The sequence below is a fragment of the Polypterus senegalus genome, chromosome 1 (genome assembly GCF_016835505.1).
Source record: "Polypterus senegalus isolate Bchr_013 chromosome 1, ASM1683550v1, whole genome shotgun sequence".
NCBI lineage: Eukaryota > Metazoa > Chordata > Cladistia > Polypteriformes > Polypteridae > Polypterus > Polypterus senegalus.
This window is the reverse complement of record NC_053154.1, coordinates 91,960,443-92,206,366: the sequence shown is the minus strand read 5'-3', so window position 1 is coordinate 92,206,366 and position 245,924 is coordinate 91,960,443. Positions and strand designations below refer to the sequence as shown.

Sequence of the window (245,924 nt, the reverse complement as noted above, 5' to 3'; positions counted from 1 at the left end):
GAGGTCAATTCTGAACTCTTCCTAGGCTGTAGAGAGCTGCATAATTTCTTAGGACATGAGAAATGAAAATGCGCTGGCATGAGGCTCAGAATGTTTCTGCAACCCACTTGGTGGCACTACATAGTCTTGAAAGGAGAAGAAGTGATTGGATTACCCTTATAGGATGGGCAAGACGGAGGATTCTGAAGTGACCCGGCCTTTATAGGGGCAGGGGTGCAGGAGTCTCAGTGAGTTGCCTGAAGTCACTGTGGCCTGCTGGTCCTGAGTGTTATAGACCAAACCTTGGCCTGATCCTAGAGGTAATTAAAGGCTTGGCAACAGCTGACCCCTAGGATGAGAATTAAACTTGTCCTTTAGCCAGAGCCTAAGTGAATCTAGATGTATCATGGGAGAGGAACTTGGCAAGGGTTCAAAGGTAGGAAGAAGAGAGGCCACAACAGGGAAAATATGAGATGAAAAGTGCAGCAGGATTATTTCCATGAAGGGCAGTTGGATGAACTACCTTACCATAAACAGCAGCTTGTGCTATTTTGTGTTTGCTGTTTGTAGTTTATGTTTCTCCTGTTATTCATCTTTTAATTATGTGTTCTACAGCATATATACTGTATATTCAAATGTATAGATTCTGACATCTTATAGCTCTGCAGTGAATAATGTGGGTTCAGAGAGTAAAAACTGCAAAAACAAACAGAAAATGATAAAAATCTTTACCGCTGAAATGGCGCTAACCTACTACACATCAACAGCCTAGAATAATCATCCATCCATTTTCCAACCCGTTGAATCCGAACATAGGGTCACGGGGGTCTGCTGGAGCCAATCCCAGCCAACACAGGGCGCAAGGCAAGAACCAATCCCGGGCAGGGCGCCAACCCACCACAGACACACACACGCACACCCACACACCAAGCACACACTAGGGACAATTTAGAATCGCCAGTCCACCTAGCCTGCATGTCTTTGGATTGTGGGAGGAAACCGGATTGAAAAATAATTATAATCTTTTTTGTGATTGTGACAAGCAGCCTAGGTCTCAGCACCAGCTAACCCAAATGCCTATGAGTGGATCCCAGGAAAGAAACATGAAAATTCCTTTGAGGAAGCATATACCCCAAGAATAGAATGAGAGGCCACCAATTATTGTATAATCCTGTTGTATAAAAAGAGTGATAGGACTGATCCAAGTACCTATGGGCCAGTAAGCTTAACGTACATCACAGGTCATTTAATGGAAGCTATTATTAAGGAAAAGAATGAGAAACACATGTCTAACAAAGATGTATCAGCAAAAAGTCAAAGTGGGTTCAGACGAGAAAGGTCATATATCTCTAATATGCTGGAATTCTATTTGTTTTTAATTGGACTCCTAGCCTAATTAAGTGTGCTGTTATTTCATAGTTTCTGTGTTTTATGGTCAATGTAGAAATTACAAAACTAAGTTTGCACTAAGCAGGTATATGGGAATAATGTAGAGTTATTTTTTTTTTAACTTTTAATATATATCTTCACACTGCTTTCCATTCCACTTTTCCAGGTGTTCTAATTATTGAATCCATTATTACTAATTAGCAGGCCTGATGCTGAAGTAGTTGCAGCCTTTCATCATTCAGTGTTGTTTGCCCAGGTGTCTTCTCTACTTATTTTTAATCTTAGCATATAATGATGAGAGCAAACTACACAAAAGAAGGGCAAAATAATAGGAAAACAACAAAAGAGAGTACAGCATTTATAGAAATATTTCTAAATGCTTTATAAATGTAAAAATCATACTGCTGTGTTTTTTCTCTTCTCTTTTCTGAATGCAAACAAAACACACAGAGTAAATCATGAAAAACGGCAACGGATGAAATGTAATGATGAAAATAGATAGTCCAGAGATCTGCACATTGAATAGGAATGTAAAGATAATCCTACCGCTTGTTCCTGAAATGGTGAAGATGGGTGGACGGGTTCAGGAGCGCTCCTTCCTTTGCAGGATGGCCGTGAATCCACTTACAGTCCTCATGTACACAGACAGACAGCAGACAATCCAGAAGCATGAAACGATCCAGGACAAAATGAATAAGTACAGGTAACCCAACAGAAGGAAAGCAGACAGGAACTTGTAAAACAAATTACTAAAACTTTCTTTTTGCTTTTGGTCACTGGTCCCCTTTTTAAAAACCTCGCTGACATCGTTTGACCCCAACAGCCCCAGCACCCTTAGCAGAAGACCAATCAGAGCCACTGTAGGGACTGCTGGGAGTTACACTTTCATATTCTATTGGCTACTTTCAACATCCAATCCACGTTTTCCAATACAGTTGCTTCCTGGTCTCTCTACAGTGCAGTATTACCATAATAAAAGCCATAAAAAATGCGGAGAATATTTGAGGTTTCCGCTAACAATTATTAGATAGGTTCTAAGGAAAAATCCTCAAATGACTGAGGCCGCGAACTCTGAACCAGGACTTTGCAGGGGTCTACTATGTGTGTATATATATATATATATATATATATATATATATATATATATATATATATATATATATATATATATATATATATATATATATATATATATATATATAGTCACACACAAGTGTTTAGGGGACAACTAAAGGGCCTGAATAAATTTAATTCCACGCTGGACCATGGGGTGGTAAAGGGTACTAATTCTCTCTCAATTCCTTGCAGACCATTCTCGGGAAATCTCGCCTGGTTCCAGGGCAACCAATGATGTCACTACCTGTTCCGGTCCCTGATGACATCACATCCTTGGCGAACATTTAAAAGCTGCAATCTTTTTTTTTTTTTTTGAAATTTTATTCATTTTATTGCAATCATTCCATACAAATCAATCAATTTTTACAAAATGTAGGATTGAGAACAAGTCGACCCCCAACCCTGAGAGAGAGAGCAAGGCCAACGGAGTAAATCTCAAGGCTTGTAAACATACCTAAATTGATGAGTTTGATAAGCCAATAGAGATGAATGGAGAAGAAAAAGAAATACAGAAATAATTGCTTCCTCTGTGCTTTAAGAGCTTATTCTAAAATATTACTGATTAGATCCTGCCATGTTTTGAAAAAAATCTGTACAGATCCTCTAACTGAGTATTTGATTTTTTCCAATTTCAAATAGTATAAAACATCGGTTTCCCACTGACTTAAAAGAGGAGAGTTAGGTAGGGTCGCTCTTTGGATACGTGGATGTTTTGAGTTCCAAATAAATGAGGTTATTGTTGAATCTAATTGCTTAAAAAATGATTTATTGGTGTATATTGGAATGTTTTGAAATAAAAAAGGAGCTTAGGAAGAATATTTATCTTAACAGTGTTAATTCTTCCAGCTAGAGTGAGATGAAGGGTTGACCGTCTATGGAAGTCTTGCTTAATTTTTTCCATGTAGACGGCGAAATTTTGTTGATGAAGAGCTTTGTGTTTACTTGTAATGTTTACCCCGAGGTATTTAAACTGATCTGCAATGATAAAAAGTAGGGTATCTAATCTAATATTATATGCTTGAGAATTCACTGGAAAGAGCAGACTTTTATTTAGATTAATTCTGAGACCAGAGATCTTTTGAAATTCTGTAAGTGCTGTTAAAACTGCAGGCACAGAATTTTGTGGGTCTGATATATACAGTACCATATCAGAAATTTTCTGTTCCAGTCCTTCTCTGATAATCCCCTTTATCTGATCAGCATTTCGACAGTGTATTGCCAGTGGTTTAATGGCGATTGCAAACAGCAGCGGTGACAAGGAGCATCCTTGTCTGGTACCACGTTCTAGTTTAAAGTAGTCTGAACAAATGTTGTTGATACAAATTGAAGCTTCTGGATTGGTATACAGTAGTTTGATCCATGCACAAATGTTCGGGCCAAACCCAAATTTCTCCAATGTAGTAAAAAGGTATTGCAGTTCAATCATGTTGAATGCTTTTTCTGCATCCAATGATAATAATATTTCTGGGGTGTTTTTGAGAGTATTTTAACGTCATTATTCAAAAGTGAAATTGGTCTGCATGATGCACATTGTAATAAGTCCTTATTTTGTTTAGGAAAAACGGTGATTAATGCTTGGCGAAAAGTTTGAGGAAGAGTTTGATTATCTATGGCTTCTGTAAATGTTGCTAATGGGAGGGGAGCTAGCTGAATGGAGAATTTCTTATAAAATTTTGCAGGGTAGCCATCAGGGCCTTCTGCTTTCCCGCCTTGAAGTGACTTTATAGCATCTAGTAATTCTGATAGCACCAGAGATTTATCGAGTTCCTCTGCACTTAAAGTGTCTATTTGTGGTATCTGTAATGTATCCAGAAATGCATTAGATTGTGTGTTGTCTTCTTTAAACTCAGTAGAATATAAGGATTTATAGTAGTCTCTAAATGTGTGCATTATATTTTTGTGGTCGATGATTTTGTCTCTGTTCGTGTTGGTGATTACTGGGATTGTGTTGCGGACTTCTTGCTTGTGAATTTGTTGAGCTAAAAGCTTATTAGCTTTCTCTCCGTGTTCATAGTAATGATGTCTGGATTTATAAATTAGTTGTTCAGTTTCTTTAGTTGTCAAGAGGTTTAGTACTAAATTCAGCGCCTGCCTTTTCCTATGTAGAGCCTCTCTTGGCAGCCTGGCATGTTCTTCATCTATTCTAGCAATTTCGCTTTTTAGCTCTGCTACTTTCTTGGTTTCTAATTTATTTCTGTGGGAAAGATATGAGATAATCTGTCCTCTTAAGAAGGCCTTAAGAGTTTCCCAGAGTATTCCTGCAGAAATCTCTGAGGATGTATTTGTCTCTAGGAAGAAACTGATTTGTTTGGATATAAATTCTGTACAATTCTCATCTGCTAATAGAAGCTGGTTGAGATGCCATCTCCGAGGTGAGTGTGTGGGGCATAGTGACTTTAGCTCCAATATCAAAGGTGCATGGTCAGAAATAACAATAGCATCATATTTGCAAGATTTAATCATAGGCAAGAAATTTAAATCTATAAAGAAATAATCAATTCTTGAGTAGCAATGATGTACTGGTGAGTAGAAAGAATATGTTTTTGAGTTTAGGTTTAAAACCTCCAGGGGTCTGATAAGTTGTGATCAGTTATAAACTTTGTAATTATCTTTGCAGTGTTAGATGTCATCCCCCTGTGATAGAAGTCCTATCTAAGAGTGGATTTAAAACACAATTAAAGTCCCCAGCCATTATAATTTTATGAGTGTTCACATTGGGAATGGATGCAAATAAATTTTGTATAAATTCCTTATCATCAACATTAGGTGCATAAGCATTTATTAAAATCATTTTACAGTTAGATAAGTTACCCATGACCATCACATAATTCCCTTCAGGATCAGATACTACAACCTATGCTACTAATGAGACTGTTCTATGTATGAGAATTCCCACACCTCTAGTTTTCTTTGTAAACTAGAATGGAACATTTGGCCAGTCCAGTCCTTTTGCAGCCGGAACTGATCCTTGCTTAGTAAGTGGGTCTCCTTTAAAAATACTATTTTAGCATTTAGACCTGTTAGGTGAGAGAGTACTTTCTTTCTCTTTAATTCGTGATTCAGGCCTTTAACATTCCAGCTCACAAAGTTAACTGTCCCATCATGGAGACATTGATTCTGAATTTTTGATGTCATTTTATAGTCTTAACTGGAAGTGAGACAGCTTTAACCTTAATTTCCTATTTCCCCAAGAGTTATTGCCATGCAGCCTATTTTTACATTGGTAGTTATAAATATAAAGATTAAAAGGATAAATTAGATATAGATATAGCCTGCTCTCTTTCTCTCTCCCCCTTAACCCCCCATGAGGCTGGACCCCATTTCACACAGTCCCGGTCCTCTGACCTACCCAGAGACAAAGCACGTCCAAAGCAAAACAAGCCCCCACGCAGCGGCGTTTTAGGATTAAAAAATAGAGATATCTATTGCCAATATAGTCTAAATACTATATGCCTAAAATATAATCATTAACAAACTATGAACTTAAAATATATATACAGTATAATCTTCAGCAATCTTAATGTATTAAGATAATAAACCCGGGGAATGGTGTTAGAAAGTGGTCCAGAATAAGCATAGTAAGTCTTAATGCAATAATGACAATAACAATAAACCAAAGGTATGATGTTAAACAGTCTCGTTTAGGGCAGAGAAAAAAATAAATAAGATAAAAAAAATGTCTATAACTGCAATTAAAACATAAACAGATAGCGTCCGAGTAATAAAGAGGATATATAATTATAAAAACTCATATCTTAACAAATAGATCATACAGTAGGTTATTTATCCTTACCATGTCATGACAGGCTACGACTCACTATTGTGTTTCAGAATAGTGTCTGGATCAATTTTCTTAATTCCTTTTCTGTTCTTCCTTGCTGGCAAAAACATAGAATTGACCGTGCAATTCCACTTTCAGTTTGGCAGGATACAAGGGGCTGTATTTGATATTGGCTTGCTGTAACCGCTGTTTAATGTTTTAGAAGGCTGCACGTTTAGTAGTTGTTGCTGGAGAGAAATCAGGGAAGATACGAATGTGGTTATTTTCATATAGAATCTCTTGCTTGTGTCTGAGGAGTGTCATCACATCTAGCTTAAATAATAATATCTCGAAGCGAATAATAAAAGATCTAGGTCTAACGGTATTTGATCCGCGTACGCGATAAGCCGCTGCTATCTCAGAATCTGCTTTAAAGTCCTCTCCAATTATTTTAGAAAATAGTTCAGCTGCGAATTTCGCAGGCTTTGGACTTTCTCGATTCTCAGGTAGACCTTCGACTCTAATATTATTCCTTCTGCTTTCATCTTCCAAAGCAGCAAGTCTGTCTCCGAGTTTTTTGCATTCGGAGGTGGCAGTTGGTCTTGTCCGTTGCAAGAGATGGACGTCTGAAGCAGAGCTCCGCTAGCAGCGGTGTTATTTTTCCATATTATCTTTTTATTATCCTGAGATATCCTGTATTTATCCAACCTGAGGGCATTACTACAGTATATGCAAGCATATTTAAACATGGCCAACAAGAAAGGGGTTCAGAAAGAAACAAAAGAAATGAAAACTAAAGCTACATCCAAGCTCAGATCAGCAAGTCCAAGCTCAAGCTCAAGGTACGGCCTTTCAGAGACTGACCTGGATCAGATGGGCGAAAGCCCAGACTCCTCGGGACCATGGTCCGCAACATCGTCTCCACCTGAGAGTGAAATGGGGAGCGAAAGTATGAGTGTGAGTGACGCAGGTCACAATAGCTCGCCGATTGGAGAAGGTCATCTGAAACTGGAAAAGGCCTCGCAGTCCGCGCTTTCAACTACTCCACGCGAGCCGGGAACAGCGGCTGTAATAGAGACCACCGCCTCACCTACGGTGCACGAAAGCAGAAATGATCTGTCTGAACTGAAGGTGATGATCGCTGAGCTCAAGCAATCTCAAGCTCAAGGTCAAGCAGAGCTCAAGCAAGAAATGAAGAAAGATATAAGGAAAAGCGAGAAGGCAAATGAGTAGGCAAGGGAAAATGCAAATGAGAAGCTGCGACAGGAGCGGCAGCAGGATAATAAAGACTTGGAGAAACGCATATGTATTCGCTTTGAGGCAGTCTTTAAAGATATGCTGGGTAAAATTGAAGAGCACATTAAGGAAACCTCGTCTAAACTGAGCACACTTGCTGATCAACTGGAGGATGTCAAGGAGTCATTCACGACTCGGATTGAAACAGCCGAAAATCTAGCTGCCAGTGCTGAAATAAAAGCTGCAATCTTAGCAAGTTCTGTTTTGGACTCAGTTGTGTGAACATGTCTGTTCTCTTTAATCAATTTTGCAGCCGGGAAATATTATATGGGTGGCAGCCCCAAACCTTCCCAATGTCTCTTGGTCGTTCTTATTACAATGGCTTATTCGGCAGGATGCAAGAATCCGAGAAGTAAACCGGACCGAACCTGAATTATGACCAGGTGGGGGAGTACCGGGGCTGAGTTTCCGGGTGGAGGGTTCATCCCAGATTTTGGAAAGAACCGGTGCAGACTCTGCTCCATTTGTCTAGTTCCGGGCCACATAGAATGCGTAGGGAGAGTGTCGAGGGGACACACAGAAGTGGGCTGGTCTCCATGGGGGAAGTGACAGGGACTTATTATGCCCTCTCGGGGGAGAGGGCTGTCCTCCCCGCGGGGGCCAAGGCCCCAGAGAAAGGTGGGGGTTCCCCAGACCAGCAGGTGAGGTTTTTGCAAACCTGGAAGCTAGATCCAGAGAGATCTACCCAAGAACAGGTTGATGCTTTTTGGGAAAAGGTGGCAGAGTGGTTAAAACCCTCTAAGTGCTCCACCTTTCAAACTGTTAAAAAGGTGACTTGCTTTATCCTACTAAACAACATACCTGAGCATTTCACCCAGCCAGTCTGGGGGGAGTTTACTAGCATGGACGAGCTCATCAGGCTCGTAGAAACATCTAGGACAGTCTTCCAACATGAGAGAGCAGAACAGCCCTTTAGCGGACGCCATGGAGATTACATCCCAAATAAACTGCCCTCTCGACACAAGCCAGAGTTTGCGCCAGAGTCTCCGGAGTCACCACTCACTGGGCGACATGAGGAGAGAGGGAGCTGGATTGTGTGCTCTTTCAAACCCCCTGGTCCGGCATGGAATTACATTTATGCAGGCCCTTTAGTTGTCCTCTAAACATGCGTGGGTGACTATATATATATATATATATATATATATAAATATATATACAGTATAATATATTATATATATATATATATGCCTGTCATGTAACTATACTTGAAGAGTAATTAAAAAATATGGAGTTAAATTCCTTGTATGTGATAATTCCTGGCCAGTAAATGTGATTCTGATTCTGACCTTGTGACGAATCTCTGCAAGCACCTAGACTAGTCTAATGATTTAATGAGAGACTGAGCTATGCCTCTCTTACATTTGACTATATCTCTTAAAATATCACTAGAAGCAGCTGCTTATAGCATGCCAAGGGCCAAAGGCAAGCAACAGTACAGCTGAAAGCTGATGATATCCAGCAGTGGGAATCCGTCCAGGAGGCCAGCCCATTGGTTGTCTTCAGTAGATCATGTGGGCAGAAGGTGAGAGAAGCATACTAGATCTGGTTTAGATTATATCCACAGGGGAGCCGCTTATGTGTATTCGCCACGCTGCTGCACTGTCTGCATATTTGGGTAGATGAAAAAAATGAGAAACCTTCTGAAACTGTCTGTTTCCATAGAAACTAGACTTTTATTGCTTGTAGTGCTCATTTACGATGACACCGTTAGATGGCAGCCTTGTACCATGAATGCCTTCTACTTGTAGGTTTCATATAACATTGATAAAATTGTGCTCTTGAATGAAGGCGCAGAAAATAGCATTGCAGCCAAAGTCACAAGGGCCACTGCCTCGGTTTCGAGTTACCTTAGATATTTCTAAACACTCTCTATCATTACCGTCACAACTGTAACTGATTATTTTTTTATGTATAAAAAAATCGTCTAAGTTAAATGGATCCCCTACCTTTTGATCTATCCACATTCATCAAAAAACATACACATGTCATGAGGGAAGCAGATGACGGTTTAGATCAAGTCACGCCGTCTTTCATCAGCGCACGACCAGAATTTGAGCCAAGCCAAGTCAGTTAACAGAACGCAACACAAGCTCTCCGGCAGGCAGCTGAGCGGCTCGCTCTGCACATTCCTGCGTGATCTTCAGCGAGACGAATTAAGAAGAGGAAAGCAGACAAAATACCCCAGTCTGCTTCACAGATTAAAGGTGTTTTCTTTTCTCGTTTTTATTTCAGTACCACAGAACGTTTTGTAGACCTTTTTTCTGTAACTTGTGGCGTCTGAAAAGCAGAAACACCAACTCACGAAAAGCGTTAATTCACAGGTATTGTCTCAGTACCACAGTTGTGTACTGACCATAATAATGCAAAATATTAAATCTCTTCACGAGTGCATCAAGGCTGGCTCTGTATTTCATAGATAGATAGATAGATAGATAGATAGATAGATAGATAGATAGATAGATAGATAGATAGATAGATAGATAGATAGATAGATGTTCGCTGCTATTCAATCTCTTTCTTCCTTAACAAAAACACGTGCCTAGCTCCGACAGTTCAACTTCATTACGCCACACTGTCTTTATGCTCCAAATAATACTATGCCTTCATTTGATTTCTTCTGGGTCCTAATGCCGTCGTGACTAAAAAAACATATCCGTCCATCCATGTAGTTAGCAGGCGATTAAATGGGCAAATGCATTTCCTGTTTCCGAATTCTTCTTCTCTGTAGGGTAAAGATGGTGTTGATTCCATTGGATCATGGATTGGATTCATTTCAGGAATTACCACGGTCGACAGTTAATCGTTAGGCAAACTTCTACCCCAGAACCCGTATTGTTCAGATTCAGAATTCTCCAGACACAGTAGTGTTATAGTGACTGTTTTAAAACATTGTCCATTTGTAACTTTGAGTGCAAATACTGCTTTTGAGTTCTCATTAAATCCCAGTTAGAGTGTTCAATCTGTGGAGTACACAGCACGTGTCCTCTCGTTTTCGGCTGGATTTGCTGCTCTTACTTGGATTTGTTCTGAAGGACCAAACGTCTGTGTTTTCCTTCAATAAATGCACCTTCTGTAAATAAAAGTTTTTCAATAGATAGATAGATAGATAGATGCTTTATTTGCTCCCAAGGGGAAATTTGGCTTTTTATAGAAGCTCTTTAAATAATTTAATACAAACATAGATAAATATAGATACAGCCACGCAATGGTTTGAGCACACATCGGAATGATTAAAAAGGGACAAAAAATTTAAAAAGAAGGAAAAGAAAAACTTCTGATTTGGCAGTCACAGTCTCAAAGAGGCATGGTGCATTGCTGCTGGTATAAAGGAGCCCCGGTTGCGTTTCTTGAAGCACTTTTTTCAGTGATTGACAAATACATGCTAAAGCTATTATGAATGCTTTCGGGACAAATCCGACTAAGAATATATCCGAGTTCATTGTCAAGCCCAGGCCGATTTAGAGTTGTAATGTTAAGATGTAGTATACAAACTGAAAACCCCATAGAAAAGTCAAGGACTCAAGCAGATCTTTAAGTAGTGATTAACATTTTCATTTCCAAGAAAAAAGGTTCGTCTCAGTAATAACGGAGGTGTATTTCCTGGGTATGTACTATTATCTCTTTAAATCGATAGGTAAAGAAATGTATACGTCACATTATATTCATTAAACTATAAAACCCCTCTTAGCTGTAATCATGAAGTCTTCAGTGTTGACAAAATACAGTCCATATATCTAAGAAAATCGGCTCACCGGGATATTCGCTAATGGACTGCTTGGTTGTTGAATTCACACACTTTTTAAATGCTGGTTGTCTTACGCTCCTGTGTGGACACGCACTATGAATGTTATCACTTTTTCAGTGATCATGAGATCGTTGATATCATCGACTTCTGTCAAATGCAAACCTAAATTTAACTTCTTTAATGCTCGATAAAACATTATATAAAGCCAGTGCTACACTATCAAAGACATTGCTTCACGAGGTTTATACGTTCTCCCGGTCCACTTGTGTTTTTCCCGGGCACCTCGCTTGGCTCCATCGTCCTAAAGAACGACTGGAACTGGTAGCTCCCGGCTATCTTGTATTAAAACGAGCAGGTGTAGAAAATAGATGCGTGATTTAAATGTATCTGATGTGAAATTCCAGCTAGTTTTAATAGCACTGTTGGTATATTAATTAGGGTCACTGATCGAATAAATTGTGTTGCTAAAGATGATTTCGAGAATTGGTTTCTATTACCAGTTACAGAAATATATCTGGCGATTTGTTTAAATATATCACATATGTACAGACATTCCAGTTATATTTAAATCTCAGTTTAGTTTTCCATTTTCCTATCTATCTATCTATCTATCTATCTATCTATATATCTACCTATCTATCTATCTATCTATCTATCTATCTATAAACATAAAGAAGTTTTTGTATAAAAGCATTTTTGTTATACAAATTAATAATTTATTTATTTATTTTGATTAGCGCAGATTCAGCGTCCTAAATCTGCATCCCTCACTTATTCACTTACTATGAACAGTCTGTAAGTTCTCTCCGTGACTATGTGGTTTCGGTCTTCAACATTCAATATCCCAAAAGCCATGCAGGTTCAGCTGATTGTTCACTTCTGTTGCCTTCCCTGCTGTCGAGGTACGCACGGACCTCCCTCGACCCTCACTTTGGTTAAACGGCTGTGACGATGTGATGCTCTGTTGTGTTACATACACCTTACGAGAAGGATCTAGGAGTCATAGTGGACTCGTCACTATCAGTTTCCAGAGTTTTACAAGCCCTTAAGAAGTCTAACAGAAGGTGAGGTTATGTAGCATGATGTGTAGACAATAACTCAAAGGAGGTTAAGCTTAAGCTTTATAATTCTGGAGTCGGGGGTGCAGTTTTGGTCTCCAGGCTACAAAAAGACAGAAGCACTAGAAAAAGCCCAGAAAACATGGTGGTGACACAGTTGGAAACTTGTTAAAGGTAAATTTCGCCCAAATATTAGGAACTTTCTTCGCACAGAGAATTACAGACACATGGGATACGTTACCAAGTAGTGTGGTGAGACAGTACAACATGAGGGCCTTCAAAACTCGAGTTAATGTTATTTTGGAATATTTATGTGGATGGGATCGGCGAGCTTTGCTGGGCTGTATGGCCTGTTCTTGTCTAAACTTTTCTAATGTTCACATGTTCTATACGGTAGTGCCATTGTTAGCACTGCTGTCTCAATGCAATCTCTATGGAGTCTGCACGTTCTCCTAATGTCCATGTGATCTTTCTTCCTGTTGCTTAAAGTTTCCTCCATTACTCCTGACACATGGAGCGCGGGTTAACTGGCATCCCTGTGCTGTCCTTAAGTTTAATTGGTGTCCTATCGAGGATTCTTTAATTCTTTGCGGACTTCACATAAAAGTCTTTTAATCTCATGTATCGCATTTCTCAGTGAACAGCACTCCCAAAGCGCTGTTCGGATTTAGAACAAAAACCTCATATAAATGAAGCCCGTCGGCCCAACTGACATGCATTATTTGATGTGCTAGTAATAGTGACTGAATTGGTAAAGTTGTGGTTTCCAGTCCAACGACCTTGGTTACTGCGTCACACTTTTTGCCGTCCTATGAATATCATTTAAGCATTTAAAAGATGTATGACATGATATAAGTATGCATGAATATGAATGTATCTTACAGGGGTTGTATTTCCAAGAATACTCTGGTCTATTTTTTGTTCCATAACTGCCGGCCTTGGCTCTCGTTCCCTGCGACCTTCTAATAAAAACAGCTGGTGTTTGAAAATGGATGGAAAGACAGCCGAACGAATGACAGACCTTAGCTAGATTAAAACGATGAATTTCATTAAAGATGCAAGGCAAGCATAAACATCTCTTAAATACGGGTTGCCAGCCGTGAAGGTGAAAAGCTGGTATTCAAGGTGAGGTGCCCGTTGCCAGGGTGTTAGGACCAAGTGGTTGATCGCTCACACCCCGTTTTTTGCTGCTCATGCCCGCTCCTCTTGCGCACGCGTAGTGGTGTGAGTCTGGAGTCGGTGCAGCAGGACTGAGCAACACAGAGTAGAGCACAGCGCGCAGCATCCATCTAGCAGGTTGTCGGAAGAAGCAGGATACCTTTAAACAAGAACATGTTTCCCTGTGTACTGACATCTAAAATTTGCATAATAATAAATAATTGGCGCTTTGATTCGTCAACGAAAAACAACTGCTTTTGCATTCCGCGCTGTAATGAAACACGGGAAGACTGGTTTTAAAAGACAATGATATTGGAAGGTTAATATAAAGAAACAGACGTTTTATTTTGGCAAATTTCGCACTATATTAAAAAAAGAAACGCAAAAGAAGAGCAGCTTCAAGGCCGTACAATATGATCGAGTCCTCATGCGCACAATCACTGAAAAAACTGTTTGACTATTCTGTGAAATGTTGCTCTTAGTATCACACAGCACAAAAAAGGGTATCGATTTCGCAAACATCAAGAAGAAAGTAACGTACGGATCAGCGCCGAAAACCCTCTTGTAGACGGATTTACTGTTGTTCCTGCTGGCACCGTTTCTGCTTCGGTAGACTCTGAGAGCCACATAAGCGAGGAGGACACATAGGATACAGGTGACTTACTCACAAAAGAGCGAGGGGCAGAAGTAAAAGCAGAATTGCGAGGATGTGAGGAGGGGAGGCAAGCTTTTAATCCTCAGCGTCTCAGAGACAGGCGCTGTCCGTTCAGCACCCTTCTTGTCACCTTGCGTTGAATGTCACCAAATCTTTGAAAGAGCTCTGGCGAACGCGAGTCTGGGTGTGCGGTGCCCGACACTGGCTCTCTGTTTTTTTTCTTTTATTTTTTTCTTTTATTTTCTTTTTTCTTTTTTTTATTTTACCAATCTAACACATTACTTTGGTGGGGGAGGGGCATTGTCCCCTCAAAGGCCACAGGCTGCCTCCACCTTTCTCTGAGTACTTTCATATGAAGTGCTAGAAGAGGAAAGACGATTTATCTATCTTGTGTCCTTCAGGTACTGGACTCCTGGAAACTGACAGGCCTCGCTTATTGTTAATCGTTTTGTTTGTTTTCTCCTCTGTTCCTCATGTGCGCTCTGGATGTGTTTCCTTCTCCTTCTTCTCTTGCCGCGTTAGTTTTTTAATGCCTGAAACTCGTCCACGACATGCCTAAGAGACGAGATGGGCCAGGGCGACGAAAGCGATCGCATTGTGATAAACGTGGGAGGAACCAGACATCAGACTTACCGCAGCACCCTGCGCACCTTGCCCGGCACACGTTTAGCCTGGCTGGCAGAGCCTGACGCCCACAGCCATTTCGACTATGATCCTCGGATTGACGAGTTCTTCTTCGACCGCCACCCTGGCGTTTTTGCGCACATACTCAACTACTACAGGACCGGCAAGCTACACTGCCCGGCGGACGTTTGCGGTCCCCTGTATGAGGAAGAACTTGCCTTTTGGGGCATTGACGAGACCGATGTGGAACCTTGTTGCTGGATGACCTATAGACAGCATCGGGACGCAGAAGAAGCTCTGGATAGTTTCGGCGGAGGGCCTGTGGATTTGGGGAGCAAGGATGGTGCCGATGGAGACGGCATGGGGGATTCAGGTGACGGCGAAGATGAGCTGGAAATGACCAAAAGACTGGCATTGGGGGACTCCCCCGATGCTAAATCTGGGGGGTTGTGGCGGCGCTGGCAACGGCGCGTTTGGGCACTATTCGAAGATCCATATTCTTCTAAATATGCAAGGGTAAGGAAAAGCAATTTATTCAATATTACTTTTACTATGTGCGAATATAGTATGCAACTTTGCATAAGCATGATCACATTGGCAAAGTGACATGAGGGGGGTGTGTGTGTGGGTGGGGGTTCTATGTGAAGATTTCCTTTGGGTGAGCGTTGGAGCGCATCCCTTTTCGGCGTGGATGATAGTCAAGAAATCAGATTGAGGGTCTATTTATTGATCTATTACAATGCAATCCCTGGAGGTCATGGCATTCAATCTGACTTGCCATTCGGCAGCTCCGCAGGGTTCATTTTCTATTGAGCGTAAAGCACAGTAAAATGTTAGTATGCTGTGGCATTACTTTTTCAAGCATCTGGTTTCAGCATTATTGTTGCATCGTGGTAAGGTCACTGAACTGTGATCTTTAACCTTGAAACGATATTGAATTAACAAGGATATTCTGCACAGTTTCTTCACACTATCTGGCACACATACACACACACACACACACACACACACACACACATATATATATATATATATATATATATATATATATATATATATATATATAACTGAACCCCTGCAATCGCGTGTCCCAGCCCCCATTTAAACACACCCTCGAGGGGCTTCCAGACTGATGATCTCTGCCTCTTAAGCATGTTCTTCTAATCTATAAAAGAGGCCACTGAGGAAAGTGGCATTTATTTCACAGTAAGCAACGCCCCCTTCCAATTTTAAACCTGCTCGTGACTGAATAATTTGCTATTAGCCAGGTCACAAAAACTATAATAAGAAAAGAGTTATATTCTTTAATATAGTAGTTAATAGCACTTTGGTCCTGACGTTTACTGATTTTAAAAAAATGAAGCAAAGCAAATTCTGCCTCCGCCTCTTCGAGTGCAACAGCTAGCCATTTGGAGAGCTTTTTCAGAAAGCGCCAGATTTCTACAGAAAATGAGTTAAACAAAATATAGACATTTGATGTGTTTCAGTAAGCTTTTGCGGTGATATAAACGGATATTTCCTGTACAGAATTGCTCATCTGATTTCCACAGTCATTTTTACTTTGATGTCGCATTTCCGAAATTCTGACAGATTTTTCCATCGACTCTTATTATTGGTCACAGTCAGCGCAAAAGCCGTTTCAGTGCAAATGATCAGATTACAATATTAAAATGGTGCCTTGATTACAAATTTCACACTGTCCTCTTAATAAAAGTACACTTATAAAGATAATATGGAATGCTGAGCTAGAAATACGAAAAGTCTAAATATAAGGTCCATTTATACGGGTGACATTTAAACTACTAGTTAAAATATTGTTTACCATATAGTAATCTTGATTCGTTACGTGTCACAGTGATATCTTTTGCATACAAAACTGTAAATTAATAGATTAAGTCAGAACTGCCAGTTGCGATACGCTGTTGCTCATGTTGCTCTGTTGTGTAAAATAAATATACGTGCTAGTTGTACAAGGTGAATTGTGGCTATTTGGTGTTAATCATGGGACACAAGAATTGAGCAGTTGGGTTCACGCTGCCAATGTAGGTTGAAATGTCTTCTGTGATGAATATTCCTGCTTTTTAATGTCTTTGCCTTGGTTCTGTCCCCGCAACCCAAAGTCATGCGTATAGCCATTCATCGGCGATGCCAAGTTGGCCTGCTGGCGGAGCGTCGTGCACGCGCCCTGTCACATAATCTTGTATTCTTGCCCATTTATTTGCTTGTGGGGCACAATGAAGCTCCCAACAGACACGCAGTGTGGGTAAACAAAAAGGTCATTCATAACAATTGATTTACAGTAAGAGCACTATAAATACATCTGATCGTTGTATCTTACAATTTAGCTGAAAGAAAACGAGGACAATTTACTGCGCACGTTCAAAGCGATCGACAAGACAACATTTAAAGAACTGGCGATTTTATGTGCGTTCAATCCATCCAAGCCGCCTCGGAGTTTACAGTACAAAATCGTTATCACGTGCCACGTTTCTAATTAAAATTAACCAGGGTTCGTATCTTTCAAGTCTAATGAGAAAAGATGCGGCATTGTATTTAATCAGAGTCATGTATAAAAAAATCCAAAGCTTTACGGGCGGCATTCATAGCTTCTACACTGTGCTGCCCATCACCTCTCACGCAAGGTGGCAAACCCCATCCTCTCAGCTCTTCACTCGCCTACAAGCGCTATCAACCTAAACACCTCTGACTAAATATGCATGGTTCATTAGCACCAGAAATATTTTTTAAAATGGACAACAAAATGATTTCGAATTTACTGTAGATAAATCTGTTCCCAGATTTTACTGACGTAGTGTTTATTATGCCAAAAGAGCGCAATGCTTACCAAAACCCCGATGGATTCTGGCCTCTCTTCTACCGTACATAAGGAAGAAGATTTTCAAAGCTGGGCTGGGAAGGTCACGTCTGGGGTTTAACCTAAACAGAAAAAACTTACTGCGAGTAATCGAATAATCTAAAGATATGACTCTCCGTTTCATAAATAACAAATAACTCGATACAGATTCACAATTCGGTTTAAAGAAAAAAAAAAAAAAAAACTCCATCTGTGCATTCAGTTTGTTCGTTTGGAAGAATTTATGGCTGACAGTTTTATTATGTCTTTCACTCAGTCAGGTCATTGGCATTTCCGTTGCAGTATACCAGACATTACTCCAGTCTAGTTACAAATGAAATTAAAACGGCAATATAGCGCCCCCTAGCACTGATATCCACTTAAGTTTAGGCAGAACACGAAAAACCTGTGCACTTCGTATTAGATTGACTTGACAGTCATGAGATTTGAGAAAAAAACGATTTTAGATATAAACATCTGATCAAGTGATCAAAAAGAATAAGACTTTAAAATAGATCACAACTCTCATATGGCGGACAGATGAGATTATTTTTAAAATTACATAAAATATTTGAACTCTTTTACATATTTGTACTTAGAAAAGTGCAATTTAAATTAGTTCATTTGAGATTTCACTCCCCTCCCTTAAAACCTTTGCGACCTGTCAGCAGGGAACAGTTTTTCCAAATATTTGCAGAGTACATTAGCTTTGCATTTCTTTTTTAAGTCTCTGTGACACCACTAAAAGTAGGTCAGACGCGAAACATTTAACATCCTATAATTGACTAAGAAGGTAAACTAGGGCAGCCAGGAGTCCCCATGATCAGTTTCGAGGATTTTTAAATGCTGAATTGTACTTTTAATGAGATAAACCTTGAAGTCCAGACCACCTGCAAATAAATACAATACACCAACCAACAGTACAAGAAAACCTGACAAGTTAATCTCGGCCATACAAACACAGTAACCACAAACGGAGGAATACTCACTCGAGTTTTATTTATCAATAGATATTTTGCTGTTGTCTTCAGTCGTGTTTTATGGTTGCTTCAAACCTGTGGGAGAAATCTTCAGTCCTGATGTGCAATCTTTAAAAATGAACAGGTCTATAACCTCACGGAGGGAGCAGATCATTAGCAGTGGGATGTGGATTTTCAGTCACTACGTTTAGCTGATGTAGGTTTACATCCTCTGTAACTCTGAAACATACTCCTAAAACCATAGGCATAAAAAGAGATGCAGGATAAATCCATTTAGAGAGTAAATATTATTCAAACGTTTTAAATCACATATGGCCAATCTGTTGACGTGCTCAGTACAAACAGGTAGCAACTAAGCTATTTTCAGACAGACAAGAACGAATAATGCATATTCTATAGATATTAATTCATAGATCCTCTTTACAAACTTATATTATTTCTGTTGGTCATCATATCCATTTGTCTTGAACGTGTTAATACACTTATGTAGATCTTTCTGAGGGTAACAAAAATGACGTAACCATTATAAGGTACATATATATGTATGTATGTATGTATGTATGTATGTATGTATGTATGTATGTATGTATGTATGTTACTTCTTTTACTGTAGTGCAAAACAAGTTACTTAAACGAAATAAAGGAAAGTGTGACCTTCATACAAGGTAGTATTATCTATCTATCTATCTATCTATCTATCTATCTATCTATCTATCTATCTATCTATCTATGCTATCTATCTGTCTAACACTGTCTGTCTAACACGGTAAGCGGATGCAACATAAGACATTATAGATGATCTTAATTAGAGTTAGTTTATTCTAAACTTTGTGCACACTCCGCCCTGGTTGTCCAATCAAGGACTGTAAAGAAGCTTGGCACTGTCTTTAAAGTTCAACGGATGTTCGCTGTAACGTTTCAAGGGCAAAGAGGTTTTCAAAAATCATTCTATAGCCTGTACGGCGTTTGGAGAAGTTTAATAATGTAATTGCGTTGTAGGAGTGTGCAGCGGGTGGAGACAGAGGTGCCTGGAAATATGACCAATGACAGCTGTCCCCGGAGGGACGTGGACTGAATTTTAACTAGCGCCGCAGAGGTGAACTCCTTCCTCAAGGTTGAAACTCTTGAAGCTAAAATGCATTTGCGCGGTCGGGAAGCGTTTCGAGGGGCGGGGTGGAAGAGTGCGGGGAGCGTCTGCGTTTTTACGCACACCAAACGCACTGGGAATTTTATATGTGCCACCGATTGTTGATGCATGGCTTGTAAAATATAATAAGGTTACATGTACATGGCAAATGACTAGCGGATGAGAGGTTACGCCTTAGGGGATCCATCTGTGTCGAAAATGAATAGAAATTCGGCCGCGTTGCATAAAGCCTCCATGCGCGCACACAGCCTCACGCACGGCAGCGCCTCGGCACCCCACATCACCGACGCGCTCAACTTCTCTGTATCTGCGATAAATGTAAAGTTAAAAGACTATTTCGACGTTTATTTTAGATTGTCAATGACTGCGCATCATTTGATGCGTTAATTACCGTTTTGGGGAAGCTGACTGCCATAAATAAAATAAGACAGAAATCGAATATATGTATATGTGAGGCATGACGATCTTGCACAGCTAAAATTGCAATCTTCGCAGTTCCGCAGGTGAAAAATCTCAACACTATGTATTTGGCGTTATTGGATCCCTAGTTACAGGTGGGTAAAGCGTAGGGACTTTCTCGAATGGGTTAGTGATGATGCCTAAAAATTTTGAAATGTCCTTTGGGTAACTGTGAAACGAATGATGTCGTAAGATGTCTAGCATTTCGACATTTTTGAAAAGACATTTCAGAAAGAAACGAAAGAAACGTGTAGAAGCTACATATGGCTTTTATTGTAGAGTCCTATTTATTTTGCATGTATAGATTTCCTTTTCTTATTCTTTGCCTTTTCCAAACTGCATGTTTTGTATTTCTGCTCTGGTTCTCTAATCCTTTTTCCCCACTGTTTTTTCCTCGGAATATAGTCTCTTATCATAAGCCCACAAAACACTGCAATTATCAGTATTCAGAAGGATAGAAGCAGCTTGTCAGAAAAAAAAACAGCCAATCAGAACACAGAAGAATCCATTAAGAGCATACTGAATATTCAGCTGATCTTTTCACTTGCAATTTCAAATTAGCTTCAAACACACACACTGCTTGAATTATTTAGATGCTACAATTCACATTTTAGTAAAAATAAAAATAAAAATGAGAACTTCTCGTGTGGTGCTGATGCTGGCTGACATAGTAAGGCATCTTTGGCAGCATCCCATTCTCTTTTATTTCGCTCTGGGTCTTGATACAGGTTTCCATGGAAACTAGACTGGAGCTAAAAGAGAACTAATTAATGCTTTTTCCAACAGAAGGTGTTGGAAATGTGTGTCTTTTTTTAAGGTTTTGGGAAATATGTGTCATTCCAAAGCTGCAAAATGGTAAAAACAGTGATAAGCTGCTAATTCTAGGAATGAATATGAAGGGTAAGCAGGTCACTGGTTTTGTTTAAGGTCTGTTTGGTCATACAGAATAAGACAAGGTCAATAGTCTCGTGATTAGGCAGAGCATTGCAGATCTAGAAAAAAAAAATAGCATATTTTCCATTGCACTTCCCAAGTGCATTGTTGTAATTAAAGAAAGGAGAGCAGCTGATTTAAGTTGGATCAGACAGCAGTCCCTTCTGGGGTTTTCGCTAGAGAACATGGGAAGATGCTTCACTGATCTCTTTCTTTCTTTCTTTCTTTCTTTCTTTCTTTCTTTCTTTCAGAAAGAATAAAGTGGTGCACCTCGAGAATGATAAAGCTGCCTCAGTGGGTCTATGCACTTTTGACTTAAAGTCTTGCCCTGTTCTCCTTGTATAACATCTACATTGCATTTTACCTTAATTAGTATGTTAAGGATTCTTCACTAGCTATGACTTTCAGCGTAATACTATTTATAAATATAGGGCCCAGTGCTAGCTGCCTTGCCATCACGTGTCTGAAAACATAAGTGGAGAGATGGCAGCAAGTAAACCCTTACCCTTAGCAAAGCAGAGAAAAAGTAGCCACAATGGAAATTTTCTGATTTCAAACCTTTCTATCAACGGGTCACATGATGATGTCACAAGAGATAGCATCTCTCCACAAACAAAATGATGTTAAGAAGAAAAAATAGCAAAAAATGTTTGATTATTAGAAAAAAGACACAAGTGACAACACAATACCAAGAAATAACAACACAAAACTACAGCTGTTTAGTTGGTATGTTCTGAACAGGTCTTAAACCCTTACCTTTAGGGAGGGGTGGCTTCCCCACTTACCCACCTACCAAGTACTCTTTCTTACTTCCTATGTCTCTCTGTCTGTCTCACTCACAAGCTTTTACAACATATATTTTTCTCAAATCCTAATCTACTACTCATAGGTGTCCTTTATGGCCAACCACCAGAATCTCTTGCATTGCTAATGGTGACTCTTTTTAGGTTACATAATACTCAAATAACCCTTGTAGTTCTGGGTGTAACCACATCATGACACCTCAGTAGACCTTAAATAAATGGGTCTCCCTAGCTGCCCACTTACGTAATGGAAGAAAATGATTCCATCTATTTCCACTATGAATTGAGCACTTTCTAGTCACATGTATATCCTTTAACCTCCAGCCAGACCCCCATGGCACCTATTTATACTCTAAAGAGAAACATTGACCTTTATCTTATTAAACAGTCATCCACCTGCACCATCAAAATATCAGGAGTTCTTGCAACCTCTTGGATTAATTAAACACAGGTAGTCATCATTTCACTCCTGGCTCACAGAGTGTCTTGTGCATTACAAAATACAGAGTGATAACTTAGCTTATATCAGACAAATGATAAAAGGTAATTAATAATCAATTTGTCAATACTGTTGGCAGACAGTAATTTCCTAGCCAGCACCTTTCAAAAAGGGACAATTCAAACATATAATGTTGTAGATTCTTACATTTCAAACGTAGAATTTAAAGCAGACAACATCAATTGATTAACTGACAATTCTATCTCACACTGGCAGCTCAGATCCTGCAATTAAATCTCAGCTTTTTTAAGTGTGTTTGCATAAAATGTGATAAGCACCTACTGCAATTGCCATGTTGGTCTGCCTGTCCATCTGTCTGTCTGGCTGAAACAGTTTGGGTCCCAGTGGACTGAATTTGTTGAAATCTGGCATACTTGTTTTTCTAGGAAACATGTTGGGAAAGTTCCATTTTTATTGAGTTATATTGGATAGTGTTCACTGTATACATTTTGAAATTTCAGAGCTTCCCGCTGAAAAGCATTGGCAGAAAAGTTCTGTGTGACTTCATTTACAGATTTGTTGACAGATCTTCCTTGAGAGAAGTTACTTCAGCTAGTTTGTCTTTTTTCCTCTTTCACTAGTCGACAGCCTTCCCTGATGGCCAAAATGATCCCTAGCACAAGTTAGCTAAATGTTAGAAGAGGCATGCATAAGCAAGCTGCTTGAGATATGTTAATCATAAAAGTAAACCAAAAATGTAAGCAGAAATTAATTATACAAGCATCACTTTGCTAGCACAGAGTGAACAAATATGCATTATCTGCACATTATAACAATTCACTATTTCTCTCACAATATAATTTGTCAGCAAAGCACCAGACCTGCTCTCCATCACGGTCTGAAGCAATGAACAATTTTACCTTGAGATTTGAAATGTTCATTGGGTATGTCTTTCAAAAAGGTAATTACTAAGAAGTTTGACATACAATTAGCCATAGACCTTCGCAATCAACAAGTAACTATAGCACATCAGACAATGCCATTTTTATATCACTTCAATTGGAATCTGCTCTCTGTATTCGGGTCAACTTTTAGCTACTCAATACTGTAAAGTACTGTGAAAAAGCCTGCATTTAATGTAGTCTACAATCATGTGTAATTGCTATGAGCTGGACTTTGTTTAAATTTTGGAAACTTTTGGAAAAAACAGTGTACATCATAAACAGGAAGATATCTCTGGCTACAAACTCTTTCTTGTTCATTGACTTTGAATTTTGGCTTAGGCAATGTGAAATATTCTGGTTATTGACTGTCCCACTGTGTTTCTTGTTCTATTATTTTGTCTCATTTAATTCTTGCCCCTCTGGTTACGACCTTGGCTTGTCATTACTATCATGAACCATCTTCTTATTTGGTCATACTTTAAGCTGCTGCCACCCTGTGCGATCTATACAGTAATTACATTTTGTTATCACTGCTATTTTTGAATATAATTTATTGTTGGCAAAATATTTATTAAGCAAACATGATTACTGATTTTTGAAGAAATAACTAAACACATTTAAAAGACTCCAGTCAGCTAAGTAACTCCCCAAATGCACCTGAATGTTATGCCATGTAGAAGTTGTTGGTTACGTCGCTGACTCTGAGAGCAGAGAGCTGCAAGATGATTGGGTTTTCAAAGGCACTTGGGATCATTAAGCTACAGACATCTTCATTTCCTGTCAACGTTTACCTGAAGAAATTTGCTGTAAAGGGAATAAGGATGTACACAGTAAATCGCCAGTTTTAAATTAACACTTAAGGTGTATATGCAATTTTTCAGGGTTACTTTAACACAGTGGTGGCTTTGCTGTGTTAGTGGGAATGCTGAATGAGCCTGTGAAGCTCACATGGTCCTTTTCAAGAATTGCTCAAGTGGGTATTTAGATCTCATCAGATCAATAACCACATTTGGGCCATGCTAGGGTCCAGCACTTCAAATAGTATAGTGAAGCACAAAGGAAAGCATGGTTTGTGTTCAATGCCTGTTTATCCAATGGTAATGATCAATCAATCAATTGGTACTTGATATAATTCCTTTCACATTGCATATCATCACAGGGTAGTTTAGAAAGCAAACAAAACTACAATTCAAACTAACAAGATAAATTACACAATCAATAAATCACTGATAGATTAAAAGGAAGCAGACTTAATGGCTAATAACAAAGTGTTTTAAGTGTTTTTTGATATGCTTGATTGGAAACAATATGACCATATGTTATTGATAAACCAGGCAGCATCATTAGTTGGCAAGATGACATGTAATAATATATTTTAGTATGCACAGTGTGTTTGTTATTTTTTCCTCTATGCTACTTCCAGTAATACTTGGTCAGCTGATAATTATAGTGTGTTTTACAAATCAATATAAACAGAGAGACATGACTACTTCTCTGGGACATTTGCTGTTCTCATGTCCTGATATTCCTTTCTATGAACAGCAATAAGAGAGACACAGTGGAAGAAACAGGATAACTTTATGATGTAAGTTCACCCATCTATCCATCAAACTGTACGAGTTTACTGCGGTGGGTTGGCGCCTTGCCCGGGGTTTGTTTCCTGCCTTGCGCCCTAAGTTGGCTGGGATTGGCTCCTGCAGACCCCCATGACCCTGTAGTTAGGAGGTAGCGGGTTGGGTAATGGATGGATGGATGTATAAGTTTAAGGAGTGGTAGGTCAGTGAACTTGGGCTTTACATGTAAACAGTACACAAAAGCACTACAGAAGAACATTTGGGCATACATACAGACAATTTTGAGTTGAAATTCGTCCTACATAAAATATGAAAAACTTAGAGTGCAAGATGGGTGACAATGAGATAACAATTTTAATAACTAGTACCTATCACAAAGAATTAGAGGTCATTGAGCTTAGCTGGAGTCCCCACTAAAAAATGCTTCTTCTTATTGATTTGATTGTAATCATTCCACACAAATAGATCAATTTTTACAAGAATAGGATTGAAAACAAATCAAAAACATGCTTCTAAGTAGAAAGTTAGTGGGCATGGTGTGGGCACTAGGCTTTGTTGTATCTAAGGGGCTTTCTGGAGTGATCTTTTTTTAGTGATGGTCGCTATCACTATATGAGGGAGCAATGTATAAGAAACAGGCCATGGGGAATATGAATCCGGTCTTTAATTTTTTCTTAGATTCTACCATAAATAGAATTTTAGGAGCTATTGGCCATTAAGAAATGGTTTCTCCAATAAGCAAGACAACAACCACATTAAAGGTTAGAATTACAGTGCACAGATATTATAATTTAATTACAGTAAAAGTTCCATGAGGATTACCTTTTATTTTTCTAAACCAGCGTGGTCCTGGTCAGAGTGAATAGGGAGACAGGGTTAGCCTCCCTTTCATCAAACACAAAGCAGGACCTAAACTTTGAAGGGACAACTGAGATCGAATGCAGCGATGCAGTCCTCATGTCCTAAAAGCACACATGTATGAAGTTAAGTGCACTGTATCATTTACAGGAAACATTGAAGTTGGGGACATGTAATGGGGTTTGGGATGAAATAAAGTGCACTATTCACGAAAGCCAGACCTTAGTAGCTCTCAAAACAAAGTGCACTTTTCCAAAGCAGCAAAATTTGGAACCTTTTTTTTCTGTCAGAGGAGATTTCATAGTGAGGTATGTGATACAGTTTTCCAATAGCTCTGTGGTGACAAGACTGCCTTAATAATAATGAAGTGATTATTTTTATTACATGTTAACTGCTGTTTAAAGATGTTTGTTTCCAGAAATTCACCATAAAGACAGATCACATGCCACCCATTCCTCCTACAGACATCACACTAGACTGCAATTTTTCCATTCAGTCCTGCAGCTTTTGCTTCTTTGCGTTGCCATAGCAATCTGAGAGGCCATAACAAAACGCAAGACTGCACCCAATCTGAAGCAAATGTGCCAGCTGGCTCTTTCATTTTATTAAAGCAGTTGGTTTTACACATTGTTCCTTTCAACATAAAGTTGTGCAGCCTGTCCCTAGTTTTTTATTTAATTTCTTTTTTTTTTATCTTTCAGGGATTGTTTTCTGCTGTTATAAACACTTCAGTGCTTTTCAATATGCATGTTTGCATCATTATTTTATTTCATGAAAAATTACGGACAGTGAAAAAACACAGCAAATAAATGGAAGAGGCCTACATTTCTACTCAGTATAATAAGGCTTGTCCTTTAAATTTAATTTGTTTGGTTTATCATTTAGACATTCTGAGACCATACACTTCAAGTATCTGGCACCAGTCCTTGAGAAAAGGAATACATTTGAACATCGTTCAGAAATTACAGAGCCATTCAGGGTCCAACAAGATAACACACATGAGCCAAAAGAAACAACACAGAAGCAACAGCCTTGTCTGATCAGATAAACTAGCTAGAGATTTCCAAAAAAAAAAAAAAAACGTAGGTTAACTGACTATTCTAAATGGGTCCAGTGTTAATACGTGTGAGAGTCTCTAAAAGTGTGCTCAGTAATGGAATGGCCTCCTGACCAGGAATGGTTCCTGACTACATGCGAACCTAAATTTGAATAAGCAGCTTCAGTAAACTTGTGCTAGGGAAGTAAAAATCCAAGACACATCCTTTGTGCACTTTGCTTCTTTTGACAAAGTCTTCACTGAGCATCACCCCTTTGCAGCAGTCAAGGTGTCTTTCTTCCAATTTGGAACATTTCTAGCTGCTGAACCTTCCTCTCTTCCCCTTTTTCTGAACAATTTTTATAATATACCAAGCATATCACACATAGTATCCTTCCTCAACAAGTCAAACTACTTCTATACTCTCCTAAAAACTATTCATTGTAATTTACTAAGTATTGAATTATCTTGTTTTGTGCCCTAATTAATTCTAACATTCCTGAAGATAATGTGCTCTGTAAAAGTCACTATATAAAATTAAGGCTGAATGAAGACGATTGTGGCGGATATGATTGAGCAGCCTATTATTATGTAAAACAAGGAGATTACATGAACTTCTCCTTGCTAGGATTAGTGCAATAGTAATAATAATTCTTTGCATTTATATAGCGCTTTTCACATTACTCAAAGCACTCAGCAATTGCAGGTTAAGGGCCTTGCTCAAGGGCCCAACAGAGCAGAGTCCCTTTTTCGCAACCTTCCGATTGCCAGTGCAGAACCCTAACCCTAGAGCCACCACTCCGCCAGTATATAGTGGAGAGACTGTTCTTCCTTTGCTGGAAAGATAAAGTAGAAGATGTTATGGGCGTCTTTGAAATTCTATGCATCTTAACATGCACATATCAATTAAGATGAATGAACAAAAATGTTTTATAGATTTCTCATTATCAAAACAACTTGAAGGAGTAGAACTCCATCTCTAGAAAGAAATTTTGTAGATGCAGTCTTTTCATAGATTTATCTTTATCACGAGGTCTTAAAAGAACAGCCAATGGGTATCTTTAGAGTAACAACTTGTATGTTCACCATGTACATATGAGGTCTTGAAGCTGCATCAATAAGAGAAAACTATCTAGTAAAAGCACACATGTATATTTCTTCAAGTCAGGGTATTCTGAATAAATTGTACTTGAAAAGATTAACCAGTGTCATCCATCCATTATTCAACTAACTATCCCCCTATACCCTAACTACAGGGTCATGGGGGTCTGCTGGAGCCAATCCCAGGGTGCAAGGCAGGAAACAAACCAGCCCACAGCAGGGTGCACACACATGGGACAATTTAGGATCGCCAGTGCACCAAACCTGCATGTCTTTGGACTGTGGGAGGAAACCCACGCAGACACGGGGAGAACATGCAAACTCCACATAGGGAGGACCTGAGAAGCGAACCTGGGTCTCCTAACTGCAAGGCAGCAGCGCTACCACTGCGCCACCGTGCCACCCTTAACCAGTGGCATGAGATCTTATATTGATAGAATATACTGTATATGTACCATGAGATTCTGACGAAGCAGCCATCTATCTATATATTAATTTACAGTAACTATGTTATATTTGACTAGTAACCAGAATGGATTAACAATCAGTTTAGAACATTAGAACCGTTTTAATGAGAACAGGATATTCTACCTGATGCTTGCTAATCCAATTCACATAATTTCTCAAAAACAGCAGTGAATTGAGTTTGGAAGGTCCCTAAAGTCCAATTATCAATCCCACTAGTTGACAATTTATTCCATATGTCTATGATTTACTGTGTGTACATTTTTTTTAACATTTACCTTAACAGGTTTTTCATGTATGTCCTTGTAATTTTGTTTAAAATAACAGATGAGATCTACTCTACTAATTCCTTACATAAACTGAAAAATTTCAATCATGTTGCCACTTATTCTGTTTCCTTAAACTGAAACGATTAATCTGTTTCAGTCTTTTTCTGCAACTCATACATTGCATTCCTGGAATCAGCCTAGTCACACTTCTCTAGACTTTTTCTAACACTTCTATAATTTCTAGAACTCTTCTAGAACTCCAGGAGCCTCCTGTATAAAACCTTACTTAGATTCCATAATAATAGTTTGCTTATGCTAGAAAGGCAACAACGGTGTAAGCACAAAACAAACTGGATTTATTAAAGTAGTCATACACCAGGTCACAGGCCAAGTTCCTTTATACATCCCACATTAACATGCACTCATGTGCTCACTTTCAGCCACTCCCGTCACCTCCTGCAAGTAACAATGTACAAGTAATTGCCTTAAAAATGGCACTTTGAATATTCATGATCTAATAACCATATTCATTTGGCAATATTTTTGAGTAACTACTTTAATTTTAAACTATTGGAAAACAGAGGAAACAAAATTTAGTGAATGTGAACTTGAGGCATTACTGACATTTGGCAAAGTTTAAGGAGTAGCCTGGCAACCTGCATGGATGCACTATGTTACTAAAGTAAGTCTCAAATTAAGGGTATTTTATGCTCAATTTTTAAGACCTCGGTTAATGTAAATGTGTTAATAATCAATGAATTGCAGCAGTGGCCTTGCAGAAGGACTCTGGGGGTCCCGTCCCTGGTGCTCCCTGTATGAGGTTTGCACATGGGTCCCTGTGTTTGTTCTGATTTCTTCACACAGTCCAAAGACATGCAGGTTAAATGGCTCGACAATACTGAATCACCCCCGATGTGTGTGTTTGTGTGTGTTTTCACCCTGCGATGGCTGCTGCTGTGTGCTAGGGATGTTCAATTGATTGCTAGGATAGGCTCCAACTGCCCACTGCTTCAAATAAGCAGTTTTACAGGATGGATGGGTCAATGAACACTATAACCTGTCCTGTCTTAAGCAACTTTCTCACATGTCAGCAGTTCGTAAAACAGAGAAATACAATTTCAACCACAGATTAGTTCACTGTTTCAGGTTTACCTTGAGGGAGATTATTTCAACTTGAATATGTTGTATTCTATATTTTCTTCTTTTACATGCCTGATAGATGCTCATGTTGGCAACCAGATCGTCATTAGTCAGCAATGAGGAATTAAATGATGGCATACCACTGTGACAAAATATTTAAAAAACAAAAATATGATACCTCTCTCTTTGATGGCTGCAAATATATAATAGAAAACTTTCTAATCAGTTAACTATGCCACGACAGAATTTTACGATATGCATACATTTTTAACTTCTTAAAATAAGAAAGTGTTTATTGTGCCGCAATTACAATAAATGGACAAACAAACTTAAAAACACAAAGTTTGCTGTCAGCTATTGTTAATGGTGTTTGTGTCTTTTTTCATCATAGTGACTGACTTATAAGCTGATCTAGACACCCTACAGCTGCCCTCTTGGAGTTGTGAGGTGAACTGCAGCCTACATTACAGAGAACATCACACAGGAATCATGCAATCCCTATTCTGTTACAGATTTAGAATAACCAGGTTTAGAAAATCAATGGATAGATGAATGGATGGGTGAATGGACAGACATCAGAATGTGACTGACGTAACATTGAAATGCACTTTGAAACACTCATTCTAGTTCAGTTCATTATCCTGCTGCCTACATACTAAAACGCCAATACCAAAAGGTCTGTGTAGGACTTACAAATGGTTGAAACATTCTGTAACTTTAAGCCAGTTTCCATGCCATGTTTGTGTTTTATAAATCCCAACTTTTGCGTAAGAAATAGCTTATGTTTCGGAGCGTAAACATTTTTTATACATGGGTCCCCTAATGAAGCCTCACCAGTGCATTATTTAATAATAATAATAATAATAATACATTTTATTTATATAGCGCCTTTCCCATGCTCAACTCACTTTACAGAGTTTAAGAAAGAATGGCAGGGTGTACCGTACATAGCATTATACTAAACCAAATAAATAAATAAAGAAGAGTAAGATAGTAAATTCAATATTTTAGCTTAAGAATAACTTTCATTGACGTCCATTCTACAAATTGTGCTATATAACTGAATAACTATTGGTCTACTTAATGGTTTCTGCACGCTGTGTGGCTATAGACAGTGACAACACCACTATGACTCCTAGGCCTTTCTCATAAAGTGTCATTTCAAGTTTCAAACTTGCCATCATACATTTAAATCTAACATTTTTCATCTATGTGTAATACCTTACATTTTTAGGCACATTAAATTTAATCTTTCTTAAATTCTGTCAAGGTCCTTCTGTTATGATTTAGCTTATTCAATATAATCTTTCCTTCTGTCTAGTTTAGTATACTGTAATCAGCAGAGTTTAAATAATAATTATATGTACCTTTCTGGTAGTATACTTGTTGTTTCCTCTTATAATTCCAATATATTATTTAAATGTGATCTCTCCCTCCAAACCTATGCTGTTTAACAAGACACCTGTTCTTTCCATGTGATGTTTAGTTCTTTCCTGAATGATTACTTCCATCAGTTTACCTCTGAAAAATGCTAAGCTCACTGGCCTGTGTTTACTCGGATCAGCATGATCTTCCATTTTACATAACAGAGTACTATGTAATAGCTTCCAGTTCTCAGGAATTTCCATAACATGCAATGATTTTCGAAAAATACCCAACAAGAGTTCATATGTGTACTTAATAACCTCCTTAAGCAATCTGGAGTGTATGTGTTCTTGACGATTTTTTTATTTCAGCCTTTCCAATCCAAGAAGCATTTTTGCCTCTGCAATTTACATATTTGTTAAGTGTGCTTTTCAGTTTAAGGTTCAAGGAATGCAAAGAATAGTCAGTCATTGTCCAACCCACTATATCCTCAGACAGGGTCACGGGGGTCTGCTGGAACCAATCCCAGCCAGCACAGGGTGCAAGGCAGGAATAAATCCCACTGCAGGACACACACACACACGGGACAATTTAGGATCGCCAATGCACCTAATCTGCATGTCTTTGGACTGTGGGAGGAAAACTACACAGACACGGGGAGAACATGCAAACTTCATGCAGGGAGGACCTGGGAAGCAAACCCAGGTCTCCTTACTGCAAGGCAGCAGCGCTACCACTGCGCCACCATGCTGCTGTACAAAGAACAGGAAAAGTATAATTTTATCACTGTGTTAATCTGGAATTACAATCCTTAGTTAGAAGAAGAATAAATGTATTTTAACATAATAGATATATTATATATATATATATATATATATATACAGTAGATTTATGATGCTACACAGGAATAAAATACAACAAAAGTTTTGTAAACAATAGGTTTAACCCAAAATAACTTAATAATTCCTAAGCAAAAGGCAATTGCAAAACAATATTAAGTTGAAATTTAAGATTCCAAGGGGTCATCTTAAACAAACTGCTTGGGCAGCTGTCCCATTTATGAATCACTGTGCTAAAATATATTAACTATATTTTTATGAGATTTATTGTAAATGGCACCAACTGGTCTCTAAATCATTGACAAAGACATTATTTGAATTAAAATCTGACACCAGCCTCTGTTGCATTATTCATAATTTTGAACAGGTTTATCAAAACTCCAGTGAGGTTCTGATTGCATACTTTGATTCAACACCAAACAAGCTAGTTCAGGAATATGTCTGCTTTCATATCACCAGTGTTTGTTTAAACATTTCTTTATGTTCTTGTTGTTTTAGGCACACTAGAATTATGTGTCTTAGGCACACCCTTTCTAGGCTTATTTTCAACACACATTATGATCTACCATAAGCATACATACCCTAACACCTTAGTTGTCAGCTTATTTAATTCTTTATGGTCCATTCTGGACAATAATGACCTTACTTGATGGTCAAGCCTTTTTTATATACTGTAGTTTGTTTTCTATTGCAGAACTCCCAATGGTGTTCATCTGTCCAATATTTTTCTTGATTCATGTAAACTTCATGCTCATTAACATCAAACTTAATTTGTCACATACCAAACTTTAGTGGAGTAATATCCAGGTCCATCTGTAATTATTACTTTTAGGTTTTCTGTTAATCTTTCCACTTTAGTTTAACCTGCAAATGTAACCTAATTGCCTCCAACCTTATATACAGTAAGTAACATACAGTGACATAACATATGTAGGTTTCTACAATGCTAGAGTCATTCCAGTAGCATTGGGTGCAAATCAGGATCCAAATCTGGAAATACTGCAAATCCATCACAATGCCCTTTCAAACACAAATCTTTGTGGGGCAAATTTAGTGTCATCTTAACTTAAAATGCATTGCTTGGGGATATGCAAGGTATAGAGTAACTGGGAACAAATGTGTGAACACCATACTGAAAAGATTCAGGAAAAGATAACACATACCAGGCAGCTTAACACATACTAAACTTCTATCCACTGCAATTTGATGATTTCTTGTGGGTTACCTTATTGAAAGGCTTTTTTATTTTCAAAGTAAATAATGTTTTTGTTGCTTTATCATACTTTTTCATCATCTCTGTGATACTGTATGTAAACCTATGCTGACTATCACATTACATCAGTACTGGATAATTTCCTTTCTACCTTGTCTTTTTGAAAGGTTCCATTATTTTGCAAGTAGGTGCCACTACTTTGAAATGTAACCATGAATGTGTCTCACTGAGATCATTTTCTGATGCTTGCTCTTCATCTACACACTCACTGTTTGCACTTTTCTTTCAAATGGGGATTGGATTTAAGTGAGCACAGAGGCCTTGTGCTACTATGAGAAGAATTTAGCTAGAAACAATGTCTGAAGGCTGATCTGAGAATATGCCACAGGCAATGACACAACACTGACATATTACAGATCAAGCTAAGAATAGAATAAATAACTAGATGAAGTTTTAGTCACATACATTGAGCCAGTAGCAAGAATCTCAAAGAATGTCAAGGGAAAACATTAACTACACAGTATATATATATATATTGTAAAGACCGAGGAGACAGTAGCAAGTGTTGGGGTTTTCCGGCCCCGTATATTGTAAAATACAAAAACAAAAGGGTCAATATCATAAACAAAACAGTTCATATGCGCGACGCCGACTCCTGGCGCCGCGCCATTTTATTGGGGAGGAGCCGGAAGTGGAGGAATGCCGGGAAGGACCGCAAGGGAGGATGGGAAGGATGACGTCAGGGCAAGATGGCGGAGGAAGGGCGGAAGTATCGCACTGCGGTCAATCCAGGCCTATGGTGCAGGAAGGTCTTTTTTTCTATGAGGAAGCAGAGGGAGAAAGTTAATACCCCACCATTCCCTGGCGGCGAGTGGTTTCCCAGGTGCTATCGAATCAATCCGCTGCCTCCTACTGCGGCGTCGCGCGACACGATCCCCCTTAGCCCAGGACCGTCAGGTCGGGCGGACCTAACCGAGAGGTCGTGAATACGAGAGAGGGCATCGGCATTGGCCTGAAGGGTGCCCGCCGATAAGTGACAGTGAACTTATACGGCTGTAAGTCCAGGAACCACCTGGTGACCCGCGGATTCGACTCTTTGTGTAGGGACATCCACTGAAGTGCAGCGTGATCAGTCACCAGAGCGAATTCGCGACCCAGCAGGTAGTAACGGAGGTGGGTCACTGCCACTTAATGGCCAAGGCCTCCCTCTCCACTGCAGCGCACCGGTCTCCCGGTCCATCAGTTTCCGGCTAAGGTACATCACAGGGTGCTCGACACCATCGACGCTTTGGCTCAGCACGGCACCCAGGCCTGTGTCCGCGCCGGTCTGGAGAATAAACGGAGCCCAAAATCGGGCGTCCGTAACACAGGTGCCGACGTTAGGGCCTTCTTTAGGTCACTGAACGCTGTTCTGCTTTGTCGGTCCACACCACGATAGGGAGCGCCTTTTGTCAGGTCAGTCAAGGGTGCTGCTCTTCGAGAAACGGGAACAAACCGGCGGTAGTAACCGCAAGCCCCAAGAAAGCCTGCACCTGTTTCTTGGTACTCGGACGGGCCATTCTAAGATGTCTTTAACTTTGGAGCTCTGTGGCCGCACCTGTCCTTGTCCCACGAGGTAGCCTAAATATTTGGCCTCCTTTAATCCAAAAACACTTCCGGGGTTTATGCGGAGGCCGGCTTTAGCCAGTGTTCGGAGGACAGCTGCGACCTGCAGTAGATGCTCCTCCCAGGTGCCGGAATAGATGACAACGCCATCCAGGTAGGCGGCACTATAGGACTGGTGGGGCTTCAGCACTCTATCTACCAGACGTTGGAAGGTCGCCGGGCCCGTGCAGCCCAAATGGGAGGACCTTGTACTGCCAGTGCCCGCTAGGGGTGCTAAAGGCCGTTTTCTCCTTTGCGGATGCCGTTAAAGGAATTTGCCAATACCCTTTTGTCATGTCAAGGGTAGTCAGATACCGAGCCGCACTCCAGCCGCCAAGGAGGTCATCAATGCGGGGCATGGGGTAGGCATCGAACTTGGAGATCTGATTCAGACGCCTAAAGTCATTACAGAACCTCCAGGAGCCGCCTGGCTTGGAGACGAGGACAATAGGGCTGGACCAGGGACTATGGCTCTCTTCAATTATGTCCATGTCCAACATACGTTTCACCTCCAGTTCGACCTCTGCGCGTTTTGCCTCCGGGAGTCGGTAGGGCCTCTCCCGGACGATTACCCCGGCTCCGTGACTATATCGTGCTCAATCAGCGGTCCGCCGGGTGACTCGCCACTACCTCGGGATGGCTCGGAGTGTTTGGGCTAACTCCTGCCGCTGCTTGGGGTCAGCTCTTCGCCGAGGTTAAGGGCAGTTGTGCTTGTAAAAGGGAGAGTGACCTACGGGAGCTGGGAGCTCCTCTCTATCTCTCCAGGGCTTTAACAGGTTGACATGATAGATCCTCTCACCGGTCGGCGATTGGGCTGTTTCACCAAATAGTCGACGCAGTCCTTTCTCTCCTTAACCTCGTAAGGCCCTTGCCAGTGAGCGAGCAGCTTCGAAAGTGGGAGGTCGGGACGAGCACCATAACTCGGTCCCCCGGGCGGAACTCCCTGAGGACGGAGTTGCGGTTGTAACACCGGGCCTGCGCTGCTTGCGCGCGAGTCACGTGCTCTTTTAGGAGGGGCCTGATCTTTGTGAGTCGGTCGCGCAGTGCGCCACGCTCAAAATGTTAGAGGAGGGAAGAGCCTCGGCCTCCCAGCCTTCTTTTAGGATGTCGAGGATTCCCCGGGTTGTCGCCCGTATAGTAATTCAAAGGGGAGAAGCCCGTAGAGGCCTGGGGTACCTCCGGTAGGCAAAAGCACGAGCGGGAGGAGCTGGTCCCAGTTCCTGCCGTCCGCTGACTACCTTGCGGAGCATCTGCTTAAGCGCCTGATTAAATCGTTCGACCAACCCGCCAGTTTGCGGGTGATAGACTGACGCTTTCAGGTGCTTTATCTGCAGTAATTTGGCTACCTCCTTGAACGTATCCGAAGTGAAGGCGTACCCTGGTCCGTGAGGACCTCCTTGGGTATGCCCAGCGGAAAACAAGTTAACCAGTTCCGTGCGATGCTTTTAGTATTAGCGGGCGCAGGGGAACCGCCTCTGGGTACCGGGTGGCATAGTCCACCATGACTAGGATATACTTGTGGCCACGGGTTGAGGGCTCCAGGGTCCCACCAAATCGACCCCTATCCTTTCAAAGGGGATGTCCACGAGGGGAATAGGGACTAGAGGAGCACGGTCCCTCCTAGGAATCTGGCGGGTCTGGCACTCCGGACAGGATTGACAGAACCGCCGGACCTCCTCATTGATCCCAGGCCAGTAAAAGCGGGCTTAATCCTCTCCAGTGTTTTTCGCCCCGAGGTGGGCCTAGGAGGTGAGCATGTGCCAACTCGCATATCTCCGCCCGGAAGGTACGCTGAATTAGCAACAACTTCCGCACCTCGCCCTCATGGGTAGCCACCGGTACAACAGATCATTCTCAAGGACAAAGAAGGGTTCCCGCGGTGTGGATCCGTCCGCTGTGAGCTGTTAGGCAGAACGATCGCATTCCGGCAAAGCGCAGGGAGTCATCATTCCACTGCTCCCTCTTAAAGGAGGCGGCGTGGACCGAAATTGATGGTCCAGGCCGCCGAGAGGGTCTTGGGGCCTGGGCCCGGGGAGAGTTCCCTGGCTAGTCCCTTCTCCGGCGGAATCTTCGGGTCAAGGTCCGTAGCCACGAAAGGTCCCCGAGACACCAGCCATAGGGCCTGCCCTTGTGCACGGCGTGGAGGCCGCGGGAGGGGTGCCTTTTCCCCTCATGACAAGATCCAACGAGGCCCCGGGGCGCGTAATGGCTTACCGCTGATTCTTTTAGACCAGTCTTGTCCCAGAATCACTGGGAAGGGGGTCAGGTAACACAGCGACCGTCATTTGATTGGTTCCCCCTTCCAGGTAACATAGCAGTGAGCGGAACGATATGACCTAGTCCCCCCATGCACACAGGTAACCAACAAGTGCTGTTTTAACCACTGTTGCGGTAAGACGAAACGGCGAGCAACAATGGTAATGTTGCTGCCGGAATCAAACAAAGCCACCACGGCGCGCCCATTTAGCAACACCACTCCCGATTCGACTCGCCAAGGGATGCGGCGGGGTACAATACCTCTCCGATGATGTCCAGCTGCAGTCCATAGGCTCCGGGGCGATGTGATGGGGGCAGTTTGGCAGCAGGTGGCCGGTCTCGCCACACTTGAAACAGCGCGCGGACCCGCTCTCTCTGGCTCTGGCTGGCGCTTCTGCAGCGCTCGAGGGGCTCGGGGTGGCCGCCCGTCCCTGCCGGTTCCCGCGAGCAGGCTTTTCTGACCCCCCAAGTCGGAGGACCGCCAACTGACGCTCCAGGACGTCGAGGAGGCCCGACATGTTCTGATAGGCGTGTCCCCGACCTGCTGGGCGAGGGAACTGGGCATCGCGTTGACCAGGCCTTCACAGGCCACCCGCCGACCACTTTCCGCCCGTCGGGCTCTCTGGCCGTAGCCAGCGCCCATCTTGCCCCAGAACTCAAGCGCCTGGCGCGGCGGGCTTTTCGGGTCAAAGACCCAGTTCCGCCATTCGCCGCCTGCTGGCCCGGGCTAATGCCGTAGCGGGCCAGTATTTCGGGCTTGAGGAGGTCGTAATTAGCGGCCTCCTCCTCAGGGAGGTCATAATAGGCCGCAGCTGGCCCTTCAGGTATGGCGCCAAGATGGACGCCCACTGACCGCTGCCACTCGTTCCGGGTGGCCGTCCTCTCAAACATGCCCAGGTAGGCATCGGCGTCCTCCGAAGGCCCATCGGAACATAGGGAGGCGGCTGCCTGGGCGGGTCTGGTCTCGCCCGTTGGGCTTCCACTAACCTGGCCTCGTGGCCTCCAGCTCCCGGTGGTAGCGGCTTGCGCTTGCTGCAGGGCCTGGAGCTGGCGTTCATTCCCTGCAGCACGGTGTTCAGGTCCTGTCCCTCCGTCATTCCGGGATCTCTATCCTGCCGACTACGCCACTTGTAAAGGACCGAGGAGACAGTAGCAAGGGTTGGGGTTTTCCGCCCCGTATATTGTAAATACAAAACAAAAGGTCAATATCATAAACAAAACAGTTCATATGCGCGCGCGCGACTCCTGGCGTCGCGCCATTTTATTGGGGAGGAGCCGGAAGTGGAGGAATGCGGGAAGGACCGCAAGGGAGGATGGGAAGGATGACGTCAGGGCAAGATGGCGGAGGAAGGGCGGAAGTATCGACTGCGGTCAATCCAGGCCTATGGTGCAGGAAGGTCTTTTTTCTATGAGGAAGCAGAGGGAGAAAGTTAATACCCCACCATTCCCTGGCGCAGTGGTTTCCCAGGTGCTATCGAATCAATCCATGCCTCCTACTAGCGTGCGTGACAATATATATATATATATATATATATATATATATATATATATATATATATATATATATATATATATATATATATATATATATATATATATACATATATATATATATATATATATATATATATATATATATTGTAATAAAACGAGACAAAGACAGATAAAGGTTTGGGGCAGCCACCCATATAATTTGGTATCCTGGCTGCAAAAGTCGTTTTCAAAGCACTGGCACTGAAGTGCATACAACAGAGTCTAAAACCAGAGAAGGGAAAAGGGTAGGCTTTTAAAGGGGAAGACAGGAAGTGAGGTCATAAGGATCGGGCACGTGTTTATTATTCATTGGATCAGGCCCGGATGTGACATCAGGGGGGCCGGAGCTGGTAAGGTCTGTATCCATTGGTTCGGTCCCAGAAGTGATGTCAAGAGAGCCAGGTGGAGCCTCCCGGGTTTGGTCTACAGGGAAGTGAGAAAAAGAGTTAGTGCACTCTGCCACATCCCGGCATGCCTCAGAACTGCCTTCACTCGAGCCCTTTAGCTGCCTCCCATGCGCGCGTGCGTGACAATATATATATATATAGTGGGAAACAGCCCGGACACAGATGAATAGACATCGTTTTATGTACCACACATGTTTATTTATACTACTTACAATAACATGAAGCACACACAACCCACTTCACCCCAAAGTCCAGGCCTTGTTCCAAAATGCCTTTTCCTCAGGTCCACTTCCACTCCTCTCCTCCGATCTCTGTCCTTCTCTGCTCCCGACTCCAGCCATAGAATGGCGACCCCTTTTATACCCTGGTGTGGCAGGTGCCACCGGAAGTACTCCGGGTGTCCCTGGTCTTCTTCCCCCCAGCACCTCCGGGTGTGGTAGAAGTGCTGAGGACCAGGGCTCTTCAGGCATGCGGGCGCCCACTGGTGGTGACCCGGGCCCCTATAAGGTTGAGCTTCCAAGGGTGGCTGCCCTCTCGCGGTCAGGAGGAGGCGTAGTCCCTCTTCTGGTCCTTCTGGGAGTCCCAGCTGGGTACCACCCCCCAGCCTCTTGCCACACTGCCCGTCTGCCAGCTGAGACCCATAGGGGCAAGCAGTCCATCTGGTGAGGGCAAGTCTCCCAAAAAGCAGGTCCTACTGCATATCCAGGGTCCGGTCCTATAACACAACAAGCAGAAACAGGGGCGGAGATGCTGCCTGGACACCACCACCTGGCGTCCTTCTGTGCCACACACAGGCAGTGCTCCCCCCTCTGACTGGCACCCCGGGATTTGCCCCTTCGGCACCTCCTCCGCGGGTTCCATGCCCCCCTAGTTGGGAGATCAGACGGGACGGCTTGCACCCCCATCACCTCAGCCGACTTTGGGGTTTCCCTCTGCCTTCACAGAGGGTGGCCCTTCTCTGGATGTGAGCAACCTGCCTTACATCCGCCCTTATCGGTGGAACCATCTTTCTTCCCTCAATTCCTTCTCCTTCTCTGGGACCCTGTGATGGTTTGGGTCTCCCTATGGGAAAGGTATAGACGCTGTCCCATCTGCATCCCTGTGGAGCGGCATGAGACCATAGCTGGCTCGGGGCATAGGGTGCTAGAACCCGTGGCGCTCATCAGCTGGCATCCTGCCTGCCCTCTCGCTCTCTCTCTCTCCTCACCACACGATCGGCTCTCACTGCCGTGTCCACTATCAGAGCCCCCCCCCCCTACTTGAATCCAATCACTTTCATCACGGTTCTTTTTGGTGGAGCCTCCCCTATTCTTTACGGGGCCGGTTCCACTTACCTTTCCCGCCGCATCCCTCCGGCCGAAGACTTCAGCGTCACACCAATCCGCCCACTGTTGCAGCGTCGTCACGGACGTGACTGCCTTCACCTCCAGCTCCTTCAATCCTCTACAGAGGACGCGTATCACCTGCAAAAGCGACTCTGTGGGCTGAAGGCACTCCTCCAGCTCGCGCAGAGCTGCCAGCAAGCAATTATATATATTGTAATAAAGGCACTATATAAGCGCCCGACCCAACACAGATTCACACTGGAGGCACGTATAAAATAAAAAGACTTTTATTTTTCTTCACCTGTGGGGCAGTCTTCCCCATAATCCCCACAGGCACAACACAGTCCCAAGTGTGCAAGCATCACCAAACACGCCACACACTTTCTTCTCCTTTCTCTTCCACCACCACTCCTCCAAGCTTTGTCCTCCTCCTCCCAACTCTGGCCAATGAGTGGTGGTTGCTGGCTCCTTTTATTAGGCACCCGGAAGTGCTCCAGGTGCTTGATTGCCAACATCTGGCTGCACCTCCGTGTGTGGCAAAACTAGTGCCTAAAGGGGGCTAGCAGGGCAACAGGGCTGCACCAAACTCGCATGGAGTCCTTGGGAGTCTGAGGCACTACTGCAACCCAGGGAGGCTACCACCTAGTGTCCAGGGGGAGATACTGGGTTTTCCATCCTTGCTCCCCAACATATGCTGCAGGGGTGTCCACCCTGCCACTATATATATATATATATATATATTAATATTGGCTGATGCCTTTCTCCATTTGAGATACAATTAGTTATATTTATTTTGTTTTTCCAATTAGAGCACAGGCAGGTAAAGTGACTTGTGCATGGTCACATGATGCCAATAGTGGGATTTCAAGGTTTGAAGTCCAAAGCCTTAACCACTACACCACACTGCCTGCCTGCCAAATTCATTTTTAATTCCATATATAATCATAGACAGGAAAAGATTATAGAAAAGATTCAACCTTGGATGTGATGCCAGTTCATCACAGACACACCAGTTATTTTTTGAGATACAACATGCCTTTGAGATGAGTAAAGAAATCACTATCAGACGGAGAGAGAGAGAACACAGAGATTCCAAAAACACAGTGGCATGGTTTGGACTTGAACCAAGGCCTCAGAAGACATTTACCAACAATAATAACAGAAATGAACAGCTTCAGCTAATCACAGATAATTTTCTCTTATCTCATAACAACAGCAATGTTTTCAACAGGGGCATGGTCGAGGTCATGGTCGAGTCTAAAAGAAAACTGAGCACAATAGATTTTTGAAGACTTCCATGGCTGACATATAGGTATTTTTTTCTTTGGTTGCTTATAGCAAAAAAATAGCCTTAATTGTTTATTGACATGAAAAAAAAATGGTTGGGCAAATTGATGGACTGTCATTTTGGTTTAACTAGGATGGCAGCACAGTTAGGTTAAGCACATATTTTACTCTACGCTTGTCACATTTTGTATTGCAAGCTAATTTCCCTTTTCAAATCTTTCATTTCTTTCTAGTCTTTTCAGGTTTTAATCTTAATATTTTAACATTTTATTACATAACAAATAGCATATGGCTTTGAATCTTTAATATGGTGTCAAGATGAAAGATCACTGAAATACAAAGTATAACAATGTGAATTTTAACTGCAGGAGCCTAACCTTTGACCTCAAACTCTCTGATCTTCAAAGACAAGTTGTGAAATCAGAAGGCATTATTTGAAATATTTTGAGTATCCTTTGTAGCTACAAGTGTACATATCACTGTTGGGCGGAGTGGTGGCTCTGAGTCTAGGGATTTGCACTGGTAATTGGAAGGTTGCTGGTTCGAATCCCATAAATGCCAAAAGAGACTCTACTTTGTTGGGCCCTTGAGCAAGGCCCTTATCCTGCAATTGCTCAATCCTGGGTATGACATTAATCTGCATCCAGCCCTGCATGTAGGCCCTCCAGCCTGCAGGGAAAAGATGTGACTCCAGCCACCATAAAAAAAAAACTCTCATTGGTTCTTTTACATCTGAACTAGTGTGGTGCTGAGTTGTCACCCATTGCATGGCTGCACTCGGATCCTAATCTGGGATTCTGGGTTGGTTTGTCATGTGGTGGGTGAGGCAATGCGCTGTAACAACGCGTGCTCCTTACCTCTTTCTATGTAGATTGATGCTTCTTCTCAAATAATTTTCTGAAGTGGAATTTGACTATATGTAAAGAAATCTCATTTGTAAATTAAATCATCTGTGTATTGTTTTTTAAACTGGAAAAATAATGCAATAATAATAATTTACCATGTTTTTATGAGCAATAATTATTCAAACATGATGTTGCATCTCAATGCAAAGTTTATTTTATAATATATGAAATAACACTGTACACTGCTCTTATTACATATATATACCTGTATGTCCTTGGAGGGGGAAATCAAAATCCAAACCCTGCTCTCAGAGTGAAAAGTGTCATACGTATGGCTACTACATTGCTCCTCTTTGCTTTTGGTGCCCTTGGATTTCCTCGATCAAACCTCAAATGAAATCAGTAAGTTACATTTAAATAGTGGTTCACCACCCAAGTGTTCCAACTCGACAGAAACATTATTCATCCTTGGATTATTATGCCTGCAAGGATTACCTAAAAGATCTTCCTTTACAGCCATCATAATTTGAGGTGGAAGGATTCCTTGTAGCATTGGATGCATTTGCGCTTCAAGTTCAATACGTTGCAACATTTTGTAAGTATATACAAATGGATTTATTTGCATCAGCAAATATTTCTCAGTAGTGTTTGCAAACAACTTTCTTTATCTGGGATTGCAAGACTATGTACTGTGATGAATGCAGCATCTATCATGTACAGTTGGGCTTATTTTCTGGAATCATCATCTAGTGGCTGTAAAACTTCTGTGGTATTATACTGTACGTCTAAAGTCTAAATCAGTGCAGTCCATTTTCAGAAGGTGAAATTATTTTGGCACCCACAGAGACAAACGCAAAGGGTCTCTTGATTGATCAAATGTTATAAAAATACAAACATTTTACTCTCAGTAGACTTTCAGTTTCTCAAGGGAAACTTTCCCTTTCTGACAACATTGATTAAGCTCTCCAAAACCAGGCTTCTTATCTGCAAAGTTTATTGAACTGCAGTATTCACAACCAATATCCACAGCACCTTAGTTATGTGCTGAAATCATTTCTATGGCAAATGTTGCCACATTTTACAGGGTCTCTGATCTTGGTTGAATGAGATTTAGTGTTCACAATTGATAACTGGCATCTCATTGTAATAGTTTTCAGCACTGTTTTTTGTGGCACCTGCTCCATGTTTGTGAATTTTTGCTCCCTATTATTCATTGTCACATCATAATTTATGTGTTGCTGCTTCACTTTCATGTCTACTGTTTACTTCATTGGTTACATTTGCTTAAGTGCTTCGTCTCTTCCTAGTCTTTCTTTTTGCTGTCCCGGTGATTCATTTTCTTGAGTCTGACTCACTCTCTATGCAATGCCTTGTGATTTGATCAGAGTGCTAATTTGAAAGCATGTATACTGTAAATATTTAACTTCTATTAGCTAGGTTGGTGCTCCCTTTACACTGATCTTTATTAAGAACCCAGGACATGAATTCACGTCCACTTCACACCCACACCATACATTGAGTGCAGTTATAGAAAGCGCCATATCCAAAACTGTCAAATAAAAACAAAAGGTTAAAATGGGCAAAAGAACACAAACGTCAATGGCAGATGACCTGAAAAGTATTATGACCAGCATGCTGGATATCTCTTTTCACTGTTGCAGCTGAGACTTGTCTTTGATATGCCACTATGAAAGCTGCCAGCCGAGTACATTTAAGTTATCTATTTCTCAAACTACAGACTCTGATGTACTTATCTTCTCCAGCAGTTGGACCAAAACACTTCTTTTTCTATCCTGCATAGTAATGTACAACTTTTAAAGAAATCTTTAGTTTTTTGGTCATTTTTGCATAGGTTACACTTCATTTTGCAAAACAACAACAGACTGAGGTGATTCTTATGTTTTGTTCTACAAAACATTACTGAATACTTACAGTACATAAATGAGAGATTTCAGTAAGCAAAATGTACTTCACAAAATTTCTTAAAGTAAGCTAAACATCATAAATTAATTTTTTTTGATCAGTCAATAATTCTTAGATTTCATTTTTTGCATTGTGTGTATATATTCTTCTTGTTCTTCTTTCGGCTGCTCCATATCTTTCTGTCCTCTGCATCTTGTTCTGTTACACCCATCACCTGCATGTCCTCTCTCACCACATCCATAAACCTTCTCTTAGGTCTTCCTCTTTTTCTGTTGCCTGGCAGCTCTATCCTTAGCATCCTTTTCGCAATATGTTCAGCATCTCTCCTCTGCACATGTCCAAACCAACGCAATCTCACCTCTCTGACTTTGTCTCCCAACCGTCCAACTTGAGCTGACCCTCTAATGTACTCATTTCTAATCCTGTTCATCCTCGTCACACCCAGTGCAAATCTTAGCATCTTTAACTCTGCCACCTCCAGCTCTGTCTCCTGCTTTCTGGTCAGTGCCACCGTCTCCAACCCATATAATATAGCTGGTCTCACTATCATCCTATAGACCTTCCCTTTCACTCTTGCTGATACCCGTCTGTCACAAATTACTCCTGACACTCTTCTCCACCCATTCCACCCTGCCAGCACTCTCTTCTTCACCTCTCTTCCACAATCTCCATTACTCTGTACTGTTGATCCCAAGTATTTAAACTCATCCACCTTCGCCATCTCTACTCCCTGCATCCTCACCATTCTTCTGACCTCCCTCTCATTTACACACAGTTATTCTGTCTCGTTCCTACTGACCTTCATTCCTCTCCTCTCTAGAGCATATCTCCACCTCTCCAGGGTCTCCTCAACCTGTCCCCTACTATCGCTACAGATTACAATGTCATCAGCAAACATCATAGTCCACGGGGACTCCTGTCTAATCTCGTCTGTCAACCTGTCCATCACCATTGCAAATAAGAGAGGGCTCAGAGCCGATTCCTGATGTAATCCCAACTCCACGTTGAATGCATCCGTCACTCCTACCGCAGACCTCACCACTGTCACACTTCCCTCGTACATATCCTGTACAACTGTTACATACTTCTCTGCCACTCTCGACTTCCTCATACAATACCACAGCTCCTCTTGAGGCACCCTGTCATATGCTTTCTCCAGGTCCACAAAGATGCAATTTAACTCCTTCTGGCCTTCTCTAAACTTCTCCATCAACATCCTCAGAGCTGCTCACTAATGATCACCTCACTTCTTAACTGAGCTTCCACTACTCTTTCCCATAACTTCATGCTGTGGCTCATTAATTTTATTCCCCTGTAGTTACTGCAGTCCTGCACATTCTCCTTATTCTTAAATATCGGCACCAGTACACTTCTTCTCCACTCCTCAGCCATCCTCTCACTTTCCAAGATTCCATTAAACAATCTGGTTAAAAACTCTACTGCCATCTCTCCTAAACACCTCCATGATTCCATAGGCATGTCATCTGGACTAATGGCCTTTCCATTTACCATTCTCTTCATAGCTGTCCTTACTTCCTCCTTGCTAATCTGTTGCACTTCATGATTCACTATCTCCACATCATTCAACCTCTTCTCTCTCTCGTTCTCTTCATTCATCAGCCTCTCAAAGTACTCTTTCCATCTGCTCAACACACTCTCCTCGCTTGTGAGTACGTTTCCATCTTTATCTCTTTATCCTTTATCACCCTAACCTGCTGCACATTTTTCCCAGCTCAGTCTCTCTATCTAGCCAATCAGTACAGGTCATTTTCTCCCTCCTTAGTGTTCAACCTCTCATACAATTGATCATACACCTTTTCTTTAGCCTTCGCCACCTCTCTCTTCACCTTGAACCTTATCTCCTTGTACTCTTATCTACTATCTGCATCTCTCTGACTATCCCACTTCTTCTTTGTCATCCTCTTCCTCTGTATATTCTCCTGTATTTCCTCATTCCACCATCAGGTTTCTTTTTCCTTCTTCCTCTTTCCAGATGTCATGCCAAGCACCCTTCTTGCTGTCACCCTTACTACATCTGCTGTAGTTTCCCAACTGCCTGGTAATTCTTTACTGCCACCTAGTGCCTGTCTCACCTCCTCCCTAAACTCAACCTTGCAGTCTTCCTTTTACAACTTCCACCATTTGATCCTTGGCTCTGCCCTCACTCTCTTCCTCTTCTGGATCTCCAATGTAATCCTACAGATCACCACCCTATGCTGCTTAACTACACTTTCCACTGCCACCACTTTGCAGTCTTCAATCTCCTTCAGATCAACTCTTCTGCATAGGATGTAATCTACCTGTGTGCATCTTCCTCCACTCTTGTACGTAACCCTATGTTCCTCCCTCTTCTTAAAATACATATTCACCACAGCCATGTCCATCCTTTTGGCAAAATCCACTATCATCTGACCTCCTTCATTCCTCTCCTTGACACAATACCTACCCATCACCTCCTCGTCTCCACTGTTCCCTTCACCAACATGCCCATTGAAATCCGCTTCAATCACCACTTTCTGTCTCTTGGGTACACTGTTCATCACTTTATTTAACTCACTCCATAAATCTTCTTTCTCACCCATTGCACACCCAACTTTTGGAAGAAAGGGAAAAAACTGATGATAAGAACTGTGCATATGATATTATTTACCTTTTCTCATAAGGTACAACATGAAAGGTTAGTGAAAAAAAATAAAAGAAGGCAAGATGTGTAGGTGGGTATAAAATTTTCTGAAACACAGGAAGCAAAGGATTATGGTTAGGACAACTTTTTCAGAACCAGATAATGTTAAAGGTGATGCCCCTCTGGGATCAGTGCTGTGGCCACTGTTCTTTTCAACATATATAAATGATCTAGACAACAATATAATCAATAAAATTGTTAAGTTTGCAGATGAACCCAAATTAGGAGGAAGGGCAGAAAATGTAGAGTCAACTAAACTTGGACAGCATACAAGTTTGGTCAGATTGTATCACTATCTACATCAAGACAGCTCACAGAAGCAATCAAAAAGGCTAATAGGATGTTAGGTTATATAGTGTATCACAATGTGTGGTGTACAAGTCAAGGGAGGTTATGCTTAAGTTATTTAACATATTAATGTGGCATAATGTGGACTCCTGTGTACCGTTTTGATCTCCATATTACAAAAAAGACATGGTAGTGGCTACAGAAAGCCCAGAGCAACTGCACTGATTCCAAGACTAAGAGGCATGAGCTATAAGGAGAGACTGAAGGAACTGTATCTTTTCAGTTTAAGCAAACAGAGATTAATAAGTAACATGAGTAAAGTTGCAAAAAAAATTATGATATGAATTAGTATAGTGGATCTCAGTTGTTTGTTTAAAATAAATTCTGTAACAAGAACACACAGGCAGGGTTGTAAACTTGTTAATAGCAGATCTCACATAAATGTTAAAAGGTTTTTCTTCACACTAAGAACAATAGAATACAATTCCAAGTGATATGGTGAAGAGTAGGACTTTAGGGACCTTCTAATCATGACTTGATGCTATTTTGGCCAATCTAGATAAATAGGACAGATAAGGTTGTTGAGAGGAATGGCATATTCTTGTCACAATTGTTCTAATGTTTTAATGGCAGGGATGGCTGATCAGCTTTCTCTACTTTGCAAGGAAACTATGAAGACTAGGATCTTATCTGCAAATCAAGAAAGCAGGCAAACCCAAATAGCCAGAAAGAGGCCTGAAAATGAAGAGAATCTTCAGCCATGCAGTGCTAAAGGGGTCTGGAATGGATATTTTGCACTAAATGGATCTGAGTTAGTAAGCAGTATAGCAGCCCAGCAGACAAAGTATGTGAAAGAAACAAGAAACTGTTAGAAAAGCAAGATAGGGTTACATAAATTTGAAGAAAGAAAGAAATAACAAAATTAACAGAAACCAGTGATTGATAAAGACTAAAAGAAGCCATAGGACATATAAGCTAAGCTGTATGTTTACTCTGATGCTGTACACAATATTCTTATGTATTTATTAATTTAGCTTTTATTTACATCAATCTATTAATAAAAGAAAAAAGGTAAGGATATGAACATATAAATAGTTTGTGTTTGCAAGAATTTCCACTATGGATTCTGATTTTCTCCCCAGTCCAAAGACATGCTGTCAGCTTGATTAACATCTCAACATGACCTCAGTGTCAGGATAATTACAGCTAGGATAGGATCTAAGTGTCCATGACCCTGAATTGCATTAATGATAATGGATGAGTGGATAATATACAGCACTTTCATGCAACACTGCCCAGGAATCAGCTATTGCAAAATGAAGAGATGTGATTTTAAATTTTTTTGCAGCTGTAGTTTAAGTTTAGGTTCCATTGCAATTTCCCTTGTACTCCTAACAAATGTTTAAAATGAAAACAGATTCTGCAACATAAAAACATTTGCACTTGGAAGAAGTGGTTCAGTTTCTGTCTGCGATCAGTATGGCCAGGTATGCAAGCGATTATGTTTTATTATTTGCCAATCTTAAGACTGCCACTAGGCAGTTGTATATCCGAGGATAAATGGACAAAGTCAGTCATGGTTAGTAAACTTGACAAGAACTTCTTGACGACATGTGTGCCAGTTATAAGAAAAGCTGAGTGAATTGAAATGAAGTAGAACCCTTGGAGTCTGTGAGGCCAAGTAGTTATGCTAATGCATCGTGGCACATGATGGCTGTAAAAATATGACACTATGACTATGGTGGTAGCAGTGGTCCAATGAGGGTTATCGTACCCAATTAGAGGGATACTTAAGGTTCTGTGAAACAACAGCAGAAAACTGGTAAACTGTGAGACAGAGTATACAGCATGTCAATATCTGCATGAGTCACCCATTAATGCCTTGAACAATGTGCTTACAACTCTCAGTAGTGAGACTCCATTAATGCTCTGCCACTGACCGCTTGCTATAACTATATCCAGAGTCTCATCTTGCTTAAACATACCTGAATAGCATGGACTTATATTTGCTTATTTTCAGTATTAACTTCCTCTTCACTCCTGGGGCTAATAACCTTTAGAATCATACAAAGAGATAATGTGGATAACACTGCAGTTATCATATATAATTACCCTTGACATCTAATATTTTACCCTGCGGTGGGCTGGCACACTGCCTGGGGTTTCTTTCTTGCCTTGCGCCCTGTGTTGGATAATGGATTGATGGATCTAATATTTTTTAGGAGCAGCAGTATGACCAAGTGTTAATACTTTGAGGAGATCCTGTCCCTAATGTTATGCTCCTTTTCATTGCCAGACTTGCCTAATGTTTCCATCAAAGAATAAGCCAACCTACGTACTATATAACTAGCCATGTCTCTGAACCTATCTCCAACAGACCTCATGTGGGACATTCTTGAATGCCTGCTACAGTCTGCTCCACAATGTCTGTGAGTCACTGCCAACTTGAAGAAGCAGATTTATAATTCTTGCTTGGATGTTGCTCGCAACCCGTTGCCAACCCCTGACACAAACTATTTGCAGTAACAATTAACCCCAAGTGAATCACTGCTCTGAACCAAATACTCTTGCCTCTTCTCTAGTTTTGTAATTATTTATTGTTCACATGTTACAATAATGCCAGTTTTTTACAACTATGTCTACCCATTGTTGTCAAAGAACGTATGTACAAAATATGAAGCCTTAATAAAAAGAACAATTTATAAAGTTGACTGAATATAGTAAACTGGCATTAAAATAGCCACCCTAAGTATGAAATGGTGCATAATTTCCTTCATCCAGCTAATAATCCACCTTGGCAGAAGATGTCTGATCACTCAGTATAATATGTTTTGTGCTTTGTTGTTCTAGGAGAAAGATGTCTACTAAAACCACACTGTTTGTTCCTTCTAATTTGGTAGGTTTTGCAATGTCAGCTTCCCATCTATCTCTTCTTTATTCTATGCACTGTCAGGATTATGGCTGCAAAGAAAATGATGTTTTCACTCCCTGAGAGTAACACTCACTCCAGTGTATTCCCCCACCATTACCTTAATCACAAGCAGAGGCAGCCCTTTGATAAGTCATTTCATATCCCTCTTTAATAAGACTGATTGTTCCCATTTTCTGCTCTTTATCATCATCATCAGATATGAATCCTCTTCTGGAGAACTGTGTGTTGGTATGTCCTCCAATTTTTAGTTTAGAACAGTTTTTCTCAAACTTGGCTCTGGAACCTCATATGAACATAATATTTATCAAAAGTTCCATTCAATACCATCCAACCTCTGCTCCTTAGGGACAAGCTGACAGAGATGGGAGTAGATTTATACCTGGTGGTATGGATTGTGGACTATCTTATAGACAGACCTCAGTATGTGCATCGGACTTCCAATACAACTCGGAGTCCTGCCACGTGCAAAGGTTTGCAGACGACACTGCTATCGTGGGCTGCATCAAGAGTGGGCAGGAGGAGAAGTATAGGAAACTAATCAAAGACTTTGTTAAATGGTGCGATGCAAACCACCTACAACTGAACACCAGCAAAACCAAGGAGCTGGTGGTGGATTTTAGGAGGCCCAGGCTCCTCATGGACCCCGTGATCATCAGAGGTGACTGTGTGCAGAGGGTACAGACCTATAAATACCTGGGAGTGCAGCTGGATGATAAATCGGACTGGACTGCCAATACTGATGCTCTGTGCAAGAGAGGACAGAGCCGACTATACTTCCTTAGAAGACTGGTATCCTTCAACATCTGCAAGAAGATGCTGCAGATGTTCTATCAGAAAGTGGTGGCGAGCGCCTCTTCTATGTGGTGGTGTGCTGGGGAGGCAGCATAAAGAAGAGGGATGTGTCACGCCTGGAGAAACTGGTGAGGAAGGCAGGCTCTATTGTAGACATGGAGCTGGACAGTTTGACATCCGTGGCAGAGCGACGGGCACTGAGCAGGCTCCTGTCAATAATGGAAAAAACACTGCATCCACTAAACAGGATCATCTACAGACAGAGGAGCAGCTTCAGCGACAGACTGCTGTCACTGTCCTGCTCCACTGACAGACTGAGGAGATCGTTCCTCCCCCACAATATACGACTCTTCAATTCCACCCGGGGGAGTAAACGTTAACATTATACAAAGTTATTGTCTGTCTGTTAACCTTCATTGTTATCACTCTTTAATTTAATATTGTTTTTTATCAGTATGCTGCTGCTGGAGTATGTGAATTTCCCCTTGGGATTAATAAAGTATCTATCTATCTATCTATCTATCTATCTATCTATCTATCTATCTATCTATCTATCTATCTATCTATCTATCTATCTATCTATCTATCTATCTATCTATCTATCTATCTATCTATATTTTTTATTCAGCTTTATCTCAGTTATTACTCAGTCGTATTTTCATACAACATCAGTAATAACAAGGGAAACCAGAGGGTGCTTTGCATATCCTCCTAGTTTGTAAACAACATCAAATTCATTAATGAAACAGCACAATAAAAAAAGCAAATTCAAGTAAGACAGTATCCACTATTTATCCATTATCCAACCTGCTATAGCCTAACAGGGTCACGGGGAGTCTGCTGGAGCCATTCCCAGCCAGACAATTTAGGATCGCCAATACACCTAGCTTGTATGTCTTTGGACTGTGGGAGGAAACAGGAGCACCCGGAGGAAACCCAACATAGACACAGAAAGCGAACCCAAGTCTCTTTACTGTGAGGCAGCGGTGCTACCACTGCTCCACTGAGCCACCCTATCCACCATTTACAGATGTAGCCACCTTTGTACAAGGCAAAGTCAGGCACGGGTAAGACACGTGTCAAAGAAATCTCTCAGTCCAAAAGTTCGTTTTTAAAAATATTTAGTGAAAGTTAAAGGCAAATAATCCATACAAGAATAAAAAGAAAAATAGTTACGCACAAAGAATAAAGGCAAAAAAAGGGAAAAATGTATCTTCTATAAACTTAGTTTTTCTTATGAAGCTTTGGTTACTTCTGTACTTAAAGGTTATTTATTTCTTCTTCTGTATGCTTTAAACATACGGTTCAAAACTTAGATCTTTTAATTTCCGAGTTACTTCACACTCAAAAGACCCTTAGATATGCGCCAGGCTCAATGACATGCATATGCACGAACACGAGCATAAAAAGGAATTTGTTCAAGAACACGGTTAAAAAACCGTATGCCTCTATACCTTACACAAGGCAAGGCTAAACACTTACTAAAGAACATTGTTTACTCAAAAACTGTTAAGAAATGACAGGAAACTCATGGGACATGAACCTCCCATACTTTATGCATTATCATCTAGTAAATATTCATACATTTTATAGAACTAGGAAAATGGCTCTTACAACAGAAATGTAAAAAAACCAAAATATTCAAATTGCCCTCTGTGGTGGCATAGTGGTTACCATGAATACATTATGTTTCCAATATCCTGGGTTTGAATGATTTGCCCAGTCATTAGCTGTGCAGTGTTTATTCCTTTATTGGCATAAACTTTCCTTCAAGTACTCTGAGTTTCTGCCCACAACTCCTAAGCTGTTTGTGTGAGGTTAACAGTTTTAAATTGTTTCTGAATGGTAGTGAGTGAGTGTCTTTGGGAGTAACTGGTAACTTGTCCAGGATTGGTTACTCTCCTGTAACCCTGAACTGGATCAAGTGCATTTGAGAAGGTTACCTATTAGTGTGGGTATTTATGTGAATGTACTGCTACCACCTCCATGGCTGACTCCTATCTTGCGTCCAATGCTTCTGTGACAGTCCCCTGCACCCCATGACTCTAAGCTGAATAAGCAGGTTATAAAATGCTTTGCTTTTTGATGTCCATGCAGAGAGATTAATTAATTAACTAAACTATCAGTTAAATCAGCTAAAAAGATCTCAATATGTTTTCAAAAGTGAATACAGTGCAGTGTCTCTAACTACAGAATAAGACCCAAAAATGGACAACTAACAGAATGTGAAGTTAAATTAAAATGAGAAATGAGTCAGATTATTCAGTTTGTATGGAATTAAACCTTGCAGCCATGGAGGGATGTGGGTCTAGAGAGGAGTGTAATTAACAATGACATGACACTTTCTTGGCTTACTGCTAGATTAGCCTGAGCTTTCATATATACACTCTTCACAACTGTCCTTGGCCTCATGATTTCTTCATTTCTTGACTTCTTATATTTTATAATCTGTACAAGTGTCAGTGAATAATGAAATATAATTTGTTTAATTCTGCAAGCCTGAAGCAACAGAATCAGCAAGCATTGTCTTCCAGCATCTCAGCTGTAAACCGTTGCCTGCAATTTAAAGTTTGTTTTTTTTTTTTTAAGAGAACCACACAGCACTGAGTAATGAGTTGCTCATATTATTCCAGGAAATGCCCAGTGCAATTAAATGTTGGTGGTTTGCTTATATGTATTTTTTTTAATTATTTCCTGTGGCTACATGAGTGCTAAAGTTGCCATGCTGGAAAGAGGAAAGACAATACCTATTATGTCTTACACTGACGGGCGAAAATGGCGTAAACCACCCCTAATTTCCATGTAACCTTCATTTAACGATTTCAGACAGACTCTTATAAACTAAAACACTAATCTCTGTTTCTGATCTTTTTAATTGTGCTTGTTATAAAATGTGAGCACAAAAGATCAACTGAAATGTTAGGTAGTGCAATCACTGCTTTCTCTCTGGGTTCTGTTCTGGGCAAGGCATTATTCAGCACAGAGAAAGTTTGCTTCAGCCTAGTAAATTAGCTGTTTCGGTGTGAAGTTGGTTACAGACCAGTTGATCTACTTCGTTGGGGAAAGCTGTAGTTTCCCATGGGCCCTAGATGGCATTAATGTTTATCAGGTAAACTGTTCAATGAGTAATTGTTGATTTTCAAAGAACTTAGGGGACTGATGTAGTTCATAACATGCTAGTCAGCCTTTAGCAGTTCTCTTTACTGTTTTTGAGAACCCTTCTCATAATGCTGAGGCTAAAACACTGGTGCATGAAATTTGAGTAGCCTTCCTAAAACTGTGTCTTAAAATCTAAGAGAAGTATTTAAAATGTGAAACATCACATAACACAGTGTCCTGAATACCCTTCCTTGGATATGGCATCATACACTTGATAGGTCAGCATATTTATTGTGACATTGATTGAAATGGAAAAGTTGAGCTCCAATTCTGTAACTTATTAGTAAGTGGGGTCAACCATCCCACCTCAGAGAAGAGGGGAAAAAAGAAACTTGCATTAAATAAGGCTCATTATTCAACCTCTTAATTGTGGGTCAATGTGTCTCTCTATTATTATTCTCTCTATTAGATAGATAGATAGATAGATACTTCTTCCAGCCACTTCTTCCAGCTCTTCCGGGAGAATCCCAAGGCGTTCCCAGGCCAGCCGGGAGACATAGTCCCTCCAGCGTGTCCTGGGTCTTCCCGGGGCCTCCTCCCGGTTGGACGTGCCCAGAACACCTCACCAGGGAGGCGCCCAGGAGGCATCCTGATCAGATGCCCGAGCCACCTCATCTGACTCCTCTCGATGCGGAGGAGCAGTGGCTCTACTCTGAGCCCCTCCCGGATGACTGAGCTTCTCACCCTATCTTTAAGGGAAAGCCCAGACACCCTGCGGAGGAAACTCATTTCAGCCGCTTGTATTCGCGATCTCGTTCTTTCGGTCACTACCCATAGCTCATGACCATAGGTGAGGGTAGGAGCGTAGATCGACTGGTAAATTGAGAGCTTTGCCTTACGGCTCAGCTCCTTTTTCACCACGACAGACCGATGCAGAGCCCGCATCACTGTGGATGCCGCACCGATCCGCCTGTCGATCTCACGCTCCATTCTTCCCTCACTCGTGAACAAGACCCCGAGATACTTGAACTCCTCCACTTGGGGCAGGATCTCTCCCCCAACCCTGAGAGGGCACTCCACCCTTTTCCGGCTGAGGACCATGCTCTCGGATTTGGAGGTGCTGATTCTCATCCCAGCCGCTTCACACTCAGCTGCAAACCGATCCAGAGAGAGCTGAAGATCACGGCCTGATGAAGCAAACAGGACAACATCATCTGCAAAAAGCAGTGACCCAATCCTGAGTCCACCAAACCGGACCCCTTCAACACCCTGGCTGCGCATAGAAATTCTGTCCATAAAAGTTATGAACAGAATCGGTGACAAAGGGCAGCCCTGGCGGAGTCCAACTCTCACTGGAAACGGGCTCGACTTACTAATGCGGACCAAGCTCTGACACCGGTTGTACAGGGACCGAACAGCTCTTATCAGGGGGTCCGTACCCCATACTCCCGGAGCACCCCCACAGGATTCCCTGAGGGACACGGTCGAACGCCTTTTCCAAGTCCACAAAACACATGTAGACTGGTTGGGCAAACTCCCATGCACCCTCCAGGACTCTGCTAAGGGTGAAGAGCTGGTCCACTGTTCGCGACCAGGACTAAAACCACACTGTTCCTCCTGAATCCGAGCTTCAACTACCCAACGGACCCTCCTCTCCAGAACCCCTGAATAGACTTTTCCAGGGAGGCTGAGGAGTGTGATCCCTCTATAGTTGGAACACACCCTCCGTCCCCTTTTAAAGAGGGGACCACCACCCGGTCTGCCAATCCAGAGGCACTGTCCCGATGTCCATGCGATGTTGCAGAGGCGTGTCAACCAAGACAGTCCTACAACATCCAGAGCCTTAAGGAACTCGGTATCTCATCCACCCCGGGGCCCTGCCACCAAGGAGTTTTTTGACCACCTCGGTGACTTCAGTCCCAGAGATGGGAGAGCCCACCTCAGAGTCCCCAGGCTCTGCTTCCTCATTGGAAGGCATGTTAGTGGGATTGAGGAGGTCTTCAAGTACTCCTCCCACCGACCCACAACGCCCGAAGTCGAGGTCAGCAGCGCACCATCCCCACCATATCGGTGTTGACACTGCACTGCTTCCCCTCCTGAGACGCCGGACGGTGGACCAGAATCTCCTCGGCCGTCCAAAGTCGTTCTCCATGGCCTCTCCAAACTCCTCCCATGCCCGAGTTTTGCCTCAGCAACAACCGAAGCCGCGTTCCGCTTGGCCTGCCGGTACCTATCAGCTGCCTCCAGAGACCCACAGGACAAAAAAGTCCTATAGGACTCCTTCTTCAGCTTGACGGCATCCCTCACCGTGTCCACCAACGGGTTCGGGATTGCCGCCACGACAGGCACCGACCACCTTGCGGCCACAGCTCCGGTCAGCCGCCTCAACAATAGAGGCACGGAACATGGCCCATTCGGACTCAATGTCCCCACCTCCCTCGGGACGTGGTTGAAGTTCTGCCGGAGGTGGGAGTTGAAGCTACTTCTGACAGGGGACTCTGCCAGCCGTTCCCAGCATACCCTCACAACACGTTTGGGCCTACCAGGTCTGACCGGCATCTTCCCCCACCATCGAAGCCAACTCACCACCAGGTGGTGATCAGTTGACAGCTCCGCCCCTCTCTTCACCCGAGTGTCCAAGACATATGGCCGCAAGTCCGACGACAACTGCTGCCTCGCAGTTAGGAGACCTGGGTTTGCTTCTCGGTTCCTCCCTGCGTGGAGTTTGCATGTTCTCCCCGTGTCTGCGTGGGTTTCCTCCATGACATGCAGGTTAGGTGCATTGGCGATCCTAAATTGTCCCTAGTGTGTGTCCTACGGTGGGCTGGCGCCCTGCCCGGGGTTTGTTTCCTGCCTTGTGCCCTGTGTTGGCTGGGATTGGCTCCAGCAGACCCCCGTGAACCTGTAGTTAGGATATAGCGGGTTGGATAAAGGATGGATGGATGTTTGTTAAATATTTTAGTTTTTATTTCATTTGGCAATTAACTGTTAGTTTCATTTATCAGAAGGACCTATGTTGACGTAGAGGGTCAGTTTAAAATTAGATATTGTTAAAGCATATAGTAAGTGAGTCACACACATTATGGCCACAAGGTTCTGAGAAGACTAGTTAAGCTTTCAGGATTATTTTCTTGTTTTTGTTTAGTTTTGGTTTTCAGAGATTTTTTTTGTTTTAGTTTGAATTAATATGATGATTCTTTTTTTGTATTTTGTTATAATTTAACTAAGAAGAACACTCAATGATATTAACAAAATGACAAAAACTTAGTACACATGAAAAGAAATAATTCAAAAACATCAAAAATTGCAATAAAGTAAAAAAATAAATATAAGCCAGGTAACAGTTGCAATAAAACATTGGAAAGGTTTGCAGAATATGACAACAAATGTAAATTAAAATAGCAGTCTCCCCGAATTACCAGATCTGAATTCAATCAAGTATTTTAGGTGTTAGATTAAGCAGGCAATTAAGATCAGCTAATTCGCAAAAACAAAGGGACGCACTGGACAATATACATGAGCCAGTATACTTGTGACATACTTTTAACACCTTCTTGAGTCTACATACTAACAAATTCAGGCTGTTGTGAAGACCTAGTAAACAGAGGAACAGTTTATTAGCATGTATGTGTATTCAGCAAAGTACCCACTCAACAACAACAACAACATTTATTTATATAGCACATTTTCATACAAATAATGTAGCTCAAAGTGCTTTAAATGATGAAGAATAGAAGAATAAAAGACAAAGTAAGAATTAGAATAAGACAACACTGATTAACATAGACTAAGAGTAAGGCCCGATGACCAGGGAGGACAGAAAAAAAAAAGAAACTCCAGATGGCAGGAGAGAAAAAATTAAATCTACAGGGGTTCCAGGCCACGAGACCGGCCAGCCCCCTCTGGGCATTCTACCTAACATAAATGATCAGTCCTCATTGTATTCAGGGTTCTCATGGAAGGACTTGTTGATGACAGTCATGTGGACTTCTGGCCTTTAATCCATTAATGTAGGGACATCACAGTGCTTTGATTAGGTGGTGATGGCGCAGATCGCCACCACAGAAAACCGGAAAAAGAACAGAAGGGAGAGTAGGGGTTAGTATGGATTTTGAATATGAATACCATGAATAATAATGATAATTAATTGAATATACAGAGCATCAGGATTAAACTAAGATGAGCTATGAGAAATCCATGTTAAATTAATGTGTTTTTAGCAGTGTTTTAAACTGCTCCACTGTATCAACCTGGTGAATTCCTATTGGTAGGCTATTCCAGATTTTAGGTGCATAACAGCAGAAGGCCGCCTGCCTCACCACTTCTTATAAGTTTAGCTTTTGGAATTCTAAGCAGACACTCATTTGAAGATCTAAGGTTACGATTTGGAATATAGGGTTTCAGACATTCCAATATATAAGATGGAGTGAGATTATTTAAAGCTTTGTAAGCAAGTAGTACCAAGCAGTATTTTAAAGTCAATCCTAAATGACACAGGTAACCAGTGTAGTGACATTAAAACTGGAGAAATGTGCTCGGATTTTCTTTTCGTAGTTAGGATTCTAGCAGCTGCATTCTGCACTCGTTGCAAATGATTTATGTCTTTTTTGGGTAGTCCTAAGAGGAGTGCGTTACAGTAATCTAGTCGACTGAAAACAAAAGTGTGAACTAATTTCTCAGCATCTTTCAATGATATAAGAGGTCTAACTTTTGCTATGTTTCTTAAGTGAAAAAATGCTGTCCTAGTGATCTGATGAATATACGATTTAAAATTCAGGTCACAGTTACCCCTAAATTCTTTACCTCCGTCTTGACTTTTAATCCGAATGCATCAATTTATTTCTAATAACCTCACTATATCCATTATTGCCAATCACTAAAATTTCAGTTTTCTCTTTATTTAGCTTGAGAAAATTACCACTCATCCATTCAGTAAGACATTGTGTCAGGAAAACAACAGAGTCGGGGTCATCAGGGGCTATTGACAAATACAGTTGTGTGTCATCAGCATAGCTGTGGTAACTCACGTTGTGCCCTGAGATAATCTGACCTAACGGAAGCATGTAAATCGAAAACAGCAGCAGACACAGGATAGAGCCTTGTGGAACACCATATAGTATATCATGTGTCTTTGAGTTATAATTACCACAACTAACAAAAGATTTTCTACCTGCCAGGTAGGATTCAAACCAATTTAAGACACTGCCAGAGAGGCCCACCCATTGACTAAGGTGATTTCTAAGAATATTATGATCAATGGTGTCAAATGCGGCACTCAGATCTAAGAGGATGAGAACAGTGTAAAAGATGTAGAAGCACACAGCATAATGGTTTGGGGTTTTCCGGCCCCGTATATTGTAAACGATCCACAATAAATCAAAGAAAAGCAGGTCAAAAATATAAACTAAACAGTTCATATGCGCAACGCCGAAATATGGTGTCGGCGGCCATTTTATGAGGGAGGAGCCGGAAGTGGAGGAATGCTGGGAAGGAACCGTGAGGGAGGATGGGATCGATGACGTCAGGAAAAGATGGAGGAGGAAGGGCGGAAGTAATGCACTGTGGGCAAACCCAGCTTATGGTGGCAGAGCATCTTTTTTAAAAGAAAGCAGAGGGAGAAAGTTAGTACCCCGCCATTCCCTGCCGGCGAATGTCTTCCCAGGTGTGTTAAGATCCGTCCGCGGTCTCCTACTCACGCGTGCGTGACAACAGATAAACGGCCTCTGTCTGCAATTACCCACAAGTCATTTACTACTTTAACGAGTGCTGTTTCTGTGCTGTGATTTGTTCTGAAACCCAACTGAAACTTATCAAGAATAGCATGTTTATTGAGATGGTCCTTAAGCTGCATAATGACTGCCTTCACTAGAATTTTACTTAAGAAAGGCAGGTTAGATATGGGTCTAAAATTTTCAAAAGCAGAGGAGTCAAGATTATTTTACTTGAGCAGGGGTTTAACTACAGAAGTCTTAAGACAGTCTGGGAAGACCCCCGTATCTAATGACGAGTTTACTATGTCAAGAATACTATCAATTAGCATGCCCGATACTTCTTTGAAAAAACTTGTTGGTATTGGGTCAAGGACGCAGGTGGAGGGTCTCAATTGAGAAATTATTTTATAGAAATCAGGTACATCTATCCTGGTGAAATAATTTAATATTATGTTTACTCAATATACATAAAAAATGGGTAACAACAAATAATATCTTAATGCCATCTTGGGTCAGCCCACTCCACACAAACTTTCCAGTTCTTTTTTGTTAAATAGACTGATTTGTTCACTTGCCTATAAAAACAAATTTTAAACATACCTCCCCTCACCTCTCAACTTAGCCACCTCTTCACATGGTCATCCCCCATCGCCTGACCTTTTATAGACCCTTTAAAACAATTGGCAAGTTCTCAGCTATTAGCCAACTGATTTTCACTAGGCTAGGTGGATTTAAGGGTTTTGATAAAGGATTGAGGCCTCCATGTATTATGAGACCACAGCCTTTTAATTACTGTGAAGCATAAAAGAGACCAGGAGATGCAAATGCACTCAAATTGTGGTCAAAAAAGCAGGCAGGTAAAAACTGGAAAGGCAAAGAGATCAGTCATCAAAGCCAAAAGGAACTGTTAAAATCAAAGTGAAGGACATAAAAAGGGTTAAAAAAAAAAAAAACTCTGACGTCTGGGCCTACTTTGAAACATAAACAAGTGTTCTTCAGTGAATTCATTAAAAATATCCACCAAAGAATAGTGAATGAAGCAAGCAATGCCATTTTTATGGCGTCATTTCCCCTGACATCACTAATGTGACTGAACAGATCACATTACTCCTCCTTACTGCATTCTAGAAACACTGACGACAGGATGTAAATTAATATAAACTTGTAATTCAAGTTCAAATAAAAACGAATCATAAAAATAAAATCCATGACATAAAAACCATTATATTTAGACTAAAATTCCACACTGCATTTCTATTTATATCAAATGAAAGGGCTATGGACTCAAGCATCCTTTCAGTTTTTCTTTTTCAACTCTTCATAGGGTTCTGATTCTCCACTTACTGCTTTTATTGAAATTAAAGAACATGTAAGGCCAGTATTTAGCTAGGTACAGTATATTTCTTACATTCTTTGACATTAGGAATTTTTCAAAAAGTGCTTATGTGACCCAATTTGAATATTATTGAGTAATTCAGGGCAATCTACACCAAGTTCTGGATGGACTGTTATTGCCTAGCACTATCTCAAGACATAGCTGTTACTTAAGCAAGGGCTTTCCTGGGTAGGCATTAAGCATGAGACAAAGTTTTGTTGAATCAAATTTCATAATACACAATACTGTCAATACAAAATGTTGCCTTGTGTAATGCATTGTACAGTATAACACTATCACATGACTGAAAAAAACAACTAAACATCTGATTGAAAACTACGACTAAGTTATAACTTAAAAAAAATTACCTGCACTTTGGCAGAACTGTCAATCACTGCCTGTATAATGATGTGAAGGTGAAAGCTGTTTGCGCACAACATGGTGTCATAATTAAGAATCCAAGACATTATAAAGGTTTGGGGCAGCCACCCGTATATTGTTTTTCCCAGCTGCAAAAGGGTTTTTTGATTCAAAACCACGATGTGCATATCACAGAGTCCAAAGCAGAACTGGCTATAGTAGCCCAAGATGGAGGCTTTAAAGGTCTGGAGAGGAACTGACGTCATCAAAGGGGCCGGCTTTGGAAGTGACATCATCAAAGGGGCTGACTTCGGAAGTGACGTCTTCTGAGGCGCCAGAACCTTGCAGGATTTCCCGGGAAAGGTCTGTAGGGAACTAAGAAAGACAGTCAGCGCACTTCGCCACCCCCTGGTCGGATGTTTTATTACAATTACTCAGGCCCTTTAGCTGCCTCCTACTCACACGTGTGTGACAATGGACATCACTGTACTTGCATGTGGGCTGGGACCGCAGGTTAAGTGTTTTACAAATACAGTTAATTTAGTGATTTGCATCCTCATTTGAGTATTTGCATTCACAGGCTTGACTAAAAATCAAACAATATTGAAATCACCAAGGCACAACCATATCATTATGCTAAAACAGTTGTCATGATACCTAAACACTACTGGGAGCAGCAAGCTGCAGCTCTCTCAATCCATGGATGCGAGAAAGAATGCCTGAGATATCAATACTCTTTTTAATGCTATTAATTAAAAAACTGGGGGAGATACAGCAAGGAGGAATTACAAACCTGGGGACCTTGCAGTCCTCTAGTGTAGAGGAGATTGAAATCAGCCAAATGCACAGGGCTTGCTTTTTTGGTCAACTCATTTATCTGTACCTAATGAGTGTTTTAATTGTAGGGAATGTTGTCACAGCAGAGATGTCTCAGATTTGTGCAAACTGTGGACATTCTCATTTTTCAAAAAGGAAATATAACAGTATAAGTTCTTCATAGATTCAGTCAGGACCCAAAGCCAAAAGATCATTAAGACATTCAAGCAGGAAATAAAAAGAAAGCCATTCTTGAAGCAATATTTGATAATTCAGAAAACAAAAAGATTTAAATTTAGATAGTTTTGCCCTGCACAAACTTTAGATTATAGGTTTTTGGAAGATTATTATTGTCATGTGTACAAAGTGCAGTGAAATGCGTACTTGCACGTGATAATTAACATGAAACATGTGTGGACTTGACCCGGACACAGACAGGCGGACATGTTGTTCTTCAACCACCACACGTGTTTATTTACAATTATTTACAATAGTTATGGTCACTAAGACCCAGTCCAATGTGCACAAAACACCCCAACACTCAGTCCTGGCCACAAATGCCTTCTTCTCGGGCCGCCTCCACACCTTTCTCGTGCCTTGTCCTTCTTCCACCCGACTCTAGCCTTGAATGAAGGGAGACAGCCCCTTTTATATGCTCCCGGATGAGCTCCAGGTGGTTCCCGACACTCCCCCGTTGGCCACGCCCCAGCGGCAGCTCTCCGGGTGTCCTTCTAATTCTTCCCCGGAAGTGCTGAGGTAACAGGTCCCCAAGGCATTGGGGCGCCTCCTGGCGGTGACCACGGGCCCCTGCAGGGTGGGGCTTCCATGCCCTCAACCCGTGGCCCCCAAAGCAACCAGGTAGGCGGCCGCCACGTAATCCAGGGTGGGCACAGACCCACATCCGGTCCCTCACGGCATCACGGCCAAGTCGTTGCCCCTGGCATCCCTGACACATGTCTTACTGTATGTTACTTCAGTACAAATCTTTCATTTCAATATTTAAAATGAAAAAAGAAAAAACTTAAAAAAATACACATTAAATCCTAAAATTTAAATTAAAAGTGGTTTGAATTTATAAATGTCTAATAATCAGAAACACTAAACTTACATTACAATTATTTTATGAAAATTTCATGTCATGGGAATACTGTGTCATAAAGCCTGAATTCTGTAAAAATACTATCTCATGCCTAGTAGGACTATGGAATCACTCTTCCCCATGCTTCCTATTCCAGCATAATTAACCTTTATAAAGTGTCCTGAAGTAGGATAAATCAATTTAAAACTTTACTGAGATGCTGACCCCCGTAGAAACCAGGTACTTAACGGCAAACAAATAAATATTACACCCAAAGAAGAGGGAGAATATAAGTAATTCAAACTCTTGCATCCTTTAAAAAAATACCTTGAAGTGGAGCCGTTGCTTTTTCCCCTGGTGACTTGTCATTCTGAGCAGATTAACCCCAACTCATATGTAAAACAACTATAGGGTTTTCAATCTGTGAGTTTTAATTAAAAAAGATGTATTACAGGAAAAGCACAACACCTCTGAAGACTACTAAAAATCTCCTCTCTAGCAAAAAGGTGAATGTTATTCAGTCAGTGGCTGGTCAGCTCAGTTACAAAATTAATTAGAACTCAGGCTCAATGGATTGCCACTACTTGCTCCTACAGAAATAAAAATTACACTGGCAATATAATGTAATATCTCAGTCAGTACTGAAACATACATCTGAACTAAAAAACAACTTCCATGAAAATACATTAACCCAAAAAGGAAGGGAAACACAAGTGATTACCGCTACAGATTAATTGGATATGTAAATGTCTTTGAAAATAAGCTGTAAACTACAGGGTGGTCCAGATCTAATTATGCAGATCCAGATCATCTGGATGACTTTGATTTATGCAGGGACGATTCCAGTTCGGCACGAAGACGATTCTTCATGTCGTCAGTTCGCACACTTCTCAATGGTCCGGGATTTTTCGGGTGATTTTCTATGTAATAAACTTAATAAGTTATGGCGTAATGAAAATTGCATAATTAGATCTGGACCACATCATATAAAATAAATACATAATGTTTAAGTATATTATGTACTGTATATATTGAAACCTTTCACGCAGGTTTTTACATAACAAAAAACTAGAATGCTTCAAACAAAGCAAAAATGAACTTTGTATTTATGCATATTAAAAATAAAAGAATCAAATGTGAATTTCCCCTTGGGATTAATAAAGTATCTATCTATCTATCTATCTATCTATCTATCTATCTATCTATCTATCTATCTATCTATCTATCTATCTATCTATCTATCTATCTATCTATCTATCTATCTATCTAAATTAACCTAGTTTAGGGTCATGTGGCATCCCAGCACCAAAAGGGTCATTAGCATCAGGAATCAACATTGGAAAAAGTACCAGTCCATCACAGACTCCAGGCTCCGCTCAAGTACACATCCACATTTACACCGGGCCTGTTTGGAATGAGCTATTATCCCAATACTCAATCTTTGGGAATATTAGAGGAGAATCCATTTGGTTATAGGATAAATGTCTGGGAAATGGATATGGATCAATTAGTTGGCAGTACTAAAGCCATGCACCACCATGCAGCCCACCCTGATGATATGAAAAATGGCATTTCTAAACTATCAGTAAACTTATTTTATTTTCCTTTTAAGTATTGCAGTGCAGTACACTAAACAGACCAGGCCACCCAATTTTCAGGAACACTTTACAACAGAATTTTGGAAATACCAGCTGCTCCCTGGCCAATGAAATGATATAATTTCTCACTACATGCTCAAATAACCTTATCTGGAGAAGCGGCAGGTCTACTAAAAGGTTCCTATAGGGCCCAGGAACCCTGTATAGAAATATTATTTTGCTCATGAGCATAGTCAAAGATGGGGATGCAGGCTGACTAGCATATTTCTTGTTCATTTTCTCATCATGGCGAGAGAACAGGACTCACAAATTGTCATCACTGCATCCATCCACGGGTCAATCTCTCTACCCTTTCCTGAGAACAAGCCCCAAAGTACTTGAACTTGTCCAGCTGAGGTAGCTTGCTCACACCTTACCTGTATGGAACAACCCAGTCTTTTATGGTGAAGACCATGACTTGGGATTTGAAGGTACTAGCTCTTCTCTTGACTGCATCACATTCAATTTATACATGTCAGTGATCAGCATCTGATGAGGCAAAAGGGCGATATTATCTGCAGATAGCACAGATACAACACTTAGTTTTTCCAAACTGGATACACTCCAGTTCTCAGTTGTGCTTTAATACCTGGCATGTGAAAAAATAAACAGGAGAAGAAAGTAAGACAATATGATTGAGTTGAATTAGTAATTCACATGCATATCTAACTCTTAAAATACAGAGACCTATTCACACAAAACAGCAGCACCCCAACACCAGACACAAACGTCTGCTCCTCAGCCTGGCACCTAACTCTTTAAACTTGGATTGCAGAACTGACAGACTACATTTATGTGTGTCATTTGTTCCAACATGGTCCACCGCCAAGAGCCTATCAACCCTTCCAGGGAGGTTTCCCACCTATGAACCCAGAAGGCAGCACACCGTGTGAGTCTCTGTATCTGGATCAAATCTGTGATTCAATTCCCGCAATGATTGAGTCCTCAACTATTACTATCTTTTTCTTTTTCTCAGAACAGGTTTTGAGTTGGCCCATTTGGGCTTCTCATGCCTATCTTCCACCTCAGAATCCAGGAACCAATATGAAATTTGGTGACAGTAGTCTTCAGGTCAGAAAAAATGAATCTGTAATTGAAAGAACCAGGAATGACAGCTTGAAAAGGTGAACGTTATTCAAGCCCCAAGGTAGACATGTGCATTCAGTTCCAACCTGGACCATTGCCTGCGTGGAGCTTTAATGTTTTTCCTATTTCCTTGTGTGTTTTTCCGCATTCTAAAAATGTCATAGTTTGTGTGACTAGCAACTCTAAATAAGTGTGCCATTTGCCAAATTTCACCTTGAACCACCATATACTGGTATTGTACAATATAGGAAAAGAAAAACAAATGGCACAAATCAATTCAAATATCTTGACACCAAGTTTATTTTCTCTACATATTAGAGAGAGAGAGAGAAAGGTTGAGAAGCATGCATTGAAATGCAAGTGCAGCTATGCAATGGGTGACACCTCAGCACCACACTGAACAATGTGAGGTTTTTTACAGTTGCTGGAGTGCCAATCCTGCCGCCAGCTGCTGGAGTGCCAATCCTGCCGCCAGCCCCTGTGTATCCCTAGCCTCAGAGCCACCACTCAGCCCATACAGTATACTATTGAATATGTATATGTATATATATGAAAATATTTTGAGTATTTTAAAGAAATACTGAGTTCACATTTTCCAAGCATTCACATGCCTTAGGCATCCCTGAATATTGTTTGAACACATTCTGAGTTATATTTACTGATTTGTATGTTTATACAATAATATGAATCTGTCAACATGATAACTCAATCCAAATTACACTTGGCAGAACTTTTACCATTATAAAATGCAAGAAGCCTAGTGATTTTGAGAAAAATGCTCATGTACATTTTGCTATACAGAGATAACTATATACAGTAGATAGATAGATAGATAGATAGATACTTTATTAATCCCAAGGGGAAATTCACATATCACATATGGTATACATATTGGGAAAGTCTTGTGCTGAGATCGCAATTTCAGAATCACAGCTTTATATAAGGAAACTTATGTAATGGAAACACCAGTTTTACTTACTGACTATTATAACTCAAGACAGAAATCACTATGAAAAGCATAATACAAAATAAAGACTAATTTATTTATAGGAATGATGTTTTTGGTTTTATCAGTATAAGAAAGCCTACTTATAGAAATCACTTAAGCTATGACTCCTTGTGATGCGAAGGAGCCATTAGAAGTTCAAATTTCACTGAATAAATGCATATTGATTATCAGTCAGGTGCTTTTAGCTACTGTAAGTTAGAGTGGGTCTTGGGCTTAGAATTGTGTATAAAATAGCTTTAAGCATAGGAGTGCGATAAAACATGTTTCCTAGATTTACAAAACAGTATAGTCCACAGTTACTTCCAACATATTTTTGCTGTAAGAGGGATAGGAACCAACCCTGGTTGTGAGTGTGTGCAAAAACCCACCAATTTATATTTGTCAGGTTTAATATTGACATTTACTGTACATACAGTATTTTAAGGATGTGAAAAAACAGGTCTTTGCAGCTGTTAGGCAATAGCACCATGCAACCCTTGTACAGTACAGTATATCCAAAATTCTAGAAAGTTCATTTTGTTCATCTGGACATAGTTTTTTTTCTGATACGTTTCATCACTCCTGCAAGTGACTTCCTCAGTCTCAGTTGACTGTAGGTTTCTCCAACCTTATAAACTGTACCTTGGCCTAATGACTGAACAAGTACCATTGACTAACAATGGGCCATGTGATCAATGATATGCAAATTTTCCATTGGTCAATGGCCATGAAGTACCATTCACAGAGAGTTGGGGAATGGCTGCAATCACCGCATTTTAAGATGGTGAGAGATGTACCCTTAGGCCCCTTCCTCGGTTCAGAGATGGTTGTTCCTTTTTCACATAATTTGGCCTCTTTGACTCCTCGCTCAAACCAGCGTTCCTCCCTGTCCAGGATGTGCACATTGTCATCAATGAAGGAGTGACCACTGTCCTGTAGATGTAAATAGACTGCAGAGTCCTGGCCTGACGAGGTAACTCTTCTGTGTTGTGCCATCCACTTCGCCAGTGGTTGTTTGGTTTCCCCGATGTATGATTCACAGCAATCTTCTTGGCACTTAACTGCGTAAACTATATTACTCTGTCTGTGCCGGGGCACCTGATCCTATGGGTGAACCAATTTTTGCCATATCGTGTTTTGGGGTTTGAAAGCCACTGAGACCTGGGGCCTCATGTATAACGCCGTGCGTAGAACTCGCACTATAACATGGCGTAAGCCGAAATGTGCTTACGCACAGAAAAATCCAGATGCAGGAATCTGTGCGTACTCCAACTTCCACGTTCTTCTGCTACATAAATCCCGATCAGCGTGAAAACTAATGCTCGTGCACGCGCATTATGTAACGCCCAAAATCCTCCCAGAATTACGCCTCTTTGAATATGCAAATCAATATAAATCGCCCTTAAACGCAGCCTTCTGTGAAAAGACAATGGGAAAAGCATGGGTGAAAATATAAGAATTTCAGCGAATACCAAGTGGAGGAAAATGAAAAACATACTATTTGTTCAAATAAACCATGGTATAATCAACAAAATGAAATTGATCGAGTGACATAGCGTGTTGGAGAAACTTGAAAGCTCACATTCACAAATCGCACAGTGCCGGAAATAAAAAAGAAGTCACATATCAAAGTCGCAATGAAAAGGCGAGTTGTAGCCCACTGTCTGTCATATGAAAGCTTATTAGGGTACAGAGAAAAAAGGCACATGGTGGGGAAAAAGCACGAAATGTCAACTTCAATCTCTACATTTCCACTTTAATCACGTAGTTTATTTTGTCATTAAAGTAGAACATCATAAACTTCAACCAGTTTCTCAAATCACATTGTAATTAAAGTAGCACGTTAAATGTTTTGTTTTGTATTTGATCTTCTATGTGATCTATGTGTGTGAATCACTACTTGCTTCTTAAACCGGCTCTCTTCCTCCACCTGGACACAGAATCCATTACATTTGTGATATTACAGCTCTCTGAATAACTAAAATACTGAGATGTATACGTGATATCATTTTTATGATGATAGGAGTTAAAGCACGTTATTAAACATGTGTTTCACTTCGAGGAAATAATTTATTGCAGCAGTACTCAGGGGCGGCTCTAGGCTTGTGGTGGCACTGGGCAGAGGAAGAATCGGTGGCTCCTTCGTCGGCCAATGTAAGTAGGGAAGCTTATGCACGGTGGAAGGCCACGTTTGTTGTAGACACTGCATAGCCGCCTCGTGCTCATGACACAAGCATTTAACTTTTGCCGAAATTTGTCGCTGCGTTTTTAGCTGTGTTGTTATTTTCTCTTTCTGTTTTATATTCAATATATATTGGCGTAGCCGTCACTGCAGTCAGTGCTTTTCTTTCCCCAAGTAACTGATCGCCACACAATCAACTCTGTAATAGACGTTAAGCCATCTGTAAGCTTAGCACCGATTCTTCAAAACGTTTAAGGAACATTGAAATATCTTCGTAGTACATGTTTAATTATTCTATCCTTCACGACACTCCCAGTGAAGAATATAGATTATTTAAATGAAGTTAAAGTTTTATCTGTATAATTTAACAAACATATTTTGCTGCATTTCACCTTAAAAATGATATCGTCATCATTATATGTAAATACGCGCTTTATAAAGTGGCGCAGGTTGTGCAATATTTTAACTATAGTGCAAGTTTACAGTGGGGTGGTTGTAGCCTACTTATAAGTCCTAACAGTTCTACAAGGTGCAATTGATTGAGTGCGTTTAGAGTTCTTTGGATGAAACTGTTTCTGAACTGCGAGGTCCGTACAGGAAAGGCTTTAAAACGTTTTGCAGTGGCTGAGACAGCGTGTCCTTAAAGCTGTATACCGATAATTCTCTTTCCGATCAGCTGCTGCTGTAATTCACACTCAGATACAGTGATATAAATACTCTGAGTGGTGCAGTGAGAGTAATATGGAAACAGATGATCCGCTGTGGCAACTCCTAACGGGAGGAGCTGAAAGAAGAAGAAGAAGAAGAAGGTGCAGTGAGAGAAACAACGCTAAAGCATTTATGTTATTTGGAATGCTATGGCTATTCCCTGGACCATTATATTGTTACAAGTTAATTACAATCAGATGCATTACACTAATAAACAATATGCGGTTAGTTTCAGTGTATTTATAAGGCCGCGTCATGAAAATAAAGAGTAACCACACAGGAACAGTAGCATTGCTTTGACGCTGGGTGCCGCCAGTTTGCAAAACCGAGCGGAGAACTTGCGTACGACAAGGTATGAGGTACCGTGGAAAAGTGCGTGGCTTTACGCCAAGTGTAGGTTTTATACATCGCGATTTGAACGTGGAAAAGTTCTTACACAACATTTCTGTGTGTACGCACCGTTTATACATGAGGCCCCTGGTGTTTTGAAAAAATGCGTCTCAGCTGTTCCGATACTCCTGACACATTAGGGATCACCAAAGGTTTTTGCTTAGGCAGCAGTTGTCCTTCCTCTCTCCTGGATTGTTTAGAGCATTCTTTAGGTGTCTTCCCTGCTATGACAAAAGTCCAGCTGGGATAACCACATTTACTCAGGGCCTCTTTGATATGATGTTCTTCTGCTTCCCTGGCCGCTGTGCCTGTGGGTATGGTGTTTGCTCTGTGTTGTCCTGATGACACCTATTTTGTGCTCTAGCGGATGGTGAGAGTCAAACCTTAAATACTGACCCGTATGCATTAGTTTACGGTACACATCAACTTTCAAATGTCCCCCATTGCTGATGGAAATTTCACAGTCTAAGAAAGCTAGCTTGTCATGTTTCATGTCCTCCCTGGTGAACTGGATGTGTTTGTCCATTGAGTTGATGTGGTCAGTGAATTGTGGTACCTCCTGAGATTTGATTTTCACCCAGGTGTCGTCCACATACCTGAACCAATGGCTTGGTGGTGTTCCAGGATAGGATAATAGCGCCCTCTTTTCCACTTCTTCCATATACAGATTGGCCACAATAGGTGAAACTGAGGAACCCATGGTGCACCCATGTTTCTGCCTGTAGTACCATTCACAAAGAGTTGGGGAATGGCTGCAATCACCGCATTTAGGAATGTGATTTCATCTGATTTTTAAATTTGAATTTAACTTTAAAATTGACAGTGAACTCCGCAGAGGTTTATTTTCTCCAAAAATGTTGCCAGTTGGCTATAGTTCAGTGGCAATTTTAACAGACATTTATTGCTATATCAGTTGGGAACTGCTTTGTAGAACTGTATGTTTGAACAAATCACAAATCTGAGTTAGTCTTAAAACTATATGCATTGTGTACTTTGCAGTTTGTAAAGTTTGTAATTGAATTTTACCTGTGAGCGTGTTACCACTCTGCAGCCGTGATGATGCTTTAACTAAGTTCTGTTTATTGCAAAGTTTTTTTTATAATGATCAATACTGCAAAAAATTGTTTCAAATGAATTAAGATTACAGTACACAATTAAGCAAACAATATTTATTTTGTATGTAACAGCATGCTCAGAGAGTACAGAAAAGTCTTTTGAATGAAAATGCAAAAAGAAAAACTTAAAGGATTAATGTAACACAGTAGCAACAAGCTTTTAGTCTGCACTTGAACCCAGAGTTGTCCTATACAGCTTTTGGGAGACAGAGAAGGACAGCGACAGATTCCACACCTACTATTATCTGTCTCAGGAATCAGAAACCTCCATCAGCTTGATTTGCTGTAATTTATTCCTCTTTATAATTGCAATAGCAAAAAAATTCATCTTGCTCTAAATCATTTGTGTCTATGATTCAATTCATTTCCTTAACTGCAGCATGAGTGATAAAAAAGGAAAGTGAGCTGTTCCCTTCTGCACTTGGTGGCCTCATTACTAATGAGCTGCAAGCACGCATTGCTTCTATGTGAGGAGAGGTGTGATTTTATGCCGGTGAGCTCTTTTGGGTGCAGGGATAGTGTTCCTATAATGGTCCAAATCATGGATGTTAAAACCAAAAGATCTCATTCATTGTATCATTTTTCACAAATATTAGTTTTCAGGCTGACACCTTTTCAGAAACATATACAGGACATTATTCTGGGCCTCCTCCTAATCCTTTTAGCCCTGTAACAGGAGGCAAAGTTTCACTGTGAAGAGCTAAGACAGTCATGTTGACACCACTGATGAATTAGACCAAAGAAGTGAGGATGCAGCTCACTCTGTAGCTTCATTTATGTTGGGTTTGGGGATAATTTGTTTTGCTACCTAGTAACAAATAACTGTAAATGAAATAAGTCTGTCTCACACTAAGCCTAAATATCACTAGGGATGTTCATAGAGGATATGACATTATCTACCACTGCATCTAAACATAACATTGGTAGCTGGGTACTTAGTTGGGTGCAATATCTGGGTGCAATTCCAATTTTTTTTTTTCCTCTAATTCATCTTGCTGGTCAAGTATCCCACTGTGACTCTCTCATCCACCCTTCCATCCGTATCTTTAGTGAGTGTTGTCACTGTTATTGCAATTTCAGTCTTCATGTGTATAACTAAAGTTGGAGCTACTCAGAAGAAGATCTTGGTCAATGAATACAATACAGCAGTACAGTAGACCCCTGCGAAGTCACGGTTCAGAGTTCACGGCCTCAGTCGTTTGCAGATTTTTCCTTAGAACCTAACTAATAATTGCTAGCAGAAACTGCAAATATCTTCCACAATTTTTTTATGGCTGGTACAATACTGTACTGTTGAGAGAACACAAAGCAACTGTAGATGAAAATGCGGCTTGGGATGGTGAAAGTAGCCATCCGAGAGCGTTATTCATTTTTCCTTGCTATTGATTGGCTCCTGGCCCGTGATGCATCTCCAGCAGATGCAGCCCAGGATTCCTGCATCATAACAATTTACAACATGTAGCTATCTTCAGTGTTTTTCTGAGTGTTCTCTTGTTTATAATTTTGTTTTTCGTAAAGCCCTAGGATGGCGTCCAAACGCCTTGCACCTTCTAAGGCTTCTGGCAATGAACCTAAGCGCCAGAACAAGTTTAAGACACTCTAGGAAAAGGTTGAACTACTGGATTTGCTCCGGAAACTAAGATATGCCACAGTAGCCCACCGAGGCGCTATAAATCCTCTTCTTTGCTGTGCAGTCATTATCTTCATTACATACCTTCATCGTGCTGCACAGCTAGATAGATAGATAGATAGATAGATAGATAGATAGATAGATAGATAGATAGATAGATAGATAGATACTTTATTACTCCCCAAGGGGAAATTCACATACTCCAGCAGCAGCATACTGATAAAAACAATATTAATTAAAGAGCAATAAAAAAAAGCAGTGCAAGTTAAAAAATGCAAGGTGGAGAGTGCGAGGCAGATATAACAGCCTATAATCTTGTATGGTGTAACGTTTTACCCCGGGGTGGAATTTAAGAGGGGAGGAACGATCTCCTCAGTCTGTCAGTGGAGCAGGGCAGTGACAGCAGTCTGTTGCTGAAGCTGTTCCTCTGTCTGGAGATGATACCGTTCAGTGGATGCAATGGATTCTCCATGATTGACATGAGCCTGCTCAGTGCCCGTCGTTCTGCCACGGATGTCAAACTGTCCAGCTCCGTGCCTACAATAGAGCCTGCTTTCCTCACCAGTTTCTCCAGGCGTGACACATCCCACTTCTTTATGCTGCCTCCCCAGCACACCACCGCATAGAAGAGGGCATTCGCCACAACCATCTGACAGAATATCTGCAGCATCTTATTGCAGATGTTGAAGGACACCAGCCTTCTAAGGAAGTATAGTCGGCTCTGTCCTCTCTTGTACTGAGCATCAGTATTGGCAGTCCAGTCCAATTTATCATCCACCTACACTCCCATGTATTTATAGGTCTGCAATGTCTGCACACATGATGATCACGGGATCCATGAGGGGCCTGGGCCTCCTAAAATCCACCACCAGCTCCTTGGTTTTGCTGGTGTTCAGTTGTAGGTGGTTTGAGTCGCACCATGTAACAAAGTCCTTGATTAGCTTACTATACTCCTCCTCCTGCCCACTCCTGATGCAGCCCACGATAGCAGTGTCGTCAGTGAACTTTTGCACGTGGCAGGACTCCGAGTTGTATTGGAAGTCCGATGTATATAAGCTGAACAGGACCGGAGAAAGCACAGTCCCCTGCAGCGCTCCTGTGCTGCTGACCACAATGTCAGACCTGCAGTTCCCGAGATGCACATACTGAGGTCTGTCTGTAAGATAGTCCACGATCCATGCCACCAGGTAGGAATCTACTCCCATCTCTGTCAGCTTATCCATAAGGAGCAGAGGTTGGATGGTGTTGAAGGCGCTAGAGAAGTCCAGAAACATAATTCTTACTGCACCACTGCCACTGTGTAAGTGGGAGAGGGATCAATGTAGCATGTAGATGATGGCATCCTCCGCTCCCACTTTATCCTGGTATGCGAACTGCAGAGGGTCGAGGGTGTGGCGGACCTGTGGCCTCAGGTGGTGAAGCAGCAGTCGCTCCATTGTCTTCATCACAATGTTCTCACTATGCGACCCCTTCAAGATATCCCAGTTCGTATTTCCATAAGCAGTCTCTCAGAGTCTGCTCTGCCTCAGCGGACCACTTCCTGAATGAGTGTGTGGTTGTAGGTAGCTCCCTCACTCTTGGTTTGTAGTGAGGCTGAAGCAGAATCAGGTTATGATCTGTTTTCTCAATTGCAGGTAGCGGGGTAGCGCTGTATGCGTCTTTAACGTTTGCATACAGTAGGTCAACAATCCTATTTACCTGGGTGTTGCTATCCACATACTAGGAGAAGGCAGGTAATGTTTTGTCCAGCGTCACATGGTTAAAATCTCCAGAGATTAGCACAAGCGCCTGTGTTTGTAGTGTAGCAACAGCAGATTGGACGCTATCTCCACGTCTCCACGGAGGGATGTAAACAATAACAATGACGTGTCCAAACTCTCTGGGGAAGTAGTAGGGATGCAGACTTAACAGCCAACAGTTCGATGTCACTGCAGCAAGTGGAGATTTTAACATTTACATGTCCAGGGTTGTAGCACCTTGTGTTCACATAGAGAGTGAATCGTCCTCCTTTCCGCAGGTATTTGCGTCTCTGTCTGCTCTAACTGTGCTAAACCCGGGTAGCGCCACATTACCATCTGGGATGCTAGTTGTTAGTCACATTTCACAAAAACACAACAAACTGCATTCTCTATAGGTCCTGACATTTTTCACCAGTGCAGCCAGTTCGTCGATCTTATTTGGTAGTGAGTTCACATTTCCCAGGATCACAGAAGGCACCGAAGGCTTGTATCGCCACTTCCTCACTAGCCACTTAGCCTTTAGCTTAGCACCTGCTCTGCTGTCACGATACAACCTTCTTACCTCGTCAGGTAAATAGGGAACCACACCAGCATGGGTCTTTGTTCTCAGTGCTAGAAGTTGACTACCTGAATAGATGAGTCTCGCCGTGTAAAAATCCATGTCCAGAAAAAGGTAGAAAGATAAAGAAGATAAAGTCATACATGGAGCTGCTGGAAAGGCTCCCACTCATGGCAGTGCCTAGCGATGTAATGATTGATGATTGAGCTAATTCATCATCATCATCTTCAATCAATATCATTCAATATTGGTGAGTACCCATACATTTTACTGGATTTTGATTAAATTAAATTGAATTAAATTATTTTGTATTTACCCTACTAATACCAAAGAAAATGACAGCACATACCCAAGAAAATGTGCTTGCATGAATTACAGTACATATAGGGGTAACATCGGTATTTTACATTCTATCACTGCAGGAGACATAGCAGTACAGTACTATCCATCCATCCATCCATTTTTCAACCTGCTGAATCCGAACACAGGGTCACGGGGGTCTGCTGGAGCCAATCCCAGCCAACACAGGGCACAAGGCAGGAACCAATCCTGGGGAGGGTGCCAACCCACCACAGGACACACACAAACACACCCACACACCAAGCACACACTAGGGCCAATTTAGAATCGCCAATCCACCTAACCTGCATGTCTTTGGATTGTGGGAGGAAACCGGAGCGCCCGGAGGAAACCCACGCAGACACGGGGAGAACATGCAAACTCCACGCAGGGAGGACCCGGGAAGCGAACAGGTCTCCTAACTGCGAGGCAGCAGCGCTACCACAGCGCCACCGTGCTGCCCAATACTATACAGTATACGGGTTTACCTTTACATTCTTTTTTTATGGTAACATATTAAGTTGAGTTTGAAATGAAATGAAAGTGTTTTGGGGGCATATTTAGGGGTTAAACTATAAAAATAGGCATTTATAGCATTTTTTTGACCACATCCAAAAATCATGGTTTTTCGCAATTTGTGGGTGCTCTAGGAACGTTTCCCCTGTAGTACACTAGCACTCTGCAAGGGGAAAGAGTCAGGGTTAGAGAAACATAGGATTTGTGATGGTCAAGCAAAGCAAATTACAGGCAGAAGATTTTGAGTGAACTGTCAGAATGGATAGATGGCCTAAGGCCAAGGCCAAGGATGAATGAATTATCCAATATAACTCAATAAAAAAAATGTTAATTTTAGCATAAACCTAAACTCTTTCCAAAGCATATCATTATCAGGTCTCCATGTAGAAAAGAACTGAGGCTGAACTCCCTTAAAGGGGAGATGGTTATCCACGGGTGTCAGATTATTGTGACAGTGCAGAGTACGACACAATCTGCTGATGCTCAAAGACAGAGGCACAGTACCGAATGAGTAAATGCCTTGAGAAATACATGAGGAAAGTTATAAAGATTAGTCTGCTGGTGCAGAATGCACAACATTAGGTATACGAGAAAAGGATCAAATTAAGAAAAAGGGTGGACAGAAAATGAAATGAACTCAGCATGGTGGATCATGTTTTGAGTGCATTACAGTAGAAATACTTAACATGAAAGATCACAGAGTTAGGCTAAAAAATGAAAGAAAAAAAGTGTGAGTGGATTACTAGTATTCTCACAACTATTTCAGTTTCAATCCTCAGGCCACGAGGCAACTTAAAAGCCACTTATATTGACAACTGCATAATGTGCATTCCCATATGTATTGTCTGGCGTGGACTCCATCACCTGCTATTTGTACTGTTAGCATTGTCACTAGTCTATGGGTGGCATGCAAATAAGAATTTCATTGTGTTATGTACAATAAACGTAAACTTGATATCTGGATGAATGGTTGGATTTTTGAATGCACTCAATGAAGTAAAACATTTCAGGTAGTAAAAGATGGCTGGAGAACAAGACGTAGAAGAGAATGATTGATGCTGAGAGAGTTAGAAAGTACAGCAACAGGCTCCACTGGGTGAAAATGGTAGGAAAGCAGAGTCAGGTAGGTGAAAAGGCAAAATGAGTGAAGGAATGGCATACGATATAAGAATTAATGGGGAGTGTCTTGCTGCACTGAACAGAAGGATTTGGTGGTTGCCTGGTAGCTCAGCCAAAAGCTTTTATGCACTGTTCTCTGTGCTCACTGAAGTTAACATCATCTTGTCATCCTTAGTTGCACCTCAGTGAGTGTGGCACTCCCTCTGTTGGATATCTGTTGGCATAGCAGTCCAACACATGGCACTACACATGTCAGTACACCAGCTGCCAGCTACTTGCAGGGCATTCATCTGGAAGCTATGTGCATTTATAGTGGAACATTGTAATAAATCAATGATTTAAAAGTAAAAATTAAATCTTTAAACCTACTGAAAATGACTAAACACTAGTCAGCTACTGGTCTTCTGCCAGTATGTAACTTTATTTGCTGTGAAATAAACCCTACATAAATCAAAATAACAAGCAGAAAATGAGAAGATCAGGCAGATAGTATGGCATGGTTGTACGTTAGCCCATGTCCTTGTCATTGCATGTGCATGGTGATCCATACAAATAAGCATGAGAGTTTGTTATTGACATACATCTGTCTTCTTGACTGCACAATGGTACTTGTCTGTATTTAGAGATATATTTAAATGAGTGTTAAGGCACAAGCACATGTAATGGTAGAAAATGCAAGAGTGCGAACATAGCTGTTGAGTGTGTATGAGTGTGCATTTATATACATATACGTAAATGTAAGAGGGTGTGAGAAATTATACATACATTTCTGCATAAATCTGCAAAAATTTCTGGTGAAGGAGCTAATAAAATGCTCTGTGAGCTCATATTTAGTTCAAGTGCACAAACACGACATAGTTATCAAGCACTGGAATTGCTTCATGATAGCAAAGTAATCTGCCTTCATTATTGTCAGCAAAAAAGCCCGATGAGCAGACTTTCTAAACCTCAAAGGTCCAATAAAGGTGGCACGTCATCTTATATTTCTTAACTCATGCATTACAAATGTATATATTACTATATTGAATTACATATGATAGAGGCAGAGTTAGGGAGAGAGAGAGAGGTTTTTAATCAGATGGATAATACGCTTATTTAAAACAAGAAAGCACAGAAAGCCTTTTTGTGAACACTGAATCTGATGCAACACACGCAAAGAATTATTACCAAATTTAAGCACATAAAGTTAATGCATGGATAAAATATATGTATTGTACAATGATTGGCCACTTTATTCAATGTATCTTCCTTACAGTGAGTTCGATCCCAGCTTGCACTCAGAACAGCTGGAATTGATCAGAGCAGGGACTCACTAAAGTAATGAAAGTGTAGCACACAGATATTTATCCTTATTGATTAAAATGTGTGACATACAATAGTTAGTTATGAATGATTCTAATCTAAATAGCTCTTTACCTCAGCCTCAGATGATTAAAACTAAGATCTGTCTGACTGTGGTACCACCATTGTTTTTCACATGTCTTGATACCCACATAACACTACATACATGTGTGAAGAGCCCAGCAAGGCTGCTTTTCCCCTACAGATGCATCAGCATGAGGTGTGTGATCCACTACCACACTTCATTCAATGCAATTACAGTTTTTAAGTCATGCCCATTCTTACTCTGAACGGCACACACATGTGTTTACCTGTTTTAAACAATACTGTCTGCAGACAAGATAATGTCAATGATTAAGAAGTCATTTACATGGAAAGAGCAGTAATATCCAATAATCAGGCCTCTCTGTGTATGGGCTACCAAATATAGTTCGAACGACCTAATCCATCTCTGCCAGGGCACCGAGAGGAGGCTCTCCTGGGATGGTCAGTAACGGGCTAGGAGGTGATAACGTGAACTCACCCATCCTTGTCTGCCAAAATGTTGCATCCAGACAAAAAAACTCATTACACACAGGTTTTGCCCAAATGTTTTCTTACTTTTATTCCTCCTTCTTTTTCCCACACACCCCCTAGTTCACCACACTCCTCTTATTCCAATTTTGCCCCTTGTCTTTTATGAAATCAACTATGTACAAAACTCTTAAAGAAACACAGGGTTCAATCCTGGACATAACAGGTGGCATATCGAACAAACACAAATGTATCTTTAAACTAGGTCTTATTAACATTTACACTTGATTAAAAGTGTCCTTGTTCAAAAATACATAACAGAATTCATATTTTTTATGACTTGTGTCATTAACTGGCTGTAAGGGACCTTTATAGTACTTTAACTCAAGTTGGTACTGTGTGCATCTTATACTCAAACTTCATCTAACATTTGCCAAATTCAAGGTATATCAGCACAAGTTAAAAGAAAACAAAAGAAGTGCAATAATGTATGCTTTATTTCAGGCATTAATCATTGCAGCTATTGCCCCTGACCAAGAAGTTATTCAGAATGTCCATTTCATTTTCTTCTCCAGAAAGCATGCAACACACTGAGAAAACAAAACAATTTCACAATTACAGTACTAATAACAAATAAAATCAGAGTCAATGAACTTAATAAAATATCTTATTTCGTGTCATTGTCTAATGACAGTAGAAAATCTTAACATAAACTTGCATTTTTTTTTTTGTTTTCCAAAGACAATGAATTCATAATTTTACAGTCACAATATCATTTACACAGTGCATAACTCAGGTAGAAGTGAATCCTAATCCCAGGATACTGCAGTGGCTGCAGGCTTTCATTCCAGCCAATTTTTTTTAATTACAGGCCATTCTTCCGACTAATGGAGAAATTAATTTAATTAGATGACCTGTTTTTGTTTTGCATTAAACAGAAATTTCTACTACTGTGGATTGTACATTATTGAGGAAAACTACAGAATGTCTCAACATTTTATGCGCTAACCTTTCCTTCACCAATTTCTTTTTGACCACAGTGTTAGGCAGTGAGCCTTACTGCTCAAATGCTGGGTGTCAAACAACAAGGTTGCCAGTTCAAACACCTGCATAATATTACATATCACCAAGCTGCTGTTACAATTTGAATTGACGTGAGAAACATATTACACATCAAAAGTGATGAATATTATGTGCAGACAGAGCTTTGTTGCTTTATATTTACAATAATAACTTTTTTTGGTTATTCATCACTTTATATTGGCAACCTGTTGTCACTTCTCAGGGATTTGGTCAACAGGTCAGAAATATATCAGCGAAGCTTCCCTATTTTCATGCCAGCTGTGCTGAGAACCATTAACCTGTTAAGTGCTACATTCAGTTTTCATGTTATAGGTACACTTATATAAAACATTACATGTTTTTGCCAACATAAAAAGGCAATTTGAACCAGTCTCCATCTCTTCTAAAGCAACCGGTGTAATTTACTGCACTCAAATTGCAAGAAGGGCACCTAGAGAGAATATAGTTACTTTTGCTAACTGTGAGCAGTAACATTTCATTAATGCACAAGTCATCGTGATGCCAAGAAGAGAATGACAAAAAAAGTGTGATGAGTAAACCTGTGATTCATTTGTTTTGAGACAAAGTGGCTTTGACAGATGTGACGGCATTGTAAGTGGGGGCTGGCTTATTGGAAAGATAACTTGCTGAATCCTCTATTTTCATATGTCCTATACTATTTATTGTAACAGCACAATACACAATACATTTCCAAAGTCCACATAAACAATTTTAATAGTTTTCCTTCCTTTTTCCAATGACCTGTCTGCCCACACCATTTCTAATATATCAACAACTCAGCAAATACTACAGCAAACAAATTATTCAGCAGAAGTGTGCCAAGAAATGCTACAGAGGCTCCTCATAATGCCTCACTGTGATTGTGACTGCCAAGTCATAAGATTTTGTTTCTTTTTACGATGCACTCAGCTCAACTTCTTTTCTAAGAAATCAATTACTAAGTTAGATCATCTATCCTATTCACCTTGTGACTTCTGGCTCTTCCCAAAAATAAAAGCAAAAAAAGTATTTTTATTTTTAAACACTTGTGTCATCCTGTGTAAAGTGACACAGTAATTAAAGAGTATTCCACAAACAGAGTTCCAGGTACTGTATGTTTCCAGAAATAGCAACAACATCAAACTAAATGCATGGTTGTAGAAGGAGATTACAAAGGTGACAGTACCTGCTACTGCACAGATATGCACACATTTTTTTTCTACAGGATCATTTTGGAAATGAAATTGTCACACCTCATACACTCTGTAACGTGGCCAGGAACAGACTGTTACAGGCAAACTAAAAACTGGGCTGCCACCCTGGTTACTCAATTTAATCATAACAGAAATATAGCTAGGAAGCAGCAAAATTAAGCAAAACAAGTGGGTCTGGTTAGCCTAATTCTCTTGTGGGATCTTGTGACTTGGAATTCACATGGTCTGTCTTCCTCTTTCGTCGGTCAAGGTCTGATGCCTAGTTTCCTGGTTGCCTGGCTTTTCTAGTGTTGATGCCAGAAGGGGCAGAGTCTTCTCAGGGGCACGGGGTGGAGCTAAATGTGGCACTTCAGTGGCCCTTCTATACTACTGTGAAAACAGATGATATTGTTAGCATCAGTGCTTCTTCAGGTGGTTCCCAGGTGCACATGCGAGACAATATGTACACATACTATAAACTTACAGAATATACTGTATACTCATATGTATATTTGATTTGTATATAGGGTTTAGAGCTGAAATACAGAACTCTGTGGTTGCATTGGATGGATTTAAAATCATGTGGGTGGACAGGATCAGGAACGAAAGTGGCAAGAAGAAAGGAGGCGGACTTGTCATTTTTGTGAATGAAAAATGGTGCAAATGTTGAGCTGTTTGCAGTAGGCTTACAATGCAATTGAGCTGGCAGTTTACACCCCCTCCTCGGCAGACATGGCAATTGCAAGAAAAACAATATACTCTGTAATAAGCAAAGTCACTACTGACCATTCCAATACCTTCATTACAATTTCTGGGAACTTTAACCATATTTCACTTTCTTTCACCTTCTCTAATTTTTACCATTTTGTGGACTACACAACAAGAGAAATCAGAACCCTGGACTTGTTATGTGACAGCATTAAAGAGAGATATAACAATTGCTTTGCCAGCTTTAGGCCGTTCAGACCATAATTTGGGACAGCTCATACCTGCATATAAACCTATTGTCCAGAGGTTTTCAGCCACCATCAGGAATGTGCAGGTATGGACAACACAGGCTGAGAAAAACACTAACTGGTGTATGTTTTGTGAGTCACACGGCTAGGACATTGAGGAACTGAACCACTGTATTGTATGGATAACACAGTCCCCACAAAGACAATGCACTTTTTTCCCCAACAACAAGCCATGGATCATAAAAGAACTGAAAGTCCTACTGAATATGAAGAAGATAGCCTTCAGATCTGGAGATGAGGATGAAATCAAGTAAGTGCAGTCAGAACTGAAGAAGCAGCTCAGTGAGGGGGAAAGCCCACTACAGAGACAAATTTGAGCACAAGTTACAACAAACTCATTCTTGAATCCCAACTGCTATCAGCATCCTGCACAACCTTCTCCTACAATGACATCATAACTGTGGTCTCCAGCCCCCCTCCACTCCCTGAATTGTGTGTCTCTGCTGAATAAGTAAGGAGAGAGCTGGGAAACTCTGCATAAACAAGGGTTAAGAATCAGATGGAATCACCCCCAGGGTGCTGAAAACATGTGCCAGTCAGTTCTGGAGGGTCCATCAGCATCTTTTGTAGTGATCCCAACAACTTCAGACCAGTTGCTCTTACTTCATACATCTTGAAGACCTTTGAGAGGCTGGTCCTACAACAGCTACAACTCCTGGTTTTAGTACATCTGTATCCTCTGGAGTTTGCCAATCAGGTACATATAGGTGTGGAAGATGTTCTCATCTACAGTTTCCACAGAGCTTACTCCCACTTGGAAAAAGCTGGTGGCACAGTCTATAATTTTATTTGACTTTTCCAGTGCTTTTTACACCATTCTGCCTCATCTACTTAGGAAAAAGCTCAGACTTAGAATCTTGATGCTCCCACAGTCTCCTGGATCATGGACTACCTGACCAATAGATAGTAGTTTGTGAGGCCCTGGGACTATGAGTCAGAAATGGAGGTGTTTAATACTGGAGCACCTCAGGGAACTGTCCTGATTCCCTTCCTGTTTACCCTCTACACAACATAATTCCAGCAGAATACCAATGCAAGATGCTGGAAAATGCTGGCTGGGCAGTGGTGTCTGCAACCACGACACTGTCACACTGGTGACAAACAAACTGGCTCTCTAAATGGAATTTGTAATATCTTTCTTAATCAAGTTATTACAGCAGTTGTAAGTTAGCAAAAATAAAATAAATTGTGGGAATGGAATGTGGGAGTTGTGAGTAGTAGTAGTAGTACATAAGTACATAAATATATGTAAGATGTGGACCTGCTTACTTTTTCAATACAAGTTTTTTTAGGAATACGATTAAAATGTAACGTAAGCTAGAAAGTAGAAACTGTTCAGTGCCATAAAATGAAACAATTTAAATTTGTAACAAATTAAAATAACAACACCGGCTGACAGGATACTACTACCCAATTGACCTGTTTTACACAAGTTCTGAGAAAATGGACATCATAAAATCAGGTATCAATGGCTCCAAGAAATTTGCCTTGTCGGTAGGAAATTGTTTTGTCGTATATATTGCTTGTTTGTCTTTAGTAGTTTCTCCATTTTTAACAGTTTTAGCAGATAGCACCTGATCTGAAGTTGTTGTATCGCTACTTCCAGACTCGGTAGTTGCAACCATTTCACTCATTGCATTGTCTGCATAACCTGCTTGTGGCCATTGTGATGATTCACCAGCCTCAGCATTCTTAGTTACTACCGCCAGTCAAATTGCTCAAATATTCTGCATTTGCTGACTAATGGGGACCATAACTTAACAGCAGAATTGCTATGATTTACTGTTTACAAGTTCGAACTTGTTGACATCAAATCAAGTTACAAAAGTAACAATCATTTACAATAATAATGCATATTTACATTATTCATGTGACATCCTTCAAAACTTCTTCTGTTCATGTCTGCTTTGGCCCGCCAAAGGTCACCAAATTTGGGAATGTGCACTTCTCTGTAAGGTGGACTAGGCCGTTGATTAGGTAAACTGAAGGCCTGTGGAGTATGTAATATCGTCAGGAATTGGATTGTACTTGCCTGGTGATGGTGCAAACATGCCACTGAAACTGTGAATTATTAACGCAATGAACTATGCAAGTGATTTAAGCTATTACATTTTATTAAAAAATCTGTATGGCCCCAAGTGGGCACCCCAAGCTCGTAGGCACTTATGCTTTGCATAATCTGCACAATCCATTGCTATGCCATAGACAGTAGATCCTTATATCCCTTGTAACCACCAGACGGTACCACTGAGGCCCAAACCTCAGACACAGAAATGCTCAGCACTATTCTAGATTTAAATGAAAGATATTTATTTATCTGAGACAACTTTTAACAATGAACCGTGCAAAAAAACAGTAATCAAAATACAAAATACTGGCGTTTCTTCCTCCTACCATGCTCCACAAATGGTCCCTGCTGCCTCCCGACTCTGACTTGGTCCAAGCGAGGCAGCTGGCTCTCTTTTACGGTCAACCCGGGAATTGCTTCTGGCTTCCTGTCTCGGTCCTTTGAAGCACTTCTGGGTCATACACAAACCAGGGCCATCCCCTCCCAGGCAACACCATTCAGGAGGTCCCCAAAGAACACAACAGGGCTGCGTCTCTGGACTCCAACTCCCACCCTGCAAGAGCCCTAAAGTGGTCCAGCCTTGAGGAACATTGCCATCTGTTCTGTGGGGGAATAAGCTGCTCCCAGTGGGTTGTTCGCTTGCTCCTCCCACTATGGTCTCCTGGCTAAGTATGAATGCTTCCTTTATTGCAGCAGGATGCCTGTCCTTCATTCGAGGTACCTACACTTTTTATGGCTGATGGATGACATTTAAGATGTTACAGATTTGTATCTTGCACACATATTCCCAAGTGGCATATAGGATAAAGCTGAAAGAGCAATACATTTTATTTTTACGTGCATTACAATATACATTCCTGTATATGGTATCCTAAATATTAACATTGAACATGCCCAACCAGGTGTAACTGGTGGAAGGACGGAAATGATCTGTATGCTCATGTTATTGACTAACAAAGAAAGATGTGAATGGGATTCTATAGTGATGTACTGTTAAACAAAGTTAAGGATAGTAGAACTGACAATGTCAGTGCTTTATGCCTAGCTTCCTGTGGTGGTTCAGTGCTGCTCCACTTAGCTATTATGTAAGCTCTGAAAGACGTTTCTGAACTTATTTCATAGCATATTTAACATGCTTTTCTTTTCCTGTATTTCTTTGACATCTCGTAAAGCACTTTGAGCTATTGCTGTTGAAAAAAATGTTTGCAGGAGGAGATTTCTAGTCATTACTTCTCCTCTTCTTGCAATGAAAAATACAGGTCACCTTTAAATTTTTCCGCCACAACAAGCAAGATTTATTGTCTTGGTTTTTTTTTACAAAAAAAACTCCTTTAAAAGTAATCACAATCTATTTACATTTTTACATATTAACAACTGCAGCAAAACATTTTGTGTCCCACTCTTTCCACTGCCCATTCCCACATCTCGACATCAATCTTCTCAAGGTAAGAAATGTGCCAATACAAAATGAAGTGTCATGAATTTACTGCCTTGTATTTATTTATTAATGTTATTATTTATTACTCTGAAAATTTAGAAAAGGTTGTATATGTTGATGAAACAGTTTAATTTGTAACACATTTTTATGCAGGCAATACTGTTTTTCAAATGGCTGAATTCATTTCAAACGGATGATGCTTCTGCACTTAGATTTAAGTACTAGACAAATACTCCAAGATTTATTGTGAATCAGACTATTATTTTATTCCTTCCTTATATCAATCTATTTCTCACAGATAGAACTTTAGATTTCTCACAGATTTATACCTCATGTGTATATATATATTCCCAAGCAGCACACAACATAAAACTATGCAGTAACTGGAAATTAATGCAGCAGGCAATATGCTGAAATTAAAGCAGTGAATACTGTATATAGAAATAAACACATGCCGGAAATTTCAATTTGGACAAGTTGCTTATAGAATACAGATTTGTAAGGCAGATATGTATGTTTATAACTGTAATACTGCATTCAGTTTCGCTCTACATTTTAGCGTGCAAGCACATGTGCCACTTACACCATCTTCATGTCTCAGCAAACATTAGATATTTTTGGCATTTATTCATCGTTGCCAGTTTATACACATGGCAAAGCATATGTTACTACAGCAAACTCGAGAGCAAAAGTTAAAGGGATTGATTAAAAAAAAAATCAAGGAAAATGAACTCCTAATTAAGACAGGAAGGTTAGTGAAAATATTGTGTATAACAAAGTATTTTATGCTTAAATCTGCTATTTAATTCAATAAGTAGTTATATAAATTACATAAGTACAGAATATACATAACAAGCATTTATGAATTCAGTTTACATGTATAGTTAGAAGCATGTACATGTACAAATTATTTATCCATTTTCTCATCCTTCTATTATGATTACAGATAAGTGCTGCACAACTGTCCTTTACAAAGACTGTAGGATGTGCTGATATGGCTTTCAGAAACACACACACACACACACACACACACGCACACACAATCACAACCACACACACACACACACACAGTGGTTTATTACAAAAAAAGAGAGAGAGAGAGATACATTAAGTTTTGTCACTTTCTCTCTTTTTCTCACTTTCTTTCTGCTCATCAAAGTCTGCACTTAAGTAATCAAAAAATATTTTAGTAGCAAAATGAGTTTGGTTTGTCCCAGTTAGCAGAGTGGAATTTTAATTTTAGTTGTGATGGTGGCTTGAAGCTGTCTTTCATGTGTTGTTCTTTTATCTCAAGCCTAATGCTGGCCCAGAAACAGCCACATATACAGTACCTCAAAACAGGTGGAATAAGGGAAAGCATGAGGACAGCAAAGAAATAAAAAACAACTTAGCTTTTAATGCTGGTTTAACCTTTAAAAAACATCTGTGAATGTGTCAATAGTGAAACAAGAAACTCTGCTGCCACAGAAACAAGAACAGGTTTCTTGGTCTGGACTCAGATTTGTCTCCTCGCTGGCTCCAGTTTGGTTGGGAAAACTTATCAAAAACTGGATGGCTCAATGACATCCAAAATGGCAGCATTCATATTTTAAAGCATGGGGAAATAATAGATAGCAACAGTATGGTACTGTAGCGTTCCTCTTTTATTGCGTTATTTATTTAAACATTATTCAAAACATGTTTTATATATTTTCCCTATTTCCCTTGAAATCATAAATGCCATCAATTTGGAGGCCTTTACCAGTAATTCTGTACTAATTTCTCCTTTAAATTTCAAACTGACTTATTCTGCAGATCACATACAATACTGTCTCATATTCCCATTACAAGTGTATGCAAATGTAACATAAACTTGTGTGTAAAAAATGGAAATATACAGTAAATCATATCTATGTTTGCATAACAAATTAAAGATTAAACCAAAGTGACACACTAACTATTGATTGTATTATCTGCACACTACACCGGCCTTGATGGATCCTCAGAGATTCTTCCTGCCTATTGCATTTTCAGTACTGAAAAAAAGCAGAACAGGCTCTGAAGCATCCAGACTTCTCATCCCCTATTCCAGTAGTTTCCCCTGTGTTCAGGAAAAATGCAGTGCAGATGTTGTCTGAACTATGGCCTTTGTTAAATTCCTCACATTTCTTAAAGCAGTGTTACTTTTGTCCCCTGAGACTAAAGGAAGTAGTTTGACTTAACTCAGTCAGAGAGCAATTATATTTAACTACATCAGCTACCCTTATACTCCACAGCTGACCCAAATAACATTATTTTTTCCATGATTAATGCATTTTCATGAAAATAAAAACAGGCTTACATTATCTTGATATCCATCTGTCTATCTCCAGATACAATAAAGAAACCATTGAAAGAATTACAATTTTGTTATATGTTGCACAAAGAAAATACACTAGTTTCACTCTGATATTTTTTATAACAAAATAATTTGCCAATTTCAGAGACTTCAAGTGAACACTATCCACATATTTGTCCAATACAAGGTTTTTGATTTTGCTGAGCAATCAAAGGAAAGCAGATACTCTAAGTCTCAAGCCCAAGATCTTACATTGGCATTTTTTCATTGACATCTTTTTTCAACAAAATAGGTCAAAATGAAAATACTTCACTCTTAAACAAGAATGTGTTCAATCTATCTCTCAAAACTAGACCCTAGGCTCTGTATGAGTTAAATATGATGGCTAGGGTATACCGAAGCATTTGGCATATGTCACATTACCACTTTTTATAATGAGGTTGCATTTACTCAGTTCTTTCCCATGGTATTCTTTTTTTCATATTTCTATTGCTTTCAAGGTAAAAGCAACAATTTCAAATTATGGAGAAAGTGAAATGTTTGTTGCATTTAACTATTAAAATGGTATTGTGCTTTTTTTCGTTATAACTTACATATTTTCTTTAAAATGTCAGTGCATGCATTAAAAGGAACTCATTGTTTAGTTTTACTTCCTATTCATCTTTGGCTTCATCTGAAAGAATCTGGAAGTTTGACATTAACAAAATAGTTCACATTTGTACAGATTGAGAAATCACTGGGGTGTATTTTAATTAATAAAGGGTAAATCCATTGTTATAATTAGATTAGATGTGATTTGGTTAATTTTACTAAAATCACATTAAAATGCAATCATTATATGAAGAGACTTGCTCACTGTACCCCCATGTATATGTAAAAATGTGATATTATATGAAGAACTACATGATTTAAGCAGAAGAAACCCCATTTGCAATGACACCAAAAACAGAAAGCTGTTATTAGTGATACAATGAATGGGCAATAAGCACATTTTCAGTAAGTATTACAGTGTAAGCCTAGTGTTGATTGTCTAGTTTCCAAAGCAAGGATGCAAATAAACACATTTTAATCAAGGGTGTATTTGATAGATGGAGCAGCTTATTAAACATTAGTGTTTAATAGAAACCAGTGGTGTCCATAAAGTGAAATTAACTACAGTAGTATTGTGTGTAATTGTATACAGTCTCTTCTTATTTGGTTGATAGAAAAGCCATTGCTTTTTTACTTTCTTGTATACAAAGTATAGGGAAAGTATTGTAACCGTTCAAAACTTCGATGTCAAGATTTTGATGTTTTAGACCTCCCTGACTTTCTCATATACAAAGTATAGGGAAAGTTTTGGAATCCTCCAAAAATTCCATATGAAGATTTTGAAGAGTCTCGACATTATCGATCTCCCTGAAAATATCATTTTTGGAATTATGTCTGTGTGTGTGTGTGTGTGCGTGTGTGTGTGTAAACATGATCACTTGATTACGCTTTCACTTTGGTCAACCAAATTTTGCATACAAGCATTAGGTATAAAACGTAGATTTCTATCAGCTTTTGGGCTATTTCCGTTAACCAGAAGTGGTATTTTACATTTTATTCAACTTTATTTACATTTTATTCAACTTTACTTTAGGGGCAGCAGTAGCTCAGTCGGTAGAGTGGGTGGTCCAGCAATCGGAGGGTCGCAGGTTCGATCCTGGCTCCCGGCATGAGAATGCAGCTGTTGTGTCCTTGGGCAAGACACTTAACCTACCTTGCCTGCTGGTGGTGGTCGGAAGGATTGGTGGCGCCAGTGTTTGGCAGCCTCACTTCTGTCAGTGTGCCCCAGGGCAGCTGTGGCTACATAGTAGCTTATCATCACCAGCGTGTGAATGACTGTTGTGTTGTAAAGCGCCTAGGGGGGTTCTTGAACTCTAGTTAGGCGCTATATCAAATACAGGCCTTTTACCATTTACTTTTATAATAATTGTTCAATATATTATTAATTTGATTTGACTTGTTGTTGATGGTTCTTTAATGTACATAATATAAAAATATAATCATTGTCTTGCAGTTTACTCCCCAAATGTCCATCCCCATATCTGAGTATATGAGAAAGTCTAGGGGTGACCACTCCCGATTTTTAGATATTATTCCATTCTCAAAATCATCTCATCCAAGCCTGGCCTGGCCTTCTGGCTCAAGGAAGTGCAAGGGAGTGTAGTTCAGTATAAAGTATCTATCTATCTATCTATCTATCTATCTATCTATCTATCTATCTATCTATCTATCTATCTATCTATCTATCTATCTATCTATCTATCTAACTATGCTGTATGTGCATTTTAATACTGTATATAATATAAGCATTTCAAACATTCAGCACATTGCATGGGCCACCTAAATTTGCAACCTGTAAACATTAATGCTTTTTGTAATAAGTTAAAGTACAATATGATTCAGTGTTACTAGCTTATTTTAATATTAGGCTACGGCTACATCAGCAAAAAAAAAATTGAAGCTTGAAAACACCAGAGACAAAAAACATGAAGTGAACAATGTTAACAAATGAAAATCATTAACATACAACAACAACAATAATAATAATAATAAAAGTACATCTATTTCCTGGGTTGTGGAGAAGCTGCACTGGGCAAAAAGAAGGTAGAAATAAAAACTCAAAATTCCCATGACTACTGATAACCTGTTTCAGTTCAAAAGAACAGAGTTTCTTGTAAAATTGTGTTTTGTGCTGAACATCAACAAAAGCCAAAGTCAGTCACTAGGAAGAGGAAGAACTGATCTAAAGCAGGATTGTTTAACTCATGGGCAATTGGACGTAGCATGTTCAAAGCTAAGCAGCTCCAGTGAACTACAGTAATAATATCAGCCAATGGTTTAAAAAATCCTACAAATATTGTATATAAAAAAGTACTTAGTTAATTTCATAGTACTTCTGAAACATCTGATTAACCAACAGTAGTGTAACAGTATAAGTCCATTGCCTTACGAAATAGAACAAAGCTAGTTTTTTTTTTTATATAATTCAACAGATGCAAAGTAATATGTTCACTTGAAACTAGTTATATTTAAATATTCAGAAAATGTAATTTTTAACTTACATTGAACATTAAAAACCATAATTATTTGTTCGTCATGCTATTTTTGTCCAAATAGTTATTTATGTGTCAAACATTTCCACAGTTCTTTAGGTTTAATGGGAGTGACTTTAGCTATGGTGTGAGACAACAATGAACCTACATTCAGAACAAACTTTGCACAGGATTTTAGTTCATCTCAGTTGTGACAACACTCCTACACATATGCACACTGGACTAATTCAAGCTCCTCAATCTACATAAAAGTTAGCGATTATATTTCTAGGCATAAGCAAGTGTTCCTGGAGGAAAGTTTAGCTGCAAATCGACCACAAGTCAAAGCACTGTAAAGTAGCACCACTACCTACTGTGCCATCATTCTGCACATCTATCTGCTGCTTGGATACTCATTTTGTATTTTACCTCCAAAACGTTTCACTTTCATTGATTTAATAGTGTATTGAATGTTGGTTATACATTTTGTAAAAAATCAATATTAAAATGTTTACTTCCAGGTAGAGCAAATCTATGATACCTTCTTCAAATGTCTTCTTTCAAGACAGCATGACTGTATTAGTGACCCTTTAAAAAAGAAACAAATGGAGATTGTTAGGGTGCAGGTCAACAGATTACTCCCTGACACTGAAAGTTGCTCAATGGCATACTGTTACTGCATAAAAGGACAGCAAATACCACACAATTTTAAATTGTAATTTGATAGGAACCTATTATTTACATTCAAGGACTATTGCAGGTATTTTGCTAGATGTGTTTGACATTAAATGGTTTTCAGGGGGTGTGGTAGCTTAGGCTTATTGAACTTCTTCAGTTTGTAATACCAAATAACATAAAAGCAATGTATAACAGCAACACAGCTTTAGCTTAAAATTGAAAATAAAAACCTTATTTAAAGTGGGCACTTACCCATTAAATATGCATTTTCCACATAGGAAAGTAAATCTGCGATGCAGACAGAATCAAATGTTAACTAAAGAATAAATTCTACTCATGCTATAACTTGGGCTCAACTTTTCACTGAGTTTTGAAAAGATTATTGCTTAAAAAAAGAAAAGAAGGACATGTGTAACAAGTTTTTTTGTAAAAGCAGATTATATGATACAGAAAAGAAAACATACATTTGACAATATGGAGTTTTTGCAATATTTATTATTTTGATATGTTCTACATCTTAGAATTTTTAATAAAAAGGTAATTATATGGGCATGATAATCAAACAGATAAATATGTGGCCCACTTATTGCCTCTTAAATCAGACTATCAGTCTTTAGTCAGTCTAAATGACCGTACCTTTTCTTTGTTTCACATTTGGTAAAAAGTAAAGTTGTTCTCTACCTCAGGAAAAATTCACATCTAGATCAGTTTATTAGAGGAAAACAGCTTTGTATATTTTTACATTTACTGTTTAGATAGTTACTTCTTAGGGCGGCACGGTGGCGCAGTGGTAGCGCTGCTGCCTCGCAGTTAGGAGACCCGGGTTTGCTTCCCGGGTCCTCCCTGCGTGGAGTTTGCATGTTCTCCCCGTGTCGGCGTGGGTTTCCTCCCACAGTCCAAAGACATGCAGGTTAGGTGGATTGGCGATTCTAAATTGGCCCTGGTGTGTGGGTGTGTTTGTGTGTGTCCTGCGGTGGGTTGGCACCCTGCCCTGGATTGGTTCCTGCCTTGTGCCCTGTGTTGGCTGGGATTGGCTCCAGCAGACCCCCGTGACCCTGTATTCGGATTCAGCGGGTTAGGCAATGGATGGATGGATAGTTACTTCTTATACAATCCCCCCAAACCTGGTTTTGCATGTTCAAAATGATAGTGTTTCATCCATTAATGCATTCATCTTCCTCCATGGAGGCAAAAAGCTAACGCAGCAACAACAGAGCTGCGTTCAACTTGTGCTTTCCTGAAAATGTCTCGCACCATGCATTAATAAGCATGAGACTTTTCTCAGCCCCTCTGACAAGTCTGCCTTTCTTGCTATGAGCATGGATCCCCTCGTCTGTGTTTTGATCTAATTTTAGGCCCAGCCTCCAGCTTTTCTGTTCTACCATGCGTCATTTCTGCTGCATTGTATGCTTTTGTGACCTTGGGTGCTAGTATACAGTATGTGTGTCGAAGTTAGCAGAGGCAAGGGGCTAATTTCTAACATTGCACACTTTCCCTGCCCCACCTTATAATTGTGAGTAAACTTTTAGAATAAGGAACTGTTGCAGCAAGATCTTGAGGGGTGTAAGTAATAACAGAAAATGTCTCTTGGCAATTTGTGCATGAAATACCTCTGTAAAATGATTGTGGTGCTGCTCATATATGCCAAGTGAAAGGACTTTCTTAATATAGTAGTGACCCTTAGCATAAACTTCACATAAATTTCCTAAAGCTGACTCACAGTATTTGGAAAATTATTAAAAAGATTTCTCTTAAAAATGGCCATAATTTTATATATCTGTCTTCTGCAGGTTAATCTATTGCATGTACCTGCAATCTGGGCTGAGAGAATTTATCTTCTCTTAACATGTCACAATCAAAACAAGTGTGTTTTTAAGAGCATCTAGGCAGTGCTTCACTCATGCTTCCTACCAAAGTGATGTGTCCTAAAAAATAAATAGACCACTTACCCTGCAGGTCATTTCCTTTTTGCTTAAGCATCCTTGTAAAAAGAGACTTGTCAATATCACTTACCCCACAGATTGCCTCTGAAGACACTTTATGATTTTTTGTGAATATTGAATATATGAACTAGGACAACTAGTGCATAAGAATTAGGCACATGGCCAAACATACTGTATCACATCTAAACCACTTAGTCCACTAGCTCTTTCACCATTAAACAGAATGCCACCTGCCATGTATTTTCACACTATCTTCTCTCTCCATTTAAATCCACAGGGCAGAAAATTTAAGAGTTTATCTTATAAAAAATCAGCTTCATTTGTATAGGGAATAGCCTACTCAGCGTTTTCATTTGTCAGTTCTGACTAGATGCATGCATCCCCACACCCGAAGGTTACATCCTTCTAAAAATGTGACAAGGAGCTGGATCCTACACTGGCAGCATCGGATATAAGTCTGTAGCCAGACCTGGATAAAATTCCAGTTTACCACAGGGTACACTCAAACATTTTTAACTACTGTTATTTATATGAACAAGAGTAGTTAACCTGCAGTAATGAATGTTGAAGAGGCCAGGATTCAACCCAAAGTTTGTGGAACCAATGTGTGTCAGTAGGATGCCAGCCTATTGCCCAAATAAATCAACCTTATTTGCTCAGGTTCTAAGACTAATGAGAGTTCTTGTTCAGCTTTATTGGTCAATCGGATCCTTGTAATTGGATGTACTGAGTGTTTTATCCCCTCATTAGTTGAATATATCTCTGTAAGGGCAAGCAGGGACACAAGAACTCACCTTCTAGTACCTGACAGGAAAGCACAACTGCCTACCAGGTAGCGTATAGATTTTACTTTAAGTCAATACTTTGTACATTTCAGTCTAGGGAGTCATAGACTTGGTTTAGCCAAATTTTTTTGAGACCCTGGTTACATCAACTGACAATACATGATTCATTCATGCAACAAAAATAAAAATTTTAAATCAATGGATGTAACTGGGGATCACCAATATACCAAGGTGCTGATGGAGATGAAAGTAAAGAACTGTAGAAAAATAATTTATCAAAGTGAGCATGTTATCCAGCCAGCCCACTGTTATGTTTCAGGCAGATAGCTGATTTGAAACAACCAAAAGCTAACTAGTCTCACCAGAATAAAAAAAATGCAGTTGAGCCTGGTGTGCCACTTTAACTTCAAACTTTTGCTCTGGAAGAATGACATGCAAATTTATGTTAAACTTCAACTTTGCTTATTTTGCAGTCTCTACGACTGTAGTTTTCAGACCTATGAAAATCCCAGGCATGTAGGAGGAACAGGAAGATTTTATGTGAATCAAGCATAGGGAAAAAACTGCCACTACAGAAAGTGAAGAGAATATTGGGCTCTGTTGAATTACACTATGATTTTCTTTTAAACAATTACATCTACAGCTCTGTCAAGACCAGTGCAATTTTTCACGCTGTGGTGTGCTTGGCACACTGAATCAACAAGCTAATAAAAGGGCAGGCTCACCCCAGGAGGAAGTAGCAAAAGAGAATATTAAAACAAAATTGAGTACCGTTTTGAACAATGCTGCACACCCTCTCTCTGACACACTAACACTCAGTACTTTCAGCCAACAAATTATTCAGCAGACGTGTGTCAAGAAATGTTACTGGGGCTCCTTTATACTAACAGAAATATGTCTGCATAGTGCCTCACTGTGACAGTCATTTTCTTTTTTTTTTAATTGTGTTCTTTTTTGCCATTCTGGTGTGTGTTCAGACCATAGTGTGGGTATATATATATATTTATATTTTATCTATTTGTATGCTAATTTGTTTAAACAGCTTTGACAGGAGGACTAGACTTGATGTTTTTGTAGAAGAATTAAGTGCATAGTACTGGCGAGCTTTGTGGGGATGAATGGCCTGTTCTCATTTAGATTGTTCTAATGTTCATTCTTCCAACCCCCTCTAATGTTCTATAAAAAGCCAAACACCCCCCTAAGGATAAATAAAGTTTTATCTTTTTACTCCATTTATTATTACTTACTGTAACTCTGTACATGTGCATTGCTTGGACCTGCAATTAAACAATTTTTTTTGAAATTTCATAATGCTGTGCCACTAACCAGTTGAATTTCTATGACACTCAACCTTAACATCTAAAACTCCTATCTTTATCTCAATGGAAACTATGCAAGCAGCATTGATAGTCATGAAGATTAAAGATCTTGAGGACCGAAGGTTTACAGCCAAGAATAGCTGGTTACCACATGGTACCACATGGCTGCCCCCTCACAACTCCTGGACCTTTTCATTACTGGTTAGCTGGGGGTCAAGAGGGTTAACATTTCATCTGTTTCTCGACAAGTTTGAGAAGAGCACATTTTTGATAATGTTGAAAAAGGCAAAGAGCAAAAAAGTGCAGACCAAGAAAATAAACCTCAGCACTGCATTGATGGTGTTATCAAAGGTAGGAAAGAGAAAGCACAGAGTTATAGGCAATTACCAAGTACTGTGCTCCAGGATTAAACATCACTAGCAAATGGAAGTGAAGAGACTTGGTTTATCCTGATAACTTAATGCCTCATTTACTTAAATCATTTGTGTGACAGTTGCCATTGAAGGGGGAATGTGGTGAATTTGCCCAAGTTCCTGAAATTAAGTCTGCACATCAGTTACATGCGTGTTATTTTGCTCAGGACTGCAATGTGTGGCTAAATTGGGATTGAAACAGCTTTCTTTAATACTTTCCCTTGCCTACAATAGTCTATTATTTACATATTGCTCCATAACTATTACACTGTATTATTTTCCCCACTACTACGTACACAATATAGCGTGCTACTTACGTACAACATTATGTAGATATGAGGAGATTATCACAGTTGTCAAAATTGTGAAGAGGCCAAGTCCAAAGTCTCTTAAAAATCCCAGTAATTTCCCAACTTGGTAAGTAAGATTTAAACTATAAATCCGTGACTATCCGTTATTCGCTTTTGTCCCCATCCAGAAGAAAAGAGGTATGTCTCAATCTATACATATAAAGGAGAGTTGGGATCCGAGAGACTGTGTTTGTGTATTTGTGGAGGGATGGAGAGTTAAGGCAGGTAGGGGAGTCACGTCATCATCTCCCCTCCCATTCACCTCATTTCATTCACTTCATTTCGCTCTGAGCTGAGCTCCGCAGCCAACGCGGTCTTGCCATTCTTTTTCCTTAGTGTTTAGTCCTCTCTCCTTTACTGATTTACTGTTTACTAGACGCAGTACTTACTGAATAGTATTTTTTCCTTTGGTGTTTCTACTTAGTGTTTCGTAGATGCGGTGTGCCAGTGTTCCCGGCGGTGTTGTGGTTTACTGTTACTTTCTACTTCGTTTTTGTACTTTAGTGTTTAGTAGACTTTTACTTTATCTCATTTACTGTTGTTTTTTGCTGTTGTTCCCGGTGCTGTGGCCCTTTTTTTACTTTATCTCATTTAGTGTTTGGTAGACATTTACTTTATCTCATTTACTGTTGTTCCCGGCGGTGTTGCCGTTTTTCCGGTTTCTATTTTTATGTAGCATGTTCACGAATTAGTCATAGAGAAAATTTATATATTTTGGCTCCAGGAGGACAAACCAAAAATGTTGTATATAAAGAAGCTCTATAAGCCGCATGTAGATACATAATTATTCTAACTACAGCGACTGCAGCGAAGCGCACGTGGTCTGCTAGTGGTCTATAATTAAAAGAGGATTTGGTTCACACTGAATTAATACATCTTTTCATCGAAAATGGTACAGCTAGAAGCTGAAGCTATTATCTGTTTGGAAATTATTCATTACATCATTTTGGTTATAGAAAAGACATGAACAATTTTCATGAAGATAGCCCAAAATTATGTGTTTGCCTAAGACCATTTTCCCATAAAATAGCTTAAAAATAGCCAAACTGAAGCTAATGTAACCAAACTAATGAACACAATGGGAATCAGTTAATGTGTGTTCGCTGCTCAATTGGAGATGTAGTATTGTGCTCGGAGGACAATGGTGATTTAATGTTCTGAGCTGTGTCTTTGAACAGACTGAGCACTTGATTAAGGCAGTTATAATTCCAATCAGCATCTTATCAATTGCTCCTATTGACTAAGTGGGAAGTTATTGCCCAGACAAAGCTGCCTTGCTGCTGTCAGATGAAATGAATCCCCACCTACATCAACCCTACTGGGGAATTATCAGTATCCCAGAGGACTATTTCTCCTGGAAAGGATGTACAACAATTAAATAAATATGGACAAATGAGGGCAGAGTGGGTGCACATTTATTGATAACTCCCACTAGACCACACTACCGAAAATAATTTGTCATGGCAACATAATTGTCCCGAGGTAGGCACAGATGTGTTAAATAAAACAGATATATGCAAGAAAAGAGTAAATCCACAGCTGTGCCTGCAGTTTGTTAAGCAAAAATATAAAGCTACACCTCAATCACACAGCCTTAACAACTTTCAAGTAATCCTTTTGATAAGTCATTAAATGCAGCAGTAGCCATGAGGAAATATGTCATGCTGCATTGAAGGCTCAACATATGTTGTGGGATGTTTTTAATCTTAATCAACTGTAAGTGGCTGGTGGACCTCTAGTTACTGATTCATGTTATTAACATTTGGTATTAGTGATAGTAGCAATCTGGGACGGCACCCCATTTTGGGCTAGTTTCTACTTTGTACCTGATTCTTCTGAGCGAGCCTGAATTGGATTGAATAGATTTCAGAATGTTATAATATGCTAAAATAATAGTAATAATATTGACCTGCATAGCTCACATACACCCTGAACAAATATGACTGTTTATAAGTTCACCTGTAAATATTAAAAATGAATGCTCTCAGAAAACTTTTCCTATTCCATTTTCTAACTTCTGCCACAGCATTCTTTTTCATCTTGGCATTTTGTTATTCTTGTATCTTTGTGGGTTTTTTTTCTAGGTACTCCATTTTATTCTCATATCTCAAAGATGTGTAGATTTGGTAAATTGGTTAATATAAATTCATCCTGAATAAGTGAGCATGGATGTGCAGGAATGTACCCAGCGAGTAAATGGAATCCTGGCAAGAATTTTGACTAAGGTGGTTATGAAAAATGACTGATGGTCCTTCATAGTTCACACTCAAAAACTGTTGTCTATAACATAAAGAAAAATAAAGGAGAAAATACATTGATATTACACTGCAATAAATCTAGTAGGACAAAATTTCAGAAATACAAGATAGAAAGGTATCATGTAACTTATTAAGTAAAGAAATTAGAGCTGGAAAAGCAAAAAAGAAAAAGACTGAACGCACTCAATGCTGGCACTGGCACTGAGTAAGCTTCATGGTCCAATTTAAAGAGAACATTCGGAAAATTGTATGGATATATGTGAGTGGTGAAGTGGTGGAAAGTAAAGCCAGTCAACTAAAAATCTTGGACAAGTGCTTGGAGGTATTTCAGCTCAACTATGTACATTTATTTAAGAGTCTTGCACTAGTTCTACAAAAATAAGTAAGAATTCAGGCCAGTGCTCATTTCTCTCTTGTGTCAAATGTCACCGGAATAAGCAGTGACCCTGAACTAGATACGCTTAGACAATAGATAAATAGGTCATTGTCTTCGATGAAGTGTCCAGGATCCAGGCTCCAGCAGCTGTATCCTAAGACTGTTGGAGTATTAACAGTTCAGGAACCTTTTTGAATTAACATGTATGATAATCAGATGTTTTCAGGGCATTGAGAATGAACAGTAAAGTCCTTGAGGAATACTTAGAAACAAGCAGGAAGTCAATTTAAGGGTAAAATAATAAGTTGAGTGGTATGTCAGGATGTATTCTGCAGTTGCATATAATGTAAGTGCTCCTGAGGATACAGTAGTAATAGCACAGTAATGAATATACAACATCATATTAATGTATACTGTATTGGGTGTAGCGGAACTTTCAGTCACTGTTGTGGATTTGTGGAAGCTACAATAAAATGCAGTCCTTCAGACACCCAGGTCCAAATCCAGGTGGTTTGTCGTGAGGTGGATGTGGCAACATGCTGTAATCAGCAATGCTCCCGACCTCCCCCTTTAGACATATGATTCTATAGTATATGTCAGCAGTGACCACAGGGTATGACAAAAAATTAATGGATGCTGACTTCAAACTATATGTTAGTGCTGAACAAACACACAACCTTTATATTTTTATGTGTAGCAACTTTCTATTATGTACACCAAACAAAGGGGCTTGACAAGTACAGTGCTATCCATCCATCCATTTTCCAACCCAGTGAATCCGAACACAGGGTCACGGGGGTTTGCTGGAGCCAATCCCAGCCAACACAGGGCACAAGGCAGGAACCAATCCTGGGCAGGGTGCCAACCCACCGCAGGACACACACAAACACACCCACACACCAAGCACACACTAGGGCCAATTTAGAATTGCCAATACAGTGCTATCATTTAATTTATTTTTTATAACTGGAGAACATGCGATTTAAGCAGTCTAGATCTCAAAGTGAGTCAGAGAGGACAACTGCAGCCACAACCATTTGGTTTTAAACTCAGCATCTTAAGTCACTAGGACACCCTGCCTACTGAATTGCCTTCAAGAGTGGGATACTGGTATTGACACAAAATTTGCCAGAACACTGTCACTGTCATCTTTGAAGATTCAGTAAGTAAAAATGTGGCTAAGGTGCTTTATGCTGAGCCTGGCATAAGTAACATATACTGAGGGGAGGTTATTTTTGCAGTAGTATCCCAAAAGAACAATTTAACATCAGGCATATATTTAATTTGTGCAGAACTCTAGTACAAACAGAAATCTGGGCAGTATAAGAACATCATACATTAAGTACATAGTACTTAATTTAAAAAAAAAAATGGGATGGGCATATTATACGTAAATTTTGATTTATCTTGTTTCAGTTAGTGTACAATGTGAGCTCACCTACTGTTGTAACCAGATACATTCACTAATTTATCATTTCAGTGAAAAAATCAATCCACTATGGCAGCAAGTAGTCCAAGGTTACTTGCTAGGGCATCAATATTAAAATAAAGCACATTATACAAAAAAAAATTAGGGTAAGAGGTAGAATTAAGAAAAGTTATAATTTCACAACTCCTGATTCCCAGAACAAAATTATCTTTTAGAAGCTTTTACCAAGTACAGATTCACTCTTCAGGCAATTCTTTAGGTTGTTTCAGCAAAGAGCAGCAATAAACTCTAAAAGAAATAAGCACAGTATCAACACAAATTTCTGAAAAGGTTAGATACTGAGAAGAAAAGATGAATCCAAAGTCTGTTTTCTTTGGTATACGAACAACTGTCTTAGACTTGAGGACAGTCAGAACATAGTCACAGTGGAGAGAAGCACTTTGTATTCCATCATGTTTTGGCTCAGTTTGTATCTCATTATTGTTTGGCTGCTAATTAAGGAAGAGGAAACAATAAAGGGGTCTGAGTCTTCAAGAGCAGGTCAATTAAAATTAATTCAAAAGAACTTAATCAGCAGCAAAAACAGGCCACTAATTAAGACAAGGGTTAGAATGGTGGCCCCCCAACACGACCCTTGCTTTAGACGAATAAATGTACCCCAGTGTGACTGCAATTGTACGGATAAATGGGTCCTTGTTTTCTCATTTAATGGAAATAAATGTTTCATGGTCAGCATGCTAGTTTGCACAGAGGCCTTAAGCACTCTATAAGTTTTTTTTTGGTCAACCATGTATCTACCGTCCTGCGGTGGGTTGGCACCCTGCCCAGGATTGGTTCCTGCCTTGTGCCCTGTGTTGGCTGGGATTGGCTCCAGCAGACCCCCGTGACCCTATTTGGATTCAGCGGGTTGGAAAATGGATGGATGTATCTACCCAATGGCTGTTTTAAAGTAGCATCCTTATGCACTTTTTGCAAGAAGCAAATCCTTTCATATTTTTGTTTTCTCTATGAATAATCAGTGTTTTTATATTCTCCCATGGCTAGTTTAGCTTTAACGTTAAATGGCAATTTTGCTCCAACAAAGACAATGAAGGCACCAACAGCAGATGAATGGTTTTGCTATTTGAGAATAGGCAGAAGAGCACTTCTTTCCCTCATTGCCACACAGCAATGCTCCTCTCAGTATCAAGTAAACTTGCACAATGCATTGTCAGAGACAAGGGAGAAAAATAAGTTACAGAAAACAGCAATATGTTGTTATTGTATTCTTAAATTGCTTTTACCTGGACTCGACATGCATTTACAAACTTTTGGAATGCAAGAAATAACAAGTCCTTAAATTACCCTATACCGTATTTGTTGTAGGTACCAGTCACTGATCCCATGCAGGACTCTAATTTAAGAGTAGCAACATGGAAAACTACAGATCCCACTTTGAAAATATTTTTGGTCATGTTAGGTAAAAAAGAATTAACTCTTTGAGGGCTGAATATTTTTTCCAAAAAAACAGTTTCTGAAAAGCAATGGTTTCACACAGAAATCAATATAAACCATCTGTTGCTGCATGCTGTTGCAGCCAGTTTGACAAGAATGTGCGGCAGGCTTGCTGCCAAGCTGTCTTCACGTGGCTGAGGCAGCAGCAGCAGCGATCACGGTTTCTACCTCTTATCATCGTTAAGTGGCACTCCACCCTAGCGAACATTGCCGTAGGCGTATCAGCTACATGAACCTGTAGAGCACCACGATTAGCTGGGGACCAGTCAACTGAAGCTGGAACCTCACATTCGTTTTCGATCACTTGTATCAAAATCAGAGTCCAACAAGTCATAGTCCAGTTCAGAGATAATAGGCCAAACGTCGCCCACGCAGTAGTTTGCTTTATGCATTCACTTTGATCTCTTGCTAGATGTCAGTGCCATTTTTGCTGCTGTTTGTGCCTTACTACTCACACAAGTGCAGGAAATCTCGATCAAACAAATGAAGCTAACTTTCCTTCTAGCAACAAGAGTCCAGCTAAAACATGACAGTTGGTTTTGTCACAGGTTATAGTAGATTACCATCGTTAACTCCTCCTTTTGACAAAAGTCGACATCAGCCCTGAAAGAGTTAATGAGCTATGTTAGGTTTTTTTTTTAAACTTTAATTAAAGCCTTGACCATTAAATATGATCCAGTGTTACAGCACTGCTATTACTCAGTATGGAACCAAAACCTTTCTTTTTTGAACTACATTTTCTCCACCAAATGATAGTGTTGTTCCACGCTTAATAAAAGCTCAAGAGATATAAACTAGCCCAGATGACCTAAGCATATTGAACTTCACTTTTGTTCCTATTGAAAGAGTTCCAATTGAGAATTTCCTCTTAATCGGTTTGGAGCTTAATTTTTAATGGTTCACTCCAATTCTTTTAAAAGGTTGCTACTTTTATAACTCAGCAATCATCATCTGCAGAGCTGAACTGACCTCCAGCATTCACTCAGTCACAGTATTCTTAAGTGCTGCTTCTGTGATTTCTGCACTCTCCCATTAAGTACAGAATATGGAGTTGGGATGGGGGAAGAGTTTCTATAGCAGTCAATCAGCAGAGATTTCCTCTTTAGAATAAGTGAACAGGAACAACAAAGGGGCTGAGGGTACCAACCTTCTAGACAAATAATGGGAAATGTTGAGATCAAAGTGAGAAATGTAAGGCATTAGTGGCAGTCTTACACATGACTTTTAAACAGAATATTTCTTGGCCAAGACTATTTAGCTGTACAGTGTATTCACTGATGAAATGAGCCATGAAGAACATGTGATAGAAAGCAGCAGTGAATGAGCCCCACAGGATTCACCTCAACTTAGATTTGAGATATATGTGTGACAATCCAAGGCATCACTGTAGTAGTGAAATAAACATGACGTCTTCCATCTGCTGCTTACAGTCGACCAGAAGACTAGTTACATGAGAAATGGCAAACAGCTGTGGTAATATTATTTCTCCTCTGGCAGACAATTTCTATATTAATTCCCACATAGTGGTACAGATAACAAATGTTACAGCATCATTAGCTATGTCAAATAGTGATTATAATGTGGAATTAATAATTAATGTCACAGTGACAATTTCCTTGTTGGTGATGGTGGTGAAGAGGTTATCATTGCAGAGTAAGTTCAGTGGCAAATATAGCATCAGGCAAATATAACGTTACCATAGTATAATTTACTTGTGAGTATCAGAGTGTGTAAAGTACCCTACAATAACAGATATGTAAAAATTGTCAGGCTACGAGGGCTGAGAAAAAGACTAAGACATAAAAACAAAACTATGGCCAGAGAGGGTTCATAACCAAAAGAGCAGAAGATCATATGACAAAATCCATTAGGGAAACCAAACCTAAAGTCAACAATTTCTAGTTAAATGTATTTAAACCTAAACCTTTGAGATGAGTTAGTTCTAGAAAAATTATCTGATTTGATATCCATAAACTATTGTTAGCTTAAATACCGATATTTCTGTGATGTCACACACTGCAACTTCCAGTCACTGCAGGATAGCATTGGTAGACCATGGTCACAAAAAATCCCACAAAATGGCTGTGGCGGTAAAACAAAATGAAAATCTGTGTAAAAGAAAACAATTTAATCACAGCCTTAGAGTTAAAACAGAAATGAAAAATAATCATAAAAATAAACTTACTAAATGAAATGCACAAAGACATAAAAGATGACACTACTGTATTAAAATTAAAAGTGTATTATTGTGGATTTCATTTGAATAAGTGTTCCACAAAAGGTTTGCTGTTTACATATTTATTTTAATTCAATAAATCTTTTGCAAAGCAGCAAGCGAAATTCTTCTTGAGCCACTCCGACTATACAAAGATTTCTAAACTTGTATAGACATGGATAAGGAAGATGGTTAAAATGTAGTAAGTCATCCTACAGACTGTGGAAAGCTACTAGGAGGATTCAAAACTTAAAGAGCACAGGCGAAGCTAAAAGAAATTCATTGCTCTATAATAGAAATATATATGTATAAAATTGTATATAAAAATGGCAGAGAAGGCGACAATCCTGCTAAACATGAAACAAATTGCAGAAACCAGTTATGTGATAGGAAGAAGAATGTATAGTTCTGGCACCAGGTTTCCCATCAAGTACATGTGGCGTGGCCACTTGGTGGTACTTGCGCACTACTGGGACTGGAGCCTAGATCTTGGAAGATTGAGGTTTCCATGTTTTCTAGTGCTTCGCTCGCCAACCCCCCTTGACCTGTGCTACGCACCAGTCACTTCATGTCTCTGCTGTTCGCGTTGTGAAGATGGAGGCGGAACACACCTCGAGACCTCGACACGGCCGCTCCTTTGAAACCCCCTCTTAAACGGGGATACAATGGGAAACAAATACAGGTTTTTTTTTTTTTACCTCCTCTTTGCTTGATCAGCTACTGGCTTGCTGCTTGCTGCCATGCCACGTGTTCTGCATCTCGCACGGTGCTTCGAACATTTAAAAGCCCGTACAGCAGCTGTCCTACTCTTTGTCTTTTATTTCCGGCCCCGGGCATGGTTAAATCTCTTGGCACAAATTCTTCCTCTGCCCAGTGCCACCACAAGCCTAGAGCCGCCCCTGATTGTACTGCTGCAATAAATTATTTCATCGAAGTGAAACACATGTTTAATAACGTGCTTTAACTCCTATCATCATGAAAATTATATCACGTATACATCTCAGTGTTTGAGTTATTCAGAGAACTGTAATATCACGAATGTCATGGACTCTGTGTCCAGTTGGAGGAAGAGAGCCGGTTTAAGAAGCAAGTAGTGATTCACACACATAGGCACATAGAAGATCAAATACAAAACAAAGCATTTAACGTGCTACTTTAATTACGATGTGATTTGAGAAACTGGTTAATTAAACGATTTTAAGATGAAGTTTATGATGTTTTACTTTAATGACAAAATAAACTACGTGATTAAAGTGGAAATGTCGAGATTGAAGTTGACATTTCGTGCTTTTTCCTCACTGTGTGCCTTTTTTCTCTGTACCCTAATAAGCTTTCATATGACACTCAGACAGTGGGCTTACAATTCTTCTTTTCACGGCGACTTTGATATGTGACTTCTTTTTTATTTCCGGCACTGTGCGATTTGTGAATGTGAGCTTTCAAGTTTCTCCAACACGCTATGTCACTCGATCAACTTCCTTTTGTTGATTATACCACGGCTTATTTGAACAAATAGTATGTTTTTTCCTTTGCCTCCACTTGGTATTCGCTGAAATTCTTATATTTTCCCCGTGCTTTTCCCATTGTCTTTTCACAGAAGGCTGCGCTTAAGGGCGATTTATATTGATTTGCATATTCAAAGAGGCGTAATTCTGGGAGGAGTTGGGGCGTTACATAATGCGTGCACGGCGTTAGTTTTCACGCTGATCGGGATTTATGTAGCAGAAGAACGTGGAAGTTGGAGTACGCACAGATTCCTGCATCTGCATTTTTCTGTGCGTAAACACATTTCAGCTTTTGTGCTTACGCCATGTTATAGTGCGAGTTCTACGCACTCCGTTATACATGAGGCCCATGATGTTCCTTTTCATTGGTTGTCCATGAAGCAAGAACGGTTAGCACTTGATAGGAGAATCAGCTTGCATAAATCTCAACACAAATTACATCTGATAAACTGCAATTGCATTTCCATGATTGTTTGGCATTAGCATACTACAGGGATGTCTGAGTGAGATCAATTTTCATTTTATTCCTGCCTTTTTAAGACTTAATGTATAAAATAACTTCATTAATCATGGCAGAGCTAAGAAAGCAAATCTCCTCTTTGATCCCAAATCAGCAGATTAAATACTTTCTTTGTGACAAAGTTCCAGTGTAGTGCATACATTCAGATGTTACCAGGCAATTCTTGCATAAGCAATCCAAAGTGTTTTTGTGCATGGTCTCTGGAAGACCCAAGAAGGTGAACTAACCTATTTTCTAATACACTTAAAGAACCTCTGGCTGAGCTAAACAAACTCTTTTTCAGCATAAATTCATTTGATAAAGAAAACAAATATTGACAAAAGCAGAGTTGTCAATGAGCTTCAGGCTAACTCACTATATAAAAATGGAAAAGCATGTATGCCACATAAAAATACAGACAGGATGAGAATAAAACCAATGATGCTAGGTAGTAATGACATAAACCACAATGCCACCATCAAGTAGCATTTATCACTCTTCCTGTATTAGAAAAAAGTCAGTTCTGGTTTGGACACAGTGACACTAATTGCCTTTACTAGCATTAGGGAGAACTGTAAAAAAAATTGTGCAAACTTGTGTCTTAGTATTTTTGGTTTTGTAGGTATTTTCATATGAGCATTCAGTGGCTTCCATACCTGATGCATTTTCCTTCAGGTTTTTTTTTCACACTCATTTGTCCATCACATTTAACAGCACAAATGTACTGTATATTTATCACAAATTCTGCTGGACAACAATAAGAGCTGACAAGAGATTGAAGTAGGGGATGTAGTCACTAGCCCAAAGAGTGTTGCCTCTAAACTCACTTGACTTTCACCAGCATTACTTGGAATTTACCTTCCTGTATTTTTAGTGCTATTTACCTTCATTTTCCCTTTCACGAGCACATCAAACAAGTTCTTTTTGAACACTTTATGCAGTGAGTTTAGACACAATATAAAATTGAATTCACATCCTACAGCTCATGAATGAGTGTGTTAAAATGTTGCAATCGGCATGAGGAGAATCCCTGGGAAATTAAGCCTGATAAGGAGCCCAAACAGGGAGTGTAGGGCAGCAACTAGGACACTGGGCATTAAGCCAGAAGACTGATGGTTTATCTTCTACTTTATTGCCTTTACTAAATTATCCACTTAATCAGAATTTGCTTCAGGGAAAATAATCTTTATCATCATATATGTATCATGTGCCCTTATTCAAGACAACTAATAAGAGGAGTCGCACTGAAGTCAGACAAATATATATACAGTATATCTGGAGACAACCAGGAGTGAATCTTGGTTAAAACTGTATGGGAAAAATTAGACAACACACTGAGTGTCATATTTATAACCGATCCAACACCTCAAAAAAGCGGCACTCAAAGTAGGGGTGGTGATTTTGAACTAGAAAGATCAGAGGTGCTCTCTTTAAGCTGATCAGATAGACAGCAAGTTCTGTTTGTGAACAACTGTATACAGGTAAAAGGTGTCCTGAAAAAAAAAACATGCTCGATATAGATGTCACGTTGTGCAGAGAGCACATTGCATGTTTTAAAAATAAACATAACCTGATGCAAGGGAAACACAATTTCTGTAACATCAGATTATACTTTGGTATTCAAAGACATCAATGGACAAGTGGTAAACTTGAAAAAAATGTCGTTACAGGTGCTGTGTGTGCTCTTTTTTGTTCACCAATATGATAATACTGTGGGAGACACTGAGAGTTTCAAAGAATTGGCAGTGATACTCATAAAGATATGAACTGCACAATATGCATCTGAAATAAGCAACTGAGAACAAAGAGCAACAGAAGATGCAGATTTCAGGGCTCAAAATACCAGAATCAACAAATCTGCTTAACACCAGTAGAGCATGGACAAGGGTGCACAGCAACCACTTTCTGACTGCACATCTATATGAATAACTAAAGGAAATTAACATTACTGTCTAACTGGAAATGCAAACATGGAATGCCAGAATAGATGCAGCATTAATACACACCACTGTTGTAGTGCCATATAGTGATGCAATAGTTTAAATGATACAAACACACCATAGCAAACAGAGGCACTTCTCAAATGTGTGTTGCTGCAATGGTCTACGTGTGTGTATCTATCACCTCTGTCATTTCAGCACAAAACTTAAGTTTCAGCTACCTTGTGCTATTGATGTCCTGAATGGATAACTACAGTTTTAGCTTTTTATTTCCTTTCAGCATCAAGTATTTTATTCAGTTTCTTTTGTTCTCTCCTGAATACCCAACAGTTTAGTTAAGCAAACAGACTGATAGAATTAGGGGTGGGTGTTTTATAAAGCAGCCTTAGCAGTGCCGAATTTCACCACAATCCACTACCCATTTTTTTTAAACATAACGTCCCCAAGACATGATTCTCTGGCCCCGCAAGACTATTGTTATTGTTATGTAAAAATCTGACAGAGGAAATAAGCCAGAATTATTCGTGCTTAATATCCAATACCTTAGCTACATCACCACATTGCAAAATGTGATAACAATATGTGTAATACAGTGCATCCGGAAAGTATTCACAGCGTATCACTTTTTCCACATTTTGTTATGTTACAGCCTTATTCCAAAATGGATTAAATTCATTTTTTACTTAGAATTCTACACATAACACCCCATAATGACAACGTGAAAAAAGTTTACTTGAGGTTTTTGCAAATTTATTAAAAATAAAAAAACCGAGAAATCACATGTACATAAGTATTCACAGCCTTTGCTCAATACTTTGTCGATGCACCTTTGGCAGCAATAACAGCCTCAAGTCTTTTTGAATATGATACCACAAGCTTGGCACACCTATCCTTGGCCAGTTTCGCCCATTCCTCTTTGCAGCACCTCTCAAGCTCCATCAGGTTGGATGGGAAGCGTCAGTACACAGCCATTTTAAGATCTCTCCAGAGATGTTCAATTGGATTCAAGTCTGGGCTCTGGCTGGGCCACTCGAGGACATCCACAGAGTTGTCCTGAAGCCACTCCTTTGATATCTTGGCTGTGTGCTTAGGGTCGTTGTCCTGCTGAAAGATGAACCGTCGCCCCAGTCTGAGGTCAAGAATGCTCTAGAGCAGGTTTTCATCCAGGATGTCTCTGTACATTGCTGCAGTCATCTTTCCCTTTATCCTGTTGACTCTCCCAGTTCCTGCCGCTGAAAAACATCCCCACAGCATGATGCTGCCACCACCATGCTTCACAGTAGGGATGGTATTGGCCTGGTGATGAGCGGTGCCTGGTTTCCTCCAAACGTGACGCCTGCCATTCACACCAAAGAGTTCAATCTTTGTTTCATCAGACCAGACAATTTTGTTTCTCATGGTCTGAGAGTCCTTCAGGTGCCTTTTGGCAAACTCCAGGCAGGTTGCCATGTGCCTTTTACTAAGGAGTGGCTTCCGTCTGGCCACTCTACCATACAGGCCTGATTGGTGAATTGCTGCAGAGATGGTTGTCCTTCTGGAAGGTTCTCCTCTCTCCAGAGAGGACCTCTGGAGCTCTGACAGAGTGACCATCGGGTTCTTGGTCACCTCCTTGACTAAGGCCCTTCTCCCCCGATCACTCAGTTTAGATGGCCGGCCACCTCTAGGAAGAGTCCTGGTGGTTTTGAACGTCTTCCACTTACAGTTGATGAAGGCCACTGTGCTTAATTTTTTTATTTTTAACAAATCTGCAAAAATCTCAAGTAAACTTTGTTCACACTGTCATTATGGGGTGTTGTGTGTAGAATTCTGAGGAAAAAAATTAATTTAATCCATTTTGGTATAAGGCTGTAACATAACAAAATGTGGTAAAAGTGATGTGTTGTAAATACTTTCCAGATGCACTGTAAATGTAACCTAGATTTCATACTGTGCATCAACTGTGGTAATAACCATTTGACAAAAAACATATGCAATAATAAGAATATATCTGTCCATCTCCTGTAGTGCACTATCTAGGGGAAAACCAGTTAAAAAGGGGAGTAAAAACTGGGCCTCAACTGTCATTTGATGTTTTAATCTCAGTTTGAGGTTGCAGCAGAAAATTTGGAATGCATATTCATAAGGTCTCAAAATTACATTTTAGACCTGTAAAATAAATTTAGAAAAGTCCGAATTCATTTTGACATATTTACAATATATTTTAGATTTGTCAAAATATGAATGAGCAATATCCGAGATTTCATTTACACTAAGCGAAGGAACTTTTTCTACTGACTCTTATGAACCATGCAATTACAGATGCAGCATCTGTAATTATATTTTGACTATTTAAAATTGCATTTGACTGCATTCTGTTGAAATGGAATGAAATACACTATGTTCAGAATTCTAATATTAACTAGTTAAAATATAATCACAAAGACCTTTAGTTCAAATTTTGACTAGTAAAAATGATATTCCTAATATCCTCCTAGAACATTTTAGAAATAAGTAGTATCTTCCATCTCTACATAGTGTTCTCCTGCTTTATCCAATTTTGGATTTTGGAGCCTGTCTAAGCACCACCATGCACATTGCAAAAACCAGCTCTGGCAGGAGGTCACTCCGTTAATGTGCCCGCTCATACCCAGAGTCACATGAGGGCAACTTGCAGTTGTCAGATAACCTAACACACACCTGTTGGAGAATTTTACTGATTGTTTTCTATATTGAAACTAATGTAACAACTGAAATTGTCCAACAGTAGCAGACGCTCACTGTTACAGTAATATTCTCTGCCACCATCTTTTTTCCCCCTACCAGTTAGGTCTGATCTGAGTCTGAACAATTTGTCAACATTAATAATCAAATACAATAAATCCCTTTAAAATACACCCTTTATATTAATAATAACTGGGGTGCCACATACTAACAACCCCCAGACGGCCGCTATGCGCTAGCTACTTTGCGGTTCAGCTGCTTGCTTATGGGGATGTGGATGTACAATTTAAACAGATTGTTATTTTCATGGGAATTGTTACATATGCATAATAGAACTATTTTACATTACAGCGAGTAATTAACCATATTAAAAAATAGTAAAATGTAACAATTTGAAAGAAAATTGTTTCATGTTGCATTAGAGTTATTCATTGCATTATACAATTTTGTTCTGTTTGGATTTGAAATTAACATGCAAATACTTTTTAAACTCAAACTTTTACTGAAAAAGTTCAGTAAAAACAATTTTTTGAATTAAATTTTCTTCAATTTCACATTGAATTTTGATTCTGTGTTTGGACTTATATCATGACAATGCAATGTATAACTGCCCGTTTCTTTCTTTTTAATAAATAGACCGACTTTTTCGAATGTTTGTCTCTGTGATTTGTTAGTTGTCTTTGCAAAAGCTATTCTAATGGGAAACTTAGTAGGAATGGCATATCAAGATCTCCTTTTGTTTCTAATGTTATCCACGGGAGATGTACTACATTACATTTCTTGGATACATCCTTTTTTCAACAGTAATTCGGGTGGTGGAAGACCGTACGGTGTTAACGGTTGTAAATATTCTTCGGGATATTGTAAGTTGATGTTTTCATCTTCCACACGATCACTACCAACTGTTTCAGCACAGTCTATTGAGACGCAATTAACCAATTTGCCGTGTAACCAATCCACAATTTTCGCATTAATTCATTTGACTTCATCGTTTTTTCGGTGCTAGGATTGCCTGTGTACTCATTTCTTCTGTTGATAACACTTCGGGATGAAATTCTTCAATAAGATTTGGACAAAATAAGTCTTCTTTTATTGGAAACTTAAAGTAAGGAAAATGTAAAAATTTATAAAAGCTAAGAGAGCAGGAACTGTGTCTGTCAAAAGCATTCACATGAATGAGAGGTGAGAGGATTGTGGGCATGGTTGAATAAGATTGAGAGGAGGGCCAAAGTCTTGTCTCGTGGGACTTGAAATTATCTCTTTGAAAAAGTCTCGTCTCAGGATTTCCTTTTATTATATACTAGACATTAAGCCCGTTACAATAACGGGCGCTAGAACAGTACTGCATAAACATTAGTAGGAACAGTCTATATTAAATGGCAAGGGACCTTGACCTCATTCTGTTTGTTGTTTAAATTTTTTTTTTGTCAAAAATATTTTTGCAAGAAGCCTAAAGTAAAACAATAATCAAAATAAAATAGAAACGTATGACAATACAGTAAGTCTAATTAATATTGCCTTAGTGTAAACCTTTGTAACAATCTGTAATACACAAAATCTGAAGAAGATATTTAGAAAAAATTTTCTATTTTTTTACCTCATGAAATGTTTCTATAAAATTTCATTACAAACAACATTTCTTGTAAATATTCTGTCTGAGTTTGGCAACAGTTTGCCTTGTTCAGGAATCTCTACAACCTTGACAACAACATCTGGAAAACTTCTAACTCTTGATAATGCAACATATAACTGACCATGGCTGAATACTGGTTCTGGCAAGCAAATGCCAACTTTTTTTAAGGTTTGCTCTTCTGAGTCTTTCTCTTTTAGTGTTTTTCTGATGCTCATTTTCTTTTTCTTCAATCAATCTATTTGCTCGTATTTTTCTTTTTCTTTCAGCCTTTCTTTTGTTGATGTTTACTTGTTGAGGTGACCGTTCTTCCAGGAGATGTTGCTTCCAGTGTGTGTGCTTTATTTGCTTATCATGCGCAGCCGGAGCTACACCGTTCTCTGTATGCCCAGCTTCCAGTGTGTGTGCGTCCAGGATGCCATGTGCATGGGTGGGGCACGGTGTGATGCGCGTCCCCGCACATGCGAACTTCATCAGAAAACACACACATGGACACCTGGACACACACAGGGGTTTTATTAAAAAGGATGATATAAATGTACGTAGAAATTTAATCTGTGACTGACTTAGTTCAAAGGGAGAAAATGAGTCATGCATCTTAAAATAGTTTTTATTCCTAAAATTTCGACGACTTGCCTGCCAGGTGTCATCATCAGAGGAAATTGATCAGACATATAGGAATCAAAGGCAAAATATAGCTGGTAAAGGGTGTGGGGAATGGAGGTGGAGATGGAAAGGGGGATTAGTAAGGTGCAATTCAGAAGGTATTGATCATAAAGTGTTTTTTATTATTTAGATGTTCTTGTTTTTAAGCGTGTATTTTGTGGGTTCAAGTCCAGGTATCTATTAATGGAATTTTCAATAGAGAGACATGATTTAGCCAGCTCTCTGGCACTCTTAGTGTACTGTCCCTGATTTTTATTTTCACAATGTTCCACTTAAACGTGTGTCCAGTGGAACTTGTATGTGTGTAAATCAGATACTGTGGGTTGTTCCTTCTGACGACATCATGAAGTTCCAGTATATTGCGAGTTTTTTAGATGTTTGTCCCACATATATATGTTATATATATACTAGGGGGTTTGCTCCCTGCTCGCTTTGCTCGCCAACCACCATGGCCTGCACTACGCACCAACCACTCCGTGTCTCTGCTGCTTGCGTTGTGAAGAGGGGGACTGAACATACTCCAAGGAGATGCAGTTGCTCCTCCAAAAACCCTTCTTAAATGGTGATAAATTAGGAAACAAATAGTTTTTTTTTACCTCCTCTTTGCTCGATCAGCTGCTGGATTGCTGCTGCAGCTGCCAGGGCCGGATTAAGATGAAATTGGGCCTGATGCTGCAGCACAAAAAGGGCCTATTTTTTCTCAGCATTGGTGCATGTGCATTCGACACTCACCATACATGCACCCTCAGACCGACCAAGGAGCCTTAATTGCTTGTGACGCAAGCAGCCAGCCTTTATTGAACATGAATAATAATAACAACGTAGTATTGTAACATTAACATCAAACTATGTAACATCAACATATAATAGTAATTGTCTGAAAAGTGCACTTAATGCAGAAAACCTAACAATGAAATACACAAAATTTCCCAATTCTCTTATGAAACAAAGTAAGAAAAAATGAATTTGCAGAGACATTGGGTCAAAATGACTCAGTTCAGGCTCTTGAGGGTAAAAATTTGTCCACGATTTAAATTTCATAATAGACCAGAATCCTGTCGAGGATTTTAAAAATTCTAAATATCCATGCCGGACCCGCAGGTCGGCTTTTAGTTTTACCTTTACAGATAACCATTTAAATAGCCATCGATTTTTACTGTAAAAATAACTTTCAAGGTGAAAAATTTACTATGTGGCATTTACCAAACAATGATAAAGTGGCAAGAATCCCCAAGATATTGCAAAAAACGCAGCTAAATTATTCAGTAAACTGTTTAACGTAAAATTGAGAGCATTAACTTGAAATCTTCTGTTAACAATAAACACAACGATGTTACAGTTACATCACAGCGCAAAGAACAATAGTAACAATGTGTCTAGGCGTCCGAAAGTCAGACTCCAAATTTCATTCTAAGAATTATTTTGAGGTTAATATAGCAAAGGAAAACTGTTCAGCTTCCGGAAAATTCTCATCTGTTTTCATCTGGGCCTATTTCAGGAATGGGCCTAATGCTGCAGCATCAATAGCACCCACCTTAATCCAGCCCTGGCTGCTGTGCCAGGTGATTTGCATCTCATGTGGCCCTTCAAACATTTAAAAGCCCGTACAGCAGCTGTTCTACTCTTTGTCTTTTATTTCCAGCCCCAGGCGTGGTTAAATCTCTTGGCACAAAGTCTTGTCTCACGGGACGTGAGTTCTTGATATTTTTTAGCTTATAATTTAGAAACGGAATAAGAATCTGAAAATCTAACATCATTACTGTACATTAAAGTTTGATAAATTCTGAAAAGAATGATACCAAACATATATATGTAGTTTTTAAAAGAAGACCGATTTAAAGTGTGACAAAAAATGTGACATAAAAACATCACATAACATCATTGCACAAAATCGTTGCACTTTTAGGCTTAGGATGTTATATATATACTGTATATCCATCCATCCATCCATCCTCTTCCGCTTATCCGAGGTCGGGTCGCAGGGGCAGCAGCTTAAGCGGAGAGGCCCAGACTTCCCTCTCCCCGGCCACTTCTTCCAGCTCTTCCGGGAGAATCCCAAGGCGTTCCCAGGCCAGCCGGGAGACATAGTCCCTCCAGCGTGTCCTGGGTCTTCCCAGGGGCCTCCTCCTGGTTGGACGTGCCCGGAACACCTCACCAGGGAGGCGTCCAGAATGCATCCTGATCAGATGCCCGAGCCACCTCATCTGACTCCTCTCGATGCGGAGGAGCAGCGGCTCTACTCTGAGCCCCTCCCGGATGACTGAGCTTCTCACCCTATCTTTAAGGGAAAGCCCAGACACCCTGCGGAGGAAACTCATTTCAGCCGCTTGTATTCACAATCTCGCTCTTTGGTCACTACCCATAGCTCATGACCATAGGTGAGGGTAGGAGCGTAGATCGACTGGTAAATTGAGAGCTTTGCCTTATGGCTCAGCTCCTTTTCACCACGACAGACCGATGCAGAGCCCGCATCAATGCGGATGCCGCACCGATCCGCCTGTCGATCTCACGCTCCATTCTTCCCTCACTCGTGAACAAGACCCCGAGATACTTGAACTCCTCCACTTGGGGCAGGATCTCTCCCCCAACCCTGAGAGGGCACTCCACCCTTTTCCGGCTGAGGACCATGCTCTCGGATTTGGAGGTGCTGATTCTCATCCCAGCCGCTTCACACTCAGCTGCAACCGATCCAGAGAGAGCTGAAGATCACGGCCTGATGAAGCAAACAGGACAACATCATCTGCAAAAGCAGTGACCCAATCCTGAGTCCACCAAACCGACCCCTTCAACACCCTGGCTGCGCCTAGAAATTCTGTCCATAAAAGTTATGAACAGAATCGGTGACAAAGGGCAGCCCTGGCGGAGTCCAACTCTCACTGGAAACGGGCTCGACTTACTGCCGCAATGCGGACCAAGCTCTGACACGGTTGTACAGAGACCGAACAGCTCTTATCAGGGGTCCGTACCCCATACTCCCGAGCACCCCCACAGGATTCCCGAGGGACACGGTCGAATGCCTTTTCCAAGTCCACAAAACACATGTAGACCGGTGGGCAAACTCCCATGCACCCTCCAGGACTCTGCTAAGGGTGAAGAGCTGGTCCACTGTTCCGCACCAGGACTAAAACCACACTGTTCCTCCTGAATCCGAGGTTCACTATCCGACGGACCCTCCTCTCCAGAACCCCGAATAGACTTTTCCAGGGAGGCTGAGGAGTGTGATCCCTCTATAGTTGGAACACACCCTCCGTCCCCTTTTAAAGAGGGGACCACCACCCCGTCTGCCAATCCAGAGGCACTGTCCCCGATGTCCATGCGATGTTGCAGAGACGTGTCAACCAAGACAGTCCTACAACATCCAGAGCCTTAAGGAACTCCGGGCAATCTCATCCACCCCGGGCCCTGCCACCAAGGAGTTTTTGACCACCTCGGTGACTTCAGTCCCAGAGATGGGAGAGCCCACCTCAGAGTCCCCAGGCTCTGCTTCCTCATTGGAAGGCATGTTAGTGGGATTGAGGAGGTCTTCAAGTACTCCTCCCACCGACCCACAACGCCCGAAGTCGAGGTCAGCAGCGCACCATCCCCACCATATACGGTGTTGACACTGCACTGCTTCCCCCTCCTGAGACGCCGGACGGGGGACCAGAATCTCCTCGAAGCCGTCCAAAGTCGCTCTCCATGGCCTCCAAACTCCTCCCATGCCCGAAGTTTTGCCTCAGCAACAACCAAGCCGCGGCCTGCCTGACCTATCAGCTGCCTCCAGAGACCCACAGGACAAAAAAGTCCTATAGGACTCCTTCTTCAGCTTGACGGCATCCCTCACCGCCGGTGTCCACCAACGGGTTCGGGATTGCCGCCACGACAGGCACCACCACCTTGCGGCCACAGCCCGTCAGCCGCCTCAACAATAGAGGCACGGAACATGGCCCATTCGACTCAATGTCCCCCACCTCCCTCGGGACGTGGTTGAAGTTCTGCCGGAGGTGGGAGTTGAAGCTACTTCTGACAGGGGACTCTGCCAGCCGCTCCCAGCAGACCCTCACAACACGCTTGGGCCTACCAGGTCTGACCGCATCTTCCCCACCATGAAGCCAACTCACCACCAGGTGGTGATCAGTTGACAGCTCCGCCCCTCTCTTCACCCGAAAGTGTCCAAGACATATGGCTACAAGTCCGATGACACCACAAAGTCGATCATCGACCTGAGGCCTAGGGTGTCCTGGTGCCAAGTGCACATATGAACACCCTTATGCTTGAACATGGTGTTCGTATGGACAATCCGTGACGAGCACAGAAGTCCAATAACAAAACACCGCTCGGGTTCAGATCGGGGGGCCATTCCTCCCAATCACACCCTTCCAGGTCTCACTGTCATTGCCCACGTGAGCATTGAAGTCTCCCAGCAAAACGAGGGAATCCCCAGAAGGTATGCCCTCTAGCAACCCCCCAGAGACTCCAAAAGGGTGGATACTCCAAACTGCTGTTGGTGCATATGCACAAACAACAGTCAGGACCCTTCCCCACCCGGCGGAGGGAGGCCACCCTCTCGCCCACCGGGTAAACCCCAATGCACAGGCTCCAGTCGGGGCAATAAGTATGCCCACACCTGCACGGTGCCTATCACCGGGGGCAACTCCAGAGTGGTAGAGAGTCCAGCCCCTCTCAAGGAGATTGGTTCCAGAGTCCAAGCTGTGCGTCGAGGTGAGTCCGACTATATCTAGCCGGAACCTCTCGACCTCGCACACTAGCTCAGGCTCCTTACCGTTCAGAGAGGTGACATTCCACGCCCCAAGAGCCAGTTTCTGTAGCCGAGGATCAGACCGCCAAGGTCCCGCCTCGCCACCACCCAACTCACACTGCACCCAACCTCCTTGGCCCCTCCCATAGGCGGTGAGCCCATGGGGAGGAGGACCCACGTTACCTCTTCGGCTGTGCCCGGCCGAGCCCCATGGGTGCAGGCCCGCCACCAGGCGCCGCCATCAGCCCCACCTCCAGGCCTGGCTCCAGAGGGGGGGCCCCGGTGACCCGTGTCTGGGCAAGGGAAAACGTCGTCCAAGGTTTTTATTCTTCATCAGAGGCTTGTTGAACCGTTCTTCGTCTCATCCCTCACCTAGGACCAGTTTGCCTTGGGTGGCCCTACCAGGGGTATAAAGCCCCAGACAACATAGCTCCTAGGATCATTGGGACACGCAAACCCCTCCACCACGATAAGATGACGGTTCAAGGAGGGGTATACTGTATATATATATATATATATTGAGAGAGAGAGAGAGAGAGATAGAGAGAGAGAGAGAGAGAGAGTAGATATACATACATATCTAAAACACTCAAAAATCAATCACTCAGTGAACACATATTTCATTTCAAACCAATAAGAATACATCACAATTCATTACATCCACAACCACAAATAAGTAAATTAAGCCGCCCCTCCCCTTCCGAAACTACAGACTTACTTAAAGTCACAACGCCGTCTATTCAACCCTTTCCTAAAATAAAAGAAACACATCGATTTTTTTCATACACACTCAGACATCCCAATTGAAACCAAACTTCCATTCTTCAATTAACCGAGACCCCTCTCTTTAGAGTCTTGCTGCCCGTCTTTAAAAGGGCAGCTTCACATTAAGACACTTCAGCGTCCCAGGATGTTTCATCTGTCACCGACTTCGTTTAAAGTAATTTACAAAGATCAGACCCACAGCCACGGTGGTATAAAAAAAAAATCAATCAGACCGAAAGTTTTCAATCATCATGAGCCTCAGCTCATCCAGATCACATCCATATTCCTTCCTTGGCTTAAGATGTCCACACGTACCCGGGTATTTTTTAAAACGTGGCTTTTTGCATGCTTTCGTCCACATGCAAACTGCGTTTTCGGTCCCTAAAAAAATCTGTTTCCCTGTTTAACGTGAGAGTGTGTGGGCCGGTATCTTCTTTGCTTGACATCTCTCATTTGTACGCCAAGTAGTGCGGGTGTTAACCTTGGTAACGGGCCTGTTTACCCGTTTACATTTAAACGTACAATTACGTTATCACTACTGTATATTCAGCCACAGATGCGCTACGGAGGTCACTACTACATCGAACACTGCGTATAAATAAAGCAGCCATCCACAAATTCCATGGATTATTTGGACAAAAAGAGGAGGTTTTCTCTTAACTTCCAAGCCACCTGTACGTAATTTTAATGTTCTATTTAAATAGGTTAACATATTCAGATATGTTGGGGTGCAGCAAACTGAAGCACCACCCCGCCCCGCACTGAGCTCTAGCTACGCCACTGCGGTCTATGCAATGTAAATTTCTCCAATCGATCAATTATCCATATCAAGTTAATTACATTACTGATATTTCTAATTGAAATTTTGACAAGTCAAAATAAGATTATTCATGTCTTTTATTTGAATTTCAAGTTTCCATGTTTTAGAAAAAGTCAGAACTGTAAACGAAATTGTTGCTATCCAAAATGGAAAATGGCAAGAGATGTTAAATATTACCATGACTAGCCATATTACTTTGTATAACGTGGGTACTTCGGCTCCTAAAAATAAATGGCACCCTTGTGATATAAAAATGACAAAGATAATGAGGGCATCGATGAAATCGAGAAGGAAAGAGACAATCTTACATACTCGTAAGATGAAGAGTAGAGACAGGACTCTGATGGCTGGTGCTTTCACAATTCAATCTCATAACACATCGTGCTAGGTTGCCTCTATTAAGTGCCTACCCGGCAGAAGAAGGGGGCAATTCATTTTTCCCTGTCTTAAAATGTAAAGTAGACTCATTCAGTGAATGACGCAAGCAAGACGTGAGGAATACCAAAAATAAAAATATCGTGACACACATAAGCTTTGTAAGGGTGTTGCCATCGCGATGTGTGTACAGCAAGCTGCTTTTTTTTCCCCGTAAATTTCTAGTAAAGCAGTCGGATTCGGTTTTGTCCTAGTGAGATTTTTTCTCCTAAATACGTTGACGAATGAATGTTAAAAACTCAAGACTACAAAGAAAGGAATGTGTAGCTGAGGATGGCGGGCACTCACGTCTGTTTTCAAGGAACACTCCTCCACCTGTAGTATTATTAAGGAGGGCTGTAAAGAGTTCATTAGGGGGTTAATCAAGTGTAGGTGCAACAGCAGATCATTATCTGTATGTGCTCTTTAGGTTGGGCGCGCTTTTGGACACTTTCTGAGAAGTTGGTTTGTTTGGTGACTGAAGCTGGGTTATTACAAACTAATGTCGTTTTGCTGGAAACATATTGGTGCCCCTTCGTCATTTTGGCATTCTGGACGATGTTACACCACCTTTAAAAAAATTGTCATGAAGTATTCACTCCTACGCGGTACTGTTTGCCAAACAACGTAAAGCCACTATCTTGACGTCTTCTGTATTTTATTTTTTTCCATACCACGCCAAGCCTCTCCGCTCGACAGGTGGCAATTTGAGTTCCTCTTCTCGTGCTCCAGGTCACGTGACACACCGGTCTTCCCCCACAGGTCAAGTTTAGCAGAAGTGAAACGCAGCTTCGCTTGACGTGAATCGTGTTGGTAATCCCGGATGATGAGAATTGACTTAACACCGGGTGCCTCATGTATAACGCCGTGCGTAGAATCCGCACTATAACATGACGTAAGCACAAAAGCCGAAATGTGCTTATGCACAGAAAAATCTAGATGCAGGAATCTGTGCGTACTCCAACTTCTGCATTCTTCCGCTACATAAATCCCGGTCAGCATGAAAACTAACGCTCGTGCACGCGCCTTCTGTCCCACCCCAACTCCTCCCAGAATTACGCCTCTTTGAATATGCAAATAAATATAAATCGCCCTTAAACTCAGCCTTCTGTGTAAAGACAATGGGAAAAGCATAGGGGAAAATATAAGAATTTCAGTGAATACCAAGTGGAAGCAAAGGAAAAACATACTATTTGTTCAAATAAACCATGGTATAATCAACAAAAGGAAGTTGATCGAGTGACATAGCGTGTTGGAGAAACTTGAAAGCTCACGTTCATAAAGTCGCACAGTGCTGGAAATAAAAAAGTTGTCAGATATCAAAGTCGCCGTGAAAAGGTGAGTCGTAGCCCACCGTCTGAGTGTCATATGAAAGCTTATTAGAGTACAGAGAAAAAAAAGGCACACAGTGGGGAAAAAGCACGAAATGTCAACTTCAATCTCAAAATTTCCACTTTAATCATGTAGTTTATTTTGTCATTAAAGTAAAACATCATAAACTTCATCTTTAAAATCATTTAATTAACTAGTTTCTCAAATCACATTGTAATTAAAGTAGCTTTGTTTTGTATTTGATCTTCTATGTGCTCTATGTGTGTGAATCACTACTTGCTTCTTAAACCGGCTCTCTTCCTCCGACTGGACACAGAATCCATTACATTCGTGATATTACAGCTCTCTGAATAACTAAAATATAGTATACGTAAAATCATTTTCATGATGATGTTTTAAAGCATGTTTATTAATGCTGTGCAGTGATTGTGTGCGACCTTCGATGAAATAATTTATTGCAGCAGTACTCAGGGGCGACTCTAGGGTTGTGGCGGCCCTGGGCAGAGAAAGAATCGGTGGCCCCTTCGCCTGCCAATGTCAATATGTTATCTTACGCACGGTGGATGGCCATGTCCGTTGCGGACACTGCATAGCCGCCTTGTGCTAATGACACAAGCGTTTAACTTTTGTCGAAATTTGCCGCTGCGTTTTTAGCTGTGTCGTTATTTTCTCTTTCTGTTTTATATTCAATATATATTGGCATGGCTGCCCCTGCAGTCCTTGCTTTTCATTCTCCAAGTAACCGATCGCCACACAATCAGCTCAGTAATAGATGTTAAGCCATCTGTAAGCTTAGCGCCGATTCTTCAAAACATTTAAGGAACATTGAAATATCTTTGTAGTACATGTTTAATTATTCTATCCTTCACGCCAGTCCCAGTGAAGAATATAGATTATTTAAATGAAGTTAAAGTTTTATCTGTATAATTTAATAAACATATTTTGCTGCATTTCACCTTAAAAATGATATTGTCATCATATGTAAATATGCGCTTTATAAAGTGGCTCAGGTTGTGCGATATTATAACTGTAGTTCAAGTTAACAGTGAGTTGATTGTACTTATAAGTACAAATAGTTCTACAAGGAGCAATTGATTGAGTGCGTTTAAAGTTCTTGGGATGAAACTGTTTCTGAACTGCGAGGTCTGTACAGGAAAGGCTTTAAAACGTTTTGCAGTGGCTGAGACAGCGTGTCCATGAAACTGTATACCGATAATTCTCTTTCCAATCAGCTGCTGCTGTGATTCCCCACTCAGATACAGTGATATAAATACTCAGAGTGGTGCAGTGAGAGAAATATGGAAAAAGATGATCCGCTTTGGCAAACGTTAGCAGCTGAAAAAAGAATAAGGTGCAGTGAGAGTAACAACGCTAAAGCAGTTATGGTATTTGGAATACTATGGCTATTCCCTGGACCCTTATATTGTTACAAGTTAATTACAATCAGATGTATTACACTAATAAACAATATGCGGTTAGTTTCTGTGTATTTATAAAGCCGCGTTAGGAAAATAAGAGAGTGACCACACAGGAACAGTACCATTGCTTTGACGCTGGGTGCCGCCAGTTTGCAAAACCAAGTGGAGAACTTGCGTACGACAAGGTATGAGGTACCGTAGAAAAGTGCGTTGCTTTACGCCAAGTGTAGGTTTTATACATTGCAATTTGAACGTGGAAAAGTTCTTACGCAACATTTCTGTGCGTACGCACCGTTTATACATGAGGCCAGGGGCCAGGGATAGTTAATACAACATAAGGCCTTTGGAGAAGCACGCTGGAAAGGTTAGTTTCTCATGTTAGCGCACTCAAAAAGTATTTCTCGTAAATGTATTGATTATTAAAGAGCCCCCAAGAGGAAAATTGTGTAATTTTTTTTTTTCTGCTGATTTTTCAGGTGCGCACCAAATAGTATCAACTGAGCACCAGAATGGGCACCAGATACTTTCAACCACACAGTAACTGAAATGGGGATCCATACCTATACATACTTTCTGATGCATATTAGTTCTGTTTTATAGTTGCACTTTGGGAAATATGTAAATTGGAGACTTTATAGAAGTATACTTTCAGCCTGGTCTTAAACACAGACATAGCGCTTGTTCTTGCAGTTCATCATGGATACATTATCACTGAAAGGCATTTTAAACATATATTGAAGACTAAAGGTCAATTACGTCTAAGATCTCTAGCAACATTGAGGAAATTATTGTGTTTATACAGCAACAATTGCAAAGCTCAGGTCAGCTTCATGGCTACCCAGGTATGCACACAAAATGTCAAAAAAATGGTTTGCATGTGAAGGAGGAAAATGTTCGTCTGTTGCTGATACTATGTGGTGCCCACTTGAAAGTATCTGGTGCGCACCACAGAGTTTCAAGTGCGCACCAGATACTTTCAAGTGAGCAGAATCCCCAGAAAAAATGTCACCTCGGGTGCTCCGAAGATTATAGATAGCTTCACCATTAAAAAGAAATTGTCAGTCAACATATGATAAGAATATCCCAGTTACATTTATGCTTTGTCTCATACGTTTCTCTGTGGCAAACATAAATAAAAGTCACGGTAGAATCAAGTAAAGGCCGATGAAAATGAAGTATGTGGATATGCTTATCTGTGTGTCTGTGCCCTTTAAAGCCATAGAATCATTTAGGGCCCCGTGATAAGGAGAACACAAACACATAAACATGGATTTCAGCTATGGAGATTAGGGGGAGATTTAAAAAATCTTTCAACATACGTTTTTGGTAATCTGCCATTATATTGGCTTTATAATACTTTCCTGTTTAGAATACCTTTAATGAATGCTACTCTGTGCAGCGATCCTGTTGTGCTCCTGTTATTACATATATATACAATATGTATAGATCACGCCAGAAGGGCGTCAAGCACTTGCCTGTCAGTAATGGTATGTCAGTAGCAATAGCTACTGGCATGGTATTAATTGGAGGAAATGACAAAGCAACTAGCATCAATGGTTTCAGCAGTGTCCAAAAAATTAAGGAACACAATCTTAGCTGTAATATCTAAGCTCATGTTTATTGTCATATGTCCTTAGTATAAAGTGTACATTGTGCATTGTCATTCTTACATGCCTGCCTCATCAGAACAGTTGACAATAATATGACACTATAAATACACACACACACACACACACAAAGTGTCTGTTGCATGCAACACATATGTATATTTGTCGGTGTGGAGCATATCTACAGTGAGTTTCAAGAAAGTGTCTCTCTCCTCCCCAATTCTGGGGAGCTTGCTGATTACAGGAAGGATGCTACAGTGATGTCAAACGCTTGTAGAGATAGCATTGCCCTATATACAGTATACTTCCCAGTAAGCTCAATTCACTGCCAGGAGCTTCAGCAGATACAAGACACTCCTCACAGACAAAAGAGAGTCACTCTGAGCTCAATGCTAAATGCCTCACTATCCTGTGCTTCAATGGGCATGTATTTCAGAGGTGGAAATCCACATGAGCTCAGCTCCAAATTATAAAAAATATTCCACCCAAAAAATAATATATAGTATATATATATATATATATATATATATATATATATATATATATATATATATATATATATATATACTCGGTGGGTTGGCACCCTGCCCGGGATTGGTTCCTGCCTTGTGCCCTGTGTTGGCTGGGATTGGCTCCAGTAGACCCCGTGACCCTGTGTTTGGATTCAGCGGGTTGGAAAATGGATGGATATATATATATATATATATATATATATATATATAGTGGTAGCTGAGAAAAAAATGTTATCTCATGTTTTTGTGGAGAAAATAAATAACGACTTTAACAAAATGGGACACAATAAAAACCAACGCAGGACAACAATAAACAATATGGAATACATCCATGGAAAAAAGCAAAACTCATGTCACATAATCCACATGTGTGTTATCCATGCGTATGCTTAAAATGTCTAATATTTATTTCATGAAAACTCGGCATACAATCTAAACAGGAAAGGCACATTCCAATTTGAATGTGCTTTTGAATTGGAGATCCGCCTCAACCCTTCCCATTCATTGATCAATAATCCTGTCATCAATTCAAAAGCACAGTCTTATGGGAATATGCCTTTCCTGCTTATATTGTAACGTTTTCTGGAAGTTTTTGAGTTTTCTGAAAGTAGTAATACTATATTTTATCAAAACATGTAAATGGATAACGGGAATGTGGATTCTTTTTTCCGTGGACCTTTTGTACAATGTCCACTATTGGTCCTGTTTTGTTAGAATATTTGTTATGTACTTTCTCCACGAAAAAATGAGATTAAAAAATTTTTTAGCCACCACTAGAAATTATTTGGTGTAGGTAACGTATAAAATTAGCACTTTTGAGTAGAGTATTCCTTTAAAGCCAACTGCATTGATTAAGAGCATTGGAATGTTAAAATGTTTACTTTGAAATTGGATATTTAAGCTTCAGGTTTCACTTTTATTTATTATTGTATAATATTTTCAGTTATGTCTTGAATATTTACTTTTTTATTTATTTATGGTCTGAATGTCTTCTTGTTTATGAATACTGGTATGTGTACGTACAATAATGAAATGGCAGCGAAAACAATGCACAGTGCCATTTCAACATTGTTTCTGGTATTGTAGCTGATTACACATACTTTCATGCAGTAAAAATAGGTAAAAATCCAAAATGGAAATAAATCAGAGGGAACCAAAATGGAAAAAAATAAAACAATTATGAAAAGAAAGAAAAAACACATTTCATAGGGACTTGGTCAGAAAAGAGGCATTCTTTTAATTTCCCTATAAATATCCAGTTGCTAACGTATAGCTTTCTGCAGATGCAATGGAGAGCTAAATCAGAGTTATTTTACAAAGGCATTGTGCTGTTTGAAACCATTAATATTCCCATGAGATGCTGAATTTTCCTATTTCCTGGAAGCTGCCTTTGAAAGGACATCTTATCACCATGCAAGAACCTGTTTGGGGAGCAGAGCTATGGGAATTTTTTGAGAATTTCATATGTGACACTTCTATAGCAGCAAGAAAATGTAGTAATGTAAAGCAGAATGTGTAAAGAAAGATTTGATAAGCCATAATCAATCAATGCACTGTATTTTAAATTCTTAGTATTTTATTTTATATACTTTCCACTTGTCACATATTGGCAAATCTCTATTTGGTTTACACTGTATGCTTCTTATTTTGATTTGTCAGAAAAAAGTTATATTTAATCATTAGCATGTACAGTTGATCTTGAATGTAACATATAACAATATTTGGTATTAAAGTAACTATTACCTGTGTTTATATTTTTTTTAATGGCACTGGTTCTCATGGAGCACAAAGGCGAATATCGGCAGAGTTTCTTTGCAGCCTTTGTCAATTTCCGCAATGCATTCGACTCAGTTCATCGAGCTGCCCTGTGGGACATCCTGAGGGTTCACGGGATCCCCTCGAGGTTTCTGGATATCATGGCCGGCCTGTACACTGGTACTGTGAGTGCTGTGCAGGGTGGAGACAGGACCTCTGCATTTTTCCCAGATGATTCTGGGGTTCGTCAGGGGTGTGTTCTTGCTCTTACTCTGTTCAGTGCTTGTATGGACTGGGTGTTGGGCAAGGTCGTGGGGTCCAGTGGCTGTGGGGCATCTGTTGGTGAAGAAAGATTCATGGATCTTGACTTTGCTGACGATGCTGTGATCTTCGCGGAGTCAATGGAGGCTCTTATCAGGGCACTCGAGAGACTGAGTAAGGAGTCAGAGTGTCAGGGCTTGCGAGTGTCCTGGATAAAAATCAAGATCCAGGCCTTTAATGACCTCTTAACACAGCCATCAGCAGTGTGTCTGTTTGCAGAGAGAGGGTCAAGCTTGTTGAGAGGTTTACTTACCTTGGTAGTGACATTTATGTCTCTGGTGACTCTTCCTATGATGTCAGTAGAAGGATTGGGAGGGCATGAGGGGGGGGGTTACGAGGTCGCTGGAAAGGGGTGTGTGGCACTCCCGATATCTATGCAAAAGGACGAAGGTCCAAGTCTTTAGAGTCCTGGTGCTTCCTGTCTTGCTATATGGTTGTGATACATGGACGCTATCCATTGACCTGAGATGAAGACTGGACTCCTTTGGTACTGTGTTTCTTTGGAGAATCCTTGGGTACTGCTGGTTTGACTTTGTGTCAAATGAATGGTTGCTCACGGAGTCCCAAAGGAGGCACATTACCTGCAATGGGAGGGCAGATCCAGCTCATAAGATCCTCATTGTTGGGAACCCGAGTGGCTGGACCAGGCCAAGAGGTTGCCCATGTAACACCTGGCTGCGACAGATAGAGGGTCATTTCCGGAGGGTGGGACTGGGGGATTGCAAACTGGGATCCTGAGTTGTTTCGTCGTGTAGTGGGTGTGGGAACACACTGTACCAGTGCATGCTCCCCAAGTTGACTTGACTTGTTTACATGTTAAAGTGTTTATCTCCTAAAATTCATCAGAGTTTCACTTAGCCAATGCTGATCAAGAAAAACTGCCCATCCAGTGCATTTCTGGCACACTAGTATACAAGGTTTCCTGTATTGCAAAGCAGATTTGACAAAAATCTGTGCCCCTCAGTTATAATTTAATCAGTTAAATCTTTATAGTGGCTTAGGTTCATGTTGTACCTACATACTCTTAGAGTCAGGCCACAGCTATCAAGAGACGGAAGACACTGTATAAAGAAACAGTCAATAATATGCTTCAGTCTGCGTCTAGGTCACTCAGCCAGTTTATAGGTACAATACAATACAGTTTATTTTTGTATAGCCCAAAATCACACAGGAAGTGCCGCAATGGGCTTTAACAGGCCCTGCCTCTTGACAGCCCCCCAGCCTTGACTCTCTGAGAAGACAAGGAAAAACTCCCAAAAAACCTTGTAGGGAAAATGGAAGAAATCTTGGGAAAGGCAGTTCAAAGAGAGACCCCTTTCCAGGTAGGTTGGGCGTGCAGTGGGTGTCAAAAGAAGGGGGTCAATACAACACAATACACAGAACAGAACAATTCCTTAAGACAGCATAATAATAAAAAATTTAGAAGTACGGAGCAGAATTTAACAGTAGATGATATCACATAATAAGATTTGATATTTTAGAGTCCTGAGACCTCATCCATCAAGTTGCCTCCCCATTTGGCCATTCCACGGCTGAAACGTTGCTCCGATGAAAGGACCCCTCTTTCCCATGATTCCTGTGATCCTCCATCAGGGATGACTTTACCATAGGCAGGCAAACAACTTGGCAGGTTGGCCGTGGCACCAATTGCCACATTTGGGTACAGAGAACAGAAACAGAATAGGTGAGGGTTAGTATTCAATTCTAACTATCATGTTACTTATGTTTTAGTGCTAATAACTAACAACAGAGATGCAGTCTGTACAGTTAATCAGCAGCTCTAGTCAGGATATGCTAAACTGAAGTAGTGAGTCTTCAGCCGGGATTTAAAGGCTGAGGCTGAAGGGGCATCTCTTATAGAAGAAGGAAGACCATTCCACAGTTTAGGGGCCCTGTAACTAAAAGCTCGACCTCCCACTGTCATTTTATTAATCCTTGGAATCATAAGCAGACCAGCATCTTGAGATCTGTGCTCTCTGGTTTGTAAGTCATGATAAGTTCAGACAAGTAAGCCGGACCTTGGCCATTTAATGCTTTATATGTTAAAAGGAGGATTTTGAAATCATCCCTAAACTTAACCGGGAGCCAGTGTAAGGATTTAAGAACTGGAGTTATGTGTTCATATTTTCTTGTTCTTGTAATAATTCTTGCAGCCGCATTTTGGATTAACTGGAGGCTGTATAGAGAACAGTTTGAACAGCCAGTGAACACCGCATTGCAGTAGTCAATCCTACTAGAGATAAATGCATGAATTAATTTCTCACAATCCTGTTTATTTAGAAAGCGCCTTAATTTCCTAACATTTTTAAGATGGAAGAAACATGTTTTGGACAACTTTGTAATATGTGCTTTAAATGACATGCTAGAATCAAAGATAACTCCTAGATTGCGGGCTGATTCAGTAAAATTAATTGGGATTCCCACTGAGTTAAATGACAACAAAATATTGTTGTGATCAGCGTCATTCCCTCCAACAATTAACATCTCTGTTTTATCTGTATTTAAAGACAAGTAGTTCTTATTCATCCACTCCTTTAATTCACTAACACAACTAATTAAGGACAACATCAGAGAAACTTCATTTGATCTAAATTAAAGTTATAACTGGGTGTCTGCATACGAGTGAAAATTAACATTATGTTTCCTAATGAGAGATCCCAGTGGAAGCATGTAAAGTGAAAAGGTCAGCTTGTCCTCAAGATGTGTAAGGTATGCCTGTTGATAAGCTATTGTCCCAGTCAGTGAAACCCTGCGTGTGAGAAAACAAGCTTATCTCTTTGTTGTTATGTTAGTCAATAGGTCTGTTGACAGAATTTCTTGCTTAGGTGTACTGTGTGCCATCTGTGTGCTTGTGACTCGCTGAAATGTTTAGTCTGTGTACATTCTGTACATTCTTAACCATGTACATTACATTTTTGGGGGGAGGAGGGTGTTATTCCAATCTCCACCAACATCCGAACGTGTGCATGCAAATTTTGATTAGTAAGTCTAAGCTGACACTGTATGAAAGTGCTTGCATGCTTAAAAATGCTCTGCAGTGAACTAAAATTCAACCAATGGCGGCTCCTGCCTTGTAACAGAAACTGCAGTGATATTCTAAACCCCTTGTTGCCCAATTGTAGACCAAGTGGATTTAGAAAATACTGTAGATAGTAAGGTGTATGAAAGTCTGACCATCAGAAGGTCAATTTGTTGTTTAGGGAACAAGGATACTGAGTAGTCCAGCATGTGTCTCTGCAGTTTGTTCATTTTGTGAATCAATAAGCAAATTAGATGGTAAATTGATCTTTCTCTCTCTACGTTTGATGGAACTGTGTCCAACTAAATTTTAGTCTACCCTGTTTGTCAGGTAACTCTGCAGACAACCAGTCAATCACAAATACATTTTATCAGCCATTTAGTATATACAGATATGGTTGCTTTTGCTAATTCTGTGAAAACATTCCTAAGCTTGTTGGTTAGTGTACCCCTGAAGAGACAGCTTGATATTTTGCTTTGCCACACAGCACAGTTTGAAAAATAATGTTCCTTGCCTATCATCTCGCATTGGTTCTCTTACCTACTATAGCCTAAACATTTCCACCTAGCACACTGACATATAGACATACAGTAAATCATCCTTATTAGTCTTATGTACATTCCTACAGAGATTGAAATTAATAGGGTACTTACTGGATTTTATAGTTGATAGTTAAAGGATAACTCATCCTTGGTGAAAAACAAATCTGGCCACTAGAGTACTGTAAGGTAGCACAAGGAAGGTGGCATCCTAGAACAGATTTACTGTTAAAACAAACAGTAGGGTCAGGCTAGCAGGGTTCACTGCAACACTGGTGTTTAAGGGCAGAGACTGTCACAATATAAATTCCGTTGATGATGGTTGGAAAGCGCATGGGCGAGTTTTGGGTGCAGTGAAGGTTGTATCCACAAGAAGGCAGTGCTGCATTTAAAGAACATCTTTAAAGAGTGTGTTCTGTACTCAGGAAAAAAAAGTCTAAGATGGAGAATGTATTGTTCTCTTCACTAATGCTCCCTGAACCAACCAATCAATTCATCATTTTATTTACTGCCATTAACAGCTTGCAGCTACACACATTACTTTATAGGAATTCCAAGATTACAATAAATGAACAAGTTTAACAATTCAGCAGTTCATTAAGTATATTAAGAAATGTTAGATACCAAAAATGCCTTCTTGGTACAGATCAGGATGACTGTGGAAGAATACCTAACACATATTACATAGGAAGCATCAATGGAAGTGATAAACATCCAGGATAGTTATGACAGGGGTCTCCAAATCCAGCCCTGGAGAGCTACTGTGGCTGCAGGTTTTCACTCTAACCCTTTTCTTAATAAGTGACCAGATTTTGCTGCTAATTAACTTTTTGCCTTAAGTTTAATTGATGCACATCTTAAGACTCAGGCCCCTTAAATTATTGATATTTTTTTCCTTAATTAGCAACCAAACAATAATGAACCAACACACAAACAACAACCTGCATCTATCACACAACAAGGAAGGCCTCAGTAATGTTGATCTGCTCAGGTCCACAAAACGTTTTGATAACGCTCTTAAAAAAGAAAATCAGTTTTAGAAATGTCTGTCATGGCAGAATGAGCGCCATGGAATAAAATAACGGGTTTAATTAGCAGCGAGAATTGGCTTCAAATTAAGAAACTGAATGAAGTGTAGTTGGTTGGAGTTTGAGGCCCCAACTTAGTTGGTCATCTGTTGGCTCACTTCACATCAAATTTATGTTTAGGTGCTGTTTAAGGAAAAAAGAATAAATTCAGTGGTCACAGTCTCAAGAAAAGTCAATTAAAATAAAGGGAAATAGTTCATTAGAAGCAAAAACTGGTCACTAATTAAAAGAGAATGAAAACTTACATGCCACCGTAGCTCTCCAGGACTGGAGTTGGAGACTCCTGAGTTATGATATAATGAACAACTATACATATTAGTTATCAAAAATGCCACATATTAGGATATAAATCAGTGTGTTAACTGAAATTCATAGATGAGCTTACTTATTCCAGACTGGGTTAATAACATGCAATTACAAGTACACTGAATAACGGGGAACATTCAAACTTCCAGAGAGAACAGTTGCATCGTTATTCTAAATACTGAGACAGAGCTACACTGAGAAGAGAGTTCCAAAGAATATGGGCCACATAATTGAACGAGTGTTTGTCAAAAATTGTCTTCATATCTGATCTATTGAGATCGGTTCAGACTTTGGTAATGTTTCACAGGGGATTAGATCAAGTTTTAACTGCGGCAGAAATGTGGGAATTAAGAACCTGGGTTAGCAGAGACAAAGGCTTATTAGCAGTAGTTTGTGGAGTTCAGTCAAACATTTTATGACAGTTTTTACATTTTATGAGACTTTTTAAACACCCAGGAATGTGTAGTGATTTCTAGCCAGATCAATGTCTGTGTGAAGCTGTGTTGCTCCAGCAACTGAATGAGTTGTTGCCATAAGAGAGTGATCTGCACCATCAGGTTTACATAAAAGCTTTGAAACTACCTAACTCTACACATCCTAACATAATGAATGGATTAGGATTAGGAACTGTACAGTTATGGCGTTGTCTCAGTTTTGACCAGTTGGAAATGAGAGCGAAGCACAGGTGCTGGAATTGGTTGGGCAGAAGCCAAACTTTGACTTCAAAATTAAAGACCATGTAAAGATTGGTGAGCATTTGAACATCATAAGACAAAGGTGCCTGGTTCATGTTTCTTGTCACAGGTTTTACTATTTATGAGTTGCTGGGGTCCAGTTGTATTTTTCACTTAGCCAGTTTGTATTCCAAGTTTCTTGCAAAGGAATTTATCCAATGACTGCTTCAGACACATTAAAGGGTGCAGTCTTTGAAGGTTGAGGCATGCATCTTGATGCTCAGTTTTCTCAGGACTATTGACCAAAGATTTTCAGATTTCATGTTGGTTCATACAAGACTGAAGGCAGGAACAACCTCTGGACAGGCTGCGTTTCCATCGCATGGAGAACACAGTGACTGATTAAGGGTTTTCTCGCACCCTTGTACCCTTAGACCACACGTCAGACACCAGGTAAAAGTCCAAATAATTATTATTTATTGTAATAATAAGGGCACCAAGCACCCTCCACTCCCAAATACTCCAATAATCAAATACACAATAAACAAATCCTCCAATCTCCCAGACGCTTAGCCACCCTGCCTTCCAACTCAGCTCCCCTGTCTGGGATCTCCCACAGTCCTTTATACTCCTCGACCCGGAAGTGTTTCTGAGCCCTCAGTCCATGTGATTATCCAACACTTCTGGGTCGGGTAATCTTCTCTTTTCTTCAGCCCGGAAGTATATCATTTCTTCCATTTCCACGATTGTGAAATACTTCCGGGTTATAGGGAAAGTACAAGTCCCTGGGTCTCCCTGCAGTGTCCTCCAGTGGCCCCCATGGTATCCAGCAAGGCTGTGGTGAAAAACTCCAAGTTCCATGATGCCCTGCTGGAATTCGGGGCCCTTCCATGTTGTAGGGATGGCTCCATCTGGCAGTTTGGGGTTGTTGGCCGGGATACACGGCCAGCAATCCCTCGCAACACTCATAAACTAGGGCCAATTTAGCACTGCCTCAGGAATTCTTCCTGAACTCTATCAGATACTGTTTGGATGAGCTTTAATTTCCTGAAGCCCTCAGCTATATAGAAAAAATATATAAAATGAATAGACGGATATGGCAACTGTACAACTTTAAAAGTATTCACATTTTCAGTCTAGGACACAATGAAAAGATACCAGTGATATTATTCTGCAAAATATTAGCAAACAAAAGCAATGAACTGAACAAGCATAGTGAGGTAGAGGAAAGTGTTTTTTTAAGAACTAAATAAACACTTGTCAATACTCCTGCTATTGCTGCTGCCACTACTACTACTATAATACAAGCTGCTGCTCAGGAAGCAAAAGCAAATAGATGATTCTTCAACATATGCCTGAGTGTTACCACAAATTGTGAGCCTGGCAAATAGAGAGCCATGTATTGGAAATATTGTTCCATAAAAGTACAAACCACAAAGCTGAATGGGATTTGCAGACAGCTATTTAGCAAAAGGAATAAAGACAGTAACAAAGATGTTATCTCTTTATTAACAGGTTACCTACAAATAGGCAGAGAGATGAAGATAAAGGATAATGAAATAAAGGTATAAAAAAACACTGAAATGTAAGATTGGTCTTTTCATGATCGTTCATAACTGATGAACAAATGCTTTTCTTAAAGTCAAATTAAGATGCAAGGTTCATGCTACAGTCATGTATAGTTGTACAAGATGGGTCTTGGAGGAAGATCAAATTATTTGTCAGCAATCAGTGTTCTCTGAGAAAGAGGGACAGCATTGAAATTTGTAGATCGTTATTTTTTTATCCTGTTATTGTTTAAAGCATCTCTGCAAACCTACCCTACACTATGTTCATATGTTCTGTGAGTGACTCTGGTGTCACATCTAAATGATAATATGAAATTTTTAAAATACATAGACTTACAGGTCACCCACTGTCTAGCAAAGCTGGTATGGCCATGGGGGAAGAAGCCTGTGTTAGTCCTGGGTGTTTCATTATGCATTTTTGCTAAGAGTCCTCAAGGAGAGATGACAGGTTCTCATTTTGTGGCCAATTTAACTTACAGCAAACACAGCATTTTGCACGGGGATCATTTCTAAACTGACTATGTTGAATTCTGTGTTTTTGAAGATCTTGATTCGAACAAATTTTCTAGATCTGTGATCTTTGTGATTTCATGTGTGAGTGTAAACTTTGAGTTGTGAAGTGTCCAGCAGTAGGTGATGATATTTATATATAATATAAAAGGCAAAACAATTATTCTTACAGTAGGTATTCATGAGTTAGTGGCTGAGGTAATGGAAAATATACCTGAAATTTGATTGTTCAGTACTTGAGTATTGACTCGCTCTGTCAACATGACCAATTTGCCTTGTGTGGTAGTTGACGAAATGTACAAGTATCAAATGCAAACACAAGTCATGGTGGTGTGATGAATAGGCCTGTTTCCTCCCAGTGTTGCTCTTTGCAGCAATTACATATTCATTTATGTGAGTGCATTTTCTTTGCCCTCTAGAAGTACATTTTAGGTTCATTTACAATGCTAAAATGATCATTCTGAGTTTGGATATATAAGTGATTCTTGTGACGGACTGGTACCATATTCATATTTCGTCCTTTAATTGCACCTCATACTACAGAGTGTGGTCCCCGGCCGGGGCTGGAGCCCGGCTGGGACACCCAGGAGGACCATAGGAGGGCTTGTGCCTCCTCCAGACCGAGAGGGGGCGTCCGTCCTGGTTATGCTGGAGGCCTCGGGTAGAGGGCTTGGAAGCCCAGCCCTGTAGGGGCCCGTGGCCACCGGCAGGCGGCGCCCCAGTGCCTTATTATCCCGGGAGCCCGGCACTTCCGCCACACCAGGAAGTGCCGGAGGGAAGACGACAGGGGACACCCGGACGTCTTCCGGGTGCGCAGCCGGCACTTCCGCCACACGGGGGAGATTGCCGGGAAGCAGCTGGAGCCCATCAGGGTTCCTTTAAAAGGGGCCGCCTCCCTCCAGTCATGAGTGGAAGTCGGGTGGAAGAGGACGGAGCTGGAGTGAGGACTGGAGGCGGCCAGGAGGAAAAGAGGCACAGGACTGTGTGGCCTGGACATTGGGGGAATCGGTGCAAGAGGCACTGGGGTTTGTGCACGTTAAATTTGTAAATATTGTAAATAAACGGTGTGTTGGGTGAAACTATGTTGTCCGTCTGTGTGTGTCCGGGTCAAAGTTCACAAGAGTTAGACTCTGAAAACTTTGGGCCCCAGAAAAAAATGCAGGTTTTCAATATAGGTGGATGAATGCTTAATGTTGTACAGGGTAAAAGTGTGAAATTCCTTCTAAAACTGGGTAGTAGTGCATAATCATTGATAGTGAGTGCCTTGGATGAAATGACCGCTGCTGTACAGTTACTGTACATGTGTGAAGTTGTGTTGTGGACCAAGAGAGCCCAATAAACTTTTAGTTAATTTCAGTCTACGCTGAAGTCATTATAATATTGATCCCATGGTAGATAGATGGAGCAAAGACAGGCAGAAACATACTGGCTGTTATTTTGCAAGACTTGTTTTGCTCTTTGTACAGTATTTTTTCATGAATAGGTTATATGTAAATATGAATGGAATTTTGTTCCTTGGCTGACCTTTAAAGGTTACTTGCTCTTGAAAGGAGCAACAACGCATACTGAGAGTGGCAGGCCTCTGCTAGTTATAGGCTATTACAAAATGCAAACAATGTATCTTTTTTCTGCAAAACTCACTTTATGATACAGCCCACCATAACAAAGTACTTTACATAATATAATCAATTTCAACAGAGAGTATTTTACAACAAAATCATAAATCAAAATGCAGGCAACATACTCCAGACAGAGCATGCTTCCCCAGCTGCTTATGGTATGAAAGTACTTAGTTTTTTGTGATACGTTTTTTGGAGAATATTCTTTATCTAGGTTCGTGATCCCTTCTTCTCTAAGCAGAAGGCCAGTTGTCTGCCTTAAAATTTACTGTGCAAGCTGAGAACAAATCTTTGACTAACATTTTTCATAAAGACTAGGCCCAGATATTTTCTGTCTCTTGACAGTCTGAATCAAATGGATCAAGTGATACTTGTATAACCTTTCCTGTTGTTTTGAATTCTAAGAGCTCATCACTGTTCCTGCAGTGAGACACTGTAAACATACAAGTCAATCTTACCTGGTGGTCCCAGACAGAAATGTCTCTGTGCTTTAATGTAACAGGAGCAGCTGATATATGCAAAACTCAAAGATTCCCCCCATCCCCGAACCACTCCCTTGCCAAGTAACAGGTTTGCAAACCAGCATCAGTGAATTTCAAGTTGAGTTTTTGGTGCCTTGGAATTAGATAATACACATCAACAGGGTGCCATGTGAGGTGCAGTGTGTCAGTGCTTTTGAATATTAATACATTTTGACAGCTGCATGAGGAACTAAACACTGTATCAGCTGAAAATCGGGATCTCTTGCACACACTGATGCACAGGTTTGAAATATTTTTTGTCATTGCTGTACAGTGGTTTGCTACAGACAATCCCAAGCCCAACAGTTAAAAAGCAACTAATGCTTCAGAAACGTCATTGAAAAATCTTGTTCTTGAGAGAAGAAGGATCTTCGTGTTGGAGGTATTTGAAGTCATGTGGTGAAAGCTCTATATCTGGAAGACTAAAAGAACTAATCAACCTTCGATTATAGTATCCATGACCAACAGCATTTGAACATGTATGGTAAAGACCATGTATAAAAGTGAAAGGTGAAAAGACAATGCAAGCGGTGGCCTAAATGAAGAATAGAGAGATAGACAAGTGCTGGAATACCAGACAAGTTGGTCTGTTTGAACAAATCATATGAACAAATGACTTACTGAGTCCACCATGGTGGACAAGTCACCAGCAGTGTTCAGCAGAAGACAGGACTCAGACAAGGATGTCTGTTGTCCCTTTTGCTCTTCCCTCTGATCATAGAGTGGAACAAAAAAAATCTACAGCTTTGAAAATGATTCGCTGAAGATATAGCCCTTCTATCCCTTACACATAAGCAGATGCAGGAGAATATAACAGACATAGCATACACATCTGCACAAGTGGGCTTTAAGAGTAAAACGAAGTCTTGAGAGTCAACTTGACTTTCGTAGATCAAGGTACTCTTCAGGGAAATCCACTTCAGGAGGTAGAAGTCTTTAGCTAACTGGATAATGTCACCTGCAAAAATCTACAAAGCTAGGACAGCCTTCATACAGCTTAATAACATCTGTAGTTCAAGGAGCTATCACAAAAATATGGCTCCCCAACTGCAATGTAAAGTCAATTCTTTTCTATAATGCAGAGACTTGGAAAAAAACCAAAGACCACCACCAGGAAAGTCAAGATCTTTTTTAATAGTTGTTTCAAAAGAATCCTTCCTATCTGTTTGTCCATAGTCATCAGTAACTCCAGTTTATGACAGTGACCATACCAGCTATCAGAAGAAGAAGAATTAAATAAAAGAAGACGGGATGGATAGGACAAACACCGTATAAGCAAGAGAAATGGAAGAAAGGTGAGTTAGAGAGCACATGGTGACATGACCTTGAAGCTGACACAAAGATGTTGGTGTCATGTCCCAGGAGGGGTGATGAGCTTAGGAAAGTAAATAAGCATGGTGCTTTGACTGAATATTTTCTGCAAAGGGTATAAGATTTCACTTCTGTGTTTTTCACTGCAAGCAGTCAATTGAATACCTACATAATTTATACTGATACTACGTACGAGACTGGGTTTTGTCTTTCATATTTTTAACATTTACCCTAGAGAACATGGAAGTCCAGTGCTCTTTGTTCTTGTTGTTACGATGGGCTGATATTTTTATTAAATGTTACTCCTAAAAAACACACATTTGGAATATATGTCAATGTTAAAAAGGATAGTGCAGACAGTGGTGATTCTCCAGTTTTGTTTACTGTTAACCTTCCAGCAAATATTGTGGCTTCATGGCTAAGGCATTCAGCTATAAACTGTGGGGTTGCAGGTTCATTCATTTGTAAAAGTATGGATGTGTTTCATACTGTAGTGGTGCAGTGGTCAGCAGTGCTGTCTTACAGTAATAGAAGGATGCCTTTGTATCTTATCCCCATCTATATGTAGAGGTGGCACATTTTCTCTTAGTTTCGATAGGTTTCTTTGATTGTTCTGTGTTGCTTTCCTATTCATATGGCAGATTTCAGTGGCGTACTTTGTGCACCGTATGAAGTGTGATATATTAAATAAAGATTGACTGAAATTCAAAGGACATGTGTGCTTAGTTAACTACTGCATCTAAAATTACATATGTGTGTATTTGCTACTGCAATGTATTGGTTGCCCATTCTGGGATGGTTCATTAGTTGATGCAGGAGAAGGCATCATCCAATTTCAATATAAGTTCAGAAAATGAACAAATGAAAAAAAAGGGAAAGGGATGGTTTGTAAGTAATAACATTATGGAAATGTTGGTTAACACTTAGGTTTAGCCTTTATTTTTTCACTGCATGATTGTATACAGAAAGGGATAGTTTACATTATGCTTTCTGATTATAGAATGATCTGATCAGACCTAGCATTAAAGATTTACTGAGTTCCATTCACTGCATGGACACTAGTCTACAACACAATTATGAGGAATGATACATGTTGCAGGGCATATTTTAAAATAAATAATCTGGTTCCCGGTAGTGTGCAGGCTCGTAGTTGGGTGCAGGTGGGTGTGAGTTCACTCTGCGGGTGTGAGTTCACTCTGCTCTGGGGAGATGTGGGGTGCCCGGCTGATTGTGTGTACATGTGCAAATGCAAGTGTCAGTCAGGTGCTTCATTTGTGCCTTGGAGGTAGCAATGTGTCACATCTGCATCCAATCAAGTTACTATAAGATGAGCCTGCAAGGAACAGGAAGGGGAATGGAAAAAGGGATGGAAAAAGTGAAAGAACAGAGATATGGTTGGAGGTTAAAGGAAAGGAATGAGAGAAGGGCAGGAGCGAACAAGAGAGCCAGTGCAACAGGAGGAAGTAGGCAAACAGGAATGGAGCCTGGAGATGGAGAGTATGGCCGGCAGAGGGTTGCTCCTGCTGAGCAGCCTGGGAGCAGGAGCAACCAACGCATTCCGGAGGGTCTCCACTCACAAGGCCGGGGAATGGTAGCAGGAGTGTAAAGCCACGGAATTGGGTGATTTGAGAGTTGTCTGCACCTGTTGGTTGACGTCTCTCCATGCTGCGAGACACAAATAGGGAAGATGTTAGTTTTAAAGGGATGCACCAGGGCTGTGGAATTTTAAAGGACAGCTTTCTGTGGTATTTTAACCTGAATATTTGATGGACTGATTTTTAACCTCCACTATCACTGATATTTTTATGGATTATTTATTTATTTATTGAGAAGACATTTGCACTGCACTGTGTACACTTTTGTTCTTGTTGGATTATAAATAAAAACACTGTTTTCAACAACCCCTTGTGTGTGTCCTCATTTGCCTGGCTCATCTTGGTTATAACTATTGGCAGTGGTGGGTTCAAGAGGCTCCCAAAAGGAAGCAGGAGCATGGAGATAACCCACACCATCACAACAGTACACTAAAATGCCTGGTGCTGAACTGGGTGACCGGGTGTTACGGTTTTTAGAGATTAGGTTTGTTTTATGCCTGTTATTTAAATTTGGTTTAACTCAATAAGGTAAGAAAATATCATTGCTCTTTCAAGAAAGAAGAAAATAAAAGACTTTTGTTTGCAGTGAGTTTTACCCCATTTATGGTGTGAGTTCAGAAATAATCATTGGCAGTACTGGGTGCATGGCTTCAAAACACCCCTGTGCCAGTCCATTGGAGTGCCTGTTCACATATAGTACAGTGCATTCAGAAAGTATTCAGACTCCTTCACCTTTTTCACATTTTGTTATTTTGCAACTTAATGCAAAAATAATTTAAATTTCAAATTTGTTAAAAGTAAAGACATGCGTATCACATTGACACAAGTGTTTAGAACCTTTCCTTAGTACTAAGTTGAAGCACCTTTGTCTGCAATTACAAACTGGAAACTTCTTGCGTCTGATGTGGCACGCTTTGCATAATAGGATTTTGAGATTTTCTGCCATCCTACTCTGCAGATCATCTCAAGCTGTGTAAGGTTGTCAGTGGGCAGTTTTTTTCAAGTTTCTCTACAGATATTCTATTGGGGGCATTCACAGAATTGTCCATAAGCTATTCCTGTGTTGTCCTTGTGCTTAGTGTCATTGTCTTGTTGGAATGTGAACATTCAGCTTAGTTTAAGGCCCTGATTGCTCTACAGAAGGTTTTCTTATAATTATTTTTATACTTTGCTCTGTTCAGCTTTTTCCTGACCCTGACTAGTCTCATTGCCCCTGCCACTGAAAAAAACCCTCAGTATGAAGCTGCCATCACCATGCTTCACTGGTCACACTGCACAAGTGGTATTTCATTGGTGATGAGTGGTGCCTGGTTTCCTCCAGGCATGACACTTGAGGCCAGATAGTTCAATCTTGGTTTCATCAAAGTAGAGAATCTTGTTTCTTACAGTCTGAGAATCCATTTGATGCCTCTTTTTAACAAATTCCAAGTGGGCTTTTATGCATGTTTTACTGAGGAGACACTTCTGCCTGGCCACTCTGCCATAACATTCAAATCAGTGAAGTATTGCAGTGATGGTTGTCCTTCTGAAAATTTCTGTCTTCACGTAGATTCTCTAGAACGTAGTCAGAGTGACCATTGGGTTTTTCTTCATCTCTCTCAATGAGGCCATTCTCATGGTTGTGCCTCAACGTAATCCTGTCTCTAGGCTCGACAAGCAATTCCTTCAATCGCATGGCTTGGTTTTAGTTCTGATACACATTGTCAGCTGTGGGACTTTACATAGATAGGAGTGTGCCTTTCCTAATCATGTCTAATCAGTAGAATTTAGGTGGTCATCAAACAAGTTGTAGAAATGTCTCAAAGCTTATCAATATAATTGTGGAATGCATATTACCTAAATTTCAAGTGTCATAGCAATGGATCTGAATACTTGTGGCAGTATGATATTTCAGTTTTTAATTTTTAATAAATTTGCAGACATTTCTAAAATCCTGTTTTTGCTTTGCCTCTCTGGAGTATTGAGTGTTGCTTCATTTTGGAAGAAATGAGTGTAAACAATTTTAGTATAAGTCTGCAGCATAACAAAGTGTGAAAATATGAAGAGGTCTGAGTACTTTCTGAAAGCACTTTACATACCAAAACGGAGGCCAATTTGGAATTGCCATTTCACGTAGGACATGTGTGTTTGGGGATATGGAAGGAAACCCACACAGAGGTAGAACTTTATAAAGATAATTTTCTGAGCAAAGGATCTGAACCCAGGATGCTGGGCCCGTTAAGTGACAGTACTATCCACTACCTAGGCATCCGATAATCAACCCAAACAGATTTTTGACTTGGAGCATTTCACAGTTACATGACAGGTTTAGAAATGATTGATGAATGATTTAAACACCATAAATAACACAGATAGGAAAACAAAGTCTTAGCATTCATCATTTCGCTATAATGACTATGGTGGCACTTGTCTATACATTGTGACAGATAGGGGGGCGCTGTCGTCCCCTTAAACCCTCGGACTAGACGCCAGACACCAGGTAAAAGTCCAAATATAATTTTTATTTGAACAAATATGTGCACAAAGCACCCTCCTCTCCACAATACTCATATAATCAATACAATAACTAATCAATAAACAATCCTTCACTCCCAGACGCGTTGCCACCCTTCCACCCAGCTCAGCTCAACGTCTGGGATCTCCCATAGTCCTTTTATAGTCCGTGACCCGGAAGTGCTTCTGAACCCACAGTCCATGTGACTTCCTAGCACTTCTGGGTCAGATGAAAACTCCTCTTCTTCAACCCAGAAGCACGTCATTCCGTTTGTCCATGTGACTAGGACGCACTTCTGGGTTGTAGGTTGCTCTTCTCTGTAGCGCCATCTAGCGGCCCCCATGGTATCCAGCAGGGATGTGGATAAAAACTCCATTGTCCATAATTCCCTGCTGGCATTCGGGGCACCTCCATGCTGCAGGGAGGGCACCACCTGGTGGCCTGGAGGTACTGGCCGGGATGACTGGCCGGCCATATTCCACAACATCAATCCATTTTCTAACTTGCTTATTCAGTTTAGGGTCTCAGGTAGCTGGTGCCTATCATTATAATCCTGGAATCAAAGTATGATCCAGTCCTGCATGTTGTGCTACTTTGTTTCAGACAACACTTGTGCACACATCCACACTTACTCTTGTGGAGACAATTTAGAGTCATCGGTTAAGGTAATCTGATTATCTTGTGAATGTCAAATGAAAATGCACACAGAGTGAAAAATCTAAACACAGGAAGGGCCAGCTACAAGGGTAGCAAGTGAAAATTGTTTCAAACCAAGTGTATTTTTCTGTATGGGTGGTTAGTCTGGTGTTGCAATGAGCTGCACTGTATGTTCACTCCAAACATTTCTGAGTCAGTGTTTCAAAATTTCACATTGGCCACAAATTTGTGTGGCTCATCTCACAATACTACTTTGAAGCATGAGAAATTGTATATAATAATATAATATATAATGCATTAAAAATAGCATACAATTGCAGAGACATTCTGTTAATGGGGTTTCTAAAACAGCATACTCCATTGTTGAAAACAATTTAGCAAACACTAAATGTGCAGCACTCAATAGATTTTTGATGCCAAAGCAGTGTCCATTACTACAACAGCTAAAATGTGACAAACACAGTGAAAGCATACTGTATATAGCAAATATTTCAATGGTATGAGAGCTACAGGAATGCAATTTTTAGCTAAGAGTTGATCACTGAAAGGAAGGTCAGTCTAGTTCAGCATTTCTCAACCTTTAAGTATTTGCAACCCGAGTTTTCATAACAGTTTTAATCGCGCCCCTCTAACAATATATCATAGATGCATATTTTATTATACCTACTTAACTTTTATCGACATTTATCTAACTCTTTATTTATTTTTCTAGTCTCAGAATGTAGTTTAAGTTAATTTATTTTGGTTTCAATAGATGTATTTTTCATATTTTCGATTCTTGTTTTCTTTTTTCCACATCTTCCCCTTTTGTTACTTCATGCCCCCCAAATGGGGCCTGCCCCACAGATTGAGAACCACTGGTCTAGTTTAATGGCTAATTCTGTAAGAGTCCATAGGGATAATCAATAGCAAATGTCTGATGACTTATCTTAGATATCTTGAAAACAACACAATAAAGATTGTTTTTACACAAAAAATGAGATAATGGATTTACAGTGCATCCGGAAAGTATTCACAGAGCATCACTTTTTCCACATTTTGTTATGTTACAGCCTTATTCCAAAATGGATTAAATTCTTTTTTTTCCTCAGAATTCTACACACAACCCCCCATAATGACAACGTGAAAAATGTTTACTTGAGGATTTTGCAAATTTATTAAAAATAAAAAAACCTGAGAAATCACACAGCCTTTGCTCAATACTTTGTTGAGAGGAGTGGCTTCAGGACAACTCTGTGAATGTCCTTGAGTGGCCCAGCCAGAGTCCAGACTTGAATCTGATTGAACATCTCTGGAGAGATCTTAAAATGGCTGTGCACCGACGCTTCCCATCCAACCTGATGGAGCTTGAGAGGTGCTGCAAAGAGGAATGGGCGAAACTGGCCAAGGATAGGTGTGCCAAGCTTGTGGCATCATATTCAAAAAGACTTGAGGCTGTAATTGCTGCCAAAGGTGCATCGACAAAGTATTGAGCAAAAGATGTGAATACTTATATACATGTGATTTCTCAGTTTTTTTATTTTTAATAAATTTGCAAAAATCTCAAGTAAACTTTTTTCACGTTGTCATTATAGGGTGTTGTGTGTAGAATTCTGTGGAAAAAAATGAATTTAATCTATTTTGGAATAAGGCTGTAACATAACAAAATGTGTAAAAAGTGATGCGCTGTGAATACTTTCCGGATGCACTCCAAAGATGTTTGATGTTGAAGATGTAGTCATGGAGTGTTTAAAAAATTAACGCATCAAAAGTTGCTTAAATTGCAAATTTTAATTAATTTGACTTGTTCTTTAAATTTTAATGCTCAGTGTTATCAACCAGTTATTTCTTGTAGGCACCGCAGCAGAGACTTTCTGACAAAAGTGATTATAAAAGTATGTTGTAAAAAAATATTTAAAGAGCTTTTGTAAATAAGTTGTTGTAGTGAAAAGTTATCTTGAGTAATGGCATGTACTAATTCATGAGTGTCTGATATAATATTTGCATGTTGATTTTGATAGTATTGATTTTAAGCAGTATTTATTGTTCAGCAAACAAAACATTAGTGAATAAAGCTGATAATGTCCAATGATAAAATAAATTATATAGTTCATGATGATTGTATCATTCTTTATAAAGAGTTACCCTCTCCCAGCCTATTAAGGCCTTTCTCTTTTTTTCTAACGGTGAAGTTTTAACTGGAGTATTGTTTTTCTTCTTCTTCATGACCAGTGGCCTCATGTATAAACGGTGCGTACGCACAGAAATGTTGCGTAAGAACTTTTCCACGTTCAAATCGCGATGTATAAAACCTACACTTGGCGTAAAGCCACGCACTTTTCCACGGTACCTCATACCTTGTCGTATGCAAGTTCTCCACTCGGTTTTGCAGACTGGCGGCACCCAGCGTCAAAGCAATGCTACTGTTCCTGTGTGGTTACTCTTTATTTTCCTGACGCAGCTTTATAAATGCACTGAAACTAACCGCATATTGTTTATTAGTGTAATGCATCTGATTGTAATTAACTTCTAACAATATAAGGGTCCAGGGAATAGCCATAGTATTCCAAATACCATAACTGCTTTAGCGTTGTTACTCTCACTGCACCTTCTTCTTCTTCTTCTTCTTCTTTCAGCTCCTCCCTTTAAGGGTTGCTACAGCGGATTATCTTTTTCCATATTATTCTCACTGCACCACTCTGAGTATTTATATCACTGTATCTGAGTGGGGAATCACAGCCGCAGCTGATTGGAAAGAGAATTATCGGTATACAGCATCAAGCACACGCTGCCTCAGCCACTGCAAAATGTTTTAAAGCCTTTCCTGTACGGACTTCGCGGTTCAGAAACAGTTTAATCCCAAAAACTATAAACGCACTCAATCAATTGCTCCTTGTAGAACTGTTTGTACTTATAAGTATAATTACCCCACTGTAAACTTGCACTACAGTTATAATATTACACAACCTGCACCACTTTATAAAGCGCGTATTTACATATGATGACGGTATCATTTGTAAAGTTAAATGCAGCAAAATATGTTGATTATATTATACAGATAAAACTTTAACTTCATTTAAATAATCTGTATTGTCAATAATTAAACATGTGAGGACACGGTGCCGCAGCGCTTGCATGTTCACGTATTGTTCCTGCCTGGCGCTGTATATTTACTGAGACTGGCGCAACACTGGAAGGATAGATGGATAGAATAATTAAACACGTACAATGAAGATATTTCAATGTTCCTTAAAAGTTTTGAACAATCATCGTTGTAAGCTTACAGATGGCTTAACGTCTATTACAGAGCTGATTGTGTGGCGATCGGTTACTTGGGGAAAGAAAAGTAAGCACAGGAATTGGAGGTTAGTACGTTTAAAAATTATTTCATCGATGGTCGCGCATGGAGCAGCAGCATCTTGTATGAGATATGAACAATCACTGCGCCATCGTGTTCTTAATAACATGCTTTCATTCCAATCATCATGAAAATGATATCACGTATACATCTCAGTATTTTAATTATTCAGAGAGCTGTAATATCACGAATGTAATGGATTCTTTGTCCTGTCAGAGAAAGAGAAAGAACGGAAGCACGTAGTGATTCACACACGTACAGCACATTGAAGATCAAATACAAAACAAAGCATTTAACATGCTACTTTAGTTACGATGGGATTTGAGAAACTAGTAAATTAAATGATTTTAAGATGAAGTTTAATAAATAATCTACGTGAATAAAGTGGATATTTCGAGATTGAAGTTAACATTTTGTGCTTTTTTCCTACTCTGTGCCTTTTTTTCTCACTGTACCCTAATAAGCTTCCATATGACACTGAGATGGTGGGCCTTTTCATGGTGACTTTGATATATGACAACTTCTTTTTTATGTCGGGCACTGTGCGACTTTGTGAACTTGAGCTTATTTCTCCAACACGCTATGTCACTTGATCAATTTCCTTTTGTTGACTATACCACTGTATAAACCAACAAATAGTAGGTTTTTCTTTGCCTCCACTTGGTTTTCGCTGAAATTCTTATATATTCCCTCTTGCTTTTGCCATTACCTTTTCACAGAACGCTGAGCTTAAGGTCTATTTATATTGATTTGCATATTCAAAGAGGTGTAATTCTGGGAGGAGACAGGGCGGGACAGAAGGCCGCGTGCTCGTGCGTTAGTTTTCGTGCTGATTGGGATTTATAGAGCGGAAGAACGTGGAAGTTGGGGTACGCACAGATTCCTGCATCTGGAATTTTCTGTGCGTGAGCACATTTCTGCTTTTGTGCTTACATCATGTTATAGTGCGAATTCTACGCACGCCGTTATACATGAGGCCCCAGGTGACTTAAGAGAACACATTTATAGTTTAACATTTACTTATATTTATTTATTATATCAGTCTGCCCAAATATTACTGTGGCCCAGTATTGAGCGCTGCTGCTTCCTATTTCCAGTGTCCTAGATTCAGATATCAACCAAGGCACTTTATGTGTAAAGTTTTCACATTATCCAAATTTAAAAGGCTTTTTATGCAGGTACTCTGGTTTCATGCCATATTCCATAGTGTAGGTGTGATCTATGATACCTTACAATTGGCTGGTACCCTGTCCTTTCTTTTGCCTAGTCTTGTCATGTTATGATTTGGTTCCTTGCTGCTCTGTGTTAGAAAAATCTGATTTGGAAAGTGAAAGTATAATTAAACTCCTAAAAAAAGATCTTTAAGAACCCAATTTAAATTAAATTGTATATAGGTATCTGTGTGTACAGTATTTATATTAAATAGTGTTTGGTGTTTTACTTTAACTCTTTTGTACATGTAACTATATACATAGAACTGAGCTTTTACATTGGAAGTGCACTATATAAATAAAATATAGAACCAAATCCACTTAGTGTTGCGATTGTATACATAGTTTTAAAATGTGGATGAACAGAAGAATATTCTTAAAAAAGAGTAGAGCAACTTCCCGTGTTTCAGTGTCAAAAAGTAGATTGATCTCCATTTCTCTTTTTAAATAATAACTATTACATAAAATATGTGTTTATGTGATGAAGGTGAAAGACATAGAGTTTGAGTAAGAGCAAGGAGCTATATGAATAAAATGTGTTATTATTATTATTATTATTAGTTCCTGCCTCACAGCCATCATTCTCTTATTCTGGAGACAGACAACACATTCTGAATGAATAAATAAAGAAGTAAATAAATGATAGTATTGCCTAAACATTGAGACAATCTGAGTGTTGTCATCCAGTATCAGATCAAAATTTATTTAAATATTATGCTAAAAGGTATTCTTTTAGTATTCCAACAATGGCATGGAATCCACTCTGAAGCGTTTTATCAGTCCAGCAGTACAACACACTGATAGAGCTGATCTGGGCCTGTGTCAGTCGTTTATGGACTTTGACAATGGAAGTGATATTTTTCAGTATCCCAGGGGAGACCTTTAACAAATCACATTACTCCACTGGTTCTTCACAAGTTTTAAACGTCTGTAGTGTGTGTAGTCTCCCTGATTACAAATAATCTATACAATTTTATAAGTTTTAATAGGCTTTCCAGTTATTATTACAAAGTGCCAAAAGGACAGTAGTCATAGGAAAGTCATTGATGTTATTGTTTACAGAAAGTCATGAAAGCAGAGACAAAGCAGAGATTGCACACCAGCTTTGATATTGTGTTAGTCTGTCCTATAATTGTTTTGTAATTATTATTAAAGAAAGCAGCACTATCTGATGAAGGCACATACAGGAATGCTGATTTAGCAGACCCATTATTGAGCCCCTTATAAATTAAAAGGTATCACTGTAAGAGGCTTCATCATTTGTTTTTCTGGGGCCAAAGCAGTTTGTAAATTCAGAACATGTTCGTTTATTTTTATTTCTGCAAAAATACAAGTGATCCATATTTTTTCAGCAACCACTTGGTCCATTACTTTAAAAAAGGTTTTATAAGGCTGGGATCATACCCTAATGTTTAAGCTTTTAACAAGAAACCACTCCTTAAGTGCTAGTTGTAGTGACGATGTTATGTACAGTATGTTTTATCCAAAAGTGATAAAGCTGAATTATATGATTTTAATTGTTTCAGACATCAATAGATTGTATATTTAGAGTCGAGCTGATACTCTGTTACAGCTGCTGGGTTTCTGGAAGAAAACTGACTGAAGATTAAAAGAAATTTTAAGTCATCTTTAAAAGACTGTTACTGCAGGCAGTTCTATTCAGTTGCTATAAGGAAAGATTTATATAACTACATTTTTTTCTGTACTGGGTGAAATAAGGATAGTAGAAACTCAACCATAGAAATGATTCCTTGTAAGATGGAGTGTCAGTATTAACACAAAGAAAACAATCATTTTGATCACTGGAAATGCACCTGTTGTAATTTGGATTTCTTTTTAAGCCAAATTAAATGGCCATATTGTCTTCTACCGTTGGATGCATCACATTTTTGTATGTGTAGACAGGTTTCTAGTGAGTTTTGCTTAACAGATGATTGGTTAGCCTATAAGTGAGGAGAAGAAGGGCAATAGAAAGGGCAAATAGCTTCAAGGCTCCCACAGCTCCCACTGACAGTGTACAGGTGCTAAGCACTTCATCAGCTGGGGCTGAGCGGTTCTGCTTCAGGCAGCAACAGTGTCTAAGACATTCAGCTGTGACTAAGCTTGTAATTCCTTAAAAAAATGCTTTACATATGATCTAATCAATAGTGATGCTTATTTACACTTTCTGTGTGCAAGTAAGCAAAACCTGACAACAAGCACAATATGCTGTAAATAAGGTAAGGTACAGTATGTGGATTTTCCTTTCTGTCTTTTGATCAATAATAACTCAAAGCTCACTGTTGCAGATTGTTTCAGAGGATTAAGACCAGCACATACAGATATTAAAAAAACAGAGCAATTGCAATACAAAAATGCAATGAAATGTACCCTTAAGACATACAGACAGATACTTAACCTTTCGTAAATGAATGGTTATCCCTTCTTTTGATCTGAGTCATTTTTTTACTATATGGAAAAAAGTATACTTTAGATAGTATAATAAATCATAAATACATCTACAGTAGTACCTTGGGACAATACAGTCAAATATATGCACTCATGTATCATTTTCATTGTGTTAAATGTTTATGTAAGACAAAACAATAATGTGATGAAATTGTCCTGAGCTTGGCAACTGATACATTAAAGAGGGAGAAAAAGAAAAAAACAACTTGAGTTTCACTTCTGATTATAGCCACTGCTCAAGTAGAAGAACGTAGTGAGCATATTTCAGTGGAGGTCACCTGCCAGATGCTGCTTGGATGTTTGAACATTGAGCTACAGTACATGGCACAATATCATATATACAGTAGCATTGTAGCAGGCTAGTGAAAAAGTTGGGGCAAAAATCATACTGATACTGCCAGAATAGGATAGTAGAAGAGCAATGTTCATTAGTTCTTACCAATAAAAGGCCAAATAGAGACTTGACTAATACTGAGACTCATCTTTAGATCATACTGATCCTTGCTGTAGATACTATGCTATCTTCATGAAAGTTCCGTACATTGGTAGCTGTATTCTCAGGATCCCTTGACAGAAGTTTGACCTGCCATAAAATAACTGTGATCCACAGCATTTTGATATCCAGAGTTAAAATTAATTCTTTTGCCTGGCACTTTTGTTTCACAGAGAAAAGCAATGACACATGCAAAGCAGCCAGGCGGAGGGTCTAAATTTAGCTTTTCTCTAGCTTATAAAAAAAAAGAAACTCTGAGAACTGAAGTGATGCTTGTGGTAATGCAGAATAAAGTGTGAAAGCATGTGATAGTCTGTTTGAAGTGGATGATTATACTGCAGCCCCGACTGGTACCATGCATGTGGAAATGACAAGGCATTAAAAATTAGCGTCTTATATGTGTTCAATGTGTGTCCATTTGGTGTGATACCCACTGATGAGTCTGAATGTTTTTTGCCCAATTACACCATCTCTCAGTTTGTAACATATTTAAAGTAGGGCCTGAATTCCATTTGTGGTTTATGCGGGTTTGATTTCCTGGCCCCAATGTAACAATAAATATGGATGATTTTATTGGCTTTGGATTTCAGCATAGCATTTATAATGAATTATATCACCATTGTGATGTGGACGGTATAATAACATTGATAACATTATGAAAATATGTTCGGGTTTTAGAACAAGTTGTTGTGTTAACTGCAGGATTATTATTGCTTTGCCTGCATAGTATACCAGAATGTGACTTTTACCTGGATTGGCCTTAACTGCAGTAATTACTCCAAAATGGACAGTGCATCCCATGTGCTCTCGTACCATTCAAATATATGTCATGTGTGCGTTCACTGGCTTATTACAATTTTAATTGTTATACTAATGAACATTATTTTGGCTTCAAAAACCCAACAAATGACGCAAATTTATTATTTGCTGATTCATTTTCAGCAATGTAGAATGATGTTTCAGCATCCCTCATTAACTGCAGGTCTGTGTGATTACACACTTACATAAATGTTTTACATGTTATATCTCAAGAGATCCATCCATCCATTATCCATCCCGCTATATCCTAACTACAGGGTCACGGGGGTCTGCTGGAGCCAATCCTAGCCAACACAGGGCGCAAGGCAGGAAACAAACTCCAGGCGGGGCGCCAGCCCACCGCAGTATCTCAAGAGATTTGTGTCATATTTCAAAGTATAATTAGCTAAGCCACAGAAATGTATGGCCAATGTACATATTTTGAAACACTAACTCAGTGGTTCCCAAACTCGATCTTGGGGACTCTCTGTGGCTGCAGGTTTTTGTATGTAGTCATAAGTTAGATTACAGGGAATGGCACCAAAGAACTTAATAAAAGGCTTCCTTCTCTTCTCAGCTGTTTGTATGCAACTAACGTATGAAGGGTGTGGTGAGGTTAGGGTCTATTTTCTGGCTATTTCTCCATTTGAAATGCTAATCTATTACATTTCCAACACTTATATTCATGACAATAAACATACTTTAAATAATTAACATATTTAGTGTACATGTGAATAAACAAAGTCCAAATACACTCTGAATTCTGAGATCTGATTACCTAAATTCAAAGGTTCATTGCTGTTCATTTGGGTGTCACTGGAAGGCTCACGGCAAACACACTGACTTTTGGAGCACAATCAAATCCATTCTAAAAATAAAGAACAAAAAACATGACAAGACCCAGATACTACCACGATCAGACTGACCTACCAAATTGAGCAATCAAACAAGAAGAGTAATTGTCAAAGAAGTGACCAAAAAGCCAGGTACAGCACTGACGGAGTTGCTGAGGTCTTTGGATGATTTGGAAGAAACTGTCCAGACATCAACAATCTCTTCAGCATTTTATAGTTGCTTCTTTAGCAGAGTGAGAAAAGAGGCACTTTAACAATAATTAATAATGATAATTCTTTACATTTATATAGCTCTTTTCTGACTACTCAAAGGGCTTTACACAGAGAGTGTGGAGCCATGTCAGCCACCACTAATGTGCGGAATCCACCTAAATCCAACAGCAACCATTTTACGCCAGTACATTCACCACACATTAGTTGTTAGGTGGTGAAGGGTTGAGAGATAGTTACCCATTTCGGAAAAGGGGATGATTAGGAGGTCAGAATGACTAGGCTTTGGTGAGCAATTTAACCAGGACATCGGGATACACCCTACTCTTTATGAAGGATGTCCCCGGATCTTTTATGGCCACAGAGAGTCAGAACCTCGGTTTTACGTTTCACCTGAAGTACAGTGCCATTTTACAGCACAGTGTCCCTATCCAAGCACTGGGACAGTGGGATCTACTCATAGACCACATTGTAAACACCCTCTGCTGGCCTCAAAGAACACCTCTTCCAGCAGCAACCCAAGCTTTTCCTAGATGGCCTGAACATGCTGAGCTGCAGGTAGATTACCTGTTCTGAAGTGCATGTGGTATGGTTAACATTAAGTCACACCTGGAGTTTACTAGAAGCCATCTGCTACAATCTGAAACCTGTAGCATTTGTTTATAAATGAGAAATGTAAATCTTTCATTCTCAAGAATCAGATGTTCTTGGGGGGAAAAAAGTGTTTTTACATATATATAATATATGCATTGAATTTAGGTACTACTATATTAAGAAGGGATTTTTTCAATGTATTTAAAATTTGGAATGCTTTCTGAAGGCACAGTATGCAGTATGGACATGTGTGTATGTATGAAGACTGAATATATAAAATAAATAAATTACAGCACTTAATAAGAATAAATAAAATTACCAGTAGTTATAAACATTTAATATCAAATGCTCAGATATGTTTCCCTATTACATTCATTTTTTATGACTTTGTGTCACTAGGTAGTGACAGCTTATCCTGTTGTCTGTATCAAATTTTCCATTATCCTAAAAAATGTCTTTCTGTCTGTGAGGAAGACACTGAGTTATGAAATTTTGAAAGCATTTTTTATGTTGTTCAGTCCATCTCTCTCCCTCCATGCAAAGTCTAAATATGGATCTTCACACTTCTCTCTCTGTCTCAGAGTCTCCAAAACTTCCTTTGTAAATCATCTGTTTCCTCCCTAGTTATTCAGAATTCTGCTCCGTTGGGCCCTTAACCTGCAATTGCTCTGTCCTGGGTATGACGTTAATCTGCATCCAGTCCTGCATGTCGGCCCTCCAACCTGCAGGGAAAAGGTTGGGGGTTGGTGGCAGAATCGGCACTCCAGCCACCATACAAAACCTCACATTGGTTCCATTCCATCAGAACTAGTGTGGTGCTGAGGTGTCACCCATTGCATGGCTGCACTTGGGTCCTAATCTGGATCATGAGTTGGTTTGTCATGTGGTGGGTGTGACAATGAGCTGTATCAGTGCCAGCTCCTAGCCCCTCTCTCTCTCTCTCTATTCAGAATTGCAAAATCAAGGTTACTTCTTCTTCACTTTAGTGAAGGCATTATGCTCTCTGACTTTCACAGACTAAGTGCTCCTAGTACATATGAACAATAAATATGTGTAACTGTGTACCTGTGGTTCATCTTGGAATCTCCTTTTACTTTTTTTATTGAAAACCCTGATGCCTTTTTATAAGAAATATGCAATACATCATGAGACTGACTGACCAAGCATCTTGGTGGTTTAAGGAATGCAGAGTTTAATATCTTTCTGAGCATCGAGTATCTCAGTGTACTAACCATTCATTTTCTGGGAGTTATTCTGAGAACTTCTCTCGCTAATTTTATTTATTGTTCATTTAGACATATTCTGTATTATATTGTAGGTACAAATGTAATGTAGCTGTAAATCATTTAGAGATGCCATATATAGAATTCAGATTGTTAAAACATTTAAAAACCTTGGTAATATATTTTGCATTTCCTAGTGGGCTTCATTTCATGCAAGGCAGTTAACATACTTATTCAGTGCAACACTGTAAGGAATGGATCAGCAAGTATTTGTAATGTCAGAGCATAATTAAAATTAATACTAGTTCTGGAAAACAAGTCTTCTTTTATAATTGGAGAAGGCATTCTTTGTTTGTGTGTGAAGGACTGATTTCTTGTAGTTATGTGCGTTGCCATGAGAAGGGCTATGTGATTGTGATGTATGGTGGCATTGGCCACATGGCAGGATAATTTTTTTTTATCTTGCATTTATCTTATCCACTGTGCAAAACTAAGTTATTTGTTAACACTGCTTCTTAGATCCAGGAGACTGTATTTGAGCCTTGTTTTGGGCCTGTCTTATTCCCAGCATTGGTGGGATAGGGTCAGTCTATTTGTGACCTTTAATTAGAGTGAATCTGTTCAAAAAAATTGATCTTTTAGCACTTTTCTAAACAGTTAGGAAAAACAGCAATGCATTTTTGGATTTCTATCTTGTAGACAGATTTAAGTGAATATGCGATTTTTAGGTCAGCTTGCTTTAATGTTCTAAAATAAGATCAGCTGAATTAAATTGCACTCACTTGGGTAATGAGTTCTACTCCCAAACCACAGTCTAGGCTATGACATGATGGTGTCAAGACCATAGTACAATAGCAGGAGAGGTAGTGAATGTTAATAGATGGAGGAGAAGATGATAGTAGTCCTAATTCTCAATGAATGCTGGGTACAATGGTTAAAAACCTGAAGGAGATGGGTAATAGGTGATAATCTGCACGAGCACTACAAAAACAGCACTAATTAGTGAGTCACCTATTTTTAGCCAATTCTCTGCACAGCTCTCCCTTTGCTACTGGGAATTCTTGTGCCAGATGAATTTATTTTGGTTGAAAGGTTTGAGCAAATTAACAATGAACGAGCAGCACAGCTTGCAAATGAAGCTCACACAGAGTGTGGGGGCGTCTCTCACGCCATCCCATAGAGCAAAGAAGAAAAATACACAGAAGGACATTCATACAACAAGTTAGTGCCAGGAAGGCATTGTTATTTCTAGTCAACTTGATTTTCAAAAGGTTTAGTAATAGAAAAGTAATAGAGGGGTATTGCTATTTTTAGTTAAGTTTACTTCTACCATTACAAAAACTGGTAGGGATATACTGTCCATACAGATAAAGTGATTAAAGTGTAAATTCTTATTCTATATTATTTAACTTATTATGCTCATTAATAATCTAAAAACAATGTTTAGAAGTCCTGCACTTTTCTATACCCAACATGTCTTTATTTGCATTCAGTTGTTTGGGCATACTGCTACCAACTTAATAACTCAGTTGTAAATTTAAATGGCATCCCATGTCCTTTTACACAGGCTGGTGTTACTGTCCACATCTTTGTGATAAAACCCTTGAGCCTCCTCAGTGATGGTAGCAGTTCTAGGTAACTAGAAAGGTGTTTATTTGTATTTATATTTTTTTATATATTTGTTGGGCAGATGCTTTTATCCAAAGTGACTTACAAAATAGGTAAACATAATCGAGTAACATTAGACTAGAGCCTGTTTGTTCAGCAAGTGTAGTAGGTGATACAGCACATTGCTGCACCCACCACATGACAGACCAACTCAAGATCCCAGATTAGGACCCAAGTGCAGCTATGCAACGGGTGACACCTTAGCACCATAATAGTTCAGATGGAATGGAACAGTGTGAGGTTTTTTTATGGTGGCTGGAGTGCCAATTCTGCCACCAACCCCCAAGTTTTTCCCTGTAGGTTGGAGTGCCTACATGCAGGGATGGTTGTAGAGTGACGTCATACCCAGGATGGAGCAATTGCAGGTTAAGGGCCTTGCTCAAGGGCCCAACAGAGTAGAGTCACTTTTGGCGTTTACGGGATTCGAACCGGCAACCTTCCGATTGCCAGTGCAGATAGCTACCCTCCACCCGAAGTGTAGTAGGACAGGTAACAAAAAGTTGATTGCCACAAGTGAAAAAGATGTAATAACTAATAAATATGCAATAATGGATTACAACCAATAAAGCAATTAAACGTAGTCTAACAACAAATTAACCAACAATATAAAATATGACAGAGCAAAGCTTTCAATCAATTAGACAGATTTTTGTTTGGACAGTAACTGCAGTCCTAAAAAGTCAGATTGGTGTAAGCAATCAGATTCTAGTCATGTATATTTTCAGTTTGTCTGTATTTGTGCTAAGAAATGCTATTTAAATAAGCTTAGGCTTTTAGGCATAATTAGTATTCCATTACTTCAGTATAGGAGACAAGTTGCATGCACAGAAAAATTGAACACAAAAAACAATAATAATAATACTACATTTTATTTATATAGCGCCTTTCCCATGCTCAAGGCACAGAATATAAGAAAGAACGGCAGGGTATACAGCGTATAGCATTATACAAACCAAATAAATAAATAAAGAAGATTAAGACAGTAAATTCAGAGAAAAGCCTAACAGACATCAAAATTGATGGTCTAGCACATACACACAGGTTACATGAGCATCTTGACAGAGAGCTAAACTGAGAGAAGGGTAATAAAGTCAAGCAGAGCTAAAAGCCTTCCTGAACAGATGAGTTTTGAGTTGTTTTTTAAAAGAATTCATGGAGTCAGCTGACCTGATTAATTTCGGTAGGTCATTCCAGTCTGGGTGTTATACAGCTGAAGGCCCTGTCACCCATGGAGTGTAGATTAGTGTGGGGCACGACAAGATTGCCAGAATCAGAGGACCTTAGTGGGCGGACAGGCACATAGTGAGGGAGAAGAACACTGATGTAGTTTGGCGCAAGGTTGTTTAAGGCTTTGTAGGTTATAACCAAAACTGGTCATTGCTCTGTGAAATTTTACAGTTCTACATTAATTTTTGTCCCTGCATAATCATAGTTATGTTTTTTCTTCATTATGAAAATTTTATTTTTTAAATGGATTTACAGTAAGTGTTACACACAAAGCTATCCTTCCATATTTAGAGTTTTACTTCTTGTGGGTGATACTACGTGACGAATGTAAGAGTAAACTGTCTACCAAACAGTCACTCTGATTTTTTGTTTGAATCACATACATTGCATAGGCCAAAAACAAGAACCTATCCTATAAACCTTTCATCATTTTGGGATGACACTGTGCAGGTTTGACTTGTTGTGGTATGTGTTAGTAATCTGTGATTTAGACAAGATGTGCCTTTCTCAAAGTGCCAAATGCTGCTTACTGCCAACCAGTGCTTATAAGAGATCAGTTTAAGCATTTGTTTATTCGTATATTCAATCTTTTTACTTACATTTTCACAACCATCATCAAAGCTTCCTTACTGTAAGTATGTTTTTCTTTCATTATTTTAGCAGTAAAAGAACAGCTAAGGAGGAGAAGTACATTACAAACCCTAAGAGTAAACTAAAATATATAAGCCTGAGCTTATTTAAATAGCATTTCGTAGCACAAATACAGCAAAACAGCAAATATTCCAAATTTATATTTAATGAGATTTTCAAATGTGAGAAAGATAATATCTTTCCAGTAGTTATAGGGACTATCAAGGATTTGTAAATTATATAGAGAGAAGCTCTGCTACAATTTAAAATACTGAAAACAAACAATCTGCAGGACTATCCATCCATCCATCTTCCTCCGCTTATCCGAGATCGGGTCGCAGGGGCAGCAGCTTGGGCAGAGATGCCCAGACTTCTCTCTCCCCGGCCACTTCTTCTAGCTCTTCCGGGGGAATCCCGAGGCGTTCCCAGGCCAGCCAGGAGACCTAGTTTCCTCTAGTGTGTCCTGAGTCTTCCCCAGGGCCTCCTCCCAGTTAGACATGCCCGGAACACCTCACCAGGGAGGCGTCCAGGAGGCATCCTTATCAGGTGCCTGAGCCACCTCATCTGATTCCTCTCGATGCAGAGGAGCAGCGGCTCTACTCTGTGCCCCTCCCGGATGACTGAGCTTCTCATCCTATCTTTAAGGGAAAGCCCAGACACCCTGAGGAGGAAACTCATTTCAGCCGCTTGTATTTGTGATCTTGTTCTTTCAGTCACTACCCATAGCTCATGACCATAGGTGAGTGTTGGAACATAGATCGACTGGTAAATTGAGAGCTTTGCCTTATGGCTCAGCTCCTTTTTCACTATGGCAGACCAATGCAGAGCCTGCATCACTGCGAACACCACACCGATCAGCCTGTCGATCTCACACTCCATCTTCCCTCACTCATGAACAAGACCCCGAGATTCTTGATCTCCTCCACTTGGGGCAGAATCTCACTTTTAACCCTGAGAGGGCACTCCACCCTTTTCCGGCTGAGGACCATGGTCTCGGATTTGGAGGTGCTGATTCCCATCCCAGCAGCTTCACACTCAGCTGCGAACCAATCCAGAGAGAGCTGAAGATCACGGCCTGATGAAGAAAACAGGACGACATCATCTGCAAAAAGCAGTGACCCAATCCTGAGTCCACTAAACCGGATCCCCTCAACATCCTGGCTGTGCCTAGAAATTCTGTCCATAAAAGTTATGAACAGAATTGGTGACAAAGGGCAGCCCTGGCGGAGTCCAACTCTCACTGGAAACCAGTTTGACTTACTGCCAGCAATGCGGACCAAGCTCTGACACCGGTTGTACAGGGACCGAACAGCCCTTATCAGGGGTTCCTGAACACCATACTCTCAGAGTACCCCCCACAGCATTCCCCAAGGGACACAGTCGAACGCCTTTTCCAATTCCACAAATCACATGTAGACGGGTTGGGCAAACTTCCATGCACCCTCCAGGACCCTGCTAAGGGTGTACAGCTGGTCCACTGTTCTGTGACCAGTACGAAAACCACATTGTTCCTCCTGAATCTGAGGTTCGGCTATCAGACGGACCCTCCTCTCCAGGACCCCCGAATAGACTTTTCCAGGGAGGCTGAGGAGTTGATCTCTCTGTAGTTGGAACACACCCTCCGGTCCCCCTTATTAAAAAGGGGGACCACCACCCCGGTCTGCCAATCCAGAGGCACTGTCCCCAATGTTAATGCGATGTTGCAGAGGTGTGTCTACCAAGACAGTCCTACAACATCCAGAGCCTTGAGGAACTCCGGGCGTATCTCATCCACCCCCGGGGCCCTGCCACCAAGGAGTTTTTTGACCACCTCGGTGACTTCAGTCCAAGAGATGGGGGAGCCCACTCCCATTGGAAGGCTTCCTCATTGGAAGGCATGTTAGTGAGATTGAGGAGGTCTTCGAAGTACTCCCTCCCACCGACCCACAACGTCCCGAATTGAGGTCAGCAGCGCACCATCCCCACCATATACAGTGTTAACACTGCACTGCTACCCCCTCCTGAGATGCCGGATGGTGGACCAGAATCTCCTTGAAGCCGTCCGAAAGTCGTTCTCCATGGCCTCTCCAAACTCCTCCCACGCCCGAGTTTTTCCCTTAGCAACCACCGAAGCCGCATTCCGCTTGGCCTGCCAGTACCTATTAGCTGCCTCCAGAGTCCCACAAGACAAAAGGGTCCTATAGGAACCCTTCTTCAGCTTGACGGCATCTCTACTCCGGTGTCCACCAACGGGTTTGGGGATCGCCGCCACAACAGGCATCGACCACCTTACTGTCACAGCTCTGGTCAGCCGCCTCAACAATAGAGGCATGGAACATGGCCCATTTGGACTCAATGCCCCCCACCTCCCTCGGGACATGGTCGAAGTTCTGCTGGAGGTGGGAGTTGAAGATACTTCTGACAGGGGACTCTGCCAGACGTTCCCAGCAGACCCTCACAACACTTTTGGGCCTACCAGGCCTGACCTGCATCCTCCCCCACCATTGAATCCTACTCACCACCAGGTGGTGATCAGTTGACAGCTCCGCCCCTCTCTTCACCCGTGTCCAAGACATGTGGCTGCAAGTTCGACGACATGACCACAAAGTCGATCATTGAACTGAGGCCTGGGGAGTCCTGGTGCCAAGTGCACATATAAACACCCCTTTGCTTGAACATGGTGTTCGTTATGGACAATCCGTGATAAGCACAAAAGTCCAATAACAAAACACCGCTTGGGTTCAGATCGCTGGGGGATGGGGAGATTTTTGGTGGGCATTTCTCCCAATCACGCCCTTCCAGGTCTCACTGTCATTGCCCACGTGAGCATTGAAGTCTCCCAGCAATACAAGGGAGTCCCCGGAAGGTATGCCCTCTAGCAACCCCTCCAGGGACTTCAAAAAGGGTGGGTACTTCAAACTGCTGTTTGGCGCATACGCACAAACAACAGGACTAGATTACATTAATTCTAGAGTGCTTATTGAAGTTAGTGAGTACATATATAAACCCTTAACACGTATTTTTTGAAAATTGCTGCACATTAGGGAAATTCTGAAATGGACTGGATGCTGGTAAATGTTATCACATCTATATATATAATTCACTAAGGCAAGACACCCATGGAAAACATGCCGGAAGGGGCGTGGATTCACTAAGCCGCTAACAAGTAAGACACCTATGGCGCATGCAGGGAGGAGCCACGCCCACCAACTCCAAGACCATTGGATACGACGACAACTCGCAGAGCCACGCCCACCAACTCAGACGCGACGACACAGAAGGAACGACGTCATTTATATTCATCTGTCGTAGAGGCCTCATGTACCTCCGAGCCACGTTGACTGTTCATAGAGGCATGTTGCTCGCGGAGGTGAGTCGCCATATGCAGCGTGTAAAACGGTTTGCGAGGGATATCCCATGGGATCCTTAAAACAATCCTTTACAACTGAGGTTAAAACACAATGAAGTAAGCAGTCTTTAAAAACCAAGTTTTCGGTTACGACACACAACCTCGTGCACCATAGCAAACTGTTTTACACGCTACATACAGCAATTTGCATCCACGACAAACATGCGTCTTCTTCACTCACAGACAATTATATGTTGCTCTCTCAAGAGTTCCATCTTTTCATTAACTTTCTGTTGTATCCTCAAACCCTCTCTTTTTAGACAACTGTGTCTTTCCAAAAGTGTTCAACCATCAATAAATAATTATGCGGCGTTTGTTATGCCGCGGGTTCACTATTGTGTTGTATTTTGCTCTCTCCAGAGTTCCATCTTTTCATTCACTTACTGTTGTATTCTCACACCAACCCATTTTAGACAACCGTGTCTTTTCATTGAGCGTGTGTCTACCCAGCGCAGAGAGGCGTGTTTAAGCCGTTGAACCCTATTCGGGCTGCAAACCGTGGAATTCCCACTAAGTGAGACTCATATGCTCCCACTGGTTACGTCCCTACCCTTTGTACACACCCCCCTCCCACCTCGCTACTACTGTGTTCGGGTGTCTTGGTGGATTATATATAGAAAAGCGGCCAAAACCGCACAGAGCAATGAAATGTCTACATCAGTCACAGGTGCATCTGGACTGTGTAAAGACGACAATGACTCAAGTGACGAGTTGGAGGTGGGCACATGAGCGGGCAGTGCATACTGAACGAGAAATCAGCAGACTAGCTTGACGGAGGGAGCGGAATGGATGTCCTTCTCCTCTTCTCCCATTCCACCCTCCGCGACTGAGCGCCGTGCACCCCCATCCCTTTGTCTGGAAGGAGAAGGCGCGATGGCGATCCGCCAGTTTTCAGTCACGGACAATTGTGTGTTGGTTCGTTCTGTGCATTGTTACAATGTTGCTTTTCTTGCTGATTTATTACATTACCGATTTTTCAAATGTTAATTTTCTCCCTGTGCTTAAAAATCATTAAAAAACCGGCCTGATTATGCGGCGTATGGTAAGCCGCGGGTTGGCTAGTTATATATAAATTATAATTGAAGTGATCCAAGTAACTATAGGCAAGTAACCTTAACAACTTTAAAGGGTAATTAATAGAAGCAGTTATTAACCAAAAGATCATTCATCACTTTGAAAAAACAGATTTATTTAGCATTCTGTCCACTGTTAGAAGGGGGAAATCAAGTTTCACTAATATGCTTGGATTTTATGAGGTAGTAACAAATGCATATGTTATTACTTATCTTGATTTTCTGAAATCGTATCAACACTTACTGCAAGACACTAGTAAACTCGGCATGCAGTTTGTAGATGGATGTAAACCTGACATAAACACCAGAAGCAAAGGGTTATCATAAAAGAAAGCTTTTTTAGAATTAGGAGGTATTAGAAGTGGTGCACCTCAGGGATTAGTGCTGGTGCCATTGTGATGTATAATACACATATTGTTAATAATCTGGATAAGAATATAAACAACAAGCTGGTTAAGTTTTCAAATTATACAGAACTAGGTGGAGCTGCAGATAATGTACAATAAGGGGATCCTGGACAGAATTCATGCTTGGGCAGATGTGTGGCAAAGAAAGTTTACTTTGAGTAAATGTAAAATATTTTACAATATTCCTATAAGTAGGAATTGAGAATATTAGATTTGAATACACAGTGGTAGGTTCAAAACTTGAATGTATAACCCTAATGAAAAGGACCTAGGAGTCATATTGGACTTATCATTGTGTACATTGGGTCAGTGTACAAGAACAATTAAGGTAAATAGAGTGGTAAGTTATACAGTATATAATTATAACCAAATGTGTGGAGTACAAATCAAAGGAGGTTACACTTAAGCTATACATGGCACTAGTGTGGCCTAATTTGGAATACTATGTGCAGTTTAGCAGTTTCCATATAACAAAAAGATATACTGTATCAACAATAGAGAAACAACAAGGAAGAGCAACAAGGGCGATTTCAGGATGGCAAGGTATGATTTGTGAGGTAATATTGAAGCTGTGAAGTTTTTTAGGTTAAAGGAAGTTACAGTATATGGATAAATTGTTATGGTCAATCCTGGCTGTTAATGTAAAATAAATTATTTAACAAGAACACAGGGACACTGATGGAAACTAGGCCATTTTTGGACCATATTTTGTGCAGGAAATTACAACATTATGATAAACGGTAAACCAATAGGTATCTTCAGCAAAAAATTACCAGAAGGACTTGAAGTTATACATGCCACATCAACTGACCCCAGAGGTTCACCCCCTAATGCAGTACGAGAGGTCAATGTTACTCCTCTTCAGAAAACAAATAAACACACTACCATCAATTTATACTGTTTCACCATAAAATCCCACAAGAAAGAGGTGTTAATTTTTATAATTGAGCTATGATACATAGGGAAGTGCAAATGCCAAACAGCTGCCCAGCATCTTTCCGGGCAATCTGTTTATGTCCGTCTGTCCATTATTTAAACACACTTAAGCCAGTTACAGGATGATTGAGCAGGAGACTGTCCTTTTAGTATCAGGTATAAGGCAGGAACCATCCCTGGAGAGGATACCACATTAACCAATTTAGAATCACATATTAACCAGTATGTACATCACTGAACCACCACAAGTGCTCTACTGCACTACAGAAAAATCTCCAAGAATGCAATGATTTTTTAATGGTGATCTTATGCTGTGATGAAGTTATGCACTACTTTCTATGCCTGCATTCTGATTTATCAAATAATGGCATTAAACGTCTTGCAGTTGATGAAAAATACACCTTCATTACATTTATTTCAGATTAAACCTCAAAAAAGGGAGGGAAGAAATCTTTATTGCAGAGTACTGTGAATTAAACAGGGCTAATGAGAGGCTGTACTTGGTAATTAGGACAGATAAATCCAAAATAGAACCTCACACATTTATTTTCACGCCTCAAACTGTTAATTTAATTCAGGTATGCTTTGATATCTAGATCTTCAAAATCATTCAGGTATTTCAAAATAAAAAAACTTATAATAATTCTGGGTATTGTTTGATTAAGCTTCTAAACAGACATGTACCAATGTGTTTGTCCTTATCTGGCCAAAGCCTGAAACAGGATGAATGCATTTTAAACTTTACACCAAAGCAAAAAGAATTTAAGAGTTTTTGATATTTTGTGTGTATAGATCATCATCAACTAAAGAGTTAAAATAAGTGTGCAGGTCTACAGTTCGTGCACTCACACTGATGTCTTTAATGGACTTCTTTGTATAGCCTCCAAGTCATACTAAAGCTTTCATTTCATTTGTGTAAAATGTGCACAAAAGACTTGGTTGTGAATATCTGAACAGGTGGTCTATGTAAATACTGTAGAGCAGTGCTGCCATTTACTGATGAGATTTACTTGCAGGACTAGTTTTCCTATATTTATAACAGGCCTGAGACTAATATTGCATCACAGGTTACTGGATTAGCTTAAAATTTTGAGGCTAACCTTGCTGAGGTTATTAATAAGTAAGTGTTGCCGATTCCACATTATTAAATAGATTCTTCTGGGCATCTCTCTCTTTTTCCTAATATGTACAGTATGTTAGCATGAAGTGTGTACAGGGCAAAGCCATCTCTCAAAAACATGGACCCTTATACCCTTAGCTGTCTGCATTTGTTTAGAGATGCTCAATATGACCAATCCACCTGAAGGACAGTATATTCTTAATAATTATTTCAATTTACATACGTTCACCTGCCATTTCACTTGCTAATTTTGCTAATTTGAGATGGTCAAATGCCCTTATACATTATTGTCTGTTTTACCTTAACCAAAGCAGTAGCTTCCTAGGCAGAGATATTAGTCTTAGCTAACTGTATAACTGTATAATATATTCTATTATCAGTTTCAAAGATGAATATGTATGTGGTGATTTAAAGTAATTTATAGGATTTATGGGAAAGTACTGGGCACTCAGAATTATCATTTGGTAATCCAGACCTGCTAGATGGCTACATTGACATACACACTATAATGAAAGCACCTACCATGTGTTGTCCTTGCCTGCACTTTTTGGGATTTGGACCAAAAAAAAGAAGCCTATACAAATGTGGGAGAGCATGCAGGCCCTATACAGACACCTGGCCAGGAACTGAACCCAGATTCTTGCAGCTGTTTCACAGTAGCTTTATTCAATGTGTTAAGTTTTTATTTCTTTAAATATAAAAAGGTAACTGGTCAGTTTGGTATGAAGATGCTAATAGACAATGAGCATAAAATGACCATAAGGTGGAGAAAGATGTTAATGAACAAATATTCCAAGAGGGCCTTTACTGTGGAGAGAGTTCACCAGAACTAAGAGTTGGTAGCATTAGAACTAAATGACATTTTTGAACAATATGATGGGCAGACCATTCAACCTCATGTATGTCATCAATTTGTATTCACTTAATTAAAAAAAAATAAAGTTGATGTTACTAAGGAGACTACTGTCACATACACTGCTTGATAAATTCCACATACTATATCTACACTTCTCTCATTAAAGAGAAACTTTTTAACTTTAGTGTGAAATGAAATTTACCTTTAAAAATCTTTTATCTGTTCCCTCACATTCTTATTAAACCATTTATTTAAAAGTAGCAAATGGCATCCACCATAACAGTTCCCTTAATAATTTTTAACACTTGTGTCATAACTCCTCTCCATATTTGTTTGCTTAAAAGATTCAATTGCTTTGATCATTCCACATAATTCAGAGTCCACACCAGTCCACCACAGAGACATGCACAAAAAGAAAACCATGCAGGTATGGAGAGAACAGAGAAAAGGGTAATGACCTCGTCGTCTTCAAAACGTTCAAACTTAATCTCCCTGACCTGAAAGTTAACAGTGCTAAATATGCTACCCACTTTTGATACCTCCTTATTTAAAACGTATAAGGCTGGTTATATGTGAACCCTAACTGTGCATGGCTGAGGAAACAGCTGTAATGTACCTGGTAACAAAAGGGTGCACCTATGTGAATTATCTCCCCACCATTAAGATCGTCAGTGTGGTCAAAAGTATTACAAATGGTGAGTTTGTTTTATCAGGAATAATTTATAGCAAACAAAGACAATAAGCAAATGCAAACAATCCACTTTTGCTCCATTGGGCATATTGTGCAGGTCCTGAAATCCTTTGTAATAGTTGGCTTGTACACTTGCCTATGTCAAAAGTTCTGTCAAACATTCCTTTTTTAATTACAAAAGAAAAAAAAATAATGCAAAGGAGTATAGAGTCTAGTTGGGTGCTCTCATCTTTTTTTATTTTTTCTTCTATTCTCAAATGGATTCTTTCTTTCTTTTAAACAAACTTTAGCAGGCCTGAAAAGGAGCTAATTAGGAAATCCACCCATCAATTAGGTTGAGGTGGCATTAGAAACACGAAAAATAAACAGTAAACCTCCTTTTACTCAGAAACTCACATTTTAAGTTAAGGTTACTAATTTCTTTTTCTAAACTAAAACAAAAATGCTTCATCAAACATTCACATTCAGCTCAACCATTAATATGTTTAATATGTAGAATAGTTATAAGACAAAAAGGGTTGAGTCTCCAGAAGACATTTTATAATTCTTTTAAGCAATTATAATATTGTGATTCATGGCACAGTGACTTACAACATCAAGTTTTTCAGAATAATGCGCTGCCCTTAGTAATATTATAACATTTCCCTTTTATTCAAAATAGTAACCCCATGAAGTGTTTGATACATTCCAATGGATTATAAATAAGAGCATAAGCAGAAAATGCACATGAAATACTTTTCTCGAGAAAAGTACTGCCTATTGAAGAAAATGATTGAAAGGAGATACTGTGATATGCATCTAAGGAGGGGTAACACATTAGTAGTGCAGTTAACGTAGCTACCTAAATCTCCAGGAATGGGCCAAGGTTGGACTCCCAGTTATGCTACTGTGTGTTTTGAGTTTGCTCATTTTATCTGAATTTGTTTGGGTTTCCTCCTGATGTTCTTGATTCTTTGAACATCCCAAAGATATGCATGTTAGGTTAGAAAATTAAAGCAGTTTTTACAAAATAACTTTGAGCTGAGATCTGAACGCCCTTGAACTCCTACTCTCTACTGTACCACATGGAATCCTATTAATAATTAATCCTATTATAAACATAAAATCTATGGACTTGGATCGTACACATTGTAATATATAACCTAAAATCCTATTGGCCTTCTTGATCGCTACTGTTCATGAGTGCACATGGATTCCTAGTTGCTACTCCAAGGGTGTATTTAGAACATTTTACTTCCTATAAATAATAACACCTTAAATTTGCTTACATTAAATTTGATCTTCCATAAAATCTGCCCAACCCTATATGTTATTCATTCCCCTCTTTTATAATTTAGCTTATTATAACATAACCTGCCCATCTATCTAGTCTATTAGCACTGCTGACTTGATCAGCTTGTTGTTTATATTCTTAACAAGAGAGAAGCAACCAAGTCCAGAGCAGGTAAATAATTCTCTTTCCTTTACTATTTTCTTGTCCATTTATTTCCAAAAAATATTAAAACAGAAACTTAATTATGAATACACAGGCAGAATCTAGACCACGTTAGATAGTAAAATGCCTTTTCATTTGCATCTCTTTGTTAATTGGCAGCTGGTTGGGAAAACAAGAAGCAATTAAAAATAGTGAATGCAGCTATATAAGACAAAAAGAAGCAATCAGGGATTAAGAATCTTAACAGGCCAGTTAGCATAAATAAAGCCCAAACAATTTATTTGACCAGTAATTGCCTCAACATTAATAATTGCCTTTAAAATAAATTGAGTTGAAACAAAAAATTTGCAGCCACTGAGGCCTGCCAGTACTGAACTTGAACACCCCTATTTTAGCACATTAATCACAAAGATATAGAAGGTGTTACAGTATGTAATTGTAGACTGGACATGGTCATATGAGGTAAGAAACTGTAGGTTTTAATAGCATATTTATATGTTAGAAATAGGAGGTTTATGCCTTTGAAAGCATTTAGTACTGTTTGAAGAAGATGCATCTTTACAATTTTATTTGCAGAGCCATTACAGTAAAAGTCTGCAAATGTCTTATCTTTAGGTAGTCTGATTTCTTCCCACATCCTCCAAAATGTGAACTGTAGGTTAATCGTAGAATGTTAGTGTGAATGATTATGTACTATGATGGACGGACTGAGTACTTGGCTTGTGCCCTGCATTGCTATAATTCGATCAGCCACCTACCCATAACCATGTACTGGATTAAGTGGGCTTGAGAATGTTATGTTTATATCATTAGCTATTTTATTACATATACAGTACCTATCTAGTACCGGATAACCCCTTTCTGCCTCCACAACAGCCTAAATTCTTCATAGCATTGATTCATCAAGCTGTGGAAAAAAGGTATTGGAGGAAGATATCTATATCTATATCACTATGGGCACGTAAGACGCACACAAGTCAGAGAGCCCCGCCCGTCAACTGTAAGACCATGGGATACACACGACAGGCCCAGGCCGCCAACTCACAGAGCCCCGCCCACCAACTCTAAGACCATGGGATACGCTCGACAGATCCCCGCCTGCCAACTGTAACCCTCCTCCCGCATCCACCGTCGCTCTCAAGGCATGTGCACTGCCTGCTCATGTGCCCGCACGCAACAACTCACAAAAAACAGCCTCAGTCGCTTTCGTCTGTGCTACAGTCCACATGCACCTCTCACTAAGGGCATGCAAGATGCATGCAAGACAGAGAGCCCCGCCCGCCAACTCTAACAGAGCCCTGCCTGCCAACTGTAAGACCATGGGATACGCATGACAGGGCCAGGCCCGCCAACTCACAGAGCCCCGCCCACCAACTTTAAGACCATGGGATACGCTCGATAGAGCCCCGCCCACCAACTCTAACCCTCCTCCCGCGTCATGGGATAGCACAACAGAGCTCCGCCCGACAACTGTAACCTTCCTCCCGCATCCACCGTCGCTCTTGAGGCATGTGCACTGCTTGCTCATGTGCCCGCAGGCAACAACCCACCAAACACAGCCTCAGTTGCTTTCGTCTGTGCTACAGTCCACATGCACCTCTGAGCCACGTTGACTTTTCATTGTTCTTTTCGGTTCCGGCTGCTTTTCTATATATATAATTGAATATATATAAGTCGCCTGACCATAGGGTACGCACGACAGAGCCCCGACCGCCCACTCTAACCCTCCTCCTGTATCATGGGGAATGCACAACAGAGCCCCACCCGCCAACTCTCACCCTCATCCCGCGTCCACCCTCACTCTCGAGCCATGCGCACTGCTTGCTCATGTGCCCACCCCCAACACGTCACCAAACACATCCTCACTCGCTTTGGTCTGTGCTACAGTCCACATGTAGCTGTGAGCCCCGTTGACTGTTCATTTGCCTACCATGGCCACCGCCTCAAATGTATATCATGAAAACAACACTTCTTTCAATGTTATACAAATTCCTACATCAGGTAACTGTTTGTTTCTATCAGTCGGATATTTCTGGAAAAATGTCATCGACGAAACTGTTGCTCTTGAACTTCACAACATGGCTGTAACCTTTGTTTGCCAACATTGGGATAACTTCAGTGACTTGCTGTCCGTTGTTCTTAGTCACGGAAGCATAGTCATACAGTCTGCTCAACAATACGCTGACTACATGAATACTTCCGGAGTTTATGGTAACGAGGCAGAAATTGTGGCGATGTCCCAAATGCTTCCAGCTACTATCTCGATTCACTACCGAGAATGTTGTCATGCTTCTCCTCGAGTTTACAATCCAGGCCAACGTCACTCCATATCCCTGCTCTTTAGCGGTCCTTTGGATCATGGGCATTACGAAGTTCTCTTGCCTCTCAAATACACACGTGATAACCTTCTGGTGCCATCTATTGACAATATTGGTATGTGCACACAAAGTTCACAACCACGTGATCGCTCTGCAGATCAACTTTCATTCCCCGAAGATTTTCTTAATTGTCTTACTCCCATTGGCATGCCTTCGCATAAACTCAAAAGTAAAATTGGTTCAGCCATCATGTTTCTCAGAAACCTCATGTCAGCAAAAGGTCTCTGTAATGGCACTAGACTTTCTGTCACTAGCATTCACCGCAATGTACTGGAGTGTAAGATTATCACAGCTGCTACCTCACAAACTGTCCTTATTCCCCAGATTTCGCTGACCCCATCAGATTCAAATTTACCTTTTACTTTTATAGGCAGACAATTTCCTGTTAGATTGGCGTTTGCAATGACAATTAATAAGGCACAGGGCCAAACTTTCAAAAAGATATGCCTGTATCTGCCAAAATCTGTTTTCAGTCACGGACAATTGTATATTGCTCTCTCCAGAGTTCCATCTTTTCATTCACTGACAGTTGTATCCTCAAACCCTCCACATCTGGAAAACTGTGTCTTTCAGGAAGTGTTTATAAATCAATAAATAATTATGCGGCGTTGCTAGTATACTGTATATAAATTACATGCAAGGTACCACCAAAGATAAGCTCATCCATCCATCCATCCATTATGCAACCTGCTATATCCTAATACAGGGTCATGGGGGTCCGCCGGAGCCAATCCCATTCAACACAGGGCACAAGGCAGGAACAAATCCTGGGCAGGGTGCCAGCCCTCCGCAGGGCACACCCACACACCAAGCACACACTAGGAACAATTTAGGATCACCAATGCACCTAACCTGCATATCTTTGGACTGTGGGAGGAAACCGGAGTACCCGGAGGAAACCCACGCAGACACGGGGAGAACATGCAAACTCCATGCAGGGAGGACCCGGGAAACGAACCCAGGTCTCCTAACTGCAAGGCAGCAGGGCCACCAGGCCACCCTCAAAGATAATTTGGAATGTGCAAATAAATGTTCTTGAAATTTTGATATACATGCCATGGTCAGCACATATAGAACAATAGGTGTCAGTGTGACATTTACTGTGCTTGTAAATTAACTTATACTATCTATCTCACTTTCTATATACAGTATTGGAGTAGTTAAAAAAATTAACAGATTCAAGTTCTCCACCAGGATAGTTTTATTCTTTATCATATTTATAACACAATTTTAATGAAAATAAACAACACTTAGAGGTCATTTCATTTGGCATTTTTTATGTCATCAGAACCAAACAGCAGACAACTGTTCAGCACTTGTATGTGTACAATTAGCTCTGTTTTTGATGAAGCTAGAAAATTTTTGGGATGACTTTGACGAGTTGACAAATAAACTTTTTCTGTTCCTCGTCCTTTGTCAGTATGCCGTTGTACTTTTCAATGAGACATATTCCTCTTTCAGCTGTGTTATTCAAAATCGTCATGTGTGCCGACAGCTCACAAAATTGTTTGAGTATTGGGTCATCTGTCCACTCTTCTGGTGGTTTCTTGAAAAAAATGACTGAGACATTTCTTTGCCTCTTCTTTTCCATAAGGACATCAAAGAAGAATGTTGTTGTTTCTGTTACCAGATCTTCCAACTTCAACTATTCAGATATATTTATGAGATATATTTACATTGAAAAATCTCTGGTAAAGGTGGATGCAGCAGGCTTTGTTTTTGCTGAGACTCTGTCATCAAAAAGGGCTTACCCTGTCAAATGTTTAGAGAAAAAAGCAGAGGTGCCTTGAAAATGCTGTACCTGTATATGCATTATCGGGAACAGCCTGGTTTGAGTAAGGTTTAACTGATAAAAATTAGATATTGTTAAGACAAGCACGGATTGCAAATGGTGCTTCATTCAACTCTTTGATATAAATAAGACTGGCAAACTGTAATAATCTTGGATTTATGTGCAGTCAACCTGAACAGAGTCTTAAAAAGGAATATTTTCAATGCTTAAATGCCTTTTCCATTCCACCTGGAATAAGGTTTTGGATCTGGAACTCAAAAAAGCCCTGTATTTATGTACACCAAACTTATACGAGAGACAAAAGTAGAAATTCCGGATAATTGTCTTTTGGCTGCTCAACGCTAAGAGCTTGTTATAAGTAGTTAAGCATTTCATGTCGCAGTTTACACATTGCTGGGTCCTCAAACAGGCCATCGGTAGTTGCAGTATACTGTAGGTGACTTAATTTGTTGATGCCCATTCTTTCTGAAATCATTCTATCAGATGGTTGTGGCAAGTGCCCTCTTCTATGCGGTGGTGTGCTGGGGAGGCAGCATAAAGAAGAGGAACACCTCATGCCTGGAAAAACTAGTGAGGAAGGCAGGCTTGTATTGTAGGCATGGAGCTGGACAGTTTGACATCCGTGGCAGAGTGACGGGCGCTGAGCAGGCTCCTGTCAATCATAGAGAATCCACTGCATCCACTGAACAGTATCAGACTGCTGTCACTGTCCTGCTCCAATGACAGACTGAGGAGATCCTTTCTCCCCCACACTATGAAACTCTTCAGTTCCACCCGGGGGGTAAACGTTAGCATTATACAAAGTTATTGTCTGTTTTACATACTTTTTTATCACTCTTTAATTTAATGTTTTTTATCAGTATGGTGCTGCTGGAGTATGTGAATTTCCCCTTGGAATTAATAAAGTATCTATCTATCTATCAATCTGAACAGTACAGTTGATGGGCCTTCTATTTGACCACATAAACATTAGAAAACATTTGACAGCACTACTTCCATGAAATAATGATGGCATGCAATCCAGACCATTTCCATTCCTGGAGTTTGTTAAATTGTTATGAATGCTCCTTTATGAAGCCCAATGTTGCTGGTTGCAGTATGTGTAATGACTTAATTACTTATAAAGTTTTTGTCACTTTATATAGGCAATCATCTTTAACAGACACTTCTAAAAATTTCTGTGTAGACCACAAATAGGAATAAAAAAGAAACTCGTGCTTACTATGAGGATGTTCTGGAGATTTCTGCATAATATTAAAATGCTCTGGGGACTCCACCTTAGTGCTAGAATATTTTGTTTCATTTTTTTTGTGTTTACTAATTGCTTAGCCTGTTAAGAACCCTGCGCAAGAGTATGTTAATAGTAATAACACAACTAAATAGAATGGAGTAACCGCTAAAGTATTTCACAATCAGGCTGAAATTTAACAGGGAAGCAAGCTACCCTAATCAGCTCTTTGTACTGTTTTGCATTTCACCCTTATATATATGTATACAATATATATATCTATCTATTATATAAAAAAATCTTGGGTCGAAGTGTGATCATCTTGGAGAGACACTTTGAAGTCCCGTGAGACTACTTGCATGTCACGCCCTACTTACAAACAATTTCTCAGAGACACTTTAACGTCCCGTGAGACAAGGAAGTGAGACAAAAGGACAGCTGCTATACAGGCTTTTAAATGATTGACGCACAGCGCGATATGCAGATCACACAGCTCGGTAGCAGCTAGCAGCAAGATAGCAACATGTGCTTAGTGTGAACCTACTATCATCTGGGAAGAGAACGGGGCAGCAGTAACAGAGCTGCCAATTGTGTATTCTTTAGTGAATGCCAATCAAGCTCCAAGGTGATGGTTTGTGAGTACAGGTCCCACTAGAGGACTTCAGGCCCCCATGCCACCCTCATGGAGTCATGCACACCATTATCTAGCTGGAAGTCATTTTGTAGGGCTCAAGAAGTGCTCTTTCCTGTTCCTCCTTACACAAAGGAGCACAAACTGGTGCTTCTGCTGGGTTTGTGCCATTCTATGACCCTGTTCAGCTCTCCTGATGTAATGTCATGTCTCCTGCTATCTACTTCATGCTGTCGAGACTGTGCTGGGAGACACAGCAAACCTTTTTATGACTGCACATTTGGATGTGCCATCCCGGAGAAGCTGGACTACCTGTGCATCCTGAATTGGCTGCAGGTTCCATCTCATGCTACAAGCAGTGACAAGGACACTACCAAAACACAAACCTAATGAAGAATCAGTCAGGAAGGATAAGGAGAGAGCAGTTGTATGTGGCCACCATCTGCAAAACCATTCCCTTTTTTTTGGATGGGGTGTCTTGCTGTTGTCTCTGCAGTGCACCTGTAGTCACTTTCATTTGCAGCAAAGGAGGTAAAGTTGATTAACAAGCTCTTATGTTTCAAACTGAACAGATTGATATCCCAGAAGCCTCATTGACTTGGTGTTAGACTGTGATGATTAAGTGTTCCCTTCAATTTTTTGAGCAGTGTATATACACATTCATAAAAATGGTATATGAAAATGTGAAATCAAGAAATATGTCAAATACTTTTCACCATTAAAAAGATGTTGCAATCAACAATATTTAAGTAAAAGGTTTTTAAGTAAAAGATACACATGGATTTTTACATTTAATATTGTAACCATACTGAAATTTAATTAGTTACATTTCAAATTGAGAAAAGAAATTTGCCTTTACCTGACATCTACTCTAGTTTTTTGCTGTAAATAAAATTACCTGTTCCTGCTGATTTCTCTGTTACATTATGCAGATATAACCATGGCTCTCTAAACTATTGTATATATATAATTTAGAGAAACTGTGGAAGGGCAGATCCATGACTAAAAAGCAGGGGCCCATTTTTAAACAAATAATTCTAATTGCCACACTCACGTCTTTGGGGGCACATGGTAGCGTGGTGAGAGCAGTTCCCATGTGCGATGTAGAAGCAGATGGCCCTGCACTTAGTGCAGAGGTGCAGGATCATCTGTGACCCAAATTGGCACCGGGAGCTGCTGATTGCCGCAACTGTGACACGCCTCCTGTTTTAAAAGGAAAGTGTGAGTGTTAGGGAGAAGAAAAAGTGGCTGATTGGAAAGAGTGAAAAAAAGAAGAGAGGAGGTTAATGGAAAGAGAGAGAGAGAGGGAGGGGGCGCAGGAGATGGAGACAGCTGGTGCGTGTGGACGAGCAAGAGTCAGCAGGTGGCTGGGAGGGAAGTCCTAAGCAGAGCATGTGAACGGTGTTTGAGTGCTGATGGCCATTCCAAATGAGTGACCTGGAAGCTGAAGTGGCCAAAACGCTGCTCGGTTGGAGCGACTCACTGAAGAGAGGCAGTGCAGCTGCAGGGTAGTGACAGGCTCAGAGAGGCCTTGGACCACAGGGGCACGAACCTGACAACCGGAAACGGGGGCTTGATGGGGTGCCCTGCCAGGAGCCATAGAGGGTACAAGGGCCTGGGCCTAGGAGCAGTGTGGAATGGACTGAACTGCAGTTTAGGCACCTCCTTAGGTACAAGAACCTGTTAAGGTTAAGTCAAGGAGATGTCAGCTTTTAAGGAGAACACCCAGGCCATTTTATATCTGTTTTTTCTTCTAAAAAAAGACTATTTTATTTGGATGTCTTTCGCTCTCTCTCTCTAGAAAAATATGTTCCAACGCCACCAACAAGCTCGATAGGCTGGTGAATGATGCTTTGAACATCTTTTATTGGTATACCCCTGGGGATGCGTAAGATATTATAATTAATCCTCTTCTGGGGGCTGTTCGTCATCACCATTGACAAAGCAGCCAAACACATCACCTTTCCTGTGCTTTTCTGTATCAAGTACTGAATTAGTGTGGAAACCCTTAAATATAGCAATTAGAATCATCTCCTTTGGTAGTATTAACCTCAACCAAACATTTATTGTAGCCTCATCAGAGTTCTACATTATTTACCACCTTATTTGGCTATATTCTCTTCATAGACCTGTTTTATTTTTTCCAGCATCTGTATTGGATGTCTTTCCTGAATGGCTAGCTTTATATAATGCCACAGCATTTGGAATTCAGATTTGTTATTGTGTTTGGAGCCATTATCATGCTCCATTGCCCAATGTCTTTTGAGTTTCAGACTGATGCTCTGATATTCTCCACAATTCTTAACTGATAAAAGAAAGAAATTATTTGTTTCTCTTAATGACTGAAAGCCATCCAGGTCCAAAACCAAAATGTCACCTTCTTATTATGAACACCTCTCTGTTATGTTTCACCTTTCAGATAAAAACATCAAAACATCATCCAGGGCTTTGTTTTATCTATACACCAGTAACAGCACACTGCATGATAACGTGCAGTGAATACACTTGACTTGATTATACTCCGTTGACCCTTGACCTTCGTTGACCATATATGTGTACAAAATTGCAGGTGTGTAGGTCGAATGGTTTGGGAGCTGCAGGTGGCATTTGACATTGGAGGTCAATCACTCCGAAAGTGGACAGTAGAGGTCACATAATATAATATGTATACCAAATTTTAGTTAAACAGATCAATAGGTCAAATGGTTTGGGAGCAACAGTGTTAAATGTAAGCACTCATGTGTCTTGGCGACAAACAACCTTGTAATAAACGATGTTTCTAGTAAATACTCTCCCACTTCCCTTAATCAGCTTTCCCTGCGATGCTGAATCTAGGACTTTCACCTTTACATCTTGTGATCGTCGTACTCTTAAAAAAGGCAACATACAAGTTGTCCATGTCCAAAAATGGGTTCTGGTAAAAAAAAAATTCCAACTCTATTAAGTGTCTATCCCTGTGACTTGTTTATTGTCATAGCAAAAGCAAGTTTTATAGGGAATTGTCTTCTTCTCAGCTTAAATGGAAAATCGGTATCATTGCTAATCAAATCTATCCTTGGTATAAGCACAACATCAGCTATACTTGAGCCAGTAATGATCTCCACCTTAATGACATTGGGTTTTAGATCTCTAACAATAAATTGTGTTACATTGCACAAACCATGTGTACTATTTAAATTCCACAGTAACATAATAATAGCTCCGATCTTCAATTTCAGACTATGTGGAGCAAACCCAGACGGAGAATGGGTATTTGAAAACTCAACAGGAAAGTTATCTTTTTAATCATCATCATTATCAGTTTGTATTGCATCATCGTTCAAGTATATTACAACGTTGCCTGACATTTTATTAAGAACATCCTCATTTAATTGATCAACATCGGAATTTTTAGGGCATAAAATTGCCTTTCCAGTCACATTCCTAACCATGTGTGTATTAATACTATCTCCAAAGATTTCGGTTACTAACGAACAATGACATAAATACTCATTTGGTATTTCTATAATATCTTCATCTAAGTCACAATCATTGGTAAGACTTCCGTTTCCAAGCTTCATTAGCCATTCAGTAAACTGTGGATCAACTGATCTCATGTTATTTTTTAGAGTGAGCCTTTTGAAGTCTTTGAAAAACTTATTGTCATGCAAACTTGCTTGTAGGATTGCTTGTTTTGTTCCATGTTTAACGAAAATCGCCTCCCATCAGCAAAACCTTTCCTCCAAATGGAATTTTATTTTTCATTACGGTTTCCCGTAACATTCTTTCAGTCACATTTAGAGCAAGTCCTGACATCATTGAGCATTCATCTATAATCAAAAGCTTGACTTGTCTAAATAAATTTTCAGCTACACTATTCTCGGTTATAGTTGAAGTGGTATTTTCTAAAATATTCGGACCAAGTCCATACTGAGAATGGAAGTTCTCCCTCCCATTAATAAATTAGCTGCAATTCCAGTTGAGGCAGCAGGAAGAAAAATTTCATTTCTTCCTCTAATATAATGCATCAGCGTCTTATACAAATAAAATCTTACCACTTCCTCCAGGACCATCCAAATAATAGCATTTTGCATTGTTCTCGTCAGACATGGCTCTGACAATTTCGTCGATGCTAATCTTTGCCCTTGACTTAAAGTTTGTATCATTTGTTCTGCTGCTGTTTGTTTAATTGCACAATTAAATACAACCCTAGTCAAGGCAGGAAGACTTATAGGAGGATCGGGCAAATTAAAATTCAAATTACTCTCTTGGCCATGACTTTGAAAAATAGCATGCAGCTCATAAGGGCATACATTTAACATTGCGTACATTCACCATCTCCATTATGTAATGTCATGCAAAAATCTTCAATCACATGTGTCTTAAACTTTTCCCACAGCTTCTCTGGTTCAATTGGTGTTCCAAACAGACAAATATATGCGAACAAATCTCTAATCTGTCTTGGCATAATAAACACAACTGCATCGGTTAGTGTGTTTTCCCACACTGTGCTTTGCAGCTTCCCGGAACCTGGAACTTATAGCTTCATTAAACGACTTCAGATAATTGTAACTTGTTGCACCTTTAACGTGCAATAACACAAGACGCAAAAAATATCTTTCAGCTTCTCTTATGCTTAATGTATACATTCTTCCAATTACTTTATGTGCACCTTTGTGCCTTTTCTGCCACATACAGTTTTTTTGGTTCCACGTATAATGCTTTGGAATATCAATGTACAGTAGTTAAATTTTCGTGCGGAGGGATCTTCCCTATTAAGTTTACATCAAGCCGTAAGTTTAGTGTTTTTGGTTTCGGATGGTGTAACAGCAATTTCCAAATTCCCCGCATCATCTGGATTAAAGTGAACAGGTTGCTGATCAGACAAATGAACTGGAAGTCATTCTAGAGTATGAGACTGATCGTGCATTTTCATACCAAATAGTCTCCAGCTAGCTTCTGGGGCACTCATGTAGCGTGAGTCAACAAAGGTCTGTGTCTCATCGTGCGTTAAGATGTTTGTGGATGCCTCCTTTACTTCCACACTTGCACAGTTGTAGCCTTTATAAGCGCACTTGAACAGATATTTGACACTAACAATCGAGGAAAATATTTCTGTGTTTATATGACAATTATACTTTAAACTTAAAAATGGGTTATAAGGCACGATTTGTGAGTTATCAATTACTCTGCCATTTATTAAAGCTTTTGTGTCTGCTCGTCTTCTATATATAGAATATCCGTCAATATTTTCCAAAGTGCGTTCTTGAAATGATTTAGGAAATCGTTTGGTGCATTTTCCATCTAACATGCACGGACTATTCGGATTTTTTTTTCCTCATGGTCGAAGTACCATGTAGCTTGTGACGACTTTACACAGTCGTGGATTTTTTTCTTTATCAGGTATTTCAGCGCATACTTTTTTGTCAATGTCTTCTTCTGTATTAGGCTTATGGTCTTTTCCAAGAATGAGTAAAATATGTGCATATGGAAGTCCTCGTTTCTGAAATTCAATGACATGCACATATGCATCCACTAATCTGAAGGCATGATTCTTAATTAAATCATTAAGCAAACTTTTTAATTTTATGTTAAAAACTCTTGCTACTAAATCAGGTCGGTGTTCAACTTTTTTGGCTGTGTTGCAAGTTTTCCTTTATTTTTGTCCATTCAGGGTTACATGTCATTGTAATAAACAGATCTGGCTTTCCATATTTAGTTACAATGCACATAGCATCTTGGTACCATCTGCCTTGGACCACCTTCAAAACTTGAAGGAAGTATATAAGTCTTACCTGGTAATAAGCTTTCCTTTTCCCTTCTGGTTGCCAGATAATCTTGAAGTACATTGCACTGGTCAACGTTTAATTTTGACTGATTCATTCTAATATAATTGAGGCGATTTGCTTCTGTCTTTACATAAGCATCCACTATACAGTATATTGCTGTGTCAATTTTCCAGCATTATGAATAGTGTTAAACCTTTCAGCTCTTACAGCAAGCCGGTAACAATAATATTCTCTTTGTGTAATGCATTGTCTCTTGCCGATATGATTTTGTTTCTTTAACTCTGTTCCCCATCCCTCTTCCCAATTTGGAAATAGTAAAGTGTGGGTCATTGGATCTAAATTTGGGTTGAGGATATTTATTCTTTTGGTCGCAGCATGATCATTTTCAGTTGGTATAGTATAGATCAGTAAATCTCTTTCAAATGGCGGTTCTCCATCTTCATTAGCAAATATTATGGCAATTTCATAGAGGATCTTTCTTTCGATCCTTTCTAATTGCCATTACATTTGTCAGGAGTTGTCCTGTTCTTTGGGACTCTCTAATGGCTCCTCTTTCAACCTCATACAGCATTTTATATGCCTCTGCCTAGGGATTTTTCGACATAATCTTAGCTAATTCAGTCATCACAGTTTCATCACAGTTCAGGTTTTCAGGCGATGATAACCATTGTTTTGTTCCTTCCTCTGTGTCCAGTATATATAATTGTGCATATTTCCTTGGTTCACCCTCAGCAGGGTGCAATGTTCCAGTTCCGTGATAAATTTGTCCATGGATTCTAAAGCAGTATGTACCAATTCCTGGTGGTTTTGCAATACTGGCACCCATGGACGCAAACGCAAATGAACTATTAATGGATTGTATATTTTCCATAAAACTTTTAGAACTTCTTTCTTTTCCTGTCACCAGATTGTACAAATATTTTGGATAGTGTATTTTTGCATGTTCACTAATACTAACATTTTCATATATTTTTGCTCATTCATTTCATGAATTGCAAAATCAATGTGTTCTATTGAAATCTTTCCCATTTTGCAACACTTAGAGAACTCCATTCGGGCAGATGCCTCAGCCTGAAAATGTAAGGCATTGCATTTACTACAAACTTTATTCATTGCACCACAGGAATGTTCAAGTATCTCATTTTCATTGCCTACTGCAGATTGAGCAAATTGTTGAATTGAGTGCATTTGGTTAATATTTTCAAGAGTTCTACTCTGGTGTCTTTCTTGAGTATCCATTATGGTCTCATTTTGTCGTCAAGCTGTGCCTACTTGCCATGTTTTGTCTTAAACGATATACTCTCTGGTCATAGCTCTCGTTTGTTCTAGCTATTCTCATGCGATCAACGTCTCTTTGTCGTTGCTGGATGGCGCTGTGCTCTGTCTCATTTTCCTTTGCAATTCTGGTACGTTTGACCACTAATTGCCGATGTCGATTAGCCTCTTCCTCAGTCTCATTTGTTCTTGCGATTCTCTTTCGCTCAGTGTCGGCCCGTCTTCGTCGTATGGTCTGTTCTTTGCTCTCATTTGTTCAAACAATTCTCTTTCACTCTGCGTCAGCCTGTCGCAAATGTTGAGTGCGTTCTCATACTCTTTCGTTTGCTGTGAGGTTAATGCACTTGCTGCTTCCTGAGCAGCTCTTCATTTCTCCTCTCTAGCAGCCCGCTTCGTCTCTTCTTTTGTCGCCATCTTTTCGCATTTAAACTGATCAAGTCAGTGTTTGTATTGCAATTACTTAGTATGTTTTCTTTAATTGTTCACTGAAGCTGGCACTTAAGTGTTCAATCTGCCTCAAGAATGATTTGAGATATTGAAGAGGTAAGGGAAGTGACAGTGAAGGTGGTAGGAATGAGAATGGCGCCCGTACACCCTGTTGGCCACTGCTGAGAGTTGCTTTGACAATAAAAAAAAATAAAAAGAGGAATAACCCTGGAGGTCAATCATCACCCCGAAAGCGGATCTTTTGTCGCAATATTTTCTCGTTTAAACTTATTAAGTCAGTGTTTGTGTTGGAATTACTCAATATGTTTTCTTTAACTGTTCATTTAAGCTGACACTTAAGTCTTCAATCTGCCTCAAGAATGATTTAAGATATGAAGAGGTAGGCAAAGCGACGACGATGGTGATAGGAATAAGAACGGCGCCTGTACGCATGCGCCGCACGGCTACCCTGTTGGCCGCTGCCGTGAGTTGATTCTACAATACAATACAATAAAATAAAATAAAAGATCGGAGGTCAATCATTACCCCGAAAGCGTAAAGTAGACATTACATAGTACACTCACCTAAAGGATTATTAGGAACACCTGTTCAATTTCTCATTAATGCAATTATCTAATCAACCAATCACATGGCAGTTGCTTCAATGTATTTAGGGGTGTGGTCCTGGTCAAGACAATCTCCTGAACTCCAAACTGAATGTCAGAATGGGAAAGAAAGGTGATTTTGAGCGTGGCATGATTGTTGGTGCCAGACGGGCCGGTCTGAGTATTTCACAATCTGCTCAGTTACTGGGATTTTCACGCACAACCATTTCTAGGGTTTACAAAGAATGGTGTGAAAAGGGAAAAACATCCAGTATGCGGCAGTCCTGTGGGCGAAAATGCCTTGTTGATGCTAGAGGTCAGAGGAGAATGGGCCGACTGATTCAAGCTGATAGAAGAGCAACTTTGACTGAAATAACAACTCGTTACAACCGAGTTATGCAGCAAAGCATTTGTGAAGCCACAACACACAAAACCTTGAGGCGGATGGGCTACAACAGCAGAAGACCCCACCGGGTACCAATCATCTCCACTACAAATAGGAAAAAGAGGCTACAATTTGCATGAGCTCGCCAAAATTGGACAGTTGAAGACTGGAAAAATGTTGCCTGGTCTGATGAGTCTCGATTTCTGTTGAGACATTCAAATGGAGTCAGAATTTGGCGTAAACAGAATGAGAACATGGATCCATCATGCGTTGTTACCACTGTGCAGGCGGGTGGTGGTGGGGTAATGGTGTGGGGGATGTTTTCTTGGCACACTTTAGGCCCCTTAGTGCCAATTGGGCATCATTTAAATGCCACGGGCTACCTGAGCATTGTTTCTGACCATGTCCATCCCTTCATGACCACCATGTACCCATCCTGTGATGGCTACTTCCAGCAGGATAATGCACCATGTCACAAAGCTCGAATCATTTCAAATTGGTTTCTTGAACATGACAATGAGTTCACTGTACTAAAATGGCCCCCACAGTCACCAGATCTCAACCCAATAGAGCATCTTTGGGATGTGGTGGAACGGGAGCTTCGTGCCCTGGATGTGCATCCCACAAATCTCCATCAACTGCAAGATGCTATCCTATCAATATGGGCCAACATTTATAAAGAATGCTTTCAGCACCTTGTTGAATCAAAGCCACGTAGAATTAAGGCAGTTCTGAAGGCGAAAGGGTCAAACACCGTATTAGTATGGTGTTCCTAATAATCCTTTAGGTGAATGTATATGTGTACCAAATTTCAGGTCAATAGGTGAAACAGTTTACGAGCTACGGGTGATTTAAAATCTTGGACAGACAAACGAACAGCCAAAGTAGTGTATTATATAGAAAGATAATTCAGTGAATTTGTAGTATAATTTCTGCCTATAAACCATTGTTTTTGAGTAATGTTGTGGAACTTCCAGGTAGACTTCCGCAAACTTGAACTATTATATGCTGTAATATTTCTTGGTGTACATTTGTTTTATTGCTTGATCCTATCCCATCACGACAACGCTTTTCAGTGTTTTTTGTATTGTCTAGTCATAGACACATCTTTTATCTAGATCCATCCTAGGGTATTCTGTCATCCCCACAAGCACTGTACAGCACATTTACAGTAATCTTTGCAAGAGAGTGGTAGCAATAGAGAGGTTTTTCCATTTAATCACTAACTGCCTGACTGAGGACTAATGGTGGCTCAAGTCTGTAGAAATGTATTGGGACCCAACCTGGTGTTGAGTTTGAAAAAAATCTTCCACTGAGGTCATGTGTAATCTCCTTTGATCAGACTATGTTGCACTTTAACTAATCTGTGTTGCAAAATGTAGGAAACCAAAATTATGGGCAATATACAACATATGTACAGTGTACACTTACACCTTCTTCCCTATAGTAGAGGTTGTCAAACAAGCACCTCAACATTATCACGTTGAATTAAACCCGTGACTTCAATTACAATATAATACAATACTAGAGATTCTGGTCGAGGAGGAGTCCTTGGAATAATTCATTGTAACAAAATGCAAATCACTTCTAAAAATTTAGGCAACTTTACATCCTTTGAGGTATTCATTTTAAATATTAAAACAGATTCCAACACAATTATAGTGCTAGTCTACAGACCACCAGGGCCATATTCATTGTTCATGACTGAATTTAGCAACCTTCTGTCTGATTTGGCTATAAATTATTATCACGTAGTTCTGATGGGGGATTTTAATGTACACATTGATGTGGAAACTGACACTTTTAGCAAATGTTTTACTTATTTGTTAAATTCAGTAGGATTTTGTCAGATTGTCAAAGGTCCAACTCATAATCATAACCACACATTAGATTTAATTATAACTTACAAAGTTGAAATTCAAAATTTAAATATTACTCCATTAAATGTAGTTATTTCCGATCACTTCTTAATTACATTTGATTTAGTTCTGCCCATGCCAACGCACTCACAGATTAAAACAAAGACAGTGCGACATCTAGATTGTAATTCTGCTTCAAAATTTATAGATACCTTGAGTAAGTCGAGTGTAATTGTGGAAAACCATTTAGATCAGTTAACATCAAATGTAAACGTGGAAAACAATTTAGATCAGCTAACATCACATTATAATGTGACCTTGAGAGATGCTCTGGACACAGTGGCTCCCTTTAAAACAAAAGTGATCAAAGCACATAGAAACTCTCCCTGGTTTAATGAAAACACTCACGCTCTTAAATTAGAGTGTCGAAAACTGGAGCGCAGATGGAGAACAACAAAGCTACATGTCTTTCAAATTGCATGGACAGAGAGTGTTATAAATATAAAAAGCCCTCTTTAAAGCTGCTCAGAATACTATTCTACATTAATAGATAGCAATAATAAAAATCCTGGGTACTTTTAGAACAGTGGCTAAATTAACAAATGGGAATTCAGATCAACAGTGCAAAATACCAACAGATATTAGCAGTACAGACTTTATGAACTTCTTCAATGAGAAAATTAAAAATATAAGATCCCAGATCTCAGCATCACAGTACAAACCAAATACTAGCTTAGCAGACCCTGCCACATTGCATTCAGCACTTTAATAATTTTAATCCTGTAACTGAGCAGGAAGTCTTAACTTTAATTACTAAAATGAAGCCCACTACTTGTTCCCTAGATCCAGTGCCAACAAAACTAGTAAAAGTGCAATGGATGTTCTTGCAGCCTATTCTAACATTATCAATAGTTCATTACTGCATGGCACGTACCTGATGCACTAAAAGTGTCAGTCATTAAACCTTTACTTAAAAAGTCAGACCTAGACCCACACATACTAAATAACTATAGGCCTATTTCAAATTTACCATTTCTCTCTAAAATACTAGAAAAGTAGTCGCCAGTCAGCTTCAGTCACACCTTACGCATTACAATTTATTTGAGAAATTCCAGTCTGGCTTTCGCACTGGTCATAGTACAGAAACGCACTAACACGGGTTGTAAATGACATTCTGATATCCTCTGATGAAGGAAACTCCACTGTAATTATGTTGTTGGACTTAAGTGCAGCATTTGACACCATTGACCATTCTATTTTACTGCACAGGCTAGAAAACGATGTTGGGCTTACAGGCCCGTGCTCGCTTGGTTTAGTTCTTATTTATCAAATCGATTCCAATATGTACAGAAATGTGCTGACAGTACTCCATCATTATACACAGAAGTTCAATATGGTGTCCAGGGCTCAGTACTGGGACCTTTACTGTTTTCACTTTACATGCTTCCACTGGGATCTCTCATTAGGAAACATAATGTTAATTTTCACTCGTATGCAGATGACACCCAGTTATACCTTTCATTTAAATCAAATGAAGTTTCTCCGATGTTGTCTTTAATTAGTTGTGTTAGTGAATTAAAGGAATGGATGAATGAGAACTACTTGTCTTTAAATACAGATAAAACAGAGATGTTAATTGTTGGAGGGAATGACGCTGATCACAGCAATATTTTGTCATCATTTAACTCAGTTGGAATCCCAATTAATTTTACTGAATCAGCCCGCAATCTAGGAGTTATCTTTGACTCTAGCATGTCATTTAAAGCACATATTACAAAGTTGTCCAAAACATGTTTTTCCATCTTAAAAATGTTAGGAAATTAAGGCTTTCTAAATAAACAGGATTGTGAGAAATTAATTCATGCATTTATCTCTAGTAGGATTGACTACTGCAATGCGGTGTTCACTGGCTGTTCAAACTGTTCTCTATACAGCCTCCAGTTAATCCAAAATGCGCTGCAAGAATTATTACAAGAACAAGAAAATACGAACACATAACTCCAGTTCTTAAATCTTTACACTGGCTCCCAGTTAAGTTTAGGGCAGATTTCAAAATCCTCCTTTTAACATATAAAGCATTAAATGGCCAAGGTCCGCTTACTTGTCTGAACTTATCATGACTTACAAACCTGAGCGCACATTAAGATCTCAAGATGCCGGTCTGCTTAGGATTCCAAGGATTAATAAAATAACAGTGGGAGGTCGAGCTTTTAGTTACAGGGCCCCTAAACTGTGGAATGGTCTTCCTGCTTCCATAAGAGATGCCCCTTCAGTCTCAGCCTTTAAATCCCGGCTGAAGACTCACTACTTCAGTTTAGCATATCCTGACTAGAGCTGCTGATTAACTGTACATACTGCATCTCTGTTGTTAGTCATTAGCACTAAAACATAAGTAACATGATAATTATATTTGAATACTAACCCTCACCTATTCTGTTTCTTTCTCGGTACCCAAATGTGGCATTGGTGCCACGCCCACCTGCCAAGTTGTTTGCCTGCCTATGGTAAAGTCATCCCTGATGGAGGATCACAGGAATCATGGGAAAGAGGGTCCTTTCATCGATTGGCGAGCAACGTTTCAGCCGTGGAATGGCCAAATGGGGGAGGCAGCTTGATGGATGAGGTCTCCAGGACTCTAAAAATATCCAAACCTATTATGTGATATCATCTACTGTTAAACTGTACTTCTAAAATTTTTATTTTATGCTGTATTAAGGAATTGTTCTGTTCTGTGTATTGTATTGTATTGACCCCTACTTTTGACACCCACTGCACGCCCAACCTACCTGGAAAGGGGTCTCTCTTTGAACTGCCTTTCCCAGGTTTCTTCCATTTTCCTACAAGGTTTTTTGGGAGTTTTCCTTGTCTTCTCAGAGAGTCAAGGCTGGGGGGCTGTCAAGGCAGGGCCTGTTAAAGCCCATTGCGGCACTTCCTGTGTGATTTTGGGCTATACAAAAATAAACTGTATTGTATTGTATTGTAATACAATTTATTTTTTGTATGGCCCAAAATTACACAAGAAGTGTCGCAATGGGCTTTAACAGGCTCTGCCTCTTGACAGCCCCCCAGCCTTGACTCTCTGAGAAGACAAGGAAAAACTCCCCAAAAAACCCTTGTAGGGAAAGAAATGCAAGAAATCTCAGGAAAAGCAATTCAGGGAGAGACCCCTTTCCAGATAGGTTGGGTGTACAGTGGGTGTCAAAAAGAAGGGGGTCAATAGAATACACAGAACAAAACATAAGTAATCCTCAATACAGTATAAAAATACAAATATTACAAGTATGGAGAAAAATTTAACAGTAGATGATATCACATAAATATGACATAATATGATATGATAACATAAAATTACCCTGTTTCTTAGATGTTCACATACGTTTTCCTTCTTTGACCTTAAAAATGTTTAGAAGCTACATATGCAGAAATCCATAAAGTTTACAATATTTTCCCTCACAATTGTTTATGTAAGACAGTGACACAAAGGTTAGCACGGCTACTTAGCAGCCTCAAGGATATTGGTTGATTTTTTTGTCCCTTTACTGTATGCAGGAAATTAAGAATTTCCCAAAGATTCCATTTTCCTGTAGGTATTTTGCTCCTGTATCTCAAAGCAGTGTTTGTTAGATTTGTGCCATGTATGAGTAAGTGTGCCCTAATGGAATTGGCTAGCACACCATCCATCCTTCTGCCAACACTTCTGGAGTCAGTCAGTCAGTTATTCACCAACCCGCTATAGTAAGCACCAAATTCCTACAACTCTCTAGTGGGCTTTAAACGGGAATAAAGAATAAATGAACATATATGTGGCATTTCTATGGAGGTTGTTCTAACACGATTGCATGGAACAGTTGAAGTTGAAGTTAAAAAAAGAAGTGAAGTGGACATTTTGTTGCTGTAGCTTTATGGTAAAATATTTCAGACTGAATTAAAGCCATGGTTCATATAGGAAACTGTATATTTGCCTTTAGACCATGTTGTCTCTGTAGTCGGAGCTCTCAGTAGTCCTGGAAAGGCCAGGTCTCTTTGGCAGGTTTCAGCTGCTTATGCTGTAAAACGAGCAACATAGTATCTTTCTCTTTTTAAAGTCAAGGTCCATGTGCTACTTGGTAGTTGGATTAGAAAGCTTTGGCCTCCTGACAGTCCTTCTTGCACTCACTTTGAATACAGAAACCAGACCCTGCTTCCTCAGATAATAACCATTTGTTGCCACCTCTTCAGATATGAGGTTATATGATCTTCCAGCATCAATCCATGTGCCCTGTTTTGAGATATTCATTCATCTCAGACAAGGGATCGTTCGGACATACTGCATATTATTACAAGTCCTACATCTTCGTAACTTCTGCAACTGTCTGTTACCCCATCATGGTGTCCAACAATGAGCAGCCCTGTTCTTACCATTGTGTGTCTCTGTGTCATCCTGGTGGTACTCCTGTCCCAGGCAACCCCTTCCCAGCTAAAAACCCCTCCATAATACGTGGAGTACTTAAACATGTACATATATCCATCCATTTTCAAACATACAGATTTGGAAACAACGTGCAAATTCCACACACAATGGAATGTATTCAACTCCAGTCAACATATCGCCCTGAGTATATCACATCTACAGTATATAAAATATACATGTGTTTATAATCCCAGCTACCTGTTCTTACAAGATGATGAAAAACAAGTTTTTCTTAACCCAGAAGATCTTAAAGCAGAGGAATTCTGATGACAAGTAGTTAGAGTGAAACTGTGAAAGTTCTGAGTGACTTTAGGCATAGGAAATCAATTTAGCATTGTGTCTGGCTTGTTCAGCACATTGCCTGCCTTTTTTCTTTAAGTTTCGATTGATTCCTTGTTTTCTGGTAGCAGTCAAGGCACATGGAAGCAGCATGCTGTCTCACCTCTATTCTACCCTAAGCCCTGGGCTTATGTATATCAGAGAAACAACTACACAAATCTCTGTCTAAAGGCACTGTAACTATTGTTCTGGAAATATCACCAGATTGTGTTCAACTTCGGCATGTTTGTTTTGTCAAGTTGAAGGTCCTCCAGCTGCAGTACACACAAGTTGGGAATCAGCCCTGGACTGCGCTGCAGTTAATCAAACATGACACTATCCACACTTACATGCATGTCTTTGGGAGGAAAACAGAGTACATGAAGACAAACTTCACATACAGCGATTTAAACACAGTTTCCTAGAGGTGTAAGCCAGCATTTCCAGCTATTACAGCACCACTGTTCACCCCTTCATATTTTTTATATATTTTAACTATTAACAAAGAAACTTCTTCTAGTAGAACAGTGCATGATTCTTAAAGAAGACAAGTTGACTTTGTTTAGCAGAGGTCTATGCACCTCAGAGAGAAGTTGTAAAATGCAATTTAGAAGCAATAGAGAAAAAACTTTATTTAAATAGAAACGTATATCAAAATAATACTGATAATGGAGTTGTGTAAAGTGCAAGGCTGAATATGTTTTGCTGGCACAACAGGCTCTGATTCATTCAGTTCAAAGCAGGATAATACAAGATTAGAAAATGAATGAGCCAGTGAGAATCTGAGGTAAATCAACTTTATTTAATTTAGTTTAATGTGTTTTTAAAGAATAATATGGTCGTTGTTGACATAATTACTGAGCACATTGCAATTCTTGCATGTGCTAATCAACGTGCAGCACAGTGCCATTCTCCAGCATCTTAAATATTGACAACAACAACATTTATTTATATAGCACATTTTCATACAAAAAATGTAGCTCAAAGTGCTTTACAAAATGAAGAATAGAAAAATAAAAGGCACAGTAAGAAAATAAAATAAGTCATCTTTAATTAACATAGAATAAGAGTAAGGTCTGATGGCCAGGGTGGACAGAAAAAACAAAAAAAAACTCCAGACGGCTGGAGAAAAAAAAAAAAAAATCTGCAGGGATTCCAGACCATGAGACCTCCCAGTCCCCTCTGGGCAATCTTCCTAACATTAATGAAACAGTCCTGTTTGTAGTTAGGGTTCTCACGGAAGGATTTGATGATGATGGTCACGTACAACTATATATGACTATAACTACCTTATCTAGAAAATGTCGTCTTTCTTACCTGACAATTTCCAAAACACAGTTTACAGTACTATCTAGCATTAGATTTGGGTTCATTATTAATCTCAGTTGTGAGCTAGAAGCCAGAGCAGAATCAATGCCTTTAGACAGTTCTTTAAAATGATGATCTCCCTCACATTGCTCTCCTTTGCCTGATTCTAATAACCACAATGAACTATTATATAGATGTGCCAGTTCAGAACACTGTATACATTGTTATAAACAGACACAAAGAAGCACAGAAGGAGCCATTATGGCATATGGCCTAAATCCACATTTTGGCACAATTTGCATACGGTTTCTCTGACTATACAGTCAGTTTCCTTACATGCAGAAACATAATCGAATTAAGGCGAAAAACCTGGTTTCTTAAAAATTTGTCTGTATGCACAAGTAATCTCCTGGACTACTTCTTTGGCAAAACACTCCAACGTCATTCAACAGCTCAAAAAAAGAGTTAAATGCCATTGGCCAGCATGAATTAAAAAATAACCATGATGCAGACGATAATTCTCTAGTGTTTTATAAATATATTTAGCCAAACTGACCCTTTATTTATAGATTTCTGCTATTGAATTGCATGCAGCAAACTCTTTTGTGCCTGGTTGTGTGATTGGGCCTTGCTAAGGACCTGGTATGCATACACCCAGTGCTGCTAAAATAATAATAATGCAGGTATTTTTATTTCAATAACAAAAATATTCCATTAGATTATTCATTACTTTTAGAAGTAATCTAACTGTGTAACACACATAACGTTTAATGTGTTACCCTACTGCTCTTGAGACTGTATTGCTAAGCCTAGTACTGCACATTCAGCTCATCAAAATAAATGTATTGATTTCTGAAATACTGAGACAGATTATTTTTAGCCAGGGGAAGAAATAATGTGATCACCCAAACAGTTGCCTCCGGAAGTGTACTTTGTGGAAACTTCTATCTGTGGCTACTGAAAGCGTGTACAAATCAAATACATGCACAGGCTGAGAGAGTGCAATGGACATGCACAAACTACCAAACCCTTAACAGTAACCCAGTTATGGGTTTAGATGGCCATATAATTGGATCATTCATGGAGAAATTTCCCTCTGTTAACTAGGTTTCTCAGAGGCCGAAATCCCACTTTCTCTAATCGGAATAAGTGTTTACATGGCAATTTAGTATTTAAGTTTAATAACTGAGTTATTAAAGGACATGAAATGTGAAAGAAATGTATATAATACACAGTATATACATAAATACAGTATATGCCTATATATATATATATAAAATATATATATTGAATATATACTGCTCAGTAAAATTAAAGGAACAATTTTTAATCAGAGTATAGCATCAAGTCAATGAAACTTCTGGGCTTTTAATTGGGTCAGTTAAGTAGCAGAGATGGTTGTTAATCAGTTTCAGCTGCTTTGTTGTTAATGACGTTAACAACAGGTGCACTAGACAATGAGACAACACCCAAAACAGGAATGGTTTTACTTTTCTGACTGATTTTCACTAATTTTGCATTTGGCTATGGTCAGCGTAACTACTGGTAGCATGAGGCGGTACCTGGACCCTACAGAGGCTGCACAGGTAGTCCATCTTCTCCACAATGGAGAACATCAATATATGCCATTCTTAGGTTTGCTGTGTCTCCCAGCGCTGTCTCAAAGGCATTGCGAAGATTCCAAGAGACAGGCAGATACTCTAGGAGAGCTGGAAAGGGCTATAGAAGGTCCTTAACCCATCAGCAGGACCGGTATCTGCTACTTTGGGCAAGGAGGAACAGGATGAGCACTGCCAGAGCCCTACAAAATGACCTCCAGCAGGCCACTGGTATGAATGTCTCTGACCAAACAATCAGAAACAGACTTCACAAGGGTGGCCTGAGAGCCTGACGTCCTACTGTGCTCACTGTCTGGCATTATAGAATTTAATTAGCATTTTCCACAGAATACCAGAATTGACAGGTCCACCACCAGCACCCTGTGCTTTTCACAGATGAGAGTAGGTTCACCCTGAGCACATGTGACAGACGTGAAAGGGTCTGGAGAAGCCATGGAGAACGTTATGTTGCTTGTAACATCATTCAGCATGACCAGTTTGGTGGTGGGTCATTGATGGTCTGGGGAGGCATATCCATGGAGGAACGCACAGATCTCTACAGGTTAGACATGGCACCTTGACTGCCATTAGGTATTGGAATGAAATCCTTGGACCCATTATCATACCCTAGACTAGTGCAGTGGGTCTTGGGTTCCTCCTGGTGCATGACATTGCCCAGCCTCATGTGGCGAGAGAACACAGGCAGTTCCTGGAGGATGAAGGAATTAATACCATTGGCTGGCCCCACGCTCACCTGACCTAAATCCAATAGAACACTTCTGTGAAGTTATGTTTCAGTCCTTTCGACGCCGTCAGGTTGCACCTCAGACTGTCCAGGAGCTCAGTGATGCCCTGGTCCAGATCTAGGAGGAGCTCCCCCAGGACACCATCCGTCATCTCGTTAGGAGCATCCCTGACATTTTCAGGCATGCATACAATCACGTGGGGGCCATACAAACTACTGAGTGTGATTTGGAGTTGCTGCAATGAATGTTTTTGAATTGAGCCCTCTGTAGGTTGACATTACCCAGTCCAAATCAGTATAGATATCCAATCTGATGTGTGTTCAAAGTGTTCCTTTAATTTTTTTGAGCAGTTTATATATGTATGTATATGTGTGTGTGTGTGCGTGCATGCGTGTGGGTGGGTGTGTGTGTATTTAATTTAAAAATTACAAATTAAGAAAAGGCAAGTTAACCCTCCTGAAAATTAGTAGTTTAATTTTCAAATATGGAAAAACACCCCCATCTCTCACTCTCTTCCTCTTTCACTCACTCATATATGCGTCATTGAATGAATTAAACACTTTATTTTTAAATTTTGTGGCTTGTGTAAAGTAAAAAATCTTTGGGTGAATCCTTTCTATATCAGTTCTGCCTAATATCTGATAAAGAGGTGCTATTTTTGTTTATGTGGGATATATACAAAATTGTGTACAATATATCAATATTCAAAGATACAATGGCTCCTGCTTTTAAAAATAGTGTAGTATTTTTCATAATCATCAAATAGAATACACAACTACCTTCAAAACTGTTCAGTTCAAAACCCATGTTTTCTTTTATTAAATAAAAATATTTATCTTTGAAGTGCCTCTAAAAATGCACAAATAAACAATAATTTAGAATATTCAAGTTTGCAGGAGACAACTGAGAGAAATCTACAAATTAGGTAATACATCTAAATAAAAGTAAGTCTGTTTACAGTGGTGTGAAAAACTATTTTCCCCCTTCCTGATTTCTTATTCTTTTGCATGTTTGTCACACAAAATGTTTCTGATCATCAAACACATTTAACCATTAGTCAAATATAACACAAGTAAACACAAAATGCAGTTTTTAAATGATGGTTTTTATTATTTAGGGAGAAAAAAAAATCCAAACCTACAAGGCCCTGTGTGAAAAGTAATTGCCCCCTGAACCTAATAACTGGTTGGGCCACCCTTAGCAGCAATAACTGCAATCAAGCGTTTTGATAACTTGCAATGAGTCTTTTACAGCGCTCTGGAGGAATTTTGGCCCACTCATCTTTGCAGAATTGTTGTAATTCAGCTTTATTTGAGGGTTTTCTAGCATGAACCACCTTTTTAAGGTCATGCCATAGCATCTCAATTGGATTCAGGTCAGGACTTTGACTAGGCCACTCCAAAGTCTTCATTTTGTTTTCTTCAGCCATTCAGAGGTGGATTTGCTGGTGTGTTTTGGGTCATTGTCCTGTTGCAGCACCCAAGATCGCTTCAGCTTGAGTTGACGAACAGATGGCTGGAAATTCTCCTTCAGGATTTTTTGGTAGACAGTAGAATTCATGGTTCCATCTATCACAGCAAGCCTTCCAGGTCCTGAAGCAGCAAAACAACCCCAGACCATCACACTACCACCACCATATTTTACTGTTGGTATGATGTTTTTTCTGAAATGCTGTGTTCCTTTTACGCCAGATGTAACGGGACATTTGCCTTCCAAAAAGTTCAACTTTTGTCTCATCAGCCCACAAGGTATTTTCCCAAAAGTCTTGGCAATCATTGAGATGTTTCTTAGTAAAATTGAGACGAGCCCTAATGTTCTTTTTGCTTAACAGTGGTTTGCGTCTTGAAAATCTGCCATGCAGGCCGTTTTTGCCCAGTCTCTTTCTTATGGTGGAGTCATGAACACAGACCTTAATTGAGGCAAGTGAGGCCTGCAGTTCTTTAGACGTTGTCCTGGGGTCTTTTGTGACCTCTCGGATGAGTCGTCTCTGCGCTCTTGGGGTAATTTTGGTCGGCCGGCCACTCCTGGGAAGGTTCACCACTGTTCCATGTTTTTGCCATTTGTGGATAATGGCTCTCACTGTGGTTCGCTGGAGTCCCAAAGCTTTAGAAATGGCTTTATAACCTTTACCAGACTGATAGATCTCAATTACTTCTGTTCTCATTTGTTCCTGAATTTCTTTGGATCTTAGCATGATGTCTAGCTTTTGAGGTGCTTTTGGTCTACTTCTCTGTGTCAGGCAGCTCCTATTTAAGTGATTTCTTGATTGAAACAGGTGTGGCAGTAATCAGGCCTGGGGGTGGCTACGGAAATTGAACTCAGGTGTGATACACCACAGTTAGGTTATTTTTAACAAGGGGCAATTACTTTTTCACACAGGGCCATGTAGGTTTGGATTTTTTCTCCTAAATAATAAAAACCATCAATTAAAAACTGCATTTTGTGTTTACTTGTGTTATATTTGACTAATGGTTAAATGTGTTTGATGATCAGAAACATTTTGTGTGACAAACATGCAAAAGAATAAGAAATCAGGAAGGGGGCAAATAGTTTTTCACACCACTGTATTTGCATTATGTAGTTTCCTAACAGTGCTCTTTTCAAATACTGATAAAGGCTGCACATTGTTTTGTAATGTTTTCAGTTATATGTTGCCATTATGTGATTGCAGTCATTGGTTGATGATTTGTCTGCGAAGAATGAGGCTTACAGATGGTACCCAATTTCTTTGATAAAACTTTTACATAAGATTTAATCACCATTTCTCCCAGCAGCCTTAAACCGAGTAGTGAGTTAAAAAATGGATGAATAGATAAACCAGCTTGTATTATGCCTCCATGAAGGTTTTCTGAGATGTCTTATACAGAACTAGTAAGACTTTTAAATTCTGAATAGTTATGAAATACACTGTATGCTAACATGGGATATGTACTGTATGTTGTAACTTAAGCACCCACTCAAGGTTGTATAAAATATATACTTATTGATATGCCTCTTTGTTGTAACCAGTTTAAACAACCTTTAAATTTTCGATAAATATTTTCTTTTGTCAAATCAAGGTTATTAAAAATAAGTGTGTGATATTTCCATTTCTAAGCTCATGGTTTTAATTGATAGTCTATCCCCCATTATTTTAAAACTTTTTAAAAACTGCTTTCAATCAAAATCTCAGGAGATTTTATTTTTGGGATGTTTAAAAAACTTATAATCAGTGTGCTTTTCATATGATGAGATGAGCAGGACACTTCTTAAAGAATCAGGCAGGATGTCTTTCATCACACATCGCAGCAACTACAGTATTGTTTGCCTGAAAACTGTCATAGTCTAACTTTATCAGGTTTTTGAGTAATATTTTGGAGATGTCAATGCAATTATTTTGGAAATGCTTTGTTTGCTTCTTTTACACTTACATATCTTTTCCTCTCTGCCTTTCTCTCTCTCTCTCTCTGTCCCTTTGTTTAGTGGGTGGCCTTCGCCTCCCTGTTTTTTATCCTGGTGTCCATCACGACGTTCTGCCTGGAAACCCATGAGGCCTTTAACCCAATCACCAACCGAACAGAGGAGGAGAAAGTGGACAACATGACTGTGCAGCACATCTACCAGGAGACTGAAACTGTGGCATACCTGACCTACATCGAGGGAGTATGTGTGGTCTGGTTCACATTTGAGTTCCTCATGCGCATCACCTTCTGCCCTGACAAAGTTGAGTTTATCCGCAACTCACTCAATATTATTGACTTTGTGGCCATTTTGCCCTTCTACCTGGAAGTGGGGCTGAGCGGCTTGTCTTCCAAAGCAGCCAAGGACGTACTAGGCTTCCTGAGGGTTGTCCGTTTTGTGCGAATTTTGAGGATCTTCAAGCTGACCCGCCATTTTGTGGGGCTGAGGGTCCTGGGTCACACCTTGAGGGCCAGCACCAATGAATTCCTTCTTCTGATCATCTTCCTGGCGCTGGGTGTCTTGATCTTTGCCACCATGATCTACTATGCTGAGCGCATCGGTGCTAAACCCAATGACCCAAGAGCCAGTCAACATACGCACTTCAAAAATATCCCAATTGGGTTCTGGTGGGCTGTTGTCACCATGACCACTTTGGGCTATGGAGACATGTACCCTCAGACCTGGTCTGGCATGCTCGTAGGGGCGCTTTGCGCTCTTGCTGGTGTGCTAACCATTGCAATGCCTGTGCCAGTCATCGTCAACAATTTTGGAATGTACTACTCCTTGGCAATGGCTAAGCAGAAGCTACCAAAGAAAAAAAACAAGCATATTCCCCGGCCACCCCAGCTGGGATCTCCCAATTACTGTAAGTCAGGCGTAAATTCGCCTCACCACAGCACTCAGAGTGACACCTGTCCCTTGGCCCAGGAAGAGATTTTAGAAATAAACAGAGCAGGTAGGAAACCTCTGAGAGGAATGTCAATATGACCTTTTTCAATTCAATCCGTCAATCAACCAATCAAACCAACTCAGAAACTAACACCCCACCTAACTCTCTCACAGTCACCCTGCCCTGATCACCTGCCACCAGCAGTGCACGAAATTCATCATGCACCACTCTCGTCCTGCGAGTCACATTCACAATGCTTCACCCTTCACATTCACTCTCCAAAACCACTGCCTTCCCTCCTTCGCCTAATCACCCCCCACCCAACCACTCACCACCCTCCACCCCCCACCTAGGTGGGGACTTGCATATTCCAGCAGGACTCTGCTCAGTGGAACACAGTAGCACATTCATCCGACAAAACTTTCAGTTCCCCGCCAACTCAGATACCACCTTGTCAGAAAAGGATTCTGGTATCTGAGCAACCCTTTTTAATTTTTTTCTTTTCTTTCTGAAAATAAAGCTAGTGCATGTAACCTGGAGTTGTAAGCCTACATACAGTGTGGTTTAGACTTTTTAAGAGTCCACCATACAGCATTGGTGTTACTGAGTCCTAGGCTTTACTCCTCTAAAGGTGTGATTATGTTGAGGTATTCATTCATTCAACTTCACCTGATGTTTAAGTAAAAGAGCAGCAAACCAGAGGGTTGAGCACTTTGGTAACTCGATTATCTCTGAAATGCAGTCATGCTAAGGTATAAATTATAATGGAAATCACCTTTTCATTTTCAAGTGCTGCTTCAAATTGTATACAGTTCTTTTTATGTTTACAGATTCTTCTTTTGCACTTTAATGCATCTTTGAATCCTTTTGTCACTGCTGTTTTTTCAAAGAAAAACAACAACCCATATTCAGTTGTTTGCCTACTGTATTTTTTGGGGATTTCACAGTACACAGTGGGGAACTGACAAAAAGATCTAATTTGTTACCTGGTAATTGTCCTGCCACCCCCATTTTTTAGCAAAGCGTCTACTAAATTGTTGAAATGGTATGTTGTAAATATATAAACAATGTTTTGAGAAAAATGGCTAAAATGCTGTTTGATACCAAATGGGAAAAAGTGGGTTTTATAAATGAATGAATGAAAGCATTGAATGGTCAACATGCTGAAAAATAAACAGGTATGCAATATCACTTTGACTTGACAAAAAATACACACAAGGTGAAAAATATTTCAGTCTAGTTAATAGTCAGCTATTGAATTCCTTCAGCTTACTGTATGTATTCTTTCACTTTAAACTTTGCTGGCTTTTTTTCAAACTTGCTTTATCATATAAATGAAAAAAAAATGTTTTTTTTTATCTCAAATGAGATTATTCAACAATCTATATGCACTAGTAGTTCAGTGATCTTTTTTCTTGAGTTCTATATTAAGAGAAGCTGATCTACAGACAGGGCTGCATGGTGGTTTAGTTGTTAGTGCCGTTGTCTCCCTGATATTGAACCTCACTCTTGGTTGTTGTTTTTCTAGAGTCTGGATATTTCCCCAGATATGTCTGGAATGGTTTTCCTCCCAAATTCTTCATAGATTTGTGTGTTAGTTAGCAATTCCAAACTAGCACAGAGGGATTGTGATCCAGCAAACCTGAAGTGAAATAAGCCAGATTGAAAATGTCTTGATGTGTTATTTTGTATCTTCAGAATAATCCCTTTAGCCATATCCTTTTGGAAAATGTAAAACTCTGGTGGCAGATTTAACTATTGAGGGATATATATATATATATATATATATATATATATATATATATATATATATATATATATATATATAGTCGTAATCATCTTAAATGTTGCAATAACTGACATTCTTATTTTTGTACAGGTAAAATATTTGTATTTTGATGAATTTGGGACAGGCATAATACTTAACTGGGTAAGGATTTTGCAATATATATGAATAATTAATGGACTGAAAGATTTTTGATAATTTGAGAGAATAATTATAATTAATTTAGATATCAAAACTTTTTAATTAAAAAAATGACATTTGTGATTATAAAACATATTAAGGGTTCCTTATACCCTACCTCTAGGTAATTTTTTGGACCATTAATATTTAATTTTTTTCTTCATAGTAGCTATTTTTTTATTGATCCAGTTGTGATGTAATCATTTATCTTCTGAGAATACTGTTAATGTTTTGAAAACTTCCTCAGGTAGTGCCCCATCCTGCCATAAACCATAGCAGTATTTCAGTGATGCTATCAGTTCTACAGACAACTTCTTCATTTATAGGGCTAGGAAACTTCTAATAACAAACAAGAAGATATTCTCTGCATAACTGTTTAGTTAATCTTTCTGGCTTCAGCACTTAACAGATCCCCAGGACCACCAACCACATAATACTAACAGCATACACAATCCAGTCAGCCTGTTCCCTCAAATGTCATTTTCTTGAAATCATTATATTCTCTGTTCATATTAACTTTTTTATCTTTGAAAGTATTTTAGAAAACCAACACTTCATTGGTGGTATACATGTGAAAATGACTTTACACTACAGTTAAGATTGAACTTAATGTCATCAAGTTCTATCTAGAGAGTTTATCTACCATGTAAGGTAGTATAGGAAAGAGTAAAGGAAGCTGTGAAGCAGTAAGCGAAACAAATGTGCAGCATTTGTGGAAGTGATTAAACAGCTTTTGAGAATCTGTCACCAATCTGTGGTCATTGTGTCATTTCAGGATTGACCACTTTTAAAGCTAAAAAAAGTAAACAACAAGTAAAGGACAATGTAATCCACAATGTAGTGAAAGTATGGCTTAGTTCAGGGGTCCTCAATCACGGTCCTGGAGAGCCGCAGTGGCTGCAGGTTTTTGCTCCAACCCAGTTGCTTAATAAAAAGCACTTATTGCTAAAGTAACACTTGTGCTTCACTTTAGTGATTTTGAGCCCTTATTGCTTAATTTTGTCTTAAACAGCTATTTTATTTGCTCCTTATTATCAATAACATGCAAATGACAAGAGAGAGCAGCATTTCTCCATTTAGCTTATTTACATTTACACCTGTGTGTATTCATCTGCACTATTGGGTTTAATTAAATACTTGGAAGAAAAATGAAGAGAAAAAAGTGAAGGACTGAGAATTACTCGTCCATTTTAGCCTTCAAATCATTTGCATGATAGAAAGGGAAAGAAAATCTAGGATATGAGAATGACCTGACATAGCAGAGTTAATTTAATTTCATAGCTTGTTAGTGCTTTATTGGCAAGAATTGCTTTCTAATTAAGCAACCAGGTCAGAACAAAAACCTGCAGCCACTGCGGCTCTCCAGGACTGGGATTGAGGACCCCTGGTTTAGTTAATATGCTTTAAAGCCACAGTGTATTGTATTTGAAATAGCTCTGAAAAATGTGGGCTTGTTTTGTTTGATGTACTGCAGTTAAAACAAGTATAGTATTTTTTATGAAATATGAGATTAGTTACTGTTAACAGCTGAATATGATACTTCTTTTATAATAATTTGTTACATAGTCAGGAAAATATCTCATTCTTATATTTCAAGAGCATATTTGCCATGAATTGTTTAGTTTGTATCATTCTGACTGCTATTGCATTTTCCCTGTTGTAAGTGCACAGATACTGGAAATAATGATACTTGTGTGTGTATGATTTCTTAATTATACAGAAAACTTTAGAATCAATACAAAATATTTTTAAGAATAACATTAATAACAGAGGTTATTTTTTGATTGGGGGCTTTGTCTGACATTGAAAATCATGTGCTTTGCCAAAAACAAAATATAGAAATATGCTAAGTTTTATCATTATTAATTTTGGCTACAACTCAGGAAATCAGCTTTTCACTCTTCACATGCATGATAGCAGTTTTTGGGATAAAGAATGATTTATTCCTTGTGCAGTGTTTTATAACTGGACCAGGTCAAAAATTATTTCACTCTCTGTTTCCAAGAACATTTTTCTTATGTCTATAAATGGCACCGTTTAAGAATCACAAATGCATAACTGAGGCATCAACGACAAGATAAATGATCAGAAGGTTCTTATGTCATGAAGGTTTCTACATTTCTAAACACTCATTCATACAGTAACTGTTGAAACAGCAGAATCACATTTCTTACATTATTTTCACTTTGTCCTCAAAATATTCTACTTTTCCAAATTAAGAGTTTAAACGGTATGCTACAGTTGGAATGCAAACTAATCTACATTTTGGACCCTCTAGTATCACTTAATAGAGAAAAATTAATGAAATAATATTTTGGCAGAACCATATTCTTGGCAATGTAATAGTAGTCTGACTATAAAATGTGTCTGTTTGCAGTGACATTTCCTCATCCCCTATTTTCTGCCTCCTACAGATGTTTAGGGAGGATTTTCCAGTTTTAAGTGTCTCAAAGAGTTGACCCTCCTCTTGAAAGATCATATAATTCTTGGATGTTCTCACATTCTTCACTTAATATACATTTCAGACTTTAACAGAATACTTAACTTTGTCCATAGTAAGAGTTTCTTTTTTGCAGCTTCTGATTGAACCATAACTTATTTTTTGATCATATAAATAGCACACTTTAACCTTCCTCCTTACTACTGCAGGCATTCATCTCTGATATGCTCAAATTATTAATGTATGCCTTGTTTTAATAGCTTACGAAGACCCCAGGTTTTCAGAGAGCTCAAAAACAGGTTGCTACACAGTGCCCTCCAATGGACAGCAAAAACATAGTCGGCTCCTCGTCATTTTATTGGTTCCAGCAACACTCATTTTTAGTAGGCTGACTCATCTTTGTTTATAAACTATGATCCACATAAACCAATCTTATTTTAGCATGCAAATTAGAGATATGAAAACATGTAAGATACTTTAAAAATATTATCAAAACATTTTTGGTTTAGCACTATCAAATAATATAACATAAAATGGGGGAAGCACTGGGAATTTATCAATCACGTTATAATCAAAATTAAAAACTTTTACTTACCTAATGCCTTGTCTATTTAGGAAATGCAGTTGAGCCTTATATGCACTGACTGCAGTCATTTCTTTTTCTGCTGTAACTGAAATATGGGTCAGTCCAAGAAAGAAAAAGTACCAGATAGTGGAAAAGAGACTAAGCAGTTTCACTAAAATTACAGACAGTAGTATGAAATATTTAAAATTGTTGGAACTGAGACATATGACATCCTGGGCTGTATAACTTAGAACATTCTAAGGTAACTGCTCTTCTGGGAGAAATCAATGCAAATACCTGTGCATTAAAGGAGTGTTTTTACCAAAATGTATAAAGGATTTGAAACTTGAAGGTTCTCAGTTATTTACATCCTCTCAAACTCTGATATCTTGTTATCAATAGAAACTAGGTTTGTCCATCTTGCTGAATCATACATTGCTGCAGGAGTAGTATGCAGGAAGAATGTCTTGGAGTCATTACTGCTGTTTTCCCTAAAGAGCTGCGTTCATCCATGTAGAAGTGTCATAATGTTGCTTTTTATAGTTTCTCATGAGCTGTATGGTTTGTCATGATCACTTGTGATATAAATGTTTTATACTGTTTTACTTAATGCTTGAATGCTGTAGTCTGTTCATTTTGTAGCTATTCTGCACAAGACTATGTGGTGTTCCTGCCATTTACTATAATGTAGGTTTTATTCAGACTCCAATGACATTCTGCCTAACTGATTGGTGACTCATAAATTGTCTTGGTGTCTTTAAACATATGACCTACAATAAGCTAGTGTGCAGTTCTGTATTATGCCCCAGTATCTTAGTTTCCAGATATTTGTCATCTGCCATGTAATGGCTTACTTTTATCAAGCCCTCAGTATTAAGAAAGTATGTAGGCAAATAGCATCATTTGATTTGATGATCTGATTTTTTCCACTTCTTCAGCAACCTTTTCATACTTTACAATATATAATTTCAGTCTGCTCTGTGTTGATCCTGTTAAAAGTGCTTGATCTGTGAGATTGCAAATGAAACTGTGGATTGCAGTCTGATAGTCCAGAAATGGTAAGACTACCAGCACAGCTCTGATTATACACTGCCTTGCAAAAACAAAGTCAACACCTGGATTTAACTAAGCAAATGGGTAAGAGCCTTGCATTGGATAATTACTGCAGTTATTAATATATTTCAGCTGGAAACAAGTTATTTAATCTAAGTGATACAGTGAGTTGCTTCTCATGTCTTAAACAACTATGTCGAACAACATATCGTATGGTCATAGAAAAGATGTTATGTTGTTTCAGAAGAGTCAAATTATTGGCCTGCATCAAGCAAAGAAAACAACTAAGGAAACTGCTGAAACTATTAAACTTGGGTTAAGAATTGTCCAACTCATTGTTAAATCCTGGAAGAATGGTGGTGAAACTTCATTTCATGGAAGAAATGTGGTCAGAAAAAATCTTGAATGATCATGGTCGGAGATCAGTTCAATATATGGTGAAATCAAATTGTAAAAAACCAACAGTAGAACTCATGGTTACGTTTAGTAGTGAAAGTAAGGGCATTTCCACATGCACAAGGAAGAAAAGTCAGGGTATGGGGGCTAAACAGTTAAGAAACTTAAGAAAACTACTTATCACTGAGGCTAAACCGGGTGGGGAAAAAAAGGCTTCAATTTGTTAGGGAGCATAAAGATTGGACTCTGGAGCAATGGTCATGTGGTCCGATAAGTCCATATTTACCCAGTTCCAGGGTGTCTACCGTACAAGCCTGTGGGAGCAGTGTTATGATCTGAGGATGCTTCAGTTGGTCAGGTCTAGGTTCAGCAAAGTTATGTGCCCAAAAAATTAGTTAAGCTGACTACCTGAATGACCAGGTTTATCCATCAATGTATTGGCACAGGCATATTCCAAGATTACAATGCCAGGATTCATCAGGTTGTAATCATGAAAGAGTGGTTCAGGGTGAGCATGACCTTAAACCCAGTGAGAATCTTTGGGGTGTGCTGGAGAGGACTTTACACAATGGTCTGACTACTCCTATCATCAGTACAAGATCTTGGTGAAAAATTAATGCAACTCTGGATGGAAATAAATGTTGTAAAATTGTATGAGCTTATTAAAACAATACCACAGCGATTGCATGCTGTAATCAAAGCAAAAGATAGTCCAGCGAAATATTAGAATGTGTGACTTATTTTTGGCCAGGCAGTGTATCATAATCGTTAAGTGCTAAAGTTGTCATTAAAAGTGATACTGTACACTATTCTGACTCTCACTTCTTAGCCACTTAGACTACAGAGATTAATTTCATGGCGCATGTTCAAATTTCAGATTCCTACTTGCGTAGATAGTTTTTACAAACTGAAGTTTACATTTCAGCAAAGTGCCTCTTTAGGAAGGTTGTGGGTATTAATATGAATAATTTCATCAATAGGAAGTAATTGGAAGTAAAATAGTACTAGTGCTACATTATATGTAAAAATTTGATGTTGGCTCAAAAAAAACTTTTGCATCAAGTCAAGATGAAATTTTTGGCAATCTCACATTGTTGACAGTCTCACAAGCAAATGTGTTAATGACAGGAATACACTGGGACTGAAATCAGAAAAGACTGCCCCAGCTACATGTGTAAACCACGTGTGACTTTTGACAGAAACCCAGCACTCTTAATTTTGTCTACAACACGGAAGAGCTAATATAGTAGATATAGAGCAGACCACTTTATAACAGTTATTGCTGACAGTGGCTGGTTCAGTTTGTGCAGAATAACAGATGGGCTGCACTAGGTCAGCAGAGTTCAAGAGCTGTGCCAAAAGGGATACATCTCAACACTCAGCTTGTTGTACCTTGTCATAGACAGGGTGTAGCAATCAACAACATTTATTTATATAGCACATTTTATACAAATAATGTAGCTCAAAGTACTTTACATGATGAAGAAAGAAAAAAAGACAAAGTAAGAATTAAAATCACAGAACACTAATTAACATAGAATAAAAGTAAGGTTTGATGGCCAGGGAGGATAGTAAAAAACTCCAGACGGCTGGAGAAAAAATAAAATCTGCAGGGGTTCCAGGCCATGAGACCGCCTAGCCCCCTCTAGGCATTCTACCTAATATAAAGATCAGTCCTCATTGTATTCAGGGTTCTCATGGAAGGACATGAACAAGCCAATCAGGTTTCACTCCTATGTCTGATAAATAAGAAGTGTGCTTGCAGTAACCTCAGGAACATAAGCCTTAGATATGGAAGTTGTTCAAAAGCATCAGTTGATCAGTTTAAGTTTTGAACCTGCTGATTTACAATGATAATTAGGACTATTGTATGGCAGAAAAGGTGAGAATTTCCTCATCCATCCTGCAGGAGTGGAGTTTTAATGGTGCGGGCTGTGTTGTGTGGTATATATTAGGTTCTTTGAAATGAGCAGATCAATTTTTGATTGCAATAGGTTATCTGAAAACCTTAGCCAAATCTTTCTTGAATGAAATGGAATAAATCCTTTGAAATACAGATCTCCCACAAGTTAATAAGCTACAACTGTGAGTCAGTATGGACCAGAATTTCTGTTCCCCAATTTTGACACATTATTGAGACAATATCTTTTGAACCCAGCCTCATCTGAGGGCAGGTGGCTGTCCAAATAGCAAGTAAGCAAATGTATGTAATAAAGTGGACAGTCAAGTATGTTGAATAAGTAGAAACACTTTCTCGTCTTTGTAAGTGAATCAAATATTTTAAAAATGGTTCACTATACGGTAAACTATAGAGAGCTTTCAGGTGATTGCTAATCACTACAACATGCTTGTTTAGGCAAAAGTAACAAGGATTTGTATTTCAGACCACTCAGAGTTTTTCCTGTTGTCCTTCTAACTTTAGCAGAATGACACATAATCATGAAAGGGAAACAAAAATGCCATTTGTTATCTGCTTGAAGTTGTTTTGTGAAGAGACTACTCTTTCTCAGAGCATCATTAAAGACTGTCATGTTAAACCGGTGCTCAATGGAGAAGACAGAGCCACAGACACATTACAATATAAAGTAAATTACAATCGAAAAAAATAGTGGAATCCCAAAAGGCAATTTCTAATGGCATACTCACTTCCTCTTGAGCAGAGACCCTATATATAGGAAGCAGACATCAGAGCTGCCTAATTCAGTTGTTGAAAAATGGTCTCATTTTATCCTAAAAATAACAAACCAAAGTAGGCCAATTCTATGAAGGCCCTGAGGATTGCTCCACTGTGAAGTCACAATTATCTTTCCTCTGAGAGATAGATTAATAAGACTAAAAAAAAAAAGTGATGGGAACTACATGTAACCTCCCCAGAAGCATTACATTGCATCTCTCTGAGGTGACTCTGTCATTTGTGGTGCAATGAGTTCAGGTGTCCTTGAGTTTCTCTGTAACCTCAACCCAAATTAAGAGGTAGCAAAGTCAAGAATCACACTAACTGGTGTAACTTTAGGACAGAAATATAATCACCCATCTTACCTGTTGGGGAGGAAACAAAGGCTACAGTCCATAAGACAGTGGAGCTCACTTGTAATAGTTCATAGATTTACCCCCGCAAGAATAACCAGCACTGTTTTAAGAGTAAACAGTTTCAAGCAGCAATCAGGAATTGTTCAACTTACTTATAAAAAGTAGATGATTTAGAAATACATTAATGAAATCAGTCATGATGATAGATGAACAATAAAGGAAACTTGACAACCCACAAACTTTAATTCTTTCAGATAAATACATTTACATAAGTAGCTAAATAACACAACATTCAAAAGTAAGTTTCAGTAAAGTAAAATTACAAGATTTCAGAACTTTAACAAATCCCATACATTACTGACACAATTAAAATATGTAATCATAAACCACAGTAAAACTCCACCCCGAACAGAGAGTAAATTAGTAATAAAAGTAGAAAAATGAGAAAATGGAGGCATACTGAGCTATACAGGCTCTTATTACTTAAAATAATAGGAGTTTAGCAGAGACACAAACAGCATTTTAGCTGGGTCAATTGGAAAGAACATTAATGTAATCTTGTCAAATTCTGAAACAGCTTTACACAGTTCCATGTAAAGAAAATGTGCATTTGTTCTAGTTTTAGATAATGAAATGGACATGCTAACAATGTAGTGTAAGAAATAATCATCAGATAGTCTAAGTTCATTTGGAATAACTACAAAGACTGCTGTAAGATAGTAAGACCTACACTATCTTTTTGAAAGAAAAACATTTTTTCACAAAATGTTTTTCATTTTGGATAGTCACAATACATGTGCCTGAACAAAGCTAGAGCCACATAGCATCAAACCCCTGATAAATTTCAGATAGCATTAATTTGGAAAGAGGTGCGTAGATCATTTTCACATGGACTACAGCGTGTTTTACACAAATTGAACAAGAATGAATGCTGCGAATTATCAACTTCCACTCCTTGCATGTTTTCCAGCATTGCCAAGGGCAGTCTAGCGGTGAGCATTTGACAATATTTGATAAAGCCTGGAAAATACTGTAAACATTTTCCTCCTTTAATAGTTCAAATATTTTCAGGTATGAGCATTGGAGGTAGATTAAAGAAGTTAGGCAAAATTCTTCTTTACAATGTTCCTAACTTGAAAACAGAAAAATAATTGTGTTGAATTCCATATTTATAATGAACATGATCAAATGGTGCAAACACATTATAAATATAAAGATCTCTGAAGATTGAGATGCATGGAGTCTTCCAAAATTTGCTGTATAGTAGAAGGAGCGTTCTAATGCAAAATGGTCATGTAATGGAGCAGCAGGCATTAGCGTCCTTTCCTTAAACTGTTCACAACATTGGTTCCATATTTTGATTGCGTAAAGAACAATCTGATTATTAATAATACTGGTATACTGGTGAAAACTACTAATGGCTGGAGCACAGAGCAGAGCCAGCTATGCTGGTTCATATTCAGTACAGTCTTCCTTTTTACGTTGTCTCAAATTACAAATATTTGAACCCAGTAGTATAGCTGAAAATTAGGTAATGCCATACCATCATCTGCCTTTGTTCTTTGTAATGTTAGTTTTTTTTAGATGGTCTTTTTTCCTTTCATATAAATGAGCTAATAGGAAGGCCAAGCTTTTAAGAAAATTATTTATCAATAATTATAAGAATATTCAGAAATTAGTAGTTCAACCTGCTACAACTGCAGTAGGTTTCTCTACAGTAAAGCATTACAGGCTAATCTGCAGCCAACTTTAAAAAAAGGTTTGGATGGAATCATAGAACAGTCTGAAAATGTCTTCCTTTACAGTAGACCTGCTTTCAGTATTATGAACAGTACAATTAAGAATGAAATGAGGAAGCAATCTATACCAATGTAAAAGGTTTTCACATTTAGCTCATTTGCTTTTTGCTGGGATCTCTGCATTGCTTTACCTCCTGCATTGTCTTTTAACGTTTCAGAAAGATTTTTCTCAAAGGTTTGAATTAAAGTGTCAGGGTAATCTCTACAGTAAGTCACCTTTTACACTCAATTCTTTGGTATATTCTGCCTACTGGGAGTAAGTACTACTCAGGTTTTTTAATTTTTCTTTTGGGGCAAGTTTCATGGGAGTGATTAACAGTCACATGAAATTATCACTTGAAACTTAATTAAAGATTATAGGCATGCTGACCAGCATCTGTAAAATAAAAAATCAGAAGTGCACTTTAGGTCAGATCTAGATTTTATGAAGGCAGTAAATGTAGATTAAAAGGTAAAAATGTATCACAGACATAGCAGTGACTGTTCATAAGACAACAAAACTAAATCCAGGAACTATCAAAGACAAGAGAATTTGTATTAATTTTAAAGCATATGAATTTAATTAGACTAGCTGGGCTGTGTGTCATTTATTTTTTTATTCTGCAATTAAAGGACTTTGGAAAATTGCAAATGCTATTTTAGCATGACTAGCCTGGGAATCCTTTGATTCAGTTTATCAGTAAGTCATATGGCTATACCACAGCTGAGAAATCGTATTCAAATTCTGAAGCTTGCTTTAAAAAAAAACTAAGTTCCAGAAAATGAGGCTGTGTGAGATGCCTTTTGGTTTCTTTCACAATGTATGAAGGCTAACATTAATAGTAATTTACTCCAAATCGCAGGGGCTATCACTCTTTTCAAGGTATTTTAGGCCCAAAATGTCAGACTTTAAAAATGTTAAAATGTATGGTGTTGGCCACTGCACAATTCAAGCAAGTTTCCTCACTGACCTAACTCTGTCAAAGATTTCCATCTTTCTCTTTTCATATTTGTTTAATTACAATATATAAGCCGATTACTGAAATTATTCTTGGTTTTTCATTAAAAATAGAAAGTGAAAATACAGTAAGTAAAGGGAATCAGAGTCTTACAATATACACTCAAAGAGCAAAGAGTATAAAATAACACAATATAAAAAATATGTAGAATATATTGCAAAATGTATCAAAATCAGCTGCCTTCAAACAGACTGTAGAGGTAAGAATAGCTTGTGTCCAGAATACTTGGAATACTTTATTATGCCACATGCTCTATTAAAGGATTTTTAGTCTATAGTGATGACTAAGAAAAACTTTTAATGTTATGTTTTCGTGGAGAACAGACATCACAAAGTTCCTGATGCAATGAGCTTCAGTGAAGACCCAGCTTGAATAGTATGAAACATTCATGAAAAAAAAATCTCAAACTACTTATGTTGCAAAACGCAAAACGTTGGGTATCCCGTTATGTACTCACAATGTTCCAAACACATATATTTTGGCTAAAATATTGTTAAATAAACCACTTCCAGAAAAATTTTTTGCACATTAAAATGAGACATTTTTGTTGCTCATACAGTAATGTTGAAGACCTTTCGGCTGTACATTGAAACAGACTGGTTTAGGAAATGATTAAGTAAACTAGAAAAATATTTGTTGTACGTTTCGACAAATTGAAAGTCAATAAAGGCTTCCCCTTAATTATGAACAATCGCTTTACAACTATTCAGATATACAAAGTAGGTAACGTAAAATGCTGTTTCATCTTATGAACCAATGAAGCCAAATTTTCGTGGTTACAAACAATACGTCTGTGATCATTTGAAAACACGTGCTGCCAGTGCTACACCTCACCTTCTTTGCAGTCATTCCAAGCCTACCTTTCTGTTGTCTGCAAAGTGCAGTGGGCTCCACAGGTTGCAGATCGTTCTCATAGCTGACGCTGTGTGCCTGTATTCTGGGTCAGTTAGCTTGTCATATGTGTTACTAACGTGCCTTCTAGCATTATCTTCAACATCACATCTCTAAAACCAAGAAGATTAAAAGTCAATTTTGTTAAATGTGAGAAAGCTTTATTAATTAGTATTTAATGAAGGGTAAATGCCTTTATAAGGATTTGTATTGATGACAAATTTTATACTTAAAGTTCTATCAAATTTCATGCATTCTGGTGTTATTTGAACATAAACAAGGAGCATTTTTTGCGCCAAGAAACACAACTTTTTCTGTTTAAATTAATGGTAATGATATGTTACAAAGGTGTTTTCAGAAAAGGGTAGCTTTGCAAAATGGGGGAAGCCTGTGTCTCTGAATCCAAAATAATTATGTTCTTATACTGCAAAGAAAATTGCATAAATTGTAAATGTATTCACAATGTTTACTTTATGAAATCACTATTTTTAATGAAGAGTATTTTCTTTATAAACCTAACTAACATTCAAAATAAGAATATGATGTATAATATAACATAACATTTTCAAACTTGCGTAATCCAGTTCAAGTTTATGTGTGGACAGAGCATATTATGGCAGCACTGAGATAATACAAGATAAAATTTAAATCCAGTGTAAAGCCTGTGCTTTTGAGAGTAAAATAACTACCCTCAAAGAATATTAAAATATTAAATTGTGGTTTGACTTTCTTAATTTATTTTTGATTATAATCCTAGTGAATTTCTTAGAATTTATTTTCTAAAGGTAATCTTTCAGTGAGAGTTTCAAACACATTTTTAAATCAGTTTTAGAGATTTTAATGATACTAATAATAATCATAATAAACATTGTTTTCTGATAGTCTGATGAGGTCTATCTGCATTTGCTTAATGTTCTTCACTATTGTTAAGCTGGTAAGAGTAGCATGTGAAATTGTTGCTTTTGGGGATTTATGTAAGATCTATCTGAGACAGTTCTAGATTATACTTTCTTTGGTAGGTCAGTGATACATGGAAAAAGAGAAGAACGCTTCTTCAAGTTTCAATGCCCTGAAGCAGATTGTAGTTCAGGTTTGCACATGTAAAGACTCAGTATAGCATTTTTCATGATCATCTATGTAAACATGCCAACAAAATTGACTTATTTTTTCAGTTATACTTCCTATTTCAAATAATATTCAACAATTAGACATGAACAGAACAGAACCATTGATAAACTAATAATGGCTAAATCCTTAATGCTGCAGCTTCCTTATTCCATGTATTAAAAATTATACACCATAGTCATCTAAATAGACCAAAAGATGTTTTGGGGTGGCGCAGTGGGTAGCGCTGCTGCCTCGCAGTTGGGAGACCCGGGTTCACTTCCTGGGTCCTCCCTGCATGGAGTTTGCATGTTCTCCCCGTGTCTGCATGGGGTTTCCTCCGGGTACTCTGGCTTCCTCCCATACCATAGGTGCGTTGGAGATTCTAAATTGTCCCTAGTGTGTGCTTGGGGGGTGTATGTGCGCCCTACGGTGGGTTGCTGCCCTGCCCGGGGTTTGTTTCCTGCCTTGCACCCTGTGTTGGCTGGGATTGGCTCCAGTGGACCCCCGTAGTTAGGATATAGCGGGTTGGATAATGGATGGATGTTTGCTTAGTGGTGTACTTGTTATAAATAAATGAAAGATTGGAAAATCCTTTAATTTAAAGGAGCATTATGTGTCCACAATTTTCAAATTAAATTACTGAAATAAAGATCTGTTTATGCAGGGCTTCAGTAGATATACTAGAAAATAATTTTATGACTGTAGCTTTTGAGCAGTGAATGACCATATTCAGTCCTGAATGCAGTTGCAAAAGCATGTTCCATTCATTTTACACATTTTCTGAACTCTCTTAAGTATACTTATGAGTACACAGTCTCCTATAAAATGACTTACCTGTCTGTCTCTCTTCAATCACACTAACAAATATTCACCTAATGTTATCTTATTTCAGGTCATCCTTCTGACTGCAGTCTCACTAGTTTCTTCTTAAGGAGAAAGTGTGAGCTTCAAGTAGACACTGATGAGCTTGAAGTTGATTTCTTCTAATTTCAGGTCTCTTAAGCTACAAGGCAGTATCATCAAGACCACGATAACAATATTGGATTTGTAATTCTGTAGCAGAGGCAAACACCTACTTAATATACTATATTCTAAGACCAAGTAAAAGAAACAAAAAACTCTCTGAATGCTTGAGATATTTTATTTCTATAACAAAACTAAACCTGCTTTTTCTCCATTTGGTGTACTGAATGTATAGTATGTATAATGTATTAATTTTTTGCTTTACCCCGGGAGGAAAATACTACAATGTGTTGGGTAATTCGATATGGATCAAGATAACAGTTTTTCCATAGCTTTCTATATATTGGGGGTTATCTAATGCAGAACAGGATATTAAACTCAGTTCCATCTTTTTCCCCAAGGTTAATGATTACCTTAACAATGAAATGACACACCTTCTCTCTTTTCTTTCGGTTGAAAAAAATGTCTGTATAAAAACCTATTTATTTTTTATGTATTGTTTTAGGTATCCTTTCATTTTTCCAAGAAGTATAGCTTCTTTTCTTTGGTGACCTCAATGTGTCGGATGAATGTGCTACTAGCAGTTTTTCTCAAGACTGTTTTTTCCACTGTAGCACTTAAACCATTTCCTTTTTTCAGCCTAATTGTAGCTTAAAATCAAGCAAACCAAGTAAAAAATAGCAAAAAAAAATTCTGCTGTTTTAGTGCTCAGTATCTCACTTGTGCTTATATATTTGAAGATCCGAAAGTGAATGGCGAAGCAGACAAGGCGGCGTTGGCCAACGAAGACTGCCCGCATATAGACCAGGCTTTGTCGCCTGAGGATGGCCAGCTCTTTAGCCCAGTCGAGAGATGTGAACATCCCTGCTTCCTCTTAACAACCGGGGAGCTGGCTTGCCCATCTGGGGGAAGAGTGAGGAAGGGTATGTAAAAGATAAGGCCAACGCAAAAAAAAAAAAAAAAAGAAAAATCATCACAAACAACAGACTCTGGCTGCCGTGTAACAGCAGTAAGAAATGCAAACAAAATGTTTCTGATCACCAACCCCCTAAACCTCTCCACATCAAAGCAGCCTTTGTTATCTCCAAAACTTTTTAGCAAAGCACACCATTCTCACTTAAGCTCCTACTCCAAAAATGAGACATTCAGTCCCATCCTATGACTGACTCCCCATGGCACTTCAACACCATCAACAGACCACAAGACTTGGACTGTAGAGATCTGCATTCTGGTTTGCTGTTTGAACATGGGGCTCATGCACATGCACAATGCCCTCTCCACCTTGCAATATCCAAAAATTTTCTTTAAGAGGTGGGCCAAAAAGTAGCATCCATAAAAGCACCTTTGACACAGAAGACTCACACCACATTCAGAGCTCACCCGTGCCACTCTCATATACTGAATGATTAATTCAAATCCTAATTTATGCTATATGGCCATAGATGTGCATGATGGAATCCCCCCTAACTTCCGTTTCTTTCTTTTCTTTTTTTTGTTTCTTTGTTGTGAAACCTGTCCTTCCCCAGGAAGTGCTAGCCGACGTGCAGCTGGCCTCTCTTCACAGATGAGCCAACACGTGTTTCCACTTCTGCAGCTCAGCTGGATTGAGGCGCAAGGAGGACACACTAGGGTCACGCAATGAAAGAAAATGGCAAAACAAGCGACCCTCCCTAACTGTGCCTACCTTTAGCTGCAAGCTAATGTTCTCAGTTGTCTGTACTGCCACCCGTAGCTTGTTACCCACAAAGCCTTGCTTTTTGTTAGCTGCTGTTGCCTCTTGGACAGTACATCAAAACAACCAAGAATGTTTAGTTGTTTATTTTCCCTGTTGATGATGAAAGCCATAATTGTAACACTACGCTCCTCCACCAACCCTGACTCACCAGTGACAAAAATGACATGGCTTTTTTCCCCCCAAAAGTAAAATATAACATGTAAATAATGACCAAAAATAAATAAATCATAACAAACCCCTTCCTGAGAGCTTTGAGAATGAACAAACACAAAACCAGAAATGCAGATTTATGTAGTTCTCACTTCTTTCAAAAGTTGCACATAAGCATCAACTTTCAAGACATTAGAATCTCTTTAGAAACTGTCACAAGTGTATTACGTTTATTATCACACACACACACACACACAATTATATTTATGTATGTGTATATATGCAGTACATTTATGTATATGTTTACATACATATATAGAAAATACAAAGATTGTATAATACACATTTACAGTTTACCCATACCTTAATGGGTGTGGTGTGCAAGCTTTAGATGCAAAGCACATGAACAGCATTTGATACAATTGACATTTTTGTGTTAATAATCATTTGCAATTGTGTTGAACATTAAGGGAGATTCTAGTTGGATGATACTTTCTTTTGAAAGTATTTCTGCAAAAGCTTTTTACCTTTGTAGGAAAGAGTGGTTCCTTAACCTACTGAGCTGGGACAGTTTCATTCACTATGAGCATGCTCTATGACTTGAAACCAACTCCAAAAAACACTCCACCAACCAAATCCCAGGTCCCTGACCAACCATCTCCCAACTGGCTGCTAACACTTAAATCCGAAACAGCAACCACACAGACCCCTTCCCCTCCCCCTCCCCGCACGCATGTACACATACAGTTCTGCTCCCCTCCTTCTTCCAGTGCATTCTGGGGCTTTTTGTTAATCAAAGAGCACAGTCTATTTCCCATGATGCACTACACCAACTTGAGCATGCTCTGTGCATTGAATGAAAGATGAAGTCCAGATTGGCTGTAATAGTTTCTTTAAGTAAAGATTAAAGTCAGCATATTGCTGGCCCAAATTTGTGGGGGACGGAAAAAAAGAAGTCAAATTATTTTTCCAATTAAAAAATATAAATATATATATATATATATATCTATATAAAAGAAACTGCTGTTGTGTGCATGTCTGTTGGTTTGTTTGTGTGTTTGTTGAGTGTGTGTGTGTGTTTATTTATTAAATAATATAAATGTAAATGTGTCTTTCTGTTATCTATATGTATGCATGTGTTTAAACTTATTATTTGCCCGCATGGAAATACCTAATGCTAAATGCAAGTAGTATCACCACAGTGGCTCCAGATTCATCCACCTCAGTGAAACAAAACAAAATGAATTAGATAATAGTGTCATGCTTTCCAACTGCAAAATAGATACATTTTAGTTCAGTTTATACAGTATGTACTATAAATATATAATAGAAAGCTGAAATTATAAGAACATAGTGATAGATAAAAAAGCAAATGAATGTAGTGAGATGGAGCCTGATGTGTAGGATACTGCAGTCTGCACGTGTCCAAAGCTAAGACCAAACCTGCCTGGAAAGTTGTAAATGAACGACTTTATGACTGTTTCAATATTGTTGAACTAGACCAAGAAAGCTGTGCATCCTAAGACAGAGTGTAATATGGCAAAGCTATGTCACACTCTTCAATGAGGCCTGTGGCACAACAGTAAATGAAACTCCCCCACAAAGTTTATACTGTGTAAGTATTGTGGTCCAGCAAAGTGTATTCAGAGATACCATTTGTTTTAATGTACTGGCACCACGCAGAGGAAATCTTGGTTTTAAACACATTGAATAAGGGAACTGTGCGCTTAGCTGTGACACCGCACTACACAAGGAAGGTACTTCAGCACTCGTGCAGCCCACCCTGCACCTAACGGCTTTCCAGGCAGCGTCAGGATTACAGTCCTCTCCAGGAGATACCTGCCCCCAACTGCATGGATGTTCTACTGCCACTCTGTTCGGCTTCAGTTGTCTTCATTGTTCATGCATTCAACACACTGTTGTCTGTTTTAGTTTGCTTTTTTGCATTTTGTATCTGTCATGTCTTCCCAAGAAATGAGAATAAAAAAGTGTCTGAAGGCATCATGTCTCCAAAAGCGGGGGCAGTCGGGGAGGGGGGGGGTTTGTTGAAACCTTTACAGATTTGACAGGGTAAAATGATTGAAGCTGGCGTTATAGTTGCAGCCACTTCAGCAGATTCTATGGATCCTAGAGAAAGCAGCGCTTTCCAAAAAAAAAATAAAAAAATTATTTTATATATATATATATATATACATATTTTTAATATATTTTGATTTATCCAAGCTCCCACCTCCACCCCTGCTTTAAGCAATGAATGCTGACTCATAAGGAACAGAATTCAAACTGAAGCTTGCAGTTTGCATCATTTAGAACTACATTTTTCAGAAATTATTCTTATTCTGCCCTGGCATCTTGCGTCAGGATGCTTCTTAATTTCAGGCCATATAATAGACTAGTGCCCTGTAGTATAACAGATTTGACCCTCTTCTACTGTTATACCCTCTTTCCTTCGCACCTCTCATGATTCTTCAGAACAGACAAAAAAAAAAATGACTAAGGATTTATTGTTTAAAACACAAGCTGCATGTAGCACTCCTTTTTTCTTTATTTGAAACATCTTTATCATTTGAGACACATGACCTTTGGTTGCATTTTCGGCTTTCTCTCTTTTTCTTTTTTCTTCTTCCTCAATTCTCTCTATCTCTCTGAACATCTAAATGTCAGACACTCAGCCTGGCTAGCGACTGCATGGATCGAGCTGTGCCTCAAGGATAATTTGGCTGCCTATGTGCATGTCGCTGCATTTCTTTGTTTCTCTTCTATCGCTGCTTTTCTAGATTTTGGAATTAAAAAAAAAAAAAAATGATCCATAAAGACTTTTGCATTTCTATTTTTTTTTTTTCAATGGGCTTGGATTGATGCACGGGTACTCATTGTATTCTTACCCGCAGATCCCTGTAAAGAGGATTCTGTCGTTTCTAAGTATTTGCAAGCAGAGGCAGTCAAGGTGACCTGAACAGGTGGACTATTTCTTAAAGGTGGACCAAACTATATATTTTTTTTTTTCCTTTTCACTGCCCATTTGTTACTGGGGAGGGGGGGATGAACAGTAGCACTGGGAAAAGAAGAAGAATGATGAAAGTATAATGCTCATAAAAAGAAAAAAATACTCACATGCAAAACCCTGAAGGATATGAAGACAGTCGAGTTGTGTTTTTTCTTTTTTCTTTTTTTTCTGAGCTCACGTTCACTTGTTTTGAAACTGGCTCCAGATGAGGCAAAAAGGATGACCATACCAACAAAAAAAGAAAAGGACACACAGTAGATGTGAGCAACAGCAATGGACTCACCATCTGAAAGACTAGAAGACTCCTATCTGTTCATTTAGCATGAATTGCATGATATATTATCAGGAAAAACCTGTAATTGTAATGATTATCTTTAAGAAAAAAATATATATTTTCTTTCCAGAGCTCCTTTTACATACATTCAATGTAGCTAAAATGTATCACAGTATAAAATTGTACTTTTTATTTATTTATTTTGAAACTGATTGCTTTCACTCTGTTTTTGTATAGAAAATATACTGTACAAAAGTGACAGTTTTTAAGACAAGTGTGCAATCAGACCAGTCATCGGTCATATTGACCCTCATATAGGCTTAAAAAAAATCAGATGAACAAGGGACAAAAAGCAGAGATTAGCAAGTTGCGTCTGTGTAGTTTTAATGATTCTTTTAGATCTGTTTCCGTTGGCATGCTTGTGACTATGGACCTGATAATACCCAGCTGGGCTAACTTTAAATATATTTTTTAATTTTGCTCTGTTTTCTGTTGTAATTTATTGGTGTATAGATCCAGTGTGAAGACCCTACTACAGTTACAACGTTGTTCATATCACTTAATAAGTATGGACTTTTAACAGTGTTATTTTTAAACAACAGAAAATGAACAGAAAATTTAGGAATAAATACAAATACATAAATAGATAAATAAAACAACAAGATCGACATCTGAGAAAGAAGACAAGCAGATCTGGGACTAGCAGTATGAAACCCCAGAGGGATCCATACATGTCTCTCTGGACCTTTAAAGCAAGATTTAACAGCATTGTATGCAATTTAGTACTTCTGAAATAAGCAAATGCATGCAAAATGTTATGCAAAAAATAAATACATTAAAAGTAAACAAATACATAAATAATTAAAAGAAAGAAGGAAATAAAAGTTCTAGCATGAAATAAATTTTGTATGAAACCTGTGCTGGTGGTGATGTCTTTTTTCAGTGGCTCGGGCATTGTTTCACCTGATCGATGCCCAGCTTATGTCTCTGTGCAGTAAATCATTTTTAAAGTGATATGTTTAACATACCAGAGCTTTGCAGTTACTCTTAACTTAAGGAGCCAAACAAAGGTTATTGAACCTATCATGAGGGAAGAGCAGCCTTACAAGGCTAGCATGCTGGACAGCTTTAAAGGTGTTTCAAAATCCATTTCCAAAGCCCATTCAAGGTTGTGGTAGCAGGGGAATGGCTGAATAACCTGACGTGGGTGCCCTCTAACTCAGCTATAGGCACTTTTCACATGATCATATGGCTTTAGTCCATTGGAGCATGTCCATGCGATCACTGGGAGAATTCACAAGCAATGCACCTTGGTTGGGATTTAAACTGCTGCTGTCCATGTATGAGGTCAGTCAGAGTCAAGATTTAAAATAAATAATAATAAGGTACTTGGTTTTCAAACTCTTAAATACCAGTACCTAACTTTTTTTTTTTTTAATAGTTTCCCCACATATTCATCTTGCTATTGTATGAAAATGATGGCAGGAAGCAGTCACGTGCGCTTTATTAGCAGTCCTTAATACAAATTATTAGTGAAATATAGGTACTTTCATTTTTTCAGTGAGGAACTTTTTTTTCTACTTTCCTGAAATTTTAGTGTCATATATAAATTAAAAAGTAAATGTGCAAACCATGACTTGCTTTACAAGGAAAATGAGTTTCAATAAATTAATTTTTAATTATGGCAATTTCATTTGAATAAGAGCACTATGAGAAATGATTGAGTATGCCATAACTAATAGAAAAATAACTCCTGTGATTAAAAAGAATATGAATAATGAAACAAGGTTTAGTCTGTTCACTAATTCTCCGTGATAGGGTAGCAATCTCTCCATGGCTGCTTTCTGCCTTACTGATCCTGTGGGTCAGGCTCTGGCATGTGAATCGCTTGGCACATTTGGTGTAGGAGTTGACTGAAGATCATGTTACAGTCTCAATTGAACAAATATGTGACGTATTCTATTGTCTAAACTTAAATAGTCTGCCGTACGTATTATTTTGTCTTTTTACTGTTGCCTTTACAGTATAAACCACTCTTAAATCAGTATCCAGCATAGAATTTCAGCACATGTAGCATGTGGGAAAACCAGAAGTGATGGGGAAACCCATTCAGCTGGGCACTGCCTTTCAATTCGTAGTCACCTACCTGCTGGAAAATATAATCAGTTCAAGATCTGAAGGATCCCAAAATGCTACTCTCTACCACACTACTTTGTACATCATTCTAGGTACTGTATCAATACTGTGCTGTGTGAAGAAAACATTTCAAATATTTGTGGAAAATTTAGTTTAACCAGCTTCAATATGTGCCCCATTGTTCAAGTTAAAAAACTAATTTTTAAACTAACAGCTAGAATTCACTGTTATTAAAAATAAAAGTGAATAATTATCTCGAATGCTTCAGTAATGTCTCCTGTTAACTGCTTCTTACATTCAAAAGTTTTAGCTTTTCACTGGTCTCTCTAGCAGATTGATAATTTTTTTTATCAAACAGACCAGGACTGCACACAGAATTCCAGGCGAGGCTTACGTGATGATGTGTTGCACGTTGATTAGAGCATGCAAGTAAGACATTTACTCTATACATGACAGTAATGACTCCATACTGTATAAACTAGCACATTGTATAGCCTAAGAATAACATCACTTGATTTGTACTTAACAAATAACCCAATATGGTATTAGCCTTTTATTGCTTCTGAACAACTGTCTAGTGTCAGCTCCCTCCATAGTTATATTTAATACTTTTACTTACTAGATACAACGAATGTATTTACATTAAACTTCCTCTGCTACATATAATATTATTATTAGCTGTTATAGTGGTAATAATAGTAGTAGTGGCAGTAGTAGTACTGTAACATGTACAGTGAAATTGTTACTTGCACCATGATAAACAATTTGCCCAATTCTGAATTCTGGCCATATCCATTTGTAATGACTTGGCTGACTTTTGGGTAGTTAAGTGTTACACTTCATCTACAGATTTAACCAGTTTGTTACTTATATTTTATCTAGATAATGTATAGTATTTAAAATGATCAAACACACTCCTCTAACTAATTCTTCAGGGGCACAACTTTTAACTTTGCCTAAATCAGGAGAAAGTTTCTTGCAGCATATCTCTTTGCTTGCTTAAAGTCGCGACCATTTTTGCACCGCTTTTGGTGATTTGTTTGGTTTCATCTTATTTAATCTAAGCAGTACTTCTCCCTCTACAATTTCCAAATCAGTCAGTTCGTACCTGGTAGTCTCTTTTATATCTGAGAGATTATCTGCTTCCTCAGATGTGAAGACCTCAGAAAAATGTGAGTTTAGAGCATCTGCTTTTTCACCGTCTTTATCTTTTAATTCTCCTTTACTATTCTTGATGTACTTCACCTCCTCCTTGACTTTTCTTTTACTAAAATAGTGAAAGAATCTCTTTAGTCATCTTATGCTTTACCTGCTATAATCCTCCCTAACTGCCTTTTAGCTTCCCTAATATCCTTCTTAGTGGTTGCCCTCACGTTCTCATATGCCCTGTTGTTTTCCTCTAGGGGGAACTAACTCCCTGGTTGGAATGAGTTCTTCTTTAATTGTGGTGTCTTAAGTAACCTGAACCTAAATAGATATATTATAAACAGGCGATATCCCTCTCTTAGTGATACGGCAGTAAGAAATCACATAAGAGAAAATAACTTTGCTTTCTTTAATGATGGTTTACGCGGCATAACTGACGAGGAAGCCATGACAAGCCCATGTGTAGAGTCTGCCATTTTCGTCACTGCATTGGAAGGATTTTCAGGATCAGATGACATCATCTCCCATCCGCCCCTTGGCTTCAAAGGTGTGCCAGGCAGTGTTCCAAGGTTTTGTACCCTTTCTTTATGTGCAGACCTCTATTTAGGTAAATCATACCACTCCAAACAAGGAAAAGAAGATCCAATGTCATGCAGACTCTGCCACATAGAAATAGTACAATGCCCATTTTCGTAGTTGTTCCTTTCTTGTCTTCTAATGCTTGCCTAGCAGCTCTAAATGATGAGCCCCTGTGTGCTAAATCTGGCCTTGTGTTAGCTGTACATGTGAGAAGAAGCAGATTTATAAAATATTTTTTGTACGGAGCACAGTGACATATTAAACATATAAACTTATTACACCTGTGACTCACATTGGAGTTATTTGTCTTCTACGCCTTTAGAAGCTGTTTTTTCCTTTGCAGCTTCTTTTTGAACTCCTTAATGAACCCAACTGCAGAGTTTCTTTTAAATTTCCTTATAATTCTAAATTTAGTTATATACTTGTCCTGCATTACATGTCTAACATTTTTAAACTTATTCCACTGCTCCTCAGCCATCTACACATTTTAAACCTTATCCAACTCCATCCTTCTTAGACTTTAACGCATCTGCTGAAAATTTGCCCTACCAAAATTAAACTTAACAGATTTAGTCTTTGCATCCAAGCTCTTCCAAAACCCTGAGAACTGTGTTATGCTATGGTCACAACAGTGGTTCAATCACCCCTACACCCTATTCTATCCTAATTATTACAAAATACTAAATCTAGACAGACTTCCCCCCACATTGGTGCTTTAACATAGTGAGTAATAGTGAGTTAAAAAACAGTCACTGATTACGTCTAAAAACCCCTGCTCTTGTGCTCCATTACTTGCAAAGTTAGCCCAGTTAATATTCATGTAATTAGAGTCCCCCATGACTAAAATATCGCACTATAAACCTGCCTTTTTAATGTTAGCAAAAAGATGTGCATTAAAATTACTATCTGCATTGGGTGGTCTAAAATAAGACCTCTTTCACTAATGCAATAATCCGTGGACAGGGAGCCAATCTATTGCAGGGTGAACACACTCAAACACAAGCACATGTGACACAGACACACACTGGGGCCAATTAATCTTGCCATTCTATACAAATAACAAACCAAGTGATTATGAAACAATTAAAAGGATTATGTGTTGGAGTATCCAGCTTCCTGAACTTGCCATATAGCCCAGAGGCTGAAACCCACTGCCAAGGTTAGCCAGCCTGCTCTTACTGTAATCAGGCTGGGCTTTGGGCTACTGGATTTGCAACAGATGACACCAATAGAGATGCCTACAGAGAATTCCAGGGTTGATTCTGTTAGCTGCTAAAGAAAACAAAGAATAAATCTAGAATATTAGGAGGACAGTATGAAACATAGGAATAGTTATTGAGTTAACAAAAAGAAAGGGCTAGTGATGAGGGTTCTCTGGACACCTATGAAGCTAAGTGTGCACGCTCCATTTCTACAGGCAGGAGTTTGCAGATGGTGGGATGGGGGAGTCAGGTTCAGGCTAAAAAATAACTTCACTCACCATGTAGTGTGACCCAGTGCTGAGCATTATGTGGATTACTGCTGAAATAATAAAAATAAAAATCCTTGACATGCAAGTGTCAGCTCAGGCCCCTTTTTAATAATATGGTCAGATTCACTGAAGCCAGAAAACTGTCTCATCACTGAACATGATTAACATGCAGCAGAAGAGACCTTGTTTTAGTTCTATGATCATGGGGTCTTGTAGTTTTCGGCACAGGAACTTCCACTGCCACTACATACTCTCATTCTCCTATAATGTAGTGTTGCCATGGAAACAGGCTGGTGCAGAGGGTAGGAAAATCTCTCTCTCCCCCCCCCCCCCCCACCCCCAAACACAGCAAGCTCAGAACAGAAAAGCAAACTCTCTTACTGCAGCCCCTCAAACACAAGGGAAAGGGGGGTGACAACTACAGCTTTGAGACAGGCATGGCAATTGGCTAAGGTGGGGCAGACAGGACAGGAAAGAAAAGTGAATAAATGCCATTCATCCAAAATACACAAACCTTACCAAGAAGGAACAAACGTGACTCACTTGTAAGCAAATCAGCCAATGATATGGCGCCTCCATGAAGCAGAGGTCCAAAGAAAAGAAAACATTCATCTTTGGAGTATTTCTTTTAAAGGAAAAAGATCTCCGAACACATACACACACACACACACACATCTGAAATCATTAAAGACGTGGAAGACAGTTGACAAGTTTTCATATCTGGCCAAACTAGAAATATGCTGAGATGCCTATCATAAGTCTTTGTGAAATCATAATAACTACTTGTAAGCCATCAGGCTTTACTGTCCACCAGCTTCACATATTGATTGTTGAACATCTTGCCAGTTTTTAGGAGAGTGCTTGTGGACCTTCATTTTTAAATTAGGCAAAAGGATTTGAATGGGGTTGACACTCTGACTAGACATTCACCTCGTCACGCTGGATCCACTTGAGTATTTCGTTGACCCTATGCTTGGATCGATCTCCCTGGTGAAAATTTAATCTCAAAAAGATTTCTGTGTTTTTAGCAGATTGGAGCTCTGTCTCTGTCTATTTGCAAGGGCTGTAAAAAGTTGTGCAGGGGTTGCGTACAACAGCAATGACACCGTCCCCCTATGATATCTAAGGGGCCGTGAGTGGGTTGTGCCGCAACACAGCACTTTCAGTTCGGACCAAGAAACAAAAGAAGGTTCAGCTGACCATAGAAACCTTTCCCATAATGTTTTTTTGGATATTTCTAATGCTTTTGGGCTAATTGTGAAAAAAAGAAAGATTCTTAATTGCTAAAAATATTCTGAATGAGCCTTCCCTCTGTATTGTAAAAATTATAATGTAAAGAAGAGCTAAAACAACACTGGCCCAGTTTTAGTGTCAAATCAATTTTATATTCTTAAGGCAGCTCAGTGTATGCAGTCAAGGGGGCTCGCTGGCCACTCTTCTTCGAAGACTAGTTTAGAGTTTTACAAATTGTTATTCTAAGGTAGGTCTGAAAACTGGCAGCATTGGGGGTGCAGCACCACGGAGCTGGACTGAATTCTCACCACGACTAGGCTGTTTGTCCACAGATCTTTTGCCTTTTCTCACACCTCCTAAAACGTGAATTGGTGACTCTAAACTGGCCCAGTGGCAGCGAGTGTCGGTGTGTACATGAATGTGTGTTGTAACAAAGCTGATTTCTGTTTAGGGAGGACTGCTACTCGCATGAGCAACCTTTAGAGAAAAGAGAGATGGTTACAATATGAATGGACTGATGTTTAAAAATAAAAGTGAAAATTTCAGGCTGTACAATGATGAAATTTAAAAAAGTGCTAATTCATTACAATATCTTGTCACTTTTTGCGGAAATTAAACTTAAAGGAATCATAACTTTTTTAATATCTGGGCCTTTTATAATAAGTACAAGAGCCAATATATACAGTATGTTACTCACATAAGATATGTTTAAATAACCATCAGCTACCCTGCATTGACAAGGAAACCCAATTAACCTCAACAGCCATCTTACTTCACGTTTAGAATGGTCTGTAAGTCCCACCATCGAAAACCGTACCTGCCAGTACAGAGGATAATAAATCTACACCCAGTCTAAACAGTGATTAGTTGCACAAGCTAAACTAAGTGTGACCTGACCGAGGCAAACACAAGTTTGTTATTAGGGAAAAGAACATACAAAGCGTTATGATGAGAGCAGGCCATTCAGCCAGTGTAGCTCAGCAGTTCCTATTAAACTCAATTTTGTAAAGTACCACGGAATCACAAAATGAAGTTCTCAGAGAGCTGCTATGTACTACACTTCCTGCTTCACTGTGTGAAGAAAACTGTTTCTGACAAATTTACTCCTGATCTGCTTCCATCTGTGTCCAATGTTTTAGTCAAAGCTGATATGTACACTCCTAATTTTAAACATATTAATACTGTTCTCCAGTCCTTTTCCTCATAGCTCATACCTCTCAGTCCTGGAATCAGGAATCGGATAGCCCCGCTTGACATTGTGCTATATAATGTAACATCTTTGATGTAGATAGTGACAACACCATGGTGACTTCTGAGCTTTTCTGATGAGTATGTTCCCACTTCAGATGCCCAGTATTCAATATTTTTAGCTGCTATGTGTAAACTATCTCAATTACTTACGTTGATCTTCATGTGTCAGGTGCACAAGAAAGAAATTTACTGATTCTTTAAAATGCGTGAATCGACCTAGCTCAGTGTCAAAACTATACTTTCTGGCAACATTTCTGTGGAGGTCAAGTATACTGTGCATCACTTAAACCGAACAGCAGCCATAACGCCAATCCTCGAGGGACCTCAGATTTACCATCTCCAGCAGCAAACTCATTACTTCATGTCTTTAAGCCAGTTTTACCCCCATCTGCATACTGCGCTTCCTTAGTTTGATGACTGCCCTCTCATGTGCTATATTATCGAAGGTTCTTTGAAAATCAACATTAATAATTCATATGCCACCCTCTGATCAGATGCATTTTAATTTGCTTTTTTGTAGACTTCTTCATAGTTAGTGAGACACGATCTTCCTTCTCGAAGCCCACGTTGACTGCTCACCTGTACACTTGTACTGTATGCTCGGCCTATTCTTTTTTAATGTGGTGGTACACATTAATATAACTGGTGTGTTTTTTTTCTGTTATATGAATGTATAACATTTGCTAACTTCTCATCTTTAGAAATTACCTCAGTATGCATTAATTCCCCATGAACGTGTTAAGAACATTTAACAATCAGCAGCTTTCTTGAGTGCTCTTGAGGAAATGTTTTCTGGTCCTGGTGATTTATTTGATTTTGGCTTTTACAATCCTGATCTCTAAAATCATTTAGTATCTTCTTTTTTATAGTCCTTGTAGTGACCAGGGGCCTCATGCATAACGCCATGCGTAGAATTCACACTATAACATGACGTAAGCACAAAAGCTGAAATGTGCTTACGCACAAAAAAATCCAGATGCAGGAATCTGTGCGTACTCCAACTTCCACGTTTTTCCGTTCCATAAATCCTGGTCAGCGTGAAAAGTAACGCATGTGCTGTCCCGCCCCAATTCCTCCCAGAATTACGCCTCTTTGAATATGCAAATCAATATTAATAGCCCTTAAGCTCAGCGTTCTGTGAAGAGACAATGGCAAAACCACGGGGGAAAATAGAACAATTTCAGCACATACCAAGTGGAGGCAAAGAAAAACGTACTATTTGTTGGTTTAAACAGTGGTATAAACAAGAACAGGAAGCTGATCGAGTGACATAGCGTGTTGGAGAAACTCGAAAGCTCAAGTTCACAAAGTCGCACAGTGCCTGAAATAAAAAAGAAGTTGTCAGATATCAAAGTTGCCATGAAAAGGAGAGTCGTAGCCCACCGTCTGAGTGTCATATGAAAGCTTATTACGGTACAGAGAAAAAAAAAGGACACTGTGGGAAAAAAGAGCGAAATGTCAACTTTAATCTCGAAATTTCCACTTTAATCATGTAGTTTATTTGGTCATTAAAGTAGAACATCATAAACATAATCTTAAAATTGTTTAATTTACTAGTTTCTCAAATCCCATCGTAACTAAAGTAGTACGTTAAATGCTTTTTTTTGTATTTGATGTTCTATGTGCTCTATGTGTGTGAATCACTATGTACTTCTTAAATCGTCTTTCTCTTCCTCCAACAGTACACAGAATCCATTACATTCAAGATATTACAGCTCTCTGAATAATTAAAATACTGAGATGTATAAGTTATATAATTTTCATGATGATTGGAATGAAAGCATGTTATTAAACATGGGAACACGGTGGCGCAGTGATTGTTCATGTCTCACACAAGATGCTGCTGCGCCATGCGCGACCTTCGATGAAATAATTTATTGTAACAGTACTGTCTGTTTCAAATGTACTAACCTCCAATTCCTGTCCTTACTTTTCTTTCCCCAAATACCCAATCGTCACACAATCTGCTCTGTAATAGACGTTAAGCCATCTGTGAGCTTACAACGACGATTCTTCAAAACTTTTAAGGAACATTGAAATATCTTCATAGTACGTGTTTAATTATTCTATCCATCTATTCTTGCAGTGTCGCGCCAGCCTCAGCAAATATACAGCGGCAAGCAGGAACAATACGTGAACTTGCTAGCGCTGCAGCACCATATCCTCACATGTTTAATTATTAAAAATACAGATTATTTAAATGAAGTTAAAGTTTTATCTGTATTAAACAGGGAGACACAGAAAAACAGGAACTTTTGAAATGCGTAGTGGCAGCCATGTACAGTTGGCAGCACTGCTGAACAGGGATCTTGAGCTGTAAACAATCTCACAATTTAGTAATCAATTGCAAGGCAATCAATGGCAGCTGTGCGAGAATTGTTCGGTAACCGTGTTACCTCAAGATTCGGTGACATTCCCTGGCCCTCAAGATCACCGGATTTGTCCGTTTGTGATTTTTTCTTGTGGGGCTACCTTAAGAGTCGGGTCTACACGACTTGGCCAAGGACATTGAATGAATTGAAACAAAGATTTCAAGATGAAATTCGTGGTATCCCAGCTGAGATGTTTCAGCGATCAATAGGGCACCTCAACAGCAGATTGGAAGAATGCATACGTACAGGAGGACGCCATCTACAGGACGTAATTTTCAGACATTGATAATTTGGATTACTGTTTCTTAAAAGGCAAGTTGTAGTGGTTCAATTGCTGTCAATAAATTTTTTTGTTGGGTTTCTTCTATTTTTGTTGGGTTTTTCAAAAGTTCCCGTTTTTCTGTGTCACCCTGTATAATCAACATATTTTGCTGCATTTTATCTTAAAAATGATATCATCATCATATGTAAATATACACTTTATAAAGTGGCGCAGGTTGTGCAATATTATAACTGTAATGCAAGTTTACAGTTGGGTAATTCTACTTATAAGTACAAACAGTTCTACAAGGAGCAATTGATTGAGTGCATTTAGTGCGTTTATAGTTCTTGGGGTGAAACTGTTTTTGAACCGCGAGGTCAGTACAGGAAAGGCTTTGAAACATTTTGCCATGGCTGAGGCAGCGTGTGCTTGATGCTGTATCCCAATAATTCTCTCTCCGATCAGCTGCTGCTGTGATTCTCCACTCAGATACAGTGATATAAATACTCCGAGTGGTGCAGTGAGAGTAATATGGAAAAAATTATCCGCTGTGGCAACCCCTAACGGAAACAGCTGAAAGAAGAAAAAGAAGAAGAAGAAGATGGTGCAGTGAGAGTAACAACGCTAAAGCAGTTATGGTATTTGGAATACTATGGCTATTCCCTGGACCATTATATTGTTACTGGTTAATTACAATCAGATGCATTACACCAATAAACAATATGCAGTTAGTTTCAGTGTATTTATAAAGCCACGTCAGGAATGTGAATCTAAGAAATAAAGGGTAACCACACAGGAACAGTAGCACTGCTTTGACGCTGGGTGCCGCCAGTCTCCAAAACCGAGTGGAGAACTTACATACGACGGGGTATGAGGTACCATGGAAATGTGTGTGGCTTTACGCCAAGTTTAGGTTTTATTAATCGCGATTTGAACGTGGAAACGTTCTTATGCAACATTTCTGTGTGTACACAACGTTTATACATGAGGCTCCAGGACATTTCCAACTTCAAGAGTGAATGTAAATTAAGAGCTTTTGCTTAACTTTTTTGTATGTTTTGCATATTTCCTACACCCAGAGTTACTGGGTATCAGAATATCCATTTCTAAATGTGTACTTTTTAAAAAAAAACTAATGCTACAAAATTACCCGAAGCAAAATGTGTAACAGTGTACTGCAACAAAGAGGGAATAATGCAAAGGTAATTACTATTTAAGAAGATGCGTGTTATAAAAGTAAATTGCCCCTTGCCTCTCCACTACTGCATTAGAATAGAAATACATTGTTATACCTCAAAACCCCCCATACTTACAATCTTGTACCCCACCAAGCAAACTACACAGAGTATCTAACAGACTATAGTGCCTTCACTTCAACATACAGAACACCATAAACTGTTGAGACTTTGCAGATTAAGCTTACACACAACGTACAGTGCAGGTTTCCTAAACATCCCACCCTCTATATTTTTAACAGTTATTAAATGAACTGCCTTGCTGGCCTGAGGCATTGCTTTTAATTTTTATTAAAATCAGCATCTTGTGCACTTGTCTCTCTGGTACCCAGCTACTCCTTCAAAGGCCTCAACTTGGTGTCTTATACATTGTCAACGTTGCTTCAACTGAATTGACTTTGGCTGGAGTTCGGCTGCTGGGAATTTTTTCTCTCATCTCCTCCACTCCTCCGTTTTGCTGAAACATATTTGCTTGTGGTAAGTTGGGGATGTGTAGTGAAGAATTCGAGTGCAATAAGGTAAATTTGTAAGCAAAGTGCTACACTTGAAACCTAAGACACTGGTGGCATTTTAAATATTTAGGGGTGGTAAAACACAGGGCATTAAATAAATATTTATACTTCCTAATAATGAAGACTGGGATAGAAGAGACCTGCATTGTATAAGCTGATCTAAGCATTTGGCCTTGCTTGCATGTTGTAGTAGGGACATTAATCAGCCAGAGAGGGGTGTCATAAGACAGATGGAGAGCCAGAGGATGGCAAGACACTCTCTGGTAAGGGTACGGTGAAACTGGTGCAACTCCAGGGGTCAGTTCTGCAGAGTATAGCGTTACCCCAGAAGGTCTATGTGTAGTAGCACCACTGCATCATGAAAGAGGACCACATCTGTACAGGACATACGTAGGATTGCCCGTGGAGGCTTTGGGGGCACACAGTCGCACAAAGGAGCACAGAGGGCTATGCTGTCTCTACTGTCAAGAGCTGGCCCTTTCAAATCAGTGGAAAGCTCAGGGGTGCAGAATAACCAGGGTCTGTCAGGTGGAGCTCTGCCATTTTATCTCTGGAGCACCTGTCCTAAATCTGGAAGGGACAAGATAAGTGCAACAGTCGTCAGTGTTTAGCGCCATCCATGTAAGGGAAATGCACTGTCATGTTATCCCCTATGTTATGAGATTTTTTTGTTTTATCCAATTAGCTTTCTCTTCTATTTTGAATGACATCCCACCTCATCACTTCAAACAACTCAAAACAGTCTATTCAATCTGCTTTAGGTTCTTAATTTTCTCCAAGTCTTCCTTTTTTGGTCTTTGAAATATCTAAATATTCTGCCTTATTACTAACTGGCTGTTGTTGTTTTTTTGTGTTTTTTTTTTAGCAGATCCCACCTGCTTGTCTCTAGTTTTGGGCTGATCTTGTTTTCCGGCTGATGAAAAAGTCAAACCTCAGCCAAACAGCAGCCGACTTCCTCCCTCATAGAAGTCAGGGCTTGGACTCTGGCACATTTTCTTCAAAGGGATGCCAGTAAAGCACAACTGGTCTGTGTGGTGGTGTCTGAAACAAAACAATATCTTAGTAAGGGACGAATTCGGCAGATCTGGCACTTACTGTAATATAATCTGCATTTATCTTTCTGTATTATCATGCAGTTCACATGGTTGGCAGTCATTTTTATTAATTTTAAACTAATTATTTTTGGCCATTTGGATCAATGTTTATGTTCGTTCTGTTTGTTATTTTTTTAATCTCAGATAATTCATTTTTTACATTGTTTTTCTTTTCTGTCTCTCCATTTAATAGTTGTGTTTTATTCCCGTCATTACATAACACCATTTTTGAGCCTTAGCATTCTCTGTTGCTATGGCAATGAATCCCATGATCCTCTAGGAATGTGTGGCTTTTCATGTCATCATCACAATGGTATTTAAGCCATCGCATATTGACTCCGAATTTCCGAGATTGGACAGAATGATTGTTGCCTGCACTGCATTTTGTTTGGTTGTCTTTCTGGTGTTTGAATTTCAGTTTTATTATTGTATTTTGAACTTTGATTTTCAGGTAATGTGAAGGATCTGATGACAGGTCAGCTTAGACTTATTAGTATTGATTTGGCATGTTTTTTTGACTTTGTATGTTACTCCTGGTCCTTCTTGTCATTGTCATTGTTTCATTCAAGACAGGACAGAATCTCTTAGAACTAAATACGTGGCACCACAAGATTAAATGAAAATGTAGCATCAGAGCAGCAGGCAACAGATGAGACAATCGTCTTTGATGGCCACTGATGTTTACTTAAATCTTTTTGATGAGTTCACATGGCAAATGATACACCAAAACTTAAATAAGAACAGGGGAATTTTGATAAAAGACAAAATAAACAGAAATTAAAGATATTAACAAACATCCTGACATAGAAGTAAGCAGAAATGAAGCACATATAAGAAATATCTTTGAGTCTGCATTTCTTATGTGTTTTTTAATTCCCCCTGTTATTAATAACATGGAAATCCCAACCATGATAGATAGAGAGGATGCACATCATTTCAGTTGTATTTAAATCTTTGGTATCAAACCAGACCCTTTGAATTTAAAACTCTGTGAACTGTCGGTTGATGGTGAGCCCATTAGTAATGGGCTTCTAGAATAAACCATTACAAATTATTCACTCAGCAATCTCACAGTTTATTTTAGGCTTACCTTGGTTAGAAGTATAAATCATGTATTGTCTGGAAGAAAAAAAGATATTATACAAAGGTGTAATCAGCGTCGTCGAACTTCTGTAAACGTCACCATTCAAGCCCCTATAATTTGCTTCAATAATAATCCTCTACCTGTGGAACACAGTGACTTTTTAGATGTTTTCAGTTAGAACATATCTGAAGAATCCCTTCACAGGGAGTAGGATTGTCCCTAAGGGGAAAGTATACCCAACCTGAAACTGAAAGCACAGAGAATTATATTAGGAAAGTTTACAAAATGAATATAATGCACCATCCAATAGTTCAATCAGCACTGAGTACTTCTTTGTCAGTAAACTGAATTACAGTTAAGAATAATTATTCTTTACTTTTCTTTAACATATCATTTCCTTTAACAACATCATAAAATTTATTAACAAAATCCACTGTATCTACAAAATTAGATCCCTGTTGTGGAAGACAGCTTTTAACAGGGCTATAGGGCATTATGAATACCAGGTAATGCCTCATGTATTCGCAAATGTGCCCACTGTATTTCAGTCCTTTATCAAATACATCTTTTGTGAAATTCTGAGTGTTTATCTATAAGTTTGTACTGACGCTATCCTAATATTTTTTACAAGTAAATAGTTCCAGACAGAGAAGTTTTAAACAATTTTAGAGCAAATCATCTATTCACAACATTAGAAAAATATGACTTTCATGAAGAGTGTGTTTTGTTCTTGGGCTACAAATAAGAAGCACATGAGAAGGGTTAGCTATGGATTGCCCTAAAGTGACGACTGTCCTAAATTGTAATGTGCCAGAAGGCATTAAAGAAGTTCAGCGTTTGATGGGCTTTGCAAACTATTATCATCAATTCCTTAGTTCTGTGATCTTCCTTACTGGACGCCTAAAGCTGAAGTGCTTTTGAGCAGTTAAAATCGCTGTTCACTTGTCCGCCAGTGCTGAGATATCATGATCCAGTGCTTCAGTACATGATGTTAATGGATGCATCCAGTAATCAGGATGGTGGCCGTGATGTCTCAATAATTTACTGATGCTGGGAATGTGCAATCTTTGGTTTCATCAGCACGATGGTATTTAAGCCATCATGTCTTGTCTTGAATTATATGAGGTTGGAGTCATGGAGTGTTACTTGTAGCTCATTTGTTTTCTGGTGTTTGAAATTTTAGATTTTTCATTTTGAACTTGGATTTTCACAAACCACTTAGGACTTAAGGCATATCAAGTTTATTTAGTCTTATTGGGGTTGATACCCTGGCACGTTATTATGACCTCGTCTCTATCTCCAAATGCTTCTCATAAATTTTTTTTTCTGTCTCATTTGAGACAGAACAAATAGGCCATCCTTCATGCTGTAGCTGGTGCCAAATGTTAGAAGGACCTCCCAAATGCATCTGAAGAACTTCTTCAAAATAATTCTGTTCACAATTCTGTTGTAAACCCAGGTGACAACACAGACCCTCTGAAGCCAACACCTTTACCCCAATGATCTCGATTCTTCTTCTTTATTGTAAGTCTTGGTCCTTATCTTCTTAATTACATTCTGAAATTAAACCAATGATATTTTGCTTTCACTCTTTAATGCACATTTTAAAAACAATTGCATATAAACATTTGGTAGTAAACCAGGCATACACACACATGTTAGCAAGTATTTCCATATTTCTCAATATGAATGTGATCACGCAGTCACATTAAATTGCACAGCCGCTCATCACTTCATGTTTGGTACATATATGAATATTTTGGGGATGTAGTCGAAGAAAAATTCCTGTGGCTAAAATACAGTATAAAGTAGTCACTACTCACCTAAAGGAGGGCTATTCAGTTACAAATTCATTTGGGCCAGATTTTCAAACCAAGACATTTAGTCGGGCCAGACATTTTAAGAGCCAGTAAGCAGCAGATAATGACAAATTTTAAACCTATACAAATAAATGTATTTAAAAACAAGTAATGTTTATTCATTGTTTACCTTTTACATTTGGTCACATCTGACACAGGCACATGAGGGTAGACTGGGATAAGCTTTTAAATGTAGAGACAGTCGAGTAGCAGTGGAACAGGTTTAAAAATGTTTTACATGTAATGCAGGACAGATACATACCTAAATTTGGAATTAATAGGAAACTGAAAAAAAACTCCATGGTGGATTAATAAAGATTTAAAAAAGAAATTCCAAAGGAAAAAAACTGCTTTATAAAGCATATAAGACTAATGACTGCAAAGTGAATCATAGAGCGTACGAGAACATGAGGGCAACCATCAAGAAGGATATCAGGGAGGCTAAAAGACAGCTGGAGAGGAATATAGCAGATAAGGCGAAAGAAGACCCTAAGAGATCCTTTCAGTATTTTAGTAGTAAAAGAACAGTTAAGGAGGAGGTTGGGTACATCAGGAATAGTAAAGGGGAATTAAAAGATACAGACCGTGAAATAGCAGATGCCCTAAACTTACATTTTTCTGAGGTGTTTACAAGTGACCAAGTGGATAACATCCCAGAGGTAAACGCAACTACTAAGGAGGTACTGAGGGATTTGGAAATTGTAGAGCGAGAAGTGCTGCTCAGATTAAATAAGATGAAATCAAACAAATCACAAGGACCAGATAATATTTATCTTCGTGTTCTTAAGGAGGCTAGTGAGTACATATATAAACCCTTGACACATATTTTTAGGAAGTCACTGTGCACTGGAGAGATTCCAAAGGACTGGAAAATGGCAAATATCATCCCATTATATAAAAAGGGTGACAGGGCAGATCCAAGCAACTATAGGCCAGTAAGCTTAACAAGCATCACAGGAAAATTAATGGAAGGAATTAGTAAGGATAAGATTGAGCAACACATGGCAAGGACAGGAGTTATTCTGAACAGTCAGCATGGGTTCAGAAGAGGGAGGTCTTGTTTTACTAACATGTTGGGGTCAGTGCTAGGGCCGCTGCTATTTTTAATATATATAAATGATTTAGATAGGAATATAAGTAACAAGCTGGTTAAGTTTGCAGATGATACCAAGATAGTTGGATTAGCAGATAATTTGGAATCCATTATATCATTACAGAAGGACTTGGATAGCATACAAGCTTGGGCAGATTTGTGGCAGATGAAATTTAATGTCAGTAAATGTAAAGTATTACACATAGGAAGTAAAAATATTAAGTTTGAATACACAATGGGCGGTCAGAAAATCGAGAGTACACCTTATGAGAAGGATTTAGGAGTCATAGTGGACTCCAAGCTATCAACTTCCCAACAGTGTTCAGAAGCCATTAAGAAGGCTAACAGAATGTTAGGTTATAGAGCACGATGTGTGGAGTACAAGTCCAAGGAGGTTCTGCTCAACCTTTATAACACACTGGTGAGGCCTCATCTTGAGTACTTTGTGCAGTTTTGGTCTCCAGGCTACAAAAAGGACATAGCAGCACTAGAAAAGGTCCAGAGAAGAGTGACTAGGCTGATTCCAGGTCTACAGGGGGTGAATTATGAGGAAAGATTAAAAGAGCTGAGCCAATACAGTTTAAGCAAAAGAAGATTAAGAGGTGACATGATTGAAGTGTTTAAAATTCTGAAGGGAATTAGTACAGTGGATCGAGACTTGTATTTTAAAATGAGTTCATCAAGAACACGGGGACACAGTTGGAAACTTGTTAAGGGTAAATTTCACACAAACATTAGGAAGTTTTTCTTTACACAAAGAATGACAGACACTTGGAATAAGCTACCAAGTAGTGTGGTAGACAGTAAGACGTTAGGGACTTTCAAAACTCGACTTGATGTTTTCTTGGAGGAAGCAAGTGGATAGGACTGGCGAGCTTTGTTGGGCTGAATGGCCTGTTCTCGTCTAGATTGTTCTAATGTTCTAATGTTCTAATGAAAAAGTATATAAAAAAACAACAGAAAAAGCTATAACTGAACACAATCTGATGTACTTTTGAAATAAAAAAACAAACATTTTGCTCATATTGGACCTTAAGCATACCTCAAAGACCATAAAAATAAAATAGTGCACAGCATTAACAATATTTGTTTCCTATGGTGCCTAGTAGGTGTCAAGAAAAAAAATCCATTTGAAGAAATTATTAATATTTTCTGTCCATAATAAAATACATTTCACAGGGAGATGACCCCTGACAGAAAAAAATCTAAGGGAAAAATACAAAAAGGAGGGGTGTGTAGATGCGATTCTCTGTGTGATGTGCCTCTTAAAGGCAGAAGAAAGAAGAAAATGAGCCTGCGATTGAGATATTTGGAAGGTCGGCTCTTGAACTGGTGCATTCAGTTAGGACAGATTATCTAGCAATGATTTCTGGTATTCCTTAATGGCAGCATTTCATTTAAGAGAAATCCAGATCAGGAAGGGCAGGGAAAACATTCAGAGATATATAAGTTTATTACATAGAAAATCACCTGAAAAATCCCAGACCATCGAGAAGTGTGCAAACTGACGACATGCACAATCATCTTCGCGCCAAACTGGAATTGTCCCCGCATAAATCAAAGTCCTCCAGACGATCTGGATCTGCATAATTAGATCTGGACCACCCTGTATATTGGGTGAGATAAAGTACATCCGCTTGGATATACAGTACAGGTTAGTTCAGATGTTTACACTGGCTTGAACAGAAAGGTTGGGATTTATGGACAAGCACGGTGCTTCCGTTCTGCTTCATCATTGCTTTAACATTGTTGTCATTATTGTACATACTTCATACACAAGTCGGGGCGTGAAGGAGTGGGGCAAGGTGGCGGGGACCTGTGTCATTGCCTTAAATAATGAAAGAAAAAGAAGTGCTTTGGAATCAAGGACCCCCAAACCATGATGGTTTGCAAAAGAATCCGTTCAAATGAGTTAATAATTCCTTTGAACGGATTAATAATTTGTTCAAACTATTTTTTTTTCTTGACTTCTACAGGGCTCTGTAGTTTCTCTTTTGAAATAAAATAAACATTTTGCACACAGATGACCCAGGGACATCTCAATGGGCATAAAATCAAAAACTATGCAGTATTAGTGATATAATTTGTTTACCTTTTGAAATAAAATAAACATTTTGGTAATGTAATAATAATTTTTTTCTGTTTATATTTTTCTCAGTACACAAACCGCTTCCCACACAGGGAGGATCCGGGACTCGAACCCATGATCTTCTTACTGCAAGGCAGAAGCACTACCATTGTACCTCTGCCTATATGTGACCCAGAGGCATCACAAGTGCATTTAAAATAATAAAAAAGAACTATCAAAGCTAACAAACCCATAACAAGTGATAATGGTAACTAACACACACAAATGCAACATCCAGTGCATACTGAGGGAACAGAGGTTTGTTTAAAATCACCACATGTTCATTTAGACATGGTTCTGTTACACATCCAGCATTCTGTTGATATTGTGATGTGTCTCGCTACTACATGTGATCTGGGGGGGTTGTGGAGTCTTTTGGAAAAGCACTTTGTGGCGGCTCAGAGTACCGCCTCAGAGAGAGCTGAGTGACAGGATAAAGGTGAGAGGGGAGCAGGAATAGAGTCCCCCAGAGAAGTGACTCTTGTGTGACTAATTTGACAAGTTGTCACAATATCATAGACTACCACCACCACTTGTAGATGCCTAACAATGCACTGCATTGTGGGTTGAATGTTGCTAGGCTATGCAGTGCATGCATGGTCTGTACTGCTGCAGGAATTTATATAGGAATTTCTGAAGGATCACAAAATGTGTTTTTCTCAGTTTTTCTCTGCGTCTCTGTTGGGAACATGGGTTGGGCCACTCAGAGGTTGCTTCTGGGCCACCATTTTAATAGGCTGGCCCTAAAGGGACATATGTAATGGCATCACATTAGACATGAATGAGACAATATAGAATAGATATGTAGACAATAACTTAATTTACTATGGTTATTTATTTTTTTAAATTTTTTAAACTGCAATTTTAGAAACGCATGAGAAAGGAGATGCTAAGGTGACATCCAACCGTCCATCCATTCACTCATTCCCTGACCCAATTATTCAGTTCATGATTACTGGGATTGGAGACCATCCCAGTCAAACTGTGTGTAAGGCAGAAATGAGCATCACAAAAAGACAAAAAAAAAAAAAATCATTCCAAAAGGTGCACTCATACAGAACACAGGAAAATCTCTGAATAGCCTACCTGGCAAGACTTTGGATTCAGGAAGAAGATAGATGTGGACATCAGAGAACATGCTAATTCCATACAAGTAGTGCCAAGGCCCAGAGTCTGAACCCAGGACTCTAGAGAGCTGAGGCAGCAGCCCCCACTACAACAGGCAAAACAAACTAAACTGCCCTTTACCACACGAAATGACAATTTACCCTCTGGGATTAGCAAAGTATATTAAAATTAAAAAAAAAAAAAATTGTATAAATAAATAAATCAAACAGGTTTCTGGGAAACAGGCTGTCCCTTCAAACTGTTCACCACAGTTGTGAAGTTGGAGGATCAGCTACACAAAGATGACAATGCAGTACATTAAAGGAGGTCCCATACGTTCGTGTTCAGATATCCACTGACTGACGCGTCAAAAAATGTGACAAATGTATTTGAGCTTAGATATTTCTATCCATGTTTCACTATCTTACAATTCACTTTTTTTAAACACTTTGCACTCTCTGGTTTCGAAGGATGTCTTCTCTCAGGTTTTGGTTTTTGGTTTAGCAATTACAAAACTGCCACTCAAAAAACTCAGGTAATGATATGCATTCCAGTAGAAAAACATGTTTGTTGGTCACAAATGTTCAAACTACATAAACTTTTACAAGCAAGAAGCCTACAGGCTTGAGGGAATGAAGAAACATCATGTTAGCAGTTATTACTGGACATGGGAGAATTGCAGTACTTTAGCAGTACTACGTTACCCGTTGAAACGGATCACAGATCTGTGACGATGTGGGTTCTGGCTCCACACTCCCTTTGCTGTTTGGGAACCCTTGAACCCAACACCGTCGATAATGTAACCGAGTGAGCTAGTCAATGGAGGCAAATGATTCCAGCAAGGGGAAGGTATACAAAAGTGCTTTTATTAAAACAGTCAACAAAACAAAAACAGTGTTCAAATAAATAGTGCAGTTCTCTCCAAGTTCTTCAATAAATAAATAATCCATAAAACGAACGTGGGGTAAAACCAATAAATAGAAACACAACAATCCTTTAAAAACGAAGGTTAAAATCTTCTCCTGGAGGCAGTCTTTAAAACAAAAAACAAATCCGGTGCTTTTCTGTATGCGTCTCACCTGCTTATCCCGTACGGGCTTAGCAGCAGGCAAGACGCTCTCTGCAGCTGCCCTCCTACTTCACACGCTCGAGACTGGAGACCTCCCGATCCCTGGCTCCGGTATGGCACTCATCCCAGTCCCGAGACTTGATTACCCCAATAGCCAGGTCGCTCATATTGGGGACTCCACCACCAAGCCTCCCGACTTCCGCTGCCTTTCCGCGGCCTTCTGCGGCTCGTCGCTTTCACCTTGTCACTCCCGCTACCAGATCACTCAGCGGGAGCGACATCTACACAAACACCTGGGTGTCGGCCCAACACCCAGCTTCCTCGCAGCTGCCCACGAGCGCTCGATCGCGCGCTCACCACACGCTCCGCGTGTCCGTCTCTCTCCTGCACCGCTTGCTTCCACGCTCCCTGTAACCTCCGTCCTCTCCTTTCCTTTCTCTCCGATCGATTCTCTCTCCGAACGTTTCTTTCCTTCCCTCTAAAACCGACTCGCGCTTCTTTTTAAAATGACGAGGGCCACAGCAGCTGCAGCATTAGCCGGGACAATCATGAATGTGGGCAGTTCCTCACCTGTGCACTAGGTGAGAAACGCCCACACCCTACGGATCGTCCCACGGCCCACTATGGCCCAACGTCCCTCGCTAAGCCGCGAGCACATTGATTATTTATTTAAAAATGGCCTTTACTCAACGAGCTGTGGACCCATAACACCACAAGATCTGACATCAGGAGCATTAATTGAGACAGACAAAACGTTTTAGTAGGTTCCTAAATCATCAAAATTAAAAGTTTGTTCAATCAGATAAACAATTAAGCTTATACATCACAGAAATAATGGCTATTTGCAGGATTAAATCACACTAAAACTCAACCCTCACCCAGGACAGAGAACAAATTAGTAATAAAAAGAGGCGCGCTATGTTTTATATCAAACAGCAGGAGTGACAGAGGCAGGAGCTCATCAGATTTATTTTAGAGTAACATTAATGAATTCTCGCCAAATTGTAAAAGAGCAAATTAGCATTCACTCTAGCTTTAGATAATACTTGATATCATTTTTCCTATTGATGATACATTCAGATTCCAACTAAGCAGAATTACTTGATGCATTAACAATGCAGTGTAAGAAATCAGGTTGAGTTTTTTTTTCGCTAATCCAAACATAGCTCTAAGAGGATGTGGGGTGCCCATAAACTCTACACTGATAGGTAAGAAAACAAAAATCTTTTCTCAAAAAGGTTTCAGTTTGGATAGTCCCAAAACACATGTCTAAGCGAGGCTGGAGCTGCCTGGCATCATCCTCATTGAGGACCCAATCACTGATGATTTTAGACCTTTTTCATTTGGAGGGGTGTGCACAGTGTACAATTTTCGGCTGAATTACTGCATGTTTTCCACAAACTGATGAAGAATTAATAGAGTGAAAGATCCCAATTTCACATCTTACCCTAAATATTAATAGAGTGATATTCTAGCAGTGAGCACCATGACATTAACTAATAAAATCTGGAATTGTGGCTAATATTCTACTAATATTTAGTAGAAGTGATGGTGAAGGATTCAGGATATTAGGCAAATTGATTTTTACAAAGATCCTAACTTTCCTAAAAGAAAGAGGTGTGCTGAGGGAACTCCATCTTTACAATAGAGTTGATCAAAAGATTCAAACGGATGTTAATATTTTAACACTGGTACTTTCTGGCCATTGTAAATGAAGTCTAACAGTATAGCATTTTGACAAGACTCAGACTGTTCAGACCACCCCCAAGCCCCCCTCATCTTGGTCTTGTGTCATGACACTTTAGACTGATAATCCTGTGTTGTTCATGCGGCACCTCAAGACAGCAGCTAAGACTTATAGGCCAGAGGACACGATTGATGGAGGGAGTCCCTCACTATGACAGCAGAAAAAGCAGCAGGAACGCTTTGATACAAATCTGCTGGCAGTGATTTAAAGCACTCGAGGGTATTCAATCTTCCAAAGATCTCCCTCCATTTATGCCCCTATTACTATTTCATTATGAAGAATGGCTTAATTATATGTTAATAAATCATTTTAATTTGTTTTAGCAAACATGGATGTAAAGGGCATCCCTAAAGTATTGCAGGCATGCACTTCAGAAGGAGGATGAGCAACTATGGAAAGCAGAAAGGAAGATCTATGTTAGCATAAAAGCTGTCAAGCCTCAGTCACAGGCCTGCTAAGTAATAAAGTGCGTAATGAAGACACACATGGCCAACTCTGCTAACTGCATTTTTATTAGATTTAGAGTAAACCAGATAATCAGATATCCTTCTAGTCGCTCATCTGTGACGCTTCCATCTTTAATTATTTACAATTATATGACCAAGGAAAGCAGTACGCAGGATGAGACTGGAGTTTCCTTAGGGAATAAGGCTGAAGTGTTGATAAGATCCATTGGCAGCCATCCGTTAGATCATTTCACAAAAGTCCACTCCCATATCAAATCATCTCTGCTGAAATCAACACCAGTAAAAGGTTGGAGAAAAGAATAACTGAATTTTTCAAATTATTTTTTAAATTAGAAATCTTTACAGTTCATCAACTCAGAAATCTATCAAGCATAACAACCAAAACAGAAACAGAAAATAATTACACCCCCCTAAATTAGTAAACCTGCCAAGTTTTACACAAGCTCCCCCTCACTGCCTCAGGCTGGACTGAGTGTCAGCACTAGATAAGCGCAATCCAAGTCTGAAACCCCCCAGTGCAGCCCAGCAACACAAGCTTGGAGCATTCTGGGAAAGTTGGGTAGCCACTTCTGCTGACAAAGACTCCTGCTGGAAGAGGTTTATATTTTCTATAAGAACTGCAAACAGTGTCTTTCAGATCAGGCTTTTTGTTACCATTTAAAAAAGATGCACAAATCATTTAGTGAGGTGGTCATTTTACAAGAAGAAGAACAAGCCCACCCACTCAAGATTAAGTGGTCATCAAGGCAGAGTCCATAGTATTGAGACTATTGAACCACTCCTCCATTTCCTGGACATTGTATTCCCATTACAAAGCTGTGGAGATTCACAGCATACTCTGCTATCCTCCACCATGCTTCAACTTGGAGGACGTCTTTATTCCTTTGTACATTTATTTCCGTCATTTTAATCCTTTAATAAAATCATTACACTTTTTATCTTCTTCAAATTCCCCAATAAATCCCTTCCATTCCCTCAGCCAACCCTGAAACTGCCTTGAACTACTAATTAGTTCTCATTTCACAGGCCAAAGACAGAGACACGGACATCAGTGACCAACCCAGAGAAATAAAGCAGCACAAACAGTTGATGCACCATTCAGAGTTTATCAAGACTCCCATGATTCCTTGCATTGGACATCAGAACAGTCTGGGGGTCATTAACTTCCTATTCTTATTTTGCAATCCCTGGCCTTCCAGTTACAGTACGTCTTATTGCTCTTTGTTTCTGTTCTTATACATCTTATTTATTAGTAGACTTTATTATTAATTTAATTTTAAAATCTTAAATAAAGGACCTTATCTTTCCACAGAATTGTTAACTGACCTTTAAGCTGATTTTAGCAGTGTCAGACTCAAGGCTGGAATAATGTCCGAACCCTAGAGTTGTGAGGCAAGAGCACCATAACTAATACAGATGACATCATTTTGCTTATTCGGTGTGCCTATTGATGACAGATTTTTCAGGTAAGGAAGACGAACATAGAAGGTGAGGTTGTTATTGTCACTAATCTCAGTGCCAGAGACCAGAGATGGGTTGTATGTTGATCAGTACATGCAAGTAACAATTTCATGGTACCTTGTGTATGTGACAGTAATGAGCCTTCAAGCCACTAAGACAGGAAGGCATTCTCTCCGTCATAGTGTGCTCTGCAACAAGTTTCAGCTATACTGCAATATTATGTTTCTCCCAAGTTTCTAGTTTAATAAGGCCTTGTTCACACGGGCGTTAAGTTTTTGGATAAACGAACTTGCTCTGAACGTCCTAGACGTTTATGTTGCATTTTGTGGTGGCGATCGATTGACTTCTACACCGGCGTTCGTTTGTCTCTGTCTAACGCCAGCCTGCAGCCCAAATTGTAGTTTGTGTGTTAACCTGTGGAGGCAGTGTCGGGAACTGGATATGAAAGCCCTTGTCGTTTTATTTGAGGTGCCTCCTTTCAATATGGACCATTTTGCTATGTTAGATATTAATCTTCTTGTTTTAAAAATACTCGAAATACGGCGACGTAGGGAGAGAAACAATCGCCGCCGCTTCTGGGTTCATCCTCTGACTGCACAACGTCGGGTTAAAGCAGTGCTTCTCAATTATTTTCTGTCATGCCCCCCCTAGGAAGAAGAAAACATCTCGCGCCCCCCGCGCGACTATAAATAGTATCATTTGTCTATAAAATTGTTATAAGTACACCTCTGCATAACACTGTATCCTTATTAACGTATAAGAGAATAAAAAAGAAAGAAATATGGACCAATTTACAACAAAGAATAGCTTTATTAAATGTAACAGAAAAGATTTAAAGTGCATTCTAAATTCAAAAAAATTTAAAAGAAAAATAAAAAAGCATGTTCCCGAGGTCAAACGCGACCTCCTTGTCGAGCCACGGGCGCGCCCACTATTTGAGAAACACTGGGTTAAAGGAAGTTTTTGTGCTTTATGAAGAAATGCGAAAATTTCCGCGCAAGTTTTTTAACTACTGTCGGATGTCGGTTTCCACTTTTGATTGTCTGCTGCAGCTGGTGCAATGCCACATTGCACGCCGATCAACCAATATGCGACTTGGTGTTAGCCCCGAAGAGAGACTACTTGTCACTTTGAGGTAAGGAAACAGCAGTCGAGTGTGCGCTTACACCGGTGTTATGCACTGAAATGCCCCCGCCATGGATTGCCCCCCCTACATAATCGTTATCAAATATTATATTAGAACATAAATTAATAGGTTCATGGTTTACAAATTACACGAGACAATAAAATAAAATAAGCAATATGAAAATATATATGTTGTATATGAAAACATAAAAATATTAATATTTTTTCATATACAACATGTAAACTTATATATATCCGGTCCTCCGAAGCGTAAAATAAACGCGCAGAAAACGAACAAGAAGCGGTTTCCTTGCGTTCGTTGGGTTTTGAACGACAAGAAAAAGCTGCATGCAACGTTTTTTTGATGCCGTATAAACGCGCTGCTGGACAAACGCACGTCACCAAAGCCCATGTGAACACTCTCATTGACTCCTACGTGTAGAAAACACTCGGCGCTTGATCCGCGCTCACCGGACGCTATGAACGCAAAAAAAACGCTCGATTTTAACGCCCGTGTGAACAAGGCCTTAGACAGATTCTTGGCAATAGCAAATCCAGTGAGAATATGTCCATACCATAGCATTTTTGAGTTTACTAAATAATAATTAATAATAGCTTATATTTGGGCATACATAAAAAATTAATTTTAATGTAGATAAATGTGCAATTTGAAATAAGAGTGTCATCCCCATCCACGACATCTCTCCAGACGCTGTTCTGTTGGCTTTTTCACTGTAGCGTCACACTGTGTGGAGTTTGAACAAAGAGGAGGGCACTTTAAACTGTGTAATGCACTGACTGGCATATTGTACAACATTTATATCTACACGTTACAAGAAATATACGACAGGACTACAGAAAACCCTGAGAAGAAAAACCAGAATTGGTCCGTGACTGCCCACTCCAACCTGTCAAAACGCAGGGGAAATGCGAACGGAAAAAAATTCAGAAATGAAAATATACAAAGGAGAAAGGAAATGATTGAAGGACTGCACAAAGTGCCCTTGTTTTAATGTTCTTTTGCAGCTGAGTGTTTGTAATAGCTAGCATTGCTCTCACCTGTCTTGTACGTGTAGCTTTAAGTTTGTACTAGATAGTATTTCAGGAACAACTGTGCTTTGATGTTTACTTAACCAACCCTTTGAATCTTTAGGAGGTTCTGATAAATGCTAACTTAGGACGCAATATTTGTGGTGGGAGAGGGGGGTGTGAAGCTGCCACTGCAGTTCATGGCCTAGAAGGGGGACATTAGGAGTTTAGACACATGAGCCCATCTCCCGAGGAGGAAAGCCGAGGGCAGGTTTGAAATGGCAGCTTGTGCACCCTTTGGTCTGAAGTGTGGCTGTTTAGGATTCGTCTTCAGTTGGAGGGCCATTCTGTACCACAATGCCACACAAGTCCAGGAACTGTAACAAGAATTGGTATAAGTTGGTCACTCTCTCTTTCTAGCTTCCTCTTGCCATCTCTCCATGAAGGGAAGACCACCTCTCTTGGTGGTCATATTCAGACAGGTATGCTATCTGCTTCTGACACTCCATTCGAAGGCCATGTGGTAGCAAAGACCAAGCCGGCCTGAACATAAAACAGGAAGCCACCCATGGACACAAGATGAACTGCTGCTGAGGCTGGAGCGGTTCTTACTCACTTTATTACTTTAGTCATACTACCTTTGATAGATACATAATAATTAAATGTGTAAACTTAATTCCTGCCTGTTCTTTCACTGTAACTACCTAATAATAAAGGTTGTAGGTAAAGAAAGGGGGTTCAGGGGAGTGCTGACCTCCATTGTACCAGTGCAGGAAGACAAAAGAATTTAAGGCTTACATAATAAAACGTATAAAAGGGAACAGGACAAAACACCAGGGAGGGAGTGTAATCTTTTCAACTTAAATCTTAAGAAGAGAAATGGCAATAGAACAAAAATAAATAAATAAAATATGAGCAAACTAAATACTGTAGTTCTGGTACCAGCTATTAAATTAAGACTTTTCAACAAGACCTTTGGGGGATTTTCGAGTAGACGTTAGCACTCTTTCACCCTTAGAGAATGGTAAGGGAAGCAAACT

The 245,924-nt window shown here is 39.6% G+C and overlaps 1 protein-coding gene across 2 annotated transcripts; it reads left to right on the top strand.

The window, feature by feature from the left end:
- The first annotated feature begins 14,410 nt into the window (after window positions 1–14,410).
- Window positions 14,411–217,904, top strand: LOC120529492 (potassium voltage-gated channel subfamily C member 1). Of its 2 annotated transcripts, XM_039753348.1 has the most exons (4): window positions 14,412–15,296; window positions 196,183–197,116; window positions 212,999–213,181; window positions 217,035–217,904. In XM_039753348.1, exons 1-4 carry the CDS (start codon window positions 14,724–14,726, stop codon window positions 217,097–217,099), a joined length of 1,755 nt encoding a protein of 584 aa, XP_039609282.1. In that variant the 5' UTR covers window positions 14,412–14,723; the 3' UTR covers window positions 217,100–217,904. The 2 variants fall into 2 exon arrangements, with proteins under 2 accessions (XP_039609292.1, XP_039609282.1); XM_039753358.1 differs by lacking the exon at window positions 212,999–213,181 and having other exon boundaries at window positions 14,411–15,296.
- Window positions 217,905–245,924: the final 28,020 nt, after the last annotated feature.

What these genes read in the sequence shown, in the direction of transcription:
- LOC120529492 (XM_039753348.1), top strand. Translation starts at nt 14,724, where the DNA reads ATGGGCCAGGGCGACGAAAGCGATCGCATTGTGATAAACGTGGGAGGA. An exon ending in TTTAGAAATAAACAGAGCAG is followed by an intron (nt 197,117 to 212,998) that starts GTAGGAAACCTC and finishes ATATATTTGAAG; the next exon opens with ATCCGAAAGTGAATGGCGAA. An exon ending in TGGGGGAAGAGTGAGGAAGG is followed by an intron (nt 213,182 to 217,034) that starts GTATGTAAAAGA and finishes TCTTACCCGCAG; the next exon opens with ATCCCTGTAAAGAGGATTCT.